Here is a 275,011-nt window from a genome sequence, read left to right on the forward strand (position 1 = left end):
GGAGACACACCTGAGAACCAGAGAATGCGCAAACTGGACTTCTCACCTGGAGCTAGGAGGTTAAGTCACTGAGTGAGGAGGTGACTCGTGACTTGATCCCTGGTCTGGGCCTTGTGGGGGAGGGTGGACTCTGTGCACATGCGTGATCTAGCTCAGCCTGGGGGGTGTGAGGTCAAGTGGGAGGGTGAGGCTGCTACAGAGGAATTGTCCCACTGATTCTCTGGGGCATACAAGGGCTAGGCTTCCAGCGGCTTCCCTCCTCAGCCTCCTCAGCATTTCTTCAAGGGAAGGAGACAGGATGGAGGCTGTGTGTCCCTGGGGTGCCCTGCTGCTTTTGGCCCCTAAGGAAATACTCTCTCCAGCCTTCACAGTGATGGATGGCCCCAGGCCTCCCTCTGAGGTCTTGGCACTCAGCCCCAACCGCTGCCTAAGCAAAAGTGGGGCTCGCTGGCTCCATCCCAGGAGCCGAGCTGCTGGGAGATGCTGCTGGGATTAGACCCTGCTCACTGGGGATGCACAAGAGGAGGCCCGGGGCTCCCCTGAGTGAATGGAGTCCTTCCCTTAGCCTGCCTTTGTGCTGGTGAGGCTGCTGCAGACCGTCTGCTGAGGGTGAGGCCCTGGAGGCTGATAAGTCTGGAAGTGGTCACATGGCTGCTGGCTGGTCCACAGGCCAGGGGTCAGGCTTGGGACTGGTGGGGGAGGGAGGGGAGGTGGGCCATCAGGTGCCTCATTGATTCTGTGAAGGTCCTTTCCTGCCTCCTTCTAACCCCACTCTACACACATACCCCACTAATGAAGATCCAATGACTTAGTATGGTTGAAAATGCTCCCCAGTTTGCCTCCTGCCAGCCTGGCAGGGTGCCTCTTCAGACTCTGTGATGCTGCTCCTCGGGTCATGGACACTCACCCCACTTACTGGCAGAGACCCATAGAGTCTCCAGCATAGAAGGGATCCCTGAGACCAAATGCCTCAGGCCAAGAATCCCCTCCATGCTTTTGCTGGTGCCTGAGGAAGCCCCTTCCATACCGGGATAGCTCCTGTTGTCTCTGTGACAGCTGACATTGAGCTGAGGTTGGCCTCTGCTAATTCCCCATGGCTCAGGGCTCTGCCGTCCCTCCTCCCCCTTCTCCCCAAACAACCGTAGCCATCTCTGCGCCGTGTGTGGGGTGGTCCCCAGGCCTCCCCCAGGCTCCTCCCTGTCTCCTGGACACTCCAGCTTCTGTGTCTGGCCCAGCTGGGGCCCGATCAGGGCAGAGGATGGAGGGACTGTCACCCGCCTGCTGTTCACTGAGTCACACATTTAAAGATGGAAGCTGCCTTGGAAATCACTGAATCCAGCCCTCTAAATTTGCAGAGAGAAGTCTCTGAACCCAGGCCCCCACCCATCTGAACCCCCTGCTGCATCCTGGGAGCAGGGCTATGACCAATGAGCTTTCCCCTCCCCACTCTCCTTGTTTCCCTCCACTAGCATGACAGCTCCTTGAGGGCAAGGTGTGGCAAGGTTGTGTCTGGCTCCCCATGGCTTGCTAGCCTGGTACCTGGCACACAGTAAGTGCTTAATACTTGTTCCTTGCACTTCTGACTCCAGATAGAGTACTTTTGACCACTGCACACTACCTTCCTGTGGATTCCCCAGCCCCAGTCAAGCTCGCTGGCTGCTAAGACCCCCAGCTCTGTCACCCTGCAGCCATGTCATCACATGAGGTGGACTTTTTGGAACACCACTGTAGGATTTGCCATTGAACCATCAGGTTCAGCTCAGCCTTCTAGCCCCACAGGCTCTCTCCTGACCTGGCATCAGCTAGATGAACATCAGTATCTTTATTCAGGTTACCTGTAGAAAGTGTAAAGGCCGGTCCCTGGGGTCCTCCACTAGAGACCTATATCCCTCATGAAGTCCCTCAGGGCCACTGGCTGTGGCCCAGGTTCAGGGACTGTTCCAATCCAGTCCTTGGCACTAACTACACATCTCACTTCTAGACTTGACCAGATGGTAATAGTGGCAATAGCTAACGTGTCTGCCACTTACTGGGTGCTAAGCATTGTGCTCAATGCCTGGCAATCGTCTCATTTGATCTTTGCAACAACCCTGCAAAGTAGGTGATATCCCTGTTTACAGATGAGGAAACTGAGGCAGGGTGGAGGTAAAGTGACAAGCCCAGGATCACACAGCTGTGAAGTGTCTGGGGCTTCATTTGAACTCAAAGCCTAGCCCCAGCACGTTAAACCAAAGAAAAAAGACATTTAGTTTAGAGCCAGCCCCTGGCCATCAACAGTACGGAAGAGAGACCTCATCTCCTCTCCTGCCTCAGTGTCCCCTAAGTCAGCTGTCCCCTCGTTGGCTCCCTGGACCAGTCACACTCTGACACTTATCCCTTTCTACTCCCCATGAAACTCATTGTTTTGAACCCAGTGGGTAAGACTTTCCGTTGGTCCCTCGCCTCCTGCATCTTCTCTGATTTGGTCAGACCTTTTGGAATCTTGAGTTGGCCATTGGGCATGGAGGCCACCAGCGGGCACCACAGGGCACAGAGGGAAGGCCCTGGAGTCAGGAGGACCTGAGTTAAAATGTAACCCCAGACACTGAAGCTGTGTGGCCCTGGGAAAGTTTTACTTCTGTAGCCTCAGTTTCCTCTCCTGGAAAATGGGGATCATAACAACCCTTCCCTCCCTCCCAGGTCCTCATGAAAAATCAAAGGAGGCCATATTTGTAAAGGACTTAGCCCAGGCCTAGCACACAGTAGACGCTCTATAAATGCCCCCCCACCCCCACCCCACAGCGTGAAGCCCTCGGTAGTCGGCAACCTGGTTCTCACTGTCCACCCCAGACAGATTTCCTCACTCCCTTCACATACTTGGCATTTTAGGGCACTCCTTGGTTTGGGGACGTTTTTTGACGTGGCAGGCTTTGTGTAGTGTGCATCCCCTTCCTCAGCCCCTCTTAACAACCAAACCCCCAAAACCGTGGCCCCAGGACTGCCAGCATTTGGAGCACCCCACCTACCCCACACACGACTCTCCATCTCGGAACTTTCTCTGGCCATCTTCCACCTGGACTCCTGACCTCCTCAGCCTCATCCCAGTCCCAACTAAAACCTTGCCTCCTCCAGGAAGCCTCCCCAAGCTGGCACCTTCCCAGTTCAGACTCGCTTTTTGTGTTGTGTGTAGCTTACATGTGTGTGCGCAGCATGGAGTCTCTCCCATTGGACTGAGACCTCCTCAGTCCTGGGGCTGTCATTCACCTCTCAGCAGGAGTGTGGTGGTCATAGATCTTGGGGCCTGGCCTCCCACAACCCCTCCAAGGAGGCCTCCTATGGAATCTTCTACATTCCTCTGATCGCTGGGGCTCCTGTGGCCTCTCTCCTTAACTGGCCACTCCTACAAAGCCCAGGCCCAGCCTGGCCTTCGGCAGGGGCCAGGTGCAGGGAAAGTCCTAGCCAAGGGCCCCTGGGCAAGGCCTTGCTGGAGCAGGTCAAGGGTCGCTTCCTTTTGGTCCGATTCCAGGACCTTGGGCAGGATTTCAGTTTTCCCCTCCATTCTAGCCACTGTTGATTTATTTGTGAAATCCACAGCAGCAGGCCATGGAGGGATGGCAGGTGGCAGGTAGGCCCAGGCAAGGCCATCGGCTTGGGGCCAACATCCTGGATCTTCCAGGCACCCCTTTGGGGTAAGGCATGCCATGCTGAGACACAGTCTCAGAGCAGTGCTCTCGGGCACACCCAGGACAAGGGGTCAATTGAGGCAAGGGTTTGGAGGGCCAGCTGAGGAGGGCAAAGTGCATGGAGGACAAGAGGAAGTCCAGAGAAAGCAAGTGTAGGTGCCCTTTGGCTGAGCGGGCTTTCCCGGAGATTGGAAAGGACTCAAAGGACACTGTGTAAATCTTAATAAAGATTGTTTAATAGATTTGTTTAAAAATAAGATAGTGGGCACTGAGCCTTTCTGGGCCTGGACCGTGGACAGAGCCCACTCCCATAATGCCAATGGAAAGTGACCAAAAAGTTCCAGCCTTAGTCTCTGGGGTCCTGGTCCCTGCTGGCCACATCAAAGCTGTGGCCCCTCCTCCAGACCATGAATCATCTTCCCCTCTGGCTTCCCCTGGAGTCTGCAGGGACACTCCACTTCCTGGAAGGTGCCAATATGGGTCTGGGGGGCATTTCTTGGGGGAGTCCTGCAGTGAGGCTACCAGACCCCCAATGATCCCTGGGGTGGTCTTGGAGGCCAGGCTGATGGATGTCAGGCCGGGGAATGAGGCAACAAAAGGCTAGGGTCTAAGCTTGGGAAGGGGGAGAGCCCTGAACAGGCACGGAAGCATGAAGCTGGAGCCCATCTGTCCTTGGTGTCTGTCCCAGGTTCAGAAAAGAAGAGTGAAGGGCTTGCCACGTGGAGCTGGAATCAGTCCCTCTAAGTGCAGGGTGGCAGTGAGGCTGTCTGTGCTGGTGCAAAGGGCCCTGGGCTTCCACATTTACATCCAGAATCTACCTTGGGGCAGTACATCATTTTATTTTCCAGGGATTAGGGTCGAGGGGCCCCAGGAACCTGTTTTTACCCTATCTTGGTCTTGTATGTGTGGACCCTTGGGAGCTGAACCTTGCCCCCTTAGCTGCCACAGTAACCAACTACAGAAGAGAGGCTGCGTTGGACAGTGCCAGGCACATGGCTCCCAGCTCCTAGAGTCACAGCCACCAGCTGGGTCCTTGAGAGTCTCTGCTGATAGCCTGTATGGACTGAACTGCCAGCCACCCACTGCCCTGGGGCTGGGCACTTACAGGGGTCCCTGTAGTGACCTTGTAAGCAGTGACCCTGCAAGCAGTGACCTTGGCTTGCTTCCTCCCTGCCTGGTCCTGGCCAGGGGAGAGAGCCCCTCTCTGAGATGAGGGGCAGGAGTGACAGGCAAGGCATAGACCACCTTGGTTCACTGTTTGGCCCCATGGTTTCATGCCTGCCTCCATCACTGAGAATCCTTGAACCCCAGGCACCTTGGAGAACACTGAGCCTATGCCCCTCCCTGACAGGAGAGGCTGATTGCTGGGGACCAGGATCTTGTAGATGCTGAGGGTGGCACAACAGTGGAGTCAGAAGGCAAGAGAATCTTAGGCCTAGCAGGAGGCTTCATCAAGCCCATGCAACCCAGACCCAGAAGCTGTCCTACAGGAGGCAGGAGAACTGGATGCTCCGCCTGCCTCTGCCTCTGCCACTAACTGGCTGGTGAATTTGGGCAACCGCCTTCCTCTCTCTGGACCTTGGTTTCCCCCACGTGTAAAATGGGGGGGGGGGGGTTGAATTCAGTGGTTTCTAAGATCCTGTCTCACTCTGGTACTGAGGGCTGTGCTATGTCTCAGGGTGGGTGAGGGGAGAAGGGGGAGGAAGAAAATGGACAAGGGAGAGGGAAAGGGAAGGGGCCAGGCCTCCAAGCTCCAAACTGACTACACTTTCTCAGCCCAGTCTGGAAGAGCCTGAGTCCCTGCTGGTTGGTCCCTGGGACCTGGGCTGGCATCGTTCCCTGTCTGATGTCCCAAACACTTGGCTGAACTGCTCTGTTCTCAGAACAGAAGGAGGGAAGCTTGGTGTCTGATCTGATGGGACCCCCTGGACTTGGCAGGGCCAGGCCAGGTCAAAGCAAGGTGTGAGCACACATGTTGGTGGAGCTTTGCTGGGACAGTTTACAATTTTATTCTCTCGGATGGTCCCTCTCCAGTGAGAGTCTCCAGTAGGGGAGCAAGCAAAGGAGGGCAGCCAAGGCTGGGGAGCACTGTCCTGTCCACACCTGGCCTCTGAGACAAGAGACAGACAGACAGACAGATGGACACGTCGACCAGAAGGGCTGCTGTGCACTCACAACAATTTACTCAAGTCAAGACACATCTGCAAACACAAAGTGGCTTCCTGGGTCTGCAGGGGGAGACATCTCCCTGAGGACTGCCTCCAGTCCTGGAGACTGGAATGTTCATGGGAGGACCCGGAGGTTCACATCAGGACTCACCAACTAGCGGAGGGTCCCCAAGGCGATGACTGGCAGCCAGGGGAAGGTCTTATTGGTCCCAGCCACATTTGAGGGAGAACCATACCAGATAATGAAACACTGCTTGGAAGAGGAGACTCCTCCTAAGCTGGGCCTGGGGGCAGGGGGTGGAGGGTGCGCCAATTAGCCCTGCCCCCCCATTCCATTCCCAGGACAGGCAGACCAACAGACAGGATGACAGACTGGTGCTTCAGCATGAAAAAAGTCCAAGCGCTCAGGGTCGGTCTGCAACAGCAGGGCTACTACCCTTGGGCCCAACAGGCACCAGGGGGCCCAGACACGGAACTTGACCTTAGGGTTCCTGTGTTCTGCTTCCTTGGGCTCAGGGAGTTCCAGGGCCCCTCAGGGTGAAGCCGTTTACAAGGGTAACTAATTGAGGAGAAGGAAATGAAGGAAATGGTTCCCATGTCCTTTGGAAAAGAATCGAGGGGTGGGCTGTGGGCAGGGGTCTATGCACAGTACGTGTCTGCTTTCACCACTTGGCAATACATGGTCATGGCGAAGGTCAGGCCGAGGATCTGCAGGAAACAGATGAAGGTTGAGGCGAGAGCCTCTGGCTTCTCACTCAGTGACTGCTGCCCTCTGGTGCCCCCGTGGCCCCCTCCCTCAGCGTCCCTTAGCTACTGTCTTCTTCCATTGCATTGGCAGCTTCTTGGGGGCAGGTCTGTCTTTTTTCATATTTTTATCCCTAGTGCTTAGCACAGAGCCTGGCACTTAATAGATATTGACAATTGACCTCCAGGGGAGCTCTCCTCACCTCTTCTCCCCATCCCCATTCATAAATTAATTCATCCAGCATTTATCCAGCCCAGGCTCCCAGGAAGGCCAAGAGGTGGAGAGAAGACCAGACTGAGCCCTGGGCTCAGATTTCAGTTTGGGGTCGCCCTCTCTGGAGGATCTTGGTAAGTCTTGCCCCCTCTCTTGGACTCAGTTTCCCCATCTGTGATGTGAGGGTTAGTCTCAGAGATATTAAAAGGGCTTCCAAGCTCTGAGCTCCTGGGGCTCCAGTTGCCAGGACTGAGGAGGGAGGCAGTGGAGGGGTCTGAGCTGGTTCTTATTTGAGGGAGGGGTGGCTGTTCTTTAGTCAGGTCTCCCATGCTGCCTTTTTTTAGACTCGAGAGTCCTACACACTGAAGAGGTCACATGGGGCATAAACATGGGCATGAATGGCCCAGTGAGCTGTCCAGCTTCCCTCAACTTGAGCATCTACACCCTACCCTCCAGGTGCCATGGACAGAGGGGCACAGGAGATCACAGTGCTGGGAGGGACCTTGGAGGGGTCTTATCTAACCCCGGCCCAGGGTAGAGGAAGGGTGACCTTGACCAAGGTCCCTCATGTGGTATGTGCCAAAATCATAGTCGGAGCCCTGGCCATCTGGCTCCAGACTGGGCACCCTCCCCCTGCACCATGCTGCCTCTTAGACGACAGCGATGCCTGATGGGATTCCTGGCTCAGAGACCAGGGCACAGTTTGGCAGTCTTACAGGTCACGGGATGGGGGGAAGAGAGCATGTCTTGGCAGCTCACCTGGACCAGAGCTGTGCACAGTCCAAAGATCCCCACGGCCAGGAGGTTTTCCTGAAGCCAGATCTTCACTGTCTCATAACAGGGCTGGAAAGAAAATGAGCCTCAATTCAGCTCAACCCTCCCCAGAAACCTCCCTGATGGGGTCCATCCTGCCCTGATTGTCCTGTGTCCCTTGGGACAAGTCATTCCAGTGTGGCAACCCTGAGACTCGTGGGGCCCCTGCCTCCCAGGAGTCTGCTGGGAGTCACCTCCCCAAGGCAGCCCTGTCTACTCTTATACTGTAAGCTTGTGACCATGGGCCAAATGGGCCTCTGCTCCAGGACCCACCCTCCCCATGAAACCAACTGCCATTAACGGGTGAGTCGGGCAAAGGGCCCCAATGTCTCCATCTCCACAAGATCCCCTGCCCTGGGCTCACTGCTTTCCACCAGGTTCCTGGAGAATGGAGACCACAGCTCTCGCTGAATTCTAGGCAGCAGGAGTCAGGCACCCTTGTGCTGTTGTACACCTCAAACCAGTCTGTGTAGTTGGAAACCCCGCAGCACCGGAACTGGAAAAGCAGAAAGAATGGGAGAGGTTGAGGGTGAGAGCCTGCCCCTCTTGCCCAGGCAGCATCTCCACCCCAAAGATGCAGGCACCCTTGGGCAGTCCTGACTCTGGCCCACATAGGACCTGAAAAACATCTTCCATCACTACCCACCACAGCTCCATAAGACTACAGGCAAGAGAGGACTTGAAAGGAAAACCCAGGGGACAATTTTGAATGCATAACATCAAACGTATTGGCACAAACAAAACCAATGCAGCTAAAATTAGAAGAGAAGCAGGTAAGTGGGAAATTCCTTGCAGGAAGTTTCTCTGCTAAAGCTCTCATTTCTAAGATATATAGGGCACTGAATCAAATTTACAAGAATAAAGGCCATCCTCCAGTTGATTAAATGGTCAAAGAATATGAACAACCAGTTTTCTAAGGAAAAAATCCAAGCAATAACTATGTGAAAAAATGCTCCAAATTGCTAATAGAGAAGTGTAAGTTAAAACAACTCTGAAATTCCATCTCACATTCATCAATTTTCTTGTCAACTTTTGGCAAAGGTAACAAAAATGGAAAATAACAAATTCTGAAGGTACTGTGGGAAAACGAGTACATTCATGTTCTGTTAGGGAAGATGACAACGGATCTGATCATTCTGGAGAGCAACTTGGAACTGTTCCCAAAGAGCTATTGAATTGTTTGACCTAGGGATACTGCTCCTATGTCTGTACCTCCAAAGACATTTTAAAAAGAGGAAAAGACCCGATGTACAAAAATATTTAGAGCCCTTCTTTTCTGGTGGCAAAGGCAGAACCCAACAACTGAGGAATGTCTGAACAAGTTCTGCCACATGAAGGTGATGGAATACTACTGAACAATAAGAAATGAGGAAGGGGATGGCACCAGAGAAACCTGGGAAGCAGAGGGGAGAGGGTAGAACAATTCTCACAATCCTTACCACATGCTAAAGATAAACAGCTTTGAAAGACATCCGAATTCTGGCCAGTGCAGTGACAAAGCACGAATTCCAGGGGACGGGGGAGGAAACAAGCCACTTGTCTCCTGACCTAGATATTAGGGGCTTAGGGTGCAGAATGGGCTGGAATGGGGGGAATTTGTGCTGCTTAACTGTGTATATTTGTTACTAAGGTTTTTATTTCTGTTCTTTTTCAGTGGAGGAAGGGAAGTACATTTTTGTTCATTGAAAAAAATTGTTTTTAAAAACAAAGAGCAAAAAGGTTGAGCTTCTGAGCAGCTGAGCTGCTGTCCCAAGTCTTTCCCACCCAGGTAGGAGACTGTTCTATAGCCGCACCCCCCCCCCAAACTATGATGTCACAAGTCCCAGGTTCCCCCTCACTGGACATCTTCAAGGAGAGGCTGGATATTACTTCCTAGGAACTTTGTAGATGAAACCTGGTGCAAGTGAGGCTAAGGGAAGCTTTGCAGGATTGATTTGAGCTCAAGATTCTGAATGTCAGAGTTAGAGAGGCCCTAATAGAAGCCAAGATAGTCCCAGACCTAACCATGTGACCATGGGCAAGTCCCCTGGCTTCTCTAAATTGGATGAAATGAGCCCTCAAGTCTGTGTCCAAGGACCCTGGACCTGTGTCTAGACTCTGGAGGATGTATGGAGGGAAAGACAAGAAGCATCCTGTGGCTGAGTTGTTCCTGAGTAAAGAGCACATCTCCATCGGGGTTAGCTCATAAAAGCAGTTTCCCAAGCCTGGCTCCTTCATGTGTCGTGGAAACTCATTCCCATGTCCTCGGGAAGAGCGGGCCCATGTCATTGAAACAGTCAGCCTTGGGGTGCAAAGGCTAAGGGGAAATAGGGAGGGAGGTTCTCGGCAGCGGATCTACGCCGCTGTCCACACTGGGAAGTGCTACTGGAGGAGGCCGCTGTCCAGGGTCTGCGACAGACGGGGAGAAGAGGGAACCTGGCTGGCCCAGCATTCTGCCCCTGCAGTGACCGCCATCTTCACCGAGACGGGGCTGCTCTCCATCACTCGGCAGCCGGCGGATCCCTGGCTCTGTGCCATCACAAAATGAGTCAAAGGCAGATAGAGGGGGCTCTGTCCTTCCGCTTGTTTATGGCACTGCTGAAGATGAGTCGCTCCAGTCGCCCCCACCTCCCTACACTGACATTCAGGAGGGAGGACGCCTGTGATAGATGGCAGACTTCTCAGACATCGCAGGCAGGGACCTTTGTGAAATTGCTTCCTCCTGACTCTTGGCTTCTCTCTTTTCTGCTTAGAAATGAGAATGTGAGTACTTGGCAAGAGGAGATTGACAGCCCAGACTGAAGGCTCAGCTCCACCCGCCAGGAGTAGATAGGCCCTCATCCTTGCACGCCATTTGGCCACAGGCCCAGTGGAGCTGGCTGAGACCCTGGTGGGACCTCTTGGAGGTTGCTCTAGCATTCCTCAATGGCCCAGAAGGTTCATCAGTGACTCGACTCCTCTTCTCCCCATTTCCTTTACTTGCTTGATCCTCCCTGGCTAGGACTGGGGACTTGGGTACCGTGGGCAAGCCGACTGCGAGGGACAAGAGTGCAGATTTTCTGCAACTGTCCTTAGGAAGCTGCAGCAGCAAAGGGGGAGCTTTGAGCATCTCCTCCCTGCCTCCTGCAGTCAATGGGAAGGAGATCAATGGCCCTGAGCTCCATCTTCTCTCCCTACATCCTGTCTGCTGGACCCAAACCTGGACATTTCAATCCATAAAGGACACAGCCACCACCTAGACATAAACACCAATGGGAGGAGAACAAAGAGAACAGTATCTCAGCCCCCTCCCTCCTAATTAGTTCCCCAGAGAAGGAGCCATGGGAAGCCTGGGAGAAGCCCTGAGGCAGTAGGTATCAGAGGACCAGCCTATGGGATAGCTGCCCCCGTGTCATCACCTCCAGCACTATCCTGGGTGCTGCTGAAATGGGCTGTTCCTGCCCTTGGGGTGAGCTTGTCCACTCAGATCCTCAAGACCACCTTTAATGGAATAAAGGGCTTGTTGGCTTTAGGTACACTGAGGACCAAGGAGGATCAGAGAAGGAGCCAGACCTTTGCCCTGGCTGCCTGTAGAAACCAGAGAAGTCAGGGCTGCTCCCCTTGAGGACAAGGCAGATGGTATGAGGCCACCATGCTCTCTTTGCTTCAGTGAGACTCAGCTCAGCAAATGGAAGAAACAGGCAGGAGACAAAGGCAAAGACCAAATGATCCCTGACCTCCATGTGCTACTGAGGAAAAACAAAACACACACGTCCAACTAAACATGTGTCAAACACATATTCAGCCTGTGAGTCTGGGTCACACCATGGTGGCCATGGCGGGGAGGGGGGCTGTCCAGCTTAGAATGGCCTCCATTCTAAGGGAATGAAGAAATGGAAGCAGCCACTGCTGACCCCCACGGTCAAGAGTGGACATTCACAAACTGGGGAGCATTCAGAGGAGAGCAGTTGGAATGGGGAAAGAGCCTGGAGACTAGATTACATGCAGATGAGGCGAAGGACCTGGGAGCATTTAGGCTGGAGAAGAGAAGGCCTGGGAGGAGGACGAGAGCATCTCTCTAGGAGTCGCTGTCTCCTGGGAGGGATTAGCTTCCTTCTGCTTGACCTTGGGGGGCAGAACCAGAAGCAGTGGGGGGAGGGGAGTAATGAGCCCTGCTTAGAAGTCAATCAGAGGGAGCAGCTAGGTGGCACAGTGGATAGAGCACTGGCCGTGGAGTCAGGAGGATCTGAGTTCACATTTAGCTTCAGACACTTAATACTAGCTGTGTGACCCTGGACAAGTTACTTAACCCTGATTGCCTGGGGAAAGGGAAGAGCCAGTCAGAGATTTACTGATCCTAGAGATGATAAGAGCCCATGGAAATGTGCGTGCACACGTATGTGCACAATGACATGGTCACACCTGTGCTCCCGTAAGACCAACTGGACAAATATCTCAGGGGGAGGGGGACCAATGAGGAAGCTGTTAGAATAACCCAGGTGTGAGGAGATAGTGGTAACTGTGAGTGCAGAGAAGGGGTCACAAGGGAGAAATGGAGAGACTTGGCCACTGATTGGATGTGTTGGGGGAGGAGAAAAAGGAGTCGGAGCTTTTCAAAGAAGGAGAGACATGGTCATATGCCCACAGACAGGAAGAGAGGAGGATGGGAGAGGAGACAGCCTCCTGGAGGAGATGATGGAATGAGCTCCAGTCTAGAGCGGTTAGCCATTGGCAAGAAGGCCACTTCTCTCTATGAGACAAGAGTAAGGGAGGAGGTCATGGCAGCAGGCCCACATCTGGGAGGTGTGGGAGGTGGATTGGGGAGCTCTCCTCCTTCAAGGAAATAGGTGGCAAGGGTCTCACCTGGGAGGAATTAGAGAGGGGCAACCATGGAGAGCTTGAGGAGGAGAAGGTTTGGAGGAGCCAATGTAGAGGCTGGGACAGTGAATCCACTATGGAGAGGTAGAATATCAATCCATGGATCGCCTTGGTTTGGTGAGGGCCCAGTTGAGGTCAGCAGCCCTCAAGGAGAAGCAAAGGCAGTGGATGGTGGGAGGGACCCAAGGCTGAGGCTTAGAGAATGAAGGGCAGGGCCCCAGCAGGGAGGCTGCAAGTGAAGACTTGTGTCTTGTATCCCCATCACAGAACAATGCCCAGTACACAGTAGGTGCTTACTCAGTGCTGGTTGGCATGGCTGACTGATTTGGGTGCAGGGACAGGTTGACCTGAATGACCAGTGGGGGCAGATCTGGGGATTCTGTGAGAGACCACAGATTCATAGATATGAAACTAGAAAGGACCTTGGAAGAAACTAAGCCCCAGAGAGGGCAGGTCACACAGGTAGACAGCAGAGCTGGAACTCCTTCCCCTTGTTCCCATAACAATTAGTAATCAGAATAGTTGCTAACATTTTTACAGAGCCTACTATGTTCCAGGCATCATTTCACAACAGCCATTATTACCCCCATTTTACAGGAGAGAACACTGAGGCAGGCAGCGGTTAAGTGACTTGCCCCAGTCATACAACTCTTAAATGTCTCAGACAGGACTGGAGTTTGGGACTGTGACACCTAGCTGCCTCCTGAGTTTGTTTGATCCTTCATTGCAGGAAAAGGGGGCCTGGGACCGAGGGGCTCCTCATGCCCTCCGGAGCCCATGCCCTCCCAGGCCCTTCTCGAGTCCCAGGAGAGCCAAGGAGGCCCAGAACAAGGAGGGGGCAGGCGGGGCCAGGCTTCCACTTACATCTGTCTGGATGATGCTCCAAGCGTTGGTGAGGCCAATGTTCCCTTCTTTCCCGTACAGGTGCAGTCCCTTCTTCAGGTCCCGCTGAGCGTAGGTATCAATCTGTCAAAGGAGCAAAGGAAGGGTCCGAAGCTTCCTGGGGGAAGGGGGTGGGGGGAGGGGATGGGCAGCCTCAGCCTAGGAGCCTGGGGAACAAAGACCCTGCAAGCAGGAAGGGCCCACCCCATCCCACCTGCTCCTGCTCCACCACAGGCTGCCTGGGAGGGGCTCCTGGGGCTGGGGGGACCAGCAGCCCATGTGGCCACACCCCTCATTTGACAAATGAAGGAATAGGATAGCACTGATTAAACATCACATGCTTATGTAACTACTAGGTGCCTAAATGTGCCAAAACGGGCCCTGCCCACAGGGAGCTTAATTACACTCTACCAATGCCCAGCAAGGCTCAGCACCCCAGGGTATCAGAGCAGGTGGTGCCTGGGGTCTCCAGGCTTTCAGGGGGACAAATTGGTAAGGCCTGGACGATCTTGGGACACACAGCATCTCACCAGGAAGGCTGTAATTAGTGAGCAGTTGAGGAAACTGAGGCAGGGACATGAAGCCCCTTATCTGGGGTCACTGGCAGACCTGTGTCTGCAGACCCTCGGTGAACCCAGACCCACTTTTTGTGTGGTTGAATCTTCCAGGACAACATAGCCTGGGTCATGCCAGCTAGTTCACCTTTCCCCCTGCCATCTGCCTTCTACCAGGAGAGCCTCAGGAGCCTGGTGTGAAGGGATAGTTGGGGGTGGGAGGAGACTGGCATCAGCTGGGGCCTCAGAGCAGGTCCAGGAGCTGTCTGGACCCCTGTTCTGAGCCCAGCCCCCAGAGCTGTCTGCCTGAGCCGTCAACTGGCTCCTTAATGGAAGGTGTGAGCTACTTCATTTTTAATGACTCGGCTACATTTGTAAAGCCCATGAGAGTGAGCAGCCGAACATCCCAGGCTATCTGGGCTGCATCCTCAGATGGTGTTAATAGCCACAAGTGGGGCTGCCATACCCCTCGGACTCAAGACCCTGGACCTCTGGAGGAGCAGTTTAGAATTCATATGGGGAAGGGGCCCCAGGGCTCACCTAGTCCAGCCCCAGTCATGTGCCCAGAAGAGGCCACCAAGGCCCCAGAGGAACGGGAGGGGAGCTTTGCAGTTCCTTGACAAAGATTTACTGAGCACCTACTGTGCTCAGCACCGTATATGCAGGGTTCAGTCCTGGAGAATCAGTGGGCTGGTGGCAGCCCCGAAGTCCTTAGACCAGGCACTCCCCCCACCCCACCCCTCCCCTGCCATGAGCATCTTTTCATCTATAAAATGAGGGAAGGGAACAAAGTTCTGGACAAAGGGAACTCACCTGTGATCCTGGGCACAAAAAAGCCCCGGTCAAACCTAGAGTGGGCTGCTGCCCCCCATTTTTTTATTCCTTAAGCCTCCAGAAGGGTGGAGGGCACGACAGGGAGGCAGGGCAAGGGAGCAGGGGAGGGGTGCAGCTGGAGGGGCGCTAGGAAGGACAGGGCAGTTGGGCCGCTCATAGCTAAGTAGCTACAGCCATGCAAAGGATAGAGTCTGGGAGACATCAGGAAGACCTAAGTTCAAATCCATATCAGATTCTCTAGCATAAATGACCTTACCTCATTCAGCCTCTGTTTCCTCATCTGTAAAGTAGGGGTAACAGCCCCTGCTTTCTGCGGTTTCTGTAAGGCTCAGATGAGGTGATTTTTGGAAGGCGCTATAGATATGTGAGCAGGCATTTCCATTCCTCCCCTGGGGCAGCCCCAGGTGGGAATATGAGGCTTCTCCTCCCTTTCTTGCCAGGGGGAGGTGGAGGAGGCTGAGCCCCAAGACTGCTGCTTCTGGTTCTGCTTGGGCCCCAAGCCCTCCCCAGGATGAAGCCAGCACCCTAATCACATACAAAGTGCACCCTTTCCTGCTGCCCTCCCAGCTGAACAGAAGGAAAGCAGAATGTCTCCCCCTGTCTCTTCCCAAACTCTGCCTCCCCTTCCCCCACGCCACTTACTGAGCAGCCTCAGACAAGGTCACCCTGGGGTGGGGTCCAGGGTAGGGGCAGCCCATCCATTGAGGAGGGCCAACCCTCCGATGTCAGAGGGAACGGAATAAAGACAGGGTCCAGTGCTCAGGAAGCCCCTGCTCCTGAGGGTGGAGGGAGTCGCGAGAGCTCAAGGCACTGCCCCATAAAGGGCACATAAGGACATCGATGCATCTATTGGCTTAGAAAACCCCATGTTAACATTATCGAGGTTCTGCTGAATTTTCATTTGTTTTGTTAAAAATGTCCCAGTTACATTTAATCTGATACTGTCCACTTTAGGGAATTTCTGGGAGTGTTTAACAACCCCTTGGGTAGAGGCCAGGTTGCTTTGAGGAGAGGAGTCAGGACAGGTGGGACTGGATGGGGACCTTGAAGAATGGGGAGGGGTTGGAGAAGCAGAGGGGAGGGCAGAAGGAATGGGAGGGGTACGGTGGAGCAAAGGCTAGGTAATGGGAAAGGACACAGCAGGTCAAGGGACAGAGGAAAGAAGAGACTTCTCAATAAGGAAAAAATGCTTTGAGGAACAACCAGAGATTCTGGCAATGGGGCAAGATTGTGGCGGGACTCAGCTGTCACCACCAAACCACAAATTGATCTGGGCTCCCCTTCCTGGACTCCAGCTCTGGGACATTCCCATGGGCAGCCACACCATGAATCCTTGGGACAACCAGCTGGGTGTGGGGTGCGCTGGCCTCTGCCAGGCTGCAGGGGGTCATTCCCAGGTGGGCCTGCCTCCAAAATTCTCATTTTGAGACAGCCCTGCCAGAGTTGCTGCCCTCCAGGCCTGCCCCTGCCCTCGCTCCTCCAAGATCTTGCCCGCCAGAACAGAGGCATGTGCACATGTGTACACAGACACGTACACACACAGACACGCACACACAGACACACACATACTCAGAGACACACACACACACAAATCTTCCTACCCAACCCCAACATGCATAGATCTGTCGAGTTGGGCACATTTGAGCTTCACTCTCTGGACTTGCCCACCATCTCCATCTGGCCCTGCCTCTGCCCTGGTTGAGCTCCACAACACATGGCACAGGGCCTGGCACACAGGGATTGCTTAATAGCTGGCCAGGGATGTGCTGACTGGTCCCTGACCACCCAGGGCACCCATAGGGGCTCAGCTGAGCACAGGCAGCCTCCCTCAGGTCAGTCCTGAGAAGGAGGCTGCTGGATGTGGGCAGCAGGGAGGACTACAGAGGGTCAGATAAGAGCCCCTCAGCCACAGGAGCCTCAGTTTCTCTCTTTTCCAGCATCTTTGCAGATGCAAAATCAAAGCTGAAGGAGGCCTGGTTCCAGGAGAGCTGTTTAAAGTTGGGGGGTGTCATACCAGGAGGGGATCTGCCTAGAGCTGATGTTAGGGGTGCGAAGAGCTCTGAATTGCAGGACCCATCACTGGACAGGCCTTCAGAGACCATCATTAGAGGCAGCTGGTGGGCATCATGACAGAGCCTGGAATCAGGAAGACTTGTGTTCAAATCCAGCCTCACACACTTACCAGCTGTGGGCAAATCACTTAACCACTTCCTGACTCAGTTTTCCCAACTGTAAAATGGGAATCATAATAGCACATCCTTCTCAGGGTTGTTGTGAGATCAACTAAGACCATATCTGTAAGGCGTGCTATTATAATTATAAAAATATTATTGACACAAGGCAATGGCTGAACTCAGATTTGAGCTGAAAGGTCTGTGTATTTCCCTCCATTCCATCTCTTATACTTTCCTTTTTTCTTTGTCTCTATCTGAGTTGACTTTGTTTCTGACCATTGCCCCCCTTAATCCACCTTCCCTCTTAATCCTCCCCCCTTTTCCCTTAACCCCTTCCCTTCCTACTTTCCTGTTGGGAAATTCTGCACTCATTTCTGTGTGTGCACACGTGTATTCTCCTCGTCTTTGACCAGTTGAGATGAGAATGAAGCTCAAGGGTTGACTGCTCCCCCCAGCCCCCGCCCTCCTTCATCATATAAACTCTGCCTGGCACACTCCATTTGGGTCAGATCATTTCCCCCATTCTTCCTCTCCCTCCCTACCCTCTCCCAATACATTCCCTCCTCCCCCCACTTCCATTTTTCTTCTGAGAGCATCCCAGCAGGCTCCTTATCTCCTCAGACTCCCTCTAAGACCCCCAATGCGGGTCACATGTATCATCTCCCCACATTAAGAAAGTAAACTCTTTAACCTTGTTTCAAAGTCCCTTGTGATTTCTTACTCCTGTTCACCTTTTTTGGCTTCTCTTTGCATCTTTCATCTGAAGATCAGATTTTCTCTTCAGCACTAGCTTTTCATCAGGAATGTTTTATCAGACACTCATTGAGTGTCTATTTTTCTCCCCATAGGATTATACAGAGTTTTTGGTGATTCGCTTATTCTTGGATGCAAGTTCACATCCTTTGCCTCCTGTAATATTGTTTTCCAGCCTCTTCACTGTTTCATACGATGGCTGCTAAATCTTGTGTGATCCTGGCTGTGGTTTCACGATATCTGAATTATTTCCTTCTGGCTATTTGCAGTATGTTCTCAGTGACCTGGGAGCTCTGGAATTTGGCTGCAATATTTCTGGGAGTTTCATTTGGAAATTTCATTCAAGAGGAGCCTGGGGGATTCTTTCCATTTCTACTTTGCCCCCTGCTTCTAAAACATCTGGGCAGTTTTCTTTTAAAATTTCTTGAAATGTGATGTCCAGGATCTTTTACTGGTCATGGCTTTCAGGTAGTCCAGTGATTCTTAAAATTATCTATCTCTCCTTTCAGTCTGTTTTCCAGGTCAGTTATTTTTTCCGTGAAATATATTATATTTTCTTCTAGTTTTTTTTCAGGTTTTTGGCTTTGTTTTATTGTTTCTTGGTGTCTCATGCATTCATTAGCTTCCACTTGGCCAATTCTAATTTTCAAGGAGTTATTTTCTTCAGCGAGGTTGTGCCTCTTTTTCCAAGCTGTTAACCTTCTTTTTATCTCTCCTCCACAGTTCTCATTTGGCTTTAAAATCTTTTTGTTGTTGTTGTACTTTGCTCTTTTTAAATATCTCTTTCTTTAGTTATCCTAGAATTTCTTGTTGGATTTGTGTCCTATCTGCATTTTCCTTTGAGGATTTGTTTATTGATTTTTTCAAGTCATTCTCTTCTTCTGTGTCTATGTCTTGAGTGTCTCTGTCACTTCAGCAGTTCTTTGCAGTCAGGTTCTTTCTTGTTTACTTATTCTTCCAGCTCCTCCATGACATTTGGACTTGATGTTAAGACAAGGGCCACACAAGAGCTGTGAGCTGCTCCAACCATTCTGGAGAACAATTTGGAACTATGCCCAAAAGGCTACAAAAATGTGTATATCCTTTGACCCAGCAATACCACTTCTAGGACTGTATCCCAAAGAGATCATAAAAATGGGAAAGGGTCCCACATGTACAAAAATATTTCTAGCAGCTCTCTTTGTAGTGGCCAAGAAATGGAAATTGAGGGGTTGCCCATCAACTGGGGAATGGCTGAACAAGTTGTGGTATATAAATGTAATGGAATACTCTTGTGCTATAAGAAATGAAGAACAGGAAGACTTCAGAGAGGCTAACCTGTTCTCACTGACCCAGCCCAGACCAGTTTCCCAGATTTTAGCCAAGACCTCGCTCACCTGGGAAGGAGGCAGACAGCTGCAACCATCCCAGAGGAAATGCTTAATGGTGCTTATGGGCTGGGATTATCAGACCTGGGAGTCATCTTTAGCTATTGCTGGGGGTAGGAAAGGTGGGGTAGCTCCACTTGTGAAGGAGCTGTGTTCTGCTTGGCCCCAAGGAGGAGAACTGGGTGTGAAGAGTCAGTTTAGGCTGAGCGTTCAGCAAACACTTCCTAACCATGAGGGCTAACCCAGGAGAGCCTCAGGAGGTCCCTCCTCTCTGGAGGAGCAAGATCAGCATTTTGCAGGGGGGTTCCCATTTAGCAAGTAGCAGTCGTTTGTTCCTCCAATCTAAGATTTCGTGATCCTATGAACTGGAGGTGGCCTGGGCTTCCTCCATGGCCACAAAACTAATTTCATTTCTTTGGTCCTCAGTCTTTTCACCTGTAAAATGGGGAGGGTTCACCAAGCCCTTCTCACTGTGGTGACAGCAAGGGAAGCTAACTTTCTCTGTGGATGTCTGAGGGAAGCAGAGGCCCCAGGCCTCACATCCAGGCCCTTTTGGAAGCCTCCTCTAGCCCCAGGCACTGCTGGAAGATGGAAAAAGGACAACCCTTCCCAGAGAAGAGCCCAGGCAGGGACTTAGGGAACACTGGTATGAAAAGCAGAAGGGCATGTTCCTGAAGGTTGAAGACAAGCCATCCATCCCAAATGCACCATTCACTAGCCCAGATGACCTCCTAGACAGGCACAGTTTTTCTAAAAGTCGATATACTGACCATAACCAGACCTTCCTGCCTCTGCTTCCTTCCCCAACACTCCACCAGATTGGATTTGGGTTTTGCCTCCCCTCCCACTGGGGTCTCGAAGGGCGGGGTGCTGAGGAAGGAGGGAGCTGGGGGCCCACAGCAGAATTCTAGGGACTTTGTAGACAGCAAACAGCCTCAGACATCAGCCCCAAGACAGAATAATCAGCACATCCCTAGAAAAGATGGCCACACAGGCAAGGAGCAGTGAATGCCTCTGGGAATCTGATTCCATGCACACACCAACGGAACCTCAGAAAGCAAGGGAAATGGCATTAAGAAGTTATTTCCACACAGCTTGTCTTCTCATTTGCATAGCTCATTTTCTCTGGTGCCTTTCTTTGGTCCAGACTGATTCTGGAGAAAAGAATTCAGTTTAACTATATCCTTCCTGCCTCACCAGCCCTGTTCACTGGACAGGAATTCCAAGTCCTGCCTGGTGCCTGGGGTTCTCAAATCAGAACCTCCAGGAGTGGACAGCTCCCTGCTGGAGCAGTCTCCTTCCTCTCCCGATTCCGCTCCAGCCCACCCTACCACTCCTCTGACTGCTGGGCTGGATCCCGGCTCATCTCCCAGACATTATTAGCCAGTGAGTTCTTTCTGGTCCCTCTTCCCTTCTCCCTCTAAGCGCTCTCTCAAGGATCTCACCAACTTCCTGGCATGTGATTATCATTTAAGTACAGATGATTCCCACTTCTGTACACCCAGCCTTCATCTCTCACCTGAGCTTCAGTCTCACATGAATGAATTTTTAAAAATTGATGAAGTCCTTACTACATGCAAGGCACCAGAGTAAACACTAGTGGACTAAAAGACAACAATGAAACAAGCCTTGCTCTCAGTGGGTGTGCACACAATATGAAAGAAAGGCTGAGGGCTAGAGAGGACAGAACATTGAACTTGGAGTCAGAAAGACCTGGGCTTGAATTCTGCCTCAGATTCTTCTTGGATGTGTGACCCTGGTAGGGAAGGGCCTCAGAACTGGGGTATGTGGAGAAAGTGTCATTTAAGCTGAGCCAGGAAGGAAACTTTCAGGGGCTCTATGAGGCAGAGAGCAGTGGCAGCACATTCTAGGCACAGGGAACAGATGTCCCTGCAAAGGCCAGAGGAGCTGGATTATAGGGAGAGAGACTTTGAATGGCAGAGAACTTTACATTTGATCCTTGAGGAGCTTATTATTATTATGGATGTGGGGAAGGTGAAGTGATTGAATCCGTGCTTTAGGAAAATCCCTTTGGCCCGTGAGTGCAGAATGGTGGATGTGAGGGGATGAGGCTCTGCCCCAGGGCCGGGACAGGGTTAGAAGAGAGGAGGCAGGATTAGGGAGACATCACTGGCCTTAGCAACAGTCTGGATGTGGGGCTGGGGGGATGAGACAGTGGGAAGTCCAGGACGACTCCCTAGTCGGGGATCTGGGACCTGGAGGACGTGGGGAGGTTCCTCCCTCTGCTGTTGTACATCCTTCATTTCAAGAGGACCAATGACATCACAGGAGAAGTCTTGACTTGGCATGAACTGGCCAGCCTCTTCCAGAATCACTGAGGTCGTCTCCCCTCTGATCCATTCCACCACGACTCATTTTCCTCGACTGGATCTTCATCCACATGTCCCCCAAGGCTCTGTCCTGGTCTATACTACTTCATGTGGTAATCTGGCCCCCTGGAGATAGTCAGGAGGTGCTATGGTGCTCAGAGCACTGGACCTGGAGTCAAGAAGCCCTGAGTTCAGATCTAGCCTCAGACACTTACCAGCTGCATGCTCCTGGACAAGCCGCTTAGCCTCAGTTTCCTCAACTGAAAAAGGAGGATAATAACAACAGCCATCCTCATAGAGTTGTGAACTCCAGATACAATGATCTTTGTAAAGTGCTTAGCCTGGCACGTAAGTGTCTGTTCCTTTCTCTGTGCAGACTCTCAGACACCTCCTCCTGCGAGTCCAGGAGCTGCCCTCCTCCCTCACCTTCCACATGTGCCCCTGAAATTCCAGCATCCCTCCCCCACTGCTTTGCCTCAGCTCGCCTCACCCTGCCAGTCCAGCCTCCACACCAATGCCAAAATGTTCTAATTTTCCAAAGCCAGGCCTGGCAGTGCCACTGCCTTACCCATTCGACTTCCTCCACTTATTTGGCTTTTGTTGCCTCTCACCATCTGGCCCATCCTACCCTTCCAGCCTTTCCTACGGTTTAAACTCCAGCCACACTGCCCTTCTTGCTGTTTCTCATATACTACCTTCAGCCTTCCACCTCCAGGCCTTTGTACAGGCTGTATCCATACCTGGAATGCCTTCCCTTCTCACCTCTATCTCTTAGAATCCTTCGCTTTCTTCAGGTTCAGAAACACCTTTTCCACCAAATCCATCCTGACCCCACCAAAAAAATATCTTATGCTCATGCATTTATCATGCATATATTTTATATGTCAGCAAGCAGACCTCTATATATGTCCATGTTGTCTCCCTTAACAGAATGTGAGCTCCTTCAGGGCAGGGCCTGATTCTGTTTCTTTCTGCCTCTAGGTCCCCAGAATCCAGAGCCCTGCACCAGGCACTGAGCAGGTAAGTAACAAAGACCTAATGTGACTGGCTGATGACCTCCTGAGACAGCCCCCGTCATACATACATGCACACACGCACACGCAGATGCACACACACTGAGGCCTATACACTCATGCATACACACACACTCACACATGCACATGCACACACATGCACACATACACACATGCATAAACACATATGCACATACACTTGCATACACACCGAGGCCTATACACTCATGCATACACACACGCACATGCATACACACACATGCACGTGCCCACCGAGGCCTATACACTCATGCATACACACACGCACATGCATACACACACATATGCACGTGCCCACTGAGGCCTATACACTCATGCATACACACACATACACACGCATACTCACACACACTCACACATGCACATGCGCACGCACATGCACACACATGCACATGCATGCGTGTGCACATGCACACATACACACATGCATAAACACATATGCACATACACTTGCATACACACCGAGGCCTATACATGCATGTGTATACACACATTCATGCACACACACATGCATGCACTCAAAAGAACACACTTACATGCATATACATAAGCATGCACACACTCAACCATACACTCATGCACACATACACACATGCATAAACACATATGCACATACACTTGCATACACACCGAGGCCTATACATGCATGTGTATACACACATTCATGCACACACACATGCACACACATGCATGCACTCAAAAGAACACACTTACATGCATATACATAAGCATGCACACACTCAACCATACACTCATGCACACATACACACTTGTGCACACATGTATACTCACACACATATATACTCATGCATACACACATGCTCACATGCATACTCACACACACACGCACACACACACCCTGCCCAATGATCACTCACTCATCCCCAGACCCTGCTGTGACCCCCTCCACTCAGTGCTGCTCCATGCCAAGGCTGGTCTAAATGTACCTGTGACTTGGGAGGCAGAGGGGCTGAGCCTGCTGGCACTCTGGAAGGAGGTGTCAGCTGGTGAGGCAAATGCTGGCGGCAAACCCAGCAGCAGCCACTTACCTGGTCTGTGTAGACAAAGAAGAGGATGGCAACCGTGAGCTCCAGCAGGAACACAATTAACAGCATGATGAAGAACTGAGGGACAGAGGAAAGCGGACGCTCAGAGACAGCAGTGGCCCGGCCACTCAACCCAGGCAGCACCCCACCAAGGGAGAAATCAGTGCTGGGCGCCCGCCAGGGCGAGACAGAACGGAGCTCTGGGCTGGCCTTGGCCCCAGCTCGTGGTGCGACCTTGAACAAGTCCTTCTCCCCGTGCGTGTGCATGCGTGTGGGTGTGCACAGATGTGTGCCTGTGTGTGTGTATGTGTGTGGGTGTGGGTGTGAGTGGGGGGGGGTGTATGTGTGTGGGTGTGGCTGTGGGTGTGTGGGTGTGGGTGTAAGAGCTTTGGCCCTAACACATAATGAGCAACAGAGGAATGGTCAAAAGAAAGGAAAGATGTGGAACAAGGTGGCGGCCCACCTACGGCTGGCTGTGCAGAGAAAGGGGCCATGGCTTGAGGGTAGAACACAAGCAGGTGTGGGGGGCCCCCACGAGCTGGATCCAAGGCCCTTCCTTCCCTTTTGGGCAGTTCCTTAATTTCCTCAAGAAGGTTTTTCATTCCTTCAAAAACAAAGGGACGGGGGCAGGAAGCCGGGCACCCACGTTTTCATCCTCCGGGTCCCACACCCCTCAAAGCCCATGGGGATTCGTCCCCTTCCTTTAAGGCTCGCTCAGAAGCCTCCTCTGGGCAGCCTTCCTCCAGGTCACCGCTCCAAGGGGGCTCCCAAGCAAACCAAGGGTCTGAGGTGAAGTGGAATCTTTGAACCTGTAACTTTCCAGGATAAAATAGCAGGGTCAGAGATGCCAACGAAGCAAAGGCAATTTCCCTGCAGTCCAACCTGCTCTCCTCACACCTCAGTGCTCCTCAGAGGAGGAGGAAGGGGAGGGGGAGGGGCGACAGGGGAGCAGGAGGGAAACAGGAGGGGAGGAGGGAGAGGGAGGGAAGAGGGATTGTGGAGAGGAAGGTCGAGAGGGAAGGAACAGGAGGGAGGAGGAGGAAGAGAGAGGAGAGAGGGAGGGAGGGAGAAGAGGGGAAGGAGAGAAAGGAGGGGGAGGGAAGTGGGGAAGGAAGAGGAGGGAATCATCCTCTGGCTCCAGCTCTGACCTGTGCTACCAAGTACTCTAAAAGGGCCCAGTTTAGAACCAGAGCAACGATGGCCCAGCCAGTCACGCTGAGTCTGCCTTGGGTCTGCCCAAGAGCAAGAGACTGTACCAGATGACTTATGGAATTCCCACCCCCTCCTTTCTGAGTACACTGACTGACTGGGGGGTTCCCACTTCCCTTCCACCTGTCCAACCCCCTGCAGGGCGGGCATCCCAAATCAGCCAAAACTCAAGCATTTTGTGCACTTCCAACCAGGACTGAAGCATTATTTGCTGCTCTCATGGTGGCCAAATTCTCTAAGACCTCAGTGAACACTGGAATCCTCCCACCAGCCGTGCTCAGACTCCTCTTGGGGTCAAGGCTCTGGGCAGCCGACCCAACTCCTGCCCTGAACCAGAAGCCTAAATCACAGGAAGCTGGGCGGCCACACCACAACCAGAAATAATGATGAGCTTAGGAGCAGGTGGGAAGAGAGAACTCAATGAAAAAGGGAAAGAGGAGTATGCAGACACTGTGGCCCCCCTCTACCATTAGCATGCAGGGAATGACAATAAGTTAAGGTCTCATGGGTGGTAAGGGGCCAAGAAAGAACCTGGGTCAGCTACTCCGCCCCCCTCGAGAACCTGATGCAGCCCCTGACTAAAAATGAGCTGCCATGCCTCCAGGGATGGCTAAGTGGTGACCGATGACACACCTCAGCATCCTCCTTGGCCCTCACATTTGATCTATAAAGGCTGGAGATGTGGAGGCAGAGAGAGGCAGAACAGAGGGCAGCTACCCACAGCCAGGACTCGGCTGCCCAAATGTTCGTCAGGGAATTGGCAAAGATGAAGGGTTCCAATCAGCAGAGTCTATAGGCCACCTCAAAGTTCCAAGAAAGAGTAAAGGACGACAATGCAAAAGGGAGGAGGAAAACCCAAGCTCACTCTCCACCTGCAGTATGAGTTAGGCAGACTGTGAAAGGCCAACGCTCTACTGACTCCAAGTGCTTCTTCTTATGGGACTGGGGGGTACCTATGTAAGGTATTGTGAGTCTGGAAAGGTGGCTATATCTCTGTAGGGGGGGCTCACCAGAGGCAACTCTGTCCTTTCCGGGGGGTGGTGGGTCTTACCCTAGGCAGTTGGCTGTTATCCTTCATTTTCAGAGGACCAAAATGACATCACTATGATAAAGTCAAGTTTCAGTGTGTCAGAATGTGACTGATCAGACCAATATGAGCTCGGAATGCTCTACCTCAGGTTGAGCAGATAGTCTGGTGATCATTTGGGGTGGATTTTCCAAACTTGCATATCTGGTCTTTCTTTTGAGCAACTTCAATTCTGCTTTGCTCACGAAGCACAGAACCTTCTCTCATGTGGGCACGCCATGCTGAGTGGTCCTGTGCCAGGATCTCCCATGTCACACAATCAATTCTAAAGTTCCTGAGAGAGACCTTGACAGTGTCCTTGTATCACTTCTTCTGACCACCATGTGAGCGGTTGCCTTGTGAGTTCACAATAAAATAGTCTTTTTGGCAAGTGTACATTTGGTATTTGAACAACACGGCCAGCCCATTGGAGGTGCACTCTCTACAGTAGAGTTTGAATGACTGGCAGTTTAGCTTGAAAAAGGACCTCAGAGTCTGGTACCTTATCCTGCCAGGTGATCCTCAAAATCTTCCTAAGATACTTCAAATGGAAGCGATTCAGTTTCCTGGTATGGTAGATTGTTCATGTTTCACAGACATACAACATACAACAATGAGGTCAGCACAACTGCTCTGTAGACCTTCAGTTTGGTAGTCAGTCTAATACCTCTTCTCTCCCACACTTTCTTTTGGAGTTTCCCAAAGACTGAGCTAGCTCTGGCAGTGTGTGTATCAACCTCATTATCAATGTATACATTCCTGGAAAGTACACTACCAAGGTAAGTGAACTTATCCACAGCATTCAAAATTCTCCATTTTCTGTAACCGATGGTCCACATATGGATGGTGTGGTGGTGGGTGATGGAGCACCTGTGTTTTCTTGGTGTTAATTACTAGGCCAAAATTAGCACAGGCAGCAGAGAATTGATCCATACTCTGTTGTATCTCAGCTTCAGAGGCTGCATTGAGTGCACAATCATCTGCAAACAGAAAATCACGCACCAACGCTCCCTCCACTTTGGTCTTGGCTTGTAAGCTTTTGAAATTGAAGAACTTACCATCAATATGGTAATTGACCTTGATTCTGTGTTCATCCTCATTGAAAGCATTTGTCAACATGGTGAAAACATCATGCTAAAAAGCATGAGAGCAAGCACACAGCCCTGTTTCACTCCATTGGTGACTGGGAAGGCACAAGAACTTGGTCCATTATCCAGAACCCGGGCAAACATGCCATCGTGAAATTGATGTACAATGCTGATGAACTCTGGGCAACCAAATTTTGACGTAATTTTCCACAAGCCCTCATGACTAAGTGCATCAAAGACCTTGGTCAGATTGACAAATGTTGTGTACAGACTTCTGTTCTGCTCCTGGCATTTCTCCTGAACTTGTTGGGCAACAAACACCATGTCAACCATCCCTCAGTCCTTTCTGAAGCCACACTGGCTCTCAAGTAGATGACCATATTCCAGGTGAAGGATCCACCTATTAAGGAGGATTCTGGCAAGAATCTTTCCATCAATGATTAAGAGACTCCCCTGTGATTGTCGCAGGACAATCTTTTCCCTTTACCCTTATAGAGATAGACAATGGAGGCATCCTTGAACTCCTGGAGGATAACCTCCTCTTGCCATACAACCTGGAAAATTTCAGCCAGCTTTTATATGAGCAATGGTCCTCCTACCTTGTAAATCTCAGCTGGAATAGAATCAGCACCAGGTGCTTTGCCACATGAAGGGAGCCTAATGGCCCTCAAAACCTGGTCTTCAGTTGGAAGTTCAGCTAAGAAGGGACTGACTTCAACCTGAGGTAAACGGTCAATGGCCTCAGCATTGATTGATGATGGTCTGCTGAGAACACTGTGTAAGTGTTCAGCCCATCTCTCTAGGATCATGTCCTTATCACTAATCCATGTGGCTCCATCAAGCACTGAGAAGTTGTGATGCACCGTAGGCCTTTGGTCCATAAATAGCCTTCAAGGCATCATAAAAACACTTTGGATTGTTACTATCATCATAAAATTGAACTTTATCTTCCTTCTTATTGAGCCAGGAATTCTGCTTCTGTCTAAGCTTCACTTGTACTTTATTTTTGATGGAAGCAAACGAACCTTCTTAGAGACCAATGTATTATCCTGCTGATAAACCCTGTGGAGTTCTTGTTTTTCATTTAGCAGCTTCTGAATTTCCCCATCATTTTCATGAAAACAGTCTCAGTGTTTGTGAGTGTTCTGACCCAGATGAGCAAATGCATCAGATCTCTGAAAGCTGCCCACTTCTTTTGTGCTCTGCTGTTGCCAACTGTGTGTGGGCTCAACTTTCCCTCCAAGTCAGCAACAAACTGTTCCTGCTCAGAGAAGTGCTCTAATCTGTTGACTTTAATTTTTCTGGTAGTTATTTTACCTCGGGGACTCTGCTTTTGGTGAATGCAAATGTTTAGCTTGGAGAGGATAAGTCTATGATCGGTCCAGCACTCTGATCGCTTCCTCACGCTCACATCTTGTCTGTCTCTTCTCCTTACAATCACACAGTCTATTAGATGCCAATGTTTGCTACAAGGGAGCATCCACAAAGTTTTATTGCATTTAGGTAAATAGGAGACAGTGTTGGTGATGAGAAGGTCATGTGATGCACAAGTTTTCAGTAGTAAGTGACCATTACTGTTGCTGTTTTCAACTCTATTTCTCCCTAGGACTCCCTCCCAAGTCTGGCAGTCTGAGTCTACTCTGGCATTAAAGTCACCCAGAATTATAAGCTTGTCCTCCCTTGGCACACTGACAATAAAGGTCTCCAGGTTTTCATAAAATTTTTCTTTGACCTCATCAGGTTCATCCTGGTGGGAGCACAGGTGCTGCTGATGGTGGCATGGCATTGTCATGAGCCTGTCATTCACTCCGTTTGGGAGGCATACAAGCCAGTTGACTAGATTAGTTTTGATTTAGAAACCTACACCAGCTTCACAGAGTTCCCCTTCATTACAGCCACTCCAGAAAAAGTGTATCCAGCTCTGAGTTCAATAAACTGGCCTTCATTGACCAGCCTTGTTTCACTCAAGGCTGCTATTTGGATGTGATACCTGCTGAGTTATCTTGCAATAAGGAGGTTCATCTAGAAGGTCTACTGAATTTTGCGTTCTCTATAAGTGTATGCCCATTCCATGTACCAATGGTGAGTGGAATTGTCTTTGTATGTGTGTGTGTTTTGGCTGCAGGGTGAACTCTCTCCCTGCCACAGGATATCTATTCTAGCCCCCTTCCTCACACCAGGAGGTGGGCAGTGCAATCCTTAAAAGGCTGCTCAGACACCCAGGCGGCTGCCAAGGTCCACTGCTGCTTCCACTAAGAAAGGACCCTTGGGCCTGGGCCACCTGTGTGCAGGGTTGTGACTATAGTTCCCAGTGTATCCACACCTGCTGCTTCATCACTTGCCTGTCACAGGACTTTGAGATAGGTATGATGGTAAAATGGTATGGGTGGTGTCTTTTGACATGTGCTTAAATTAGATTTAAGTGAGGCAGAGCTGCATGAAGTCATGGACCTCACTGTCTCCTCCAGTCATCACAATCCAGTGGCAGGACAGAGTCAAGGCAATGGATGATGGCTCAGGATGCAGTGGATGACCGTGGCATCTTCAATGTCTAACGAACCTCCAAGTGCTCCACAGTGCCTGCTTCAGCCGCCTTCACGCCAATAGAACAAATTGATATCAGTCCATTCTACCAGGGGAAGTCTTCTCGGGGTTGGGGTAGATACCCCATTAACTCGCCAGTGAGTCTGAGACCCCTCAATTACCCTCGACCTGCTGAAATAGTTTACTGGGGGTGGCCATGCTACAGTTTCTTGGATCCATGAGTGAGTTAGGTGGACCCCAAAGGTAGAAAGCAGCCTTGAAAAAGGGCTGAGCAGCCCTCACACCAGAGACAGAGTCTTCCCTGAACACGCCCTACACCCCATCCTGGGCAGTACTACAATTCTAAAGGAATGGGGACATCCCTTGGAAAGCAGAGGTCCCCCAGAGAGGAAAGATGAGTTGTCCTGGCTCTAGCCTGGATCTCTCATTCCTCCCTTTCTGGGTTCAGATCCTGCCTCAGGCCCTAGTTTGCTGGGTTACCCTTAGTCTCATTCTGTCTCAGTTCTGTCATGTCCATGGCACAGAATGTCCCGATGATCCTCTGATGCCTGAGGGCAGGGCCCAGGATCCCATCCACTACCTGCACGATCTGCAGCACCTCCCTTAGAAAAACCAAGAGCAATTCTGAATTTTTCCCACTTTCAAGCGCCTGATTTAATAGATGAGCAGGCCTCATGAAAAACTTCCTGTGTGTGATTCTCGAAAAGCCTCTCGACTTGATATATTAATAGGTAAGAAGAACATTACCAAAGAAACACCTGCTTTTTAAATTATCTGTGATTAATGTTTCATAAGAAGAGGAAAAGACACATCTCCATCTCTACAAATCTTTCTCTCTCCATAACTCTCTTTAGGAACTGGTAGGATCCATGGTGCCCATGACCAAAAAGTGACAAGTTCTGACTGTCCTCTTTCTCAGCCTTTCAGACAATGAGAGCTAACAAGGAAACAGGCTGCTTTTAGAGGTAGTGAGCCTCCCATCGGTGGTATGAAGAGTTCTTTGTTATCCAGCTGAGTGTCAGGCCAACTTTCCTCCCTGAGGTCCCTCCTGGCTCTGGGGAAGGGAGACTCAATGATTCTCTCAGAACCATCCTGCCCTGGGGATCCACGGAATCACTTTCCAGCCCAGGCTGTTAACATCCCCCTACTCAGTCAGGTCCAGTAGCTTCCTGCAGCCTCCAGGAGGCTTGGTGTTAGTCACCAGCCCCCTCCTGGCCTTGTCACACCTCGCTCCCACAGTCCTCCTCTAGGCAGTGCCCTCTGTCCCCCAGCTGTCCCACCAACAAGATCCTCTGTGCGTCTCAGGGCCTGCAAGGCTGGCCCTCATCTGCTCTGACCACTGACCTCCCCAGCTTCCTATAAGTCCCCTGCCACAGCCTCTCCTAATTCCAATACCTTCCCCCTGGGGGGCCCTCCAGCACCCTGTTCACCGGTTGTTCGTCCAGAGGGTTTGCAGGTTATTTCCTTATTTGACAGGGAGCTCCTCAGGGGCAGAGACCATCCTCCACCTTTCTCTGTGTCCCCAGTCCCCTTAGCCAGGTGCCTTCACACAGTAGGCCCCTTATCAGTGCTTGCTCACTTGTTCTGGATTCCTTCTCATTGGAGATGTTGGACAAGATTCTTTCTCAGGCCTTGGTCCCTTCCTTCTCAGAGGCTCTGTGGTTCCAAAAGGAGACAAGTTTGTGGCAGAGCTCAGGGTCTGCGGGTCATTTGTGGCCCAGGAGCTGCTCCTGGCAGGAGGTAGGGGCTGAGTCTGGGATAGGCCGTCAGCCTGGCCCCTCATGATGTGAGACAGAGGCCCAGACCAGCCCCTCAGCCCACTGTGCACCTGTGCTGACCCAGTCCTTGTGGTTGGCGGAAGGAGCAGAGGAGGTCAGCTGCCTCTGACCAAGACAGGAGAGTGCCAATATGGGCGGAGGGATGGAGATGCCAGAGTCCTTCTGGGTACCACCTGCTCTCCTGGAGCTGACAGATGGCCCCACATCCTGAGGGCCAAGGAAGGATCTTCCAAATGCCAACTGGCCCAGGTAGCCCCAGCTGGGCTCGAGTGGCCACAGCCAAGTTGGGGGCAGGGATGTCATGAAAGAAAGCAGGCTTTCTTATGCCCAGGCTCTATGAGAAGGTACAGCAATGGGTCACCCATCCTGGAGTACTGAGGCCTCTCCCCTCCCAGAGCCGGGCCTCTCTCTCAGTCTCCCCATCCACACTCAAGGACAACGGGTCCACTGGCCAGGTGGGCCCTTCCACCAAGAGGCATCTGGTTCAACCTCATCACAGTGGGGCTGGGCCAAGTGGTACAGCTTCTTTATATTGCACAGAGAACTAAGCCCCACAGCTGAGAAGACACACTCCAGATCCCGCAGGGGCAGAGGGAAGGGACCCACAGTCGCTCTGACTCCAGAGCTAGCCCTGTCTGCCCTGAACACAACCTGGGCTGTGCCTAAGGCACTCCAGAGTCTGGGAGAGAAGTCAAGCTGAGGAGGAAATGCAGAGGCCCAGAGAGACAAAGGGCACAGCCTGCTCCAGGGTGGAGGGTTACCCAGGCTGTGCCAGCCACCCTTGGAGATCAGCCTCCATCCCTGGGGGCTCCCAGGCACCACCTGTGGGCAGGGCAGACTCTTCCCTAGGCTTCTAGGCTCAGGGCCTGTCCCTGACCCAGCACCCTGGGTCACCCTACAGGCTTCCTTCTCTCCCCTCCTCCCCAGTCACCCCCTTCAGCCAGTAAACATGCTTCCCCAAAAGCCACCCAAAGCAAGCAACCCTCAGAGGAGGGTCTCCGAAGGGGGTGCTCCCAGTCTGATTCCCTGCAGGCCCCCAAAGGCAGTAGCAGGAAACAGAGGGATTGAATTCAAGCCTTAAGGGCAAGAGGAGGAATTAGGTGGTAGAGGCCTGGGGGGGGGAGGCGGGAAGAGCTTTCTCTTTTGCACCCCCAGGACAGACTGCCTTCCTTGGGTCCCTCTGTCCTGGGCCATCACCCCCAGATCCTCCTGCACCCGGCACCAACCGGCCCGCCCCCCACAGCCCCTCCCGGGGGACCCCTCCCGGGCCGCCCAGGCCGCCCCAACACTTACACTGAGAAGGAGGCATCTGTTTTCTTTGATGGCGCCGATACAGCCCACGAAGCCTATGACCATGACGAAGGTCCCCGTGACGATGAGCAGGTTGGCCGCGGAGAGCGAAGGGAAGGAGGGTGACAGGGTGGCAAAGTTGCCCTGCGTCACGGCCAGCCAGATGCCCACACCGAGAATCCCGCATCCTCCCAGCTGGGGGTGGCAGAAGGGAGAGAAGAGAAGGGCTCAGGCGGGAGCTCAGGCCCCAACCCACAGCCCACTCCTGACGGCCCCCTCTGCTGCTCCCTCCACGGGGGAGTCCCACACCTTCCCACAACCCAAAGGCGGGAGACGGGGGCAGGCTGACCCAGCAGCTGCCTCTCCGGGGCCCCACCCGCCTCCAAGAGTGCCAGTGATCGCCCCAGGGGCTCCGATCCCAGCGCCTTGCTCTGCCACACTTGCGGCAGAACCTTAGAGGCCCAGCCACCCCGGGTGGGAGCAGGGTTCAAAAAGACCCGGCTTCTGCCAGCCTGCACCCCTGCTGTGCTAGGCCGGCCCCGCTCAGGGACCTTCTCCTCCTGTAGCGCGCCCCGCGCTGCAAGGCTGGAGTGAGGATGGGCCCTCTAGCCTCCAGTTTAAAGCCACGTAGGAGGTAAATACTGCCACGTCCTCCCACTGTCCAGGTGAGGAAAAGGACAGTCAGAGTGGACACCTGCGCAGGGCCACCTGACCCTAGCAGAGGGGCCTGCGCTCGGTCTTCAGATTCCAGTGTCAGTTCCTTCCCTCCTTCCTCATCCCCCACAGGGGGCTGGTCGGTGTCTTTGTGGCAGCTTTCCCACGGGTCCCCCTCCCCGGGAATGTCACCTATCCCCAAAGGTGCCACAGTTGGTGGTCTCCCCAACTCCCTCCCGCCCCAGGGCCTCACACACCTACTAGGGCTGGGAGAGGAGCCCTGGAGGAGGAGGAAAGAGACTTAAGTCCCACTACAGATCTGACTCATTGTGTGATCCTTGGTAGGGCATTTCCCCCTTCCTAAACTCAGTTTTCTCCACCTGTGAAATGGGGGGAATAATTTCTGCTCTGCTCTACTGTGTTCTGCCCTTGCCCTGACAACCCCTCGAGGTTATTTCTTGGCTAATGAGAATGAACGGCCTGACAGTGTAAAGGGTTGTGAGCAGCTTTACCAAGGGTCCCAGCTAAAACGTCTGTATTCCCAGCGAGTTTGTCTGCCCGCCCAGGCAGGCGAGAGCCCTGGCGCAGGGGCTGAGTGATCTCTATGTGGCCTTGGGTCCCCTGGGGAAGGGATCCATGGAGGTTGTCTCAAAAGCCCATCCCCAGCGACTTTCCCAACAAATCAGTCTGTGGATAATAAAGATCAGCTTAGCCACTATCCGCCCCCCTTCCCTCACCCCCAGCCAATTCTCACTTTTGAGGAACGGGCCAGAGGAAAACTACCAGAACTCTTTCCATGAGAATGATTCCCTGGAGCTCCAGGCTTTTCTCTTCTCCTCCCATAGTCCACCCCCTGCCTCCTTAACTGCTGAAAGCCTTCGTTGAGTCTCCTAATTGCTGTTATTACAAAAGTCAATTTAAAAAAACAACAAAAAAGCGAAAGAGAGAATTCAGGGCCTCCTTCACGTCCTCCCTGGCTTTCCAGCCTCTCTGCAAAGTGGAGGGGGAAGGGAGCTGGAGGTTCCCACCCAAAGACCCTCATTCCGGGGCTTGCCAGCCTGTGTTCACGCACATTCCGCTTTCAAGCTGCTGGGTTGTGCCCTAGAGTTGAGTCCAGTCAACATTTAAGAGGGGCAGCTGGGGGCACCGCGGCAAATAAAGCACTAAGCCTGAAATCAGGAGGGCCCAAGTTCAGATCTAGCTTAGACACTCCCTAGGTGCGTGACTCTTTAACTTCTGCTTGTTTCAGTTTCATCAAGGGGATAATACTAGCATCTCCCTCCTAGGGTTGTTGTGAGGATCAAATGAAAACATATTCGTGAAGCACTTAGCACAGTGTTATAGAAATGCTGGGGGCTGCATCCGTGGGAAGTTCAATTCTAGATGTGGAAATGTCAGACTGAAGGTCAGGTGAGAAGTCAGAGGGTGTCAATTCATCCACAGCACAAACCCTGCTAATGCAGCCTAGGAGTCAGACATGGAATCTCTGCTGATTGGTCCTGATGCACTGACCAAGCCTGAGGCAGGGTGATCTGGGAGCCAGGGAAAGGGAAGGGCTTTTTAAGGGGAGACCTGAGCATGTTGAGGGGGACAAAGAAGAAGGCGTCTGAGAGTCTTGGCACAGAGGAGAGGACCGGAGAGCTGGTGAGGAGGCTTCTGAGGGGGAGAGTAGGGGGGAGAGATCTGCTAAGAGCCATGGGTGGGGCTGGGGGGAGACAGGAGGAGAGATGGCCCAGGTTGTCAGCCACTCAGTGGGCAGAAGGAAAGGCGAGTGGATGCCCTAATTCAGTCACACCAAAGGCTGCAAAGCTCCCCTGTGGAACATCCATTCCAGCTCAGGGCACACCAAGAAAATCATCCAGGCATGACTCCTTTCCATTGGCCCTTATCTTGTCTGGTGCACCAGAGGGAGAGGACTAGGCATCTGAGCTCTGGGCCCTCCCTGGGTACCTCTCTCTGGAAGGTTCCAGACATTCTCATCTCCTCTCCCCCCATGCCTATCTCAGATGTTTTTGGTCTTAATCAGCTTTCCTTCTTTCCTTCCTTCCCATCCTCCCTCTTTCCCTCTTCAAGAAACATGGAAACAAAACATCTGTTGGGAATGGTGTGCAATCAATCCCCACTTTGGACAAATCTGACCCAGGGCCCTGAGACTCTGGAGCCAGCAGAGCCCCAGTGATCAGACGGGCTACAGTTGGGGCCCAGAAAGGCTCCTCTTGGTCAATCAGTACCCTGTGCAAGACGTCCCAAGAGGCAGGGTGGTGGGAGGCAAAGAGCACCAGGGACTCCCATCATCCTGCACTCAGAAGCAGACCTTTGCAATGTCCTCAGAGTAAAGTTTAAAACCTCCAGTGCAGGGGAGGCTTCCTGGGTTATCCCAGATTGACATCATTTATTGCCAGGATTGATTCAGCCCCTAGCAGGGCTCTGACCACACAGGTCAACTAGCACATGACTGCCTCTGCCTCTCTCCCTCCCTCCTATCTACCTCTGTCTCTGTCTTTGTCCATCTGTCTCTATCTCCTTCCCTCCCTTCCTCCCTCCTTTTCTCTCCTTTCCCTCTCTCCCCCCTCCTCTCTGTCTCTCCTTTTCTCTTTTCTTCCTTTCTGTCTCTCCTCCCTCTGCCTCTGTCACTCTACCCCACCCCACCCCCTCCTTCCCTCCTTCTTGAATCTAGATTTGAATTCATCTTCCTGGCTCCAGGTCCAGGTCTCTGTCTACTCTGACACCAGCTGCCTTCATGTCAGAAGGTGCCTGAGTTGAAGAAAACTAAGCAGAGATGAGGAGGGGTACATCTCAAGGATGGGGACAGCCTGTACAAAAACAGGAGGTGGGCTGTCAAGCAGGGAACAGTTAGAATAGAGAAACTGTGAAGTGACCTTCAAGTCTCCAGGGGTCCCAGCAAGTGGAGGCTAAAGCCACTCTGGAGCCAGACCTTGGACATGTGGCACCACTCCTCTCACAAACAACTACCCAACTCCCAGTCTGCCCTTGAGAGTCCTCTGGCTGAGCTCCAGCCAAACACCTCAGCCAGCACACTTACATTGCCATGACAAGGGTAAAAGTCTGTCAAGGAAACACCCTGGGGAAAAATGCCACCCCACCCCAACTCCTTAGTAAGTGGGCAGCAACACTGGGGTCTCACTCACCTCAGTGAAGCAGAAATCAGGGAGGGCAGGGCACTCTGTGTTCTGGAGGGGAGATGTCCTGCCCCAACCAGGGGCATGTGGTCTTGGGGGCATGGGTGTGTAGTCTGACACAAACTCACATACACACTCATACAAACACTCACACATGGTTATACACACACAAACTCACATACACCCTCATACAAACTCATACACATACACATATACACATGTGCAAACACACACATGAGTGTGTCCTCTCCCTCCCCACACACACACACACCCCTGAGCTCCCATGGGAATCCTAGGCAACAAGAGATTTATAGCCTTTGGGTGGGAGGGCACAAAGGAGGGTTGTGTGCGTTTGTCCTTCGTTGCCAAGGAAGACCATACCATCAAAGAAATGATGACATGACTTGCACTTGACTTTGTTTTGAGTGAGGGAGAGCTGTGCAGGTCACCAGCCTCACTTTCTCCTCCTGAGCCATCTGGATGCAGTGACTAGATGTTCATCAGGATGATTGGAGATGACCCAGAGATGCAATAAGAGACCTTGGCCTCTTTAGGTTAAGGTCTATTCAGGTACTCACTTAGAGTGAGGTAGCACCCATTCAGTGAATAGGCCTCTTCAAGAAGTAGTCAGGGAATGGTCTCTTTAATGAGCAAAAGAAAAAAAAATAACTAAATCAAGCTGGAAGGGAAAGAACAACAGTTACTATTGATAATCATTCTTAAGCCAAGAGCGTCCAGAAAACACCTCTTATGTGGAGCTTGGGCAGGGACCTATTGACCAATCTATGGGCTTCAGAGTGCACTATGTTTAAGTTTTTGGGAAAGAAGAAAGAAAGAAAGAAAGAGAGAGAGGAAGAGAGGGAGAGAGAGAAGGAAGGAAGGAAGGAAGGAAGGAAGGAAGGAAGGAAGGAAGGAAGGAAGGAAGGAAGGAAGGAAGGAAGGAAGGAAGGAAAGAAAAAAGAAAGAGAGACAGAAAAGAAAGAAAGGAAGGAAGGAAGGAAGAAAGGAAGGAAGAAAAGGAGATGCAGAAACTGAATCTTTGTTTGCTCTTCAGAAAGCCCCTTGGGGCACCTGGCAACTGTCCACAGTGCTGAGATCTGGACACCAAGTGCAAAGCAAGCATGTCACTGTCCACAGCCAGGCAGCTCTGACATTTGAGGCCAGAGCAAACGATGTAGACAAAGACTTTGATCCTCTGGTCCATAGAAGGTAAGAGACAAAGACCTGGGCTCTAGTGTGGCCCTGCCCCTCTGAGCTATATCACCTTGGAAAAATCACTTAGTCTCCGTGGGCTGTGGGGAGGAGGGAGTGACATCCAAGGACCTGTCTGCATCTAAGATCTCTGGATCCAAGTGTGGACAGTCTAACACCCGGTCTGAAGCATCTCTGGGCATGTGGCTGGTTTTGACAAAGAGATGTCTTCAGTGGGCAGGGGTTATTCAGTTAGTCAGGCATTTATTAAGCACCTTCTCAGCTAGGCTTTGTGCTAAGCACTGGGGACACAAAGAAAGGGGTAAACCCATCCCTGGAGGAGCTCAGTCTGATGGGGAAAATGACATACAAAGAACTCAGTGTAGACAGAAAGAGACAGGATGCACTGGAGATCAATGGCAAGGGGGGCTGGGGAAGGTTTCTTACAGAAGATGGGGTTGGAACTGAAATATGAAGCCAGGGAAGTTAGGAAACGGAGATGAGGAAGAGGGAGCATTCCAGGTCTAGGGGACAGCCAGAGAAAATGCCTGGAGCTGAGCCATGGAGGGTCTGGTTTGTGGAGCAGCTGGGAGGCTGGGTCACTGGATCAAAGAGTGGGTGTCAGGAAGTGAGAAGCCTGGGAAGGGAGGAGGGCTTTGAAGGCCAAACAGAATATCTCATACTTGACCCTGGAGCAATAGGGAGCCCCTGGAGTCTGCAGAATAAGGGGTGGCCTGGTCAAACCTGGGCTTTAGGAAAATGACTTTGATGGTTAAGTGTGGGGGAGACTGGAGGCGGGGAGAGACTGAGACAGGTGAAACCCACCCCAGCAGTTCCTGCCATAGTCCAGGGGTCTGGTAATGAGCATCTCCACCAGGATGGGGGTAGGGCAGAGTCAGAGAGAAGAGGGCATGTACAACAGATGTCATGAAGGTACAATGGACTTTGGCAACAGACTGGTTACAGGGAGATGAGGGTGGGGCATCAAGGATGACACTTAGCTTATGAGCCAGGGTGATGGGAGAATGGGGCAACCCCAAGTCTGGGAGAGGGGAGGGCTTAAGGGGAAAGCAAATGAGTTCAGTTTTGAAAATGTTGAGTTTCAGTTGAGTTTCTGATGTTCAAAACCTCCAATAGGCAGTTGGAGATATGAGATTGGAGAGAGGTAAGGACAAATAAACGTGAGAGTCATCTGCAGAGAGAAGATTATTAGACCCACAGGAGCAGATGAGAGCACCCAGAGAAGGAGGGGGAAAAAAAGGAGGAGAAAGGGGGGGCAGGGAGAGAGACCAAGACAGAGATGGGAGGGAGGGAGAAAGAGACAGAGAGACAAAGACAGAGAGAAAGGAGGGAGAGAGGGACATAGAGAGAGGAGAGAGAGAGAGAGAGAGAGAGAGAGAGAGAGAGAGAGAGAGAGAGAGAGAGAGAGAGAGAGATACTGAAAACCCAGAGAGAGGAAGGGATCCAGGAAGAGAAGGTGTTAGACCGCAAAGTCAAAGGCTACACAGAGGTCGAGAAGGATGAGACTTTAACAATTAAGAGATGAACAATAACTTGGGAGAAAGAAATTTCCATTGGATGACAAGGTTGGGAGCCAGACTTCAGAGAGCTAAAAGAAATGGGGGGCCCATGGTGGATGACATTCTCCAGGTTAACTAGAGAAGAGAGAAGACGACAGCTGGGATGAACGAATTGAATGAGTGCTTTTGGACAATGGGGGAGATGTGGTCGTGTCTGGAATCAATGGGGAAGGGACCAGGGAAAGACCAAAGAGAAGAAACAGAGGTGCTGAGCTCTAAGAGCCAAGGAGATAGGATGGGCTCACTTGTGCAGGAGGGGATTGGTGGGATGGGGATGATGGGGAGACATGAGCTGAGCAGGGGAGGGGGAAGCACTCAGGGATGGTTGATACTTCTCAATAAAATAGGAGGCAAAAATCTCAGCTGTGGGGTGGGGGAGGAGAGCCATGGGAGATTTGATGAGAGATTAAGTCTTGGAAAATCCACTGTGATGAGTAGAAAGGATCGCCTTGCCCCTTGCCCCAGTGAGTTAGATTACATAACATGAATTTGTAGTGGACTTAATCTGCAAGGATTTGTGATTTTCTTCCTATTTGTTGAGTAGCAATTGTGTAGGAGCAAAAACAGAGGATGGTGGGAGTAATCCAGGGATGAAGCTTGGCCCAACGAGATCTTTAACAGGGTGCTTGGCTTGTCTGTTCAGAATCTTTACACATACACACACACACACACACACACACACACACACCTTCAGGGGCTCAAGGTCAACAGAGCTGTCCATAACCTTCAGCATCATAGACACATCAACATCCACTTCTCCTGCCCAACTGAGCATCCACCAAAGGTAGCCAGGAGTGGCCCAATTCATTTGCATGTCGTCATCTTCAGAGATGGTGATGAAGCTGCTTCCCCAACTGGGAGAGAAACCTGCCCACAACCTGGGACAGCCCCAGCTGAATCTCTCTGACCCCCTGAATGAGGACACAATGGAACACTATGGATCAATAACTCTTCAGGAGCCAAGTGGCAAGACCCAGGACCATGTCCTGTCCTAGGACTCCATCCCCTCAGAGCAGATGCATGGGCACTAACCCTGGCCCCCAGGCCACTCTCAGGCCTGCCTGGAGGCTCATAAGACAGAATAGAGAAAATGTGGGTGTGGAGGAGAGAAGCAGGCTGCACCCTGGCTGGTGGTACTGAAAAGGGAAAATTGGGGGGCCCTGATACACAGCACAGCTTCCAGAACCACATGGGATGCCTTAGGATGGCAAATAGCAGCCACCGCTGCCCAACCAACCAGAAACAGCTGCAGTGAAAGGAACTGAGGCCCCAAGGAAGAATGTCTGCCCTCAGTGATGCCTCAGCCTGGCTCCCCTGACCTCCAGCTAACCAGCCCTTGGACCTTGGGTTGATCCGTGTCACTGGAGAGCCCTTCATAAATCTGCCAAGGTGAACATGTCTCCCCACAAGTCTCCCTCTCCCCAAATTGAACAAGCCCAGTTCCTCTGACCAATTTTCACATGGAAGGACCTGGAGACCTTCCGCATCCTGGCAGAGAAAGGAAGGACCTGCCTTGTTCTGGATGCTGCCTCTCCATGCAGCCCAAGATTGAACTAGCTAAGTAGGTTGCCATTACACTGTTGATTTGCCTGATGCTTCCAGTCCACTCAGACCCTGGGATCTAAGACTTCACACTGACCACGAATACCTTTCATCCTATGAGACTGAGCCTCTGATCCCATCAAGAACTTTCTGAGTTCCGTCTGCTGGCTGTCTGTCCCTTGCATGTTGGTTTCAAACACACATTTGATAAGAAAGCTGTCCGTGCTACTGGCCACGAAGTTGACCACAAATGACCACCCACACCTCCCCCTTAACCACCGCCATTCTGCCCCATCCTCTGCCTGAAGGTCACTGTCCTCAGCAGAGGAAGAAAGAAGCTCTGCCTTCTCTGTGTCATCTGTTATTATCACTTCCCTTCTCTCCTGTCTCCGGATCCAGCTCTTTTACTCAATCTCACATTGAGAAGGATGTTTTCTTCTTGTCCTGAGGACTGCTAGGTGGTGTCCTCAAGGCAGCAGGTGGAGGACCACCTCAGGGAGGCAGAGCCAAGATGGCAGCTGCAGAGGAAGCGCTACAGTGAACCACCCCCTCCTCACCCCCCACACAAGCGCACACGCCCACCAATGCCCACACAACTCCAAAAGCATCTAGGAAATGCACCAGACTGAATCCCAATCAGAAAGTCCAAGGAAAAGTCACAATGAGTCATCTCTCTAGCCCAGGTTGGAATAAAGAAATAGAAAGAGGGGTCTGTGGACACTGGGACTGGGTCTGGCCAATGCAGAGCGCTCCAGGGCTAAGGCAGGCTGGGCAAGGGGAGCTCCTACTTACTCAGAGGGACCTGAGCCCTTGCACATGCAGGGATAGGCACCAACTGCCAGCTCTGCCCTTCCCAATGGATTCAGGGTGACTGGAGCAGACTTGGCCCAGGTGGTGTTCCAGGCTCAAGGCTCTCATGCACACCCACACAATGGCACCCTTTCCACCCCTGGCCCAGGCCCCTGCTTCTCCCTTTGAGGACAGGATCCCCGCATTATCCTTCTGTTCTGGGCTGTGGGAAGAGTCTCAGAGAAAGTCGTCCTGGTCCAGAGCAGGGCCATGTGGGCACACACACACGCACACACACATACACACACACACACACACATACACACGCGTGCACACGCACACGCACACACATACACACGCACACATGTACACACACGTACACACATGCACACACATACACGTACGCACACATACACACGCACACACATGTACATGCGTACACACATATGCACACATACACACGCACGTACACATGCACACACATACATACACGCGCGCACATGCGCGCACATACACACATACACATGTACATACACAAGCACGCACGCACACACATATACACACACATACACACACGCACATACACACGCACACACACATACACACGCACACACATACAACTCCTGAGGCCTCTCTAGGCAGCCTTCGCCCCCTCAGCCCCTGACTGTTCCTCAGAGTCTCATTCTCTGTCTGCCCACATGCCACTCTCAGGGCTTCCCTCTGGATGCCATGGACACTAATGATAGACATTCTTTCACTTCTCAGCCACCACAGAAAAACGCATCCATATTCCTCCTGGAGGAAACCAGGAGAGAAGAGGGGAGGGGAAGGGAGGTGGGAACGCGAGGCTCCCCTCCACTGAGCCTCTTGGTTGTGGCGGCAGACACACGTCTCTGGTCTGGCATGAAAGACTGCACAGAGAGGTGGGGAGAAAATGCAATCAGAGCGGTGACCCCAGAGGGTCCTCCCAGGCTGCCTGCCGTGTTGGGAGAATGGGAGGGAGAGATGGAGGTTGGGGGACGGAGAGGGAAAGGGACAGAAAGGAGCAAGGAGGAAGGGAGAGGAAAAGAGGGACAGGGAGGAGGGGGAGAGATGGAGGTGGGGAGACAGAGAAAGACAGAGAGGAGAGACAGAGAGAGAGGAGACAGAAACAAAGAGAGGAGAGAGAGAGACAGAGACAGAGAGAAGAGAGGAGAGACAGAGGCAGAAAGACAGAGAGGAGAGACACAGAAAAAGACAGAGAGAGAAGAGAGCAGAAAGAGACAGAAATGAGGACAGACAGAGACAGACAGAGAAGAGAGGAGAGACAGAAAGGAGGAGGGACAGAGAAAGACAGAGAAGAGAGACACAGAAAGAGAGAGAAGAGGGACAGAAGAGAGGAGAGACAGACAGAAAGACAGGATAGAAGGGGCAGAGGGGAAGGAAGGGGAGAGAGGGACAGAGAGCAGGGAAGACAGAGAGGGAAAGGGAACTAGAGATAGCAGGGGCGGGGCATGATAGAATTCTGTGCTTGGAGTCAGATCCACTGACTTGCTGACACTAGCTGACTTCCCATCTGTGAGCCTCAGTGTCCTCCTGTGTCAGAATGCCTGCAGCCACTACTCCCAGGACAGTCAGGAGCCTGAGGCTTTGCACGCTTCTTATCACACCCTCCCACCTGACTCCTAGGGTATACATGTCCACATGGAGCCCTCTTTGCATGAAGACCAGAAGAGAGCCTGGTATTACCCAGTTGGCCCCTCCCCCCCACTCCCAGCCTCCTGCACCAAGGTGGGTCAGACACAGTGGCGAGGCCTCCTGCCCACAGGGCCCAGAGGCTCAGAGAGGGACCCTCCTCTCCCTGGCCTGCTTCCCAGGATCTTCCTAGCCATGTTCACAGATGGGAAAACTGAGGTTGCCCCACTCAGTGCACAGAATCAGTGGGAGATAAGGTTGAAGAAGCAGCCAGGGCATTGAATGCCAAGCTGGGGAGGCTAAACTTCACCCTATGAGCAATGGGGAGCCAGCCAAGACTGGAGGAGGAGGCAGGCAGCATCTCAGGAAGGGGGAGCCCAGACCAGGGAGGCAGGAAGTTAGGTGAGGGGAGAGGCCATGGTAACTGCAGGTAAAACCAGAGGGATGGGAAGGAGACCCAGGTGTGAGGTCATGGGGCGGGGAGGTCAGCGCCCCACCCAGCATACCCACGACCAGCCATTCACACAGGCACTCACACTCAAGCTCAAACACCCACATGCATGCACACACAGTCACACTAGATACACTCACACACTCACATGCACCTACACATGAACACACACATAGTTCTACACTCAGTCATAACCTCTTCACAGATACTCAAGGGCACCAAAGCTCTGTGGGCATGATGAAATTCCTGCAATCCTGAAAGCCCCTTCACTCAGCAACTTGTAAGTCATTTGTCAGGTAAATTAGAGGCTTGAAGGGGGCAGGCTGCAGGGGAGAAAGGGGAGGTAGGGGCTGGGAGGGCTACCAGTCAAATGCTCCAGGGTGCCAGAGGCCTTTCCCCTCTCTGGGACTCAGTTTCCTTCTCTGAATAATGGATGAAGGAGGTGGGATTCCATGCCAGCTCTGACTCCCTGGTCCTCAGCTCCCCCCAGCCCCGAGGCCCCTTGGAAGGCCGACACCTTGCCTTACTAACTCAGGATATAGAAGTTTATTCCGCCCCCCGCCCCACCATGTGAAGAGTCCCCATAGCCAAGTGTCTGAGGAGCCACAGAGCCCTGCCAAGGTCCCTAGAAGTTCATCCACCCTCCTCCCTCCTGTCAGGGTAGAGACAGCGGCAATCACCCCAAATTAATGATGGAAGCTTAATGGATTAACCAGAAGAGGCAGGGAATGTCCCTGGCAGGGACACTCATCACCTGCACATCAATCAAGCCTACAGGACTTCTGATGTGTGACCTCAGACCAGGTTGGTTGGATGGTGGGAGAAATTCGCCACACAGCGGAGCTTGGGAAGGAACAAGCACACTGCTTAAGCACCTACCGTGTGCCTCAATACATACTGCAACAAAAAGACAATCCCTACCCAGCTTCTGGGATAAGAACTCACTGTTTGACAAAGACTGCTGGGAAAACAGGATAACAGTGTGGCAGAAACTGTGCATAGACCAATGCCTGACACCCTACATAAGAATAAAGTCCAAATGGATACATGATCCAAGTATAAAGACAGATACTATAAACAAATTAGGGGAGCAAGGAATAGGGTATTTATCAGACTTATGGAGAATGGAGAAATTTATGACCCAACAAGAGAAAGAGAACATTATGAAGTGCAAAATGAATAATTTTGATTACATTAAATTGAAAAGTTTTTGCACAAATTAACCCAATGCAACCAAGATTAGAAGAGAAGCAGAAAACTGGGAAAGAATTTTTGTGGCTAGTGTCTGTGATAAAGGCCTCATTTCTAAAATATATAGAGCACTCAGTCAAACGTACAAGAATACAAGTCATTCCCCAATTGATAAATGGTCCAAGGATATGAACAGGAAGTTTTCGAAGGAAGAAATTAAAGCTACCTATTGTCATATGAAAATATGCTCTAAATAACTATTGATTAGAGAGATGCAAATCAAGACAACTCTGAGATACCACATCACACCTATCAGATTGTCTAATATGACAAAACAGGAAGATGATAAATGTTAGAGAAGATGTGGGAGAGTTGGAACACTAATTCATTGTTGGCGGAGCTGTGAGGTGATCCAACCATTCTGGAGAGCAGTTTGGAACTATGCCCAAAGGGCTACAAAAATGGGCATACCCTTTGACCCAGCAGTATCACTTCTAGGACTGTATCCCAAAGAGATCATAAAAATGGGAAAGGGTCCCACATATACAAAAATATTTCTAGCAGCTCTCTTTGTGGTGGCCAAGAACTGGAAATCGAAGGGATGCCCATCAATTGGGGAATGGCTGAACAAGCTGTAGTATATGAATGTAACGAAATACTATTGTGCTATGAGAAAAGATGAACAGGAAGACTTCAGAGAAGCCTGGAAAGACTTATATGATCTGATGCTGAGTGAAAGGAGCAGAACCAGGAGAACATTGCACACAGTAACAACCATAGTGTGTGAGGAGTTTTTCTGGTATACTTGGCACTTCATTGCAATGCAAGGACCTAAAACATTCCCAAAGAACTCTTGAGGCAAAATGCCATCCATATCCAGAGAAAGAATTATGGAATTGGAACATAGAATGAAGTAGACCATTTTCTCTTTTGATATGTTTTGTTTTGGTTTGGTTTTTCTCATGGTTTCTCCCATTCATTTTAATTCTTCTATGCAACATGATTAAGGTGATAATGTATTTAATAAGAATGTATGTGTAGAACTCACATAAGATTGCCACTGTCTCAGGGAGGGAGGGAGAGGAAGGGAGGGGGAGGGAAAGAGAGAGAATGAAAGACCTATGTAAGTGATTGTTGAAAACTGAAAACAAATTAATTAAATTTTTAAAAAATTATGTCATACAAAGAAAAGTCTGTTTCTTCCCCAGCCCATCTTCCACCCCTCTCTACTGCTCCCCTAGGAACCAATTAAGAAATGATCATATGAGAGATTTCAGGTATAATACCCAAAATTAATATATTGTCTAGGGATAGAAAAAAATCAATCGATTTAACATACGAGGCAAGTGCATGATACATGTTCATCTTGAGAAAATTCAGAAAGAAAACTTTAGGCTGGATGCTTGGAAGGCTGTCAGATAAACATTAGAATGGGAAAACGCCAAGTGATTTTTATAAGAAAGCACAAATAAATAAATAGGAATAGAAGGAAAAAGACCCTCTCTGCCCCAAGGAAGCCTATATTGCAATGGAGAACGATGACCAAAAGGAAGCTGGGGGGCGGGGATGATAAGTAGGTCCCCACATATGGGCCATGGGGGCAGAATCCAGAGTGAGAGCCACAGTCAAGATGGGAATGAAAGATGGCCTGGGCCCCTCCCCAAGCCAGAGAAACACACTGATGGATCAAAGAACACTTTTTAGGCACCAGCTAAAGAAATGACCTGGGAAGGAGAGAACTCAGGACAAGGATTGTTGAAGGCAGAGCCAGGAGGGGTGACAGGTGGCAGGACAGGGGGCAGAGGAGTCAGGAGGGGAGCTGGGGTGGGGCGGGGATCTGAGGGAGGACCAGCAGGGAGGAGGGCAGAGGCTGGGGGGAGGTGGGGAGCTCAGGAGAACTTCTGATTTGGGGATCCCAGAGGGATTGATTCTGGGTGGTAGGGAGATCCAGGCACCTCTGTCCCTGAGAGCAGAGGCCCAGAACCCATCTGTACAACCATGCTGGGCTGCACATGTTCAAGGTCCCTTCCTCCAGATAGCCAGGGCACCACTAGAGACCACTAGAAACCAAAGGATGGCTGGTAGGCAGGGAAGGAAGGGAATCAGCATTTACTAAATGCCTACTGTGTTCCAGGCACTGTGCTAAGCATTTTACAAACATTCTCTCATCAATCCTCACAACAAACCTGAGAGGGAGGTGCTATTATCATTCCACTTTACAGTTGGTGAAACTGAGGCAAACAGAGGTGAAGTGACTTGCTTAGAGTCACACAGCTAATAAATGTCTGAGCTGGATTTGAACTCATGTCTTTCATACTCCAGGTCCAGCACTCTGTTCACTCAGTCATCCAGCTGCCTCAGGCGATCTTCCAGGTTATGTCTGACATAGTGGGGTGGGTTACTGCAGTTAGACACAAAGTCAAAGGGGTCAGGCCTCCAGGACTGGGTGAGGAGGCTACCATTACCACCCCCTCCAAAAGTTCTCTGGCAGAGGAATAAGTGTGGCAGATGGTAGGACAGACTGGCCAGTCCTTGGAGCACAGAGGAAGGCAGAAAAAGCAGGGGCCATTCCAGAGCCTGGGCACCATGGAAGCCAAAGGGGAAGTTCACAGCAGGGGTGCCTGGGTCTCTTGTCCCATTGTCCTGGATCACTCAGCCTGGGCATCCCTCTCTAGCCTTGTCTCCCCTCTGTCTCTAGCTTTGTCTCTCGGTCTCCCTTGATCTCTGCCTCTTGGTCTCTATCAGCATCCAGGTCAGACCCAGCAGCTTGATCCAGATTTCTGATGCCCACCTCCAAGCCAGAGTCTAGTCAGCAAAGCTCCTTTCCCCCCCTCTTCATCCATAGAGGTGTCTCCTGCCCCTGGCCTGGAGAATCACTCCTGCACCCACCTACACAGATGGGCAGACACATTAATGTGCGCCCCTTAAACACAGAGAAACCCTAGTGCACCTAGAGTGAGGTAGATGTGCTAATGGAGTTACACACACACACACACACACACACACACACACGCTCATGTACACCTGCATGGAGCCAGAGTAACACACTCATCACACACCCTCCCACACACACACACACACACACACACACACACACACACACTAATGTGAGAGCATACACACAAACACATTAATGTGCATACAAGTCCCCGCCCCCTCTCCCCCAAGGATAAGGCATCAACCATCCCTGGATCCACAGCTCATCTATGATTCATGGTCAGAAAGCTTCCTTCCTCCCATCTTCTCCTCCTCCCCCTTCCCCTCCTGCTCCTCTGCTCCCTCCTCTTCCTCTTCTCCCTCTTCCCTTTCCCCTTCCTCCTCCCCTTCCCTTCTCTCTTCCCTCTTCTCCTCCTTTCCCTCCTCTTCCCCGCCAAACCAGACACTAAGTACAGAGTCTCAGCGGAAGTTCAAAATGAGGTGCAGTCTGGGATCCAGTCTAGCTACTGGACAACTTTTATACTTTATTAAAGGAGAAAATCAAAGGGTATTGGGTCCCAGAAGCTCCTCCAGAGTTCCTTGATGGGATTCAAGATTTGCTATTGATTTCCAGAGTGGATGCACTCAGCACTGTTTCAGCTGCCAGCAGGCATTCCCTAAGGATCACCCCACACACAACCAAGCACTGTCTTCCCTCAGCCTCAGCCCTTCCCAGCTCTTCCACAGCAGGCCTTGGTTTCCTTATCTGTAAAGTAGCCCCAGCTTTCCCTGCAGAGCTCTCCCCAGAGCACAGTCATTAGTCACAGGGTTCACAGGGAGACAAAGGAGAGCAGCCTTTGAACCTGCAGTAAGAGTAGCTCCATAATCCTGATCTCTGGCTCCAGAGATGGGGAAGCTGAGCCCCAGGTGGGAGCAGCAACAGGATTAAAGCTGACCAAGAATGCCCCCAAAGCAAGACTGACAGTCACTGTCCACTGTCTGCTTAGAGACTCCCAGAAAGGGGGTCCTCTCCTCCCCCTCCCTGCAGGTCCCATTGCCTTTGTACAGCTTGACTGAAGAGGAAGCATCTCCTTTCCCAGAGACTAAAGCAACATCTGCTCAGTTCTTAACTCTAGCTTGAGACCGGACTAAGCCCTTTAGGGAAGGCAAAGGAGACATGGTCAGAGAGGGAAGGGCAGAGCTTGGGACTCAGAATGGAGGAAACAGATATGGGTCAAGGTGTGATCTCAGAAAGAGCCTCGACCCTGGATTCAGATCCCCCTTTCTGACCACCTGATCTTGCACAAGCCATAGGCCCTTGAAATATCTACGGGATATCTAATTCTAAATGTCCAGTTGTGGGCTGGTGGTGCTGGACAGTTCAGGAGAGCAGCTGCAGCTGATGAGCTCGTGGAGAGAGGCTAGCTCTTCTTTCCTCTTCCCTATGGAGGAAGCTCCCTGGCCTGGTCTGTGGTGCTTGGGAGGGCTGACAGCAGCCACTCCGTACCCCCTACTGGCCCTTACCCCATGCCCACATGCCCTACACTTGCTGGCACCTGGGCAATCAGCTGTGTAGGGGCATGGGCTGAGGAGAAAGCCAGCATTCTACACTTAAAAATCAGGTGTAGGAAATGCCGGTTATGAGGGATTTGGCAGAAGCTGATTTTAGCAGGAGGAAGGCGTGGGCACAGCGGGACTCTCACAGCAGATCAATAACTTCCTTCAGACCCAGAATGGGCCTCGCTGGCACACACAGCTCTGAGTCAGCTCTGGGCCGGCAGCGTTGGGAGATGCAGAAGAGCAGCCAAGAGAGGAAGGGAAAGAAAGGGCAGGGGGTGGAGGGGATCCAGGCCGAGGCAGAGCTATCCCAGGTGCTGAAATGGCAGGTCTGTGCCAGATACTGAAATGGGCCCCAGGAAACTTGTGGAGGGGAGCAGGGCATGAGATGGAAGGAGACTCTGGCCAGGAGTCCTAGGCTGCCTGGGACGCCATGTGAGACTTTGGGGGAGCACTCCCCCACTCTCAACGACCCTCATGTTCAATCAGAGGGACTTGTGCCTAAAGTCTTCCAAATCCCTGCGCGCTAAGCCTCCCAAAGGATCCATGTTGGAATGAGCCAGGCAGAGGCTCTTCTATCTCAGAGGGTAGATGTGGCTTTACAGTCTCAGGTCTTCAGCCTCCTCATCTCTCCTCCCTGCTGAGGAGGAGACAAGACCCCATCAAGTGCAAGGCTTTGCTGAGGAGAGCTGATTCAGGTCAGAGACAGCCCAGAGCATATCTCTGTAGGCTGATGGATGACTCCCTTCCAGTTCAGCGGGCTTCATGGGCTGTTTGCTAAGATTTGGCAAAACTTCCAACATATCCATTCATTATCCTGTACTGATAACAGCAGCAGACTCACAGGCTCCCACACATGCATACGTCCTCACTGGCAAACACACATGCCCAGGCACCCATATGTACACATGTTCACATCACACCCATGCACTGGCCCTGTGCACATGCTCACACTCCCACACAATCATCAACCCAAACCTGGCCCAGCCCAATCCCACAAGCATTTATTAAATTCCCTCCTGGGTATAAGGCATTGAGCTAGGCACCAGAGAAATCAAAGGAGCTCACATGATACAGGAGCATTGTATCATGTGTCCATAAGATGGGCACAGATAATTACACATATGCACGCAGGAAGAGAGTAATGCCCAATCAGGTTAGTAAAGCCAGCCATAGTCAGACTGGGGAAGGCTTTAGATGGAGGTGGAGGGGCAGGGCTTCCATTCTAAGAATCAGCAAACATAACAGACTGTGTATTTATTATAAGAAGAAAAAAATCTCATCCTTATATTAGTAGATGTAGAAAAGGCTTTTGACAAAATGCAATATCCATTTGTGTTAAATAAAAATGTTTTAAAAAGTACAGGAATAAATGGACTTTCTCCTATTAAGGGAAAACATATTTATCTAAAGCAAAGAATCCACATCATCTATAATGGAACTATGTGAGAGGTCTTTCCAGTAAGAGCAGGGGTAAAGGGAGGAGGTCCACCATCACCTCTGTTATTTGTTAAAGTTCTAGGAATACAAGAAAAGGGAATGAAAGGAGTGAACACAGGCAAGGAGAAAATAAAAGTATCCCTCTGGTGGATGATGAGATGGAATACTCAAAGAAACTCAGCGATTAAACCAGAAGTTAATTGAAACAATAACTTCAGCCAAGTAACAGGATAGAAAACAAACTCACAAATCACCACATTTTCTGCATATTACTAACAAAATGCAGCAGGAAGAGATAGAAAAAGAAATTCCATTCAGAAGAACTATGAAATATATTAAAATTTTGAAAGCTTAGCTACCAAAACACATACTGAAATTGTATGAATATAACTAAAAATACCCTTTACAGAAATTTAGACTTGAATAACTGGAGAAATAATAATTGCTCATGGATAAGCTGCCAATATGATAAAAATGACAATACTACCTAAATTAATTCACCAACTTGGTGTCATACCAATCAAACTACCAAATGATTGCTTTACAGGATTAGAAAAAAATAATAACAAAATTCATCTCAAGGATCAAAAAGTAAAGAATAACAAGGAAAATAATGAAAAAATGGGAGAGAAGTAGGGGAGGGAGAATCAGTAGTTACTAATCTAAATCTGTACTGCAGAGCAGTAATCACCAAAACTGGTACTACTTAAGAAGCAGGGGGGAAAAGGATCCATGGAACAGATTAGATACACAAGACTCAGAGGTTATCAAAACCTAGTGTTGAATAAACCCAAGGACTCCAATTTACTGTAGTTAAGTTCTCACTATTCAATGAAGATTGATGAGACTAATGGTCTGGCAGAAATTAGGCTTAGACCAACATGTCACACATTATACCACAATAAGCACCAAATGGATACAGGGTCTAGATAGAAAAGGTTGTATCATAACCAAATTAGAGGAACATGGAAGGAGGGACCCTCTACAACTCTGGTCATAGAAAAAGCTTTTGCCTGAAGAAGAGATAAATATGACTACCACTAATGGAAAGTTTTTTCGATTTTTTTAAAAGTTTTTTTGATTTTTTGAAAGTTTCTTTTGATTATGCAACAAAATTCTCCAATAAAAGTCTGATATCCAAGAAACAGAGACTTAATACAAACTACATAAACAGGGTTTCCCAAAAGCCTTAGTGTCATTTTAAGCTTTAATGACTTAAATAGCTGCTTAATAGCAAGGAAGACCAAAAGAAAAAGACAGAAGGTGGCAACCGTTGGTGGAGTTGTGAACTGGTCCAACCACTCAGTTCCAAAGTGCTCCCTTTGGAACTCTTATCTTCCAAGTCATTAAACTGTGTCTACCCATGTCACTACCAGGCTTACACCCAAGGAGATAAAAGACAGGAGGAAAGGGCCCAGGTGTACAAAAATATTGATCCTTTTTATCACTTTTGTGAGAGCAAAGAGCTGTCCATCAGTTGGGGAATGGCTGAACGAATGATGGTAAACAAATGGGATGGAACACTGTTGCTCCATAAGAAATGAGCAGATGAGGATATGTTTGAACTGATGCAGAGTGAAGAGGGTAGAACCAGGAGAACAAATTCAATGATAACAATATTGGAAAGGAAGATAAAAGGTTAAAAGGCACATCCATCTCAGGGAGCAGTCCTGCCCCCAGAAGGCCAAGAACAGAGCGCATGGCTCCCCTCTTGGCACGGAGGTGATGAAGCAGGGGCAGGATGCGACAGGTGTGCTCAGACATGGCCAATGGCAGCTGGGCCACTTGGTGGTGGGAGGGAGTAATGATAACAATACTTTTCAAAGAGAGAAAAGAGGAAAATGTGCTTTTTCAATGAATCATTTAAATGCACTCAGAAGGGAGCAAAAGGCAGTTCAGACAATAGGACACAGGCAAGTTGGGAGCAGTGGAATCACCCCAGGAAATTGGAAACATTATTTAAAAACCCACCACACTGTACATAGGGGAGATTCACAGTTTCATCCGTAATCCTCTTTTCTGCCCCTTCTTGGATTGTTGGTTGTCATTTGTCAGAATGATTGTTCATGGTAACAGAAAAGGATATTTAAAATGTCTTAAAGTGGCAAGCTGGGGTGGGGGTGAGGGTGTATTTTTTTCTGGAGGAAATAAGAAGCTATCCAAGTTTCTCAAAGAGGGGAGCACCATGGCCAGCCTTGTGCTTTGGCAAGGTCACTTTGCCAGCTGTGTGGAGGATACACCAGAAAGGCAGAGACTGAGGAGGCCACCACAACCGTCCAGTTGAGAAGGTGATGGCGGCTGAAACTGGAGCAGTGGTTGTGTGAGTGGAGAGGAAGACAGATGGAGAGATGGGGGTGGGGATGGGAGTGGGAAAGGACTGACAAGATCTGGTCAGAGACTGAATCTGTGGGGTGACTAAGAGGGAAGAAGTGAGGATGACTCCAAGGTTGCACACCTGGCTGCCATCCTGCCGTGAATACACCAAGGCCAGCTCAGGGCTGGGCACAGACCTGGTCAGAGACAGAGATCTAGGAGTCCTCTGCCCAGAGAAGACAGCTGAGCAGAAAGGAGCTGGTGAGGGCACCAGGAGAAAGAAGGGCTGAGCCAGCTGACCCTGTACCCTGACACCCATGCTCTGCCTTCCCCAGGACACTGGGTAGCCGAGAGCACTAATGTCTGGGAAAACAGAGGAGCATCCTCTGGTCCTGTCTGACCCAGCAGCTGGAGTGCTAACATCTCCAGCCCAGGTGGGGATGTTTCCCCATCTTAAGAAGCCATAAAAACCTCAAGTATCAGAGCACAAAAGGAGCCCCCTCCTTTTACAAATCAGGAAATTGAGGCCCAGAGAGTTCAATCACAAAGTGGAAGTGCCACGATTCAAATCTAGGTCCTCAGGCTCCAAGTCCAGGTCTCTGTCCCTTGGATCACAGCCTAGAAAAATCTCATCCAAACTCTGATTTTACAGGTAGAGACACTGAGATCCAAAAGGACTTGTCCTGTCTCATGTAGAGGCAGAACCAGAGTTAGTGCCCCTGATTCAGCTGGGAGCTCTTAGTCCTGGGACCTGGGACCATAGTGCCCAGGGCTGCTGAGGATGTTTGTGAATGCATCCTCCAACTCAGACCACAGAACCTAGCTGGGATGGTGGTGGTACCAGCCCCCAAAATGGGAAGTCCACACCCTTTCTGAGCCCTCCAGCAAATCAGCTTCCAGAGAGACCCAATGGAAGCCGATTCAGCTCACTGACCTCCATCTTCCTTCTGTCAAACACTGGTTGCTCCTCCATTCCTCCCCCTCAGCCAGGCCCATCTCCTCTGGTTCTGGGCACCCCTAGAACTCCCTGGGTCCCACATCTCCAAAGATTTCCCAGGTCTCAGAACCAGGGAAGCAATCACACACATCTAATCACATCTGATACATGAGGAAAGAGACAGGGGGTGAGGTCCCCAAAAGGCTGGTTTGTTTAAAAGTTCCACTTGTATTATAAACATCACATCCCAACTGCTAAGGACCATATGGTGGATGGCTAGGGGAGGGGGCATTACAGAAGATGAGCAAGGAGGACCTAAAGAATCAGGGCTAACGGGTGCAAGGGACCTAGGCTGGTGTCTGCCCATCAGGCCCCTGCACACAGTGAGAGCTTGAGATCAGCTGCATTTGTGCAATATTAGAGTGGCCTCTCCTTGAAGACAGGAACAGATTTGGTCTTCACCTCTGCAGGCTCAGCCTCTGCACAGACCCTGCACAGAGTAGGTGCTCAATAAGTGTTGAGCCTCATTTTTCCGATGACAAATAGGAGAGGTTGAGACTTTGCCATAGTCTCCCAACCAGAAAGGGTCAGAAGCTGATTCACCTCAGGGCGCACACCCGACTCCAGGCTCCCCATCCTTCCCCACCCCCACCCCCACCCCATGCCAAAGGAGGAGGAAGGGAATGGGGGCTAACAGGACCAAAGGGGGAGGCAGCAATCCTCAGGCCCCTAGAATGAGTCAGGGGCAGCCCCAAGGACCCTGCAGGCCCCCTTCTCTGAGCTAGGGCCCCAGGGCTAGAATAGGAAGGGACTGCCCCAGCCCACGGGCCAGCTGGTGGCACCAGCTGCTCCAGCCCCTCTTCGCCCCTTCTCCATTAGGCAAGGCCGGATGCCTGGTAATTACTTGTCAAAACCTGTTAGCAGAGGCGAGGCCAGAGGCAAAGAGGCAGGCTGCTAATCCCAGAGATTCGTTGTTTTAATGACTTTTCAGGATCAGAGGCCCTCAATCTGTCAGAGCCTGGGGGGGAAGGGGAGGGGCGTCTTCTGGTGGGAAAGACCTCTCCCCCCACTATGGGATCCAGGAGCTCTCCAGGTTTCCTGACCTGCACAGCGTACACTGCCTTCCTCGTCCTCAGCCAGACATGCCAGCCCTTGGTCAGCCCCCACAATCAAACACTTGCTGCCTTATTCCCATCCCCCAATTGTTTCCTGACTGATTCGGGCCACCTCAGGCATCCTCAAGTCCTGCCCACTGCCCCCCAACAGTCTGATGCCTCGACAATCCCTTCTCCCACCCCACCCCCCACCACATACCAGGGAGGCATCTGCTGCTGGCACTGTGGACTCTAAGCCAAATCATTGTGAAGGGCAGGGGGCATGCTCAGACACAAAGAGAACAAGAAGAGACACCCAGAGACAGAGAGAAAGGAAGAGACACACCCAGACACCCAGAGACAGAGACCAAGCCCCAGCCTCAGAGAGACCTGCTCACGTAAGCGGGCACACAAGATGAATCTCCATCAGAAAACGGCCACCTGTCAGGGGCAGGCCATCACATTCCCCTTTGCTGTCCAGTGAAGTGGAAGGAGAGAGATGCCAGCCAGAAACCAGTGTGCACCTGCTCATGGGCAGTCAGCGTAGCCTGTTACTCCCAGCTCATGGGGGGAAAGGAAAGAAGGACTGAGGTCACAAGCACAACAGCCATGTCCTTCTGTCCAAGCGGTCAAGGTTCACCTTGGCTTTCCCCTCCCTCCCTAAGTGTAGCGGCAGAGCCAGTACCTGGGTCAGCACCATGGCCAGCACCCTATGGGCAGACCAGGCTCTTCTCTCAATCGATCTGCACACGCCCATACACATATGCATGCATACACACGCATGTGCACGCACATACACGCATGCATACACATACACATGCACCCGTGCATACACACTTGCATACATACATATATACACACGTATACACATACATATACACGTGCGCACACACAATACAACCAGAGATTCCAGACAAGAAGTCTTCTTGCCCCTGCAGTGCCCCACACCTCCTTGCACGGCAGTTGGATGTCACAATGGATAGACTGCTGGGTCTAGTGTTGGGAAGACTCAAGTTCAAATTCGGTCTCAGACACTTGCTAATTGTGGATCCATGGGCACAGCCCTTCTCCTCTGTTTGCCTCCATTTCCTCAGCTGTAACATGCAGATAATCACACCTCCTTCCCATGAGACAATAACTGTAAAGCGCTTAGTCCAGTGGCTGCGTGTAGAAAATGCTGCATAATGTATTAGCCAGCTAAACCCTGGCACGTCCAAGGGAAGACATGCCTGGAAGGAAGGCTCGGAGGGCACGTGGTAGCGGGCTGCCAGCTCAGGCCAGTTCAGGGCAGGTGGGACCCACAGGCTCTCCCAGAGAATCCCAAGGGCTCAGATAACCTCCCATTTGGGTCAGAGCACTCTGCCCTTTGCAGAAATCAGTGCCTGTGAGCCAACCAGGGCATTCTGGAGGGGGAGGATTGTGCCAAGTGAGGGTTGGAAATCTCCAGGTGAACAGGCTTTTCCCATAGGGGAAGTAGTGGCTTTGGTGGATGGAGTCTACACAGTGCCCTGGACCAACAGGCCAGGCATCTTCACATTAACACGCACGTGCACGTGTGCACACACACACACACACATACACACACTTCCTCTGCTGTAGACAAGGAGTGGGGTTTGACAGACTGCCTTCATTTGCCTGCAAGTGTGACAGTCATTCACTTTGTAACAAAAAGGAGATGAGCCAGGAGAGCCAGGGGGCTCCAGGGGGCCAGGAGTCCCAGTGGGAACCCAGCCAGCCATTCCACCTGCCCCAGGGGGCTGCTGGTGCCCCTTTCTTGTCTCTGTCCTGGAAGCACTGCCCCAGGAGCCCTCATCGGCACCTCACACAGGCACCTCACAGACTAAGAACAAAGTCTCGTGAACATGCAGGAGGTTCGACAGAGGCAGCAAGCCTGGGGTCCAAAGCCAGCAGCTGCACGGATTAAAGGAGGAGTGGGGTCAGTCAGAGCCAGAGGCCCAGCTTGAGGCCTCCTCAGCTCTGACTACACCACACCATCGAGGCTGAAGAGCCCAGTGTCTGGGAAGCAGTCACTCCCCAGAGAAGCCAAGATTGAAAAATGAATTTTGTTCCCATCCCCAGACTGGACACTCGTCCTCTGGGAAGCTGGGCACACACCATGACAGCTTCCTCCCACTGAGCTCTGTGCTCCCTGAGGGCAGCTCTCCTATGGTGTCCCTAGTCACTATCCTGATCAAGAACACAGAATAGCTCCCTAGTGCCAGTGAAGTGGGGTCCAGATGTCCACACAGTGCTTGGGCTCCAGCCCAGACTTGTCTCATCTTCCCTGGCTTAGCAACAAGGACTCCACCTCCAATCCAGAACTCCCACCCCAACACAGCACACAAAGTGGATACATCATTTGGCCTCACCCTCGTCACTCTGCTCTCCCTCTCCAGAGCACCCCACCCCATCCTTCAAGTGAAGACTGGGCCAAGAAGCCTTCCCATAGGTCAATGAGAAGGGTCTGACAGAGGCACTTGCTGCCCACTCACTTTTGTGGGGCCCTGGGTAAGTCACTCCTTCTCCCCTCTCCTCCACTGACCTTCCATTTCTGCACAATCAAATGAAGGACCTTTGGACTAGACTTATCTAGTCCTGTTCAATCACAAAATCTTCTGAATTTGAGTGAGTTCCTAAAGACAAGGTGGAGGAGCAGCTGGGGCCCATGGCCCCGTAAAGGTTCCTGCCTCCAGAGAACAAAGAACTGAACCCAGGTCAGCCGGACCTCCCAGTCTGGGGAAGCCTTCCCCTCAGGGCCTCCCTCAGACCCTCTCAACATATCCAGGTGTGGATAGGGAGACAAAAGGAGCACTTCCTGAACATGAGCTGGGGGCGGGGGGGGGGGGGGGGGTTGGCAGGGACAAGCAGGCACACAGCCCCTTCCAAGTATGAGAAGAATTGGGAGGGCAGCGTCTGCCACCTCTCTCTTCTCATCAAAGGCCAGAGTGGTGAGGCTCTTCCTCCCTCCTTCTGCCATCCAGCCAAATCTCTTGTTCTGCCTCCTCTTGGAATCCCGCCTTGACCCCCTCAGCCCATGATCACAAGACCAGAGACATGGAGCTTGCCGGGCCCTTAGAGATCATCGAAGTCTAAAGCCTTCATTTTAAAGATGCGAGTGTCTTGCCCAAAGCCACACAGCTAAAGAAATATCGGAGGCAGGATCTGAATCCAGATCTTCCTGATTCCATGTGCACCACATCAATCCCTCTCTTTGACTGGGCCTTCCTGGGCAAAGAAGCCATGCTATCTCATGGAATGATAAGCTTTGAGTGGAATTCTCTTCTGCACTGAATTCGGTCTGACCCAAAGGGAGCATGCTCTCAGGCTCTGGTCTCCTCCTGCCTGGTCCCTCCCTCCCTGCTCTATTTGAGTGGGCTCTGAAGGGGCTCAGCCACATCCTCTGCCCCATGCCCTTCAGCCAAGGCAGGGAGAGGATAGTAAGAAGGGGGGGTGGGCAAACAGGGGAAGGGAGCTAACAGTTTTAACTGCCAGTGGATCTCTAAGTCTGGTCTGGACCTCCCATGGCTGTCTCGAGGGATCCAGGGTCTTTATGATTTGGTTGACGTTGGTCCTTGTCTAGAACCTTGGAGTTGGGGGAGTCCCAGCCAGTACTTGACAGTACCTCCCATGCAGGGGCAAGGGAAGGGAGGCTGGAAATTGGACGTCCAGATCACTCATCTCTCAGACACCAGGAAGGACCCACCCCCAGCCTCTAAGGAGAGAAAGGACATCTGTGTATTAGGAGGGAGGGGAGAGATGTCAGAGGGCACCCCTTGGTCTCTATCTCTCCACTGCCCTGTTCACAGCCAGCACAGGGAGGAGAGGCCATTTGCCAAATTCCAAAAACCTGCAGAAATGTCCCCAAATCCTCAAGGGAAGGAAGTGACCAGCAAAACCAGTAACCCAACCCAGCCCTGGACTGAGCTCCTGGAGCTGTTGGACAGGGACTGGCCTCAGCTTCCAGAGGCTGCTTGTGGGGCCCTGCCACCCCTCACTCCTACAGTCCCTCATCCCTACAGCCCATTCCTGCCTGGGGGCAGCCCACCCCAGAATATTGCCCTTCCAACAGGCCCCATTCTGTGGTACCCACAGAGGTCCAGGAAGAAGAATCTCAGGAGAGGCCTGGGGTCTGAGCATCACAATGGGGGCTGGGTGGGCAAATGCAGCTACCAGTCTAGGGCAGGCCTCCCCTCAGGCTGGATTCTCTTCCAGAGTGGCCAGTCAATCCTGATCATGGGTTCTCCTCCTTCCCTCCTTTCAGAGGCCACAAGTGGGCACCACCTCTGTCTCAGGCTGCCTCATGCCCATTCCTCCTCATTCATCAAAGTTAGCCAGCCTCTGGGCAGTTACTACCAGGCAATGAGTGGCAGGCAGTGAGCCCAGCCAGCGCCTCCAATCTGCCTCTTTTCCCCAGGGCTGTCGAGGAAACCAGGTGCCCTGCCCCCTGCCCAGGCGGACCATACAGCCTGCCTTTGGCCATCACTACTTGGCTGAGGGAAGCCAACTAAGCCTCCGGCTTGGGGTCTGTAAAAGGTGGTGAGAGACCCCAGGTCCCTGGGCTGGGAAGGGGGAAAGGGGGAAATCGACTTGGAAGTGGGCTAAGTCTAAGTTTGGGCCACAGATCAGAGCAGAGGCACCAGCCCTCTGTGGCATAGTCTGGAATCCACAGACAGGGGAAGGACTGGCCCTTGGGACCACCCCCTATTCTCCCAGGGGGCTACATCAACTCCCAGGACTGCACTGTGGGAGGGGAGCACGAGCAGCTGGATGAGGTGCAAGGCATGAGTGAGGCAGTAAGGCCAGGCAAGGCACTGAGCCCCCTGACCATGGACCTTACCGTTGGCTTCCCAGCTCTTCCTCTCCAGGGAGCCCACTAGGTTCTCCAGAGGCTCACCCCCCATTCACTGAGGATTCCTCCTCCATTCACCGAGCACCCACTCTGCCCCAGCCAGGGCTCTGCCTCGGCTCCCTACCCACCCGGAGGCCCCACCCCCCACCCCGCCCGGCCAGGGCTCTGCCTCGGCTCCTCGGCGCTCGGCTGGCACTTACCCAGAAGAGAAGGTTGAAGACGAACATGAGGTACTTGACGCCCTGGAGGCAGGTGTGCGCCATGCCGCAGCGCCGCAGCTCTAGGAGGAAGATGAAGGAGAGGTCCAGGTAAAAGACGACGTACTTGTTGCCCTTGGGAGACGTGTACTTGGCCTTGGTGGCTTTGGGGCCGGGGTTGCTGTGGAAGCCGAAGAAGGAGGAGCCGCTGTCCTGGCCCGCAGTCCCCGGCCCCGCGCCGGCCCCGGCCCCGTAGAGGCCGCTGTAGCGGCGGAAGGTGCCCGGCGCGAAACCCAAGTCCTTGCTGTCCAGGGACGGGCTCCGGTGGTAGGGGGACTCGTCCGTGCTGGACCTGCGCATGGTGCCCGGGGCCCGGGCCTCCTCAACGGCGGCGGTGGCTCGCCATCCCGGTGGGGTAGGACCCAGGGCAGGGCGAGCCCCTCCTCGCCCCGGCGCGCACCTCTCAGTGCCAGTCCGGGCCCTCCCGGCAGGGAGCCGCCTCGCTACCCGTGCGGCAGTGCCCCCGGCCGAGCTCGCCTAGCTAGCGCCCCCACCCCGGCCCGGCCTCCGGCTCATGGCGCTCCGGGGCCGTGGCCTTGTCCATGCCGGCCGGCCGTGCGCCTGCAGCCCCCGGCCGCCGCCGCCTCCCCGCCGCCCTCCTCTCGCACACACTGCGGGCTCAGCACTCTCCCTCTCACCGGCTCCCGCCCGCCGACCTCAGCCAATCGGTACCCGGGCCCACGCCCCGCCTCCTCCTCGGCCCCTCCCCTCGCTGCCAGCCTGCGGCCCCCCGAGGAGCCCCGGCCCCTTCTCCTCCCCTCCCCTCGCTGCCAGCCTTCGGCCCCCCGAGGAGCCCCGGCCCCTTCTCCTCCCCTCCCCTCGCTGCCAGCCTTCCGCACCCCGAGGAGCCCCGGCCCCTTCTCCTCCCCTCCCCTCGCTGCCAGCCTTCCGCACCCCGAGGAGCCCCGGCCCCTTCTCCTCCCCTCCCCTCGCTGCCAGCCTTCCGCACCCCGAGGAGCCCCGGCCCCTTCTCCTCCCCTCCCCTCGCTGCCAGCCTTCGGCCCCCCGAGGAGCCCCGGCCCCTTCTCCTCCCCTCCCCTCGCTGCCAGCCTTCGGCCCCCCGAGGAGCCCCGGCCCCTTCTCCTCCCCTCCCCTCGCTGCCAGCCTTCGGCCCCCCGAGGAGCCCCGGTCCCTTCTCCTCCCCTCCCCTCGCTGCCAGCCTTCGGCCCCCCGAGGAGCCCCGGCCCCTTCTCCTCCCCTCCCCTCGCTGCCAGCCTTCCGCACCCCGAGGAGCCCCGGCCCCTTCTCCTCCCCTCCCCTCGCTGCCAGCCTTCCGCACCCCGAGGAGCCCCGGCCCCTTCTCCTCCCCTCCCCTCGCTGCCAGCCTTCGGCCCCCCGAGGAGCCCCGGCCCCTTCTCCTCCCCTCCCCTCGCTGCCAGCCTTCCGCACCCCGAGGAGCCCCAGAGCCCCTCCCCTGCCCTGCGTTGGCCGGGTCCGAGCTCGTGGCAGCCAAAGCAACAATTAGCCGGCCGTGCTGGAGCAGGGGCTGGGGGCTGGTTCGAGGATGGGCTACATGGGATCTGGGAGCTCAGTCCGCACAGTCAGACTCTTTCTCCCCCAGGGATCGGCGGGCTAAGTAGGAAAGCTGTTTGAGATGCCCGGCTTGGGGAGCTCGGTGGAACGGGCATCCCCTCTGGCTCCGCCCCTTGCTCCGCCCAATCCTCTCTGGCCGGTCAGTCTGTCCATCCGTCTTGCCCCGAGGTAGGGGGCACTCCCAGGAGTCTGAGTTCCAGACCGACAAAGGGGGCAGCCTTGGGCCTAGTAACTCCTTCCATAAGGGGACCCACGAGGAGATGGAGTCCCCGAACCCGGATACTCGAAATCGAGGCTGCATGGTGTGTGAATGAGTTGAGGGCTGCAGGGATCAGAGGTGCAGGAGGGCGGGGAGCGCACTGACACAGGGTGGTGGGAGCTCTCATACAGACCCAGCACCCCCATCCTCCTGCAGGCAGCCCGCAGGGATCAAGGACCCTCAGGCCCCAGCTTTCTGCCCCTGGGGAGTTAGGGAATGATGGTCCCATCCTCGGGACCAGAGCAGCTGGCTGGGCAGAGAGAGGCAGTCCCCACCGACTCTCACTGCACCCAGGTCCAGGTGCCTTCAGAGGGCGACTGGTGGGGGAAGAAAACCCAGGGCTGGAAGTCCAGCTTAGGGAGCAGCAGGGTGAGGGATGAGGCGGTTGCCTGGCACAATGAACCCTAGGAGACAGGTTTCTGCGAAGTTTAGGGAAAGCAGCTGGCCTGGCCTGGCCCTGCCCAGCCTGGAGTGAGGGGGCCAAGGGGAGAGACAGGAAGCCTTAGCAGAGAAGGTGAAAGGGGCAGGACAGCGGGATGTCCTTTAAAGTCAGGGACCCCAGATCCAGGCCTCCAGGCTGCCACTTAAAGTAGGTCTTTGTGCATTCCTCTTTTGTCCAATGGGAAAGGGCAGGAGAAGTGGGAGCCTTGCCCCCGCCCCCAGGGCCCTCAGCTGGCTGTGACATGCTTGGTTCAGGGCCCAGGCCCCAACCTTTGGAGGGAGGAGAAGCTCAGATCGGTCACCGCTCTGGGCCCAGGGCCCTACCTCCTTTGGCCCACCTCCATCTATACTCTGCCTCCCCCACGAGGTCCATGAACTGGAGGAGGGAGGGAGGTAGTGTTTGTGAGGTCAGAAGAAAAACTGGCTAGGTTGATAACTTTCTCCCCACCCAGCCCACTGAGGCTGCAGAGTACATTCTCACCATGAAACAAGTGGGTCAGCAAAAGGGAAATTGGGTCAGCTCCCCGCTCACCCCCACCCCCCTAATGGGGCAGGACTCAGAAAAGGGAAAAAGTCCCAGAGTGCCCAGAGAGGGAGCCACCTGATCCTGTGGGCATCTTGCAAAGCACAGGCTGCAGCCTGGGTAAAGCTTCCAGTAATGCCCAGCCCCAGAGCTCCCAACAGGACTCACAAAGACCCAGCCCTCCCATTGGTGCACACATGGGCACCCAGACACACACACACACGTGTTCAAGCACACGTGTGCACATACATGCTCAGGCACATGCACACATACACACACACAAGCTCAAGCACATGCACATACATACACACACACACACACACACACTCCTCCCCGCAGCCTGCCAACTGGTCCAACAGGCTCTCTCTGCCCCATAAGGAATCCTGCTGGAAGGTGCCTCCCACCCCCATGTTGCCCCAGGGTGGGAGGGTCAGCCCCTTGCTGCTACAAGTGAGACTGACTCCCTCCTGTCCCTTCCTCCTCAAACTAGGACACTGGGTAACCAGAACAGCCGGTCCTGACCCTCTGCTGCCACCTGTCGGCCATGGTGAGAACCCCACACAAAGTGCCTTCCCCCACAGCCAGCCAACTGGGGTGCCTCCTGTTCTCCCAGCCTTCTCCCCATATAACCTCCATTCTCTTTAGGGTGAACAGGTCTGCTCAGGCAGGCCATGCTCACCAGAACCCCCAGAGCAAAAGTTTGGGTAGCTCCCAGCCTCAGCCACATCTTCAAAGCCAGGAACATAGCTCCAAACATCCCAGTCCCGGGTACAGGGAGGCCTCTCTTCTAGTCCCATATCAGCCACCAAATCACTGTGTGATCTTGGGCAGGTCCTTTCACCTCTCTATCCATTCCTGGAGCCAGCCATCTTCCTGAGTTCATATCTGGCTTCAGACACTGACTAGCTGTCACTTTACCCTGTAGGTCTCAGTTTCCTCATCTGTAAAGTAAGCTGGAAAGGGAAATGACAAAGCACTCTAGGATTTCTGCCAAGAAAATCCCAAATGGGGTCACAAAGACTCAGACAGGACTGAAACGACTGAACAAGAAAATCCCATTTCCCAGGGAGGCTGATACCAGCTGGCTGCTTTCAGGGGTGGGAGGAAGGCAAAGGCGCTGCCCCCCCCAGATCAGCTGCCAGTAGGTGTGTCACTGAGGGCAGCTCCAGGAGCTGCACATGGTTGGGTATGTTTGGGTGTGTCTGAGGCAATGTTTGGGGGTGCAGGTGTAAGCTCGAGGAAGAATTTGCATGTGTGTGTGTGGTTGTGGACAGGTATGTATATGTGTGTGTGTTGTGTGTGTGCATACCTGTGTGTATGTATAAATGTGTAAATGTATGTTGTGTATGTATATATGTGTGTATGTATGTATGTGTGTATGTATACATGGAGGAGGGGCTTGTCAGGAGGAGAGCCTGCCTGCCAAAGGGAGAGGAAACAGGAGGTTTCTTTCTCTTCTAGCCCCTTCGGAATGTCCTTTACTGAGTTTGTAGAGAGAGAAAATTAAATGGGACAGAAACACAAGGGACAATTAGCCACTGCAGCCACCGCTGCCCCAGCACACCTCACATGACCTTGGCCCCAGAACAGACCAGGCCTCGGTGAGCAGCGTGCTGTGCAGATCCAAGCACAAACACATTTAGTGCTCCCTGGGGTAGATTGCAGCCCCCTATTTTGCAGGGAGGGTACCCCCCCACCCCCCATGCACCTGGACATCTCTCTGCTGTCCCCTGCATTTTCTGCACCTCCTGCCTCCTAGACATGTCTCTCTGGGGGGGAGGGGCATCTTTCATACCACTTTTGTCATGTAATCAGAGGTAGCTGATGGTCTAGTGCGTAGAGTTTTGGGCCTGGAATCAGGATGACCTGAGTTCAAATCCAGCCTGACACTTACCAGCTCTGTAACCCTGAACAAGTCACTTAAATTCTGTCTGCCTCAGCTTCCTCATCTGTAAAATGGGAGTGGAGATCCTACTTGTAAAAGGCACTTAGCACAGCACTGGACACATAGTAGGTACTCCATAAAGGCCTATCCCTTGAGACCTGTCATTGGCTTTGGATCTCCACAGTACCACAGACTAGGATGAATGTAGTACCTGGCCCCCTGAAAACCTGTCCTGGGGGCCCTGGCACCCAGAAACAGGGCTGGCTAGACCAGGCTGTCCTCTTCTCATTCCCTGTTCCATGGGTTCTGAGACTGGCATAGCAATAAATGTAGACCCTAGAGTCTCCACTCCATTTACTGGATGCTAAGAATATATCAGTCCCAGGGAATTCTGCTGGTCTGTTCCCGAGCCCAGAGGCCAGCCATCTGCCTAACCCTGTGTGCCGGTGGACTGTCTGCTCCACACCTGTCCATCTGTTCCTGTGTCTGTCTGTCCATCTCTCCATCCATCTGTCCTGAGTCTGCCAATCACCTTGTCTCCCTCTCTCCATCCATGTGTCCCTATCACCCCTCAGAGTTCATCTCTCCTTCAGCTCAGGGAACTCTGCTTTTCCTCTCCTCTAGGCAGTGCCTGATGGGGGTGGGGTATTGCCATGACCACCTTTAACCACCCAAGAGGTGACTGGTCCACAGAAGGCTCCCCTGGATGATGAGCAGAAACTGGAAGCAAAGCTTTCCAGGATGAGCCAGAGGTCAAGGTCTGGCTAGTTGGGGCTGTTGGGAGGAGGGAGGCTGACAGGGTCCCTGAACCACAGCCAGTACCCTAAATCTATGCTGCCTTTTCTCCCCCACCTCTTGCCTTCCCCAGCACTGCACCCCCCACCCCAGTCTTCTGGCCTCAGGATGGTGCCACGATGGCTCCCCTTCCCTCCTGCCTCCCAGGAGCTTCATCAAAGTCAATGGTAACTGACTGCGTGGACCACTCCCTGCTATGCCAGGAGCCAAGAGCTGCCAGCATCCCCTCCCAGGCATCCAGTCCATCTGGGCCTGAGCTCTGACACCCCTACTGGAGGTCCAGCCTCTTCTCGAAAGTCTCCTGGGAGTGAGAGCCAGCATGCCTCTCCACTCTCTTCTGGCCTGAGGGGAGCCTCAATCAACCTCTCTGCAGCCCCTCCCCTTTCCTGGGTCTGCCCCTGGGGAGACATAGGCAGACACAAAGCAGAAAAGTCACAGCCTTCCTCCCCAGGGTCATTCTTCAAAGATGGGGACACATGGCAACAGGACCACATAACCCAGAAGGTGCCCAGCTCCTCGGGTCGGGTCGGCCTCCTCCAGTTGCCACATCCTCCAAGGGGGCACAGTCACTTTCAGAACCTCCTCAGCATCTGAGACATCCTGTCTGTGCTTTGTCTCAATTTTATATGCTTATATATGTCATCAGGCATTAATTAAGTACTCAGCACAAACCAGACCCTGTGCTGAACTATGTGCATATGTACATACGTGTTGTAGTCAGGATAGGATGTGAGCTCCCTAAGGGTAAGGATAATATTAGCATTGATACTCATCTCCTCATTACCCTCTGCCCCCGGTTGCTTGGAGACTGAAGTTGAGAGCCCCTCCCAGAACCCCCATCTGAGGGTCCCCAGGCTAGCCCCTCCCAGAGTCTCCATCTGAGGGTCCCCAGGCTAGCCCCTCCCAGAGTCTCCATCTGAGGGTCCCCAGGCTAGCCCCTCCCAGAGTCTCCATCTGAGAGTCCCCAAATTAGCTCCTCCCAGAGCCTCCATCTGAGGGTGTGCAGGTCCACAATCTTGTTTTTTCCACTGCTTTGGACTTTTTCATCCTGCCCCATGATGGGCATCTCCCTTACCCTGCCACCCTTGTCAGCTTCCTTTCCTGTGCTTTTTTCCCGTCAGATGGTAAGCTCCTTAATGGCCCTTGGCACAATGCCTAGCATGTGCTAAATACCAAATAAACCACTTAATGAATAATTCTGCTGTCATTCATTCTGTTCTACTCGTCTCAAAGTCATTCCCCTTGGCAAAAGAAGAAGAAAATGGGGCAGTCCTGCCATTCCATTGCCCTCAGTGGCCCTGTGCCACCCACCCCCCATGCGTCCTCTCTCTTCTTTGGTTATCATCCTTGCCCCATTGCTCTGGAGCCTGTGTTCTTCACTCTCTAGCTGTTTTCAGCTTACGTGGAGTAGCAGCATTGCTCAAGACTGCCAAGCATTTCTTTCTGAATTGCTGAGTGAGCTCCCTGTGCAGCCACATTGGTCTCTTCAGGGAGATCCCATCTTTTCCTCCTCACCATAGTTATTTATCCATTTATTTTTATTTCTATCATATTTGAGGGCATCAAGGAATCTTATCTATGCTTTCTCTAAACCCTTGGGAATCTATTTTCCCAAAACTCAAGGGTGCATTTCAGCCTTGACCACTTTTTCTTTCCTAGGAGGAGCATGACATGACACTTCCTTCTCCCCCCAAAGCTTTAGCCCAGCAACAAGTTCCTCTTCCTGAGAATCAGATCTAGAAGACAATCTCTCCCCCTGGGTTCTTTCACCTTTTGAAGGAAGGAATCATCACCAAGGCAAGTCCCTACTTTCCTTTTTCTGTCTAGCTGGTCTGTGGTAGACATGCTCTGACAATAAAATGGCTTCTGTTCCTTTCTCCACTGGTCATCACTCAAATACTATTTCTTTCACATAGGCCATGAGCCCCCTTTGCTGTCTCGAGGTCCATCCCACTAAACCGCAGTGAGGTCAAACCTGCTTCCTGGGGACCTGCCACACAGTTCCTCTTACTTGTTGCCCAGACTTTGGGCATTTTCTTGTGTCAGAACACCCGAGGCCATGGCTGTGCTGCTCGGAGTCCCTTTCTTGGGTCTTGTCTCTGGTGAACTTGAGGAGGGTCCATGCTGTTCACTGCGGCTTCTCTGCCTCCACAGTCTCCAGCTTGGTGAATACACAAAAGCAGTTGGCTCACATCCCCAGTCTTTCCAGTTTCAAGTCCTTTAAATTCAATTTGCAAGACACCTGGAAAATGCATTTTTAGCAGCCTTTGTCAAGTGCATTGCAGGCCAGTATCTAGTTATTCCAGAAATCCAAATCTCTTTAACCCACTGTTGACATTCCAAATTAGCCCTCTCTTCAGCCTCCCAGCCATCAAACCTCATCCAGCCACCTCCAGCCTCCAATTGCCAGTCCAAGGCTCAGAATCTGAGGTCCCCTCTGTCAGATCCTCTTTGTCTTTGTCAACCATCTGAGTTGTGGTCATGTTTGGTAAGGCTTAGGAAGGCCACTGGGAGCGCTCTCTCTGGTGTCATCAGACTGACAACAAGCTGCCTCAAGTCCCCCATGCCGGGGGTCTCACGAACCTCCCCCGTCTTATTGCTCTCTCCTTGCTGAGCTGGAAGTGGGTGAGTTGGTCATCCCAGCAGACAATTGGTGGTTCTCACTGCTTTATCCTTGGGGTGGGGGAGTGCGTCGGGGAAACAAGCAGCTCCCTCCTCCTCAGGAAGAGCCTCACACATCTGTTCCAGTGTTTTCTCAGCTCTAGGGGTCAGGGGTCTTGTAGGCTCTTCACTTTCCTGTACAATCTGGCTTGCCTCTCTGCTGCGCCAATCCTCTTCCTCTGGCATCAGCAACTCTCTTCCAGGTGTGATCCCAGATGACCTGGAGGGGAAGGCATTCACGCACTTCAAAGCTGCTCTTTGTCTCTCCAGCCCCTCACCTGGGAGAGCCGGGTGACAAACCAGGGAGATGCCCTTGATGGAGCCCCAAGGGTTGCCTCTGGTCTGCAACCAGGTGATCCTGCGACAGTGGGATGGGGATGGGGGGGGGGGGGGTGTCTGTCAGCCTAGATGCTCCACACTGGAGAATGGATACAATCACACCCGAAGATCATTGTCCTTCTTGCCAGGCTGAGGAGGATCAGAGCCTCTAGGGTGTCTTGCCTCACCCCAGGCCAGTGATGTCACCACTCCTCACATGCATCCTTGGGGGTCTCAAATTCAGAGTCTTGCCCTTGAGGCAGAATGGAAAGGCAGCAGGAGACGTGGCTGTGGCCACTTGGTTTACAACTTCAGCCAGTCTGCCATCTTCGGTCGGGTAGATGCCCCCCATCCAGGATCCTTGAGGGATGAACTCCCAGAGACCAGCTCCCGGGGGGCAGCAGAGGAGCCATGGGGTGAATGAGAAGTCTGGATGAGAAGAGACACTCTATATAAGGGTGTGGTCTGCTGGCAGCTCCCACAGCTTGAGGACCACTCAAACTTGATGACCTGTTTGATGGCCTGTGTTTGGCTCAATCCTGCTGGTTTTCACAGCCCCGATGCTGCCCCTGCTCCATGCCAGGGAGGGCAGCCACCCCCTATCCACCCATCTCGCAGATCTTCCCCTTCTCACAGGTTTCGCCAAGGTTTGTGCCAGCTGCTCTAGCAGAGGCATGGTCACTCAGAGACGTGCCCACATGAACATGGACATTCAGCTAGCATGCTCACCAGCAAGGATGCTCAGGGCGGTGACCGCTGACCTCTTTGTCCTGACTGAAGGCTTATGTCTCACTGGAAAATCCCCACACACACCCCCACCCTCCACCCCATGAGGTGGCTGCTCTCCAGATGAGGAAGCAATCAGAACTATCCAGTGACTTGCGCAGGATCACGTGGTGTCCAAGAAGTTCCAGCTCTGGAGCCCCAGACACACCCTCATCTGTCCAAGCTCCGCTCTGGGGTTCTTTCAGGGGGGAGGGGTCCCTCTGGCTCCCTGCGGGAAGGAGGACAGCATCTGCAGTGCAGCTTGTCTTCAGACTTTCAGAACTGACCTCATCCCATCAGCCTGCCCAGCTCAGGCCATTAAGGGACAGAGGGCTGGCCTAGGAGAACATCCATGTAGAGAGAGTCAGGAAAACAATCAAAGCCTTTTACCCAAAAATGGAATGCCCTGAAACGGATAGAGGAGGGAGTGGGGGCAAAGTTCCTTCAAAGGTGCTTGTAGCCGCACTGCTTGTCCCTGCAGAGTGGTGATGACCCAGTCTGACAGAGGAGCCAAGGAGCTGGGCTACTGGTCAGCATGAAGGGTGGGAAAAGGTAATAGGAGAAAGATGGAAACACACCAACCCAGCGAGGGCCGAAAATGCTGAGAGAGAGACAGCAGTGGTCAGGGTGCCCTGGGATTCAGTCAATCCGCAAGCAGAATGAGTGCCTACTGCATCCTGAACCCCTGCTGTGTGCTCGGTCCTGAGGATGCAAGCCAAAAGAACAAAGTCATCCCTCTGCCCAAGCAACTTCCCTTGTACTTGGGGCAGATAAGCCAGTTCCACTGACTGTATTCCCACATAAGACTCTTTGTGGTGTCTGACGGTTGCCCACAGCCCTCGGCCTCCATCTTTCCCTGGGTCTGCCTGTCGGCTTCTGGGGCCCCCTACATCTCTGCCTCTGCTTCTACGCCTGCTTTCTCAATGCATTCCCCCATATATGAGGGCAGACCCTCAGTGCAGCTGAGATGAGGATGGGGACGTCGACTGAAGACGGACCATCGGCAACGCTTGTCTCTCACCCCCACCCTCATTGGTCAAGGAGATGTGTGACCCAAATGGTAGTTGAAAGGCTGGCTGGCTGCCAATGAAGCCCAGTGGGGACACACACTGGAGAGGGTGTCTAAAGCCCAGGGCTTACATTTGGGTTCCCACAGGCCCCAGGGATAGACCTACCTGACCCTGAGGAGAGAGCGGAGCAGCGACCAGCCAAGTAACTGTGTCTGGGGGCACAGGGCCCCCAGTGCCCAGCCCTGAGCAGGAGACCAAGACCATGACTTTTTTGGTCCTTTCCCCAGGGAGTCTGTCCTTGGGCTGGTCTCTCTCTGTGCCTCTGACTATGTGGGGGGGCAGGGGGCGGTGTCTTTCATTGTTTTTTGTCTCTGACAAACAAGGATGAGGCTGGGGCTCTGGGTGATCATGAGAAGGAGTCCCAGGTCAGAGAAAGGGCCAATCGGGACACACCACAGTGCCTGATGGGCCTCACAGAGCCCAGGGCAGCCCCCCAGAATGTGGACACACCAAAGCATGGCCAACGGGGGAGGCAAGATGGGGAATTATACATCTGATTTCTGGATGATAAACAAGACTCATCTAGTCCTTGCCATGTCCCATGCTGCTGACATCGCACCACCACAGAGGAACCCCAGGGCCCTGGTGCAAAGGGGCTGGCCCAGAGAGGGGGCAGGCCCAGAGAGGGGGCAGGCCCAGGGAGCTGGCAGGCAAGGTCAGCCGAGGCCAGCAGCTCCCACAGGAAGACAAGTGTCCAACAGACTCTGTGGCCAGGACAAGCAGGGATGGAGACTGTGCTGGGGAGCAGGGAGCAGCCCTCCCTCCCCCCAGGCCTCAGCCAAGAGCTGCCAATGAAGAGGCTGTGAGGGCCTCCAGTAAAGGACCAGCTGACAACAGATGGATACAGGAACCCCCTTACCAGGCAAGAACACACATCCTCCCTCATCTGCTGACCCCTGCCCAGGGCTCTGGCTGAGGAGAATCAGCCCAGAATGGCAGATGCAGGGCAGGGGAGCTGGAGGCTGCCTAAGGGCCCCCTCCCCAGGGCAAGGAGAACAGAAGAGGAGGGTCCCAGTCCCCCAGCCTCACTCATGTCTGTTTTCTCAGAGCCAGCTCCCCTCTCCTCTTATGACCCTCCAAAGCACCCTGTGCCCGTTTAAGAGAAGGAAACATAGGTTCATCAAAGGAATGAGACTTGCCCAAGACTACAGAAGCTCTCTCATGGAGACAGCAGACCTCTATCACCTAGTCATCATATGGTCACCAAGGCCAGCCCTGGAGGCTCAGGTCATTATCCTGAAGGCTCTAGATCCCCCCTCCTTCCCACCACCACTGCCCAGAAGGGCCCCCTGGAATCTGTCTCCCAGTGTCTTTCCATATGGGAGGCCCAGACTGAACGCTGTGAGCAGAGCCACTCTCTCTGGTCACCACAGGGTGGGGCTGGGGCTAGCAGGCACTCTATCTGACCAGCCAAGCATGTGGGCTGGGGGTGAGCCCTCCAGGAAAGAGGCTCTCCCCCCAACACAGAGCCCTGGGGCTCAGCCTCCCCCCATCAGTGTCCTACCTGTTCTCAGGTCCGAAGAAAGGTCTGTTCAGGATGGTCCCAAAGCCGCCAGTGCCCAAGGAGGAAGCAGAGAGCCTGCAGGAAGGAGCCGACTGGACGTCAGGGGTCATTCTGCATACTTCCTGTCCTACTCTGAACTAGGGAAGGAGGCCCTGGAACATGGGAGGGGACTGCCTGGCAGAGAAGGGGGGCCGGGGATATGGGCAGCTGGGTCCTGGGCCACACACAGGAGGGGACCCGTGGGCCAGAGCAGGGAGGGGAGGCTATACCAGGAAAGGGCATGGAACCCCTGAGGAAGCCACCCCAGGCTGCCAGGGATCAGTCCCTCCTGCAATAAAGCAGATTGCTCCTGAATCTTGGGGAGGCGCCACAGCACCCAGGAAACTAGGGAGTCCCGCGATTTCTTCAGCCTCGTTCCCCTTTCCCCGTCCCTGTCTGATCACCCCTCACACTCAGCACCCACTGTCTCATTTCACAGTTCTCTGGTCATGGGCTATAACCCCAGGAGAAGGTCTGCTGATCTTCACATCCCCCCCAGTGTCCAGCACAGAGTAGGCACTCAATAAATGGTGGAGCTGACCTGGACTGAGGGGAACCCAGTTGACCTCAATCCCACCTCCCCATGAAAGAACAGTTGAGCCAGAACCACCCTGAAGCTGGGCAGGGAGACCATGAGTGAGACTCCACAGGTGCAGGGAGAGGCAGAGTTGGCTGCAGAGACAAGTTTGGGGGGGGGGGAGGGAGGCTCAGGCGCCAGGAGGGATGAGCATGAGCCCAAAGATGAGGGACGGTCTTGGCCTAAGGACCCTGGGGGGGGGGGGGGGCGGCCACGGGCCTCTCCTCCGTCATAGCATCTCCTGCTTAGATGAGGATGGGCTCTCACACTGGAGAGACTTGAATTCAAATCCTGGCAGAACCTGTGGGGTGACCTTGGGGAAGCACCTTCTCCCACTGAGCTGCAGTCTCAATATACATACTTCTATAGATACAACAATACTATATGAGTGTGTATGTGTGTGTATGTATGAGACAGAGACAGACAAAGACAGAGGCACAGGACTGGAGCAGATCGTTGCTGACCTCCCTTCGGGCTCTGGTCCCTGGGGCCAGCTTTCAGACCAGAGCTTAGAACAAGGTGGAGAACCCAGAGACGGGTCCTGTTCATCTCCACCTCACCACAGGTCTGGGGAAGGAAGGGGACACACGAAGGGCCTGTCTGCCGAGTCTCCACCACCTCCCCCCAGCTTCATTATCACCTGAAGCATGTCTGTCTAGACAGAGCTGATGGATGACTGATCCTCTCCTGTGAAGTCTCAGGTACCAATTTCTCACAGTGCCCTTTCATCTTCCTCTGCCCTCCCCATGGCTAGGACTGAGAGGGGCAGTCGAGATCGTCTGCACCTCCTCCCCTTCCCCCCACCCCAAAGGCACCAAGGGCAGAGCCAGTGTGTGTGCTGGGGTGGGGGTGGGGAGGATTTCTTCTGCCCAGAGATTTAGGCCAGATCTACAGGAGGAATTGGGTCTGAGCCCAGTCAGCGGACAGGGCAGTGAGGGATGCCACCAGGTCAGCCATCCACTGGGGCTGGGGCTGGAGAAAGGGAGGAGTGGCCTCTCCCCACCCCCAGTACTGGATGAGATGACTTCAATTCCCCCAGACCTTTCTGGAGGGGGCAGCAAATGGACTGTCCTCCTGGGAAGCCAAGGCTGGGTCCATACATACATACAGTGACACCTGCCCCCACCATAATTCCATACACTCCAGTAAACTGCCAGGGCCACTCTTTTAAAATAGGCTCAAGGAGAGCCTGATGTCTAGGTAAGACAGAGCAAGGAGACCGGGGGCTTCTGACTATCTCACTCAGCACAGGCTGAGGTGCAAAGAAGGCAACCTCTCCAGAAGGCGGTGGATGAAAGGCCTCAACAGAAGAAAGTGCACTGACCAGCTGTGGCCAGAGGGGCCGAGGGGGCAGGAGGGAAGGGGCCTTTGAGCCCCCAGCAGCCCTTCTTTAGGTCACCAGCATCCCTTCTTCCCCAGACTGAAGCACAGCAGAGCACTGCCCCAAAGGTCTGCACAGTGGGTGTCACTAGCATGTGTCTCCTGGAATTTCTGGGGGGGGGGGCACCCAGAAACCTCCCAGGAGGGTGCCTGGCTCAGGCCAGGCCCGAAGCTCCCAGCTCCCTGAGGGATGCCTAACGGCTTCATTACTACTTAGGCTGCATTTGAAGCTGTTAACAAGCAATTAGGCCAGCAATAAATCGTGTGGCTCTACCAGCCTCATTGGTTCCAACTTCCGTCAGCGGTGAGTGGCAACAGAGATCTCCGGGGGACAGTGGGAAAGACGGGGGATACAGGGCCACCTTCAGCACCTCCTGACTCACTGCCTCTCTCAGCCTCAGTTTCCTCATCTGTAAAATGGCGGTACAACATGAGGGCTTCCTGGGGCACAGGCCACTCCCCCATGGCCCCCCTGCCACTCCTCTTCATGCCTGGGGCCAAGCACCACCAAGGACAAAAGGCTTGCCAGCCAGGTGGGGAGGGAGAGGCCGGCATAGGTAGGGTCTTCAAGAAGGAGCAGAAACCCCTGGGCTTAGAGTACAGGGCCTGCTAGGTGGGGGTGAAGGATGGCCAGAGCTACCCTGACTATGCATCTCCAAGTGCATTATAATAGATTGTTATGCTTGGAAGGGTTTTATGGGCACCTTTGAGGCCTTGGGCAAGTCAGCTGGCCCTCAGAGCCTCAGTTTCTTTCTCCCTGGTGCTAGGAGTCAGGAGAGCATCCTAGGCAGCAGGAACCACCCGGGTACCCTCACTGAGCCACCTGGCCTGGAGGGCCTTAGGTGGGGGAAATGGCTGATACCCTCTGCTACAAATTCAAAGCCCCCAAGTTGTTAGCACAGAGAGCCTTCACAGCCTTGAGCCCAGGGGAGGGCCCCAGCAAAGAAGCACCCTACCCATCACCAGAAGACACTGAGGGCCCCCAGGGTCGAGGGGATGAGCTGCTCTGGCCCTAGGGGATCTTTTGCACAAATATCCCTGCTGCATGACTCTCCTAGAACACGTCTGAGGCACATACATTCTTCCCACTGAGGTCTGTGGGAGACAGGGCCCCAGGTGATCCAGAGAGAGTGTCCTCATCTAATGCTTTTGCTGGGAACTCACTATTTCCTCTGGTTGACTAACGAAAGCCAATGTTTTGAAGGAGACTCAGGGCCTACAGTTTTGAGTGAATTCAGACCCAGCTTTTCCGATGGTCCTACATAAGATGGGGGTGCCCCAGATGTCACCAGCACTTAATAAATGCCAGTCAACTTAATGTGACTTGTCCTGAGTAGCCTTAGCAAGATGTGGCTAAAGAGAAACCCAGGGACCCATTCTAACGTGTGCCTGTGCACACTTCAAGCAGGATCAGGTAGAGAGTTGATCCACTCCAGCCCCCCCACTCCTGGTCCAGAAGGGACAAGTCCCAGGTCAGCCAGGAAGCAGACAAAGCGGGATGTGACCCTCTGCCTTTGGGCTGCATGCCACCCACTTGGGATTCTCGGGGCAGGGGGGGCGGCCTGCCACACTGCTCATCCACCTCCACAGGCAGCAGGTCTGGGCAATGAGAGCAAGGGTCAGGAACTCAGTCCCTGGGAGAACGAGGACCTCCACCACACTTCTATTGCTCCCCAGCAATGGCTGGCCAAGCAGCCAGGATTCAGGCAAAGGCACCCTCGCTCTTCCTCCCATAGGTTATAATGGAAAGTGTCACCCCCCTGGAGCAGGCTTTCCGTTGAAGCCCCATCTACACAAGCCTTCTTAACCCTGGGCTTGTGGCAGAAACGTTTGGTTGGTCCAAGTTTCTAGCCCATCAATGGATTCTCCCCTTTGGGAGTTGTCTCTTGAAGCTAGGTGTGATCACCCTGGAGGTCAGGCTGCAAGAGACCTCTAGAGGCTCCCTGCTCAGCCCCTCCTCCCATCCATCAGGGTGGGGTGGCCCGAAGACAGCCTAAGGCATCCCGCATCCCACCACCCACTTCACTTCCAAGAAGTTGGACATGAGTTTGGCTGGTGAGAAGAGGGGGATGATTCCTGGGCTAGGGGTCGAGGGGAGGGTGCATGCGGTAGGGAGGGGAGGGGGGATGTTCAAAGTCAAGGTGCCTCTGGATCAGAAGAAACCGGGGTTCACATCCCCCCAGCCCCTCACCAGGGGTATGACCCCACACACACACAGCCGTTGACAAGCTTGGCCCTTGGCTTTCTCTGGGCAGCAGGTGGTACCTGAGGAGCTGGAATCAGGAAGACCTGAGTTCAGATCCAGCCTCAGATGCTTACTACCTAGGTGATCCAGGACATTTCATTTCTGTTCATTCTCCAGACGAGATAATATTTGTAAAAAGCCTGGCAAATAGTAGATACTCTATAAACGCCTTTTCCTTCTCCCACCCTTGGGCTGCCCCTTTTAGAGGGGGCGGAGATCGGAGCTGGGGGAGATGCCCCCCCAGGAGACCCGCCTTCCAGGAGGGGGCCAGGGAGCCCAGCCCTGTCCTAGCAGGGAGACGAAGTCTGGCAAAAACAACATTGTTCCGTCTAAAAATAACCCCAGCAACTCCCCCCCCACCAGGAAGTTTGGGCTCCAAGAGCTTCGGGTCAGCAGAAAGCCGGGGTGAGGGAGGAGGCGGGGCTCATCTCTTCTCCCCACCCCAGCCCTTCTACCTTCTCCGAGTCAGAGCTGGGCTGGGCCCGCTGGGGCAGGAGATGATTCAGCCAAAGCCGGTGGACAGAGCACGGTTCGGTCCGGTTCGGTCCAGCGCGGGACAGGAGAGGGGCACAGGATGAGTTACACACCACCACACACGCCCTGCTCCCACACACGCACATGTCAGATGCACACACATGTCACATCACAGAGGCACGCAGGCACACACACCACCACACACGCCCCGCTCCCACACACGCACATGTCAGATGCACACACATGTCACATCACAGAGGCACGCAGGTACACACACCACCGCACACACCCCGCTCCCCACACACGCACATGTCAGATGCACACACATGGCACACATCGCAGAGGCACGCAGTACACACACCACCACACACGCCCCGCTCCCACACACGCACATGTCAGATGCACACACATGTCACATCACAGAGGCACGCAGGTACACACACCACCGCACATGCCCCGCTCCCCACACACGCACATGTCAGATGCACACACATGGCACACACCACCACACACGCCCCGCTCCCACACACGCACATGTCAGTTGCACACACGTCACATCACAGAGGCACGCAGGTACACACACCACCGCACATGCCCCGCTCCCCACACACGCGCATGTCAGATGCACACACATGGCACACACCACCACACATGCCCCGCTCCCACACACGCACATGTCAGATGCACACACATGTCACACATCGCAGAGGTACGTAGGTACACACACCACCGCACATGCCCCGCTCCCCACACACGCACATGTCAGATGCACACACATGGCACACATCGCAGAGGCACGCAGGTACACACACCACCGCACACACCCCGCTCCCCACACACGCACATGTCAGATGCACACACATGGCACGCAGGTACACACACCACAGTCACACGCACCGCTCCCACACACGCACATGTCAGATGCACACACATGGCACGCAGGTACACACACCACCACACACACCCCGCTCACCACACACGCACATGTCAGATGCACACACGTCACATCACAGAGGCACGCAGGTACACACACCACCGCACACGCCCCGCTCCCACACACGCACATGTCAGATGCACACACATGGCACACATCGCAGAGGCAGGCAGGTACACACACCACCGCACACGCCCCGCTCCCACACACGCACATGTCAGATGCACACACGGCACACAGGTACACACACCACAGTCACACGCACCGCTCCCACACACGCACATGTCAGATGCACACACATGGCACGCAGGTACACACACCACAGTCACACGCACCGCTCCCACACACACAGGCGCACACATCACACAGCCGCAGCCCTCCCCCTCCACACACTGGGCCCTGCCACGCCTGCCCCACCCCTTCCTTTTGGGTGCTTTAACTAAAAACATCTGGCTCCCTGGGCATCTGAAGTGGGTGCCCGCCGGTGCGGGGCACTACAGATGTCTCCGAGGTTGCAGAAGGGGCTGAGGAAGAACCTGCCCGACCCCTAGCCAGCTCAGCTCGGTCTGGCCCGGCCCACAAGGGAGGGCGGTATTGGAGGAGAGGAGGGAGATGAGGGAGGGCACGGAGGCTCCCCCCACACACATTCCTTGGCCGGCCAGGGGCGGCCACCACTCCGCCTTTTCTGGGAACTCAATGTAACTTGTGACTTCCCCTCTGGCTGGTCACCGTAGGCTGGGGCCCCTTTCCCCTCGGTTCTGGGCCAAGACCAGAGGCCAAGGGAAAGTAGGGAAGGGGGCCCAGGCCTCTGGGACAGGCGGGGGAGCTGCCCCACTCACCACACACACACAGTCGATGGGGTCGTTCCACCCCGCCCCCCCCAGCTTACCTTGAGGCCCCTCATTCAGCTCCTGCCACCCAGTCCTCCCCACACTGGAGTAAATCCCTACCCCAACCGCACTCCCAGAGACCTTTCTTTCCTCTGAGCCCCCTCAGGAGTACCCCAAAAACCACAAGCTGCAGAAGGGATTTCCTGTCACTCAGATGCCTACCAGGATAATGAGCCCTCAGTGCTCAGTCCCTATCCCAGCTCCCCTGGTCCCCTAGGTCAGGCTCCCTCTTCCCCCCCAGTCAGAACCCTGGCTACCCCCCTCCTATCTTGTTCCCACTAGAGGCCCAGCTCACTCACTGGCATGCCTTTGTTTCCCTCTGGGGCGATTTCAGCTCTGCTGATCACTCCCTTGTAGCAGCCCCGGCAACAGCTCCCACCCTCCAAGCCATCTCTGACTCACCCTTTCCCTGCTCAGAAATAACTCCCAGTTTCTGCCTTTCTGGGCAGTCTTTCTGGGAGCTGAGCTGCAGCAGGCCCAGGGGACTGGTATCTCTGACATTCATCAACTGAACCTGGTCACAGAACTATAGCAAGAAACCAAGGACTAGGACCCAGGCACCGAGTGAGCATCCATAGGCACAGAGCAGCCCCAGGGCCTAGAGCAGGGGAGCCTACAGACCCAGAGAGCTGCTGGGGATGGTGGGCTCCATACTGGAAGGGCTACCGGTTAAGAAGACTCTGAGTCCAGGTTGAAGTTTGAGCACTCACTCCTCCTAGGTCCTTCTGGGAAAGGGGAAACTCAAGAGCCTGAGACACAGGATGGCCCCACCCACCCTCCCAGGTGGCCCCCTTGGGTACCTGCCCAGACCCAGACACTACAAGTAACTGGGAGACCCTAAAGAGGGGAAGAGAAAGTGCCCCTCCAAACTGGAGCTCTATGATTGTGTCAAAGGGTTTTTAAAAGCCTTCTGCATGCCCTTGGAAATACAAAAAGTTTGCTCCAAGAAGCTAGGGGTATCCCATCCCTGTCCCCCATTCCCCCCCTTCCCCTGCAGGGAGTAACAGGTACAGAGTTAGGGCCAGTGCAGGGGAGGGCAGAGAAAGAGAGGGGAGGGCTCAGTCACCAAGACAGCCGACCTTTCATTTCCTCATCTGTTTTGTGAGGTCCACAATTCACCAGTCCCACTTTACAGATGACAAAACCAAGGCCCAGAGGAGCAAAGTGGCAAAGCTGGTTACTTTTCAAAGTGTACTCCCTGAGACAGTTCAGTGAAGAGTCATCCAGACTCCAGCTCCCCCAAGATGAGCAGTGACCCCCTCAGAAAGAGACAGAGATCAGCCCCCAGTCACAGAACAACTCTCACAGCACTCTCTCACACTCCCTAAGCCCAAGCCCCCCACATCACCCCAGGAACAGAGCCAGGAGTCCCTCATTTTTCCCAAATGGGATTAAGGGTGAGGAGTGACCCACGCCCAGCAGACAGGAGAAGGGAGGACGGCTGTCTTTTGTAGGCCTCTGGGGTAGGTCCAGGTAGGTCTGGTCCAGTAGCCCTGGACAGTTTTCTGTGCACAGTACGGGGGAGGGGGAATAGGAGACAGGGCTTCAGGTAGAAAGGTTCAGTCAGTACCACAGGTGACCACTTGAGACTCGGGCACAAAGGGCCCTACAGTATCATAGGTACCAGAAAAATCACTCACCCAAGAGCTGAGTGCCCAGGACAGACTCCAATCAAGGGCTGGCAGACCCTGCCCAGAACGGCCAACTTCCAGTCTCCCCCTCCCCTCCACGGTCAGAGCCCCTGGGCCGGGAAGGCAGGAGGCCCCAGCCTGGAGGACCGGAGCAGCCTGAAGCCACTTCTATCCTTCCACTCCCCCACCTCCCCAAAGAGCAGAGGTGTCTTTGAGCTTGGCGGCTGCTCCACCAAAGGCAAACATGCCTGTGGTGAGAGCCTGCTTGGCTGGGCCAGCCTCCCCAGCCCCCCAAACTTCCACCACAGGGGATGCAGGAGCAGGCCCCCAGAAAAGGGCAGCCAGCCAGAAGGGCACATCCCCTGGGGAAGAGGTTGGGAAGGACATAGCATCGGACTTGGCCCCAGGGGGTACAGCTAGCCTTGTTGACTTGTGCAGGGAGAGCAGCCCACTTGAACCAGCCGAGACTGAGAGGCCCGCGTCCGGAGAGGGGACCTCGCTGAATGTCCCTCAGAGAGAGAAGGTCCAGCTGCCCTGGCCCCTGGGCCCTGCACCGCTGGGCTCCAGGGCCAGACCCCAGGCCAAGGTTCTCTCCTGAGGGTCAAGGAGCACGGTCCCTCTCCCCTCCCAGCCCTAGGTTGGCCACTGCAGAGCAAAAGGAGAGGGAGGGGCCCCTCCTTCAGTCGGGGAAGATGGGGGATACCCCAAAGGGCCTGGAGCTAGAGGTCTCAGCCACTGGGCAGCTACAAATAGCAATACCAGTCTGGGGTGGGAACATGACCCTGCACCATTCTGGCAGCACCACCCCTGTGTTCCCCAGACCAGACTGACCTCTGACTTCTTAAAGGGTTCACCGGGACTCTAGGCCAAGTCCTTCAGTTTTACAAATGGAAAAACTGAGGCCAGGATGGTAAGTGACTTGCACAGTTAGAAAGCAGAACTCTGGTCCCTCCAATTCAGCTTCCTCTCACCCAGGGGCCACCACCCTGGGGCCCTGCCTACCCTTGGGCACTGCCCATCATGCCCAAGCTCCAGAGATCACTCTGAATATGTGCATGACCACATTAGGAAGAATTTGCCCCCACCCCCAGTATCCTTTGTCAGTCTATCTCCCCCCTTCCATTCCCCACCACCCTGTCTGTTTGCAAGGCAGCCACCCCAGCCAGAGGCTCCAGGCCTCAGAACAGCAGGCTTGGAGGGTGGGGGGAGCTCTCCCCACATTAAATCCAGTAATTTCCTTTTGTCTCTCAGCCTAATGTGAGCCAGCCTCTCTGGAAATCTCGGGCAGCAGATCCCAGACCACATGCAAGACATCCCATGGGCTTGGCATCACCCCCCAACCAATGTTGCTTTGATCTCCATATGACTCCCTCTGTGCCCAGAGAGCTGAGCCCCTGGCCCAGTCACGGCCCTCCTTGAGGCCTCAAGACCAGTTCCCCTCTTGCCCCCTCCTAGGGAATGTCTTCTCTGTAACCTGACACTGGCTGGAGCCAGGCATGGCCACAGAAATGCAGGGAGGCTCTCCTGGTGCAGAGGCCCCTCTGCCTGCCCTCCTCATACTGGGGACACACAGACGGCTGACAACTCCCAAATGGCCCACATGCAGTGCAGGCTCCCCGGGAGGCCTCGCCAGGTATCCAGGCTGGCCTCCAACCCCTCCCAGGGGGCCTTCAGGCCCTCTGGAGACCCTCCTAGCTGGCACAGAATCACAGAGCAAGAACCTCATGAGGCTAGCTGGTTAGCTTGAATAGACCCGAGGATAGGAAGTTCACCCCTTCGGCTATTGAAAGCCCATGGCAAAGTACTGGGGAAACTTAGAAACATTCACAAAATGCCAGCTGAGGGCACGAGGTCTTCCTTCTAAGGATCTAGAGGGCTCCTGGGACCATTGCCCCACCTCGGGGCTCTCCTGCATCCCCACTCCCTCTTTTCCTGCCTGCCAGAGGCCATGTCCAGGCCAGACCATCCAAGGACAGGTTCCTGGAGGCCAGAGGCCTGGCCTTCACCTTGCTCCAATCAGGCCCAGGCCGCACATGCACACACATGCACATGTGCAGCTGCACACACATGAGCACACACACTCATGCATACATCCACACACATACACATGTGCACACTCACATACTTACACACACTCACACATGCACATATATACACATGCCTGTGTGCAAGGGACCATGTGAAGGGGAAAGGAAGGAGCATTTATTTACCCTGCTCTGTGGCAGGCAGTGTGCCAAGATGCGCTGTAGAACACAATTTCCTAAGAAATGCCATATCCTGCAAAGCCCAGAGAAGGCTCAGAGACACAGGAGCCTGCCAGCCCCACCTTCCCATTCCATGGCTGGGAAAATTGAGGCTCCAAGAGGCGGTATGGGGATGTGGATGGGCAGGGAAGAGGAAAGAGGATCCATCGAGCGGGGATCGGTGCGGGGGGAGGGATGGGGGTCCTTAAAACAGGATGCACACCCGGGGAGGGGTAGACTGGGGTCTTCCAGGAAGGAAGCTGGGGGTTGTAGCTGCAGATCCTCCCCCACTCCATCCCTGGGAGTGCACAGTGACTGGAACCAGCCTCTGCATGTCCTCACGGGGAGCCACCTGGCCTCTAGCTCCCTCAGTAAGGGCTTAGCCCACACCCAAACATGGGAGGCATTCCGTGGATGCTCCATGGACTTACAACCCCCAAAAGCTGCCCACCCCCACAGTCCTAGGAGGGTCGGGGTTGGGAACATTCTCCCAGGCTTTCTCGCCTGCTGTCAGGGCCTGACCTGGGTGTGTACTGCTGTGCATCTGGGGGACCAGGGTTGGGCTACACCCATCAGGGCAGGCCAATGAAGCAGCTAGAAAGCAGGATGGTAAACAGGAATGCTTTGGGCTCCACTTGGTCCAAGGTTCTACAGCAGAGGAATGGCTGCTTCCCCAGACCCAGGAGCCTGGCAAAGTACTGGAGGATGGAGGGAGGGTGGGTGAGAACTCCCTGCCTGCTGCAGTCTGAAGACAGCCCCCAAGGGCATTTGGGGGGGGCCAGCATGGGAGGAGGACCCCAGAGGAGTCTTGTCTAGAGATGACCTCAGGGGCAGCCCTGCCCCCAAACCCACCAGACAGCATGGGGCAGGGCAAGCTCAGGGTCAGGCCCTGCACTCCCCTCTCTCTGGCCCTTCATCTGCTCCCTTGGGCTCCTGAGCTCCAAGCCTCCCTCACCAAGGTGGCCAGTAGGCATTTCCAGGCAGATGCAGATGGAGTTTATGATACCCCCCACGGCACTCTCCCCCTTCCCACAGCTCCCAGAATCCATACTTGGTGCTGCTCTGAACTCTTCCTCTTACACCCTCCCCCCAAAAAATGGAATCAGACGACAGATCATGCTTAGTCTGTCTCTAGCTGCATCCTGGTGTCTAGGATGAAGCAAGCGATTAGTAGGTGCTTCCTGCTGCCCCTGTGACCCTCTACCAGTGCACAGGACCTCCCTGACTTCCCCCCTCCCCATACTTCAGCAGTGGTCTCTCCCTGCCTCCAGCACCCTCTCTGATCCTCTCCAATCCGCTTTCCACATATCTGACCCCAGAGGGTAAGTCTGACCAGTCACTCCCCACCAGTTAGGGGCTGAAATACTTAAAAAGTGTGTCCCAGCAGCATCAGAGGCAGGGCAAGGCCCTCCCTCCCTGCTTTGTAACAGGCTCCAGTAACTCCACAGGAAAACTGGCACCTCAGGTACACCACATGAGCTCCAACCCCTACCCCTTTGCACTGGCTGGCCCCCAGGCCTGGAAGATTCTCTCTCCTCATTCCCCCCTTGTGGGATGGCCAGCTGCCTGTCAGGCTCCCCTGCCCCTTCCTCTGTATGTGTCTTCCTGTATCTGTTCCCCAGAGCTGGCAGGGAACTAGTCCTTCCTGTTTTGCATGTGGGTGGTCTCTCCTAGACAGAAGCAGGGACGCTGGATCCCCATCTCTGTGATGTGACTCTTAGCATGTATTTGCTGGCACATAGTAGGTGCTGCGAATGACTGAATGCCTGGGAATCTGGATCTACCCCCCTCCCAGTATGAGCCCCCCAGGGGGTGGAAGGCCTGGGGGAAGAGAAGACAGGGAAAGGGGAAAGGAAAGGGGAGAGGGAGAGAGAGGGAGGGAGAGCATGGCCCTTCATAAAGGCTGACCCTGGTCCAACAGAATGTCCCCTATCTTTTAGATGACCTTAGAGAAGTCCCTTCACCCTGTCTGGCCTCCCATACAAGGAGGGGCTTGAGCAAATAAAGTGAGATCCTTTCTAGCCCTCAAATCTCAAGTCCAGTCCTGCCCCCACCTCCACCCTCTAAGGGACCCATAATGCCCCTTTGAGGGAGGAAAGCCATGCCCCCAGTTGCAAGCCCCCCCATGACTAAGCAGGCCAAGGGCCCCCTAACCCTGCATCTTCTCCATCCTGTGATGCCTTTGCCTGAGGATCTCCACAGATCAGAAACCAGCAGCCAGCTAAGCATCCCACTGAGGAGAGGGAGGTCGGCAGCCCCAGCCCTCCCTGTGGGCCCCCCCCCACTGTGGGTTAGCATTTTCCAGGCCCCGAAATCCTGGAGCCTGGTTCAGTCATTAAAAAGCAGATGGCAAGGCTAAGCCCAGCCCTCAGAGACCCCCTCCCTCCTGGCCTGTCCCGGGGCTTCTTCCAGCCCTGCTCTGGCACAAGGCAGCCAGGGCCCCCCAACCCCCACCCACCCCCAATAGCCAGCCTTATGGGGCATCCCTGCCCCTCCTCTGGCGCCAGGATCCCCGAGGCTTAGAACAGATGTCGGCCCTCCCCACCTCCCAGGGGTTCCCCAGTTGTGGCCTGGGATTAGGTCCCCGAGAGCGGAACTAGAAGCGGGGGCAGATACTCCCATCGAGGAGGCCTGGGCTGGGCCGGAACAGGGAAGCAAGCAACCTCCCGAAAACCAAGTGCCGGGTTCTGCGCTACCCTCGGCTCAGAACCGGGCTGTGATCTCCCCGCTTTTCGGGACTAGGGTCTCTACCCTGCCCCCTCAGGCCCAGGAAACCACCTTTAACCCCGCTTTATCCCGGGGTGCCGTCAGGGTCCCCCTCCACATCTATGTGCAGACCCAAGGGCGGACCCTCCTGGCTGGCTGGGGGAGAGCGCCTGGGGATGCCCGGAGGGAAGGGGGCAGAAGAGATGGGGAGAGGGGAGAGGAGGGAGGGGGAGGGGGCAGAGGGGCATCGGCTCCTCCTCCCTGAGCTGCCCGGGGGGGGATCTGAAGCCACTTACCTGAGCCCAGGAGCTCAGGTGCCCCTCGGGCCAAGCAGGCTCCCGCGGGTCTGGGAGCGGCAGGCTGGGATCCCGCCAGGATCGTACGGGACGAGGGGGCAGGACGCACTGGGCTGGACTGGACCGGACTGGACCTGACGGGACAGGGAGGGATAGATGCTAGCCTGCAAAGCAGGGCAGAGTCCGGCATCAGCGCCGCCGCCCGCTCCAGCTCCCCAAAGAGGACGGGGCACCTCGTGGGACTGGCCTGGAGGCCCCCCCACCTCGTGCATCTGAAGTCAATCAGCCAGCGGGGACCCGCGGGAGGTGGGGGGCGGCTCCGGGGGTCGGGCCAGGCTGGTACGCGAGTTGGGGGAGGGGACGAGGAGGAGCAACGGAGCCTCCCCCGGCCATGGGGGGACGTTCCTGAACCCGAGATGCAGGCCACAATAATGACCCCGGGGGGCAGGGGCCGGAGCAGGGAGAACTCGGGATCCTCCCGTCAACCCAGTCCTGGAGAAGGTGGAGGGAGGTCCCCGAGGTCAGCACGTCCATTCCCCAGACTCCGAGCCTCACAGAAAATACGAAGGGCTGTCGGCACCAGAGGCGGCCAGCCGCCTTCCTCCCCCTCATCCCCCGTAGCCCCGAGCCCCAGCCAGCCAAGACGGAAAGTTTCCCCTAAGTCCCGGGGCCAAAACCTGGCCCGTGGCCCCGTTGGCGCTCCGCAAGCAACAGGTTCCAGCCACCGCGCGCGCTCCAGGCGGCGGCGCCTCCACCAGTTGCACCGTCTAGGGCCGGGGTGGTCGGCCAGGCTCTGGAAGCTCCCGGAGCCCACCTTGAGAGAGAATGAGCGAGCTACGTACGCGCGGGCGGAGGCGGCCACGACGGCGGCGGCTTAGGCTCGGCCTCGCCTTGGGACTCTTAAGTGCAGACGCCGCCGCCGCCGCCGCCGCCGCCGCCCAGCTGTCACTCAAACCCAGCGCGAGAAACGCGCCCGGGCTCCCGCCAGGCTCTTTTGGCCTGCGCGGGCCGCCGTAGCTTCGGGCGAGACCATCGGCGTTCCAGAGGGGAGATCCTGAGCGGAACCCACCCTCGTGCCGCCGCCGCGGCTTCTAGAAACCACGCGACTCGGGACCCCGGACGCAGAGGGCTAGAGGTGCGGGCCCGCGTAGAAAGCCCGGAGCCGGGCCGAGCCGCTTCCTGAGCCTACCCCCCCATTCGAGGCAATGGGAGCGGCCGGGGGGGCGGGGCTTCGGCGCCGGAAGCGGAAGCGGGGCGGAGAGAGGGAGGGCCAGAAGAGAAGGGACGTCTCGTCGCCGGTGCTGCCGTCTCCTCGCCCTCGCCATGATCATCCCGGTTCGCTGCTTCACGTGCGGCAAGATCGTGGGCAACAAGTGGGAGGCCTACCTGGGGCTGCTGCAGGCGGAGTACACCGAAGGGTAGGCGCCCCCGAGGGACTGCGAGGGTCCTAGTGGACCCCTGCAGCCAAGGCAGCGGGGGGGGCACGGACCGGGAGAGGCCAGCCCCCGACCTCACCGTCCTTTGCAGGGACGCCCTGGACGCGCTGGGCCTGAAGCGCTACTGCTGCCGGAGGATGCTGCTGGCCCACGTGGACCTGATCGAGAAGCTTCTCAACTACGCGCCCCTGGAGAAGTGAGCGGCCCGGGCCCCGGGCCCGAGCTTGGGCGAGCTGGGCCCGAGGCGGCCGGGATGCCGCGGGAGACCCCGGCCCTCCGGGGCCCAGCCTCAGCGCGTCTCCCTGGGAGCGAAATACACCCGTTCTTTAAGTGACTCCGTGCGTGGCCCCTTCAATCCAGAACACCAAACCAACGGGCGGGGAAGACCCTCAGGGGTCCTGGGCGAAGCGCCGAGGGCCCCTCCCTCCAGGAGCTGCGCGGAGCCCGGACGCTCCTTCTCACCCCGTCTCGCCCCCTTGGGACCGGGCCGGAGGCCCTGGGAGGGAGGGGCGGTTACAGATGCGGCGGCAGGCGGGTGGCCGGAGTCAGGATCCGGATCTCGGTCTTGTTACCCCCTGGCACCAATCCGCAGCCCCTCACAGGCACCGTCCTGCCCGCTACATGCTGCTGGGCATCCCAAGCCCACTGGGACCCAGCCTCCGGCCTGGCCTCCCACCCCTGCCCCAGGCCTCTTGGGGGTTAGGAACATGTGTTCCTCCAGGACATCGGATGTGTGGGCAGTTAGTAATGCATGTGGGCATTGGTACTGTCACCACACTCTGCTTCTTGCTCTGTCCTGGACATGGCCAGTCCAAGTGGCAGGGAGGGCAAAGGGGGCACCCTCCCCCCATCCCAGCCACACCCCCAAGAAAAGGACCAGCTGATGGATGGCCAAGAGAGGGCTTTACTTAAACATCCCAAGTCTTAGACAGTTGGAAGGCACCTCGGTGGTCCAAACCCTCCCACTCGCAACCAAATCTCTAACTGGCCCTGTGGGAGCCCGGACAAGCCTCAGGATTGCAGGGACCCTGGGCACCCGCACCTTCCCCCATAGCCTCCCCCAGGCAAGGGGAGGGGACACACCTTCCTCCCTAACACAGAAGGCACTGACAGTCTAACTGGGGCCCAGCTCAGGGCACTTGAACCCACCGGAGGGAACACAGGGCTGGGCCTATGAGGTCAGCCTAGAGACAAGGAGGCCCCCAGCCCTAAGCCAAGGGGCCCAGAAAAGGAGATCCTCCCAGCTCCATCCCTGCCGAGGCAGGGCTGGGCCTCCGGTGGATCAGGAGGGATAGGCTGCCGCCCAGCCTGACTGCCAGAGGGGGGTCAGTGTTTGGGGCTCAGACCTCCCCCCAGTCAGTAGGTTCTCCAGAGTAGTGTCACACTTGCCGTGAGTAGCTTGAGTACAAAAAGAGAGAGAAAGGTGGTAATAATTTAGTGTGGCGGTGGGCAAGACAACGCCCCTGTGAACGCACCCTGCCCCAGGCCAAAGGGCCTCAGTAATGCTCCAGCTTCAGGCTTTTGTACAGACAGCAGGTGAAAATCATTCCAAAGATCTGGGGAGGACACAGAGGAAGGAGGTTGTAGGGGGGCTGACAACACCCCCCCCATCCCTCCCCAGCTGGCCCGGGTCTCACCTGCACACCAGCAATGCCCAGACCCATGGCCCCAATGATGCTCAGGTGCTCCTGAATGAACTTCTCTAGTTTGGTGATGCAGCCTCCCTGGGGAAGGAAGCCTTCTGAGGAGGAGGTCCAAAGGCCCTGAATGCCACCTTGAGCCACACAGCCTCCAAGGAATTCTGGGGCCAGGACCCCCAGGCAGGCCAGTCAGGGGTGTGTAAGGTGGCAAACAGCACTCTTGGACAATCATTTTTCCACCTCCCCCTGCCCCAGCCCCCACCTACCTCCACTTTATAGATGTTGGATGCATGGTCTCGCTGCCCACAGCCTTCCACAATGGTCTTACAGCAGCTGTCAGGGAACTTCCTGCCCTCTGCTTCCCCAGACCGAATCCACACGCTATCCTGCCAGTCCCCAGAATTGTTGCTCCCACAGCAATGGAACTAAAGTGGGCGGCAAAGGGGAGGCCAGGGCTGGAGGGGGGCCAAGGCCGGGGCAGGGGCGGGGGGGGTTGTTGCTGGGGAAGGCCCAGAACAAGGTTATGGAGAGGCAGGCGGCGAGGACCAGGGGTCAGCTACGGACACTAACCTTCTGCTGCAGCTTGTCCACCGCCGTGGTCACCCCTTCATGGCCAGGCTGGTGGTACTTAAGGACCATGGTGTCCCTGAGGTTGTCCTTCAGCTCAGAGCTCAGCTAGAAGCAGGGGAGGGGGCAGGCCATGAACCCAGATCCCCAGGGAGGCAGCTCCACTGAGCCCATGGGCCAGTGCCACTCCTCCCTCCCTTGTTCTGGTCTCCATGCTTCAGTCTGTCCCTTGGGCACACTGATGCCAGATTGGGCACCAAGGTGACGTGGGCTGGTGGGTAAAGCCACTCTGGGAGCCAGGAAGGCCTGGGCTCAGCTCCAGCCCACAGCCCCTTCCCCTCTGAGGACCCCCAAACTCTCAGCTGAGAAGCTGCTGGAAAAGCCTCCTCTGGTCCCAGTGACCACCAGGGCCTAGCAGCCTTCCCCCAACTCACCTGCTGGTAGTAGACGTAAGCAAGGATGCCCGCGATGACCTCCAGCAGGAAGATGAGGAGGAGGAGGGTAAAGTACTGGGGGGGGAAGAGAAGGGATGAAGCCAAAGCCTGTCCAAGGGAGGGAGAGAGGAGTGCCCCCAAGGATGCCCCAGGGCAGGGGCACACACGCAAGGCTGGACACACCCAGGACTGAATAACAGTTCTCATGATCTCATGCTCACCTGAGCCAGAGAAGGCAGACAAAGGCCTCCTTCCTGGCATCCCCACCCCGGGAAGGCAGACAAAAGCCTCCAGTCTCCAGACACCACGAAGTCTTCCCCAGCCGAGGGTGGGGCGGGGTGGGGCGGGGCAGGGCGGAGCAGAGGAGACATGCAGGGAGTGTCCCAGGTTAGGGCTAACCCAAAAGGAGGAGGACAGAGGGTGCTAGGGGGTGCCACAGTGCATGGAGCACCAGGCCTGAAGGTGGGAAGACCCACCTCCTCCAGTTCAACTGTGGCCACTTACTAGCTGACCCTGTTGGCCTCAGTTTCATCTGTAAAATGGGTTGGAGAAGGAAATGGCAGACTACTCCAGCATCTTTGCCAGGAAAACTCCAAACAGGGTCACAAAGTTGGGTTCTGCTGAACAATCACTTACCCCCAGACACCTCGCCATCTGCCCCTTCCAAAAGGGCCAACCATAACTAGGTGGTGGCCCGCTGGCCTCGGCCACAACAGTGGGTTCTCCCTCAGTGGCATGGAATCCCCTCCCTTCCTGTCCCCAAAGGGACCTTGGGGGGGGGGGGACTCACCAGCCGAAGGAGATTCCTCCTCTCCTTGAAGGTGGCACAGCACCCCAGGATACCCGTCACCATGACCACAGCTCCAGCCACCAGCAGGATGTATGCCGTGGCCAGGTAAGTATTGGAGGCCAGGAGGCTGATATAGTCGCTCTTGAGGGCCAGTGTCCAGATGCCCACAGCCATAACGGACAGGCCAGTCAGCTGTGGGAACACAGACATCTACCATTCAGGGCCCCTGCTCCATCCCACCACATTGGAGGTACCAATGGATACAAGGGCTTTGGTCCTGGCCAACATGAAGGAGTGTCAAGAAAGCCCACCTCATTCCCCCGACCCCATCAGGAACCCAGGTGGGAAGCCCCAGCATAGCTATTCCATGACCCCAGGCAAATCAGCAGTGGCACTGGGGGTCCCAAGAAACCTCAGTTGCTTCATCTGTCAAGTGGGGACAGTAACATCTCTGTACTGAGATCATGGCTGGGCCACAAGTGTCCAGGAGTTAGAGGTAGAAGGCTCACCTGGGGAGCAGGAATGGTAAAGGACAGCAGGGTGACATTCCTATAGCCCCCTTTCTCCAAAGCATTTAACCCGGTGAGTGAGATCCCCATTTAACAGATGAAGGAGCTGAGGCACAAGAAATTAACAGCCCCTGCTAGCTAGTAACTGCCTAAGGGAGGCAAATGCAGGTTTCCCCCCAGCTCTGTGAGCCAAAGCAAGAAAGCAGCAGGGACACCCTCCCCCTCTGCAGACTGACTCATCAGTCTCCCCTCTGTCCTAGGAGACTGCTCCAGCCTCCCACTGCAGTTCTGCCCTGCTGTCCTCCGTCTGCCCCCCACCTTGGCCCTGGTCTTTCCCCCTCCCTCTGCGCTGGTCCATCTTACCCAGAAGCAGCAATTGAAGGTAAAGAGCAGGTATTTCAGGCAGATGGTACCACACGTCTCCTTCTTCTCGTTATACTCGCCCATCTTGAGAGCCCAGGGTGGGGAGAGAACCTCCTAAGTCAAAGGGGAGCCCTAAGGGAGTGCCAGCGCAGGTTAGGAAGACAGGCTCTGCCCCGACCAGACTCTAAACCCTTCACCCCAGGAGACACAACGAGAGGGATGGGGGGCAGCTGGATGGGGGCTGGGAGAGGTCCTGTCCACCCTCAGACACCTGGCACATTCACAACTGAGGAGTATTTTCCCAGGAAACCAGGACAATGGGCAGTTTCCTGGCAGAAATGACCAGTCCAAAAGACCGGCCAAGGGAGGGGGCCATCCACCAGTCGGCCCTCCCCAGCCCAGGTGGTCTGGGTCTCCCCACCCTCCTCTGGCCTCCAGGATCTCCCAGGCAAAGAAGGAAGCCTCAGGGCACGCTAGGGCAGGGCAGGGCAGGATGCTCCCACACAAGCCCCAGGGTTCAGGTTCCCTCCACAGGGCACACTAAACACTGGGTGATCAGCCCCCGCATGGCCTTGGCTCCTCCCTCAGCCCCTCCCCTGCACTGCATTCCCTAGGCCGAACGTCAGAGCTGGGTCCAGCCCAGAGGAACTGAACCAGGCAGGAATCAACTGGTCCTGGGGGAAGGGGAGGAGAGAAGAGAGCATGGAAGAGAGCTGAGAAAGGATGGCCCCTCCCTCCAGCCAGGGGCCAAATGCTGCTGACCATACCCCACCAGAGAGCCCTGTACCCACCCTCTGCTCAGCTACTCGCTTCAGACAGGCCCTTCCAGCCCCTGTTCTGTAGGATGAGAGGCTGCTGTCTCTAAGGACTCTTCCCACTCTAACCACTGGGTCACAATGGACCCCCAGCATCTCCTGAACAACATAAGTCTTTGAGGGCCCCTGCCCTCTACCAACTCTGCTTCTTTGCCTCTCCAGTGACCCTTTCGCACTCTGGGCAGGGGGGTGTCAGGGACCTGGTAGGGGTCTTCTCTGGCTCAGACCCTCCCCTATGCCAGTGGACAATGGACACCAATAAGTGTTTTTTGGTACAAAAAGTGGTAAGGGAAGGGGCTGACAGAGACTTCTTCCAGGCCTGGGAAGCAGAAACCCAAGGAGATGAAGTGGATTGGCATTTGTGCATCATCTCCGCAGGTCAGCAGGGGCTATTACCTTCCTTTGTGGCCCAGTGCCTAGACTGGGCCCAGCACCCACCAAGTGTTCCATCAGTGGTAGTGGACCGACCTGATTCAGTTTCCCTGCTGCAACAGCAGATTCACTTCTACCCTCACTTGGACTTTAGACCCTTGGTCCTTGACCAGCAGCTTGCCCTGCCCACTTCTGGGCTGCTCCCCATCCTGAAGCCTGGTTATCAGTTATATACCTCCCTAGCCCTTCCGGTGCACCTGATATGAGGGGACATCTAGAGCGGGGCAAGTCACTCTACCCTTTTAGCCCAGGTGGGGAAGAGGAGGGGTATACTCCGGGGTGTGACCAACTCCTGAGGTGAGCAGAGAGGGTCAAGAACCAGTCCTTCCGGCAACAGAGCGGGGAACCTTAGGGGACCGCTGGAAATCCTCTCCCTACCCTGCTGAGCTGCCTTCCCTGACCCTCTTAGTTTCCCCCAAGTGTCCCAGGGTCCCAGCTCATTTCCAAACTGTTAGAAGGCAGTTTGGGCAGGGTCCTCTGGTATCCAAGTGCAGTAGACGGATGGATGGCTAAGAGAAGCCCTCTGGATGTTCAGCACCCACATGCCCCAGGCCTGTCCTGCCAGCCTCTGGTCAGGTTTGAGGAGGAGAGCAAAAACGCCACCAAGGACAAGCAAATAGACCCTGAGAACACATCCAGGAGCTGTCTCCCAGAAGCATCAGTGAAGGTTCTGGGAGGCTGAGGGAACAGGGGCTGCTCCATCCCAGAAGGCCATAGCCATAGGCCCTGGCTGACCCCAGCCAGCTCCCAGGAGTGCAGAGAGGGGCAAGGGGTGGCTTGCTCCCACCACAGCTTCCCAGGATCTAAGTCCCAGGAGGGACGCTGGTCCCAACTGCTGCCATCGATGCTGCTGGGACAGAAATAGCCCTTCCAGTCACAGGGGGCTGGCCTTATGCCCCACCCAACACACACACACACACACACACACACACTCACTCCCATTCCCCAAAGGGGACCGCAGGAGTAACTCCAGGATGCCCGTATGCTGGGGCAAAGCCAGGCTGCCAGGACCCCCACCTCACTCCCAGTCCAACAAGATCTCATCGTTGACAGCCCCACCCACCCCAAAGTTATAGAAAGTCACAGCCAGTGGAAAGATGGGAAATATAATACGTTCCCCAGCCAGGGAAAGAGCTGGAGTCAGGGAGGCCTTCCTGGTGGAGGCCCCGATTGAGCTGGAGAAAAGGAGATGGTCACAGTGGCACCCCCACATACATACACACCTATACACATACACATATGCACATACATATATACATGCACACACACATTGTAAGAAGCCCCCCCTCCCTGGGAGGAACAATTGCTCCACCAGAGGAGCGCCCCCTTCCACTCCACTGAGGCCCTCTGCCTCTCTGGTCAGCATGGTCGCCATGGTCCTGGAAGGGAAACTGAGGCAGAAAGGGCCGGAGCACCGGGGTAGGTGGGGGGGGTACCTTGGGGGCCAGGCAGGTGGGGAGGCCAGAGACCAGGCCTTCATCCTCTCCTGATCCCCTCTACAGGTCAGCCCAGTCCAGACCCGGGTGGGGGGAGGGGGTGGAGCGCAGGCCGCGGCCGGGTCGGGGAAGGGCCGGAACCCCAGAGCCCGCCCTTCGCCCCCCTAGATCCCTACTCCCCCACCCCAGCCTCTCACCAACCTGCGGGCGGCCCGAGCGCAGAGAAGCAGAAGGCGCCGGCTCCGGGGCGGAGGGATGGGACAGGGACGGGACCGGACGGAATGTGAGGCCTCCGGCCCAGGCCCGACAGACAGACCCCGCCCGCCTGCCCCAGGCCCGGCCCCAGACAGACCCCGCCCACCCGCCCCAGGCCCCGCCCCAGACAGACCCCGCCCACCCGCCCCTGACAGACAGACCCCCGGCCGCCTGCCCCAGGCCCCGCCCCAGACAGACCCCGCCCACCCGCCCCAGGCCCCGCCCCAGACAGACCCCCGCCCACCCGCCCCAGGCCCGGCCCCCGCCCAGCCCAGGCCATGGCGCAGTTCGCTCTGCGTTGAGCAGCCTTAATGGGGGACCCTTCTACCGGTCCACGAGCTGGCCGGCCCCTCTCGCGGCAGGCCTGCTGCCTCAGTGGACCCAGCCTGCACCCCGGCCTGAGCAGGAGTCAGGGGAGAAGCCGCCAGGCGGAGAGGGGCGGGGCTCTCACTTCCAGCCCCCCCAACTTCCCAAGAAGAGCTTGACCGGGGCTTTGCCGACGCTCCCCCACGCCCCACCCCGTCCCTGTGCCCTAGGGGCACCCCCAGATTCCTGTGCCCGGGGGGGGGGGGTGTCGATAGGAGAGGTCACCCTCCCCAGGTTCCTGTGCCCCGGAGGACTCGATGGACGGGTCAGCCTAGGGGGTGCAAAGGGGCTGTCCCCTGCGAGTCTTCTGATCCCTAGGGCCAAGCAAAACCAGGTTCTGCCTGGCCGCCTTCTGTTCAGGCTCTGCCTGCCCAGCCAAGTCCTCGCACCTCGGGGAAGGTCTGGATTTGAACTGGGTCTGGGTTCAAATTCCACTTTGCCTGCCTCCTCCTGCCAATGTGCACCCTGCTGAGTGTACAGCAGGCGCTCGGTACATGTGTATTGACTGCTGGCTGGGGGAGTCAGCTCCCTGTTCCCAGGAGGGATTTGTCCCAGGCCTCAGGAGGCAGCTGGTGCTGAAGGCCCCGGGGCAGATAGGGCACATGGGCTTCTCTGTCTTCCTCAGTCCTGCTTTTTGAGTGCCCAGCCTAACACTAGGTTTGGGCACAACACGTGGCAGTGAGCCTCAGTTGCTTCTTTGAAATAGGGTGACACCTGCATTGTCTCCCTCCCAATCCATTCTGAGGGATGGGCTTTATCGAGGGGTAGCGAGGCAGCAAAGCAGATGTTACGGACCCTGACAGCACCCCCCTCCTCCCAGAGTTGTGAGGATCAAATGAGATAATTATAAAGCAGTCAGCACAGTTCTTGGCACCCATCAGGGGCCAAGTAAGTGCTCATTTCCCTCCCCTTATAAGCATTAAGGTGCCATGAAAAAAGTAACCCCAAAAGGAGTAGAAGCGAGTCATGGGCCAGTGTAGATGAGACTCTCAGGGCCAGGATGGCTCCAGGATTGCCAGGAGCCCTCACCCCCAAGTGCCCCAGTAGTAGAGCAGTCAGCGCCACCTGGCGGGAGATGAGACCAAAGTCGGGGAGGCACGTCCCTGGAGCTTGCAAGGTCTGCCGGTTCTGCTAGACTCCTCCTCCAATGAGCATAGGCCGCCCTCTGGCCGCTCAGCTTTGTCCCCATGGACCAGTTTGGTCTCATTATGCTTCCTGAGGAGTTTTTTGTCCTAGGCACCAGAGTGGATATGAGGAAATGCTTCCTGAACGCTACACTCCCATCGCTTTCCCGGACCATCCCAGAAACATGACAAGGGACACTTGATGCATTAGTGGGTATATTTGGGGACAGGTATGCTCTGATGTATCCCACTCAGGACAGGGTGTAGGAAGGGACGATGCCGTTGGGGTTTAATCCTTCATCTTGGCAGTTCAGACCCAGGCCTCATGCAGTTCTGCTTGGGACCAGGAGAGGTGTGGCTTCCTGGGCCAGGAGCTGGGGGGGACAAGAGGTTTCAGCCACATGACTAGAGCCTGAGCCAACTGGGGCTGCCCTAGTCCTTCCTGGCCTGGCCTTACTCTGGTGCCTCATGGCCTCCCCAGTCCCTCCCACACCCCAGGAGCAGGAGCACAAAGGGGAGGGAACAGAATTGTCATTTGCAGCTACTCCCATTAGAGCCGCCATTAAATGGGCCACTTTGGACCTGGTCTTGCAGCAGACGCTGGGCAGCCAGGCCCTTGCAGGGGACCTGGGATGAGATGGAAATCAGTGAAGGGAAGGCGCTCCTGCTGGGGCCTCCAGCTAGCCAGAAGAGGGATGAGGCCTGCCTTAGTCAGGTTCCAGTGTCAAGGGCTGGCCCGATGGGGACAACTGCAGCGGCAGCAGCTAGAGCAGGGGCCCAGGGGGAAGCGGGCAGGTGGAGCTAGAGTCTTCCTCCTCTGCCCACTAACCAGCTTCTTGGCCTCGAAGATGTCTCTCTCATCCCGAAGTCTTCTATTCAGGTCTCTGGTGGGATCAGCATAAGAGAGAGAACAGGGGTGTGACAAGGGGGTAGAGAGATGTGGGTAAAGGGGGAAGTGGAAGCCACTGAGGCTAAAGAGGGAGAGGAGCCAGGAAGACAGAGGGGCACAACGTTTCCAAATGTGGGAGAGGCCGTGAGCCTGGCTTCTGCCCCAAGCTCACCTCAGTAACTCCAGCTGCCGGAGGAGGCTGTGTTTCTCCGTCTGCATGTTTCTGGACACAATGACCACATCCCTGTGGGCCAGGGTAGGATGGGGCAGGGAGATGACTCGGATGTTTCTGACACCCCCCCATCCCCTGTGGCTCATGCTCCGTGATCCCTAGTGGATCCCCAGAGCTCAGGTCATTTCTAGCCCCCTCTCATCCAGAAGGGTAGAGCAGGGTAGATGGTCCTAGGCCCTACCTGGCTTCTTTCCAGGTAGGAGAATGATGGGCAAGGAGAAAGGCAAAGGGAAACTGAGGTATGAAGCCTGCTCTCAGAGTGGGACCCAGGACCCCAGGGCCCCTCCCCAACCCCCACAGCCAGAGTGGGCAACCCCCTGCTGCAGGACCTGTGCTTCTGCTCTTTCTCAGCTTGAGCCTCAGCCTGCAGCCTCAGCAGCTGCTCCCGAGTCACCTCCAGCTGGGCCTGGCTCTGCTCCAGCTGCGTCCGAAGCTCCTCATTCGCCAGCCAGAGCTGGGCATTCTGTACCTGCATCTCTAGCTGCTCTGAGGTCCGCTGCTGCAGCTGCTGCTCTAACTGGGAGAAGGCAGGTAGGAGGGAGGAAGAAAGATAGGTCTGGGTGCTCCCTCAGCAGCCCAGACCCCAAGGGTAAAAGAAAAGAAGGTAGCAGCTCTGCTTGTCTGGCATATGGGGCCGAGGGCTTGCCATTACTATCCCCATTTCACAGATGGACAGCCTGAGGCTGACACACCAGGGAGTATGCTGACACCAAGTCCCACCATCTTTCCCCTTCAGCACATGCCTTTCCAGAGGATGCAGCAAACTAAAAATAGCCAGCTTACTGAGATAGATATCTCCCCTGAGGGCTGTAGCCCAGCCCAGGTGAATGAAAACCCCTGTTTCATCCTAGGCACCCTGCACACAGGAGGACCTGAACAGTTGGGAATGCCTGTCCAACTTCACAGAGCCTTGGGGGGGGTAGAGAGGAGGGTGAGGAAGCACTCAGGGGAGGAGATGCAGGAAGCAGGCAGCACTTGAACAGAAACAAAAATGGAATGGTTGGTAGAATTTGGTATGGTCCACTGAGACAGAAAGAGGCAATGGATGAGGAGCCTGGACAAAGGACCTCCTACCTAGGCCAGGGGCCTGACCTAAAGGGGAGACAGAACTTCAATCTTCTGGGCACGCTGCAGAGCTTTCCCTCTGCCCAAATCAGAGCAAATGATTATTTCTCAATTTGTCTTAATGATAGCTTTGTCTTTCACAGTCAGCAAGGGCTTATTAATGCCTTATACTGTGCTGGGCCCTATGCTAGGTGCCACACACACATCCACATGAGAATGGAGACCATCCACATGAGAATGGAGACCATCCCCATGGGCAGGAGCTTCAGCTGGGGGTGGGGGTGGGACAACAAGGACATATATAAATAGAGAATCAACACAAAGGAAATAAACATAGCACATCTGCTCCAAGGAGGTCCAAACCAGGCACAAAAGGCCCAGCATATGAAGTATTTGCAGCAGCCTTTTTTGTGGTAGCAAAGAAATAGAAACAGAGTGGGTGCCCAAACTGCCAGAATGACCACGCAGTCTCAGGGTATTGTGCAGAAACAAATGACAAAAATGAAGAACTCAGAGAAAGTTCAGAAGGTGCACACGAGCTACACAGATTTCAATAGAAAGAGCCCTCAAAGGAGACCCTTCTGAAAAATTATAAAAACCATCCTCCTTTTCTGGGAAGAGATAATGAAAGGGGACGCCTACGGGGCAGGGGGAGAGCTGTATGCATTGGCCAGTACCATGGGTCAGAGGTTTGTGCTTAATGACTTTTCTTTCTTACAAAGGACAGCTGAAGTATGAGATGGGGGTGGGGGAGGTAACATCCAGGAATGACTGATTTTTTTTAAGAAGGAAGAGAAGGAGAAGGAGGAAAGAAGATGTCAATATGGATACCCAGAGCACTCACCACCTGAATTAGGTTGAAACATGATAAAAAGGTGAGAGGAGGAAAGGCCCTTGATTTGGTTCAGATCTACAGGACACAAGAGCATGGAAGAAGAAAGGAGGAAGAACATGGAAGGGCTTAGGAGAGCTCCAGTCCTGCACAATGAGCTGGGAGGCTGGGTCTGATTTCCCCAGGCATTTCTTTGTGGGAGAATGACTGAGGGCAACCAGAGGCTAGGACTCTTAATTCCACTGCCCACAGAAAAAAAAGAGGGTGATAGAAAGGTCAGGATTCCCTCTTAGGGTGTGGGGAACCAAAACTCTTGATGACCAAGGAACAGCTAAACTTATCAATTTTTTTCTAGCTCCTCTTTTCTCTGCCAAAGAGAATGTTCCTTAGACTAGACCAGGCAGAACAAATGTGATTAATAGGGATGTGGTGATCAGCAAGTGAGGAGAGGAGAATAAGAGAACTCCTAGAGCCTTGGATAGATTCAAATGACCAGATCCAGCATTAAAAGAAGTGGCCAGTAGGAGGGTTGAGCCTCTCCCTCCCCTCCCCTCCCCCCATGGAGAACGGGAGAAGTGTCACAAGACTGGAGAAGAGCAAATATGGTCCTGATTTTCAAAGAGGGGAAAGGTGAGGCTGGGGAGCTTGATTTTGGAATCCTGTCAAGATGCTAGAACGTGTTATTAAAAAGGATGATTAGTGGATATTTCAAAAAGAAGCAACAATCACCAAGAGGTACCCAGGATGGCTTCATGGGGACCAGGTCATGCCAGAATAACTTGGGTCATCCAAATAGTAAAGGACACAACATTGTTGATAGTCTACTTAGAGTCCAGCAAAGCACGTTAACATTTCTCATGATGCTGTGGAGAGAGAGTGGGAGGGATCTGATGAGACAATGGCACAATTATGTGAATCCAGGAAGAGGGCAGATAGCCAGATCCAAGGAGAAAGCTCCAATGGTTCCATGCCATTATGGAAGGTCATCTCTAGGATAGGACATCAGAGAATAAAGGACACTTGGCCTTGTACTTGTGCCAGAAGTTTGAATAAAGAAGCAGATGGCACACTTGTCAAATCTTGAAAGGGCACAAAGCAGGGTTCACCCCAGAGGAGGGCAGTCAAGATCCAAAAGTATATTACAAAAAAATAGCCTTCACTGGTCCTCTTGCTCCCCAAGGACACTCCGTGGGAGTGGAAGAAGATGGTGGGGCATAACTAAACAGAAGTTTGTCTGAAAACAGGGGCTTGAGTACAGAGCGAGTCCAATCTGAGTCAACAGGGCCAAGAACATAATGCCATCTCAGGCGATGTGAAAAAGGGCAGAGCTTCCAGGTCCAGAAACAGGACAATCCTGCTGAGTGAGGCTCCTCTGGAGGATTGTGCTTAGCTCTGTGCCCCCTGTTAAGGCAGGACACAGATGCCCTACAGAGGACCCAGAGGAGAGAACTACGGTGGGTAGAGGCCTAGAGCCCAAGTCACAAGATGGGCTAAAGGAACTGAGCATATTCAGCTGGAGAAGACTCAGGGTAGACACAATAGCCTCCCTCCCCACTTGTTGCCCTCTGTGCTGTCTGTGTCCACGTCTTACAGGACTGCTCCTGATTTACCACCTTTGCATCTTTGCCCAGACAATGGCCTCCTCTCCACATGTTGGACTCCCACTCACCTTTCAGGGTCCACCCCTACTAGAAGTGAGAGTACTGCCCAGTGGGCCCTCCCTAGCCATGCCCCCTACAGGCCATGAACACAATAGGTCCCCTGGAGATTGAGACTTGTCACTTTGTATCACTCCCAGCTTTGGTCTTTTCTACTTTGTTTCTCCACTCTGCCTTCCTGGTGAGGCCAAGCCTGCCACTTTGGGGCTGCCCCGGAGCCCTCAAGGCAGGGACTGAGGGAGGCTGGGCTGGACACAGCTCTCCTGATTCTTCCTGCCCCCTCCACTCTCTCACTATCACAAAAAGAAAAGAACACCTGGAGTCAGAATGCTTGGGTTCAAGCCCAGGCTCCAATACTCAGCAGGGTGACAGGGGTCGGGGGAAAGAGGAGGGGGGCCTGATCTCCTTGAGTCAAGTATGATCTTGGAGGAGGGGGAACCTGAGCTGGGCCCCCAGTGAGGAAGGTGGGGTATCTTGGCCTGCTTAGATGGAGGCCATGGAAGAATGGAAGTGAGCAGAAGAGGCAGCGGGACCAGACCAATCCACAGATTTAAAGAGGGATCTGGAATCTTTTGAAGGGAGCGCTGTCTATCTTGGCTATCGTGGGGAGGGAGTGGGCAGGGCATGTAAGTCGGGGCTCCACCAAAGCCCAGAGGAAGTGGGAGAGGGTTACAAGGTGACCTAGAGGGTATAGATGGATCATCCCCCACAAGAGATTCCAAGCGACTTGTCCATGGAAGGGGGTTCCCAAGCCCTGGGGCGATGGAGAAGGAGAAGTCATCACTTCCAGGTACAAGGCCATGACAGGGAGCCTTAGGAGCCCTGGGCAGGCTCGCCCTTCCCCACAGCTGCCCATCACCTCTCTCTGTCGCCGACTGGCCCGATCCAGCTCATGGTCCCTACTTTGCAGTTCTTGTAGGATATGACTGACCCGGTCTTGACGGGAGGAATCCTGCAGGGGCACCGGGAAATGTCATAAGCCCTCACAGACAGCACAGGCTTGTGTCCCACTTCCCTCCATCCTCCAGGCACCCTGGTTGGCTCCAGGGAAGAGTCCCTGATGTGGGCAAGGCACTGAGTTCCTATTTGGTGGTGTCAGCCTGCTCTTTGACCCACCCCAGCTTCTATAACTGGGTGCCAAGCAGAAGGCTCGGGATGATGGGAGCCCATCTCCAGACCTGATTCTGTAGCCGCTCCCGTTCAGCGCAGATCTGTTGCTCCATTTCCTCGTATAAACAGCGAACTTCCTTTTCATGGTCACTCTCTCGCCTGAGGGACCATCTTGGGTCAGGCCACTTAACTCCAGCAGCTCACTAGAGCCCACAGCCTGACCTACTAGCCTCTGTCACATCCAGCAGCCTGGGCCCAAAAGTCCTTTGTGTGGGCTTCTAGGTGTGTAGAGTTGAGACACACATGCTCACACCCATACCCCAGGCACCCACCCCACCTCTCACCTCCACAGGGCCTGCTCCACGGTCTCTCTGGCCCTCGCTGCCTCCCCCAGGCAGGAGGACACCTGTACCAGGACTTCCTCAAAGCTACCCAGGAGCTCTGGGTGCTCTCGCTGCAGCTGGCCCCACAGGGCCCGCACCTCACACTGCCTGTAGAGATGAGAGCAGGGATCATGGAGAATGCCCTCCCAGGGCTCCCAGACATTTTCCCTCCCTGCCCCCAGGAAGAGGTCCTAGGATTTCAGGCTGGAAATTTGACATTTGACAGCTCCCGTAGGTGAACTGTTTATACCCAGATGGGGATCTCATCCAACCTAGCCCCTCTCCCTGGAAGGTACCTTCCGGGCCACGCAGTGACCCTAGGCCTAAGGGGCCTGCCTAGCATACAGGTGGGAAAGAGGTGTAGCCCTCTAGAGCAGGCCCTGCCACTCTCCCTTCCCGCACCCCAGCTTGACTGTTCTTTGTGCCATCCTGTCAAAATGGACCTCTGGAGCTCCCTCTCCTTGGTCAGTCCTCAAGGGCCAAGCCGAGGAAGGTTGGCTCCCCCTATCCACCAGACTGTCCTGTCTGAAGCACTGGTGGGTTGGGGGATGAATGGTTGGGGCCTCCACCCTGGGACTTCCCTTTAGCAACAGTGGGCACTTAGGGCACCTCCCAGAGTGGAAGGCATGGGTCTGCCCTGGGCACATGGGCAGGATGAGGCATCAGAGGGAGGCTTGGCACCTGGAGCTCCCTAGCTCTGAGAGCTCCTCCCTGACCTGTTCCCTATTTTGGACATCATGCCAAGTGTCTACAGCCTCTCTAAGATGCCACATCCAGCCCTTTGTTGGCACAATCAGCAGAGCAGAGAGGGACCCTCCCCTCCCTAGGCAAGGAGGGTAGCTCCCCAAAGGTCACCTAGGATCACTTCTGCTCTATGCAACCTCCTCCCATCCTTGCCACCCTGATGACTTCTGCTGAGCTTAGGGGCCACTAAGACTCCCAGATCGTTGTTGGAGGCTCTTGAACCAAGTCTCCCCATCTCATGTTTGTGAAAGTGGTCTGGTAAACAAAGGGAAGGACAAAACATGAAGCCTATGATGAAAGTGCATCTTTTTCCTTTTGGCTCAATCCTCTGCCTTGCCAAGATCTTTTTAGATTCTGGCCCCTGTCACCCACCTGATGGTGGGACCTTTATTTCCCATGCCAGTGTGGTAAGCAGGACATCTTAGCCTTCACCCAAGGCACACAGCTCAGGGCCAAGCCCAGAGCCCAGGGGCACTCCACTGGAGATCTTCCTAACTGACATCAACGGCCTGACTCTCTGGAGACTGGTCACTCAGACAAACAGAGCTGTCAAACAGCCTCATCTAGCCCCCATCTCTCCCAGAGCTTTCACCTACACCGCATCACAGAGCAAGCCTCCTCTCTGTTTCCCTACAGAAAAGCCCCCCCCTTATCCCAAGCAAATCCAGGGGCTCTGTGCCCTACTGCCTGTGCCTGTGTGTGTGAGCTCAAGCATCGCAGTGCATGCATGGGGCTTTCTGTGTGTCTGCAATGTGGGCCTTCTCAAAGGCAAACATTGTAGATCATTCCCAGGTACTTCTGCAGAAACCACAGGCATTGCTTTCATGAGCACATGCATGTTTATATGTCCACATGTATGTGCATACACACAGAATGGAAGCAAACTCTCTCAGAGCCTGGACCTCATGGACATGGGGTCGATACCCTGACCACAGTCACTCAACTCCAACCACATGCCCCATGCACGTGCCCCCTCACATGCACCCACTTGAAGCCAGACACACAGACACAGGCTGGGAGAGATAGGGCTAGTCCCTCCCCAGCTGCAGACTCACTCTCTCAGGATATGGGCGGCCCCCAACTGCTCCATGGTGGCCCAGAAACGGTCCTCCTCCACTGCTGCCTCTTCTTCCTCTGATGCTCTGGGCCCTGAAGCATTAGGCCAGCCAGACTCAAAGGTCTCTTCCTTAGGCTCCAAGGAGGGGAAGCCCTTGGGCATGTCCACTCCCCCAAATGTTCCTGCAAAGACAGGGTCCCAGAGCATCACTGGGGCTGGGTCCCCCACTGGTGTGGAAAAGAGATGGCTTCTCAGCCTCCTGATCCCCACCAAACACACCTCCCCAGGCTCCTAATACCAGCTCAGACTCCACCATCCCTGTCGCCTGCTGCCTCCTCACATCCTGCTCCCCCACCCAAGTTTCCTGTTTTTCTGCCCTATTCTCCAGCTAAACTTCTGGGAATAGGAAGGGGTCGGGTTCTTCACCCTGGGGACTGGGTGGATGCCTGGGTGCCCTCCTCACTTTGTTTCGAGAGTAGAGGAGGGCCTGCCCCATGGAGGACCCCCAAGGTTGGAGTGACAAGGTAGAGACTGACGGATCACATGAGCTGTGCAGACACACTGTGTTTGCTGTCTCTTTCTCAGTCAGGCACTGGGAGACACTTAACCCTTCCCTCAGGGGCCTCAGAGCTGCCCAAATCTCAGGCCCTGAGTTATGTCTGGGATGCTCAATGCTCCCAAGCTCCCTGTTTACAGCCCATTTTCCACCCTCCCCCTCATCTGCTCAGCAGGCTCACAGAGGATTGAGTAGGGTCAGGCTTACCCTGCTCTGGAGAGGATGATGCCAGGAATGCAGCATGGCTGTACCTGTGCAGGAGTGCACACATGTGTCTGCGTGCTTACATGCGTGTGAGTAGTTTACTCACCCAAGCCCATGCTGAATTCTCGGGGTGTTAAGAAGCCTGTGTGGCCTTGGTCTAGACTCTCAAATACAGATTCCAGCTGTTCCGGGGTCAGGGGGAGCTCGTTTTGCAGCCTCTGAAGAAGAGGGGCCAGGGTGGTAAGAAAAGGAGGCCAGAAGTGACTACAAGGTTTGGGGAGCTGGGCCTGGGGGCCTGACCCTCACCTGCAGGTCCATTTTGGTGATGAAACCCTTGGCCTCCTTATCACAGAGGAGGAAGAGCTCTCGGGCCTTCGCCAGCATTTCCCCTGAATCTGTCAAGGTCTCCATGTCCCCAGTCAAGCCTGAGGGATTGGGAGCATCCCTGGACAGGCGCCCTTCCTCCTCCTCCTTCTCCTCAGGCCCAGCCCTGGTGGGCTCCCCAGGGCTAGACATGCTGGGACTCCCCTGTCCCCTGCTGTTGGAATCAGAGACAAGTTAGTGCTGCTTTCCTCATCTCATGAAATTGTGCAGACCTTCACCTACATGCTTAACCACACGCACAGATCAGATACACACACACACACACACACATACACTGATGTATCAAAGTCCTTGATGTGACAGGACAGTCTGTTCAGGTCATACCCCATTCATGTCTTCCTCCCCTATCCCTCTCCTTTCTGCCCATCCCAAAGCAATTCAAAGCACACCTGTACCCCTGCTCCCAGCCCCCAGGACATTCCCAATTTCCCCCCTCTGAGTTTCTGTATCCCTGGAGTTGCAGGAACAGTGGGAGGTCATAGGCCACATTACTGGTAACAGATCTGCAAAGGGGGCAGAGATCGAGTGGGCTGGGTCAGTCCAGGCTGACTTCTGGGAGGTTGGGAATGGGTCTTGAACAGGAGTAAATGAAATTTGGAGAAATAGGGAGAGGTCTGAGCAGTCTGAGGTGACTGGGTTAGAAGGGGGAGAAGATCTACGATTCAGAGGAGTGGAAATGAGACAGGGGAGTCTTGAATGGTGAGCTGTTTTTCTTCTGCTCCTCTAAGTAATAGGGAGCCTTTGAAGGTTCTTGAATTAAGAACTGATGTGGTGAGAGCTGGGCTTGGCAGTTGTGGGAGGGGAGAGGCTGGAGGCAAAGGAGACCCTTAGAAGGCTCTCGCAACTGTCCAGGTAGGAGGCGAAGAATCTTGAACTAAGCTGATGGAGAAGCAAAGTCAGAGCTGAGTGAGGGGAATGCAAGCCCAGCCTTGTTGCCTGATCAGAGGCAGGAGGGAGGAAGAAGATGAGCTGTTTGGTCTGGGAAGGCCACCTCCGCTTCTCATCCCTCCTGCTTTGGAGCTGAGGAAGGAAGCTGGGGGGATTGACTCCCAGGACAGCCCCTAATGGGAGACTTAAACCTGCAGATATTTCCAGCAGTGGGAAGCTGGCTGTGGACCAAGAAGAGACCCAAGAGAAGGCAGGCAGGCATCAGGGTCAAAGGCCACATCTGGGGGGCTCAGGTTGGGGAGGAGGCAGAGGGGCAGCAGAAACACCCGGAGAGCTATGAAGACAGGACTGGGCGTGGCTGGGGGGGGCAGCATCTGCCTCTGGACTGACTGTGAACTCTGGGAAGGCACCGGACACACTATTGTTCTGCTTCCTCTCACAGAGACTTTAGGGCCCCGCACACAGCAGGGATCAGTAAATATGTGATGTTGGAAGCAGGAGAGAGGAAAGACGAGATGAAAATAGACAGGAGAAGAAGGGGAGGGGAGAAAGAGAATGGAGAAAAGGGAAGGGGGAAAGGAGGAGAGAAAAGGGGGAGAGGGAGAGAGGGGAAGAGAGGGAGAGGGAGGGGGAGAGAGAGAAAGGAGGGGAAAGGGATAAAAAGAAATAGAGAGGGGAAGAAGACAGTGGGAGAAAGAGAATGGAGAAAAGGGGAGGGGGAGAGGAGGAGAGGAGGAAGGAAAGGAAGGAGGGAGAGAGGGCTGGACCCCTTCACTAAACAGTGTCAAGGAGACAGCCAGGGATCTGGCCTTTCCAAGGGGTCTTTCCCTGGGGTACTTGGAATCTGCCTCACCACAGCACAGATCTGGGCACTCTACACATGCTCCAGAAATTCTGATTGAATGACTGACTGACCAGTGGGTCCTGCTGGCAGGCTTTGAGCAGCGGCTCCCATTCCATTGTCTGGGAGGGTCTGAAACTACTTAGCCCCTCCCTCAAGGTCACTTCAAGTCATCTAAGGAACCCAGGTGTTGCCGCTCCCAGGCCCACTGACCTGGCAAGCTGGCAAGGATGTGGGTCAGTGGTGCAGAATCCCCATTTCCCCCATACATTAAGTGAGGAAAGGGTTAAGGAGACTGGCCAGGGCACCTTGGGCCAACAGGGAGGGGCTGTTCACATGGTGATCTAATCGCTTTAGTACCGGGACCTCCCAGAGAACGGAGAACACTGGGCCCTGCCCTGGAGGAAAGCATGTGCCACCCCCCACCCTCACCCTGGTGGGCATCTGTGCTCCTAAATCCCCTCCCCCCTAGCCCATTCTCATAGTCCTGGAGCCATTTGCAAGGCAAAAAGGGGGCCCCACAGGCAGGAGAGTGGTAGTAACTCTACCTGGCTATTTCCTCCAGCCTCCCCCATTCTGGGTCTTGGGTGAGAGGAGGGGCCGCTGTGACTCACCTCCAGCCTCCTTCCCCAGCTCAAATCTCAGCCCAAAGGCCCAGAGCCTGTGCTGAGTGAGGAGGAGGAGGCAGGAGGGGATCTCAGGGGTCTAGCGCCTGGCAATGCCAACCTCAGCCTTCACAGATCAGGCCTCTAAGCCTGGATCTGGGGGTTGTTCACTGGAAGAGGGTCTCAGCGGATCCTAGAGGCCCAGGATTCTTTGACTCCCCTCCCCACTTCTGCCCAGGCCAATGGTGTGACCCAATTGGTGACTCAATTTCCCACTGTCTTCCAAGTTTCCCTCAGAGCAAGTGAGGGTTCCCTGGAGCAGGTATCTACCTCTTCCTCTCCCAGGGCAGGGTTCCACAGGTGCTTTTCAGCCCCACCCAAGGGCCTCGGTCAGCACCTGTCACTGCATATGGGAGGGGACAGGGGGGAATGAGAGGAAGAGAGAGGGATCCCCTTACTGGCATTCCACAAGGGGGAGGGACAGAGGCCCTAGCCAGGTGGCCGGGCCCCAGAAAAGGACAGGAGTTCAAAAGGGGGAAACTGAGGTAGGGATGAGGTTTCAGTTGTTCTGTCTACTGGCTGCTGCCCAGCCTCAGCCCCTATCCCCTCCCCTCATCTAGATGGACTGGGGGAAGGGTGGAGGAGAGAGGAGATAGGGTGGGAGGTCACCAGAAGGCACCGCTGTGTGCCCAAGCCCAGCTTACCAAGTGTGGGTAGTTTCAGGCCTGGGTGGGCACCAATGGAAGCCAAAAGCTTAGCCTGTCTAGGGGCCTCTGACCGAAATAAAGATCTCCGGCCCGGCCCCTGCCGTGACCCACTGGAATGAGAAGTTGGCCCCGCTCGGGGTGGGGGTTGAGGATGGGGTGTGTGTGGAGGGAGTCGGTGTCTGGCCCAGCGTCCCGCCTCCCTTCCTGTGCCTCTCGCCGGGTCCCTCGCCCCGTGCCCTCCTGCTGCGTCCGTCGGCTACCTCTTTGAACTCCTCGGGGCTAAAGCCCCAGCAGGGTCGGTGGCGGGAGCGGGGCACGGCAGGAGCCGGGAGCCCGGGCCCGGAGGCCAGAGACCCACCAACAGGCCGCAGAGTTTGGGCAGGGTGGGGGGAAGGATGGCGAAGTGGCGGGGCGGAGGGGTGCCCCCTTACCCTGTCACCCTAGGAGTGGGGCCCGCTGCCCTCCTCGGGTCTTACCTGGGAGCCGCGTCCGCACCTGCGGCGGGCTGCCCCGGGCCCCGGGCCGGGAGGGGCGGGCGGGAGGGCGGCGGCGGCGGCTCCTCCCGGAAAGGGGGAGGGGGCAGAGAGGGGCCGGCCCGGCCGCATAACCCCTTTCCCGCCGGGCACCGGCTGGGAGCCCTGGGCGGACACCGAGAAACCCAAGCGATCGAATGAAAGGAAGGTAAGAACCGAGCTCGGCCAGGGCCCCCGCGCGCCCCCCCCCAGCCCTCTCCCCCGCGCCCCTGCGCCCCCTCCCCTGTGGCCCTCCCCTGCGCCCCCTTCCCTGCCCCCCCAGGTGTGCCGCCCGTTGGCATGGCTGGGGGAGGGGCACTGGAGGCCAGGCAGCATGCTGGGGGCACTCCGCTGTCTCTGGGACAGACAAGCCTCCTCCCAAAAGAGAATCCCCGAACCCCTAGCCCTCTGACGGCCGCCCTCAAGAGCTCCTGTCATTGTAGTTGTGGGTGTCCAAGACTTAGCATTTTGTGCTCCCTGGGGGGCCAGGCAGAGGGGATTAGTAAAAGTGAAGGAAGGGGGTTCCAGTGTGCGCCTGTGGGAGCGAATTGTGGGCCTCTGCCCTGACACAGGAGCACACAGCAGCAGGGGCTCCAATCCTAGGGTGGTGGGGCAAGGGGGCACCCATTAGCCCTTGGGAAGGGCCCAGGACCATTGACGTGGCTGTGTGCGTGGGAGTGAGAGAGAGCGCCAAGATGAGCCGCCATGGAGATGGTTGGTGGAGCATATCCATGTATTTCTGTGTGTACTCTGTATGTGAGAGTGCGCAGGCCCTTCTGTTGGCATCTCCTTTATGTTTCAGTTAGGGGCCTCCATTCCTGGGGTTTGCTAAGGGCAGCCTTTTCAGACTGGCTCAGTCCTCCCTCAGTTGGCAGGTGGTATCCTGAGGAGACAGTCTAGGGTCCTGACCCAATCTGGATTCTCCCCCATACCAGAAACCCATGGGTGCTAAGTCTCTGGGGGCTCATTAAAGCCACAGTCAGGAGAAGTGGAGGAGCCCTGGCTGAGCATTCCCCCTTTTGCCCCTTAGCCCTAGTGCCCCCCAGGTCCAGGCCTCTCTGGAGGTCTCAGGAGTCATCCTGGGCAGTGGAAGAGCTGGGGCTTCCCCTGGGAGTGGTCTTCCTCCCTTCCCCCAGCTTCAGTGTCCCCACCTGCAGACCAGGAACACGAGAGGCTGATCCAGAGGATCCAGGCTGATTCTGTCCGCACTGGCCCAGGTCTGATCTGGAGTGTGTGTGGGGAGGGCTCAAATGAATCAGGTCGAACCAGAAAGGGCCAGTGTGGCCAGGTTTGGCCCCTTGCCCCACAGGCACCCGCCTCTAGGGACACACACAAGGAGGCCTGGGACTGGCCCAGCAGGCTCTCCCAGTCTGCAGTCTCTGACACCGTTATTGGTTATTGTAGGAAACTCTCCAAGGCCCTGGGGCCATGGGGTGGGGGGATGTTCCAGCTGCTTCAGATCACCCCTGTGGGTGCCCCCTGCCTTCCAATCCAGGATTCCTCCCTCAGACTGGGGGGGGGGGCCTGCAGAAGGCTTAGCTCTGGGCTGACACTCCCTCTGATTCAGGGCTCAGCTCAGTCTCCCCTGCCTCTGGTGTTCCCAGAAGGGGGTGGAGTAAGGCAGATCTACCCTGGTTGTCCTTACATGAGGCTACCCTGGAGAGCATGGGGTAAGATCCTTTTCCCCTTGCTCCCCCCAACTGACTCTGCTGGGAGGGAGGGAGATCACAGAGCTTCTGGAAGGACCATTCACAAGATACACTGCCTCTGGCTCCTTCATCTTACAGATGAGGAAACTGAGGCCCGGAGAAGTCCACCAAAGTCAGCCAACTGAGCCCTCTGGGGAGTCAGTCTTGGCTTGTTTCTCCAGGACATTTGGGCCTCCCCCAGGCCAGCACTGTCACCCACTGCTGATCTCTAGGTGCCAGAGGGACCTCTGAGCTGGTTAAAGGCCTGAAGAGGCCGTAACAGACATTGTACAGGAGCCAAAGGAGGGAGTGGCACACAGTGCTTTCCTCTTGCATAACGCCATGCTCTTCTATTCCCTTTGAGCCCCCTGCCTTCAGGGCATTGGGGAGACTTGCTCAGATTAGGAGCTCTGCTTCTGGATTGACTGCCCCCCACACTTGATAGGCTTATCCTCCCCACCACCTCCTTCCTGGGGTCTCAGTTCAGCTCCCCCACCTAAATTTGGCCACTCACTTCGACTCTGCCTTGAGCCTTTCCTCTCTTGCCTTGTTCTTGGATGACCCTGATTGTCTGACCCAGATGACTCCAGCGTTCCTCCCTCCTGACTCCAGGAGATTGCCCACTGTCCACTGGGCACTTATAGTTGGCATCTCCAATTCAACCTGTTCCCAAGAGAATTCAGCGTCTTCCGTCCAATACTCTCCAAGGTACCTGGAGTCTTCCCTGTTTCTCATCATTATCTGTAAGCCAATGGGTTGCCAGATCTCCCCAATCCTCCCTCGACCTCCCCTTCTCTCTGCTGATACAGCCTCTCCCCTGGACCAGAACTGGAGCTTCCTCCCTGTTCCTGGCCTGTGGCCTCTTCCCTCTCATCTATCCCTTCCCAAGCAGCCCTTCACTCTACTCAGGCCATCCATGACCTGGACTTTTCTACATGAGACTAGAATGCTGCCCTGGACAGAACCCTGGACTCTCATAGGCGACATCTGGCCAAATGCCCTGGGCATCTCTGCCAGCCCCGTGGTCCACCCCCAGCCCCCCCAAATAAAGCTCTGTGAGGGCAGGGATTCTCTTTTCTTGGTCTTGCATTCCCCAGGGGCAAACACAGTAAACTCGAGATGTTCCAGCTGGCTGGAGTGTTCCAGCTGGCTGGAGTGCTCCAGCTGGTCAGCGTGCCTGGTGAGTCCAACTACCCCATAGCTTTGAGCAGTGGACAGTCTGCCCTGTATTTGGAGCCTGCCTCTTCTAGTCCTTGGTCAGTCTCCTAGCCCTCCCCTTTGAGCTCAAACCTGGTGCTATTGGAACGCCCTCCCCCTTTCCCTCTGTCAGCCTTAACTAGCAGTAATGCCCAAGGGAGTCCCCAGCCTCCCAGAGGGCATGACTTGGGTCTTTGGAATCCAGTGGGCATTTAATGTTTATCGCCGGCCTCAGAATCTGGAGGCATAGGGGAAGGGGGAGGGGGAGGGGTGGACATGATTTGGGGCCATCTTGGCCACCACCTCAGCTGCTGCTGCTGCAAAACTCCAAGTAGAGCTGGGTAGACACTAGGATTCTGAGGCAAGTGGAAACGGGATTCCAAGCTTCAGATCCCTTCCAACCCGAGACACTGAGGGACTTACTTGCCCAAGGGCCAGTAAGGAGTGAAGGCAGGACTGGAGGCCAGGTCCTGCCCTGTGGCCATGAATAAGGAAGCAGGCCTGAATGCCAGTCTTTATTATTACTCTATTGTCACCAAAATAAATAATTCTGCTTACATTCTTCAGTAAAATGCAGGGAGTAGACACAAGCAGGGGGTAATACTGCTCCTGGGGGGTGGCCATGTATTCATCCCAGCCCCCTCCTGGGATCCAGCCACCCTCTCCCATGTTGGGCCAGACACCAGGCACTCTTGCTTCTGCTTACTTGGAGGGCCTAAAGCTCCACAAAGCTGGCTGAGGCCAAGGGGAAAAGGCAAGGATGATAAGGCACAGCCTCATGATTCCTGCCCCCAAACATCAGCCCTCCAATCCTCAGGACCAAAGCCGGGGGACTCAGCCCACTTTGGGCAAGGAATGCTCAGGAACTGAGGCCCTTGGGGGATCCAGAGTCACAGGGAAAGGCCTCGCCCCCCCCCTGGAGTAACCGAGACTGGGAAGGGGAGGGGGAGGGGTCATGCCTGGGCCAGAGCTGCAGGCCCATCCCCACGAGCTTTCAGCCAAGTCTACTCTGTTCATCAACCCTTAACCCCGATGGCCTTGCTACCCACTGGGACCTAGGCCCAGAACACATAATTATTGTCTGGGGCAGACTTAGCTTCCCTCCCTCCCTAAGAGAGACCCAGGCCCTCAGCAAAGGGGGGGCCCTGGGACTGAGTCCAAGTGGGGGAGGGGAGCTGAGGGGAGCACCAGGGCTCTCAGTGGTGGGGGAGGGCAGGGGACCCAGAGGCGGGGGGCTTCATTCGGAGGGCATCTGGGGGAAAGGCCACATTGGTACAAAAGAGACCCAGCAGAAGCTGGCGCTGATACTCCTCCCACTTGGCGACTGCATCCCCCAGGGACAAATTGTTACGCATCCACTGAGGCAAGGCATCCCGATAAAAGGACAAGGGTACCGAGGGCAGAGACTGTGCCCGACGAAGCTCCAAGGGGTCAGTGAACCTGGAAGGCAAGGGCAAGGGCAAGGTCATAGAGGACAGGAGAAGAGGAGAGGGCTGCCCCATGACCCTGGGGGAGGGGAGAAGAGGACAGAGCTTCCCCCTGGCTCCCTCTGAGCTCCCTGGCAGAGACCACCCCCACCCCTCCCATAGCTCCCAGGTACCTGGTACAAAAGTGGCTGCCCAGCTTCCTCTTGGCTCTCATCACCAGGTACTGACAGATGCTTCCAGTCTGCTCCTTCATCCACCGAATGTCCTCTGGGACATCAGGAAGCCACTCCAGCAAGCTGCAGACAGGGAAGGTGGACAGTGGGAAGGAAGGCAGTCCCCCCTGGGCCTCCTCCCCTCCCACAACCCTGCAGAGGGGTATTTGCCCTGCTGGAGCTGTCCAAGGTCCCAGGAATCCACTCTCTAGTTGGCTTCCTCCCCTCTCCTGCCTCAGCCTCCTCTGACATTTTCTTCCTCCGTCATGAGCCCAGCTACTTCTGTGGTTCCCATCCTCCCCTAGCCTGCCCAGATGACTCTGCACCCCCTGCCCTGAGCTCCAGGCCAGCTTCAAGGACTTCCTGAAGATAATCCACTGCCCAGGACAAATTTCAGTTTCTCTTCCTCTCATTCCTGCTAAGAGCACTGATGTCTCACTGACCACTCAGGTTCCTAAAAAAGGAATCATCCAGGACTTTCTCTCCCCCCTTCCCCCGCATCAGATGCTATTTCCTATCAATTCTAGGTCTGTAACATGTCTCCATATCACCACTACCATCCAGCCCTCAGACCCTCTCTCCTGGACAAACAGCTTCCTATGAGGTCAATGGCCTCCCTGCCCCCAGGGGGCTCCATCCACAACACACAGGCCAAACTAATATTCCTCAAATACAACCATGACCCCTTCACTCCCCGCCCCCCAACACCATCCTCCAGGCTTCTCTCTCCTTCACTCACACATGTGCATATTCACAGGCACACATACACGAGCACATACATGCTCCCACATACATTACACACCTCCCTTCCCTGATCCCCAGTGCCATCCCCCACAACCCTTCTGGCCATCTCCTCCAGGAAGCCTGACCTTCCCAGATCACTGGCCCTCCTCCCTGAGCTGTAAGACTGTTTTCTCCCCAGGCAAGGTCAGGCTGATGGAGCCATCAGGGCCTGAGCTGCCTCCTCTCCCCATCTGTCCTCACCAGCTACATCCTGAGCTGAGCAGCAGCTGGGCTCACTCACCGGATGGTGAAGGACACAGCGCTTTCCAGAGGCAGGGTGTACGGTACCATCATGGCAGTGGCTAGTCGGACAGGGAGCATGTTGGAGAGGGTGCTCATTAAGTCTTTGGGCTCCACACAGGCTTCCAGCAGGGCTGCAAGAGTAAAGAGCATGCATGAACATGTGTGTGCACACCTGCTCTCTAAGCCAGGCAAAGAAAGGTAGGCTCACCCATGGAGACTCAGCCCAGGGCCTGGGGGGAGGGATCCCCAGGATCCTGACCAATGGCTACCCTCTGCCTGCTCCTCCACCCCACCTCAGACACACGCACAACATGTGGCCATCAGCCACAATGCAACCACTTCATGTTCGTGAACTCTGAAATCCCCTCACCTGGTCACAATCTCTCTCTCTGCCTTACGATTCTGAACCCCGTCCTCCATCCACACTGTGATCTCCAGGCCATCTCCCTTCCATTCCCCATCTGGACCCATCAGTTGAACCAATTCAACTCTACACTGTCCTCTTCTCTGGAGTCAGTCCCTTAACCCTTTGTTGTATGGGTGATCTTGCCCAGCCAAGCCTCAGACTGAGATGTCTCCCATGAGTCACCTTGTCTCCTACACACACACCTGCTGCTGAACAGGGGGAAGAATCACTGGCTGAGTCCACTCCAGATATAGGGAACACAACCTCCACCAGGCCCTCAGCGTTGCCAGACAATCCTGCTAGACTCCCTTCTCAGTTCACTTTCTCACCTTTCCCAGTGGCTCTTCCACCTTCTCAGCTAAGGTCTGTCTCATATTTGACAGAAAAATCTGTGACTATTCACTGAAAGCTTGTGGCTCGCTGAACAGCGCACTGGGGCTGGAGTCAGGAAGAGCAGAGCTCAAATGCATTAGTAGCAGTGGGTCCATGGGTAAGTCAATTAATGTGTCTGCCTCCGTTTTTTCAACAGTAAAATGGGGACAATTGTTGTTATGTTCATCCTTTGTTGCCATCAGAGAAATGAGGACATGACTTGCACTGGACTTCGTCTTGAGTGAGGGAGGGCTGTGCAGGTCACCAGCCTCACTTCTCCTCCAGAGCCATCTGAATCCAGTGACCAGACATTCCTCAGGATGACTGGAGATGACCTAGGATGCACTGGGAGACCTTGACAAAACAAGGACAATAACAGCACCTACTCTGTAGGGCTACCTTGAGAATATATCTGTGAAGCACTTAGTACAGTGCACACAAAGCAAGTGCTTAAGAAAAACTTGTTCCAAGTTGTAGCTTATGAACTGTGATGGAATGTTACTGTGCTATAAGAAATGGATTTCAGAAAAACTTTGGAAGACTTATATGAACTGATACTGAATGAAGTGTGCAGAACCAAGAGAACACCGTACATGGTAATAGCAACATCGTATTGTATAGCAACTCTGAATGACTTAGCTGTTCTCAGCAATACAATGATCCAAGACAGACTCCTGATGAAATATACACCTCCAGAGAAAGAACTGACAGCATTTTAGTACAGACTGAAGCACACTTTTTTTTCTTTTTTAATTTTCTTGGGGATTTTTTGGTCTCCAGGGAGGAAGGGAGAAAATCGAGAACTTGAAAAACCTTTCAAATGGAGATTTAAAATTGTTTTTACATGTAATTGGAAAAAATGAAATATAAAATTTTAAAATATGAAGTAAATGCTTGTTCTTCCTCCCCTTGTCCTTTGCTCATTTCCCGGGACCCAGATGCCTTCTGTCCCTCTCTCCTTCACCCCAGTCTCACAGGTGGCTTGTATCCTGACCAAGTTTGACCCCTCTTCCTGCTCAATCGATCCCTTTCCATCCCAGCTCCTCCAGCAGACTGCCCCTGCTGCCATCCTCATTCTCTTACTGACCTTCCGTCTCTCCCTGAGCACTGGTTGCTGCCTACTGCATACAAACAAGAGGGACCTGCATCTTCAAAAAACCTTCATTTGAGCCATCCATCATGCTAACTTTTGTCCCATCTCTCTCCTTCCTCTGAAGGCCATCTAACTCAATGCCTACACTTCCTCTCCTCTTCATCTCAACTCCCCAGTCTGGCTTTTGACCTCATCATTCAGCTGAAACTCTTCTTTCCAAAGTCCCCCATGACCTCTTTGTGTCCAAATCCATCCTCACCGGAAGCCTTTTCTCCATCCTCCTCCTCACCCTCTCTGCAGCCTTGGACACTGTTGCCTGCCCTCCCCTCCTGGGTCCTCTCTTCTCTCTAGGTTTTCAGGACCTCGTGCTCCCCTGGGTTCTCCTTCTCTGGCTGCTCCTTCTCTGTCTCCTCTTCTGAATCCTCCTCCACATCATGCCCTCTGACCATGGGTGGCCCTCAGGACTCTTCCTCAGGCTGTCTGCTCTTCGTCCTCTATAATACTTCATGGGGTGATCTCATTGGCTCCCATGGATTCAATGACCATCTCTATGTTGAGAAGTCTCAAATCTGTGTATCCAGCCCTCACATCTCTATCTATATACTAGACATCTCTAACAGGATGAACCACAAACATCTTGAACTAACCATGACCAAAACTTAGCTTGTGCTCTCTCCTCCTCTTCCAAGCTCTCCTCTCCATGACTGTCAGAGTCCTAATGTCCTCCCAGACACCAGGTTCATAGCCTAGGAGCCCTCCTACCCTCCTTACTCCCTCTTCTCAGGGTGGGGTTCAGGGTCTGTTCATTTTATCTGGGCAGCATCTTCCCACTGAGTATTTTTTTCCTCATTGGACTACAAGCTCTTTGAGAACAGGATCTGCCTTTTCCCCCAGTGCTTAGTTAGCACACTGCCTGGTACAGAGTAGGTCCTTAATTAATGTTTCCTGATTGACCCAAGCCTTAGGTCTAATAGGGTCGAGGTTCCTCTCATCTGCCCAGGCCCACACCATTGGCTGTAAAGGAGGCTGGCATCTGGTTCCAGTCATTCCTAGTCAGAATTGCACACAAGCCTCTCCTCCCGCACCTCCAGAGGTACCACCTGCCTTTAGCTCTCATCTTTTTCACACACTTCCTGACATTCAGCCCAAATCTGCATGCTCCTCACCCCCACTTTGCAGAATAAGGCTGACCCCCTTTCACCTTTTCCATGTCTAGAGTTCTCATGTCACAGAGTCACAGACTAGAACAATGGGAAGGCCCCTCTGTGGCCTCAGCCCCAAATCCTATGCCAAAGGAATCTCCACTGTGCCTTCCCTAACCAGTGGTTACCCAGCCTCTAGCTGCCTCAAGCGCTCTAAGCACCTCTCCCAGGGAAGAGGTCTTTCTGGCCTAACTGGCCCCTTTTCAGGGGGCAGCTAGTGACCAGAGGGCTGACCCATGCTCACATCCCTCCTGGACCCTTATCTGGAGCTTTCAGTCTGTGGTCTCTCTCTCCTGGGTCAGGGTCCAGGATCCTTGCCCCTCCGCCAATCCTCAGTGGGGGTACCTTCATTGAGCCTTGCTGGGAGGTGCTCCAGGATATGGTCTTCAGGATGGCCTCTATTCCCCAGGGACAGCTCGCCCTGCCTGGCCTGGGCCCGGACTACTGCCCCCTGAGCCACTGCTGTTTCTTCCTTCTCCCTATCATCTTCTTCTTCCTCCTGCTCTGGGGCTGGGGTCTTCCCAGAAGAGGGCAGTGCCAGCAGCGGGTTGGGACGGTTCAGGAGACCTGGGCAGTTAGGACAAGATCAACTGGGGGATGCACCTCTCCATTTTCCCAGCAGGGGGCAGCAAAGACTTCAATAGAATGCACCACCAGGCCCAGTTTCCCTCACTGCTTTCCACCACTCCCATTGTTTTAGAGCTGGGGGCCCTGCTGCTGCTTCCCTACTTGCTGATCTGCCTAAGGCTCATGCCTCCCCTCCCAGGGGTCTGGGGTGGGGCCTCCACTCACCATTCCTCCGAAGAAAACGAAGGCCATCCTTATATCCCTGTTTGCACATCTCCCTCAGCACCTGAGACAGGGGGATGAACAGGTTGGGGAGGGACTCAAGCTCTGGACTCAAGGGGCTGCTGACTACAGGATAGGCCCAGCTTGCCCAGGTGAGGGACTCTGAGCTGGACCAACAGATCGTGGGACCCCGGGCCTGGAGGCCTCTGGGAAAAGGGCCATCCCATCCATGCTCAGGCAGGCCAGCCAACTCTGGGATTTCAGGGGGAGCTCAAGTCTCTTTTGTGTCCCTGCTTGGATCCCATTCCAAAAATCCCCACCTGTGTTGGACACTGGCCAGGCACCACGTAATCCAATAGCTGGTTCTCAGCCTTCAGCCTCCTTGGCACTACTGCCCCCACAGCCACACCCCACCCCTGATTCTTTCCTTTTTGGCCCCTGTAAGTCGTGTCCCCGTTTGTCCCCCTGCCATGGCTGATCACTCTTTCTTAGCCTTCTGTGCTGGCCCTGAATATCAGAGTAGGGAGTGGGGCTTTCCCAGGCTCTGTACCCCTCTTTCTCCCTTGGTGAGTTCAGTTTCTGCAGATCTCAGGCTCATTTCTGCTCCATGATCACAACCGGCCAGATTCCTGAACCAAAGCCCCACAGCCTGACCCGCTGGCAGTGCCCTCCCTCACACTCCACCTGTCCAACATATCATTCCTCCCCTGGCCTCCAAGGTCGGCCTCCACATCCCATGAGGACAGAAAGAACTCTCCAATCTGACTGCTCCGAGTCACCCTCAGTGGCCCACTCTCTCTCTCCATCCTGACAGCTGCCAAATGCACCGAGTCTCTCCACCATGTTCACTTCTCTGCACCCCCAGGACTGCCTCCCTTGTTCAAGTGGGCATTCCGCATGGAAGGCAAGGCCAACCTCGACTGCGGCCACAGCCTCCAGCCTGCCTCGCCAGGCTCCTGTCCAACTGCTCTGCCTCAAGAGCAGACCCATCCCAGCCAGAAGTGACCCAAAGCTCCTTGACCTCAGCCTGTCCTCTAGGTCTTCGCCTGCCCTCCCAGACTTTGCTCCTAGGACAATGATGCTTCCCCCTCCTTGCGCCTCCCTGATCCTTAAGCCACCTCTAGGGTCAGCTCTGATGCTGCAGTCTCCAATGAAAGCTAGATGGTGCCACTAGGCTGGGTATCTGGGAAGATCTCAGCCCCTTCCTAGCTGTGTGATCCTGGGCAAGTTCCCTTCTCTCATCCCTTTCTCATCTGCAAAATGGGGATAATCACAGTGCCTCCCCCTGGTGGTGGCTGTGAGGATCGCAATTCCAAAGCGCTTGGTGCATGCCAAGCCCTGGGCTTCATCAATGCTTATCCCCTGTGCCCCACCTTCCCAGCTGATGGGGCCCTCACCAGTGGTTCTGGGGGGAAGAGAGCCTTGGAGAGCCGGTAGAGGTTTCTAAGGTTGAACTGGATGCTGGTGTTGGTGACGCGAAGCTCGTGGATGTTGGTGGAGCTATCCTGGGGGCAGATGTCACTCTCCCCTGAGAAGGGGGACACCGTGATGGTATTCTTCAGCTCATAGAGAGGCAGATTGTCTGAAATGCCGCCATCCACATAGCGCTGTGGGCCGCAAGCACAGAGATGTTTGTCAGTGCCCCCATCTCCCAAAGGGCCTGCCCATCCCCTGAGCCCACGCCCTCTTCCAAGAACAGGAGAGACTGGCTGGGGGTGGGGACGGGGGGTGGTGGCACCACTTTGGGACCTACTTCATGTAACCATGCCCTCTCCTGGCCTCTCCAGGGCTATTATTAACCACTCCTGACTGGTGCCAGCTCCAAGCTGTCACCTTTTACCCACTGGGCCAGACCAGACCCTCTGCCCGCTCACCCCAGGCTCAAGAGCTGCGGCAACTGCTGCAGTCAGACAGGCCAGGCCCCTCCTTCCCCAAAGGAGGCCTCCCAATTGTGTAACTGGGGGAAGGGGGGGCCCCAGGGAGCATTCTTCCCCAAACTCCATCCTTACTAGCTCAGTGAGGTCTGTGGTAAGAATGAATGTCCCCACTCCCTCCCACTGCCCTGCCAAGCAAAGAAGGAAGGCATGGCACTCACCACACCCTGCAGAGTTGGTGGGATGAGCCCACAGTACACGGGAATGAAGGTACTGCAGACGTTGGCCTGGGAGACAGAGACAGGAATGAGGGCCTGAGACAGGCCAAGCCCTACCATGGCATTCCCTGGGAGGGCACATGGGTATACAGATGTACATCACCCCCCAACTTGTAGGAGACATGCATGCTCTCCCCAACCCTAATTACTGTCCCATGTACACACTCACATATTCACACCCTCACTCTCACATTCACACACACACTGACACATACGTTCACACACACACTCACACACACTCTCTCAAATACACACACCTGGACAAGCTCCTCCTTAGAGTTGAAATGGGACAGGAGCACGTTCTCGCCATCGGACACACGGGTCAGGGAGATGCCCAGGCGCCCATTGGCATGTTCGTGAGCATCGTCTGGCAGGATCTTCAGGAGGCACCCACGAATGATCTTCACCAGGTTGAAAGAAGGGTGCAGAGGCCCCAAAAATCGCTTCCTCGCTTCCTTGGACACCTCAATGATGTTGGCACCAGCCTCACCTGGCATGAGATGAGGAGGTCAGAGGGCAATGCCCCAAGGCCTTGGACTCTCCACACATCCTGCCCCTCTCTGGCCTCAGCTCACTCACCTCCAAAATGAGGGTAACCCTAACTTCTCTTTGTGTACTTTCATGTATGATGGGCTGGCTAAAGAGCCTCAGATGCAGGAGACCTGAACCCTTTCCTGGTGAGAGGGAGGCCCAAGAAGAGCCACCCCCCCACCTCCACCCCTACCCCCCCGCCCCAGTGTGAATGAGAGATTGTCTGTCCTGCCTGGGCTCACCCCTGCCCCCTACCCAAGCACCTTCATAGGAGGGCTCAGGAGCAGAGGCCTGGCCTGTCCCAGGGGTTTTGTAGCCACTAGATGGTCTGGCCCAGGAAGCCCCAGTCCTGGCTACTGTGGGAGCAGAGCTCAGGCCAAGGCAGATACTGGGGCAGGGGGAGGCATCTGCTAGCAGGACCTCCAGGGAGGGAAGAAGGAGCCCCAGCTAACTTCTGGTCTGCCGCACAGGACCTGAGGGCCAGGGCTCTCCCAGGAGCTGGGGCCAGGAGCCCATCTACCCACCACATGCCTGGACCAGAGCCAGGGTGTGGGCATTACATGCCCTCTAGGGCCTGCTACTTACTGCCTAGATAGGTGACCTTGGACACTTCCCTGAAAATGGAACTAGCAGAACACACCTTCTCTGTTTCTTCCTTTGTTTCTCCTTTCTTTCCTCTCCTCTCCTTCTCTCTCTCTCTTTTTCTCTTTTCCTCCCGCCCCCCTTTCCCCACTCTGGCCTCACGTCATCCATCTCTAAAAGGAGAGGGATCCACAGGATCCCTTCAAAGCCCTCCTTGGGCTCTCAGTCTGACTGAGTCTCACTGAGGCCAGGGTCTATGGACCAGGCACTCCCAGGCCAGAATTCACCTGGACAGGACCCAAAAGGAATGAGGGGAAGGAGCGGAGAGACTCCAGGCCCCACCCTCTCACAAGGGAAAGGCTCCAGTCAGCATCATCCTCCCAGGGTGGGCATGAAGGATCAGCCTCAGGATATCCCCCCAGGGGCACTGGCACAAACCAGGACCTGGTCTCCTGCCTTCAGAACCCAATCACTGGAGAAACTGGAGGTGGCATCACTTCACACAACCCCCCTCAACAAACAATACGGAGGAGGAATTGGAGAAGTGCAACTGGACTGAGGATGAGAGTCTCCCCTCCTTCCTAAGGAGGCTGGGAAACAGAGCCCTAGATCACAGTGGATAGAACACTGGCCCTGGAGTCAGAAGGACCTGAATTCAAATCCAGCCTCAAACATGTACTAGTTGTGTGACCCTGAGCAGGTCACCCAACCTGGATTGCCTGCCCCCCACAAAAACCATTTGTACTCTCACCCAGAATGGGCAGTGCTGAGCCCAAGCCCTATTCAGCCTGCTGACCTTGGCATTCCAACTGGAATAGATTGGGGGAGGATTCCTACTACACCTCAAGTCCTATTTTTGAGTGCCAGTATCAGCCCCATTTTGCAAATGAAAAAACTGAGGCTGAGAGCAGAAGACCATGCCCAGAATCACAAAGGGAAGCTTGAGGATGGAGCCCCTGGCAGGGCTGAACAACCACAGGACACCCCCACCTCCCACCCCGCTCTCTATCAGGTAGGCTGGGGTCTGGGAAGGGGTCCTCTCAGGACCCAGGGCCCCCTTCCTCTCTCTCTCTGTTGGCCAGCCTCCCTCTGAGCTGAGGGGACCCTCTGTGGGAGATGGGAAAGTCAGGCTCTCCACTTCCAAGACTCCGGAACTGAATTGGGCAGAGGCAAAGGTCACCAGACTGAGAACAGAGGTGACCAGAACAGCTGGGGCCCTACCCTGATTTGAAGAATCAGGCAGATGCTGGCCCCCTGTGTATACACACACACATACACACACACACACACAGGGAAAAGGGGAATCATGGGTTTGGCTGGACCCTTCAACCCTTCCCACTTATGTCAGGGGCAGGTCTCAGGAAAACAGCTTGCTCATCGTCCCGTGGACACAGGGGGCCACAGGACAGGATTCTTTGGCCCCCAGTCCTGAGGAACCAGGACAGACGACAGAGACTGCCAGACTTCCTAACAGCTCCAACCTCTGGGGGTTAGTGAGGCAGAGCCAGCCTGGGCCCCGTCCAAGTTCCAAAATCCCACCACTCTGCTGCAGGGCTTACAAGGCAGTGAGGGGGAAGAGAAATGGGGGAGGGGACCTGCATTTTCTGCCTTTCCATCTCCTGACATCTGCCTGAGAGTTCAAGGGTGAGTTATCCTGAGCCTGCCTCAGTTTCCTAAACTGTGAAAGTAGCCCCCGCCACATAAGGCGACCTGTGGTTGTGACCAAGTTCTCACTGGTTTTGCAAGGCCCAGTGCAGAAGCCAAGCTCATCCGTGTACCGAAGCGGTCCAACTGACACCAACAAAGGCAGAGCCTTGAATGAATGGGGCCTGACCATGCCAGCCAGAAGCGGGGTAGAGGGCCCTCCGGCCTGGGTTTTAAAGGCAACGGCCCAAACTCAAGAACTTCTAGGAAGCCTCTCTGGAAGAAAGGCCAGCCATCTGTGGCTGAGCCCCCGAGCGGGTGGCATCACCTTCCTCTGCCTCGTCCTCGGACAGTCCCCAAACAGCCCAGAATGGGGCATGGGGGAGGTGCCCCCAAAGCAGGTTTCAGCGGCCTCTTGCCTCAGGACGGTAAACTTCGAGGTCCCAGAAGGTTGATGGGCGGAGAAGAAGGGACCGAGTGACCCAGGGAGGACCCGGGGGCTGGGAGCGTCCCAGGCACGGACCCAAACGGAGGGCTCGGCGTTGCTGGGGCCGAGGTCCGTCTGGGCAGTCTGGCTGCCTCCAGCCGACGCGACCCTCCTCCTGCCCCCAGCCCAGCCCAGCCCAGCCCAGCCCAGCCCAGCCCAGCCCTTCTCCTGCCCCCAGCCCAGCCCAGCCCAGCCCAGCCCAGCCCAGCCCAGCCCAGCCCTTCTCCCCTGCCCCGCCCCCATCGGGCCCGTCCCAACCAGGCTCCGCCCGCACCCGCCGAGGAAAACAAGCCGGGCCCCGCCTCCCCGCGGGCCCCTCGCCATTGGCCGACGCCCGGTGCCAGCCGGCTCCTCACCCAGGCAGGCGCCGGTGACCAGCGCGGTGGCGGTCAGCGCGCCGGCGGACGCGCCGTAGATGCGGCGGGCATTGGCCACCAGGAAGGGCGCGTGTTCGCGGAGGCAGCTGGCCACGCCGATGTGGTAGACGCCCAGGAAGCCGCAGCCCGCGAACGAGATGTTCCACGCAGTCTCCTTGGGAAACATCGCGCGGGGGCCCGGGGGCCCGAGGAGGCCCGGGGCCCGGGCCACCCGCGGGGCTGGGCTTGGCGTCGGTCGGGCGCTGGACAGCTCCGTGGGGCGCCGGGCTCTCGGCCTCGACGTCCAGGGCCCGGAGGAGACGGACACCACTGTGCCGGCTGCGCGGAGGAGGCGGTGTTATGAGAGTGGGCCGAGGGGCGGGGCTTGGACGGAGCCCCGCCCACTCCCCGCCCCCTGACAGCTCGGAGCCCAGGCCTGGGGGCGGAGTCCCGGGACCCAATGGGCAGCCCGCGGCGGCCCCCGCCCCCTCCGGGCGCCCCCGCCCGCAGAGCCCCCGGGCCGCGCACGCGCACGGATTTCACAGACACGCCCACCCTGACCGAGAGTGGACAACCGAGGAGACGCCCTGGATCCTGACACCGCCCCCCGCCCCCCCATCGCCCAACGCACGCTCTGGCTCCCCACACGGAACCCGCGGCCCGGGGCCGGCTTTGTCTGTTGCCTGGGTCACCAGGTTCTGTTTGGGCCCGGCCCGAGAAGCCAAGGCAGGACCTCCCACCAGCCCCACCCCCATTACCCTCCCCACCTCTGCCGCACCGCGGCTGACGTCATCCTCCGTCGCCTGCCCGTGGCCTTCTGGAGATGGGGCCCCGAGGGCGCCTGGCGGTGCCCACCTGCCCCTGCCCATTCATAGTGCTCGGTGTGACTCGGAGCTGAGCAGGACGGGGGGCCCAGGGGCCAGTGCCATCTTGCCCGGGGGGTGGGGGGCGTCAGGTAGCACTAGGACTGTGGGCTCCGAGGAGCCACCCAAAGGCTGGTACCCCCTCATCTCACTGACTGGCAGTCCCCAGATCACCCCTCCACCCATGCGGCGAGGGCCTCCCCACGGATAGCTGACCAGAGGTGCATGGGAGAGTAGGCCCTTCGTGTCCCCAGAAGGCCTGATCAGCGCTTGTTGGTCAGCTCTTCTACCATACTTTAAGAGGGCTAGAGGGCAGGCCCCCTCCCAGGGGAAACTGGGTTCTGGCTTCCCCCAGAACACAGGATGTGGGGCCTCTGGCCTCGTTTCCACAATGGCCAGTATGCTTACACATGCATTTTCAGCACCCCCTTCCCCTTGCCCCACTTTCCATCCACATCCAGGAATAAGTGGTACAGTCTGCTCCTTGTTCCACTTCTCAGAATGCCAAGGCCCAAGTGGGCCCTTGGGCCGGTTACAGCCCAGCTGGGCTCCTCTGACCCTGCCCAGAACTGTTTGCCAGCAACCCTCCCCGACCACGCTGAGGCAGTTTTCCAAGCCTGGTCTACGTCAGGGCAGTGGACAAACTGGACTAAACCTCTTCTCTCTAAGCCTGTTTCCTCAACTCTCAAAGGGACAGTTATGGGTCCATCTTTCCCCCAAAACATTTGAGGTCAAAGATCAAATGAACATTTGTAAGTCACTTAGCACAGTCCATTTCCTCACTTGAGACTTCCCTAGACAAAGAATAGTTAAAAAATGAAAAAGAATTCATTGGTAAACATGGCCACAGGACCCCAGAGGCACACAAATACTCCCTCCCCATGACTGCAGGCTGCCCCTCCCACTCTGCCCTGGCAATGGGTCAGCCTGGGCAGAGCCCCAAGCCCTGTGCCTGCCTCAGCACTTGCCCAATGCTGTTGTTTTCACATTCCTAGGCCCCCACGGGGTTATCAGATGTCCGTACCACAAGGTCTGGGTCAGACACAAGGCCGTCTGAGTGGAGGTGAGGGAGGAAGCAAAGGTAACTCTGGCACAGTTCAGAACCCTAGAAGGGAATGAAAGCTGCTGCCCTTGGCCCACCAGGCACACATGAATCCACACCAGGCCTTCTTAAATAAAAAGTTTATTCACTCCAAGACCAAGGTGGGCGCTCAGTCAAAGAGACCAAAGCCCATGTCATCGTCGGACTCTTCTGACTCCTCCTTCTTCTCCTCTTTCTTTTCTTCCGCTAAAGAGACAAGAAAGGGAGCCCTGAGTGAGGGAACCTGGTCCTCCCCCCTTCCCTCCACCTGCTGCCTCCACCCTGTGCCCACACTCACCAGCAGCAGGGGCAGGGCCACCAGCTGCGGGGGCAGCAGAACCAGCGCTGGCAGCAACAGTGACAGCACCACCGGCAGGCATGGAGGCTAGCTTACTGCTCCCTGCACGAGACAGAAAGGGTGTTGGGAACCAGGGTGAGAATGGCACCCACTTCTGAACCTCAGACTCCCTGGTGTGCTTGGATTTGGGGGAGGGTTAAACCTTGATAATCCCATTCAAGGCTGGTCATCTCAAGCACTGGGCAGGAGGTGGCTACTGGGGCTTAGGCCACGTTGATAGCTTCATGACCCAGCTCAGCCCAAGGGCCGGGGGACACCCGAAGGCTGAGCCCCGGAACCGAAGAAGCGCCTGTGTTGTCCAAGTGGGCAGTGACGATGAACACCGAGGATCTGAAGTCGGTTCGTTAACACGCCCCCCCCCACATCCGCCCAACAGTTACAGAGGCTTTGTGTTCAGAGCCCCCTGGCAGCTAGGAGCCCACGCCGGGCACCAGCGCTCCACGAGGGTTTCTGGGGTACTCTGGTCCACCAGCGAAGCCTTGCAGGTACGGGCGTGACCAGCAGGGATTAGGATGGACTGGGGCAGGGAGGCGGAGGAGCGCTCCCCTCCCCGAAGCCTCACCCTGGGCGATCACGTCTTCGATGTTCTTGCCGCTCAGCTCGCCAATGACCTAGGGATGGAGGGCCAGGGTGTGAGAAGGGCGCCCCCCCCGGACTGGGCACCCCTCCCCCCCCGGACTGGGCGCCCCCCCGGACTGGGCACCCCTCCGCTGCACTGGGCGCCCCCCGCCCCGGCCACCTTCTTCAGCCGCTCGTCGTCGCTCTCGATGCCCACGCTGTCCAGGATCTTCTTTAGGTCCTTGGAGTTGGGGGAATCGTTGCCGCCCAGGACGGCGAGGAGGTAGGCTGCCACGTAGCGCATCCTGGGGGAGGGGGCCGAGGGTCAGGGGCCGGAGGGGAAAGGGCACGGGCTGCCCCCCCCTTTCCTCGCCTTGCAGGGCTCCCCGCCTGGGCTCCGAACGGAAGCGGATAGATGGGCGCCCCTACCCCACCTCCAGGTCCCCTAGCCGGACACGCTGCCCCCGGCCTCGGGAGCCTTCCCTGAGAGATACCGGTCGGCTCTGGGGCCCGGTCCCGCCGCGCCTTACACCGCGGCAGCCACCAGGCCCTCCGAGAGGAGCACGCGGCAGGCCCCACTGCACGTTGTTCCTTCCCCAAGCCTAGGCCCAGCCGCTCTCGCCTCGCACAAGGCCGGCCCTGGTACTCACGTGGCGGTCTGAGCTCTATTCGGGTCCGATCCGGAGGTCGCGGCCTGGCGCGGCACGTACGGCGGGAGCAGCGGCACACGCAGCGAGTACGACTTCGGAGGCTGCAAGGCCGGGAAAGGAAGAGGCGGCCGCAGGGGCGGGGATTAAACCTCTACCCGTGAGCCTCCGGGAGGAAGCTCGCTACTCCCGCCTCTTCCACCCGAATGCACTGACGTCACTGGGAAATCAGCCAATGAGAGGTGGGAACGGACCATCGCACTCGGGACGCGGGGGTGCCAGGACTCAGGGGCTGGGGCGGAAAGTCCCGACTGAGTGGGGCCACAGCTTTCTTGGCCGCTTCAGGCCTTCCAGAGGCCTGGAAGGACGCATTTTGCTGGGCGGCGCCGTGGAAGAGAAACGGCGCTCCCAACGGCAGGGAGCTCGCCCCCGCCCCAGCGCCCACCATCACCGGCACGCTCCTCTCTGCGCATGCCTGGTACCGTGGCGAACTCCCCGTCCCAGCATGCTCCGGGCCCGGAAGCACGTGTGTATGTGCGGGGGGGGGGGGGGGCATTCCGCCTACTCTGGAAGCACGTGGTTCCCGGGGCCGGCCGGAAAGGTTCTCTGGCGCAAGCGCAGTGATGTCGGCGGGCCCGCTTGGGCAGAAGCGCCCCCTGGAGGCTCCGCGAGGTCCAACGAATTTATCTCTCCCCGATCCCGCACATACAGATATACGTGCGCACGCGTAGTCTGGGCCCGGGGGACTCGAGCGTTGCAGGGCTGGCTCCGAGCAGGCGTGGCGAGAACGCGAGCCCGGGACGTGCGACGTGGGGGCGGGGCTTCCCTGGGGCGGGGTCTCTCTGGGGGCGGGGCTTCCCTGGGGCGGGGTCTCTCTCTGGGGGCGGGCCCTCAGGCAGGAAGCGCGGGACTGATCCTAGCACGACCTTCCCGGTCTGGTCCCGTCCCCTCCGGGATCCTGAGCCGCTGCCCTACCCCAGGTACCCACCGCCGGCCCAGAGGCTCCCTCGGGCTGCCCGGCCCCTGCCCAGCTGGCTGACCAGCGCTGGACACAGCCCCCCATGGGCGATCAGGGCTGGACACAGCCCCCCATGGGTGATCAGGGCTGGACACAGGCCCCCCCCCATGGGCGATCAGGGCTGGACACAGCTCCCCCATGGGCGATCAGGGCTGGACACAGCTCCCCCATGGGCGATCAGGGCTGGACACAGCCCCCCATGGGCGATCAGGGCTGGACACAGCTCCCCCATGGGTGATCAGGGCTGGACACAGGCCCCCCCCCCATGGGCGATCAGGGCTGGACACAGCTCCCCCATGGGCGATCAGGGCTGGACACAGCTCCCCCATGGGCGATCAGGGCTGGACACAGCCCCCCATGGGCGATCAGGGCTGGACACAGCTCCCCCATGGGCGATCAGGGCTGGACACAGCCCCCCATGGGCGATCAGGGCTGGACACAGCCCCCCATGGGCGATCAGGGCTGGACACAGCTCCCCATGGGCGATCAGGGCTGGACACAGCCCCCCATGGGCGATCAGGGCTGGACACAGCCCCCCATGGGCGATCAGGGCTGGACACAGCTCCCCCATGGGCGATCAGGGCTGGACACAGCTCCCCATGGGTGATCAGGGCTGGACACAGCCCCCCATGGGCGATCAGGGCTGGACACAGGGCCCCCCCTCATGGGCGATCAGGGCTGGACACAGGCCCCCCCCCCATGGGTGATCAGGGCTGGACACAGCCCCCCATGGGTGATCAGGGCTGGACACAGCTCCCCCATGGGTGATCAGGGCTGGACACAGCCCCCCATGGGCGATCAGGGCTGGACACAGCTCCCCATGGGCGATCAGGGCTGGACACAGGCCACCCCCATGGGTGATCAGGGCTGGACACAGGCCCCCATGGGTGATCAGGGCTGGACACAGCCCCCCATGGGCGATCAGGGCTGGACACAGGCCCCCATGGGTGATCAGGGCTGGACACAGCTCCCCCATGGGTGATCAGGGCTGGACACAGGCCCCCCCCCCCCATGGGCGATCAGGGCTGGACACAGCCCCCCATGGGTGATCAGGGCTGGACACAGGGCCCCCCATGGGTGATCAGGGCTGGACACAGCTCCCCCATGGGTGATCAGGGCTGGACACAGCTCCCCCATGGGTGATCAGGGCTGGACACACACCCCCCATGGGTTATCAGGGCTGGACACAGGCCACCCCCACGGGTGATCAGGATTGGACACAGGCCCCCCCAAGCTGAGTAACCGACACATGCCCCACCCTTCTCAGTCAGGGTCTCCTGCACTCCCCACCCCCATACACTCACACAAAGCTGGGTGATCTGTTCTGATCACCTTCCCCTCTTCCCCAGAGAAGTGACCCACTCCGGTAGCCCTGTCTGGGCTCCCTCACCTGTCCCGTGAGTGACCCAGCTGAGTGCTCAGCGTTGTATCCTGGTAAGAGGTGTGGCCCAGCCAGTGTGAAGCCAGCCCCTGGGGCCAAGAGGGGCAGTGCCAGTCCACTCACTCCCATCTTAGAAGAAAACTGAGCCTCACTGGCCCGAGGTAACAGGGAATTGATGATAATGAGAACAGCTCTCTTTAGAGAGAGTTCATCTCATTTGATCCTCAAAAGAACCTGTGAGGCAGGGCCTTTGATTAGCACCACTTTAGGAAACATCTTGAGAGAGGACGAAGGGTCGCACAGCTAGTAAGCAGAATTTGAACTTGGCTTTTCCCAACCCAAGCACAGTGCTCTATCCAGAGCTCCTGCCACCCCTCTCCCAGAGCTCTGCTGGAGTACTCCCCATCATGGGCACCCTCCTGCCTCCCTCTGATAGAGAAGCCAGACATGTGGGATGATCCAATGGTCTCACATGCAGCCCCACAAACCACCAGGAAGCATCTAGGGCCTGGGCCTGCATTAAAAGGGACTGAAATGCAGACTCCACAGACTGCTCCGGGCTGAGGACACCCGTTCTGGGAGTGATGCTGAGGCTGGGGTGGCTCCCTAGGCTGGGGCAGTGCTGGGACCCCACTTTCGAGATTCCCCCCAGCCCTTTAATGGGGTGGGGTGCTGATGGGGGCCATTGTGACCCTCTGCTCGCTTTCCTGTCTGGCTCTTTCCCTGGCTCTCTCTCTGGCACCTACTTAGCCAGTCTTCTCTGTGCATCTCTGTCTCCATCACTGTCTTCTCTGTCTCCTGTGTCTCTGTCTGTGCCCGCCTCTCCTCTCTGTCTGTCTTTGTTCCCTGCTCTATCCTGCCTCCCTGTCTCCCTCATCACTACCACCTACTCCTTCTACCCCTCCATCTCTGTCTCTTTTCTCTACCACCTCTCTTCCCCCTCTCCCTCCTTTTTCTGTCTGCTTCTCTATTTTTTCTCTGTCCCTTTATGCTTCCTTCTGACCCTTTCCCCAGTCTCTGCCCTTCTTCCCCTCTCTGCCTCCCAGCTAGAAAGAGGAATAGAGAGAAGAGACAGGCAGAGACAGAAAGGGAGAGAAACAGAGACTGTCTCTCCATCTCTGCCTTCTCTCTCTCCTTCCTGTCTCCATTTCTTTCCATTTTGTCTCTCCCTCTCCCCTGTGTCTCTGTCTTTTCTTTCCTTTGTCCTCCTCTCTCTATCTCATCTCTGCCTCTGTCTCTGTCTCCTCCCTCTGTCTTTCTCACTTTTTCTCTTTTTGCAAATAGCCATCCCCCTGGAGACCCCCAGCCTTTCCTCTGCCCGCCTTCCTGGCACGCTGAGACATGCCTGGGCCACCAGGCATCAGGTGGAGGCCCAGGGGGAGGAGGAGGAGAAAGAGGATGCAGAGGATGCTGAAGACGCAGCCGCCACCTCCCTTCTGGCCGGAGATCGGCTAAACCTGGACCTCTACCCTGGGGGCTGTGGTCTCCTGCTACGCCTGCTCCGAGAGCCAGCCTCACCCCTGCAGCACATCCAGTTTCTTCGGCTGAACTGCAACGAGAAGCAAATCGGGGCTGCCCTGGCTGCCCTTCCCAACCTCCGGGCACTCCGCTCCCTGGTCCTCAGAGGTAAGCTGGGATGTTCTCTGGGGCTGCCTCCCAGAGGAAGTTGGGGGGAGGCTGGTCATGGGGGTACCATAGGGCGGGTGGGCAGGCAGTGACTTTCTGGGCATTTGCCACTGTCTCTGTGAGCCCCTTTCACTCTTTCACTAAGAATGCTGCATCTCTGCCTCCATCCTACCTGCTACCTTCCTCTTTACCTCTGGCCCTCAGAGGCTTTCTGCATCTGGGCCTGTCTTTCCCTGCCCCGGTCTCTCCATCTGTCTTGGCCTGACCTGGCGCCCCACCCTCAGGCGGGCACCACCGTGATGATTGGGGCTTGTGCCTTCGGGGCTCCCTGACCACACTGCCCCCCTGCCTGAGTGACCTGGCCAGCCTTGTTCATCTGGATCTCAGCTTCAACAGCCTCAGGCTGCTTCCGGCCTGCATCCCCCAGATGACCCGGCTAGATGCCCTCCTGCTCAGCCACAACTTGCTTGAGAGGCTGCCTGAGGCCCTGGGGACCCTCCGGGCCCTCACCTTCCTCTCAGTCTCCAGCAACCGCCTACAAGCATTACCAGCAGGCCTGGCAGGGCTGACTGCCCTGCAGCGCCTGGACCTTTCTGAGAACTGCCTGGAGGTACTACCCGAAGAGATTGGGGCTCTGAGTAGCCTCACTGAGCTCAACCTGGCCTCCAACTACCTACACAGCCTTCCTGACTCACTGGGTGAGAGCAGGGGAGGTCCCCAGCCCTTCTACCACCCCCCTGCCAGTCAGCTTCCTGGGCACCCAGACAGAGAAAAACAAGCTCAAAGCCCACTTCCTACAGGAAGGCTTCTTGGAGCACTCCCTCTCCTCAGCTTCTGGGGGGCAGCCCCTTCACCTGTCCCCTTCTCTGATCCCTTTAGATAGTAAGGAAGACTTGGGGGAGGGGACACACGTGTGTGCCAGAGACCCTCTAGAGGTGTGGGGGTTTAGAGAGGCTGAACAGCCCCCAAGGCTTCCGGCTGGAACAGGATTAAGGTGGGTTACCACTGACTGCCCCCCGCCTCCCCTCAGCCAGCCTCCAGTCCCTGCGCCTGCTTCTCCTGCCTAGCAATCTTCTCGTCTCCATCCCTCCCGGGCTCGCCCGCCTTCCCCTCCTCACCCAGCTGGACCTGAGAGACAACAGGCTTCGGGCAGTGCCCCCGGAGATCCAGGAGGCCTGCTTCGTGCAACTGCAGGGGAACCCCTTGGGAGTGCCTGAGCCGATCCCTACGGTGCCCCCAGGTGGTGGCAGATCCTGAGGGGGAGGGGGAGGGTGCCCCCCCCAGCACTGCTTCACTCACAGGCCCCCATTCCTTGGTCCAGGGGAAGCCCCAGCCCCCGAAGTGCCCAAAGTCCTGCTGGCCTCAGATGCAGACAGGTAGGGAGGGGCCGTGGGGGGAGAGGGATTGGGGGGGCCCACCTTCCCCCAAGTCCAGCATTTCTTGATTCTGGCTTCACAGTTTCACAGTGACCTCCCATGGGTGCTCCGTGGCCCTGGACTGTGGGGTCCGCATGCTCTTTCCCCCTGGTGCCACCATGGCCCCTACCACTGTCCGCTACCGGCAGCTGCCCCCAGAGCCTCACCTTGTCTGGCTGGGACCCCATGATGCCCTGCTCAGTGCTGTCCTAGAGCTTCAGCCCCATGGGACCCCCTTTCAACAGGTTTGGGGCAATGCCAGACGTGCTCGGGGGAGGGGGGAAGGGCTATAAGTCCTAATGTACCTGAATGAGGGGTCTGCATGGTGACAGGAAGTGCACCTGTGGCTGCCTTTTGTCCCCCCACGTCCCTGGCATGGCTGCCAAGTTGTGGTAAGGACCCTGAGCGGCCCGACCTGGAAGGACCTGGAGACACACTTGGAGAAAGGAGAAAAGTCCAAGGTGGGGGGCTCTTACAGGGAGAGAGGGCCAAGTTTGGGGTCTCTGGGGGCATCTCTGGCTGACCCCTCACCCTGCCTCTTCAGCGATTCTGGGCCAGCTGCCGAGTCCCTCACTTCTCCTGGTTCCTGGTGGTGTCCCGTCCAGTGGAGGATAGCTGCTTTGTGCCGCGGGAGGGGGCACTTCTCTGCTCCTCGGGTGACCCCGGGGTCAAGGTCATCTTCCCAGCCGGGGTCACCACAGAGCCTCGGCATGTCCGCATACAGGTAGACTGAAGGTAGGGGCCAGTGTCTAGGGCCTGGGAGAAAAGCCTGAACTCCGCACCCCCAGCTCTCTGTCCCACTCTGTTCCAGGTGGTGAGGGTGTCAGGCTGGGCTCTGGGCGAAGATACCGAGGCTACCGTCAGTCCCCTGCTCTGCCTGGCCCAGGATAACCCCTGCGATTTCCTCGGTCCAGTCACTATCCAGCTACCTCTGCCCCCAGGCATCACAGGTGAGACCTGGCCACTGAGCATGGGCCTGGGGTGGCCTCTGACCATGGCACCCACGTTCCCCTAATGGGTGCCCAGCTTCAGGTGCCACGTTCCTGAGTGTGGCTCTGGAGGAGACAGGGAGCTGCAGGGCCAGCCTGTTTCCCCTCTCTTTCTTCCTCCTCTCCAGGCCTGAGCCTGGACCGGACCCGTCTACATCTGCTGCATGGAGACCCTCAGGTGCTGGCTTGGGATGACATCACAGCCCGCGTAGCTCTGGAGCTCACACATCTGTATGCGCGCTTCCAGGTCACACACTTTTCCTGGTTAGTGCAGGGTGCCTGAGATGGGGACAGGCTGTTCAGTCCAGGCCTTCTCTCCTGCTAGGGGAAACCTCTGTCTACCATCCCTCCCCCTGCCCCAGCTCTGTCTGACATTTCTCCTCAACCTCCTCTCCCCACCAGCCCTCTGCCATTCCTCTCTCTCCCTGCCAGTCGTCTGCCATCCCTCTTCCTGCCAGTCCTCTGCCATCCCTTGCCTCCTCCCCGCCAAAGGCTAGGCCAACTCCTGCCTCTCCAGGGCAGCTGTGAGCCCAACCCCTTGGCCTCAGGTACTGGCTCTGGTACACCACCAAGAGCTGTGTGGAGGGCCTGGCCCGCAAGGTCTATGATCGCCTGCGCCTGTACCGAGTAAACTTCATAGCTCTGCAGAGGCGGCGAGACCCTGAGCAGGTGCTGCTACAGTGCCTGCCTGGAAAGAAGGTAAGGGAAGGGGGGTGGGGGGGGTAGTGGTCAGCAGGGCCTCCCTGACCCTGAGGGCCTGCCACCCCCCCCAGGTGGAGCCCACCCTAAAGAAGCTGCAGCCAAGGTACCGTGGCCCCGAGCCCTCCGACACTGTGGAGCTGTTTGAGGGAGAACAGTTCTTTGCTGCCTTTGAGCGTGGGATTGATATCGATGCTGGTATGGGCCCCCTTTATCCTAAGGAAGCAGGGAAGGAGGCAGGAGCCTGGGGCCCCACCAAGACCCCTGGAGCTTCCCCTGGGCCAAGGCGCCAGGTGGGAGAGCTGAGACCTCGTTCAGACCACTGGCCAAGCAACATGCTGCCATCTCTCAAGTTTCTTACTTTGTATTCTACTGGACTTGGCCAGACAGCCCCCATACACACGTGTGCATGCACATGCATGCATATGCAAACGTATGTTCATGCACACATGCACAGATAATTCCTATACATACAGCCATATTCACATGCATGCTTACACACATATACATGCATGCTCTAATCGTACATATATACCTTACCATGTATACTATGTCCCTATACACACCCACATTCACACAGTATGCAATACACTTGCACATATAATACACATATATGCATTATATAGCACACATGTCACATGTATACGTGTTTACACACCACCATCATATTCATACACACTCATGCCAGTGCACACCCAGATGCACACATTATCACACACATCGCATAGGTACACATCTACACCCACATTCACACACTATATACACACACTCACAACACATTACACATCCTCACACGTATGTACGCATTACGCCCACACACATGCACACATACATCCTGCCTCTGCCTCCCACCTGTTGTCTCTCCCTCAGTCCTACCTGGGACAGATAAGTAAACATGTTCCCGAACCCAGGGATACTGAGGGGGCTAGGGGTACTTATGGTGGAAATTGTACTAAATTCGACATTCATGTACTGGGGTTTATTTGTGGTATGACTCTGGGTCAGTCTCTGCCCCTCTCTGGGCCTCAGTTTTGCCTCTAGCTGAACGTTGATTAGCCCAGATTTACTCATTGGGCTAAGCACAAATGCCTGGGACGCCCCCTGGAGGCCTCCTTCTAAAGTGCCAGCCCCTAACCGTGACTCCTCTGTGGGTCTTTGCCTGAGAAAAGCTGCCCTTCATCTCATCTAGGTGTCCATGGGTTTCTTTATTTCCTTCAGTGTCTCCCCATGACATGGGAAGGTCTCCAGGCTATGGCCCAGAAACCCAAACCCCAGCCTCATCACTACCTACCTTTCCAAGGGTGTGAGAGTGCAGGGAATGCCCCCATGTCCACAGTCAGGAGTGAGCTTCTTTTGTTGGTTTACCCAGGACTTTGTAAGTCTTAGCCATGTTTTCAGGAGTTCTTCTGGGGTCCCTACAGGAATCCCCAGGGACAGAGAGAGTTCTGGTCAGCTGGTCCTCCCGGTGTGGGCCTCCTTCATCCCTTTCCCTCATAGAATCACCTCCAATTCCCTTCCTTTCACTCTTGGAAGCCCTGGGTGCACCCTTTCCTTCCCCTTCCTGGCTCCTTTCCCTTCTTGAGCAGACATCTTAGTCCATGCACATCAGTCAGGGTCTTCCCTGGTGCAGCGAGCGTTCCCCTCACCCTGGTTCCCAGCAGACTTCCTTATGTTTGCCCACTCCTGTGTTGGCAAGGCAGGAGGGAGAGCCTGAGCCAGAGATCTCCAGAACCTTCTTCCTACTCTTCTGGAAGCTGGGCTCAGACTATGAACGCAGAATCATGGTTTCCCGCCTGGCACGCAGAGTGAGCTCCCTGGTGTGGAAACTTCATTGGCTGGTGCACATCAGCTCCTCCTCAGAAACTGAGAGTTGTCCAGGACATTGAGTGGCTCCCCTAAGGTCACACAGCCAGAATGAGTCAGAAGTGGGATCTGAATCCAGGTCTTCTGAGCTCCATAGCCTGCTGGAGCGTCTGGTCTGGGCGGTACAGGAGAAAAATAGGTGAACCTGGTCTGGAGTCACACAGTTTAAGGGTCAGAGGTCAGGTTTTAACTGAGGTCTTCCTGACCCCCATCTTACTTAACCCTTTCCTGACTGTTGGGTTATTCTGGTCGATCCCCCCAGAGCGCCCCGACTGTGTGGCGGGAAGGATCGCCTTCGTCTTCTACTCCCGCCTAAAGAACATGAAGGAGATTTATGTGACATCCACTGTGGATAGGAAGATGCAGGCGGTGAAAGGGCAGGTGGGCTGCACACACCCCTCCCCACACAGGGCCTAATGTCCCAACCCCATGTCCTGCCAGCCCCCATTCCCCCCATCCTGCTAGGCCTCATCCCCCCACGTCCTGTGAGTTCCTGTACCCCCACACCCTGCCAGCCCACACCCTGCCAGCCCCAGTCCACCCACGCCCTGCCAGCTCCTGTCCCCACATGCCCTGCCAGCCCCCATCTTCCCCCCAGTCCTTCCAGCCCCCATCCCCCTCTCAGGCAGCTGGGCTAGGGCCAGGACCATTGCTGACCACAGGTTCACCCCTCCTAGGTGTCCTTTTATCGAGGGGCAATGCCCGAAGCTGTGCCTGTGGAGGCTGCCCAGAGGCGTAAGGGCCCGGATGCCCTGTGGCTTGCCACCCTGCCCATCAAGCTGCCTGTGAGCATGGAGTGGGGGGGAGGGGCACAACAAGCATTTATCAAGCACCTCCTGTGTGCCAGGCATGGCACTAAGTGCTTCACAAACCCCACTGCACAGTCAAGGAAATGGGGCAGACAGAGGTCAAGGGCCCTGTTACCTAGCTCCTAAATGTCTGAGGCTGGACTTGACTCTGGCTGCCAAGGGCCTTAAAGGGGAGGGGAGGGGGTCCAGAAAGTCAGGCCTGCCTTTCCTATCTGTTGGACAGAGGTTGCCCCAGGGGGAAGGGAAGGGCCCCCTGGATGGGCTGAGCCTGGCCTCCCTGAACCTGGGTGATCCTGAGAGCGGTTTCCTGACCCAGAGCAACCTTCTGACAGTGGCCAGTAGGCTTGGTCCAGACTGGCAAAGCGTGGCCCTGCACCTGGGCCTCTCTTACCCGGAGGTGCAGCGAATCCAGTATGCATACAGGTAAGGGGGAGGAGCCAGGGGCAAGGAAACCTCCACCTCCTGGGGAGGCCAGAGCAGGGCCCACCTCTTCCCCTACACACTCCAGGATGAGGTGGGCCCTGCTGGGGTCTTCATGGAGTATGGCTTCCCAGTCCTGCGTCTTGGGGTGGAGGGAGGAGGAAACAGGGAAGCATCACAGCCAGAACTGGGGGGCGTTGGGGTTGGGGGCTTGAGCCTATGCTGTCTGAAACATGTCCCTGCCCCCCCAGGGATGACCTAGATGGGCAGGTCCGACACATGCTATTCTCCTGGGCTGAACGCCAGACTGGACAGCCAGGCAGTGTCCAGCAGCTACTAGAGGCTCTGGAGCAGAGTGATCGCCAGGATGTGGTGGAAGAGGTACAGGCCATTCTGGAACTGGGCCGGAATAAGTACCAAGCATCTATCCGTCGAGTGGGCTTGGCCTCTGAGGAAGACTCCCCTAGTGCTACAGCCTAAGGTTCCCAGAGCTGCTTCACAAGGGAGTGAGGGCCCTGTCACTTCAGAGATCTTCTGGCAGCGACCACTAGTGCCCACATGCAGACCTTGTGAGGAAAGAGCTTCCAACATTGCTCTAAGCCCATTTTTCACCAGTAATGGGGGCCCAGGGACAAGTCAGAATGAGACTCCCTTATGCCAGACTCACTGAGTGGATGCAGCAGAACAGAGGGAGCCTATTGATTGCTGTCATCGCTCCTTGGTACTGGTCTGAAAATGATTACCCATTTTTAGCCTGACCCAAGTTTGCTGCAGGGTAGGAGCTGCAGCAAGAGACACCCCTCCAGTCTCAGCAAATCCTTGGACAGGGTAGGTTGTATAATCTCATCCGGGCCCTCACTGCTTCTGGGCAGTCTTTCCACCCTTAATTAACTCTCTTGACCTCCAGTCTTACAATTCCAACTGTCTCATTGGGCATCTCAAACCTGATGGCCTCTGAATATCTCCGGTCACAGTGAACACCAAGTACCCAAGTTCTGGGGATACAAAGGGAAACCAAAGCCGGTCCCTGCTGTAAGGAGCTCGCAGCATGACGGAGAAGGCCATGTGCACCCAACCATGTACATACAAGTTAGAGGAAGGAGAAATCAGACATGATTACAGGGGGTAGTGAAGAGCTCCTGGTAGGAGGGCCTCAGAGGAAGCCAGGGGCTGGAGGAGGTGTGTAGGTGGCTACCTTTGGAAGACAGTGTCCTGTTAGAGGAATGGCTGGGAGGCTAGCATTGCTGGACTGTGGAGTAGGCACTGAGCTGATTCACTCCCCTCGCTTTTTACTTATGTTACTGCTGAGGGGATCCCCTTCCAGTCACATACAATATGGTGCCAAGGCTTGTCCATTTCGCTTCTGCAGCATCTCCCCAATACCACACCTTCTCTGACACTGCCCCACCTTGGTGTAGACCCTCATCTCCTCAGCACCTGGACTGCTGTAAGAGCTGCTACTGTCTAACTCAGTCTCTCCCCATGTCAGTCTATCCAGCCATCACTCAGCTGTCAAAATGATCTTCCCTAAAGTGCAGGTCTGACTGTATCACCCCACTCCTACTAAATAAACTGCAGTGGCTCCCTATCACCTGCAAGACCAAATAGCAAATTCTCTGGTGTCCAAAGCCCTTGGAAAAATCTGACCCCCTTGTCCCTTTGCAGTTCTCTTACGCTGTGCCACCCACCCTCTTTAACTCAGTGACATGGCCGCCTCCTTGCTGTTCCTCAGAGACTCTGCATGTCTCCTGCACCTCCAGCCATTCTCTCAGGCTTTCCCCCTTGCCTGGGATGATCTCACCTCCACCTATTCTCCAGGGATCTCCCCCAAGCCTCCTGGTTTCCCTGGCATCCTCCACGGGCCACCTCCAATCCCACCTTCCTGAAGAAAACCTTTTCCACTCCAGTAATCACCTGCCCTCTGTCCTGTCTGGCTCATTTGTCCCTTTAGACCAGAGGTCCTTGAGGGCAGGGTCTGGCTTTTCCCTTTGCATCCTTAACACTTAGCCCAGTGCCTACCATATAGTAGGTCATAGTGTCTATGGATGCCTGGCTCTCTGCATACCTCACGGCTGGGCAAGGGCCCCCTAACTCCCTTAAGATTTGGGGGAAAGGGCCTAGGCCTGACCTGTGCCCAGTCCCTCTCTCAGCAGAACTGGGCCTTTCCTCCTGGAAACATTGTAACCCAAGAATACGCCAGAGTAACAAGCTGGAGGCAACAAGGTTACGCGTGCCTTTCCCAGTCACAGAGGAAGGTACAGCCCTGCCAGCCCTGTGGCCAGTGGCCCTGGCCTAAGGAGGCGATCAGAACTCAGATGGGGAGCTGAGGGCAAAGGGGGATGGAGAGACAGTGGGGCAGGAGCAACAGAGTTGGGACGCTTCTGGCAGAGGGAACGGGAGCAAAGGGGCCATGGCTGGAGAAGGGCCCCTCTCTAAGAACAATAGGGTCCGAGAGCTCGTGGGAGGCAGAGGGAGGGCCTTGAACGGTGGGCTGAGTTTGGACCTGATTAGTCAGAAAATGAAGCCCGAAAGATTCCTTTTCCCAACCCCCTTTGCCTCCGGGGCATAATGGCACCCAGGTTAGCTGGGCTCACAGGAGAGCGTGTCCGCGCTGTCTCAGGAAACGACAGGCCACCATGCCTCCCCCTGGCGCCGGAAAAGTGTTGGAGGCCCTGCTCCGGACTAGGGGGGCCCATCCCAGGATATGCACTGAGCCCCAGTGGACACCAGGGGGAGCCTGGAGCCTGGCCTGGGGTGGTCCCCAGACCCCTGGCTGGCCCGCCCAGCCCAGCGCAGCTGGCGCCTGCGGGGGGCAGGAGGCTGGCTCTGAACCCATTCACCCTCCACACTGGCCTTACCGGGTTCGATACCCACTCCCCCATCCCCACCCCTCCCCCACATAGGACCATTCAGGCTGTCCCGATCCGCCTGGGTCCCTGTCAGCTCGGAGGGGGCCGAGGGGAGCAGGGCGGGGCCAGGGGCGGAGCAGGAGGGGAGGGCCGGGCCCCATACCGTACCGCCCGGCACTACGCGGCCCAGCAGCCAGACCAGCGCGGTGGGGCAGCTGGGTGCCAGGGCCGGGAGCCGCTGCCAACCTAAGCTGAGAGACGACCGGCCCGGTGAGTGCCTGGGTCGGCCCGGGGGGAGACGGGGCCGGAGGGGGAGGACCAGGGGGGAGAGGCGCGGCCGCTGTAATCCGAGGGGCCCGGGCTGTGCGCTGCTCGCCTGCCCCGCGCACACGTGTCCCAGGCGGCCTGCTTGCAGCAGATCGGCGGGTAGATGTGGGCTGGCCTAGCACCCGGGGGGGGGAGGAGAGGGGGGCATGAGGAGAGCCCAAGGGAGACGGGCCTGGGGCTGAGCTCCTACCAGCCAGGCCGATCAGCCCCGGGAGGGGCTCCCCTCCACACACGCTCGCCGCCCGGGACGCTCCCCATCCCTCCTAGCCCCATCCTGGCTCCAAAGAGCACCCTCAGGTCAGCCCAGGCTCTCCCCATCGGACCCCAGACGTTGAGCCAGGAGGGAAAGGGGACTCCTCGGGCCGCTCTGACGCCCAGGGGTTGCCGGCCGAAGCTAGGGACTCGATCCTCCTGCGTGGTGCATCTCGGGTTGCATCCTGCCCTCGTCCTCTCTCCTGTCTCCCGAGGGAGAAACGTGTGTGTGTGGAGGGGGAAGGGGCAGGCTTAGGGGTGGGGAAGGACTTCTTTGAACTCGGAGACCGGCCCCAGTTGGCTTCTCTATACGAGATGCCCTTCCTGTGCCTCAGTTTACTAGCCTCGGGAAAGAGGAGGATGCACGAAAGACCCTCTGAGCCCGTAGCAGGGCAGGAGCTGGATAAGCATGCTGGGAAAGAGATTTCCCATTTCCCAGACTAGGGCAGAGAACAGACAGACAGACGTTGCCATGACAACGGTGCAGGGTTGTGCGTGGTTAGGCCCTGCCTGGTGGTGGCAGATGGAGCTGGGGGGTGGGGTGGGGAATGGGGAGCACTTTCAGGAATCGTGATTTCAGAAGGGAGAAAGGCAAAGCAGAGTCCTTTGGAGGTCGCTCTGCTCTCCAGCTCCATCACAGGCCCCCACTGCCTTGTCTTCTGTCTTCTGTCCCTAGCTTCCCAGGGGACTTCCTGGTGTCCAATCTCAGCCCCTGCTCAGATGCTAGGGTCCTCTCTAGAGGCCCACATGACAGCTTTGGCCTTGGGAGATCAGGCCTCCCCCAGAGAGGGAGCAGGGGCCTTGGACCATATGAAGAGACAAACATCCCAACCACTTAGTGTCCTGGAAGGATAAAGATTGTCTTCTGCTCCTCCTCTCCCAAAGTCCCGCCTGGGTCCAGGGCAGAGGCGGCTGCTGATGCTGCCTGACCTCAGTCAGTTAAGCAAAAACAACCACCAAAAACCCCAGCCCTCTATTAAACAGCGTCTGGAATAGGGAGAGGGAAAAAGGAAGATGAGGATGTGGGAGGGAACTCAGAAGGGAGACGGAGGCTCCTCGGGCCAGTCTGAGGAGAAGTCAGAAAAATTTAGGGGCCCTGGGTGGCGTGCACAAGCACCTGAGCACACCCACGGCCACACATCTAGTAATAATACCCATAGACGAACATATACACACTCATGTACAAATACATATGGACCAACATAATACGCAGACACACACATACACAGAGATGGAACACACAATATACATATACACACACATGTGAGCACATATACACACAAATGGAGCAAACAGAGGCAAAGTGACTTGCCCAGGGTCATACAGCTAGTAAGCATCTGAGGTCACACTTGAACTCAGATCTTTGTGACCCCAGGCCCAGTGCTTTACCCACTATGCCACTAGCTGCCTTGCCAAAATGTTATGATACGTGTCCCCATTTCATGGAAGCTGACCAAAGCCCAGATCAGCCCTCCTCCCAGGGCCAGGACTTTTTCTGGCATGGAGAAGGGATGGGGTAGGGGGGAGTGCAGTTCACTACCTTGTCTAGATGGGAGGCCCAGCCCCACTCACGAGCACTTTCTGGGTTTGGCTTGGTTTCCTCATGTATGTATGCACAATATACACATACACACACATATGGGCACATATACAGAGATGGAACACATGTATGCGCAATATACACATGGACACCCACAACATACATGCTCATGTGATATGCACATACACAAACACGCATATACATGTGTGCTCCCATATACACACATACAATCTACATATTCCCACACTCACACATTCCACCTCCTGTGCCTGCAGTCTTCTTAAGGGTAATGGGAGTTTGCAGTCCATGCCCCAGCCTGCTTGAGAACCCAGTTGGAGGATTCTGGTCCCCTCTTGTAGGAAGGCCGGGGATGCACTGAAGAGGAAGTGGCCAGCCTGGAGAGAGCTGTGGGGCTTGTGCCTTAGGAAGCTTGGTTGGAAGAGCTGGGGAAGATGGGGAGGGGAGGGCCCAAGAGCTGCGTTCAAGCACCGGTCGCTCCTTTGTTTGATCCTCCCCACAGCGCCGGAGGTAGGTGCTGGTATTATCTCCGAGGCAGAGCCTTAGGCAAGTCAGATGACTCAGCCACAGTCACACAGCTTCCAAGTGCCTCACTCTCTGTGACCCCATTTGGGGTTTCTTGACAAAGGCACTGGGCTGGTTTGTCATGGCCCTCTCCTGTCCTTGGCGGGTTGCAGGTCCAAGGCAGCTGGCCACTGGGCCCTAGTGCCTAGGGAGTCATTTCTTGTACGGCTTGGACAATGCAGCCTTCCAAGTCCCTTCCAAGCCTAAGTTTTGTGAATCTGTCACCCCTGGCACAAATCCCGGCCCCGCTACCTGCTATTTATGCCCAGCTGTGCAAGGCCCCTCCCCTCTTTCTGAGCCTTTCCCTTGAGTAGGATGGGCTTATACTGACTCATGTTACCAGACCAGCATCCTGTCCACCGTGATGTGGTTTGAGAATGGGAGAATCCTAGAGCCAGCACTGAAGGGCACCTCAGAGGCTGTCCAGCCGACTCCTCTCATTTAATTGAGGAGGAATCTGAGGCCCAGAGGGGAAAAAGAAGTCACCCAGGACAAAGGGAAGAGAATTTATAGAGCACCTACTGGGTGCCAGGCACTTTGCTAAGTGCCTTCTTTTTTTAGACAAATATCTCATGTGATGCTCACAATGACCCTGAGAGGTAGATACTATTATTATTTCCATTTTACAGATGAGGAAACTGAGGCAAACAGGCAAAGTGACTTGCCTAGGGTCATACAGCTAGTAAGCATCTGAGGTCACACTTGAACTCAGATCTTTGTGACCCCAGGCCCAGTGCTTTACCCACTATGCCACTAGCTGCCTTGCCAAAATGTTATGATACGTGTCCCCATTTCATGGAAGTTGACCAAAGCCCAGATCAGCCCTCCTCCCAGGGCCAGGACTTTTTCTGGCATGGAGAAGGGATGGGGTGGGGAGGAGTGCAGTTCACTGCCTTGTCTAGATGGGAGACCCAGCCCCACTCACAGGCACTTTCTGGGTTTGGGTCGGTTTCCTCATCCATTCCATTCAACAAACACTGCACCTGCCAGTGGAGCTTTCTGTGTTTGGCCCTGGTGGATCTGAAGATCCCTGATCTCCAGGGAGGAAGCAGCGGGGAGAGGGCAGCTGTGGGAATTGGGGCCAGATTCATGGAATGACTCACTGGGAATGAGTCTGGACTCTGCCCTCCAACCCTCACAGGGTTGTGAAGAATGAGAGAATCGGGCCCAAACTGAGGAGGGAGTGATCACTGTGCAAGGCCTAGGAGAAAAAGCTCAGCACCTGGACAAGACCAGGCCAGGGTAACTCTGCCTCTCAGCCTTAGTTTCCTTTTTCGTAAAATGGAAAGAATTCCATTTTCTGTTCCCTACTTGTCCAGGTTGTTGCAAGAAGAGTGGCTTTCTATGCCTAAAAACCACATAGAAATACCATTCTCATTACACCTGAAGGACAAATGGGACTTGGAGAGGAGGGAGAAGGCAGCAGGGAAGGGGGTCTCCAGCCCAAAGCCTCCACAAGTCCCATCCCTGGCTGGCCTGAGAACTACTGAGAGGAACCAGGGACCCCACAATTCAAGCCAGAGAAGCCAGGAGAATGTGAGGGACCTCTGGACTCTAGATGCCCCAGAAAGTAGCCCAGCTCCTGGGGAGCTTGCCAGGAAGAGCAGGAAGCCCATGGCCATGGACAGGCCATAGCCTCTGCCAGTGGGCCTGGCTCCCAGCTCTGGTCTCCTGGCACCCATGAATGGCCCTTTGAAAGGACCTCTCTCTCCCACCCGCAGCCTTGCAGGAAATAGCCTGTAGCTTTCCTAGCTCTCCAGGAGGCAACTGAATCTGTGTTGGGATGGTCAAGACCCCTGGAGAAACTGAGGCCCCAGGGTCACATTGGCCCATCCATTTTACCACCTGACTGCCTGCCCAGACTGTCACTCTTCAGCCCCACCCCATACCCCCACACCATATATACACCACATACTATACACACACACTCACCCACATCTCCCCTTTACCATCCAAGCACACACCATACCATATACCCCACACCATCTATACACACACTACACACACACCATACACACACACACACCATATACCCCACACCATCCATACACACAACTGCACACATACACACACATACACCTCTACACCATCCATACACACAGCCACACACACCATATACCCCACACCATCCATACACACAGCCACACACACAAACACACCTGCACACATACACACTGGAGTCGACCATCAGCCAGGCATCCAAGCATTGGGTGGCTGTCGTGCTGTGTCCTCCATCTGCCTCCCTGGACCATCCCCTCACCCCCATCAGCTCTTCCACACAAGGCTCTCTCGATCCTTGAAGCTGGCTCTTGCTCGGGCCTGATCTTTCTCTCCCGAAGACCCAACACCCCTCGGTTCTCCAAGCAGCCCCCTCCCTCCACCCTAGGACGCCAGTGTCAGGCTTAAACTTAGGAGCTCGTCTGAGAGAGGACTTGGCCAAGCCTTCCCAGCCTTTAAGCCTGCATAGACGCGAGCGCTTTTTGTACTCGGCATTATTATTAAACAGGTGGGGCACCGCGCAGCTGCATCCACTGCCATGAATGTGGGCAAGCCCCCCGGGCGTTCGTCCCGAGCTTGCTCCCAATCCCGGCCTGCTCCCCGTCCTCGGGTTCCCTTTCCTCCAAACGAGGGGCGGGTGGGAGGACTCCGGGTCGGTTCCTCGCGCCGGAGCGCGCTTGCCTTTCCTTGCCCACTGGGCACGACACATTTTAGCGAATGAACAAAGGCCCCTAACCCCAGCCCTGCCCACTTAGCCACCTCGCCCCCGAAGCCGCCGTTTCGGTAGCATTTCCCAAGCGGACGCACTGTGGGGAGAGGTGGTGCCCCAGGTCCGGGTCCGAGGCGGAGAGCGCCAAGGCCCAGCCCAGCCGGTCCCGCTCGCCCTTTGCTCCAGCGTCCCTGTCTCGTCCCCCACGCCCGAGGTCAGGGTCCAGCGAGGCAGTGACTTAGAAGCCCGGTGTCCGGCGGGAGGGCCCAGAAGCCCTTGAGGCGGGTGGGGGCAGGATCGTCCCAGGAGCGAAGGACCCGAATCCTTGGCCCCTGACCCCTTCATTACACCCCGCCCTGCAGAAACGAAAGAGAAAGTGGTGCCCCGCCCCTTCCCCAGGGCCGTCCCGCCCCCAGGCTCCGTGGCCAATGGGAGCCGCCAGGGCCGCCCCTCCCCCGGCCCCGCCGGCCTTTATCACTTGGGGCTAGCTGGGCTGGAGCCCGAGCTGCAGCCGGAGCGGGAGCCGGGCTCGGGAGGCAGGTAGGAGGCCTGGAGGAGGCGGGCAAAGAGCGACCTCGGGCTAGTGTAGGACCGCGGGGGTCTGAGCGGGAAGCCCCCTGGGGCGGGGGAAGGGCAGGATCCAGGGGCCGGGGCTGCTGCCCCCTAGAAAGCAAGGTGAAGGCCAGCTGTCTGCCCCGGGCTGTGCGGGAGGGAGGGTGGGAGAGAGGAAGAGACCGATGAGGAGGCGGGGGCGGGCGTGCGGGCTGCTGTCCAGGGGATGCGAGACACCCTGGGGGCCCCGAGGGCCCCAGCTCCACGCCCTGCCCATCGGCCGCCTCTGGCACTGACTGCTCCGGAGATCCAGGGAATATCTCTCCCCGAACCTCTACCTGACGCTCCTCCGTGCCGATAAGTACAGGGTGCCAGCTGGCCACGAACCTGGCCGGGGATGGAGGGCACTGTCTCCCAACTCCCCGTATCTGCAGCTACATCTGCCTCTCCCCACCCCACATCATTGGGTCCAATTTCCCTCATGTTGGTAGGGGGGAAACTGAGGCCAGAGAGGACAGATGACTTCCCAAGGTGATGATGTAGGAAGCCAGTGGACACACTTGGAGTAGAGCCAGGTGTCCAGGACTTTTTTCCATTGCCCAACACTGATTGTGAGGCTTTCAAAGGGCTTTGGGACATTTCCCAGAAGGCACTGTGTGCAGATGGCAGCGTGGGCCCAAACGGATGTATTTGTACATCTAGGGAGAGAGTTTGGAGGAGGGGACAGGTCGGTGCATTTATCTGACCTGAGAGCCTGGGCAGGTCACAGGGTTGGAGGCTGGGACTTATGAGGTCCCCATGGCTCTACTGAACCAAACACTGGCTGAAGTGACAGTGACTGCAGGAGTGGACAGGGTGGGTTAGACCCCTTGCAGAGGGGACAGCACAGTTCTGGAACCAGAGGTGTAAAGAGAGACCCTCTCCCCCAACCGGCGCTCACCAGATTGTCCTGCCCACCCCACCATGACCCTTCGGATTCTTAGTGAGCCTCAAAGACAATTCCTGGGAACTCTCTGCAAGCCACAGCTAGGAAGTGAAGCCCGGAGCTTAAGAGCTGAGCATCCCTGAGGAGGGCCTGGAGAAACCCTGGAGGAAGGGCATTGTAGGCAGAATCACAGCTGGCCCTGAGCAGCATGTGGCCCAACCTTCTCACTTTACAAGTCCAGGGTGGTTAAGGGACTTGCCCAAGGTCACAGCTTGTAAGTAGCTGGCTTGGATTTTAACCCAGGTTCTGATACCACAACCAGAGTTCTTTGCCCTGCATCAGCACACACCCCTACCCACCCTTGCAGTGGCCATTTCTGTGTCAGGGAGAGAACAACCCAGCTCCTGCTGGGCAGATCAGCCGGCCTGCATCCCAGCTCCTTCTGGAAGGCCAGTAGGCAAGGGTACCCAAAGGCTGAAGGGTGAGGGGTACAGAGGGTCCCAAGGAGAGAGAAACAGGCTCTGTCTCTTAGGTGGATACTGGCCCTTTAAGACAAGATCCTGAGATGTTGCAGCAGAGGATGCCAAAGGAAGATCCTGCTCTGGCCCTTTAAGAGCAGCTGGGAGTCCTGTGGGTGTGGAAGGAGAGGGGCTGATTGGGTGGGGATCCTGGGAGCCCCTCCCCAAGGTCCTGAAGCCCCAGCCAGGCATCTCCTATAGTCTTGGGTCAGCAGGTGTGAGGTCCTCCAGGGGAGGCTGGCGGCTCATCTTTATACCCTTCTACCAGGACAGAAGTCAAGTTTGCACCATCTGCCTCTTTCCATCTCTGCACTAGGCTGCATTAAATGGCTGATAAACAGATCAGGTAGGCGAGTCTTTCTCTGTCCTTGGTACTTCCTCACCCCCTATGCCCCTTCCTTCTTTCCCTTCCCCTTCTCTCTTTTCCTTCCCCCCCATTTTCCTTCCCCCTCCCTATTTCCTTTTCCTCTCCCTATTTCCTTTCCCTTTCCCTATTTCCCTTCCCCCTTCCTCCTTCCCTCCCCCCCTTCCTTGCCTTTGTCAGCACTTGAAGATGCTGTTTTCCTCTTTGGGCTGGAGCCCCAGTTCCTTTTCTCCCCCCAACCCTACTGCTGGGAGCAGAAAGTCAGCAGGGTAGTGGGCCACACTACTGACCTACACCTGCCTTCTACCTACCTCAGTTTACCAGCCAAACTGATCAATGGAGGGATTGCGGGACTCATTGGGGTCACTTGCGTATTTCCCATCGACTTGGCAAAGACAAGGCTACAGAACCAGCAGAATGGACAGCGCATCTACACCAGCATGTGAGTTGTGGGGGGCATAGCACCGAAGGCTTCCTGGAGCCGTGGGGCCAGTATCTTGAGCTTTTTAGCCATAGACATCTCTTTTCCACTCCCACTTGGCAGTTCAGGAGCTGGACCTAGTCGAAGGGGGAGGGGGGTATCCAACTATATCATTTGGGAATAAGAGGCATTTTTGCTCCTGGCACCACTCTGTGGGGCCAGCATAGAGATGGAAACCCAGCTGTGGACAGAGGCCAAATCGGTACAGAAGAGGTGTCACCCCTCCCCATCCCTGTGCCAGCCCACTGGTGCTGATGGCAGATGAGAGAGAAGGCCTTGGCACCACCAGACCCCCTGAAATGGACAAGGACTCCACTGACCGGGGCCTGGTGGGAACGGGCACAAAGGCCAGTGGAGATGGGCCTGACTGAAGCTAATGTCCTCCTCTCCTTCCCCCTCTTTAGGTCAGACTGTCTCATCAAGACTATCCGATCAGAGGGCTACTTTGGCATGTACCGAGGTAAGGCCTGAGTCCCTGGGTTGGGACAAACCTGGGCAGCCCTTTCTCCTGATCTGCCTGGGTCTTGGAGGGGGAAGGTACCCTGCAGCCCCAGCCCTTCCTGGAGTCCTGCCTAGGTGCCAAGGGAAGGCAGGAGGATGGGATGCCTGAGTAGCCCCCTTCCCTTGGTATAGGAGTCAGAGAAGTCCAGCTTTGTGGCAGCACTACCTCCTTCACAGTTGGCTGACCTCAAGGCTGACTTTCTAGGGGGAAACTCATTTTCTGCCACCCTATCCCAGCCTCCAGGAGGGGCTGAAGATGAGAACTAGGGAGCAGTAGCCCCTGGGTATCTGGGTGAGGAAGGGGCAGAGACCAAACTCCCTTCCATGTGCTGTGCCCCCTACATCCCTGGACCACATCTTAGTACCATTGCAGATCCCAGAGCTGCTCCCTACCCCACCATCTGGGCCCCCAGGTCATGGGACCCCAATTCCCCTCACCAGCCACTCTTTGCACCAGAGATCTCCCAGCTTTGACATTGCTGCTGACAGAGCTCACTACCCACCCCGAGAACTCTCACACTTAGTTCTCACCTGTCCTTATTAGCCTATTCCTGGCACCTGGAATCTGCTATTTAGGGCCTCCGGAGGTGGAACTGGCCCCCTGAGATGTATCTTCCATCCCACAGACTGTCTTGGGCCAGCCCTGGCTAGAGCTGCCTCCATGAGGCATTGGGGCCACAGGCAGGGCAGGGCAGAGGCCTGGCAGGCCCTATGGGAGCCTCCCCTGGGGGAGGGGGCTACTGGCAGTGATGGGGATTATGAGCTCCAAAGAGGATTGTCAGAAATCTCCAAGCTGTTGGAGAAATGTGGATTTGTTGATGTCCATGTGAAGCATCTCTGGCCCTCATCCTGGGCATTGTGGAAAATCAGTGGGGTGGGGAGGGAGGAAGTGTAGTTCTAAGCCCCTCTCATTACCCAGAGAATCTTGGTTCTGCCAGCTAGAGTAGCAGGACTCTGCTCCCTCTGTGGGGGAAAGGAGACAATAACTAGGGAAAGGGTATCTTGGAACCTCATAGGCTGGTGGTAGGCAAGAGATGCTCCTGGGGAAATGAGTGTGTGCCCTCATTGTCATGCCCAGGGTCACACCTGGCTCACACATCACCCGTGTTCACAACATGCCTGCAGGCTAAACGCAGACTCACATGCTCTCCGTCCTTTGCTTCTCCTGACCCCACCATTGCTGGCAGCTCCATAAATAGCCTCCCCCATTCCCAGGGGGGCTTTAGAAGAACAGAGACCACAGGGGGTTATTGACATGCCACTGTGGAAATCCTGTTAATTGCCCTTCCCCCTCTATGCCAAGGAACTCTCAGGAACTTGAGGATGCCAGGCTCCCCCAGGAAACAGGGGATGAATAAGGCATGGGCCAGCCAAGGCCAGGGCACGAGGGATAGTCTGCCTCTTCCCCCTCTGCTGCTTGGCACCTAGTCACCTAGCATTTGGGTGAAAGGGAAATGTACAAGAGCCAAAGGAGGGCCCTCCCCCTCCCTCCCTCACTGGCCAGTCAGTCTTGTCTGCCCCTCCCCCAGGTGCTGCTGTCAATCTGACCCTGGTCACACCAGAGAAGGCCATCAAGCTTGCGGCCAATGACTTCTTCCGTCACCACCTTTCCAAGGATGGGTGAGTGGCAAATGTGGGTGGGCCCCCCATGACCCACTGGGGTCACAGACACCAATCTGAACTTTCTAGACCTGAAAATGCTGCTTCTGTTGGAGGCAGCTGCTCCCTGCCCTCAGTCTGCATCCACAGTCTCCACCTCTGGGCTTTCACAGACCTTCAGTGCCTCATGAACCTGTGTACCTGGCATGCGCCACTTTTGTCTACCCTAGAAGGGCCCAGACTCACCTTTACACAAGGCACAGGACAGATAAGGGCATTACTCCATCCCCCCAGGCCTTCTCTCTCTGGCGCCCACTCATGCCCCACCCTTGGGAAGGAAGGCCTGGTAGAGTCAGTCATTCCTTAGGAGGCACAGTGAAAAGTCATGGAATCAGTCAATGATTCTGGGTTCTGATCCTGCCTCTCTTCCTGTGTGACTGGGGCAAGTCCCTTATTATCCCCAGATCCCAGTGTCCTCACCTGTAAAATGGGTGACTTTGCCGAATGCAGTCTCCTGGCCTTCCTGACTTTAGGCCACATGGAGTCAAGCCCGGGGCCCTCTCAGGGACAGGTGAGCCCCCATGCTGGACTGCCCTTGGGCCCCACCTGGCTCTCATGTACCTGCCATCCTCCAGGCAGAAGCTAACCCTATTGAAGGAGATGCTGGCTGGCTGTGGGGCTGGCACGTGCCAAGTGATCGTCACCACCCCCATGGAGATGCTCAAGATCCAGCTGCAGGATGCAGGGCGCCTTGGTACAGGGGGCAGGCCAGGGTATCCAGGCTTGGGTGGGGAAGAAGACGATGAGTGGGAGTCAGCCTAAGGAGAGCCTACCTCCTGGCTGGAGAATCCGCTAAGCCTGGCTTGAGGCAAGGGTTGGGGTGGGGGTGGGGGAGCCAGGGCCAAGTGGGAAGCCTGGGGGGGGGGCTGCCCTTCTCCTCCAACACAGTCTGAGGGGAGGAGATAAGGATTCTCTTAACACTGCCTTTCCCCAGAGGCTCAGAAGAAGATGCTGGAGCCCCAGGCCCAGCTCTCAGGCCAGGGCGGGGCCCAGCCTGTGGTGGGAGCTGCCAGCCCTGCCCGCCCTACAGCCACCCAGCTGACCCGGGAGCTGTTGAGAAGCAAGGGTATTGCAGGCCTGTATAAGGGTCTGGGCGCCACACTGCTCAGGTACGGGGGCAGGGCAGGGCTGGTGTAAGTGGACATGAAGCTCCTCAGACCTCCGACTGAACCCTTTTCTGCCCCCCCTCCCCCAGGGACGTTCCCTTCTCCATCGTGTACTTCCCTCTCTTCGCTAACCTCAATCAGCTGGGCCACTCGGAGCCCGGAGATAGGGCGCCGTTCTACGTGTCCTTCCTGGCAGGCTGTGTGGCAGGGAGCACTGCTGCTGTGGCTGTCAACCCCTGTGATGGTCAGTACCCCTCTGGGGTGGGGGGTGGGCTGAAGAGCCCCAGCCTCCTGGCTCCCTTCACTTACTCCAGTGTCCTCCCTGAGCAGTGGTGAAGACCCGCCTTCAGTCGCTGCAGCGTGGTGTGAACGAAGACACCTATTCAGGCTTCCTGGACTGTGCCAGGTCAGATGGTTGGTGGTGAAGGTGGGGGTAGTGCTATGCGGGAGGGTACAAGGTGGGATCAAGGCCACCCCCAGGCCTGGTTCCTACCACTCTTCTCCTTCTCCAGGAAAATTCTGAGGCATGAAGGCCCATCTGCCTTCCTTAAGGGTGCCTACTGCCGGGCTCTGGTTATTGCTCCACTCTTTGGCATTGCCCAAGTGGTGTATTTTGTGGGCATCGGCGAGGCCCTACTGGGACTGCTCCCAGGTCACCGCCACGACTGAACACCCCCCAGCCCAGCCCTAGCCCCCATCCATCGCCCTCTGGGACACCCCACCCTAGAGCTACAGGAAAAACCCTAGAAGGAAAGACCTCAGCACTGGGGGCCATACTGCCCGAATGTCCTTGGCATGGTGGCCAGTGTGGCAGGGGGCCATGGTGCAAGCCCTCCCCTTCCTACAGAGACTGGGATCAATTTGTTATTTATGCAGAAAATAGAGACCGTTACATTCCTTAGTCCCTGCCCCAACTTGGGCTGGGGAGGGGGCGTCTTCTTCTCCTCCCCCTCTCTGAGCTGGCCTCAGGTTGGGGGAGCCCCTTCTCTGGCAGGGTTCCAGGGCATGGGAACCCCTCCTCAGTCCTAGCCCTGTGGAGAGGATCAGGCACAAAGCTATTTATTAACATACCAGAGCGCTGAGAGGGAGCGGCCTGGACTTGGGTAGGCGGGGTAGGGGGATGGACCCTACCCCCAGAAGCCTCCACTGGTCTGGACCTCCGTCCATCCCCTTGCCTCTAGTCTGTTTGCGGTACTGGGGGACGGGGGATATCTTAGCTTCTCCCTCCCCCAGCAGTTGGGGTCTCTAAGCTGTCATGCTGCTTGGAAGCCCTCTGCTTTCCAGTCCCAGGGACCCCTAACCAGGAGCCAGGATTGGGTTGCTGGGCCTCCTTGCTTTTCTCCTTTCTTTGGAGAGATCTCAGGCCCTCTCCTGGAACAGATTTTTTTTACTGGGGCAAGCAGAGAAGTCTGGCAACTAAGAGGGGAGGGGTGACTTCTGCTGTTCTAGGACTCAGTGGTTCCTGGAGGCCCTGAGGGAGCAGGGCACAAAATGTTTGGGGGAGGGGCTCCCAAGAGTTGTTTCCGTGTGAAGTTACGTGTAGTGTTGGCTTGTTCTTGTGTCTGACTATAGTTGTGTGTGTGTTTAAGTGTGTGCGTATTGGGGAAGGGGAGAAATGCCACAGGATTCCCAAATGGTTAAGAACCCAGAGAAGGGGCTTCAGGGCTTCAGGACACCTCCCCTCCTCCAGCCTTGAGCTGAATCTTGGGGCGTGACTGTATCCCAAGGGTGCTGGGGGAGGGGACCACCCTGAGCCCACGCCCCCTTATTCCTTGCTCCCTCTGGATTCCTGCTGGGGCCTGGGACCACTTGTCCTTGTAGTATCCTCTCTTTCCCTAATCAACAGCCCCATCCCACTTGGTGCCCCTTAGGAGGGTCTGGTCACTTGGTTCTCCCAGTAAGGAGAATGGGGGGCTTCCTGGAGAGTCTCACTGTGGGACAGCCCTCTTCCCACCCAAACTAATTCAACTAGTTTCGGTAGCCCCTCCCCCCAAAAGAAGTGTTTGGTGATCACCTGGTGTGAGGGTGTGGTGCCTGTCCCCTGTTGGCTTGGTAGAAGCTGGGGGATGAACCTCAGTGACACTAATCTAGGCTCCTGCCCCAGAGCCCTGGAGGCCGCTCCCCAGGCTGAACGGCAGGGGCACTGTTGGGGATTAGGGCACTAAGAAAGCAGCTGGGCCTCTCACAGCTCTCTGCCTTCTTTGCCCATTGGTTGTAGAATCAAATCCTGGACAAACCTGTACTTTCCAAAGCTGCTGCTTACAGAAGTATATTTTTTTTCCTTCTGAACAAGAGTTTTAAAAAGTTGTAAATTTTGTGTCTTGTCATGTGAGAAAATAAAGAAGTGAATATTCTAAGTAGATTCCTTTCATCCTGAGTTCTGGCCTGGCCGGTGCTGCAAAGGCTTCTGGGAAGTAGCAGTCACTGACTGGGGAGGTGAGAGTGGGGCACTCCTCTGCCACTTACAGACCAGGGGACCTTGGGAAAGCCTCTTTCTGGGTATCAGCTTCCCCATCTGTGAACTGGGATAATGATCTGAGGACACTTCAGAATGGACCTAAACTTTCCAGATGGCCCTGAGGTCAGGGTCCTGTGCTTGCATTACTGTGGAGATGTGCTTTGGTGGAGATAGAGCAAGGAGGCCAGGGCCCATGGGTCTGCCCCACCTCCTCCATCCCACCCTATCCCACCCCATAAAGACTAATAGGCCATACTGTGATTCTGGTGACTAGTCCCCCTCTGGTGCCTTATCATCAGGTAGGTCTCACACTTGGGCAGGGCAGGTCCAGTCAAACCAGAAAGACTTCAATGGTTGGAAGAGCCTGAGGCTCATGAAGTCAAGCCCAGAGACACTGGGGAGACCCTCTTTGCAGAGCAGAGGATGCTGTGGCACTGTCGCTGACATTCATTCTGATTATTCAGGATTGTTTCCATCCTTAGGGGATGAAGGCCGCCTTCTCCAAACAAGTCCAGAAGGGTTTGGGATCAACAGCCCATCCCAGCCTTAGAGGACAGGTAGCAAGTCAGGGGCCAAGAATCTCAGAATCTCCAAGCTGGAAATCATCTCAGCAGCCTCTAGCATGAGCCAGAGCAGTAAAGGACCCTGCAGCGCACCGGACAAGTGGTCCTTCAGCTGCTCATGGAGTCCCTGCCCCTCTCCCAGGCAGCCCCTTGTAACGTTTGAAAGTGTTCACTGATCTCTAGCCTCAGTTTGTCTGAACCTTGGTCTCTCTCTCTCTCTCTGTCCCCCTACCCCTCCTGCCCTCTGAGGCCAAATGGGAACAGGCTAATCCTTCCTCCCTAGGATAGTCAATCATCAGTTTCCCCCAGAGTCTTCTCCAAGCTGAGCACCCCCAATTCCCTCAGCTAGTCCTTTCTCAAGCTCCCCTTTTCCATCCTGGCCACCTTGGCCCACATTGTTTCCAGCTTATCGACATCCTCCTGAGAGTACCAAGGACCCAGCCCAATACACCAAATGTGATCTGCCCTAAGCTGGGCAGAGGTCAGCAGATCCGTCTTCTCAGTTTGCCATTACCCAAATGTGGTGTTTTTCGGAACAGCCATCCAGCCAAGCCAAGTCTCCCTCACACCTGGGGGGTCGAGTTCTTGAACCCAAAGATGGACAATGGTACATGTCTATCGAGTGGCCTGTTAGTCTGGTTTAGTCCAGGGAGCTTCTTTTGGAGACTGTCTAGATTATCTCATCACCCTTCCCAGACTGGTGTCCCTATGCCATCAACCAACAATATCTCTCTCCAATTCATTGGAAAATCAGTTGAAATGCGAGCACTGATCTCTGGGCCCTAACCAACAGTTCTTATTGTGGTTAAAGAAACCATAACTTTAGGTATTTAGATGATTGGATTTGGCATAACTCCTCAATGATCCCCCCTCTTTTTGAGTTTGAACATTCAACCAGCTCCAAACGCATCAAATGGTACCAGTGTCTAGGTCACATCTCTCCAGCTTTGCACATGGAAATAGAACACGAAATATTTTATCCAATGGTTAGCTTTGCTAAGGTAAATGGAGAGGAGATTTATACAGCTCCCTCTCTACAAAATGGAGAACCCCATTAAAAAGGTCTATCAGTCTGGGCTGCTCTTAGTAATCACTGTGATTGCTGGGCCTGGAGTCAGAAAGACCTGAGTTCAAATTGATCCTCAGACACTTACTAGCCATTGTGGTGCTGGGCAGGTCCCTTAAACCTCTCTCTGCCTTGGTTTCCTCAACTGTAAAATGGGGATAATAATGGCCTCTGCCTCCTAGGGTTTGTAAAGTACTTAGTACAGGATCTGACACATAGTAGGCACTTAAAATACACGTCTGTTTTCTTCCTCCCTCCCTCCCTTTCTTCCTTCCTTTAATTCACTAAACAACCCTTTGTGATATATTCTGTAACTTCCCCAGGACTCAAAGTCAAGCTAACTGGCCTCTAATCTGAAGACTCTAGTCTCTTCCTCCCCAAATGACTATACTGTTTCTCCTTTTCTGGCTCTGAGGTTCCTTTTCTATCCCTGGTCAAAGATCAGCAAACACATCTCCATCCAATAGAGTTCACATGGGTTAATGGATCTGAGTCCTCCCAGAGCAGCCTGGGCCTCTTTCTCGCTTCTCACTGATCTTGGCTGTGAATTTCCAGTCAACCATTTTTGTTTCAACTCAGCTCAGCTTCTGTCCGTGCTTGGCTTTGGACTGGTGGACTCTCTCTCACTTTTTAGGGCCTCTTCTTTCCCACAATGCACCTCTGAGAGCTCAGGGCTATTGGGACTCCGGCCCTTTTCCAGCTCAGTGCCCCTGCTGTGAGCTCTCCTACCCTATGTCCATTCCAGGCCTGGCCTCCATCTTCCGGAGAGCTCTTTCTAAATCCCCATTGGGTGATGGGTCCCAGACACAGTCGTTGTTCTCTTCAGACAACTCCCTTTTTTTTTCTTGTTAGGATTGGGACTATTTGTGAGTTCTGAATTACCTTCTCAGTCCTGAATTTTCCTGTGGAATTCTAGTGCATGGGGGCGCCTTCTTCTGAACTCTGTCCCCAGTCTTCTAATGGGCTCCATTTCTTTATCTATACCCTAAGATGCACTGACAGTCACTTCCCTCCTGATGCCCCCACCCACCCAATCCAGTCCTATCATCTACCAGTACAGCCCGGCTCTGCCTCCTCTGAGCTGAGAAGCTGGTTCAGATGAGGACTCCCCTTTTACTGGATCCTCCACTTTTTTGAGGAAGATGCTGTCATTGGGTTTGGCTTGCAAAAAGACTGGAGTCATCTCTACATGCACACACATCTATACATACACACATATTCAATATGTGTGCACACATATATATGTGTGTATATATGTGCATAGTTTTTGATGTATTTTTAGAATGTATAGATAAGCAACTGTACATATACTCCTACATATATGTGCATGGATAGATAGACATAGATAGAAAACTCATTTGATGAGTCTTGGGCTGGAATATTTGGATTGGAGCTCAGATGAGGTCTGGCCAGCTACCTGGGCTGCAGGAGTCCTCAAGTTCAAGGTTCACAAAGGCTGCTGGTGTGGGCGGAACTGTCTTTGCCTAGGAGGCAGGGAAGTAGAAGGCCCACCCCCAGTCTCCCATTGGATCAAAGGCTCTGTCAGGACCCACCCTCTCCTGTCCCTGGTCCTCAGCTTAGTGCAGCCTGGTGCATTGTGGGAAACTCCCAAGTTCTTTTTTCCTCCCCGCCCCCATTCTCCTCCTCCTCCTCCTCTTCCTCCTCCTCCTCCTCTTCCTCCTCCTCTCCCTTCTGTCTCGGTGCAGACCGGTAGCAACCAGGGAGGTGGGGGAGAACCAGCCTGACCCGGTCTGACTCCAGGACGACACCTGGTAAGCACCTCATCTCTCAGCTGACTTTTTGCTCCTGCTTGGTGGGGATGAAAAGAAGCAGGGACTGCTATCTGGGTGCTGGGATCCAAGGCTTGTGGGTCAAGGGAAGGGTTTCCCCTTGCTGGGGGCTGGGGGGCTGCACTACCTGCTTGAAGGTCACTGGGATTAGAAAAGGAGAGGGGACATGTTGGGAGCTAGGGTCCTCCTTCCTCATCAGGCAGCAAGCTGGGCCAGCTGGGCCTTTCGACCCCTCCCCAGCGGCAGCTGGCTGCGTCTGCATAGCACAGCAGGGGCTGGAACAGGAAGGAAGAAGAAAACCTAGGAGAGTGCTTAGGACTGGGGGAGGGACAGTGGGACCTCTGGGGGAGGGGCAGGCTTGGTACTTTGTATTTAATGACGTCGTTCTGGGGTTAAAATAGCCCTGGGGAGGGGGAGGGGGGGTCTTTGGTCTCCCCTCACTCCTCCTCCTCTTTGTCTTCACCTGGAGTTTCTGACAAAGCTTTTCTCCCCTGGGATAGAAACCTTAGAGCGAGAATCCTTCCCAGTTTCTGTGCAGAGCAGAGCCGATGGGGTGCAGAGGAAAGAGAGAGGAGCCCTCCAGGGTCCATTTACCCCTCTTTCCAGAGCTGATTAGAGGAGGGGAAGAGGCTCAAGTCCTCCCGTTCTCTAAATAATGGGGGAGGAGGGAAAGGGGATCTGTCCCTGTCAAAGCCTGAGCTTTGACTTTCAAGGTGACCTTCAGAAGGCTGTGTAGGGCACAGGCGTGGCTTCTATCAGGCCTGGAAGACAGGATGCAGGCAGTGGCCCTCTGTCCCCTGAGCTGAGGAGAGGAGGCCAGGCCCCCAGATGCTCCCAGCCAAGAAGCAGGAGAGCCAAGGAGAACCAAGGAGAGTCTGGGCTCAGGGTGCAGCCTGGCACGCTGATTTCAGCCAGCTGCAGTTGGGAAAGCTGTAGGTGGTGAGGTCACCCTCTGAGGCAAAGCTTTTTCAAAGGATGCTGACCCAATCCCAGATCCTCTCAGGACCTGCGCCTGGCTCGATGGCTTCCTAAGCCCAGTGGTCATGCCCAGATCTCAGACCCTGGGACAGCTCCCAGGACCAGCTTCACAACCCACCAGTCCCTGAGGCTGCCTCCATGACCCTGATCCCCCTGGTAAGGGTTTGGTCTCCATGGCATCCAGCTGGGAGGGAAGGGCCCACAGGGAGGAGCTGGGGAGGGGGTGCTGCTCACCTGGCAGTAGTTGCTACCCTGGAGACAGGTCTGAGGCCCAGTGGGAGCTCTTAGAAGAATCACTGAGAGGGAGGAAAAGCCAAAGTAGATGCCCTATATATTTGTGTGTGTGTGATTTTGTGGGTGAGGGTCAGGGACATGGAGGCCCCCAGAACTGGACCTAGAGAAGGGAAAAGAAAGAGGGGTAGCTCTGGGAGGAGAGATGCCCTGCTCTGAGCTTACCATGCCCACATAAGCACTAGGAAAGAGCGAGCTGATTGTGCCATCCTAAGAAAGCCACTCAACTTCTCACCCCCTCAGTTTCCTCCTCTGCAAAGTGGAGCTAATAGCTTGTTGCCTACCAGGGTTGGTGTGAGGAAAGCACTGAACAGTTAAAGTGGGTTCAATACATACAAGGAGGCTCAGCTGCTCCTGGGAGGCCCTGCTGTTAATGCCCCAGCACCTGCAAGCCCCAACCCAGAAGCCTCTGCCAGACTCAAAGGACTCAGAGCCCAGAGTACCATTTGGCCTGAGCACTGAGGATGCCCCAGGGGCTCCATAGCACCTCCCCGCCCCAGGCCAGAAGAGGGCTCCCCACGTCAGGAGTCTGTATATGTAAGGAAATCGAACTGCTTTGCGTTAAGGCACTTAATGGAGATGGGCTTCAGCTATTACACGTGCTAAAGAGGGTGATGATGTCTCCTGTGCCCGCTTTGTTGGCTATTTTGAGAGCTCAGTTCATTCAGTCAATATCTCTTGATAGGGCAGGGCTGTGTGAGGGGATCCAGGGGAGATAGAGGTACAGAAGTGCCAGATCTGTCTTGTGAGCATGCCCCTTACTGTGTAACTCCAGGACTCCTTCACATTGTGAGGAGCCTCACCTCCTTTTCTAGCCCCATGTCCTCCCTGCACATACCCATCTGTATATGCACATTCTGTGTCCTGTACATACATATACACACACACACACACACCTGTACACACCCATCCCATATCCTCCCCTAGCACACATATACATACACATGAACCTGTACACACATTCTGTGTCCTCCCTCCCCACACACACGTGTATACACATAAACTGTGTCCTCTCCATGCATGCATGCACACACACCTGTACATGTACATCCTGTGTCTTCCTTGTGTACGCACACACACATACACACACACACATACACACACACCATCTCTTCCAGGCATTTGCTCTTCACAGTCCCCCTCCCCCATATGCCCAACATTCCCACCTCAGAGCCTTCTGTCACATGATGTTCAGCATGTCCTCCTTCTTGCCCACTCTGCAAGGTTTGCCTGTGTCACCACTTCCCTCTGAGTTCCTGCAGCCTGGGTGGCATGGGCCCCAGTCACACTGCTATGTTCCGTGACTGAAGCAGATATGCTCCTGAGGGAAGAGCCTAGGTCTTCCCATAAATATGGTTGACTCAGGGTTAGGAGTGTGGGAGCCTTAGTTGGTACTTAGGACCATAGAGCACCTTAATTAGAAGGGACTTGAGGGTCCACCCAGAACATCTGGGGAAACTGGTATCTTCCCTAGGCAGGAGAGAAGCAAGGAGTAGGCATGGGCCAGGGCCAGCAGCCCCCTCCCTTATGTGTAATGTCCTCTGCCTTGGAGAGAAGGGACCGACGACATCCCTAGGAGGGCTCAGTCTCTCTTGGCTCCCAGATGCTCCAAGAGGATGCAGTCCTTCCAGCTGGTAGATCCTCTGACCAGGCTTTCTGTGAGGGGAGCAAAAACACAGAAGGTGCCAGGGACCTGACTGTTAAGGCAGGGACCAGCCCTGGCTCCCAGGCTGGACTCCATGTATGGAGAGGCAGCTCATAGGTACCCACAAGAACCCAGCTTCCAACTCACTGACTCCCTCCCTCTTTTCCAGGTTCTGTGCCATGCCCAGGGACCCTCTTGACTGAACAACATTTGCCTTCCTCCAGCCTCACCCCTGCAGACCACCCACAATCCTCAGTGAGGCCTGGCCCAGGCTAGCCTAGCCCAACATGGAGGCCAAAGGGAGACCCACTGGTGGCCCCAAGTCTGAGTCCAAACCTTCACCAGCTCCTGCCACCCCCTCAGCCAAGGCTGAGAAGAAGGAGACTCCAGAGAAGAGAGAGCAGCCATCCACACCTCCAGCCCCTCCCAAGAAGGCCCAGGCATCTGCTGACCCAGCCTTGCTGAACAGCCACAGCAACCTGAAGCCCAACCCAGGGGCCCCTTCAACCCCCAGTCCCCCTGCCAGCTCGGAGTCCAAGGGCCCTGGAGATGGTGCTGAAGAAGAGGGAGCAGCTGCACCAGCAGGAGGCCCTGGCACCTTTGAGAACCTGAAACCACTGCTCATGGCTGGCGGGATGGCTGTGGCTGCCCTGGCAGTGATTCTGGGGGTGGCTTTCTTGGCTCGGAAAAAATAGTCCTGCCACTGTGGGGAAGGAGGGTATGTGGGGGACAGAGCAGCTCCCTTGTACAGCTCCTTTGGAAATCAGTGCATGCCTGGGAAGAGATTCTCTCCTGTAACTATACATATATACAAATTAGATATCCATATATCTATTTACAGACAGACAGATAGACAGATGGCTGGCTGGTTAGGCAGGCAGATAAGTTGACAGGCAGCTGATGGGGTCCCCTGCTGAGGTGGGTGCAGAGGAACAAGCCCCTCTTTAGAATGTGTCCCTCACAGCTTCATGCCTGAGTAAAGGCCTCTACTCAGCCCCAAAGTCCAAACTCCCCAAATATTCATTTCCTCTGCTACCTCCTAACTCTCTCTCATCATATCCCCAGATCAGATCTGTCCTCTACTGTCCCCAGCACCGGTGAGGTGGGAACAGAAATGCTAAGTCAGATCCCCTCCTAATAGTCCATGTGGGGCAGTCCCTAGACCTTGTGGGAAGGAGGAAGGAAATTTGGCTGGTTAAAGGACAGGGCCCACGGCCTTGCGGGTGCTGGTCAGAGAAAGGAGGCAGGGCAGAGTCTCTGGCTCCCTGGCACCTAGGTCCAGAGCTCTGTGGGAGATCCGGCAGGGAGACCATCAGATCATGACTATCCACGTTGTAGCCCCACAGCCAGGTGTGATGATTGCAGAGGTGCTGAGGTCAAAGCCCAGTTGGGACTACAAGCAGGAAGTGCTTCTTTGCTACTCTCAGTCCATGAGGGTCTGGAAAGTCCCTGGAGTGTGTTGGGGTGGGGGAGGGGTGACAGCAGGCCTGCTTCAAAAGTCATATGTACAGCTGAGTTTCCAGGGCCATGTGCCTATGTTTGTGGGTGTATGTGTCCGTATGTGTGCATGTGTGTGTGCTGTCCTTCTTTGTCAACACCACAATAGCCACGTGAGTGGCCTGGAATCTTCAGACATTTGAGATGCCCCTTTATCTGCACTCCTGGAGCCCTCACCCAATGTCCAGAGCTTGGGGAATCCTAACCTTGTCCCACCCCAGCCCCATCCCCCCCGCCCCTGGCAAAGGGCTCAGAGAAGCTCTCAGGGGCCACTTTGGAGCCAGCCCTGTAAGTCCTTGCCCTCCACCACTCTGACCAGAGCCTGCTGACACCACCATGCCAGGCATCACCAAATCCCACCTTTATTCCAGGATCTTTTTTCTAGGTGCCAAAGGAGAAAACTGATAGAATTGATGAGGGAGGCTAGAGTGAAGGCCAGGAAAGACTGACAACTGGGGGGCTGGTAGGAAACTGAGTGAGAGACCAAGGGCAAAGTAGGGGGAGATAGTCTGTCAGAGTTGGTTGGTGGACATTCAGCACTGGGGGGGGGGGGGGGGGGGAGGGAAGCCTGGATGTGGCTGGTCTGGAGAGAACAGAGGCTGAACAAGCAGTCTCTGCCTGACTAGACCAGAGTAGGTAGAGAAGGCTGCCCTCAGCTCCCTGAGCAAAGGCAAGGGGCACAAGGAAGCAGAGAATGGGAGGAGAAGAGGAAAGAAGGGAAGGGAAGAAGGTGGAAGAGTTGGGGGAGGAGAGGGAGGGGGAGAGGAGCTTGGCTATTCTGTTCACACCTCAGCCTCCCCTTCCCTTCTCAGCTCTTCTCTTGGATGGGGCTGTCCCACCAGGGGTCCCATAGTTTCACTTCCCCTCTGCTCCCTCCCACTCCTGTGGTGTCCTGCTTTCAGAGCCTGCAGAAAACCCCCACCACTCCAGGAACAAAATGTGTGTATGTGGACCCGGGTCTTGGGTGTTGGGGACCAACTAGACTGGGGGTAGGGCCAGGAGTCAAGGCGAGCCCTGTCTCCACTTCCTGGCCAAGAAAGACAGTGAAAGACATGCACCAACCCCATCCCAATCAACTGACCAAGAGAGTCTGCCTCCCCCCGCTCCCGAACAAGGAGCTCTGAGAGCTGGCCTAGTCCCCGCGTAGGGTTCACTACAGGGACCATGCTGAGGACACCTGTGCTGAGGAGACGTGGGCTCGGGTACCACGGACAGCGCCTGCAAAGGAGGAAGGAGGCCTCCAAGCTCCGGCCCCTCCCCCCTCGGCCCTTCTCCCTCATAGTCTCTCCCCTTTCCCCTCCCCCCCAGCTACTGCAGCCCCCTGGGGTCTGTGGCAGCTCCTATTTGAAGAGAGACACCCTGTCTCGGTTCCCCACGGAGACTCCTCTTTCCTTTGACTTTAAATAAGCGTATCCATGCAATAATGCCGATAGACTAGAAATACTAGATTGGAATCACTTCTCCCCCGCCCATCCCCCTCCGGCCAGGCCCCGCCCATCCCTCCCCAGCAGAATCTAGTATTACCCTCAGCCCCGTGTGTGTGTGGGGGTGGTGTGTGTGTGTGTGTGTGTGTGTGTGTGTGTGTGTGTGTGTCTGGGTACATATTTGTCCATACGATGCTGGGGGCGTGGTGTTGGGCTCTGCGGACTAAGGGGGGAGGTTCTCCCACTTGGGGGAGGAGGCAGGAGCATCTCCAGCTCCTGGCAGCCTAGAGCGAGTTTGTCTGAAATAAATGCTCTATATTGTCTAACTCAGGGCTCCCCAGATCTGTCAGGCCTGCAGGCCAGCCTTCAGGGGTCTGTCCTTCCCTCCTTCCTATCCTGTCTTTTTCCAGGGGAGGTCTCTACCTCCCCTCTCCATTTTCACCCAGCCAGAGGCTCTTGGAGCAGGAGGGGACCTGAGGGGATTAGACAGTTTACATCGTACTGAGTGAAAAAAACCTGCATCTGATGGATGCCTCAACCACTCAGTCCCAAAGCCCTGACTGAGGCCTGCAATGTGCCAGGCAAAGAGAAACCAGGCCTGCCTTCCAGGAGCTCCTTCCCCTGGAAGGGAGGGAATGTGTGAGACAACAGATGCGTGTACAGGTTGGTGCAAAATAAGTCCTAGGGATTGTGAGGGAAAGGCCTGAGGAGTGGAGACAATCTAGGAAGGTTTCATGGAGGCTATGAGATTGTGCTTGAAGATCTCCCAGTGACACTTGCCCAGGCCACTTTTAGAAAATGTAATAGTCATTGGCCTCTTTGTGGCGTCACCACTCCCATGTCTTCCCTCTGAGGGCCATCAGGACATGTCTGATCCATTTTTCATGGGTCACCTCAAACATGTGAAGCTAGCAATCTTGTCTGTCCCTGTCCCCTCTTCTGGTCTCCAGGGCTTACTTTGAGTGACCCCATCCTGTCATGCCAGGGACTATGGCCTCACAGCTTCTTCTACTGCTCCCCAACTTAAACTCACAACAGTAATAGTGAACATTTCTCTCATGCTTTCAAGCTGCTTTACCTCTATAATCTCATTTGCTCTGCACAACAGACTTTATGGGATCAGTGCTATTGTCCCCATTTTACAGACAAGAAAACTGAGGTTGAGAGGGGAAGTGTAAATCAGAAAGCCTTTGAAGCCCAGTATGAGCCCGGGTGGTGGGGTCCCTGATCATGCACAGAGCCATAGTGGCTTCTGAAACCTTCTGAAGTCTGCCTACTGGGCCATCTCCACCCTCCTCATCGCTCCCAAAGACAAGCCCCTTCTCTTTTGGTTCTCACCCACCCACAGGATGTATGATTTCCTGTTTAATGTGCTCTGGGTCACTGAAGTTCTGGCCCTGGAACTTGAGAGGGTCGCCAGGGACACTGAGAGGCTTGGATACTTGTCCAGGATCACTCAGGCTGGGGCAAGGTTTGGGGGAGGGGGGGACATGCAGAGGTGAGATGTGAAGCCAAGCCTTCTGGATTCCTACAGCCAGACAATTCTCTCTCCCTCACATGAGCTGCCTTCCACTCATCGATTCAAAACTCTATCTTCCCTTGCTCCTCAGGGCACAGTTTCCCCAGCAGCACAAAGAGAAGGTTGACACTCCTTGACTTCCAAGTTCCCTTTCAGTGCTAATGAGTTCTGATTCTAAAAGGCCCAGATGGGTCACAAAACGACAACAGCAGGTGTTTGCGGAGCACACACCAAAGTACTCATAACAGTGTCTATACAGACACTGACTGGAGCCTTGGACAAGCCTGGGGAGGTGGGTACTACATGCAGATGAGAAAACAGAAGGCCAGAGGGGGGATGAAACACCCAGAGCCACGTGGCTCAGAAGGGTCACAAGAGGGATGTGAGCCCATGGTCAGATGGGTTCAATCCGATTCTATCAGTCTACACCCGCCACAGCAGCGTTCCTTGCAGAGAGAAGAGGAAGGAAAATCCAAAGGGGCTAATTTGCCTGTCCTTGGGGAACAGCTGGAGCTCCCTCCCTCCCTTAACTCTGGCAGCTGGGGAGCTCAAGCCACTGCCAGTTACGGCCAGAGCCAACTTCATCTGCCCAGCAGGCTTCACCACTGGGAATCACCAGGGATAAGTATCATTCCCTGACAATGTTCTAGCACTAGGTAACGGCAGTTGGATCAGCAGGCATATGTGGTCCCTACCTTTGACCTTCACGGCCAGTCAGCTCAGCAATGTTTAACAACAGCTCTCTGAACAACAACAACAAAAAAACATGTATCAGTAACAGGAAGGGAAGGGAGGGAGGAAGATAGGATGTAAGAAAAGAAAGAAGGGAGGGAGGGAGGAAAGGTGGAAAGGAAGAAGGTGAATTGAGGCCTGGCTGGCACATGAAGGTGACCTCTTGCTGGTCTCCAGAAATGGTCTGACCATGATTTTAAGAGAAATTCAAATGAAAAGAACTTGGAGTTTGCATTGCTGGGCTGTCTGATTGTCATTAGTGACCCAAAAGCCAAGTGTTGGTTGTTGCAGGTCTCTGGGGAGGAGAAAGGTGCACACTGGACTGGGAGGTGGTCCCACCAGTCTGGAAAGCCATCTGGAAGCATTCCCCATGTGTCACTGAGCTACTTTATGACACATCTTACTAAAAGAAAGCGTGACAGAACCTTTCTGTACAAAGGGATTTGTAGCAGCAAGTTTTGTAGAGGCTCAGGTGTGGAAGCCAATTTCGAGGCCTTCAGTTGGGGACTGGTTGAGCAAATAATCATGCCGTGTGACCATGGGGATAAGGACACAGCCTGCCATTTGTTGGTAGAGGAGACTCCAAAGTGAGGAAGCTGCCTTCACTACAGGAAGTCCCACTCTGCTACTTAGTCTAGAGCTAGCTGGAGCCACACTGGGACATTATCTCATCATCAGGAATGAGGAAAGAATGGATTCAGAGAAGCCTGGCAGAACCAAGAGTTGATACAAAGCAAAGTAGGTAGGGCCAGAACAGCTGATACGATCATAACATTCCAAAGGTGAAATGTTGAGAGACTTAAGAACTCTCCTGAAGCCAAGGAGCAGCCATGATGGAGCCTGCTGCCTGGCCCTGACAGAGGGAGGCCAGAAGGAGACATGCATGCTCAGCCAATGTCTGGGTTTGCCTCCTGACAAAGGAGAGTTTTAATGGGGAGTGAGGTGGAATGGGGGATAATGATGGGGTTGGCAATGTGAGGGGAAGGAAGGACTGTCCAGCCAGAGTCCAGTCCTCAGTGACCACATGGACTTGCCCTTCCTGGTGCAAACTGATTTTCCACCTGCTGACAGTCTAACAAGGGAAGGCTCGGTGAACCTTCTTTCTTCCACGAATGACTGAAAGGCTGGTGCTGTGGAGGGCAAGAGCTGCCTGTGGAGCCAGAAGAATTTATGACTCCACAGAGGCTCAGTGATAGCTACATGTGGGTACAAAAGATTCTAGCAGACAATCCATTTCCTCCCCTGACCCTTTCAGGTGAGGAGGAGGGGAGCTGCAGCTTTCTCCATCTCCCACTCAGCTGCCATGTGTCTCTGAGCACACAGTGCCTATTTAGTTCATCTTTAGTCTTTTTTGATATGAGGTGAATAAACATTCAGAGGTGGAATTTATCAGGCTATGACCTGGAGAGCTTCAAAAGATTGGAAGAGGCATCAGAAGGCCCCTTCAGCAACTGGAGTAGGTGTGAGCAACAGCAGAGTCTGAGGAGGTCCTGCTCCAGCAGGAGATTGCCCCATGGCCGAGATCCTTCATCCTGCAAAAGAGCAAGGAATTGTCTTGTCCATTGCCAACATCCTTCCCTAATCTAAACTTGTTGAATTTCTTGAAGGGAGAAATAGACTCCCAGAGCTAGGACCTGTGAGATGCCCTTTGGCATACATAATCTTCCTTAGGACCTCTGTGTTGGGAATTTGAGCCCACCCTCCCCAGGCCTTGTGCTGTGTGCAGGATGAAGAGTGCATTCTTGGCTTGGGTGGGGGTAATATTTGTACCAACCACTCTCTCCATTAGGAAGCACGCCTTTGCTTTAGGGGTTTCATGCTACTTTCTAGCTAATCCTTATTGGCTAGTTCATATCAGCTGGTTAATTGATACTGGAAGGAAATCAGCATTTTAAGTGCCTCCTATGTGCCAGACACCTTGCTAAATGCTTTATAAACATAACCTCATTTCACAACAACCGTGGGAAGGAAGTGCTATAATCACTTCCATTTTACAGTTGAGGAAACTGAGACAGACAAAGGCTAATTGACTCACCTGAGTCATAGTCAGGAAGTGTCTAAGGTCAGATTTGAACTCAGGTCTTCCTAACTTTCCCCTGGGCCACCCAGCTGCCTCTTTGGGGACAAGCACACTGACTGGAATCTGGTGAATAATAGACCCAGAAACCCCAGCCCCTTTAGAGTTCCCCAGTGATAGAACCCTGACAGGAGGAACAGCCATTCTGCCCAGGGTGCCTAACTTGCTAGTGAAAATTGGGTTGGGAGTGTGAGCCTGGGGAGAGAGAAAAAGCAACGGATAAACATCAAAAACACACCCAAAAGAAAGTGGTGGGAGAAGCCTGAGAATGCACCATGTATTTTACTGCCCTCTGCCCCCTTCACCCCCCATTCTACTCCTTCTTTGTGTGTGCAAATTCATTAGGCTTGTTGGTGTCTCTCAAGTTCAACACAAATAAAAACCAATTAGTCAAGGATGGGTGGGCAATATAGCCTGACTGAGAAGGCACCAGAAGTCATCTTTGGCAGGCTCTGCCAGCCATTATCAGGCCAGAATGGGCTAAGTTCTAGGGTAGGAAGCAGCCCAGAATATTCCCATCCTGGCGCATGGAGAAGAGGGAGGGAGGCTCCCTTAAGGGAGACCAGGCTTGGGCCCCTACTCCCCTGTTTGATGTACTGAAATGCTAGGCCCTGCCCTTTGGCCCCCAGTGATTTCCCAACTGGCCTGGTATTGCTTCTCACCTCCTGGACCCTGAACTTTCCAATGGGGCCCTCCATGTAGGAAAGGGCAGTTAGCCTGGCTTGTCTGGGAGCCTGACTAGGGGAAGATGGAGAAGGTCAGAGGGCTGGGGGAATATTTTCCATTTGTCTCTTCTCCTTCAGGAAGGGAAAGGAGGCCAGGCCTCTACTGGAGCTTCTCCAAACCTTCTCCTACTCAGCCACTAGGGTGAGGTTCCTGTTGTAACTGGGCAGAGACAATGTGCCTGGCTAGCCCAGGCCCTAACCTTTCCCCTTCAACCAGGCAGAACCTTGGGGAAATGTGATCCGTTTGGGCCTGGGGTTCACAGGCACTCCCAGGCTCTCCTCTGCCCGCCTGTCCAAAGGAAAGGGGAGACAATGTGAGAAGATGGGCCTATTCCAGGTCCTATCACTAACCACTTGTATGACCTTGGATAAGTTTCTAGGTCTCAATATCCCATCTGTAAAATGAGGTTGTTGCTTAGTTGTGTCCAATTCTTCGTGATCCCATTTGGAGTTTTCTGGGCAGACGCTGGATCGGTTTGCCATTTCCTTCTCCAGTTAATTATGCAGATGAGGAAACTGAGGCAAATAGGGTGAAATGACTTGCCCAGGGTCACACAACTAGTAAGTGTCTGAGGCCAGATTTGAACTCAGGAAGATGAATCTTCCTGACTTCAGGCCTGGGACCCTGTGTACTATGGTGCTACCTGGCTGCCCTTATAAAATGAGGTTACACTAAATGATCCTTAAAGTCCTTTCTAGCTCCTAGCCCAAGTTCCCCTAAGGAGCCAAGTGGGTGGTTCACAGTGAGTGCTGGAGTGTGGGGCACTCTGGGGTCTGGAAGAAGTTCGAGGGTAAGGGAATGGTCCCTACCCAATTGACAGTCACTTAACTATATGATTCCTTCCCTTGCCCCTCCCCTCCTGTCCAAGCACAGCTGGGATCCTGTACTCCTGGGATTGAAGAACTTGGATAAGGTGGGGAATGGTGGGAGGAGGGCAACCCAGATGTGCAGCGGAGGATTTATCTAGCCCCTGCTGTGTGGCTCAAGCGAAGCCCAAAGCCAAGCACTGTCTGTCCTCAGAGAGCTTGTATTAAGTAGCCTGGCACGCCCAAGGGCGTCGGAGCTGGCTGTATCTGCTTCGCTTGTTCTCTCAGGCTTTCGCTTTCCCCACCATCCGCTAAGGAGGAGGCAGAAGCCTGAGGACCCCACAGGTGGGGGGAAGCCAGGCTCAAGATGCAGGCCATACCTTGGCTAGCCGAGGGTCAGTCCGGACCAGAACCCCCCCCATCCAAGGCCCAGATTTGGCCCCAGGTCCGCCCTCCTGCCCCCGCTCCCCTGCCCGAGGACTCATCACCAGCCCCTTCCTCTTCCTCGCCAGGGTGCCAGCCTGGTCCCATGCAGCGCCCCCCGGGCCTCCCCCGCCCTGTCCTCGGAATCATGTGCTTTTCCCCTCCCTCACCCTCCCCCCTGCCCGCTGCTCGGGGCCTCCAGGAACGGCCGGGCTGTGCAGAAATGAGCCCCAAAGGGAGCGCCCGGGGAGGCGGCGGGTGAACGTTAACCGGAGGATCGCTCCCTGGCACCGGGCACCGGGGCGCGGGATCCCTGGACTGGGCGGGCCAGGGCGGGGCGAGGGGGCCCGATCTGTGACCCTGGGCCAGCCTCCCTCGGAGCCCAGGGGTGCAGCCGTCGGTTCCCCTTCAGTGACGGAGCTGGACCCCCCGGAGACCCGGGCCCTGGAGAGGGAAAGCGGGGTGGGGGAGGGGTCCACCCGCGGGGACCGGCCTCACGTCACCTCGCCCGCCCTGCAGGAGCGCATGCGCCGACCGGAGCGGAGCCGGCGGGGCGGGGAGGGAGGCCGAGCCTCAGGCCGCGGCCATGGCGTCCGAGCGGCTGCCCAGCCGGCCCGCCTGCCTCATCGTGGCCAGTGCCGCCGCCCGCGGTGAGTCACCGCTCCAAGCGGGGTCCCCAAGCGCCCACTCGGGATGGGCCCCTCTCCCCCATCGCCCTCCACTCCCCCGTCCGAGCCTCGGTTAACTCCTCTTTCAATGGGGTTGCGGGCCTGGGCCCCGCTGCCCGAGGGAGGCGCGGGAGTCCCCGTGATCCCAGCCCCCCGACGGGGCTCCCGCCGCACCCCGGGACCCGGCCTCCCTCCCCTCTCGGCGCCTGCTTGGTGCTCCGGACAGCTTGCGGGGCCCACGCTCCCCTGGCCCACCCCGACCAAGCCCTTCTGTCCTTGGTGCTGGTGTCCGGTCAGCCTGTCCTAGGCTCCGTATAGGAAGCCAGCCCCGGAGGCTTGTCCGGTCCGCCTCGGACACGTGAGCGGCGGCCATCTGGGCTGTGCCATTTTGCTTCCCTTTTCGTGTTTCCTCGACAAGTCTGATGCTTGCGCCGAGGCCGATCAGGGCAGTTCAGCATTAATTGATCACCTACCACTTACGAAGTCTCAAAGTTGAATGAGGAGGGAGAAGAAAGGCCAGTCATTTGTTAAGTGCCTACTGTGTGCACTTGCGTTTACATCCTTCGATTTCACTGTAGCCTGGAAGGGAGGTGCCATTATTCATTTCACTTTACAGGTGAGGGAACTGAGGTAAGCAGAGCTGAAGTGACTTGCCCAGAGTCACGCAGCAGGAAAGTGTCTGAGGCCCAAACCTGAACTAGGGGTTTCTGATTTCAGGCTGAACCCTTCACAAAAAAACAAGCAGACCCTGGTCTCCTCAGCTGGCCTCTTGAGTAGGACTGGCCTTCTCAAAGGCCTTGACCCAGGTGGCACCTCCCCTGACACTGCATTGGATCAGAAGCACAGCCCAGTCCTGTTGGGGTCTGAGCACTAAAGACCTTTCTAGTGAGATCCCACAAATGAGAGAGAGTGTGTGCAAGCATGTGTATGTGTGTGTATATGTATATATGTATGTGAGAGAGAGAGTGTGTGTGTGTGTGTGTGTGTGTGTACAGAGAATACCTGCCCTGCCCCAACAGGAATGTACTGCTGTGTGACCCTAGACAAGTTCCTTGCCTTCTCCCAATCCAACTTTCCTCATCTGTAAAATGGGGCTAGTAATCAATGTAGCTGTAAAGGAGGTTTGGGAGCTGGCATCATTGTGGGTGGGCCATTCATGCTGCTCTGAATTGGCAGAATGGGCCCTCTCACTCCCTTTTGTCCACAGGAAAGAGAGTCTGAGAGCCATGGTATAAGCAGATCAGGTGTAGTCACCCTGCCCCCAAAGAAAGGTGGTTAGTGTGGTACAGCTGAAGCCTCTTGGCTCTCTGTGGTCCCAATTCCTTTTCTAGAGATGAGTTCCCACATCTTTAATCACTGTTCCTAAAATCTGGCAGGAAACTGAGGCCAGCTCCTTGGGCTCCTCCCTTTTTTCTGCACTTGGCACTTCTTTGGCCCCTGTCCTGTGTCCGCCATCTCTGCTATCCCTACCAAGTGACAGGGCAGCCAATATGTGTCAGGCCTTTCTACGCAAGGGATGAAGTTCCCCTGGGTCAGGTGAACTTTCACCCCTGGACCTTCTGCTCTCTTCTATCTCTTACTTATCTGGGGTATCAAGTTCCTGATTACTCCTGTTTATTCTTTCTGTTCCAGTTCAAAGGTCTCTCTCCCTTTGGGTAGAATAACAGATAGCAGGCAGCTGAGTCTTCACTTATCAGCCCCATCCATCCTGAGCAAGAACCTGCCTTTCCCCCACTATGTTTTTTATTTGAATTTTTTCTAATTCCAGTTTTATTTTCAGGTCCAAATGTTTTCCCTTTCCTCTCCCCCATCCCACTTAGTGAGAAGACAAGAAGAAACCCATTACCAATAGATACAATCTTGCAAAACAGATTCCTAAGTTAGTTTCTCCCCACAAAGAAAAAAAGAAATATAGAGAAGACAGGCTTTCCTGGTCTCTGGGTCCGTGAGCCCCCTTGACCTGGGGCAGGTAACATGTTTCATTCCCAGCCCTTTGAAGTTGTGTCGATCCTTGTAACTAAGCCACTGGCTATAATGTTGCTGTAAACTGTATCCTCAGCTGGTTTTCTTGGTTCTGCTTCCCTGCCTCTGCATCAGCTCAAGCAAGTCTTTCCCAGGGTTCCCTGAAACCAGTCCTTATCCCCTGCCTCATTCCTCATCAGCTTCCTAAGCCAGATCTCGACTGGCCTGTTCCCAGTGAACTCACAGCATGGTCAGACACCCTCTGTTTCCGTTTATCCAGTCTGCCCCTCCGCAGGCTCTTCTTACAGGACTGAGTCATTCTTCTTTATCCCTTCGGACTGCTCAGGACCCCATATTCTGGATGTCTCTTTGAAAACTCTTGTGTTTACATGACTTGTTGTTGTATTGGTCTCTTTGAATGACTTTTAACAATCAATGGATTGATCTATGAGCACTTACTCATGTTTTTACTATACATATAAATAGGCCAGGCAATGGGGATCCAAAGGAAAGCCAAAACATGTTTCCTGCCCTCAAGGTACTCACTTTCTAATGGGAAAGACAAATATACAAGGAACTAAAATATAAATTATCTACAAAAAAAAAAAGAATTCCTTCATAGTGGGAGAAATCCATAGAGCCAGGAAACGCCTCTCTAACAATGGGGGGGTAGGGTGGGTTCAGCTGAGTCTTGAAGGAAGTCAAGAAAGCAGAAGGGAGAGCATCCCCCCCACAGACAAGAGTCTGTGGAATGGCCAAGGCCATAGCATGAGGATGAAGGCTGGACTGTTTTGTGTGAAAACTGGCAAGTAAACCTGTATATCCAGGTCACAGAGCTCATGGAGAATGGGAAGGTTGGAAAGGGGAGAAGGGGTCAAGTGGTGCAGAGTTTTTAATTAGAAACAGAGTTTTTATTTGATCCTGGGTAAGATAGGGAACCACTGGAATTTACTGTATTGAGTAGGATGATGGTAGGCTTGGGTCTGCTCTTAGGAGAATCACCTTGGCAGTCAAATGAAGGATGGAACGCAGTGGGGACAGTTGAGGCAGGGAGGTTTGTTGTTCTTTAGTTGTGTCTGACTCTCCATGACCCCATTTGGGGTTTTCTTGGCAGAGATACTGTAGGAGTTTACCATTTCCTTCTCCAGATCATTTTACAGATGAGGAAACTGAGGCCAGCAGGGTGAATATTATGGCATCCCCTCACTGCCCAAGGAGGTGAGGCTAGTTAGGAAAGTTATAATCACCAGGGGAGAAGAGGGGACAGTCCGAACCAGCATCAAGGCTGTGAGATGATTTCCAGGGAGGTTGATCTGCAAATCTTAGACAAGGGAGGATGACTCCCTAGGTGGGGAGACAAGGGGACCAGGAGAAGGCTGGTGGCCTCCAAAGTAATAGGGAAGTTTGGAAAAGGGGAGGGTTTGGGGGAAGATAGAGAAGCTCAATGTCCCACTTGTGGGGTTGGATCTCCCAGTGGAGGTAGGCAGCTTGAATCCTGCCTTGTGCATGACCCACATCCCATTCCTGAGCCTCTGTGGAAGGAAACACTCCAGCCTGATTTTTTAGCCCTAATCTGGGCTCCAGATTCATTGGAGGTGATTCACTAATCCTCCAGTATTCTCTCAACTGATCGCTATGGCCTCTCCCCCAGCAACTGTGTCCTAGTGAAACTGAGGATTGGCAGCCAGCAAACGAAAATGCATAGTTTAAGTTTAGGGCTGTTGATAGAGACATGAGATAGTGGAGCTAATGGGCATGCCCAGGCCAATGAAGGTGGGAGGGGCGACCATCTGCTGGAACCATCTGCTCTGGCTTCTGCCTTTCCCTGACCAGGCAGGCCAGTGAGGGAACAGAGACTTCTCTTTTTAACATTTTACCATCTTTATTTTTTTCATTTCACAATAACAAAAAAAGCTCCCTCATTGGAAGAAGAAAACTTTATACCAAGTATGCTTAGTCACATAAAACCAGTTCTTGTGTTAGTCTCATCCAAAAAGCTCATGTCTCAGTCTGCGCTGTCACCTCTCTCTGTTGGGAGGTGGGGAACCTGCTTCTTCTTTGGTCCTATGGATTCATGGTTAGCCACTGTATTGACCACAATTTTGCAGACTTTGCTGTTCTTGTATAAATTCTTCTGGTTCTGCGCTCTTTCCTCTGCATCAGTTCATATAAGTCTTCTCATCCCCTTCAGCATTTTTTCAGCACAATAATATTCTATCACATTCATATACTGGAACTTGTCCAGTTTGGTTGCTTTTCAGTCCTGTCCAACTCTTTGTGACCCCATTTTGGGGTTTTCTTGGCAAAGGCACTGGAGTGGTTTGCTATTTCCTTCCCCAGCTCACTTTACAGATGAGGAAACTGAGGCAAACAGGATGAAGTGTCTTGCCCAGGGTCACACAACTAGGAAGGGTCTGAGGCTGGATTTGAACTCAGAAAGATGAGTCTTTCTGACTTCAGGCCAGCACACTAATCCACTGTGGCTCCACCTAGCTGTCTGAGAATTTTCTAGCCATTCCCCAATTGATGGGCATCCTCTGAGTTTCCATTTGTCTGCCACCATGAAAATAGCTGCTCTAAATTTTTGTGTACCTGGAGGTGCTTCCCCCCTTTCTTTGATCTCTTTGGAGTATAGTGAATATTGAAATAACGTTAGTGACTCCATTTTGTCTTTATCCACCATTTTGTGAAGTTAAATCGCAAAGTCGCCTAAGTTTGGAGAAGTCACAAGATGGCTCCCCCTCAGTTCCCTGAGTAACGGAATGTCACAAAACTGCCCTTTTTCCTTCTGTCCTAAGTGTCTCCTGATTGTCTCCCAGTCTCCTCCAGCCAACCCTCCCCTTGCCTCATTGTCTCTAGCTCTCCTCCAATAAGAAACCAAGTGTCTTCACCCTTTCATACTGTTTTTCCTTCCCTCCAAACTGTGCATTAACTGGGTAGAAACTAAAGTTCTAGTTCTTGCCACCTATGCACTGCTAAATAAGTCACTTGCCTTCACGATACTCGGTTTTATTATTTAACTAACAATAGACCTAGCATTGTGAGCTATTCTTAGCAGTATCACTAGATCAAAGAGGAAGGAAAGTTTAAGAGCTTTGGCATCATGGTTTCAAACAGTTTTCCAGAATGACCAAGCCAGTTCACAGCTCTACCAACAATGCCTCAGTGTGCCTGTTTTTCCACAACCCCTTGAGCTTCTGTTTTCCCTGTTTTGGGTCAACTTTGCCAATCTAATGGGTTAGATTTGGAACATGAGAGTTGCTTTCATTTGCTTTTTTCCAATTATTAGTGATAGAGTTAATTTCTAGATATGGCTGTAGTTGGAGTTCTTCCTTTGAAAACTGCCTGTTCTTTTGACCTTTTATCATTTAGAAAATGGCTCTTATTCTTTTGTGTCTTCATCTATTTATTTGTTTTTAGTTTTAATATTCACTTTTATAAGAGTTTGAGTTCTAAATTTTTCCCTCTCCCCAAGATGACATGCAATTTGTACATGTACCATCATATTAAATATATTTTCACATTAGTCATGTTGTAAAGAAGAATCAGACCCAAAGGGAATAGTCACGAGAAAGAAAAAAAAATGGAAAAAGAGAAAATAGTCTGCTTTGATCTGCATTCAGACTCTAGAGTTCTTTCTCTGGATCGTGGAGCATTTTCCATCTTGAGTCTTTTGGAGTTGTCCTAGAAGATCCTTGCATTGCTGAGAGGAGCTAAGTCTATTAAAGTTGGTCATCGAACAATGTGGCTGTGACTGTGTCCAGTGTTCTCCTGGTTCTGCTCCCTTCACTCAGCATCAGTTCATATAAATCTTTCCAGGTTTTTCTGAAGTCTTCCTGTTCATCATTTCTTATAGCACAATAGTATTCCATTACATTCATATACCACAACTTGTTCAGCCATCCCCCAATGTATGGGCATTCCCTCAATTTTCATTTCTTGGACACCACAAAGAGAGCTGCTATAAATGTTTTTGTACATGTGGAACCATTTCCCATTTTTATGATTTCTTTGGGATACAGCCCTGGAAGAGGTATTACAGGGTCAAAGGGTATGCACATTTTTATGGTCCTTTGGGCACAGTTCTAAACTGCTCTTCAGAATGATTGGGTCAGTCGTCAACTACATGACTCTTATTTTTACGAATTTGAATTGTTGCCCTTAGAAATGAGACCTTTACCAGAGAAACCTGCTATAAAGATTTTTCCCTCATGTCTTACAGGTGTGTCAGCCCACTCATTCCTCCACTGCTTCACCATGGGCAGTGCTGCCTTCAACCTTCAAGTGGCCACACCGGGGGTAAGTGGCAGGGGGTCTCTGCATGGTCCATGCAGCCTGAGGAGAAGCAGCAGCCCTGTGCCCTGGGGTGGGGCCAGGCCCTTCCTGGCTTTTCTGGGCATACACCCCCAAAGGAGCCTGGCTTCCTTCCTCTCTTACCCCATGTGTCAGGAGGGAAGGTTAACAGACAGACTTCCTCCAGGTGGGGCCTGAGAAGGCTCTGTCTTTGTGGGCTGGCCCATGGTTAGCACTTCCTTCATACTGATCAAATTGGCAGGATTCGGTGATAGGCCTAATTGGAATGTGGAGCCTAGCTCCAGGCAGACCTTGGCCTGTGGATCAGCATCTGCTTCTGATGGAGAGAGGGGTGTGTGTGTGTGCGTATGTGTGTGCATATGTGGGGAATATCAGAGGGGTGTATGTGCATGTGTGTGTGCATGTGGGGAACATCAGAGGGGTGTCTGTGTGTGTGTGTGCATGTGGGGAATATCAGAAGGGTGTCTGTGTGTATATGTGTGTGCGTGCATGTGTGTGCATGTGGGGAATATCAGAGGGGTGTCTGTGTGTGTATGTGCATGTGGGGAACATCAGGGGGTGTCTGTGTGTGTGCATGTGTGTGCATACACGTGGGGAACATCATAGGGGTGTCTATGTGTGTGTGTGTGTGTGCATGCACATGGGGAATACCAGAGGGGTGTCTGTGTGTGCAGATGTGTGTGTGTGTGTGTGTGTGTGTGTGTGTGTGCATGTGGGGAATATCAGAGGGGTGTCTGTGTGTATATGTGTGTGCATGCATGTGTGTGCATGTGTGTGCATGTGGGGAATATCAGAGGGGTGTCTGTGTGTGTGTGCATGCACACACACACACAGGCCTTTGGGGAATGTCAGGGGATGTGGGTGGTGTTTGTGTATAGGCAAGTGTGCATTTGCGGAGGTGCAGGCATGTGTGAGTGAGTATGAAGGGGCATGGGTATGCATGTGAGTGGACAAAGTGTCTTGAAGATCTCCCAAACTGCATTGCTAGAGGTGGCCCCTCAGTCCTTGCCTGCTGCTGATGCCGGCACCTTGGTTCTTCCCATGGCCTGGGGCCAGTTTCATTTGACCTGGACAGGGCCAGCCACTCCAGAAGGGTTGTCTGGCATTGGTGAAGGGTCTGTTCTGGGCCAGATCATGAACTGGGCACTTACTAGGACTACACGAACAGTAACTGAAACAGCCCCGGCCCTGGCTTACCAGGTATCAGGAGAAAGGGCCGGGGCACAAAGCAGCATTTCTATAGTAAATCCAGGGCACTCAGGCCCAAAGGGTGCCAGCCCCTGACATATGTGTGTGACCAACTGGTATGCAGAAGGTGCTCTTTGGGGAGGAGGAGAGCGCACTAGCTGGGCCCAGGGTCAGCCGCATTCTAGGGGAGGCCGCTAACTCTAGGATCCCTCCTGGTTGGTCCTGGGGCAGGTGTCCAGCCTGAGAAGGACTCCAGGATGGAAAGGGGGCAAGCTGCTGGGACCAAGAGATGCTTCCAAGACCGGACTTGACCCATTGAAGACCTGGGGCAAGGGCAGGGGGAAGCCATCCCAGAAGAAGCCCGGCTCCGGAGGGCACACAAGGGCATCTGCCCAACACGCATCTCCATCCCGCTAGGGGAAGACCATTGACTTTGTGGGTGTGAATGAGAACAGCATGCGGTGGATCCAGGACTTCCGCATGAAGGCCTACGCCAGCCCCGCCAAGCTGGAGTCCATCGATGGTGAGGCCCCCTCAAGGTTGCAGTGTCTTTGAAGGAAAGTGACAGTTTTGGGGAGGTGCTGCCTTCTTGGGACCACACGTCACTAGGGCCTCGGCCCCTGGGGGGATCTACTGGAGGCTTTGACCCTTTCTGAGGTCTCTGTCAGGGAGCACTTGAGGGGTGTTCCCTAGCACAAGGCACCTCCCATCATGCCCAGCAGCTCCAGGATGGACTCCCCACCCCCTGCACAGCCGAAGTCCCCTTGTATCTCCTTGGTGGGGTCCTCCCAGGAGCCTCATTGGAAGACCCATTAGCCAAGGCGCTGGGGGTCTCCCAGAAAGCGGTGGAAGGACAAATGGATGGAGACTGTCCCCCTGTGGCTCTCCCAAGGGCTTGTTTGTTTAAATGGAATGTTTACTTATTTTAACAAATAGTTACCTTTTGTATTTAAGCCCATCCCTTCCCAAGTGCACCCCTTCTTTGTAACTGTTCCTGTAACTATCTGACCATCCATGCAGCATTCCACACCTGTGGTCCCCCACCTCTCTTGAGAGGGGAGGGAAGTGCTGCGCTAGGGTAACATTTGCCTCTCTTTCCCTCCAGGTGCCAGGTACCATGCTCTGCTCATCCCCAGCTGTCCCGGGGCACTGACTGACCTTGCCAACAGTGGGTACTTGGCCAGGATCTTAGAACATTTCAGCACTGAACAGAGTAAGTGACTCAGGGTAAGGGATGAGGGGGCAGAACGGGGCCCTCTACAGCAGAAGGTGGGAGTATAGGGGGGCAGGGCTCAGGGAGGAGCCACAGCAGGAGTGAGAGGGGTATTCTCAGCCCCAAAGTGGGAGGAACCAGGCTGAGAACCACATCATAGCCACATGCTAGCCTAGTGACCTTGTTCCAGTCTATCCTTACCAGAGCATTTGAGCTCAAATTCAGCAGAGATGAATGGAGTGACTGGCCCTGGGGACAAACAATTAACTCCACAAAGCTGAGAGTGGGGGCTGGGGACTCTGCAGGGAGGGAAGAGCTAAGGGCCTCTGGGCCTGCCCCAGAAGGCGCTGAGCCACAGGCCTCAGGAGGGCCCACCTGGAGGTGAGGGGTGCAGTCTGGGAGCCATGGCACTGCTGCCATGGGCCTTTGGGAAGGCTGTGGGTGAGCTGGCAGAGAGTTGCAGGATCATGGTATATGTAAACAGAGATTCCTCCCAGCTGGTTCTTCTGATCTCCAGCAAGCCTCAGTTTCCTTATCTGTAAACAAATCTCTAGCACTGTCCTTGGGCATTTGGGTTTTCTCTTTGTGCCTCCTGGCTCCCCCCACACTGGCTACTGCCTTGAGGGAGCCATGTGGGTTCTGTACCAGGTCCTTTCCAGGTCCTCCCCTGAGGACCATGGCTGGCAAGTGAGTGAGTGATTCCTGCTGTGGAGGCTGGGTCTCATCAGAGGTGCAGGACCACCCTCTCCTTGGGATCCTGGACTGGGCCCATATCAAGGATTTGCTGGGGAGGGAGGAGAGGAACTCTAGGCAAAGAGACTGGGGCCATCAGGCTGGGGTAGGAGACAGAGCCAAGCCTGCTCATCCACACAGATCCCACCTCAGGTGACCTGCCTCCTGGGATTGGGGGGGTGGGGTGGGTGGCGTGGTCTAGCTGAGGCAGAGCCTGAGTGGAGACCAAGACAGAGACCTGTGGCCCAGGCATGTAGACCAGGGTGTTCAGCAGGGGTCCTTTGACTCCTGAAGTAAGAGGCCCTCCAGGAAGCATGTGAGGTGCTAGCAGCCTGGGGCAGTTCTAGGTTGCTTCCTCCCCTTCTTGGCACAAATGAATGGTGGGTGCTCTTCCCTGTGGTGCTCTGCCCCCATGCCACATCAGCTGAGGCAGCACTGCAGAGCCCATGGGCCCTGTTTTACATCCAGGGAAACTGAAGCACCTTTCCCACTCCTGCAGTGGTGACCCTCTTCTTTTTGTCTGGGCTTGACTTGAAGCACTTGTCTGTCTGCCTTTCATTTCCAGAGCCCATCTGTGCCATCGGGCACGGTGTGGCTGCTCTCTGCTGTGCTACGAAAGAGGATAAGTCTTGGGTGTTTCAGGATTACAGCGTGACTGGGGTGAGTCCAGGCTTTGAGGGAGCTGGGCCCAAGGAGGGCCTCCAGGTCCATGAACAGGGCTGGCCCTGCCCCTCTGAGCAGCCCTGGGAGGTCACCAGGCCAGCATTCTCCCCTTGACAGGATTTAGGGACTGAATCTGGGATGTTTGTTCAGGACTTCTGGTGGGAAGGGCCTGGGGGCCTAGACTCCAGAAGCCCAGTTGGGGGAAAGGAGGGGAGGGGAAGGCCTTGGTAGGGTGTGGCCCTTCCCAGAAATGCTGCCAAAGGGGCCCCTTCTTTCTTGTCTTCTCAGCCTTCCGTGTACGAGCTCATCCGACAGCCTGACTTTGGCAGCCTGCCCATCATCATGGAAGACTTTGTGAAGGATTCTGGGGCCAGCTTCAGTGGTAAGGCAACATGTGGGAGGTTGAACATGGCCTCCAAGAGTCCTGATCAAAGACAAACAAAGATACTTTGGAGGGAAGGTCCACACGGCCGCCAGGAGGTGCCGCAGGGTACAGAGTGCAGGGCCTGGAGTCAGGAAGGCCCTCAGACCCTGACTAGTTGCTTAATATTTACCTGCCTCAGGATCCTCATCTGTATAATGGGGATGATTATAGCACCTAGCTCATCACAGAGTTGTCATGAGGATCAAATGAGATCATATTTGCAAAGTGTGTATTAAGTACCAGGTAAATGCAGGTATTTTTATTTCTAGGAGAGGTGTGACCGAGCCTGGCCAGAGCCCCAACTTCCTCCTAGATCTGGGCTTTCCTTGGAGGCTCTGTTGTAGAATCCTCTCTCTGAGCCATGCCCTTGACTTTGTTCAGGCTGCCAGTGCTTACCCAGAGCCTCGAGGCCCCTACATGGGCACCACATGGGGGCTCTCTATGCCTGCCTTGGTGCCACCGGGGCTCTGGGATGGCCTGCATGCCATCCAGCAAGGCGGGTCCTCTGCATGCTGTCCAGCAAGGTGGGTCCACTGCATGCTGGCCGCAGTCAGAAAGCTGCCTAAGGACTCCCAAGTCCCAAGTGGAGGAAGTAGTCCTCCCAGCATGGGAAGGTGATGTCCCTTCCCCTCCCCCCTTCCTTCCAGTCCTGGTGCCTGCTACCCTGGCCTTTAAGTGACTTGCCATGGTGGGGCCTTGGGGTCCCCTGGGAGACCACCCCCAGCTTTCTTGGCAGAGAGGGCAGAGGGTGTAATTAGGCTTCCCCCCTGACCATGCCCTGGCTCCTCTCACTTGTAGCCAGCCAGCCAGATGCCGTGCACGTGGTCCTGGATCGGCACCTGGTCACAGGTCAGAATGATGCCTCCACGGTCCTGGCTGTCCAGAACCTGATGTTCCTGTGTGGCAGCAGGTGGGCAGAGGTGCTGGGGACCAGCATACCCCAGGGGGGAGGCCAGGCTTTGGGCCCATCGAGATCCTTTCTGGCCCACCAAAGGGCCTTAGAATCAAGCTGGTCAGTGCTGGGGTCTGGGGACATGGGATGTGGGCCCACAGGAAGGGGTGGGCCTGGTCTGACAAGACATCAGGATTCTCCCGTCTGGATTTTCTTGCCTGCATCCCTCGGATCAGGTGGTTGGGACAGTGGGGAGGCCTGAGATGGCTGGGTAGGAGGAGATGGGCTTTGACATGGGAACGGAAGGTTTGGACACCCACCAGGCTCAGCAGTCCTCACCTGGGCCTGGGGACCAGTGGGGTGAGGCAGAGAGGAGGCTCACACAGCTATCATCTCAACAGGAAGTGAGAGGAGACCTTGGCTGTGGCTTCGGGATGTGGGAACAGTGATTCCTGTGTCCTCTGGACCTTCCTGGGTAGAAGCAACTTCAGCTGAGCGCTGAGCCCCTACCTCCTCTACCCCACCCTGCAGTGCCTCCCTTTTCATTTGGGTGGCTTCCCTTTCTAAACCTGAGCCCACCCCGACCCCCCACTTCCCTGCATTTCCTCCCTTGAGCCCAGAAGAGCCAGGAGGAACTCTGGAGATGACCTGACCACATACCCTGTGCCCTGGTTGGAGTCCTTCCCATTCCAGGCCACTCGGGCCTTCTCAGAATAACTTGACCCAGTGCTAGGACACTGGGGCCTTGGCTGGGCCAGACTCATGCACACATACTAATAAAAGTGAAATGAGTGATCACCTGGAGGTCCTATGGGTACAGAGGCTGAACATATGAGCCTGGGTGGGAGGGAGGCAAGGAGGGCTGGGGATAGGGGAGAGCAGGTCAGCCTTTGGCCCTGGCAGCAGCCCTAGAGATAGGAGGGGTCCAGCAGAGGGACTGTTGGGGATGAGGACCCAGGGTGCATCTGGGTGAATGCCACTTCCTTGGGGCTGGGGGCACCCCTGCCAGGGTCTGCGAGCAGTAGCTTGGGTAGTAATCTCTGCCCTACCCTGGACCTGTACTTTGGAGGGGTCACCAAGCCTTAGATTTCAAGCAGAACTCTAGAGTCTGCTTCCTGTTTCCAGGGAAAGGACCCAGAGGTCCAGGCCAGGTGCCAAGGAGTGGTCTACTGATACCACCCTCTATTCCTGTGGAGTGTGGGCATGGCAGAGGCACAGGCTTCCAAACCCTCTGGGAATAGAGAGCCCTAGATTTGATTTCTGGGACATCGCTGGGAGTGGGATTGGATTTCAGGCTCTGGCCAGTGAATGAGTATCTAGGAATTAGCAATGCCCATGGCCATCTCCACTGCTCTGGGCTTGGCTTTTCAGAACCATTGGGCTGGTGGGCTGGTTCCCCTGCAGTGCTTTCTTCCTGGTCATTTGAAAATATAAGGGAGGAGGTAAGTCCAGTCACCCAGAAGGTGTCATCCTGAGAAGGTGAATCCGGAACATCTAGGGGCAGATGGGAGACTCTTTAAAAGGCAGATTAGACCCACGAGAGAAGGAGAGCAGGGCCTTCCCACTTTCACCCCACTTCCATTCCAGCTGCCTGTTGGATATCCCATAGACAATGTCCAAAATGGAATTCGTTATTCCCTCCCCCCACCCCCAAACTCTTCTAACTTCCCTGTCATGGTAAAGGTTATTGCCACCCTCCTATCCCTTGGGCTCACAACCCAGCAAGTCATTCTGGACTCCTCACCCCTCCTACCTCCCAGAACCAAGATGGCACCAACACCTGTTCATTTCGCCTCTGCAGGATCTCCCCAATCTCCCTTTACTCCCTTCCCCCTGCTTCCACTATGCAGCAGGCCTTCCTCACCTCAGCCCTGGACCATGCCAGTAGTTGCTGCCTGCCTCAATCTTCCTGTCCAGTCCATCCTCCAGCCTCCAATGGGATTTTCCTAAACTGCAGCTCTCCCTATATTATCCCCTCATGTTTTTGTTTTTGCAAAATCCTTCATTTTTATATGTTTTATTTTCACCTAGTTACACATTAAAACAATTTTTAACATTAAAAAAAAGTTTTGAGTTCTAAATTCTATCCCTCTCTCCCTCCCTCCCCTTTTCCCTCCCTCAGATGGGACGCAATCAGATAGAGGTTGTACATGTTCAGTCATGTAAAACATTTCCATGTTAGTCATTTTGTACAAGACTTGAATTAAAAAAAAAAAGAATGAAAGTGAAAAGCAGCCTGCTTCAGTCTGTATCCAGACTATCAGTTCTTTCTCTAGAGGGGGACAATCAGCTTTGCCATTGGACCTTTGGGATTGTCTTAGATCATTGCGTTGCTGAAATTAGCTATCATTCCCAATGAATCATTGTTACAATGTTGCCGTTAATGTATGCAACATTCTCCTGGTTCTACTCATTTCACTTTGCATCAGTTCATCTAAGTTTTTCCAGGTTGATTACCCCTGGGTTTGTAGCCTCCAGTGAATCTACATTGCCTCCAGGATCAAATAAAAAATGTTCTGCTTGGCATTCTAAGCCCTTCATAGCCTGTCCCCTTCCCCCTTTCCTGTCTTTTCGCACCTTCCTCTGATCCAGTGGCATCTGTCCCACAAACAAGAGCCTCCAGCCTTCCTGACCAGGCTTTCTCTCCATCCCTTAGACCTGTAACACTCTCCCTCCTTGTTTAAGTCCCACCTTCCCCAGCCTCTGAATTCTCACTTCACTCCCCCAGGAAACCTGCCCTGCTTGGTCACTCTAACTTTGCCTATCTGTGCTTTATTTATCCGTGGTTATTGGCATGTGCCCCACCTCTCCCCATTGGACTGAGCTTCCCAACTTTTACCTAGAACAGTGGCTGGCATAACAGTGCTAAATAAATGTTTATTGATAGGAACCATGCTTTGAAGGCTGTAAAAGCCACCAGAGGAGGCTATGCTTCACCCCAGAGGCTCTGGAGTTTATTGAATGGGGTCGGGGGTGGGGGTGGGGGGGAGAGTGATGGCCCTTTGGTAACTGAATGGGGAGATAGATTGGAGAGAGGAGAGCCTGGGGACAGGCAGACAGCTGCGGGACAAGTTATCAGATGCCCATTTGGGCCCAGGAGGACAGGGGTTAGGCCCTGCTCTGTCCAGGGTTGCCCTTGGGGATCTTGGGAGCATCCTGAAAGCTTGGTCCCCAGAGCTGGCAGGGCCCAGGGCTCTTCACAAGCCCTCACTGTGCTCTCTCTGATTCCTTGGCAGAGGGCACTGCCTGTTCCATTCTCACTCAATGGACTATGATTTGCTTTTGAACAGAACCGTGTTGTTCCCAGAGCTGGGCCCCTGTGGAAAGGCTCCCAGGGTCTGGATAGGGGCCAGTTGGAGCCTCCACTCTATTTTTACACCCGAAATGGGGGTGGTGTGATGCTCAACCATTCACTCTGGCCTGGCTGGGCTGAGCTGAGCAGGACACACCCCAGCTCCCTCATCCCAAAAGGAAAACACCTGGATCTCATTAGAACAAGGCAAGGTCCTAGAGGCTAGCTGCCCCCCAGGAGCCCTCTTCTCCTGTTGGCTGCTGTCTCCAGCTCCTTCCTCACCAGGTTTCAGCTGAATGAAAGGTACCAGGGGGCTTCACTGGAGCCTAGTTGGGCACTAGGGCCCCATGGTGACAAAGGATTCTGATCCTCACAAGCCCTCATGGGAGTCCCTGGAATGAGGGGGCCCAGTGACTCGTTCCTCTGGGCCTGGAGAAGAGAAAGTACAGGGTTTATTCCATGCCCTGATTTTGGCTTTCAGGAGCCACAGCCCAGCTACCTCCTGAGAACAGAAGCTGCCCAGGGGGGTTGGGGCAGAGAGAAGGTCTCCAGGGCTTCTGGATGACAATGTGCCAGAACCCCAGGATCCTGCCAGGGAGCCTAGCCATGGAGTTTGTGCTGAGGTCTGTGGGTAAGCCAGGTCTCCCAGGAGAGCCCACTATGAGCCAGCACCTCCCCCTGGGCCGGGCTGCATGCCAGGCCAAAAAAAAAGATCCCATCCCTGCCCTCAGGAAACTCACATACTAGTGGGGGGTGGGCCCTAAACTAGCCAATACAAAATTGTTTTAGATGGGAGAACACTTGGACTGAGGTGAGGGCATGGTGTGCACCTGGCTTGAGGTTCAGCTGAGTGCAGAGGTGGAGTCTGGAGATGCAGAGTATCAGGCATAGCGAAGTAAGCTAGCATACCTGGCTTGTGGAGTGCAAAGTCACAAAAGAGGGAGATGAAGCAAGTGTGTGATAGCAGCTGTGGGGGATGGCACTAGGGCAAGATGCCAGAGGGCAGAGGACAGGATGATTCTGGGAGGCAAGAGGAGCCAATGAAGGTTCAAGTGGGCGAGGGACTTGACCAGACCTGGGCCTTGAACATCCGACATTGGAGAGGGAAGAGACCCGAGCCAAGGAGACCCATGAGGAAGCTGCTACAGTGGCCCAGGTAAGAGAGATGAGAAAGGACGAGGGTTGATCTAGTTGGGCTGCCTGGGCCCAGCCAGGTAAGGAAGCAGTTCTTGCTCCCTCCCCCTCACAGCTGGGTGTCTGGGTGGAAGGCCCAGAAGACATCTGGGGAGGCTGCCTGGACTCAGCAGTGATGTCTGGGGCCACAGTCTTGCTTCTTTTCACCCTCTCACGCAGAGAGGGAAGGACAGAGAGTTGGGTGACAATTGTTCCTCTGGTTTTCCCACAGGGAGGGTGAGACCCAGAGAGCCAGGCCTCTCAGCCACCTCCCACTGATCACCTCCCGTGGCCCTAAGTGACTGGAGCAGGTGGCCATCAGGGTCTGGGGAGGCTGGGGAGGCCAGAACAGAGACAGGAGCCCCTGCTTTCCTCTCTCACCAGTGGCAGGAAGCCTTTGAAGCATTCTTTGGCTGACAGTGGATCCACCAGTCTGGTCTCCTCTGCAGAGGTCTGATGCACTTGCTCCATGACCAAGGCTCCAGCCTGGTTCTTGGTTCTGTCTGGAACAAGGATGGGGAACCTGCAGCCTTGAGGTCACATGTGGCCCCCTAGGTCCTCAAGTGCAACCTTTTGATGGAGCCAAAGTTTTATAGAACAAATCCTTTCCCTGCTCTGGGACCTCAAGCTGCTATGTGGATCAGGCCTAAGTTGGCTGTTCCCTGCCCCCCCCACCCATTACTACCAGGTGCCCCTTCTGGGTTAACTTCCTCTGCAAAGTCCATTGGCGTGACCAGCTTCAAGTGTGGAAGATAAGCAGAGGGCCCTAGGGGTCCTGGGGGTGGAGAACTCTCGACCTGCACCAAGAAGCCACCAAGGCAGGCCTCTGGGGAACTTAAACCAGCCTGGGTGGGGCCTGGTGCATGGGACAGATCAGGAATGAGGGTGAGGCAAACTTCCAACCCTGAGCTGTCCCTGAGGGGTGGCCTCAGGCTAGGCCAACCTCTCCTCCAGTCTCCAAAGCTGTGCAGAGCTCATTATTGGATGAACATCCTAATAACATGCTTCATTTTCCATTCACACATGAAGTAGATTGACCAAGACAGAGTTGAGCAAAGTTGTTGGCCTCACTCTGTCTTCCAGAGTCATCAGTGTCCAGTAGTAGGACAAAAGGCAGGATGACTGGCGATGGCCTGGGATGCGCCCAGAGACCTTGGCCGCTTTGATGTGTGACCAAGCTCGGAGCTCTCTGAAGTGCCCTCCTCAGCCATTTTCATGGTTGCAGAACCAGCCGTTTCATCCACCCATTCTGCTGAGGGAAGTCTTCATCTGCTTGGAGGAGACACCCCCTAACTCACCGATGGGTTTGAGACCCCTCAGTTAGCCTCAAGCTGGTTTAGCTTGTGTGCCCAGATGGTTTTACCGTGTGTGGCCACTGTGCACACTCCAGTTTCTGGGAGTCACTGGTGGACACTAAAGATGGATGAGCAGCCCTGAGAAGGGCCCTGAAGCACTCACCCCAGAGGGTCTTGTCCTCCACCCCTCCTGATAATCAGAGAATGGAAAAAGGAAGGAAGGAGGGCATAGGAAGGAAGGGGGAAGAGGAAGAAAAGGGGGAGATGAGAGGAGAGGAGGGGAAAGGAAAGGAAAGGAGGTGAGAGGAAGATGGGGAGGCAGGAGGAAGGGGAGAGGAGGGGGACAGTGACAGTTGACTGTTCTCTATGACTTCAGGTGTGCAGACACAACAGCTGAGAAGGCTCCATTATTTCCATTTTATGCAAGAGGAAACTGAGGCTCCTATCAGTGAGGCACCAGCCAAACCATGGCCCAGACCCTTCTCATGGCTGGGGTGGGGGGAGTGGGGCAGGAGGTGGCAAGTCGGTGTCAATTCCCTCTCTCGGCTCAGATCTGGCCCAAGGCTGCCCCCTGCAGCATGTCATGACTGGCAGAGCCCCCCTGGCTGTTCTGTCCTGGCTGGAGGGCTTAGAGATCCTCCAGTCCTCCCATTGAGCAGCAATGGGGCTGGGACCCCTGGGCCCGGGCTGGCTGTGAACTCCAGGAGCTGGGGAATGGTGACTAGAACCTCATTCCCAGTGCCCTCAGTTCCACCTCAGCCTCCTTGTCGGCCCCTTCGGAGGGCACAGGAGAGCCTGCCCCAGCCAGACCCTTCACACCCTCCAGGGCCTGCCATTCCAGCCAGAACAATCAAGTCCGCTGTAATCTGGGCACGGGACCATCAGGTGGCGCTGTGCATAGAGTCAGGAAGACCAGAGTTCAAATCGAGCTTCACATGCTTACCAGCTGGGTGACCCTGGGCAAGGAACGTCCCCGTTTGCCTCAGTTTCCCCATCTGTAAAAGGAGTTGGAGCAGAAAATGGCAAACCCCTCCAGTCTCTGCCCCAAATGGAGTCACAGAGATGGACTGAACAAGCAAATGTCTTTCAGGGCCAACTGGAAAAATCAAAGAAGGTGCCCAGTCCAGAACATTTTACTGAGCATAGGACACAGGATCCCATTGGACCTTTCAGAATGTGGACAGCTGTGTGAAAGCAGGTGCTAACAAACGCTGGGCCCCTGGACCAGGGCGCTGCTCTGTGATGGGAGAAGGGGATGGGGGCCAGGGCTGAGATTTGCTCACTGGTGGTAGATGGGAGGGAAGGGGTGATGAGAGAGAAGAGTTTCCCCTTGGATTACTGAGCTTCAAACCTAGCTGGCTGGAAGAGAGGAAGAGGGGAGTCTGAGACGAAAGATGGTGAGGAGCTGATGGAAAGACGAGTAAGGCTGATGGAGACGGGGAACTAAAAGCAGAGAGAGAGACAGAGAGAAACAGGAGAAGGGAGAGAGGAAGGGAGAGACAGACAGAGACACACACACAGAGACAGAGGAGGAAGGAGGGAGAGGAAGGGAGGGACAGAGGGAAAGACAGAGAGAGACAGCAAGAGAAAGGGAGGGAGGGAAGAGACCGAGAGACAGACAGACACAGACAGACAGAGACAGAAGGGGAGGGGAAAGAAAGTTTGAAGGGAAGGAAGCCAGGAGGATTGTCTCCCCTTTCTTTATATCCCTATTGCTTAGTCCAGTACATGGCACACATCAGGTGCTTAACAAAGACTTCTTGGCTTGGCTTGGAGACTTGGAATCTGAGAACAAATAACTTGTCAGCCAGATGGTTCAGTGGGTGATGGAGTCAGGCCTCAGACATTACCATCTGTGTGACTCTGGGCAAATCACTTTACTGCTGCCTGCCTCAGTTTCCTCAGCTGCAAAAGGAGCTTGCCTCCCAGGGCTGTGCTGCTGACCAAAGGAGACAACACAGATAACGTGCATTGCAAACTTTAAGGGCTCTGTAAATGCGCGCCATAATTCTCATCTTTCTGGCTAGAGGGGGTGCCTGGTGCCAACGTTGCTGTGCCCAGGAGCAGTATTTGGGGTAAGAGGCTTGAAGGCTGCCCCTTCCTGGGGGATGACAAGCCCAAGCGGGAGCAGTCGATCGTGCACTTGGCCACAAGGGGGTGCTGTGACCCCACACATGGCCCTTCCCTGCCCTTGTGCTGCCTAGGCGTCTTCTGAAGGTGGGATGTCAGTTAACAGGGGTGAGGATTGAGCTGGTCAGCCCTTGGTGGGTGAAGGAATATTTCATATCCCTTGAATAAAGTAAGTTCACTCTGTCCTTTTGGTGACCTCTCAAGGAACATAACATATGTGAGTTGGCCATGTATTAATGTTCCAGGAACTGGCCACTCCCGGAACACATAGATAATACTTGGAAGATTTGGCCAGTCCTCCCAGTATATGATTAACTAGCTTATATCTTGTGGCCCCCGTATGATATCTCCTTGATGGACAAAACCTGCATTCCCATGGCCATGTGCCTGACCAGCTTGGAACAGTGTGCGGAGCCGTTGGCAAAAAGCCTTCTTTGTCTGGGTCCCTATAAACTCCCCTCACTTAGTGCAGGTCCTCGGAATCTCCCCCATGGAGAGGATGCTCTGCCTGGGACCACTTGCTCCCAATTCAGACCCTGAAAGCTGTATCCCGGGACTCCCCAGCTGATGAAATTCAGGTGTTGGTGCTCCCCGAATTGGTGATGTTTTTCTATTTCCTCTTCTATCTATATTAATATTGTCATAATTATATTAGTATTAGGCTGTATTAATTATTTCTGTTATAGCTCTAAACTGTTCATGCATTTGCCTTTTCTGTAAATCAATAAAATATCCAGCTTCTTCTTCTCAAATGGGTCTTATTGTAGGTGCGAATCTGAACCATAAATTTCCTTAATCACACAGTGGGAAGTGTGGGGAATCACCCACCTGCACACCTGATGGAAGGGCACAGACCAGATGGGGTGGGTGATTCTCCCTTCTCAACCCATCCCCAGCTTGGGCTGCCTCAACCTCTCTGAAAAGTCACTTCTCAGGAGGAAACTGGTCTGGGGACAGGCCAGGAACCCAGGATGGATGGGATGGATGGGAGGCCCAGGCCTTCGGCGCCGCCCTGAGATGCTGGACTGTGGAGAGCTTCCTCAATGCCAGGGCCCACTCAGCTCACAGTATGGGTGAACCAGTCAAAACGTACCGACTGTTTCCCCAGACAGCTCCTACTCAGCCAGGAAGGGTGCCCCCAAGTCCAGAGGGCAGGACCCATGCTGAAGGATGGGAGAACATGTATGTGGTCACTACACATGTGCTTCTGATCTCTAAACAGAAATAACAGGCCTGAATCTGGCCCTGAGCAGAGATGCCCGGACCCAAACCCGGCTTGGAACTCAGCCCCAAGAGGAGATGCTCAGGCCTCCCTGGTGAAGAAACAAGGCCTATCTGGGGCTGACACGACTAGGGGCTTAAGCCCAGCTCCTTCGGGTAGGGGACTGGAGATGGCAGGTTTGGCAACAGAGGCTTCAGGGCTTTCACAAGCCTGTTGGAAACAGGCAATCAAGTAAACTAATTTGTGGGTTTGAGGCACTAAAACAAATGGAATGGCCAACCACTATGGGAAGAAGCCAGGCCACCCAGGTCCCCAGGGGGCAAGGACACAGGGCAGTTCACCATATCCTTCTTCAGCTCATTTTACAGATGAGGAAACTGAGGTAAACAAGGTGAAGTGACCTGCACAGGGTCACACAGTTACCAGGAGCCTGAGGCTGGATTTGAACTTAGGTGGAGAGGCCTGTGCCCTGTGGCTCTCTCTAGCCACCACAGACTCAAAAGATTTCAGGCTGAGTTTTCTCTGGAGAGAAAGGGAGAACAGTGAGACAAAGGTCCAGGCAGCCAGCAGGGGACGGGGCACCAGGCCCCAAGGGACACCAAGGTGCACAGCCCTCAGCCTGAGGTGAAAGCCTGTTCCAGACACTTACTAGCTGTATGACCTGACCCTGGGCAAATCACTTCACTTCTGGCTGCCTCAGTTTCCTCATCTGTAAAAGAGGGAGAACATCATCACCACCTCCTGGGTTGTAGTGGACTTTGTGGACTGCACCATGCAGAGGTCCCGGACCAACACCCAAAGCACCAATGAACAGCTGACAGTAAGTAATCACTTTAATGCATTAGGCAGACTGACATAACAAATGGGAACACACTAGCCCAGCCTCATTGCAGAAAGCTGCATCCCTGTCTGGACACCGGCCAATCCGCCAGCTCAGCCCAGACTCCCAGCCCGCAGCTGCTGTCCGTCTGTGCGTCCGTCCACGCTCCACGCGCGCTCTTAGCTCCCATTCTCGGCACCGAACATCCTTTCCTAGAAAGAAGTGCCGAGGGGTGTGGGCTCTGAGCCTCACTCAGCTCCAGGCTTGGTGGCCCCCTCCCCCCATGGTCTCCTCCCTCTAAGGCCCTGCCCCTGCTCACCTGCAGCATCTTCTCCAGCTTGACGGCATCAGCGGCAAACTTGCGGATGCCATCCGAAAGCTTCTCCACCGCCATCTGGTCCTGATTGTGCTGCCAACGGAAGGCCTTCTCGTCCAGGTGAACTTTCTCGAGGCTGCTGGCCTGGGCTGGGGGGGAGGGGGCCCTCAGTTGGATAAGGCCTCTGCTCCCCTGGCCCAGGTACCCCCCTCCACCAAGCACTCAAAACAAGCCCCAGGGATTCTGGACCAAGCTGGAAGGGAGCAGCCGCTGCCGTCACCAAAGGCCACATACCCCAGCACCCCTGCTCTGGTCATTTACATGGAAGAAAGGGACGGCCCAGAGGCTGCCTTCTGGGAGCTTACCATCCCAGCCAGGGGACTGCACCCCAGCTCCCATTTTTGGGGGACACTGACCTTCTTGGACGCTGAGCACAGGAGTGAGCTTGGTGGTCTCTTTGAGCAGCTCCCCCAGCAGCTTGGGGGAGATGGTGAGATAGTCACAGCCCGTCAGGGCCTTGATCTCGCCCACGTTGCGGAAGGATGCACCCATGACGATCGTCTTGTAGCCAAACTTCTTGTAGTAGTTGTAGATTTTGGTGACACTCTTTACGCCTGCACACACCACTTCCTGTAGTCCCAGGAATCCACTGGCCACCCTCCTGCCTCCATGCTCCATCCCCCACCTGCCGTTGGTGCAGGCCAACCCCTAGGCTGGAGTCTACTGCCCTCCTGGCTCCCCAGTCCTGGTATCCCTGGCCCAGGGCCTTCCAGGACACTACCCAGAACAGACCTGTGCTCAGCCCCTTCCCATAGGGTCAAGAAACCTCCCACACCACTGGGCCCCACCTGGGTCTTCCTGAGGTTCATAGGACTTCTTGTCTGTGTTTGCCACATGCCAGTCCAGGATACGCCCAACAAATGGGGAAATGAGGGTCACGCCAGCCTCGGCACAGGCCACAGCCTGAGCAAAGGAGAACAGCAGGGTCATGTTGCAGTGGACGCCATGCTCCTCCTCCAGGACCCTGAGGCGAATAGAAAGTATGTGACTGGTTGGGGTGCAGCAGCCGCAGCCTTGAAGGCCACCCCAGGAGCATCTCCACAAGGTCAGTCAGCTGACCGCCTGCATGAGTCACTGGCAGTCAGCTTGTTCTGACCTTGTGCAGCTCCTACACGCCAAGCTCCCTGCTCTGGCCCTTCTTTCTAGCTCATGCTTAGCCTAGCGATGGGCACTTAACACATTAATCCTGGCTGACCTGACATCAGGTGGCAGAGGGGAATTTAGCTGGGCTCCTGAAGCTGTCTTTGGCCCTGTCCGGCCTGACTCCTTCCATCTCTGTGCCAAAGTCCCACAAGGGGGAGGGTGGAGTTGGGAGTCCCCTTTCCCAAGTACATGTGCCCACACACTCACAACATTCTTACTGCAGGGGGCACTGACTAGCTCTGCCACTAACAGGTCTCACCTGATGGCATCTGTACCTCAGTTTCCCCCTCTGTAAACAAGGGGCATGGAGGAGCAGAGGGACACCTTACTTTCCAGCCTGAATTCCTTCCCAGGTGGAAGCAAGCTTGATGAGAATGCGCTCTTTGCTGATGCCGGCTTCTTTGTAGAGGTCAATGAGTCGCAGGGCCCTCTGGACCATCTCTTCCTTGTCAAAGGATAACCTGGCAGGAGACAGGAGACGCTGAGGAAGCACCTCCAGAGCCTTGTTCTACCTGGATATCCCAGCAAGGAGGCAGGGACCGCCCCCATGCCAGCTCAGGGAAGGAACCACTGTAGCAGGCTCTAGCAGGAGCTGGCACACAGCAGGGCCTTTGTGAGGAATGACTGATCCAAAAGGAGCTAGCTCTTCTGGCTGCTTTTCCAATCTTTTTAACTCAGCAGCTCCCACAAGGCTGCCAAAGCCTGTCTCCTCCTAACTCTGGCTCAGAACTAGGAGAGCTCAAAGTGGGAGGAGGACCACCCACCTGGCATCGACTTCTGTGGAGACCCGGCCCGGAATCTTCTTCAGGATCTCAGCCCCAAATAATACAAACAGCTTGTCACTGGCATTCTGGATCTGTTGGTCCTGGGACCTGAAACCCCACAAAACCATTTCAGCCAGCAAAGAGCCTCCAAGCCCAGCCTCCTGCCCTGACCAACGTGGAGGGCACTGCCCTGGAGGTCTGTGGCAGAGGGGAGCAACATGGACCCTTTGCCCTTCCCCTGTGGCACCCACCCCCAAAACACCCTGAGTTCTGATAGCCCCAGAAAGTGAGAGGAATTTAGAGAAGAGGAGGTGGAGGCAGAAGAAGCCAAGCTTTTGGAATGAGGAGAGGCTTCCCTCCCCCCCCCACTTCACTTTCAAGATAGGAAACCCAGCCAGGTCCTTTTACTACAGAGAGAAGGGTGCTTTCTTCTTAAGGAGAGGCCAGGAAGGAAGAGGAAGAAATAGGAAGCCAAAGAAACTACACCAGGCAACCTCAGGGAAATTATGGGCAATCAGTCACAGCTGGGAAAAAGTCTGGGATAATCATGAATTTGAATTTGAAAGGACTTTGTATGCCCAAACAAAATCAATGCAGCTAGTCTGAGAAGGGAAATTACCAAGAGGAAAGAAAATATATTGGTGGGAACAAGACCTTCCATCCCCCCACTCCAGGCATTCTCTCTGGTGTCTCCCACATCAGGAACAATCGCCCTCCTCCGCTTGGACAACTCACCTCCCTGGTTTCCACTAAGACCCAACTAAAATCTCACCTTCTACAAGAAGTCTTCCTCAGCCCATTTGCCCAGGGCCTTCCCTCGGCTAGTTTTCTCCTATTTCTCCTGAACACATCTTGCTCTGTAGAGGTCTGTCTGCTTGCTGTCTCCCCCAGTAAACTGTCAGATCCTTGCGGGCAGGGACCGTGGCTGTGCCCTTCTTTGTATCCTCATGTTTAACACACACACACACACACACACACACACACACACACACACACACAGACACACACACACACTGCCTGGCACATAAAAGTCCTTAGTAAGTACTTGTGACTTCTAGGAAGCCTTTGGGAGTGGGGACTCCCTCCAGCCATGCAGCCTGGTGCCCTCTCTGTGACTTGGGAGTCCTGGAGAGTTGCCAGAGGTACTCGAGAGGGTGGAGGTAGAACCCAGACATTCCTGCATTCAGGGCAGGCTCTGCAGCCACGGCCTTCCCAGGCCTCTCCAGAAGAATAATCAAGCTTTGAAAGATGGCTCTAAACCACTGAGAGTAAAAGAAATGCAAATCAGGGCCACTATGGGGCGCTATCATACCTAGCAAACTGGAAAAGATGAAAAAATCTGAGGACTTAATGGTGGAAAGACACTCATACATTGTTGGAAGAGTTGTGAATTGGTCCAAACAGTTAAAAAAATGTAGTATTTTATTTTTCCCCAGTGACATGTAAAAATAAATTTTAACATTCCTTTTTAAACCTCTGAGTTCTAAATTTTCTCCCTTCCTCCCCACTTCACCCCTCACTGAGAAGGCAAGCAATTTGATATACATTATACATGTGTAGACATGTAAAACATTTCCACATTAGTCATGTTGTGAAAGAAAACAGACAAAAAAACCTCAAGAAACATAAAGTCAAAAAGGATGCTTCAACCTGTATTCAGACACCATCAGTTCTCTCTCTAGGGATGGGCAGTGTTTTTCGTCATGAGTCCTTCAGAGCTATCTGGGATCACTGTATTGCTAAGAACAGCTAAGCCATTCACAGCTGATCATCTGACAATACTGCTGTTACTCTGCACACAGAATATGTCACTTGGCATCAGCTCACGTGAGTCTGCAGGTTTTTCTGAGAGCGCCCTGCTCATTTCTTATAGTACAATAGCATTCCATCATAATCCCATACCACACCCTGTCCAGCCATTCCCCAATAGATGGGCATCCCTTCAATGTCCAATTCTCTGCCTCCACAAAAAGAGCTGCTAGAAATATTTTTGTACATATAGATCCTTCTCCTTTTTGTTTTTTATCTCTTTTGCGATACAGACCTAGTAGTGGTATTGCTAGGTCAAAGGGCATGCATGGTTTTAAAGCCTTTTGGGCACAGTTCCAAACTGCTCTCCAAAATGGCTTAATCAGTTCATAACCCCAACAACAGTACATTAATGTCTCATTTTCCCCACATCCCCTCTATTTTGTCCTCTTCTGTCCTATTAGTCTATCTAATAGGTATGAGGTAGCACCTCAGAATTGTTTTAATTTGCATTTCTCCAAACAACTGTGAGTTAGAACATTTTTTCATATGGCTATAGCTTTGATTACTTCATCTGAAAACTGATCATATCTTTTGATCATTTATCAATTGGGGAATGGCTCTTATTTTTATAAATTTGACTCAGTTGTCCATGTTTGTGAAATGAGGCCTTTATCACAGAAACTTGCTTCAAAATTTGTTACCATTGCTATTTCCCTCCATCTTATTACCTCCCCACCCCTGTTTATTCTATTGTCTCTCCTTTCACCCTGCCCCTCCTCAAAAATGTTGTGCTTCTGATTACCCCCTCCCCTAATCTGCCCTCCCTTCTATAGCACCCCCCTCCTCTCTTTTTCCCTTCCCCTCCTACTTTCCTGGAGGATAAGATAGATTTCTATAACCAAGTGAATGTATATGTTATTCCCTCTGAGTCAATTCTGATGAGTAAAGTTTACTCACTTCCCCTCATGTCTCCCTCTTCCCCTCCACTGTAAAAGCCTTTTCTTGCCTCTTTTATGTGAAATGATTTACCTCATTGTACCTCTCCCTTTCTCTCCTTAATCACAGTTTTTTAGACATCATCCCCTCATATTCAATTCACACCTGTGCCCTCTGTCTATATATACTCCTTTAACTTCCCTAATAATGAGAAAGTTTTTATGGATTACAAATATCATCTTCCCACGTAGGAATGCGAAGTTTAACCGTATTGACTCCCTTATGATTTCCCTTTCCTGTCTACCTCTTTTATGTTTCCCTTGAGTCTTGTCTTTCAGAATCTAATTTTCTATTCAGCTCTGGTCTTTTCATCAGGAATGCCTGAAAGTTCTCTATTTCATTGAATGACCCATTTTTTTCCCCTGAAGGACTCTACTCAGTTTTGCTGAGTAGCTGATTGTTGGTTATAATCCTACCTTCTTTGATCTATGGAATATCATATTCCAAGCCCTCCCATCCTTTAATGCAGAAGCTTCCAAATTTTGTGTTATCCTGAGTGTGGCTTGACAATAGTTGAATTGTTTCTTTCTGGCTGCTTGCAATATTTTCTTATTGACCTGGGAACTCTGGAATTTGGCTATAATATTCCTGAGAATTTTCATTTGGGATTCTCTTTCAGGAAGTGATTGGTGGATTCTTTCAATTTCTATTTTACTCTTTGGTTCTAGAATATCAGGACAGCTTTCCATGAGGATAAGGCTCCTTTTCTGATCATGGCTTTCAGTGTAGTCCAATAATTTTCTCATGATCTCTCCTGGAGGTCAGTTGTTTTTCCAGTCAGATATTTCACACTGTTTTCTATTTTTTCATCTTTTGGTTTTTTTCTTTCTTGATTTCTCATAAAGCCATCAGCTTCCTCAATCGCTCAATTCTATTCTGAAGACATGATTTCCTTCAGTAAGTTGTTTACCTCCTTTTCCATTTGTCCAATTCTACTTTTTAAGGAATTTTTTTCTTCAGTGAATTTTTGTGCCTCTTTCACCATTTGGCCTGGTCTGTTTCTTCAGGTGTTAATTTTCTTCAGTATTTTCTTGTGTTTCCTTTACCAAGCTGTTTATTGCTTTTCACGATTTTTTTGCATCATTCTCATTCCTCTTCCCGACTTTCCTTCCACTTCTCTTAGCTGATTTTCAAAATCCTTTTTGAGCTCTTGCATGGCTTGAGACCAAGTCACATTTTTCTTGGAGGGTTTGGATGTGGGGGCTTTGACTCTGCTGTCTTCTTCTGAATGTGTTCTGATATTCCTTGTCACTGTAGTACTCCTCTATGGTCAGTGTTTTCTGTTGTTGCTTCAGGGGTTTTGTGCAGATGTTTTCTGAGTTACTTCTAGGACCCTGTAACATTTTAGTTCTTCCAAAGTACGACCTAAGCAGAGGTGTGTTTGCTACTCTTCTGGTCCGTGTGCTGGTCCGAGCATGACCACAAACTCTTTTCTGCCCTGGACTATGATAAAGATCCCTGCTCCACTGCAGCACAAGTTCTGGTGTGCTAGTGCTCCTTCTCGCCCTGGGAATGCCACCCAGGACTGGGATCTGGATCTGAATAGGGCCAGAGCAACAGAGTCCTGCCTGATAGCTAGCAAAGATACCCCTGTAATCTCTTTCAGACCAGCTGTTTGACCCCCTTACTGTCTGTGGGCTGAGAGCTCCGGAAGCAGCTGCTGCTGATTTAGTGGCTCCCAAGGCCTGCTCTTGGTTTGCTGGGGCTGACTCTGTGCCACACTGTGCTCCACGCTCACCCAAACCTTTCCTGATGGCCTTCTAAGTTGTCTTTGGCTGGAAAATTCATTCATCTTGTCCTTTTGTGGGTTCTACTGCTCCAGGAATTGTTTGGGGGCATTATTTAAAGTTGTTCAGAGGGATTTGGAGAGAGTTCAGGAGAGTAGCTGCCTTTTCACTGCCATCTTGGCTCTGTCACACACGTGTGGGTGGATGGGCATGGAAGGCGTGCCCCCTCAGTCCAACCATTTTGGAAAACAACTCAGAATTTGCAAAGAGAGTGAGTCCAATGCCAGTTCCCTTTGATGCAGAGATTCTATGGGTAGGAGGTTACTGTAAGAAGCTCAAAGACACAAAGAAATTTCCAAAGACATGAAAATATCCACAGCAGCACTTTCTGGGTAGAAAAGAACTAGAAATAAAGCAGGAGCCCAAAGTCTGAGAATCATGATGGTCCAGGATTTCAACAGCAAAGAAGGGGCCTCTTCCCCTGTCTACTGCGGCTGCTGCCCAAGAGCCCCTTCCCCGCCCACTGCCCTGGGCAACTGCCTGGAGGAGAGCTGCCACTCAACACGGCATGGCCCTTTAGGGCAGCAACCATCTCCCACCTGTCTTTGCATCCTCAGGAAGAGAATAATTGAGGATGTGCATGGACAAGCTTACTGAAAAGGTCAAAGCCAGCATGAGTGGACTCCCATGCAACCATGCAGACTGCAGTGAGCTGAAGGAGGAAAGCCTGCCTCGGCGGACCGAGAACACCCCAAAGGGAGCCCACGGGTGGGCCTTGCTCAGGAGCGCTCACGCGTGGCCACCCTGCCTGGGAGATGGGGACCGCGGTCAGCCCCGTGTTACAGAGGAGGAAACTGAGGCAGAGAGGGGGAGAGCGCCTCGGGCTTGGCGAGGGTGGAGCCCAGATCTTCCTCACTTATCCCGGAACACGTTCTGCGGGTGACAATGATGCCAGCCAATGGTGCCAGCCGGCATCCAGCGTGCCAAGGCTTTAGAAGGCTTCTCTCCTCTGACCCCCCGGTGGCTGCCGCCATCACCTCCATGTTAAGGCAGAGGGGAGGGGGCTCGCGTCTAAGTGTGTGAGGGGTCTGAACCCGGTCCGGAGCGGCTTCCGCCGGAAGGGCCGCGCTCGGGGGCCCGGGCACCGTGCCCTACTCACCCTCCGGCCTTCTTCCCGTACGCGACGGCATCTTCCACCAGGTCCTGGTAGGTGGGCATCTGCGCCGCGGCCAGGATCAGCGAGGGGTTGGTGGTGGCATCCTGGGGCTTGTACTCCTCGATGGCTGGGGGGGAAGGGCCGGCGTGAGCCCGGGCGGAGGCGGGCGGGCCTGGGCCGGGCCTGGGCAGGACGGGGAGCCCCGGGGGGGGGGGGGCCGGAGGGGGAGCCCCCGGGGGGAGGGGGAGCTCCGGGGGGGGCCGGAGGGGGAGCCCCGGGGCAGGATGGGGAGCCCCGGGGGGGGGGGGCCGGAGGGGGAGCCCCCGGGCAGGAGGGGGAGCTGGGGGGGCCGGAGGGGGAGCTCCCGGGGGGGGGGCAGGAGGGGGAGCTCCGGGGGGGGGGGGCGGGGCGGAGGGGATCCCACCCCACCCCCACCCCCGCACGTGGGGCCCCGGCCGCAGCGCCCAGCCCCCACCCCTCGGGCGCACCCCGCGGGCCGCACTCACCGCGGAAGTCGCCCGTGTCCGCCACCACGGTGGTGAAGCGCCGCAGCTGCTCGAGCGCCGACTCCATGCGCGGCCGCTTGACGGGAGAGCCGGAGGCCATGGCGCGGGGCGGGGGGCGCGTGCGCGGGAGCCGAGCGGAGCGAGAGCGAGGCTGCGAGCGCGGCTGGCGGGGCCCACAATGCACCGCTCCCGCCGCGCCCCCGCCCGGCCGGCCGAGGGGGCGGGCCGGCCGAGCCACGCCTCCTAGAGGGCGGCCCAATGGAGGCCTCCGAGGGAGCGTCGCCCCGCCCCTCCAGGCCCGCCCCCGCTCGGAGCTCGCCCTCTCCCCTCCCCCCACCTCTGGCTCTGAGCCCGCCCCCACACAGACCGAAGACATTTGATAGGCGCCTACTCTGGGTTAGACCCTCCCACCCCCGCCCCGGCTTTCCCTCGCGGTCTTAGGACTTCCTTCTACCCCACTTCCACACCCAGTGATCCGCCGGCCCCACCTCCCAGCAGCTCCCACTCGACCTTGCCATCTCCAGCCTCTGGGCATCTTCTCCCGCGGTGCCCCACGCCTAGAGTGCTGTCCCTCCTCCTCTCTTGGCCTCCTTCAGGCCCCAGCTAAAACCCTACCCTTGAGGAAGGGCCCTTCCTGGCAGTGTTCCATGGTCGTGGTGATATTTCGGGGTCCCAGCACCTTAGAACCTCCACAGAGGCAGATATGACCTCCAAAGCCCTTTCCCCTAGGCAGAGTGGAGGAGCCTGGGCCCCCAGCGGGACAGGAGGATGGGGTTAATGACCCTGGTTCGCAGAGGCTGGGATTGTGACTGTCCTGGTCCCTTTACACACATGCACACGCACACGCACACACACTGGTGATCTCCAGGCTTGGTCTATCTGGCCCTTTACAAGGACTGAAAAGTCTGAGCTGAGCCTCTTAGGGGCTGGAGCCCAGGATTCAGAGCCCAGAGCCTAGAGCTAAGGACAGTTGCTGCAGAGGGAGGAGGAGGAGGGAAAAGCCTTCATCCCCTGCTCACAGAATATGATCTTTAGACCCTCCTACCTCTGAGTCACCAGGCCGGACCACCGGCCCTCTCTCTCTCCCTTATCCTCCCCGATTAAATCCTCCTGATAGCAGTTGAAGAAGGCTTCTGTTTATACAGCTTATGTAGTAGTACTCTGCTTATGCTGGGCCAGGGACTTGCTTCAGGCCACCTGGTGAATCCTGAATTGCCAGGCCTAGAGGCCTAAGGGCTACCCAAGTCTTTCCTTACCTGTCGCAGGTCTTCGGCTGGCCAAACCCGATAAACATATGAGAGAAGAGACTTTCCAGAGTCGAACAAGGGTTAGGCTTTATTCAGGGTCTTGGTTACATGTGCAGGGGGAGCTCTTCTTTAGGAGAGAGAAAAATCTCCCAAGGAGGCAAAGATCTTACAGTAAGAGAATGAAAGCAGAAGTGGAAGTGGGGAGAGAGGGGAGAGGGGCCTTCTGTCCTGTAAGGGCCCCTCAGCGCTAAGAGCGCCTTCAGGCTTTCCTGACCCTACTTAAGCTCTCCTGCCACATAGTTTGCACCTGAATACCGTGCCTGTTAGATAACAATAGGTGTGCTCAGACCTGGGCCAATCTCGAGGGCGGGGATGCTCTCTCCCAGCACTTTTCTCACGGGAAGAGGTGGAAATGCACGAAATAGCCGTGTCTCACACCTCAATTCCCTGCTGTTCCCTGGGGGGCCTCATGAGAACTCTAAGGTTTAGAAGTTCTCACCTTTACCCGCCCGAGACTGTCCACATGGAGCTGAGCTTACACCCCCAACACTGAATGTCACAAAATCAGACTTTAAGATTACGATCACTTGGACCAGGGGCCCAGAGAGGGAGAGGGATTCCTAAGCCCTTGGATTCCCAACCAGGCCCTTCTTTTTCTCTGCCAGGACCATGCTGCCACCTGGCCTCCCTTTCGTGTCATTAGCTTGGGGATAAGGAGGGACCCCTGCAAATCACTATAGTCCTATTTCAGGCCCACGAAGGGCCCATGATGTCCATGGGATGGTAAGTGCTAATAACCCCACTTACTGCGGAGGAGACAGGCCCTTTGGAGGGATGGTGGTTTGTCTGCAGTGACACAGTAGGACCCTGGGAATCCTTACTCCAGCTCTGGCATCATCCCCCTCCGCCTCTGTGGCTCTCACCAGTTATTCAGGGAGCTTTGCTTCAGATATGGTAAGGTTAACATGTCTCTGAGTTGTCCAGTTTGAAATGTCCAACAGGTAATTGTCCATGGGGAGAGGTTGAACTGAATCAGTCAGCCAGCACTTAGTCAGTGTTTACTGTGTGCCAGATCCTGGGCTAAGCCCCGAGGATACAAATACAAGCCGGCAGAAAGGCCCTGCCCTCAAAAAGCTTCCCCACTCCAATGGGGAAGGATAATTCCAATAGGGAGGTAGGGGTTTTATTGAGGGAGGGGGAGCCCACAGGGCGATAGATTGACATGACCTTGCTACGAACTGTCATTTTGATTTCCTAGCTCTTCAAAAGTTAGAGAGGGATGAGACTAGAGAGAAATGGAGGGAGGAAGGGGGAGAGAAAGAGAGAGACGGGAGGGGAGGAGAAAAGAGGAGATGGGAGGACAGGACAGAGCCTCGGAGAGCAACAGAGAGGGCCTATGGTAGGGCCCATGAGAGCAGTCCGGCAGGCCAGAGGAGAACCTGGAGGAAGCCAAGCTCCAGAAGCCCAGAGAGGAGGGCTGATCCAGGAGAGGGAGCTCCCCAGGGTCAGGGGAGCAGAGCTGTCCAGAAGCGGGAGAACAGAGGAGAGGCCAGCAGGTGATAAGAGGCTGTTTAGTGACCCTGGAGAGAGCTGGTTCAGCTGAGTGCTGTGGTCGGAAATCAGATTGCAGAAGGGCCTCTGCATCAGAGAAGCAGTCAGTAAAAGGGGAGAAATGGTAGATGTGTGTGACAGACAGACACACAGTGAGACAGGATGGTCTAGGGCTCAGGCTGCTGCAGAAGGGTGGGTGTGAGCTTCCACTGTGAGCAGGCCCTGGGCTAAGAACAGGACACAGAGGAAGGCAAAAGACTGTCTCTGCCCTCAAGGGGGTCCCAGTCTGATGGGGGAGATGACATGTAGACAACTATGTGCAAACAAAAGACCTTCAGGATAAACTGGGATGATTTACAGAGGGAAGAGCAAAGAGGCTTCCCGTGGAAGGAAAGATTTTAGCTGGAACTTGTAGGAAGCCAGGAGGCAGAGAGGAGCAGGGAGAGTGGCCAGGCCTGTGGGCCAAAAAGTGCCCAGAGCTGAGAGCAGGAGAATCTGGTTCCCAGAAGAGAGAGGTCAGTGACTGGACTTCAGAATGTTGAAGTTTGGGGTCATGGGGACCCCAAAGTACCGACACACCAGGTCCTGCTGCAATGAATTTGACACAAGCCTTCTTGTGTGGATGTAAGGGGAATCCAAAGAGTCCCCTCAGGCCAGGCTTTCTGGGGCCTTTCAGACAAGTGGGACCCAAACCCTCCTGGTCCAAGGAACAAAGGTCTCTGCTTAGGCTCATACCCTATCAAGAGTACATAGAGGGTAGGAATGCAAGGTGTAAGAAGCTAGGGAAGGGGGTGGGGGAGTTTTAGGCATCAAACAGAGGATTTCAGATTTAATTCTGGGAGAACTAAGGTGCCACTGGAGTTTATTGAATGGGGCAGGAGGAGGTTCAACGGTCAGACCTGTTCTTTGGGAAGGTGAAGCAGAGTCAGGAGAGACTGGAGACAGGAAAACCCTCCTCCCCACCCCCCTAGCAAACATGGCAGCAGCCCAGGTGTGAGATACTGAGGGCCTACACCCAAGGGGTGACCATGACTGAAGGAAGGTTAATGAGATATAAGATCTTCCTGCCCATTAAAAGGCCTCACTTGGAACCCTAGCACTGAGCCTAGCTGATTAGGCTTTGGGTCTCAGGGATTCCCACACCTTCCCAATTAAGTGCTAATTTCCAATTGGCTCACAGCCAATTAAGCCCTGAGTCTTTGATTGGAAGCAGAATGTATTTTATTGCTTGGAGGGAAAGGTGTGGCCAGAGAGAGAAGCTGACTGAGGAAAGAACTTTCTCAAGGGGAGGCCTGATGGAGAGAAATGTCAGCAGCTCTCTGGACTGGTGATGAGTACCTTACTAAACCTTTCCTTCTGGTATCCTAATTGTCATGTCCCAAACAAATATTTTGGTTTTGTCCTGGAGGAGGAGAGTTTGTAAACCAACCATGGAGATATGCATGTATATTCATAGCAGCTGCTATGGGTATTACATTTGCAAAGGGAAAGACGACAAGATCTGGAGACATATGTAGAGGAAGTGCTGGCCAAGAGTTGAGTCTGCCACCCAACCAGTGCCTGGGACAGGGCAGGATGTCCTCCCTAGTAATAGGGAGGTTGGAAGGGGGCGGGTTTCAGATTTCATGTTCCAGAAATATAGTGAGTCCAGTCTTGGACATGTGGAGTTTATGGTGTCTACTGCACATAAAGGTCTGAAGGGCGGGCGGAGCCATGAGGCTAAAGGTCAGAGAGAGGAGAGGGCTGGATAAGCAGATGTGAATCCTTAGCAGAGAGGTGATCACTGAATCCTTGGGAGCTGCTGTAGAGAAGAGCCCAGGATAGAGCTCTGGGGGCACCCAGGAAAGGAGACAGAGACAGTGCTCAGAGAGACCAGGGCCCCCCAAAACCTCAAGAGCATCCAGGAGAAGACTGTCAAATACCGGAGACGATGAAGACCATTAGATTTGGCAATTGGAGCAGATAAATGAATGATGAGGTGGAAGACCAGGCTGAACAGAGTTGAGAAGGAAAGGAGAAAGGGAGCAGACACCCATCGTAGAGGGCCTTCTTAAGGTGTTTCAAGCTGACGAGCCAATGATAGCTGGGAAATATACAGGAGAGTGAGCAGCCAGGCCATAGTGTCACAGCGGAGAGAGGGTACTGGGCTGGAGTCAAGAAAACTCATCTCCCCGAGTTCAAATTCAGCCTCAGACACTGACTAGCTGGGTGATGCTGGGCAAGTCACGTAACCCTATTTGCCTCAGTTTCCTTACCTATCAAATGAGCTGAAGAAGGAAATGGCAAACTCCTCCAGTATCTCTGCCAAGAAAACCCCAAATGGGGTCACAAAGAGTCGGACAGAACTGAAAACAACTGAACAATATGGGATGTTAGCTGTTGGGACAGATGCAGCATGTTTGTAGCAGTAGAGGAACAGCCAATAGACAGGGAGACACTGAAAATTAGCGATTGAGTGGGCATGACAGAGGAGGCAAGGATGGTCTTCATGTGAGACGTGGGCAAAGGAAGAGGTCAGAACAGGAGGAGGAGGAGAAGAGAAGAGCCCATTTCGTGACTGGCCAATATGAGGTGGGGTCTCAGCTGAGAGAGGGGGCAGGTGGTGCTAGAGGAGGTTTGGAAGAGCTCTGGGGATGGTGGGAGAGGGAGTTGATGAGGGAGATGTAGAAGGCTCATCTCATCAAAGTGAAAGGTCAGGTGATTATGTAACATGAACTTGTTGTAGACCCAGTTGGGACAGTTTGGTGATTTTTTCCAGCTCACTGAGCAGCCAAGGTAGCAGATGGTGGGAGTGACCCAAGGCGGAGGCTTGACTGCACAGGATTGGCAATACCCTCCAGGGACAAAAGCTCCAGAGAAGAGGACAGTATTGAGTTAAATGGACTCACCAAGATGGGGAAAGGAAGAGAGAGTAGTTAGTACAGGGAAGATGATAGCTTGGGAAAAACTGGGGAAGACTCTAGGGATGCACTCAAGGCTGCCAGGCAGAAGGAGAAGTAGAAGGAGGATAGCTTAGGGTCAGAGGAGGAAGTTCAGAATCTGAATGTTGGGCCAGAGTGTTTGTGGCTTTTTTTCACATTTTTTATCACATCAACGTTGTATGTGACTAAAGGGGAGTGAAGGAGTAGTTCCTAGGAGGTGAGTAAATTGAGGGATGGTGAGATTAGGGTATTGGAGTTCATAGAATTTTGATTAAGTGGTAGATGTGAATTAAGGAAAATTCCAAGGAGAGGAGAGATGACTGACTGAAGATGGTAGTGGGAGGGCCTGGGACTGGTCACAGGGAGCACAAATATTCCAGTTTCCCCAGACGACCAGTGAGTCAGGGGGAGCGAGTAAGAGTGCAGCCTATGCTGGAAAGGGAGATGGAGAGGCTGCCCCAAAGAGGGAGAGCCAGAAGATGGAGGCTGAAAGCAAGTTCATTACTGTCAGAGCAGGGCTCAGGAGAGCACTGTGCAAGGGGTGGGCAGCTTAGGGGTGAGGCATCGTGCAGAGTGGTTCGAGTCAAAGGGAATGGGAAGAAGGCATTGGACAGTAGAAGCTGGATGATGGCCACGAGGGGTTCAGAATCACTAAGATTGGAGAATTTGCTAGTCTTTAAGGATTGAGTTCACACAGGTTTTCATGGTCCTGGGCTAGGCCCAGGATGATGTCCTCTCTGGCCCTTAGGCAGTTCAGGTTGGGGACTAGTGCCTGGAGCTGAAAGAATTCCCCAAGACAAGAGACTGTGCTGGAGACTTGATGAAATGACCTTTCCCTTCTTCTCTGGAAGAAAAGGGTCTAGTGGACCCTTTAGAATAAGGACCTAAGGTTTCTTTTCTTCTCCTTGGGAGCTGGCGACCAGTAGTGATGGGATGGTGGGACCTGGATCCCTAAAAGGAAAAGCAGCCCAGTCCCCGAGTTTTCCCAAACATTTCAGCAGCCCAGATCACTGCTGCCTCTGCCTAAGTCACCTGGCCCATGCCAGCCACCTGGATCACCTTCTTGGCCTCCCGGACATTCCCGGCCCAAACCACTTATCACTTCTTAATTCTGTCCAGATCTTTTCACTGTCCCTTTTGTATAGGATCCTCAGTCTCACCCTCATTAAGGGGAATGTTCTGTAGGAACCCCGACCCTTTCTTTTGGAGTTACCCAATGTACAAAATAGCCTAGTCATTTGACTGGAAGAAGGTTGGAGTGCGTGAATTCATTCCAGGCACACACTGCCTGGTACCTTGACGTTTGCTCTTTCCCAGCCACCCCAGACCTCCGATCAGTAGGAAACCTGGAAGTTGGAATGGCATTTCTCCTCTTCCTGAGGAAGGCAGGAAGGTTTCTAAACGAACTTTAAATGCTTCCTTCCTTCCTTTCTTCCTTCTTTCCTTCTCTCCCTCTGTCTGTCTGGGGAATCATACCCTCACACATGGGGGCTCTGCCCAAGGGAATATAAATTTTGACCTCTTAAACCTTTCAAGAAGTCTTGGAGTTTGGGGACTAGTTTTTTTTTTTCCTCTTGGCTACTTATTTATTCTACCTTTTTTTTAAAAAAACTAGGACAACTAACTCTTTTTCCAACGTGCTTTCATTTACGATTTCTAGAACTAGAGCTCTGGAGAGCCAGGCTTTGATAAACCCCCTTGGCACCCAATGGAGCTACTTGAGTATCAGCCACTCTGGCTCTCCCTGATTGGCCAACAATAGGTCCCAGCCCAAACCTGGCTCCGTCCTTATTTAACTTTTGATGGCTCTGACTGAGCGGAAATAGCAATTGCTTCTTTTCTGGCCAGAAGTCCGGAGGGTCTCCCCCTCCTAGATCCATAGGCCCATCCTCCTGGCCTGCTTCCTTATCTAACCCTAAATCACTGAATCATTGAATGGGTGTGGCCTCAGGCAAACTGAGACCCGGGAGAACCTAGCTTCAAAAGGCCAACGTTTTCCCTCTGCATCCAGGTCATTTCTAGTTGTCCTGATCCAGATCTGGCCATTGGATTCCAGGCGACTCAGGAGGAGAGAATGAGACTGGTGACTTTGCACAGCCCTGCCTCACTTAAATCCAGTTCACCTGCAAACCAAGATATCACCCTCTGTAAAAACAAAGAAGAATAGCAAACCCTGACTCCTCCAGGGTCAAACTGTTATGAGAATTTTCAGGGTCCTTGCTAGTTACTGGTCAAAAAAGCCAGGCCAGAAGAGAGAGACAGGTAAACTCCAGAGTGACATGCCTTGGGTGAGATCAGGTAGGGCAGGTGGTCAGGAAAAGGTACTCTCCTCAGAAGGCAGTGCAGGTGCAGGCCTCGTTACCACACACTTGGACTATTGCTTAAGAGATGCTCATAGGTGTTGGCTCTGATTGAAGAGTTGGCCTTGGGCCTCTGCTCGTTCAGATAGGAGCTGAGAGAAGGACCGGAATGACTGGTAGGCTGGAAGGGGTGTAAAAGGTTGCTTGTGTTGTGGTAACAGTCCCTGCCCTGCCCTCAAATATCTAGCTGTCTGCTAGGGGCCACTTTAAAGGCCTTATGTCTGTTGGAGAGTGGGCCAGCAAGAAAGGACAGGATACATGATTATACGTCCATACCCATGTATTCATATGCCCAGGCCTGGCACTGCCCCTCCCATTCCTCTGACTGAGAAACAGCCTTTTGTGTGTGGCTGCAGTCTGAATTGGGACTGCCCAAGTTCTGAGGCCACCTGGATCTGGTTTAAGCCTACCATTGTTTGTGCCCTTCCCCACTCCTTGGGAAAGGCCCCTGGAGGATTTCTGTGTGTGTCTCTCTGAGCAGCCCAGACCTCCCTCTGCCCTGGCACCACAGCCAGGTTCCGGCACCCCTGGCAAACTCTGACACCCCAGCCAGGCTCTGGGTGTGTCTCTTATCTCGGGCTCAGCTCAGGAATAATTGAGGCCTGGATCTGTGGGGCTCTAGAGCGGCAGGGGAGACAGCTCTACTGTCTTCAGAAAATAATGGGGCGTAGGCCCTTGGTCCCTAACTTCAGTTTAATAAGTGTCATCTTAAATTATGAAATTTCTTCCCTTTACCCTCCCCCAGCCTCTGCAGAGTCGCCTCCAGTGAAGCAAGCTGGAACTGGGAGGGACCTCTGTGGAGCTTTGTCTGGCCCTGTCCAACCCCTTGGTCTGCGAAAAGAGGAAATGGGGCCCAGAGAGGGGCCTGTGCAATGTCCTCCAGCCGTTGACCTGAGCCCACAACCCTTCCTCTCCCAGCAGCGAGGCTGGAAGCCTTGCCCTTCACCCTCCTTGTACTTCTTCTCCCTCCCAGCTGGATGGATCAGAGGGTCATGAGGAAGCCAAGCCTGACCCCTCCTGGCCTGGGCCAGCCTTAGGCAACCATTGCTTCCTGGCCCTCCATTGCAAGGGAGTGAGTAAAGCTGCCTGCCTCAGTCAGTGATAAACAGGGATGAAGGGCCTACTGTGTGCCAAGGAACTAGGCTAAGCCCTTGAGGATGTTCCCTGCTCTCCAGGCTCACAGCTGAATAGCAGAAACAACAAATATAGACAAATCCAGCTGGAGAAGGAAAGGCCTGGAAAGGAGAGGTGGGGAGGGCTTCCTGGAGGGGGCAATCGGTGGGCACACTCTAGAATGGGCCAGCAAGGACGAGAGGCTGAGGCAGGGTCCTGCATCATCATCCCTGGAGCCAGAAATCGCTGCCCTCAGGGACTGACCTTCTCTGGTAGGAGACTGGAGGCTGCCTGGCTCTGTGTCTGTATCTGTATGCATGTACACATGTATGTATAAGTATAAAATACATGTATATCTAATCACTGTGCCAAGCACTTGACAAATAAACTCACTTCATCCCCACAGCAACTCTGGAAGGCGGGTGCTATTAGTATTGCCATTTTACATGTGAGGAAACTGAGGCAGGCAGAGGTGTGCATATCGAGTGCCTAAGGCAGAATTAGAACTCATATCTTCCTGACTCTGGGCCAGCACTCTGTTGTTGGGGCTTAGCCACTTCAGGACTTCCTGAAGGGACAGGGGCCACCCTGCAGGAGTGTTATTGGTGGCAAGAACCCATCAGTGGTAAAGGCCTAAACAGGCCCCCAGGGGCCCAACTGGGAAGTCAACCTTCTCTCTCCCTAGGCAGCTGCAGTGTGGGGTCCAGCACAGCCTCCAAGCTGTTCTCTCCAAATTCCAGTCCTCATCTCAAGGGCCACTCCCTTCTGGGCTTTCTGGCCTCCGCCCTTCCCTGCTTCTCTGCCAGAAGCTCGGTATTCCTGTTCCCAGGGACTTCCTCTAAGTCACTGTCCCCCAGCCTGAGTGTCAGGTCCTCTTCTCCTGGCAGCCTCAGGTGGTTGCATGTTCTCCAGGCCGTCTAGCACCCGTCCATCATGTCCCTCCATCCTCTTCCTCTCCTGCCTCCTTTCTGGGGTCTCTGCTTCCAGGGTTTCTCGGCTCTATCTCTTACTCCACACAGGACTGGAAAATTCACTTTTTTAAGGTCGGGTCAGAGCAGGTCACTCCTCTCCTGGGGAATCTTTCCTGGTTCGCTATGGCTACCAGATCAAATCCAGTCTTCTGTTTGGTCTCCAAGTGGTGCTACAGGGCACAGAGCTCCCATCCTGGAGTCACAAAGGCTCATCTTCCCGATTTCAAATCTGACCTCAGACACATACTAGCTGGGTGACCCTGGGCAAGTCACTTCACCCCATTTGCCTCAGTTTTCTCATCTGTAAAATGACCACAAACAACTATTTTTACACCCTCTGCTGCAGCCACCCTGGCCTTGTTGATCACCACACACAGTTTTGCTGTGCCCACCTCTATGCCCAATCCCCTTCCTCATGCCCACGGTCCCTGCCTCACTGCCTGGCTTGGCTTGCCCAGGCTTGTTACCAGGACTACCCAGGCCCTCTCTGAGGAGGTGGGAGAGGCCTCCTCTCTCTGTTGCCTGGCCCAAGGGCCTCCTGCTTTTTCAGATTGGGTCCTGATGATCCTTTTCTAAGCCAGCCTAGTCCATGAAGCCAGAGTCTACCAAGCTCTGCCTCCCTGGGCTCTATGCCTGGCAGTCCCTCAGCCTGGAGGCTTTCATGTGTCTGCAGAACAGAGAGATGGCCCTGGTCCAGAGGTCATGTGGGCCACAAGTGCAGATGACTGAGACCCAAGTAAGCTAGCATCCAGATCTTGTCACCTTGTCTGGCCCCCCCTCCCCCTCAGGCTCCCAGGACCTGTCAGGCCTGTCTTAAGGCAGGGACAGCCAGCTACAGCCCCATCCCAGAGGGAGAGGACATCCCCAAGAGCACTGGGCAAGGCTGAGGCATCAGCCACAACCATGATACAGGTGGCCTGGGAAGAGGTGAGGGCTGTCTCCACCTTAGTTGCCTCATCTGTAAAATAGGGATGATATTTGCCCCATTCCCCTGTGACATGGGGCCATTGTGAGGCTCAAAGAGGTGAGGACATGGAAAGTGTCCAGGAATGGAAGTGGTGGTCTTACCTGGATACACTCACCCTATCTCTGTCTAATATCTCTGTGCCAACTCCCTCTCCCAAGTACACTGCACACCTGGGTCAGTTCTGGGAGAACTTGGCTTCTTTCTAGAAGTGTGTGACTTCCTGTTTTCATGAAGCCCCACTCTAGCACCCTTGGGGGCACACTGCTTAAAAGCTTAGGTTAGGTTCTAGCTCCCTTCTAGGTCTTCCCAAAATCTCTGGGGAGAAAGATGCTCCATGTATGCTCGGAATCAGCTATGGGACAGCTATGTATTTCCAAAAACCAAGGAAATGCTAATGAAACAAATGACTTGCAGCATAGGCTCACTAACTTAAACCATGATACAGACTTGGTAACTGACCTCAGAATTCCAAAAGCCTCATGAGAAAAAATGTGACCTGCTTCCAGATAGAAAACTGATGGACTTGGAGGGCAGATGGAAACACATTTTTTTCCTTTCTTTATTTTTGTTGCTTTTTCTCCCCCTTCAGAACATGGCAAATGCAGAGTTATGTTTTGCATGACTTCATGTATATAATAAGGATATTTCTTATTATCTCAATGGGTGGGGTGTAGCGGACGGCCCGCATCCCTACATGGGTCGGTGATGTGGTTGAAGAAAAGAGACACGGGAGGTGGGAAAAGATAGACCAGTTCTGTTTATTGATCTGAGGGTCAAGGTATTTATAGACAGAAACTCCAAGTCTACGTGAGATTCTGCTCATCTCCAGTTCCCAGAGATTTAGCCAGTCCTATTGTCTTTAAAGACTGTTAGGCTAGAGGACATCTGTTTTACATATCCCTTGTCTTCTGTAGTTCCCATGTTTGTCTCAAGGACACAGCAACATCTGGTGGGCATGGAGAGCCATTTCGGATGATAATGAGCACAGTCTCAAAGAAGAGTTTCCCCGAAGGTCTTTCCTGATCTTGTCAACAGCACTCCACCCTGGCCCTCAACAGTGGGGAAAGGGGTAGAAGAAGTGAGATAATTTGTCACTGAAAATAAAAATAAAATAAAACCCAGGATGCAGTAATTGAACTTCTAACTCCTTTTATGCTATCTCCTTGTGGTTTGTCCTTCATCCTCAAAGAGGACCATGACATCAGAGAGGTGATGCCAGGACACACAGATGAATTGGATTTAAGTGAGGAGGGCTGGGCAAAGTCACCAGCCTCACTTTCATCTCCAGAGCCATCTGGGTGCAGTGGCCAGACATTGATCTGGACCACCAGAGATGGGCCTGGATGCAGTGGAGGACCTTGGCCTTTTTAAGCTCAGGTCTTTTCCAGGTCTCAGTTTGACTGAGGCAAAACCTGTTCAATGATTAAGGCTTAATGAGAAATGAGGCAAAGAATGACCTCTAAAAAAATAAATCAGGGAGGGGGAGACCCTCAGGGTTTCTGGCCAAAAGAGAAATTGCTATTTACACTCTGAGCTATCAGAGCCCAAACTTTGCCCCAGTAGGGCTTGGCCTGGGACCTATTATTGGCCAGTCAATGAGAGCAAGAGTTATTTGGGGGTCAGGCTGGTCTTTAAGAGAAAAGGAACAAAATGGAGAGATTTTCTGTCTCACCTTGGTTCTGTCCAAACGACTCCTTTTCCATTCATTGTCTTTGGACAAAAACAGCCCAGCCTTGGTGCGGTGGCTGAGTTGGTATGCGTCTTTTCCAAGTGTATTGTAGTGTCAGGGTTTCCCCAGACCTCTGGCCCCCCTGGGCCCCAGATCTCTGCCCCACCCCGGGACTCACAGGGTCTCCTCTAAGCCTGGGCACTGGCTCCTCAGGGGAGAGCCTCTTGACCTAAGGGCAGGCAGAGTAAGCACTAAAGAGGCAGCCCAGGTTCCCTGTGGGAGTGACCAGGGGATGCTGCCCCTCCAAACAGACACGTGCTGAGGTCAGGGAACTAGCAGGATGCACCCGAGCCTCTCTTAGATGCAGGAGCCCGGCCTGCCACTGCCTTGGGGACAACTCATGGTTTGCCACAAGGTGCCTTTCCAGTTGAGCCGCCTCCTGAAGCTGCCCAGGACCGAGGGACTCGGGGGCTGAGTCACACGTGGGTCGGAAGCTGGCCCAGAGCTCGGGAGGAGCTCAGAGCCCTCCCCATGTGTGCTCCATGAAAGCTGCCAAAATGCAGTACCATCACTCCATAAGCTACGGTGACTCCTGTTACCCACAGAGTACAAAATTAGTTTCTCAGTTGGAGCCCTTCATGATCTGACTGGACCTCCCTTTCCAGGCTCCTTCCACATGACTCCCCTTTGTACCTGCCACACACCATTCCATGTCCTGTCCACATGCCTTTGCCTAGGCCGTGCCCCATGATTGGAACTCACTCTCGCCTCTGCCTCTTGGAATCCCTGGTTTTCTGGAGAACTCAGTGCCACGTCCTACAAGGAGCCCTCTCATAGTTCCTCCCTTCTTCTCCTCAGCTCCCTCATATTCATTTTCTGGCACTGACTGCTCACCATCTGCCACTGATGGTCTTTTGGTCCCTCCTTCCTCTCTCTGCCCATCTTACTAGTGACTAGGGACTCCTGGAAGGGAGGATGGGGACCCTAAGCGGGTTCTATGGGGGTTGTTCTCCAGGGAGCACTAGAATGGGTGCTCTCTGGGAGACCCTGAGCCTGGCTGTCTCTTCTACTTTGGGTTTCTCTCTCTGATTATAGGTGACCAAACTCAGGGAAGTCTGAGTACATATCTGGCCTCAGATACTAGCTGTGTGACCCTGGGCAAGTCACTTAACCTCAATTGCCTCCAAAAAAAAAAGAGGGGAAGGGAGGGAAAGAGACATTGAGAGACTGACCTCCTAGGACCACCCAAGCCAGATGAAGGGAGGAACTGAGCAGTCCAATCCATTTGTCTGCTGAGTCCCATTTCCAGGATTCTCTAAAGCTATGAAGCTCATTTCTGTTTGGAATGCTCAGCTATCTCTTGAGAAGGGACAGCTAGGTGGTGCAGTGGATAGAGCACCAGTGCAGGAGCCAGGAGGAGCTGAGGTCAAATCTCACCTCGGACACTTGACACTCAATAGCTGTGTGACCTTGGGCAAGTCACTTAACCCCAATTGCCTCATCCTGGGTCATCTCCAGTCATCCTGATGAATATCTGGTCACTGGATTCAGATGGCTCTGGAGGAGAAGTGAGGCTGGTGACCTGCACAGCCCTTCCTCACTCCAAACAAAGTCAAGTGCAAGTCATGTCATTATTTCTCTGATGGCATGGTCTTCTTGGGCAACAAAGAATGAACACACAAGCCCTAAATGTGCATCTTTCCAACTTGTTTCCATTGCTTCTGGTTCTGCCCTGTGCTCACATTGGCTATCCCTCAAACAAGACTCTCCATCTCCCACCTCTGGGCCTTTTCTCTGGCTGCGCTTCCTGCCTGGAACACCCTTCCTCCTTTCTGCCTCTTGACTTCTTGGTGTCCTTCAGTCCCAGTTAATGTCCCACCTTCTACAGGAACACTTTCCTGGTCCCATCTAGTGCTTGCCCCCTGAGGGTATCTACAGGTTATTCAGTCTATAGTCGTTGGTGGCTTGTCTTCCTCATTAGAGTGGGAGCTCCTGGAGGGAGGGTAGGGACTGGCTCAGGTAAACTTGTGGTCCGCTCAGTCCCCTGCCTCATTTTCTGACAGCTGTTGCCTGACCAAGCCTTCTCTGTGTGTTGCCTAGGGTCCCGACTCTACATGTAGGAGGCCCTTCATGATTCTACACTGAATGGCAGCACAAAGAGTGGGTCATGTCCTACCTCAGACATATAAAAATAACATTTAATCATCATAATAATAAGGTTTAAGTCTGCAACATACATCCATTATTTCATTTAATCCTCTCAACAACGCTGAGTGGCAGGTGCTATTATTATGCCCACTTTATAGAGAAGGAAACTGGGACAGACAAGAAGCCAAGTGACTGTCTCAGGGGACCCCACGTCGGGTGCTCTGTCCCCTGCGCCCCTAGAGGCCAGGACTGGAGATGGCAACACTGAAAAGTCCTGAGTCATAGAGCTGGCAGGAAGCCAGTGGGTGGTTGGGCTGGATAAGCTGGATAAGCTGCTGTTATGCACAGTGGGGCTGGTTGTCCTTCGTGCTCAAAGAGGACATGGCATCTGGAAGGCCATGTCCTGACTTGCAAGTGAGCTGGCTTTAAGTGAGGCAGGACTGTGCAAGGTCACCAGCCTCACTCTCTCCTCCAGAGCCATGTGACTCCAGTGGCCAGATCACAATAGGACTGGACATGGCCCCAGATGTAGAGACCTGGAGAGAGAGGGCTGCTCAGGACCGTGATGCTGGAGAACCATGGCCTCCTGGGAGGCGCTGGGGGCTCAAGGGATGAGAGAAGACCTAGGGGAGAGACTGTGTTTGAAGGGCTCTCCCTTGGAGAGGAAAGCCTTGTAAAGGAATTGGTCCCTGGAAGCCCAGGAACTGAGGACAAGAGAGGAGCTACAGAAAGGAGGCCACGCTATGCTTCGTTTTTTTGGTTTTTTTGAGGGGGGGAGGGGGAAAGGCAGGGCACACAAGATTCTCGAGTGACTCAGCTTTGGAGACCCCCTGACTGATCTGTGACCCTAAAAGGTCAAGGCACTTCAGGGTGGAACTGCAACCCCTTGGAGGGGAAGGCAGGAAAGGGGACTTTTCTCTCCCTCTCATCCTTCCCCGAAATGAATGAAAAACAAAAGGTACTGATTAAGTGCTTACTGTGCACTTAATGCCCAGTGCCAAGCCCTGCAGATGCAAATAGAAAAGTAAAGTAGCCCCTGCTTGCAAGGAGCTAACAGTGTAACAGGATAGACATCACATATTCTGATCTGTCACCAGGCAAAGAAGTCTGACTTGTCCATCCACACAGGAAAGACCAAGTGGATGAAAAATGCCTATTGTCCAGATTGCAGCAGACATCTGAATGGCTGCCTTGTAGAGCTTGTTCATCACCTGTGTATCTGAGACAGACAGAACAGACAGACAGTGAGCTGGGCTCAGAGTTACAAAGGAGGAGGAGGGGAAGGGCATGGATTGCCATCTGGAAATTGCCAATCTCCTTTACAGGTCCCCAGCATTTCCTAAGATTGTACAGAGATCCTACAAGGGCTCACGTACAAACTAGAGGGGCCCAGGAGAGCTTGAGCACTCCTGGGAAAGGGAAAAGAGGACTTCCAACAGCTAGGATCTGGGAGACGTGCCTTTGCCCCTGTGTGCTCAAGCCCATGTTCCCCTGGATTCTGGATGTACAGGTGGGAGTGCAGACTACCAACCATTCTTATTGTCGGCATTAGTAAAACTCCTCTCTGAAAGGTACTTCGACGATGTTGACTGATCATCAGATAGCGTCTCAGCCTAGAACCGTGAGGTCTGCTCATGCCCGAGGCCTCAGGTGTAACTCTTTCCTTCCAAGTTTCCTGTGACCCCTTGTGGATTCACGAGTGCCAGACTCAGAAGCCTTGGTGTGATACGAGCCCCACCAGAGTACTTCCCATCACGGTAATAATCCCTGCGTCTCTGGGGCAGAACCTGGATGCCCATATTCTGTGTGTCTGATCCCTTTTCCCCCATATCTGGCTTCTGCTCCCATGCTGAGGCCTATGCATTGACCCAAGGCCAGGGGCACATTCGCTGCCCACATGTGGATGGGAGTGCTCTCCCGTCGCCCTCCAGACACTTCCAGGAATGATGCCCCCTTGCTGATCTGGCAGCATCTGTACTGGACCAAGGAGCTCCCCTGACACAGGTGGCTTCCTTTGGAAGAGCTCCGGGCCGGGCTGGCCTCTCCACTGAGGTCTCTCATGTGTTGCCACTCAGTCCATCTCCTTGTGGCCCTTCCCTTTGAACACCAGCCCCTTCCCCTTTCTACTTCTGGAACCATAATCAGATCCATCATTGCTGCTGGAAAGGGTAAGCAATCTCCCCTCCCCTTGACCAAATGCTCCCCCCATGGGTTGTCTCCCCCTCCTGGAATGTGAGCTCCTTGGGGCAGAGGCTTAGCTCAGCACAGCTTCTGGCACACAGGGAGCAGTGCAGAAGCCCCCGACCAGTGAGGCTGTGGAAATGAGGCTTCTGAGACTGCCTCGTGGGTACCTCAGGGAGAAAGGGAGTGCACCCACCATCTTGGATGCTGAGGACACCAGCACTCCAGGCATGCCTCTGCCTCCTCCAGCACCATCTGGACCAGGGGGCACTGTTGGTATTGCCACAAAGCGCCCCTCAGAAACAACATCGCCCATGAGCCTGAGCTGTTCACTGCCTGCCCCTACCCCTGCTTCTGCTCACTGAGATGCTCTCTCCTTAGCTCTCTGTTCTTTGGTTGAGGTGAAGCCATGGACAGCTTCAGCAGAGGTACAGGGGAGGTGCCAGCCCAGAATGAGGGGCGAGGTCACTCCTGGTCAGTTCTCCAGGCCCAAACCTCTGACCCTAGGAGAGTGCAGGGGTTGGCTACTTCCTGAGCCTCCAGGGCTCAGTACCCTTCTCTGGGCTGCCTGCCAGTCCATCCTTCCATGCCAACACAGCACAGCACTGACCCCAAACAAACTGACCATGCTCTGAGGTCATCTAGGGGAACTCCTGTACTTTACAGGGGAGGAAACTGAGGCTCAGGAGAGGGAAGAACCCACTTAGTTGGTACTGGAGCAGAACTTGGGTCTGTTGGCTATGAGGTTGGGGCTCTGGTAGTCAGGGCAAGGGGGCAGCTCGGGGGCTCCCCCAGAACAAACAGAGAGCCAGGGCTGGTGGAGAAATCAGCGTTTTTAATGACTCTTCTATGGGTCGAGGCCCCGTGATCTCTGATCAGGGTGTGAACTATAGTCTGTCCTCTTCCAGGCTGGGCCAGGCAGAGGCAGCTCCCGCCTTGGGGGGGATGGGGTCAAGAGCTTGCAATGGGACAAATGCATCAGGACTGATGAGGGATGGTGTCCCCCCACTACCACCCTCCCAAACCTGGCAACCAGTCTTTGCAGCTCAGGTCTCCTGCTGAGCCCAGCCTCTCCCCATGACTAGCCCAGTGCCTCCCAAGGAAAAGAAAGGAGCCCTTGCGGGCAGCGGCCTCAACCCCAAGGCAAATAGGCAAGCATCGAGGGGGCCCTGACCTTCCCAGTGTTCCACAAGGCTGGGGGTGGGAGGAGCAGGCCTCAGCTACAGTCAGGAACTTTTAGACCAAGAAGAGGTGTGGGGGTATAGTTACCAGGGGTGAGTGGCTCCTGCCCACTGCTATCCAGGAAGAGCCTGGCAGAGAGGGAAGAAGGGTACCAGGCACCTCACAGGTCTCTCCGTCCAAGCCCTTCACCTTAAGGTGGGTACTTGAGTAGCCAAGATGAATGGGGATGGGGCCCCAGGTTCCACCACACCATGCTGCCCCCCTTTCTTCAGGGCATCACAGCCAGACCAGAGGTTGACAGGGCTGACGAGGTGGCCCACACTTCCCAGCTGGCTCCCAAGTAGAGGGGCATTTAGAGTCTGGGCTGGGATAGAACTGGGGGCCATTACTGACACATTCCATGGAGACTTGAGGGGTCAGACTAGAGCCAAGGCAAGGACAGTACCTTCCTTGATGTAGAAGCAGCTGCCAATTGGCCCTGAGGTGTGTGTGTGTGTAGGGGGCAGCTAGGCCTGATGCCTCTGATGGACCACATGTGAGTGACTGGGTATGTGCAGAGAGCCTGTCTGAGAGGAATGCGGCAGAAGGGCTGTGCTCAAAGTCTCATTGCTGACTCTGGGGGCTATCTGGGAGGGGCAACCCAGAAACAGCTGGAGATGTCCAGGGCCTGAGAGTGAGGGTATTGTGGCCCTGGGAGCCCCAGGGCAAAGGGAGGGGAAGATGTAGCCTGGGTGGAATGGGGCAGGGAGCCAGGCCAGGGCAGGGGGGCCAGGCCTAAATACATATGCTGTGTCCACATGAAACAGGAGGGATATAAAACAATACTTCACACAATACTGAGGCAAGTCCCCAGAACAATGGTGCTGGGCCAGGGAGCCCCCTTTCCTCCCCAGCCCCAACAAAGGTCTAGCTCTGGCCCTCCTCCATCGTCTTCTTTTGGAACCTTTGCAGAAGCTCCTCCAACTCAGACCCACCCTGATTTTTCTGAAAGAGAAATAAAGACAGGTGGGGTTTCAGTCAGATCAGAGATTTTGGAAGGGAAAAGGAGAGAGGAGGGGGAGAGGGAGGAAGGAGAAGGGAGAGGGAGAAGGAGGAGAAGACTGGGTGGGTTGGTACAGGAACCTGCTCAAACAGGGGGTGCCCTACGTGACTCTCGAGTCCTACCCCATCTCTGGTCTGAGGATCCTCCAAGCAGGGGGCAGCTTCCTCTGCCTTCCCTTCCCACAGGTGCCCATCTGGAGCTTCACTTAGGGAGGGGCTAGTTTGGGGGAGGCCAAGGGAGGCCGACCTGATTGGGGGAGGAGGCCAGAGAGTGAGGGGAGCAGACTGGGTGGGAGGGGAAGGTCAAGGCTGAGACCCAGCAAGACGGAGGAGGCGATCTGACCTCTAGGAGGCTCTTCTGCACTGTCAGTTGGCTGTAGACTCGGGCGCCCTCATCCCCGCATACTTTCTTCAGCTCCTCCTTGTTAAGGGAGTAGAGCTGCATGCCCGTCAGGACACCCAGGTACTCCACGGTCCTGGAAGAAGGGGGCACAGGGTGAGGGCGGTGGTGGACCCGGGCCCCATCGAAGCTAAGGCTCCCTCACTGTCCCTGGCATTCAAGGCTCCGGAGTCCCAGCCCCACACCCGCCAGCCTCCAGGACTCACCCCGGGCTGAAGGACTTGGCTTCCAGCCACATTCTGACCTCCTGGGCACTGGAGTCATAGGTCAGCGGGGCCACAACAGCCTTGCTCCTCTCCACTTTCCTCGGTGGAGGCTGCCCTTTGGGGTTGGCCATCTTTTTGACGAGCTCATGATTAAGCTCATCCATGTGGATGATGAGTTCTGCAAGAAGCCACAGAGGTCACATGGTCTCAGGTGGTGCTCTTGCCAGTTGTGCTCTCCTCTGGCCCACTGAGTTGGGTAGGGGGACCCAGGACACACTGTGGCCTCACACTAGCTGGAGCCTGACCCCACTGCCTTCCATTCCCCCTCCAGGGCGACTGTCAGGCCAAGGGTTTCATGCTCAGAGGCTCAGTCCTGTCTGGAAGCAGATCCTGAGTGTGGAAAGTTCCCCGGCACCCACCTGGGGGTCTTTCTCTGGGGGTCTCCAAGTCTTCCCATCCTCTGCCAACCTAGGGGTTGGGGGGTAAGGACATCACTGGGAGAGGGGGAAAGGGTCTGAGGAATCTCTGGGTGGGTGAGAATGTGGTGCCCAAGAGAGCTCTGTCTCTTAGCAGGAAATGTGCCCTCCCCACCCAGCAGCTCAGCCTCAGTTTCCCCAAAGACCTAAAGTGCCCTCTCTCATCTCCGTGATCAGCCTAGTCCCCATGTGTGGAGGGTCTGGGACCCTGTAGTCCCCCTCCCTCTTTGGCCACTGATGCTATCAGCCCCTCCCCTACCCCAAGTGAACACATTCCTCCTCTTTCTTCTGCTTCCAGATGTGAACATCCTTATTTTTCAGAGAGCAGAGGTGATGTGTCAGGCCCAGCCATCCCTCCTCCCTCCAGACTCCCAGTGACTCACGCTCTTTGGCCTCTTTGTCCCCTGTATAGCTGGGAGGCAGTATGTGGAAGGGGCTCGTGGGGCCTGGGCCTCGGGGACTCACATCTCCTCGGTATTTCTGATTATCCTGGAAGAGGGAGAGAAAGTGGAAGCCCTTGTTGGGTTTGGGATTTTGGGTTTCAGATCTCTGGATAGGGACAGGGTCAATCTGGCCCTGCCAAATCCTGGGCATCTTGAGCCTCACCAGGCCCTCCAGGCAGACTGGACTGATAGTCAGAGTGGAATTCCTATGCTCCCAGTTAATGGTGTGGCCCTTTCTTTCCCCAGCTCCCATTCCTCTGGGGATCCTGTTGCTCTGCCTTTCCCAGTGACCCCTATTCAAATGCCAACAAACCGCCTTTCCTGTTAGCCCTCTGCCCCTCTTCCACCCCATCAGAATGTTGCTCCCCCGCCCCAGGGCAGTGCCGGCTTGTTTGGTCACGTGAGACTTGGCACACACTGGGGGAGCTCTGCAAGGCCTTGCACAAGTGCCCATGTGCCTTTAGCCAGGGCAAAGGCCTCCTCTCACTCCTAGGGCCATCCCTCTAGGCTGGCATGGGTGCTCTGACTCCACCTGAATGGACAGCCCTCCAACCCACACCTCTCCAGCTGGTCCTCCAATAGTGAGGGGACGCACCTGGGAGGGGCATGGCCAATAGTGAGGGAACTGGCTTGGCTTAACTCCATTTATGGCTTGCCAGGGTTGGCTTTGCCTTTGTAAAGTGTGGAATAGGAGAGGGAGAAGAAGTAAACACTTACGTTAATAGAAGATTTTTAAGTACAATTAAAAATAGTATGAGAAACTCTATTAAATGCATCACTGGCTTCTCTCATGCCCAAGGAAAACACAGCAGAAGGGCAGAGGCGAGACGGGCTGGGGGGATGGCCCTGAGGTTCTTCTCTGGCTCTCTCCTCTCCTCTCCCTTTCTCTTTCCTCCATTCCCTCTGTCCTCCCAGCTTCCCCCCTTTTCTACCCCCATTTCTCTCTCTCATCTTCAGCCTCTTTTTATCCACCCCCTTCTTGGTTGTGTGTCCTAGCCTTAATAAGCCTTTACTTGACTTGGCCATATTTTCTCAAAACCTCTCTTTTCCTTTCATGGTCAGACAGCTGGACAAGGCTGTCTATACCTGCTGTCTGCAGTTCTTCACCTTCTAGCTGCCTGCAGTCCGGCTCCTGGCCTCACTGCTCCAAGGAAGCTTCTCTCTCCAAGCTACTCAGAATTTCTTAACTAGTGGATTGGGGGCTGCTCAGTCCTTGGGTGTCCTGAGCTCTCTCCAGCATTGGATGCCCCACCGCATGATTCTCTCTCCTGAGACACTCTCCCCTCACCGGGCTTTGGCAAAGTGCCGTCCTGGGCCCACTTCTCTGCTCTTTCCTGGGTCTGTTATCTCCATGCTGATGATTTTGCAGTGACTTCCTCTGCCCTGAGTTTCAGTTCTACATTACCAGCTGCCTGGTACACAGGACTCCTGGTCTTTGCCCTTAACTCTGCCTCTCCACCCAACATTTAGAGCTGCTGTCCTTGTCCCCTAGGCTGGCCATAGGGAATCCACTCTGCCAGTGCCCCTCCCCACTCCTTCCAGGAGGTTTCTGCTTCCCTGGAGAGATAGTGCCAGCCAGTGTGGCCTGCAGGGTGACTCTCAGCTCGTCTCCTCAGCCTGGCAAATCTCCCCTCACACCCTCTGCATACCCTCCCCTAGAATCAGACTCTGGCCTCATCCTTATATTGTTCGGTACCTGCCCCCTGGCCTGCTCAGCTCTGGCTCCAGTCCTCCAGGATGAGGCCCTTCCTCCCTCCCTGGCCCTTGTGTGGAGTTCCCTGGGCAGCCCACCCCGTGCGCATTCTCCCTGTCCCCTCAGAGGTTGCCCCAGGATGTGTGCAATCAGCATGTTGGACAGGTCTCCTGGTGCCACACCTGCTCACTTAGTGGGTACACATCTTCCAGCCGGACAACGTCCAGCATGTTGAAGGGCACGTAGCCAGCCTGCCCACTGCGGTTCCTCAGTTTCCACCATTGCTTGTTGTCTTCCAGCACCTGGGAGGACAGTACGGGTTGTCTTCAGGCCATGGCCCATCAGCCCAGACAGGCTGCTCACCTCTGTTTTACCCATAAAGCCTAGCCCACCTGAACCACCTGTTCTAGGCTCTGCCATCCCCCCCAGCCAACAGCTGGGGCTAGACTGGGCTGAAGGGTCCCCCTTCCTTGGACCAGGCAGTCAGAGCAAGAAATGGCCTTAGAGACCCCCTTGTTCTTTACAGATGAAAAAACTGAGGCCCAGACAGTGAAGACAACTTGCTTCAGGCCACAAGCAAGGTGGTAGTGACCTAGAACCCAGGTCAACTGCTGTCTGCTCCGTGTGCCCTTTCCCTTCCTTGGTAGGGAAGCAGACCTTGCAGAGGATTCAGCTGGTCTGCAGGGATCCCGATTGCCTGGGCACTTCTCTGTTCCCCTCCCCCCCCCACATCCACATGGGCTGCTGGGAACATGAAAAGTTGGGCCAGAGGAGGCTCTAAGGCAATTCTAGCCCACACTCACCCAAAACAGTGCCTACCCCCTCCCAGCTGCACCCTATGCCTGCTAAGCCAGGCTGGGCTCACTGGGGCTTCTTCCGCTGCATGTCAACACCCCTTGTTCCCTCCCCCCACACCTATTCCACTCAATTTACCAAGTGCAGAGCAGATGACCTGAATTTGGGTCACAGGGGAGCCTGAAGGATTCTGGGGGGTGACTAGCCCAAGAAGGAGAGCTCCAGCTTAGCATCCATAGGTCTTGTGCCATTCCTTCCTTCTCCCCACCCCATCTGCCCCCAACCCTTGGCAGCAGTGCTGGGCTGGCTGTGTCTGGCACAGTGGAGCTCCAGGCTGAGCCTGGCCCTTTGTCTTGTGGGGACTAGGCTCTCTCCCTTCCCCCTCACCACCATGGCTAGTGGGGCACACAAAGGGGCTGAGGGCTCTGTCCCTGTGGCTCCTGGTCCCAGCACAGAGATGGGGCTTTGCTTGTGGCCAGTGCAGTGTTTCAGAATGCTGGCCCGGCCCCAGAAGGGTAGTGTATGGAGCCCAGCCAAGCTGCTGGGAGCAGGGGGAGGGGGCAAGGGACCAGGCTCTCCAACACTGGCTGATTTCGCTGCCTCATTCTTCGGTTGCCAGGACACTGGGCACAGGTCTTTCTATCTACCCCCTCCTGCCAATAGCAGGCACAGACTCAATGGCAGCCTGTCCTCCACCCCCAGTCCCAGGGCCAAGGAAAGCAGAGCAGGAAGGGCTTGGTGGCCTCCTTACCTCCAGAACCTCGTCCTTCAGTACGGACAGCTCATTGGCGTTACGTGCTGTGAAGTCATAACGGATTTTGGCGAATTTGGCCATGGCCGATGGCTCAGATCTCCTGTGCAGAGAATGGTGAGGGGCTGGTCAGAGAGTCTCCTTCCTCCCTCCTGGCCTATGGGGCAGGCCAGCAGAGCAGAGGCGGAGGATGCAGCAACGGGGCTGCCAGAGAGAGGGTAGAAGCGCAAAGTGGGTCAGCCTCACTGGGCCTCCTGGGAGGGGATCTTGAGCAGGCAGGGAGGAGGCACTAACTGAGAAGCCAGGGAGCTGGGAGGGTCTGGGCTACTTACCGCTCCTCATCAGCACCTTGGTTATAGCCCGGACCAAGAGAGAACGGAGACCCCAAAACCCCAAACATGTTTGGAGACAATGCCCCTCACCATGGAGGACCCAGGAAGCAGCTCCAGGAAGCCACAAGCATCCCACCCATCAGACCCACAGAGGAAAACACTGGAATTTCTAGGTTCCATGAAACATTACTAAGTGGCTCAGGAAATTCTCCCAGGGTTCCCCTTCTCCCGCAGTCACTGGAAGCTGGGAGGCCACAGGGTCACTGTCTGGGACAGAATATCTCAGACCTCGAGGTGTCCCCTTCCCCTGTGCTGGGGGTCCTTCCCCTCCTGGAGTCATTAAGAGTCATCAGGAGAAGCAAAGACATGGGAGGAGGCCATGATGTCCTCATGTGAAGCTACAAAGGGGACAGATTGGTACAGCAGCGAACTATGACCTGGACCTATCCCTTTGCTGGTACTGTGAGTGGTGTGGACTGTGTAGGGCTCCAGGGAAGCGGGACCTATCAGCCAGCAGGCTGATTCCCTAGCAGCCCTGAAATCTTTCTCACACAGGAAGGAAGTCCCTTAGTTCCAGGGTGATAGTATATGGACTTTATACCTGGTTCTTAAGGCTACATATATTTTCTGAATATTTGCATACTTGAGTAGGAAATCTTTTCTGTTTGCTATCTGCTTAAATAAAATCTGTTTTATAGACGATGTTTCATCAGCCTGGGCACTTCCCCAGGAGGTTGCGGATCCTTTTAGAAAGAATCTGAAGGGGAGACCCAAGTGGACCCATGGCATCTACTGAGAGAGGCCCCAAAGCCTGAGCCAGGTCAGAGTGAACTCTGAGTCCGCTTCTCTACCAAGTTATATTTATTCTAGCAGCTCCCATCAGGGAACCCAAGGGCACCTAATAAGGGTTTCAAATCCAACTGAAATGAGCTGAACTGAATAGAAATCTCTGGTCATAAGAAGTTTTATAATTTCTGGGTTTTTTAAAAATCAGTTTTATTCTAGAAGGAATGTAAGTTTATGAAACCAGTTTTAATCTCACTACTGAGCATACATTCTAAGAAGTCTAACAACAGGAGGAAGAAACTCCCCCTGTACCCAAACACTCCTGGCAGGCCTATTGTAAGAGCAAAAAATGAGAATAAGGCCCTAAGCCAACGGAATGGGGGAGAGCAGAAGAGAAGGTGGGCACTCTGCCCCATGAGGAACTAGCAGAGAAACAGGGGAACACCCAAGTGGCCCGGAGTGAAGAAAGCCAACCCTTAGAAGCTCAGCCTCCGACGAGGAAGGCAGCCAGGTGCTGCTCCCTGAGTCATGCCCAAGCCCTGCCTGCTTACAAAGCACAGCTGCCTGCCTCCCAGGGCTCTGGCCTCACTGGCTCTTGACTAATGTTTAGGACTCAGGGTTTCTATTGCTTTGGTTTCTCGGTCTGTTTGTTTTAGGTGTCATTAAACCAATGCATCAATTGAAGAAAGAAGTCTGTTCTTTCACCACCAAGGTGGCCAGCCCCAGAGGCAGTCTTAGAAGGCTAGAGGTTGCTACTAGCGCCGACCTTCAGAAAAGCGTTGTCTGCAAGTTCAAACCCCACCCAGCTAGCCTCATAACTGGTCCTTTTTTGGGGTGGGTGTCAGTCCTTTCTGACTGCAAAACTTACACCTAGATTTGGGAGGAAGCCCCAGGTCCTTTGAGTCCCCCCTCCCCCCTCCCCACCTGTTTGACTTGGGGACAACTCATCAATTGCAAAACTCTTTGTGAAGACCCTCTCCTTATGATTCTCACCAGTCACCAGGGAGTCTCGCACTGGAGACATGGCCCCCCCACCCCCTACCAATGGCAGTAATTTCTCTTTCTCTGCTACAACAGACACCACAGTATTGTAGCAGGAGGGATGGGTCTAGGGGCCTGGGTTCAAATCCTGGCTGTGATTCTGCCTAGCTAGGGAGGTTACCACTTTCCTGAGGCAACATCTTCTGTTATAACATGGGGATCTGTGCCCTGAAAAGGCCCACATCACAGCGGCATTAGAGAAAAGGGCAAGAGTCAGTCATTATCCTTTTTTTCTGAGGTCCCTGAGTACACGGAGAAAGACCGAGGACCGACAGAGGAAGCTGTGGGTGCAGGGCCCAGATGCCAAGAGCCCCCGGCTCCCAGATGGCCAGGAGAAGGGCTCCTCTTGCTGTCCCCCCAAATTGGGGTCCGAGAACCCCCTCAGACCCAAGAGTGGAGAGGCAATGAGGAAGACAGCGAGAGGTACCTTCGCCTGGGGTGGCCCAGGACCGTTTAAAAGGTGAGTTTCCTGGAATTCTGAAAGGACAACGGACTCTGCGCAGCTCATCCATCCATGGACAAGTGAGCACATTTGTTCAGCTAGGCCGCCACCTGGCGGCCACACCCCCATATTGCGGGTTCCATTGGCCATGTCACAGAGCCAAAGAGCGTGGTTTGTAGGACTGGGGTGGGTGGGGGTACCTGTCAGTGTTGGGGGAGCCCCCTGGTGGGAAGCCGTCTCCTGGGGGTGCAGGCTCGGGGCCTGGACTCTGCTTCAGTGAATGGCGGTAGGAGAACCCGTTGGCCGGGCTCTGCTATGGGGAGAGAGGAGTGAGAGGCGGGGTTACCAGACAGAGGTTGCGCACCTTTGGGACTTCTTTGTCTGGCTCAGGCGCCTCCCCCAGCCCCAGCCCTGCAGGTGGATCCAGTCCAGCAGAGCTGCCTCAGGGGTCGTGGTCAGACTGACCTCAGTGTCTGGCAGCAGCCCACCTTCCACTTCCCAGGGGGCCCCCTGCAGCACATCCAACGGGGGCTCCCAGCCGTTGTGGAACCTTGGGATGTAGGGGGGTACATGGGCGTCTCGAGGCCACTCGGCTCTGGGGGGACATAGTAGGCAAGTGGGCAGGGCAGTCCCAGCTCTCTCTGCCACCCTCACCCACACCGCTGCTCCAATCCAGGCTCTCCACTCCCTGCTCACTCTGCCCTTTTGGGTCCCTCTGCCTGGGACCCGTCAGCATCCACCTCCCACTGCCCCCTTTCTTTTTTGCCATTGTTGGCCCTGGTGGGGATGGAGAAGGTGGGCCTGACCATACTTTTTCTGGGTCCCTTGACCAGATGCCTTACCGAGAGCGGGTCCACATCTCTCCCAGAGACTCCCAGAGTGCCATCTCCTTGGGAATCAGGTGGCCCTTGAGGAAATCCACAGTGTCTCGTGACAGCAGTGGGCTGGACACAGAGCGGGCAATGTCAGGGCCACCACAGCTGTTTATGATCTAGGACCAGCAGGACCCAGGTGCTCAGGGGAAGGGAGAGCCGTGAGGCCCCTAACCTCATGCCTTCCCCTTCCCTGCCTGGTGCTCGGGCCAGGGCTTGACGGCCCCATCCCAACCAAGGCAGATCCTCCTTCCCTCTGCTGTGAGCGTGCTCCAGAGCCAGCTACATCAGGAGCAGCTCTACCCACCCCCTCCCCGCCACATCTACTGAGGGTAGACTGCCCTAGGGTCTGTGACCATAGAGGAACCCCTCCCCCCTACTCCTGCTGCCATGGACAGCCCGAGCAGAGCCATCCCTGGTTGGTGGCCTATTTCTTCCCCATCCTGCCAATCTCCCCAGGTGGCTAGTTACCAGCTCCAGGGGCCCTAGGAGAAAGTGAACAAGTTCAGCCGCGCTCGGATTCTGAATGTGCTTTCTCAGCTTGGCCTTGACAAAGGAAGGGTGCTGATGAGTAGCTAGCCCAGTCCCAGCTGCACACCACCCATTTTCCCCCAGAGCTCAGAATCTCAATGAGAGTAGAAGACAAAGGGATAGGGTGTGGTATCTCCCCCTGGGGCCAGGAAATGGAGGTCCCACTCAGAAGACTCAGGCATAGGAGAAAATGGAGGTGGGGTGTCTCTCCCTGTGAACAGGACAAGGGAGACCCAGGGAGACTGGGCAGGGCTGGGGTTTTCTTCATGGAGTCAGGATCCTAGAATCCCATCTAAGAGACCCAGGCAGGGGATGTGGGTATAGGGTGCTTCTTTCTGGGTAGACTATGAGGAGGGTGTGTGGCCAGGGTGAAGGGGCTCATCTAGGAGACATAGAGAGAGGAGGTGGGGGGAGCCATCTCCTCTTTGTGTTTAACATACCAGGAGATCTGCCCAAAGGAGGTACGGGGTGGGGGCATCTTCTCTCTGCAATCTCCCAGGAGACACAGACAAAGAAAGGGGGCGTCTCTTTTCTGTAGCCAAAACACTAGGTGCCACGTGGGAGGCTCAGGCAGAGGAGGCCAGGGTGCTACAGACCTACCCAGGAAGCTAGGGAGGGGCAGCTGGGGGGTGGGGTGAGAATCCCCTTCTGGTCGCCAGGGTGCTACTCTCCACACTGCAGATATGGGTAGAGGGCAGAGGGCAGGGGGAACAGGAGCCTGGGGTCCCACTGAGGGGAGCTGGGCAGGGCTTACCAGGAGGTTGAGGGCCAGTTTCATTTTCTGGAAGCAGTCGATAAAGTCTGCTTCGGATGGGGGCTTGGCCCTGAGGGTCAGGACCCCCTCTGGGGAGAAGATGGAGAGAGGGGAAGTGTGAGGAGACATTGGGTGGGACCCTGCCTCAGGTCCCCTCTCCCTTCCCCAGATGGGCCCCTCCCCCTCAGGTAGGCCTCTCCCCTCCCCCCAGGTTGGCCCCTCCCCTTCCCCAGGTGGGTCCTCCCCATCCTCTCAGGTGGGCCCCTTCCCCTCCCCTCCCCCCAGGTTCCCCCCACACACACACCTGCCGGCCCCTTCTTTCTATTCTTCTTGCCCTTTTTCCTCTGGTTGAGCTGCCGAAAGGCTTCTGCCGCCTTCTGCAGGCGGGCCACAAACAGCTCGATGTCATCCAGGGCACAGTTGAGGATTTGCTGGAAGCCACATGAGGCCAGAGCAGTCTCTCAGCTTGGTTCAGCTCCCAAGGGTGCCTCCTCCCCCGTGGGCCCTCTCTTGTCCCTCAGCCCCCCATCCCGGGGCTTGAGTCACAGGGTCTGACACTCACTGTCTCCTTCTCAATCTTCTGGGCCAACAAAGCTCTGGGCTCCTCATCCTGAGAGCTGGAGTCTCTTCGTCCATGATCTGGGAGAGGCAGAAGAGACCTTTGGACCTTCCCTGATGCCCTACTTGGTGCCAACTCTATGAGGGATGAGATGGGCCCTGGAGGGGAAGGGCCCAGGAATGCCAGGACTCCTTGTGGGCTGGGACTGCATCATCCTCTCTTGAGTATGGGAGTGGCAGGTGTGTCTATGCCTGGCACTGAGGTGAAGGGCTGAACCAGGCTGGGGAATGGGGTATTATGCTTCTTGGTCAGATGTCTCTGAACCAGGGCCCCTGGAGAATGCCCAACACCCATCTCTGCTCTACCTGGCATGCTGTGGGGCACTGGAGGAGCCACACGATTCTTGGAGCTGTGAGGGGGAGCCCCGGCATCTTGGTAGAAGGGGATGGGGGCAGGGCCCTGCGGTGGCGGAAGGATAGACTGGCGCTGCCGGATCTTTTCCTGGTGGCCCCTGGGGGACAGCCATGCAGGTCAGGAATGGGAAGGTGAGTGGTGGTGGCCAGGGAGGGGACAGTGGAGGGGCCAGAGATCCTGCTTTTCCATGGCTATGATGCCTGAAGCAGGCGAGAAACCCTCTGAACCCTCCCCATCCCCGTGCTGGGCATGGCCAGAAGTGTCCCTCTTCTGCCCTCAGACTCCTCCTCACTTGAGTGTCTGTGGTCGCATCTTCTTCCCCAGCTTGCTGTCTGCTAGGGCACTCTCGATGTCTTCATGTACTAGCTCTGCCTGGGGTGGGGGGAACAGCAGGGAGCTATGGTCAGGGTGGGAAGGGAGGAAGGTAGGCACAGTGTACCTTTAAGGGGAACTTACGTGTATGAGTGTGTGTGTAAATGTGTGTGTAAGTATGAATGTATGAGTAGAAGTACGTGTGTAAAGGCCTGCATATGATAATGTATCTGAATATGAATGTATGTATGAGAATGTGTGCATCTGAGAATGAGTATATATGTGAGTATGAATGTATGTGTGTGTGTATGTGTGTGTGTGTGTGTGTGTGTGTGTGTGTGTGTGTGTGCGCGCGTAGGACGCCACCTGGTCTGAGCCTGGGTCTAAGCCATGGGCACATGTGGAGGTGCCCCTACACCCCCTTGTGCAGCCCCTGGGTTGTGGTGGGTTCACTGGGGCACACCTCATCATTGCTCTCTCCAGGTCCTCCTCCTTCTCCGTATCAGACTGACCTTCCTCCAGGTCATGCCTGCTCTCTGTTTTCCCACTTAACCACCTCAAACCCTCTTCTCTAGTAGACACACCACACAGCATGGTGTAGTGGATCGTACTTGGATTTGGAGTCAGGAAGCCTAGAGTGCAAATTCTGACTGAATGACCATCAGTGTGATCACAGACAATGGAGATGGCCCCGTGCCTCAGTTTCCTCATTTGTAAGACGAAGTCTGACTCAAAACCTACCATCTGAGAATTCCCAATTCAGCCCCAGCCCAACACCCCCAACAAGGCACTCTCCAGACCTCTCCAACAACTCCCATTTCAACCTCAGCAGGCTGACGCGAGGGCTCACTATTTTTCTTCTTCTCTTCCAGATTCCCCCTTTCCTGGCCTGGGCACCACTATGCTCCCAGGCCCCCACAGTGACTCCCTGGCCTCACTCACAGTCACTTCGAATCTTAACAAGTAGCCTGCCCGCTCCCCCGGGCCAACCTGGGCCTGGGCTGTCCTGGTGATCTAAGCCCTGCTCAGTCTCCTCCCTGGATCGCTTTCCCTCTGGGATCACCTCCAATTCACAGCCATGATGGCCACACTTGGACACTGCCATGCAACGCGTTACAAACGGGACCCCATGCGGCCCTCACAGCTGCTATCATGAGCCTCATTTTCCGGAGGAGGAAACTGAGGCAGGCAGAGGTGAAGGGCCTTGCCCAGGGTCACCCAGCTAGGAGATGCCTAAGGCAGGATTGCCCACTGATTCCGAGTCCAATGGAACGACGTGCCTAATTAGTTACTGGAGACCTCGCTCTTCACGGGTCTGATCAGTGCCGGGCACAGTCACCACAGGGGAGTCACGGTGCCCTGAAAGGTGGGGGTGCTGGCAGTGGGCGGGGCAGGGGGGGGGCCGGACAGAGGACTTGGGGGAGGGGCTCACCTCCACCTCGTCGCAGTAAAAGAAATGCACGTCAGGCTTGTGCTGCTCCAAATCCTGGCACACCAGCAGCAGCACCGAGGGGTAGCGAAGCTGGTTCAGCACCGTCTGACAGAGCTGCACCGTGCCCAGCGGGAAATGCTCCAGCTCCTCCTGGGCGGGGAGGAGGGGAGACATGGCCCCAGCTTCAGGGCTGGCCCCACTTCTCACCCTCCTCCGGGCCCCTCCCCCCAGAGCCCCCCCATCTCTCACCCTCCTTCGGGCCCCTCCCCCCAGAGCCCCCCCATCTCTCACCCTCCTTCGGGCCCCTCCCCCCAGAGCCCCCCCATCTCTCACCCTCCTTCGGGCCCCTCCCCCCAGAGCCCCCCCCATCTCTCACCCTCCTTCGGGCCCCTCCCCCCAGAGCCCCCCCATCTCTCACCCTCCTCCGGGCCCCTCCCCCAGAGCCCCCCCATCTCTCACCCTCCTTCGGGCCCCTCCCCCCAGAGCCCCCCCATCTCTCACCCTCCTCCGGGCCCCTCCCCCCAGAGCCTCCGGGCCCCTCCCCCCAGAGGCCCCCCATCTCTCACCCTCCTTCGGGCCCCTCCCCCCAGAGCCCCCCCATCTCTCACCCTCCTTCGGGCCCCTCCCCCCAGAGCCCCCCCATCTCTCACCCTCCTTCGGGCCCCTCCCCCCAGAGCCCCCCCCATCTCTCACCCTCCTTCGGGCCCCTCCCCCCAGAGCCCCCCCATCTCTCACCCTCCTCCGGGCCCCTCCCCCAGAGCCCCCCCATCTCTCACCCTCCTTCGGGCCCCTCCCCCCAGAGCCCCCCCATCTCTCACCCTCCTCCGGGCCCCTCCCCCCAGAGCCCCCCATCTCTCACCCTCCTTCGGGCCCCTCCCCCCAGAGCCCCCCCATCTCTCACCCTCCTTCGGGCCCCTCCCCCCAGAGCCCCCCCATCTCTCACCCTCCTCCGGGCCCCTCCCCCCAGAGCCTCCGGGCCCCTCCCCCCAGAGCCCCCCCATCTCTCACCCTCCTTCGGGCCCCTCCCCCCAGAGCCCACCCATCTCACCCTCCTCCGGGCCCCTCCCCCCGGAGCCCACCCCTCTTTCACTCTCCTTTAGGCTCCGCCCATCAGGTCTAGGTCCCTCCTCCGAGCCCAATCCTCCCCCCAGGCCTCTCTTACCCTCCTTTAGGCCCCTCCCCCTCCCAGGGCAAAGGTCCCGGTCCCCTGACCCCCCTCCAGCCCCCCTGATGCCCCTCCGGCCCAGACTCTTCTTCCCCTAAAGGAGGACCCGCGAGTCCTTCATTCATCCTAGGTGCCCCCTTGGCCAAGGTGAGCAGTACGCAAATGAGATTCAAGTTTATATGTAAATGACCCAACGGGGAAGTCCTAGCATGGACTCCTACCCCATGAGTGACAGATGTGTAGCACTGGGCGCAAATCCCAGGCCGTACTTGGCTCAGCCCAAAATGCTTCCTTGATCTCCCTGTGTGCCTCCACCTGGGTCTCAAGGTTCGCCCCTCGGTGGCCCTTTCCAGGCCCTGCCCAGGGCTTACCTTAGACTCACAGTCCAGCAGCTTTATCCATGAGTCGTTCACTTGGAGAAGCATCTCTTGGGTCCAAATCTTCTCCTTGGAGCTCAGCTGGACCAGCTTGCGGATGGCATCGTCTACTGTGACGATGGCCTCACTCTTGTCCATCATGAATGTGGCCAAATGCTGAGGACAGGGGAGGAAGGGTATCCATCAGATCCCTGATCTGAGGAGGCCTCGATCTACAGGGGAAGGCTCTCCTAGAGGAGGAGCAGTGGAACCCTGATTCTGAGGGGACTCTGCTCCCCTGGGAGGGCTTCCTTGCAGAGGGGAGTGGAGCTTTGCGCCAGGGGTAGAGGGTAGGAGGCAGTGAGGCTGAGCTCCCTCCCCAGCCTGTCTCTGGACCAGTTAGGGGTGATAAGCCACAGTGAGGGACAGAGGAGAGGGGAGGGCTAAAAGCAGCACATGCCCCCCTACCCCTCTCAGGATCCTAGGGCTGCTTCCAGGGCCTGCTCCGCCCCCCCATCCCTGGTCCTGTCTGCCCCACACAGCCTGGGCTGCCTACAGGCTTCAGCTGCATTTAAATGCATGGGGAGGGTGCCCAGGCTCTAGGGGCTATGTGTGCCACCCCACCCCCACCCCATGCAGGAGAGGGGAGCCGCTGGGCACTAGGAGCCTAGAGCCTGAGGCTTTTCTGTCCCTTCCCTTCTTCATTCTGCCTGCAAGTACTAATAGAGACCATCTGCTGAGACCAAAGTTCAGGGGCCTCCACCGTCCTAGCTCCCCCTCAAAGGGCCTGGCTGACAGGAAGCTTGGTCCTGCCCCTGAAGAGGGACTCACTTGTCTGTCTTGTCCCATTCCCACTGTGACTCTGCTGCTCACTCACCCAGCCCAGAGTCTGAGCAGGAAACCCCTAGTAGTGACCTCAACCTACACCTTCCAGAAGGAGGGTCCCCACTGACCAGCAGCTTGGGCCTCCAGCCCCTTCCAGCTGCATTCGCCTCCTCTCTCCCAGGCTGCCTCCAGATGGGCCTCCAGCCCTTGTTCCCCATACCCTCCTACAGCCCTTAACCATGAGAGAAGGTGGCACCACAGAAGACCAGCTGAGGACCCCTGTGCCCCACAAGTACAGACAGAAACTGAGCTCCCAACCAGGAAGCTGGCTCTGCCCAGGGCCTGAGCTCCCCATGGATGACTTGTACTTGAAAGCTCTCTCTCCAGTTACTGGTTAACTGCCTGCCCTGAACACCTGGTCGGATCACCGGGCTCTTTGACCCTGGTCATGAGCCAGCAGGCTAGCAGGGGACCTTCACCTTTGGGGTGGTTTCCCCTGAAGCAGACTTCCTTATCGGAATCTCCCTGGTGATTCACTCTCATAACTGGTGCTGAGCATCGGCCTTGGGCCTGGGGTTTGGTCCCTGCTCCTTTGGACTCCCAACTGCCTGTACCCTGGACTCCTCTGAGGAGCTGCCCCAAGATGAGGGGCCAGGTATCCAGAGTGGAGCTCGGCACCATGGGAGTTCACCAAAGATCTGTCTACCACACTCCGCCCAGGGATGCTGGGGGCAAACTGATGTGTGTTCTACCAGTGCCCTAGTCTTGGGATCTGGATCCAGGCTTCATTTTCCCAGTGACTGTGGGCCAAGGGGCCAAGTCCTTTTCTCTGTCTATGCCTTGCTTTCCTTTCTCATGAAATGAGAATTTCCTGTTCTGGGGTTGGGGAGCGAGGAGAAGTTCTCAGAAAGGGGAGATCCTCAGGTCTACGCAGACTCGGATGTCACTGCTTGAGCTTTGGCTCTCACCTGCACGTGATACTGGGATGTCTCATGCATGATGACATTGGAGTTGGAGTATTTCTTCCTTTTCTCTGAAACACAAGGATGAGACAAGGACTGACTGACCTTCCCTCCTCAGGCCTGGGAACTGAGTCGGCTGCAGGGGAAGGGGCAAAGGGAGTAGTCTCCCACAGTTCCCCAGGGCAGGGGGTGTGACCAGGACAGGCCTCTGCCCTTGACAGTGAGGGGTGGAGGGAGGTGCCTGGTCAGTCTTGGAATGCAGGGTCAGAGCTGAGTCAAGTGGCATTATCACCCTGCAGAGGGAGTGGTCGGGTTATGCACCAGGAAGGACCATGTGGCAACAAGGAATTTGAAGCACCTGGATGGGTCACCCTGCCCAGGGGAAGGCATTGGAGGCCCCCCGGAGGGGGAGGGGGAGAGCCTGCCCCTACTCCACCCCACAAGAAGCGCAGGTCTGAGTCTGAACAGGGAGCCAGGTGGTCAGTGTAAGCCTTGGAGTGGGGAGGGACAAGCAGAGGCCCCAGATGCGATTGGGAAGGGGGTATGGGGCCTGGAGGCCCATTGGGGAGCCCAGCTGCACTCTCTTTTCATATTATTTGCATAAGTACCATAATTATATCCAGGGCCAAAGGAGTTCCAGCTTCCCCCTCCCCCATTTCTTAACCAAGAACCACAAGAGGCTGGGCCAACTGCCCCCTCCCTAGCCTCTGCCAATGCCTGCTATGCAACTCAGCTTTCTTTGGCTTCAGGCCTTTCTGAGGACAAGACCTTGGATCCCTTCAGATGGGCAGGTAGCCTACTGTCTCATAAGCTCCAGGGGAAGCCCAGAGCACAGGCCTGCCCCCTGCATCCATCTTGTCCAGCCCGAGTCCTACAGAGGGCTCTTGAGCTGGAGAGAAGGCAGGACCAGACCTCCCTTCCCTGCCCCCCACGAGGCCTTTACAGACAGACAAGAACAGACCCAGCGCTCTTGGGATCTGGTTGCAACTGATTCTGGAAGAGGGAGCAGCCCCAGGGGAATAAAAGTTAACATCCCATGAATAAGTAAAGGCGTCTCCCCTTACCTGTCTGAGGACACACAGGTATGGCCAGTCTGGGAGCCCCCACCCTAGAGCAGACCCAGCTCCCCCAAAAATGGGGAACCAGTCTGAGAGCCCCCATGGAGAGCAGACCCAGCTCCCCCAAAAGTGGGGGACCAGTCTGAGAACCCCCATGGAGAGCAGACCCAGCCCCCCAAAAGTGTAGGGCCCGGGGGCTGCACTGACATCCTGGGCTTTCTTTAGGTTCCAGTTCTACAGGAGGCCTTTCCCTATCTTCCTCCATCCTTCCACCTTGCCAGTCTGGGAGTTGTTGAGGGACTCTGACGATTAGCCCAATGCCCGGCACATAGTAGGTGCTCTGTAAATGATTATTCCCTCCCTCCATCCTCTCTCTTTCTTCAAAGGATCCAGTGCCAAGCTGAGGCTCAGACAAACAGGGTCTTGTCTGAGGTCACACAGGTAGTCTGTGGCAGAACTAGCATTTGAACTCAGGGCATCAGACTCAGAATCTAGCCCTCCTTTCCTTGCCCTCCCAGAGGCCCTCAGATACATCCCTCACAAAAGCTCAGCCACTCTGACTCAGCCTGAAGTTGCTTCCCTCAGATCCTCGCCCCCCCCCCCCCCGCAGGCTCCCTTGCCAAGCCTCCTCTAATCCAGGCAGGTGGAATGGGGGCCCCCAGGCCAGGTACCCCCTTCCCTCAGCCCCAGGGACCTACAAGGGCACTCACCATACAGGTCCTTAGCACTAATCTTGGTCTTCCCATCGGAGTGCCCCATGTTGCTGAGGGGAGGAAGGGGTGCAGGCGTAAGCCAGGGACAGAGTCCTCCATCCTTGTGGCCTGCCCCTGCCCTCCCCCCACCCCCCACCCCTCACTCCTCACCCGAGGATGCTCTGCCCATGGCCTGGGCCAGAGGAGAGCCAGGGAAGGGGTGTGCCCCCCTTCGTCCCCCCACCTCCAGGAGTGCCCCACCCCACCCCTGCTCACTTGGGCGATCTGGAGCTGCTGTTCAGGGATCCCAACTGGCTCATGGTCTCCTAGGAACTGTCCAGCTACAAGACAAACCGAAGGAAGCATGAGGAGCCCAGAGGGTCTGGGAGCTTGGCCTTAGTCTCCTTCAGAGGGACTTGGTGGTCGTCATGCCCTGGGAGGTCCAGCTGAGGGAGGTGCTCACCCTGTCGGCACCTAGAGCCAATAGTTAAACATTCAGGGTGAACATTCCCCTCACAATCCAGGGGAACAATCCAGGGCTCAGTTGCTTTACTGATCCAAGACTGAAGAAGGCATTGACGATGCAGATGAAATTTTTAAAAAGTGAGTCAGGTGTCCAGTGTTTCCTGGAGAGCTTGTTGTTAAATACTTCCCAGCATTCCCTGCTCATCCCTTATCCTTCCCTGTGCTCTCAGGTTGGAATCTTACCCAGCTGAGGGACTGCTGCTCACCACTGAGCTCAGGAAGAATGTGGCCATGCATTAATTAAATGCCCACTATTTGCCAGGCTCTGCGCTAAAGCAGGGGCTCGAAGGACTGCTGCATTCGTGCAGAGTCTTCTTGGGCATCGGAGGAGGGGTCCTCTTGACATGGCAGCGCCCATGCCCAGGCCTGACAGACAAACCACCTGGAGCTCGGGTGTGAGCACCTGCCTGCGGGGGGTGCGCTGACATTGTGCCTGCCCATGCACATGCACACGCACAGACTCGTGGCCCTCTGTACACATATGTGGCACGCACGCACACACTGGCCAGGAATCCCATAAAACAAACAGATGGGGCTCGGCCAGGCTTGTGCTCACACACATTCCAGACATTCTCCCAGGGCAGGGGCCAGAAGTCCTTGGGCCTGAGCCTAGGATGTCCTCAGCAGCAGGCAGCACCTCCCCAAACCCCGCCCCCCTGCCCCCATCCAGAGCACCAAACTCTGCCTTAGACCCTGAGGGTCAGAGCCCCACACATTGGAGAAGGAGGTAGTCTGAGCCAGTCAAACATCCTTGTTTTATAGATGGTAAAACTGAGGCAGCGTGACAGTGATCCTCCCTCTTCTCTACATGGCCCAGACAGGGTCCTTGAGGCTGCCCCTTGGAGACCTCCCAGTTTTGGGGGGAAGGGCCCTATTTCAGGCCCTGCCCTGGTCCTTGGGGAAGGTGCCCCTAACCCAGCTCCAGGGCCATCACACATGAAGAAACAGGCCCCCCTCCTCCCACAGGGGTCTGTGGGCTTTAAGGTCACAGTTTCAAAGCAGAGGCAGAGCCAGACAGGAACTCAGAACTTGGAAATTATAGGAGCCTGACTGAAAAGGGACAAAGCAGGGGGCAGAAATGATGGGTCCTGGGAATGCCAGTAGAGAGTCTTGGAAGGGTAGTGCCAGGCCTAAGCTTCTGGGACCAGGCGTCACCACTGGCTGGCCACACCTTTGAATGGCTACCTCTGAAAGATATGGGAGGGGGCTGAACATTAGAGTTGTCCATGCTTTCTGGGCCTGTTTTTCTATCTGGGGAATGGACCTGTCATAAAGGATTTCTGAGAGAGTAGGGTGGTTGGGGAGGAATGAGGTGACTCTCCCTTCACCAAGTACCTGCCCAGGCCCAGGGCTGCTCAGGGTGGGAAGAAGAGCAGAAGCCCTCGCCCTTTGGCTCACTGCAGTCCTGGGGAAAGAGGAGGGCAGCAGGGTGCCCAGGACCCATGAAGGACAGCCCAGAGCAATGCTGGGGGGAAGCCCCAGGTCTGACTGACAAACCTCAGGGAGGGAGGGCAGCACCCAGAACCTGCCCCACCCTGGGCAGGGAGAGGCAGCAAAACAGGCCAGAGGAATGCCAACCACCAGCTCTAAGTCCAAACTCCGGCTCAGCACTGCCAGTAGATGCCTGGTGACCTTGGGGGAGGGCTGGGGCAGGGGAGGCTGGTTGACTTGGTGAGCAGGGCTCCAGGTCTAGTCTGGGGCCTCAGCTCAGAGCAAGTCTCTGGGAGGAGGAAGAGGGCAGAGGCTGTGCCCTGCTCTGGGGGCCTGGCTGGACTGAGTGCTCTCCCTTGGGCAGCCTCACTCAGGGCCAGAGAGCCGAGGAAAGGCCCGAAACGGCTCTCTGGCTCCTCACCAGCCCCTCACCCCTCAGGGCTCTAGGCTAGGCCTCCCAGACAAGGACTGACCAAAAAGAAGGGCCCTGACTGCCTGCCCTCCAGGGCTGCTTGTGGAGCTACTGGGGTGGGGGGCCCGGAGGAAAAAAAGAGACCTAGGAGTTGATGTGCTAGTGACCCTGGAAGGGTCCTAGGGTCAGGAAGCCTCATCTCCCTGAGTTAGAATCTGTTCTCAGGCCCTTCCAAGCTAGGTGACCCTGGGCAAGGCACTGTACCCTGCTGGCCTCGGTTTCCTCATCTGTCAAATGAGCTAGAGAAGGAAATGGTGAAGCGCTCCAATGTCTGTCCAGAGAACCCTGCACGGGCTGGGGAGTCAGACTGAATAATTGCAGTTGACTGTGTGCCTTGGTTTCCCTTTGTGGGAAGAGCAGTCACCTCCATGACCCCTTCTCCTAGCATTTTAGAACACCCTTGATATTGTTTGGGAAGCTGGCCCCATCTCCAGGAGGGTCCCAGACCCAGAGTCTAGGCTGCTCTAGAGGCCTGGAGCTCCACCCCAGGCAGAGGGCCAGAGCCTGAGCTTGAACCCTGACTGTGACTTCTGCCCCCACCCCCTTGGCCTGGGAAGAGGCCTGCTTGGGGCTCTCACGGCTACAGGTTTAAAGGGTAGCTCCTTGGCTTGGGTGGGGCCTTGTGGGGGGACAAAGGGGTGCACAGGGCAGTCTTTCCTTCTGGCAGCCCTGGGAGCCCCCAGTGGTTTTGGGGGGGTGGGAACACTGACATGAAAAGTGTGACATGGGGGGGCACCTTTTTTACACAAAGGATGAAGTTCTCTGTCCTGCCCCACCACCTGCCTTGCTCCGCCCCCTCCTGTCTTTGTGACGCAGGGGAATGTTTGGGTTCCCCTCTAGGCCCAGAGCCCCAGCGCGGGAGGAGAGAGTGAGGTGGGGAGGTACGGGACGAACTTAAAAGAGTAACCCAAGTGTCCAAGACACCCCCCCACCCCCACCCCAGTGTTGCAACCAGCTAGGTCTGAAGTGGATGTGGTGGCCTCGGATAAGCAGGACCCAGTAGCTCAAGCGTCCATCATCTCTCCAGCCTGGGAGCACAACAATCCCTCCACACAGGCCCCATACCATCCCCTCAGCCACCATATGGGGAAACTGAGTCATGGAGCTGGGGGGGGCATCTAAGGACTCTGAAAGGTTCTTGGTCACCCTCTAGCTCAGGACGGCCCCAGACCAACCCGAGCTTCTGTTGACCAGCAGAGGCAGCCCTTGGCCAGGTCCTTCTGGGTGGACATTCCACTGAACTGGGGCATCCTAGCTCAGCCCAGGTCCCAGAGCTGGGACGGAGGTGAGTGCCCAGACTGGATAACCCTCAAGAGAGAGTGGGCAGGGGCTGGGTGTCCTGAGCATCACGAAGGGACAGTTCTGGGCAGGACACCGAACTGGGCTCTCCACAAGGCCCTCCCCCCACTCCTTCAGCCCCCACCCTTGAGCTAGGCCCACCTAGTGAGCCAAGCCAGGGCCACGGCCTCACCTGGGGCCAGCTGGCTGCCGGTCACTGCCTCCTCATTCCCGTCCTCTCGGCTCCTGTCCTGGGTGGCTCTCCCCCTTGGGTGGGATGCGTGACGCACACCTGGGCCTGTGGAGGGGCCCAGCAGTCAGGCACTGGGCAGAAGACTGCGTTCACCCGTCTGGTCCAAGGAGCAGGGAGGGAGGGAGCGAGGGAGGGAGCAAGGGAGGGGCGGGGCACGTTAAGGTGGGATGAGAACCAGAGCAACAGGTTACTGTGTAACCGGAAAGCCTGGCCCAGCCAGCTGGGGAGGGAGCAAGGAGGGGGAGCCTGCTGCCCCTGGTGGGGAAGGAAGGAGGAGGAAAAAGGAAAGCCAATGAGAGGAGAGGAGAGGCAGCCAGCCCCAGGCCCCTTCTGAGCCTGCTGAGGCAGGGCCCTGCCTTACTGCCCAGGTGTCCATCAGGAGGTGGCTGGCGCACAGTAGGCGCTTAATAAATGTGGACTGACTGATTGATGGACTGACTTGTGGCTGATTCCACCTCCTAACGGGGGAGGGAAGGGAGAGGACTCATAACTACCACTGCAGAGAGGCGCTGAAAGGTCTGTAGCTGCCTCCCCAGGGGCTCTAGAAGCTCTCTAGCTCACCCCTCATGGCTTTAGAAGCTCTGTAACTGACCCCCCCCATGGCTCTAGAAGGTTTGTAACTATCACCCCAGGGGCTCTAGAAGGTCTGTAGCTGCCCCCTAGGGGCTCTAGAAGGTTTGTAGCTGCCCCCTAGGGGCTCGAGAAGCTCTCTAGCTCACCGCCCCCCCCCCCCCATGGCTTTAGAAGGTCCATTGCTGCCCTCCCCCATCATCCCCTGAAGCTCTGAAGTCTCGCTCCTTTCCCAGGCCCTACAAGGAGAGGTGCTGTGGGGGCTTCACCCAGCACCCCTTGGGGATGGCCTCATTTTCCTGGGGGAGGCTCTCAGTCATTTCCCAGGACTTAGAGGCTCAGCAGTCACCTGGTCCTGTACCCAGCATTCCCTAGGTGAAGCGATCTGATTTGTCCATGATCCCAAAGTGCTGCGTGGCGGGCACCGGACTGTGCTGACTGTGGGATGATGGTTATCTCCTGTGATCCTTAGACAGACCCTGGGAGGCAGGGGTCATTATTCCCATTTTACAAATGAGGAAACTGAGGCAGACAGGTAATGTGACCTTCCCAGAATCACACAGATAGAATGTGTCTGAAGCTAGATTTGAACTCAGGGCTTCCTGACCCAAGGCCAGTACTCTGACCACCATGCCCCCTAGGCACCCTGGTATTTGAATTCAACCAGGATTTGAATTCAGGTCTTTGGACTCCCCACCTCCACTCCCCCCAGCTTGAGGATGGGAGATGAGGCAGAAGAAAGGAGGTGGATATCTCAGGGATACAGGCACCCTGGACTTCCTGAGTGTTCAGGGGTGGGAGGGCATTTGTCCTGAAGTCTTTCAGCAAAGGGCACTTTCTCCCTTACTCACTTTTCCTGAGGAGAAAGTGAAGTCTTTAGGCTAATTGTGTATCTATCCTCAAAGGCTTCCTTTTTTGGGGGTGGGGGCTCCTGCAGGACAGAGAACTGTCTGTCTGGCCTAGACTCAGTGGCTGGCAGATGACGGGCACAGCTGGCTGTCTATGACCCTTAGTGACTAGGGGCATGAGGGTCTGGAGATGGAAGGTCTAACATGGCCAGTCCCCAGGCAACCTGAGGGTCAGGAAGACAGAGTCGTTGAGCCCAGTGTAAATTATCCGTGGAAGTGTGGGCAGGAAAGTGCAAGCCGAGTCCTCTCTGGTGACCCTCTCAGACCAGCTTAGGGGTGGCCCTTCAGGGAGTAAGCAGGCCTATCCTGCAGGGGTGTCAGCCTTGTCCCCCACCAGAGCAGAGAGGCCTAGTGCAGAGGTCACTGTGAGCTAGCCTGACTCCCAGCCTGAAATGTCTCCTCTGTGCAACAGGACTTAGAATATGAAGTGTGACAACTCATCCAGACACATGGGCTCCCCCACCACTTCTGGGTCATCTAGGGGACAGCTGTGCCTGCATAAATGCTTGTTGGAGTGTAGCTGCATTCCTGCCCCCCCCCCCCCCCGAAATGGGCATGAACGGAAGGCAGGAGACAGTGAATGGGTCTGGGGTGGGGTAATGGAAGGTTGGCAATGCCGTGTGGTCACTTCAGACAGGGCTAGCTGTACTCACTGCATGTTCTTGTCATTGGTGGGACACAGGAAGCGTCCCACATGGAAAATATGGCTACCTGAGTGGTGGCAGTGTGGGCAAGCAGGGAGATGTTCACTCTCCAGTGCCCAGGGGAGCTGGCACATAATTCTGTGCTCTTTGCCAAAGGGCCAGAGGCAATGGGACCAGTGACAATCATAAAGTTGCGGTGGGGCCTCTCAGGAGACAGCCCTAGCCTTGGGGCAGCAGGCGAGACTGGGGCCCAGGAAGCTCCCCCAAGGAGCAGGGGCAGACACACTGTCCTTTCCAGAAGGGCTCAGGGAAGATGGCTAGTCTTATCTGGGGGCACCTGGACAACTGGGCTGGATGCAAAGACTTTATTTGAAAACATACAAAAGTATGAAACTCTACAACATACAACGTTCAGAAAAACAAGGTGCCTGACACTCAGAAATGCCCTCAAGAAGGGAAGAGAAGGGTCGTGCACACAGTGGTGGCGTTGTCCTCAGCTCTCTCTCCTCCTCCCTCTACATGTGTCGTCACACCCCGGGGCCATGGCACCTGGTGGCAGGCAGCTTGGTGTGTGGAGGCCATGGTAGCTCATTCATGTCACTCTTTCCTCTTCCTCACCCATTTGGGAATAGGACCTCCACCATCTCTCTCTCTCCTCTGCACACTTCCACTTGCCAGGCTCTCCTTAGTGCTAGCACAGGATCCTGTGAAAACTGGTCCTAGCCCAGGGCCTGGTTGGTCTCTCCTCTCTTGGTAGCAGTTCTAACTGGCTGCTTGGGGGCTCCATGTATCTACCCCTGGTCCTGGCCTCCCAAGCCTTCCATACCCAGTCAGCTGCAAATCCCAGCAGTGTCTTTATTACCTTTAAAACTCAGTTCCCTCATCTGTAAAATGGGAGGTGGGCTTAGAAACCCCCCTTCCAGCTGAGGATTGGGGTCTCTGGGTTCCAGCTGGGGGGAACTTCCCCAGGGAAGGGGAGAGTCATGCCAGGACCCAGCCAGCCCCTCAGTGGTCTTCTCAAACATGACTGCCATCCATGGCCACAACCACCTGAGAAATGGCCACTGCTGGGACAATTACCCCAAGTTATATCCAAGGAAACTAAGGCTCAAGGGGTATGCCCCAGCAAGGGCCCAAGCAGAGCCTGTGGGACAGTGGGTGTGTAGAGGTTTGAGGTGAGGCAAACACACCCAAATCAGAAGCCCAGATTCCTGGGTCCATGAAGGTCCAAGAGCCCTGTTTAGTTATAAGTAGGCTAAGCGGTGGAGACATGCCAAGTTGGAGGAGCCCCTGTCTAGGCCTCAGCTGCTGCTGTGAAGCGGGATGGCTAGCTGACAAAGGCCGCAATGGTCACCACCTGCAAGGTGCCCTCCAGGCTGTAGAGAGTGAGCAGAATGATGTTGAGGACAACATCGATCCTCAGCACAAAGGTGGCCCACAGCAGGAAGTACAGAGACAGGATGGCATTGATGATGGTCAGCAGAAGGCTGCTGCCCAACACCATCTCCTCTTCTGTCAAGTTCCCCTTTGCACCTGTGGGGCACGCAGGCTCTGTGAGGGAGGCTGAGGCATCCACGGCACGCTGCCCCCAAACCATTGGCCTTGCTGAAACCCACTCGGGAGGTCCCACAGGTCTGCGCAGTCCTTGCAGCTCCCCCATCCCCACCCCAGAGCCTGCAGGTAACAGCTTGAGGCTTGGCCCGCTGGCTCTCCCTTCCAGGCTTGGGCAGTCAGGGTAAGGGGAAGGTCGGAAGCAGGATGAGCAAGGGAAAAAGGGAGGAGAGGGGCCATTGACGTGGCTTCGTGTCTAAGGGACCAAGAGGAGCATCTGAAACATGGGGAGGGAACCGTTGGGAGCAGTTACCTTGTGGTCTCCTAAGAGAGGACCAATAGGACTTGCCTTTCAGGTTAGGCCTCTGAATAAGCTAATTAATATTTAATAACAGTGTAAAGTGAAGCTTGAAAAGCCATTTGTTAACCAGGACAAATGCGCCAAGTATCTGTGATCACCCTCAATCGTGAAGGGGAGTACATGGAGAGAACTCAGAATTGGACCCCACCTGTTCCCCTGGGGGCTTGTGCCAACCCAGACAACTCACCGAGGTATAGCCGCAGGGCCTCCAGTACACCCATGCTCCACAGGAGAATCATATCCATGGTCCACAGGGTGAGTGGGTAAGAGAAAAGGTATGCTGCAACAACAGGCAGACAAGTTAACGGTGGCGGTGTGCTAGGGAAGAAAGCAGCTGTCTGCATACCCACACATGCTCTGCCAGTCCCCAGCAACTTACTTTTATAAAAGATCACTAGCAGTGAGATCAGGAAGTAGAAGACATAATAGAATCCGCTCAAATAAAACTGCATCTGCAGTGGCACCGAGGAGAGCTGGATGGTCATTAAGGAGCCTGGTTAGGTTTATCAAATGCTGACAAGCCCACCCGGGGGGGTGGGGGCTCCTCCCGTGGGTACCCCAGGGGCCTGAACTAGCCCGACCCCCTCCTGGAGGAGGACTACAAAGCTTCCACAGAGTGACAGACATGAGCTGGACTGCTGACACCGTCAGCCGAGTGCCACAAAGATGTGCTGCACGGCCCCCTCCTTATCCTTGTGCGTGATCTCTCTCTCCTGGCCTGCTCAGGTAACCAACTGCTCTGGACGCATCTGCCCCATTTCCCTCTCATGGTAACACATGAAGGAAAAACCCCATTCACTGCCATTAATTTTTCAGGAAGCAGATGAGATGATGCAAATAAAATATCTGCATTTGTCCTTTCCCAGTAGCTCAAAGGCCATCAAGAACTTGCCCGAGCTGGCTCTAGCTCCTAGCCTGCGTGGCTCTCAGCAGCTTCACAGACCAAGGGGTAACTGAGTCAGTAGCACCTCTATACTTTTATTCATTCTAACAACATCCCTGCAAAAGCAGGGAGCAACAGGCATTGTTATCACCCAATTTACAGATGAAGAGACTGAGGCACAGGGGCCGTGTCCTGGTTATCAGATCTAAGATTGGCCACAGAGAAGACAGAGAAACACATCTGACTTGACTCTCCTGATCTAAGGCCTCCAAGCCTTCCTGGGCAGGCACTGGCTGGAAGCCCCACTTGTCAACCACTGTCCCAGCTTAGAAGGTCCATGAACTCTCAGAAATCATGGGTCCAACAGGGGCTCGTCAGAGTCAGAAAAGGGGGTAAGCAGGAAGGATACAAGGATGGAGGATCTTCCTGTAAGAAAAACACAAACCAGTTAATCCAGGGGAGCCTTTCAAACTGCTGGAACACTGCTGGCTGGCCATCTCCCAGGGGTCCCAGACACTCTCTGGGGTTACAGAGTAGGACTACAACACCAGGAGCCTCAGTATATGGCCCCCTCATCTCCTGCCCAATCTTTAAGCAAAGAGTAAGGGATATTTAACTCCCAGACTACAGGAGGGAGATATGGGTGGGAGCTGGGCCCCAGGCTGCAGGCACTGCACAGAGCTGAAGCCCAAAGCATGGGCACACCATAGATGTATGCACCAGGTCCTTCCCCCTTCTGGGGCAGCTTCCTTTGAGAAAATGCAAGGGAAAGGCCTAAGATGTGAAAGAAATAGACTCATTCCCTTGACACAAATAATCTGGAACTCACAGCTCTGAACTCCAAGGCAAGACCTCAGAGACGGTTTAGTTCAATTCCCCCACTTCACACATAAGGAACCTGAGACTGAGAGAAGTGGCCTAACAACCTGCAGCCAAGACAGGATATGAGCCCAGAAAGGGTCTCAGCCACTACAATATGAGGCCTCACTTTGATTCCACCACAAACATCTAGAGACTTCAATCAGATTCAAGGAGTTTCTGCATTAGGACTCAGTCCTAATGACTAAATAACATCTTTGATACCCTTCTAGCCTAACACAAAATTTCAGAAATGCTTATATTTCCATGGAAATGTTCATAATCCACATTCACTTTATGTCCCCAGTGTTCTGCAAACATTAGGTGCTTCATAAATGCCTTTTTATTTACGTTTTAATTCGTCAGGATTGTGTTCAATTCTTGGTGCCACATTTTGAGCAATCAGTGACAGTTAATAAGCACATACTGTGTGCCAGACACCGTGCTAAGAACTTGGGATGCAAAGGAAGACAAAAGACAGTCCCTGCCCTTCAGGAGCTCAAATTTGATGGAGAAGACAACAAACAAAAATACACACAAGCTACAGACAGGATAATAAGAAATAGGGAAGCCACCAGAATAAAGAGGACTGGGGAAGGATTCCTGTAAGAAGCGGGATTTTAGTTGGGAGGTCAGGAGTCAGACAGGAGAAGGAACAACGGCCAGAGAGAATGCCTAGAGCTGAGATGGAAGATCTTGGTAAAACAGCCAGGTCAATGTCACTGGATTAAAGAGCACGTGCTAGGGACTAAGGTGTAAGAAAACTGAAAAGAGGGCTGAATTCTGAATGGCTCTGAATGTCAAACTGAGAATTTTGTAACTGATCCTTTAGGAAATGGAACCTACTGTATTGAGGAGGAGGGCAACATAGTTAGATCTGCCCCTTTTAGCAGGTACACTTTGGTGGCTGAATGGAGAATGGACTGAAGGAGGAGGAGAGACTTGAGGCAGGTAGACAGACCCCTAGCAGCTATTGCAATAGTCTAAGTATGAAGTGACAAGGGCCTGTCTCAGGGTGGGAGCAGGGTCAGAGGAGAGAAAGGGGCATATTGGACAGATGCTGCAGAGGTGAAACTGACCAGAGAAGTTGCAGAGGTGAAATTGATCAAAGAGGTTGTAGAGGTGAAACTGACCAAAAAAGTTCCAGAGGTGAAACTGACAAGTTGCAGAGGTGAAAGTGATTAGAGGTTGCAGAGGTGAAATTGACAGGCTTTAGTCTCATGGGGGGGGGGGGTTTGGAATGAGAGAGAGGAGCCTGGGACTGTGAAGAGGGTGGTGCCCTTTATAGTAATAAGTAAGGTAGGGATTGGGGAAAGACGATGAATTCTGTTTTGGACATCCTGAGTTTAAGAGAACTACTGGAATTTTCAGTTTGCAGTGTCTGAAAGGAAGTTGGACATAAGAGACTGAAGGTCAGGAGGGAGTTTAGGTAGATAGATCTTAGAATCTTCAGCTCAGAAATTATAATTAAATCTTTGGAAGCTGATGAGCTCATTAAGTAAAAAAGTAACAATAATACCTAGTATTTACATAGTACCTACTACATGCCAGGCACTGTATGCTAAATTCTTCACCAATATTTACTCATTTGATCCTCACAACAATCCTGGATGAAAGGTGTTATTATCCCCATTTCATAGTGAAGAAAACTGCAGCAGAGGTTAAGTGAGTAGTCCAAAGTCATTGAGCTAGGAAATATCTGAGGCAGGCCTTCCCAAGTTCAGGTTCTTGATTCCAGGACCAGGGCTCTATCCATTGTGCCACTCAGTGTGGAGGGTGAAAGCAGAGGACCCCAGGACACCCTGAAGGACACATGCTTAGAGGGCATGATGTAGAGGATACAGTTAAGGAGACAGAGCAGTCAGAGAAGGAGAAGGAAAATGAGGAGGGATGAGATGTCCTGAAAACCTAGAGAGAAGAAAGAATCCAGGAGGAGAGTGATCTCCAGTGTCCAAGGCTACAGAAAAGTCAAGAATAACGATTGAGGAGAGGCCACTGGACCTGGTAAATAACAGGTAACTTTGGAGAGAATAGTTTTGGTGAAATGATGAGGTCAGAAAGGGGAGGAGAGACAGTGGAGGGGGGAAGGGGAGGAGGAGGAGGAGAACGAATCTCTGCATGCCAGCTGACCTGTGTAAGGCTGATTTGTGAGGAGGAGAGCAAAGGGACGCTGGAGCAGACTAGCCCAGCGGGGACTCAAGCAGGGTGCCCACTGGGGCTGAGGGGGCAGCAGGCGGTGCCTGGGGCGTGTTCCTAGGGCCCCTTCAGCATCTCGGCCTGCTTTCCCTTGTCCATGATTTCCTACTTATCCTCCGTTGAGGGTGTGCGTCCGGATTTGTGGCCGCCTCCCCCATCAGACTAGAATGCACAAAATAAGCCGCCTGGGATGACCAGGGAAATCAATTCTATTGGCCTGATACAGTGAAAGAACTCAATTCCAACCCGTTTTACAGATAAGGAAGCTGGGGGGTCAACAAAATAGAAGTAACTTGCAGGGTGCCACAAGGAGGGGGGAAGGCGGGATTCGAACCCAGAGCTCCCTGATTACAGGGTCAAGTTCTCGATGGGCATCTCCCTCAGAGAGGGGGCGGGTCAAGTTAACGTCAGCAGCCGAGGAACCCTCGAGAACTCGGCACTTACTGCGCAGGCGCCAAAGCCATGGCTGCGCCCCCGTCCTGGGAAGCCGGCACTTACTGCGCAGGCGCCAAAGCCATGGCTGCGCCCCCGTCCCGGGAAGCCGGCACATTCCATCGAGAGCCAACCAGAGGCCGGCACTTACTGCGCAGGCGCCAAGTTGGCAGGACCGGGGTGGCGTTAGCCGGCTCGGCTTGCCCGGCTCACCCGCCGGCCGCATACACGCGGGACCTGAGTCGAGCCCTTTGCCCCTGCCTCCCCGCTCGGTCCGGAGCTTTACGGCCTCGGGCGCTCTCCGCCCCCGCCTCACCTCTCCGCACGGCCGCCATATCGGCCCCCGCCCCACCTCGAGCCGCCCCGATCCCGGCAGCCTGTGCGCCCTCCTCCGGCGTCCTCGGCGGCGCGTTGGCCCCGCCCCCCGCGGCGGCGGGCGCGGCCCAGCGGTCCCCCAGCCAATGGGGTGCTTCGGCTGCCGTTCGGCCATCTTCGGGCGCGCGGCCGTCGTCCTCGGACGGGCTCGGCTGGCGTCGGCAACTCTCGGTCGGGCCCGGGCGCGGGCGCGCGGCCGGCCTCTCGGTGCGTCCCGGGACCGCAGGCGGCGCGGCGGGGGCGGCCATCTTCGGGGCGCCCTGTCTGTCCGTGAGGAGGAGTCTCGGCGGCGGCGGGGGAGGCTTCGGGAGCGCTCGGGTCCGCCCGCCCGCTCGCTCCGGACGCGCTTCGGGCCCGCTCGGCTCCGCTCGGGCCGCCTCGGCTCCGTCCGCCGCCTCCGGCCGCCCTTTCGGGCCGCTTCGGGCGAGCTCGGCCCAGGGAAGGGAGGGGGAGGGGGCGGGGAGACGGGCTGGGGAAGGAGGAAGGCAGGGGGAGGGGCTCGACCCGGCCGGCCGCCTGTCTGTCAAACCGGCGCCCCGCCCCCTCCCGCCCCTGTTCTCCTGGCCACACCCCCGGGCCCAATTGGTGCCCGGGTTCGACCCTTCTCGGCCGGGTGACCCCACCTAGGCTGACATCTCCCCCCCTGCCAGGCTGAGGCCACTGCGGGCCCATCTTCCTTCTCCCCATCCCTGAGGTCTGAGCCTTCTCTGGGCTGACCCCTGTGGCCAGTTTGACCCCGTCTCCCTGGGCAGAGCTGGTCTGGGGTCTCACCCCCTTGGCAGAGCTGGGCTGGGGTCTCACCCCCTTGGCAGAGCTGGGCTGGGGTCTCACCCCCTTGGCAGAGCTGGGCTGGGGTCTCACCCCCTTGGCAGAGCTGGGCCTTTACTCGGCCCCCTCTGCTGAGCCAGGCTGGGGTCTCACCCCCTCAGCAGAGCTGGGCTGGGGTCTCACCCCCTCGGCAGAGCTGGTCTGGGGTCTCACCCCCTTGGCAGAGCTGGTCTGGGGTCTCACCCCCTTGGCAGAGCTGGGCCTTTACTCGGCCCCCTCTGCTGAACCAGGCTGGGTTCTCATCCCCTCGGCAGAGCTGGGCTAGGGTCTCATCTCTCTTTACTGAGCTGATCCTGGGTCACGTCCCCCTCAGCCCATCCTGCTCAGCTGAACTCGACTCAGGTCTCAGCACTCCTGGCCGAGCTCCTCTTGGGTCTCATGGAGGACTCAGACTCAGCAGAGGCTGCCGCCATGGCTGCTGCAGTGGCAGCGGCAAGGGGTGCTGCCAGCTCAGAAGATGAGGCCCCGGATTTGGACTCAGACTCAGACTCAGAGACAGAGACAGACACAGACACCGACCCTGACGGGGAGGCCCGCCGAATGAGGGCTATGGCTGTCATAGAGACGTCGGAGCCCGTGAGGCACATGGACATAGGTGCCAGGGAGCAGGCGTTGCCTGAGCCCCCTGACCCTGAGGAGGAGGCCACGTTTGCAGGCAAGTGCTGGGCCAAGGCCATCCCTGGCACATACCTGGGACCCCAAGGCCTATCACCTGGAGCTGAGGCCCTCACCTGGCAGGCATATCCCTATAGCCTGAGGCATAAGGACACATGACCCATACCTGGTGCACCTGTATCACACAGACAAACGCTTGTCGTGCATCTGGCTCAGCTGCCTTCACAACTACTCTTGCACCTGGGGCTCTCTCTTCTACCCCAGGAAGGTTCACGTGAGGCAGGCATGTGAGGCTCATATACCCGGTACCTCCCTGGATGGTGGATGGGGCCCCCTGTTTTGGGTCCTTCACTGTGAGGAAAGGCTGGACTTTTTCCCCAGAGGAGCACAAAGGATCTAGTCTTAGCTAGGCCTCTAAGAGGGTCCCACCTTCCCCTGTCCCATGAGACCCTCCTGTCTCCTTGGTGCAGCCCACCCCACTCCCTGGCCACATCATCTTTGCATTGGTCCCCCTTAGTTTTACCTTCCCTGTCAGACTTCTGGGGCAGGGGGCAGAGTCATCTGAGGGCTTCTGTCCCCACTTTCACAGTCTTGTGCTGAGCAGGGGCAGCTGAGTCCTGTCAGGGATGCACGTTCACAGCAGGAACAAGGGGCTCTTTCATTCTGCTGTGAATTGTACTTGGCTGTCATTCCCAGGGTCCTGCTTGGCCCCTTTCCAGTCCACTGAGGTGCCTGGCACTGTCTTCCCCAAACCATGCATAACAGTCTTCAAAGACCATCAGCTGTGAAAGGCAAATCCTGCTTTTAGGAGATGGGCTTTGGATAGAGAACTTCCAGGAGCTGAGCCATGGTGGGGGGGGTGGGGTGGAAAAGAGGGATATTTGTCACTTGTCCCCTTCTGCAAGTGGTTTTCTGGGTGTCCTCAGGACTCCACACAAGCGTCCTCTCTCAGCATGGCCACACAACCTATTAAAGTCGTGTTTCTTGTGGCCAGTGGCCAGTCTGGTCAACCTAGCGGAATGGCCTTGTGCTCACCTGCTAAGAAAGCCCAGAGCCTGGAGCCTGCCTTTGTCTCCTGAGCCCTTTCTGAGTCACTTTATTGTTCCTTTGGATGCCAGAGGGATTTACAGCTGGGAGAAACTGAGGCCCAGGTAGGGGCAGAGCCTTGTCTGAAGTCATTGCCATTTAGTGACTGATGAAGTTCAGGGCCATCTTGAATGAGGAGGGAACAGCGGCCCTTAGCTTTTACTGACAGTCTCTTCCCAGAGGCCTTGGAAGCCTCGAGGCAAACTTGTCAGTCTGGCCCCATCTCTGAGAAGCTGACCCCTCCTCTGCAGAGGAATGGATTGACAGCATTCCCTGAGGAGGGCTTTTTTCATCACTTTACTGGAGTGGTTTTCTGGCACCCACAAAGCATTCAGTGGAGCACATTCTCTATTTCAGAAGTGACCACGGTGACAGTGGCCAATGTGGAATCTTCTGCAGATAACGTCTTCACCACCTCCGTGGCCAGTGCTGCATCTCTCTCTGGGCATGTGCTGGTGAGTGACTTTCCTAGGACTATGAAGAGCATCTGCTGAACTTTGGGGTTCAACACCAGCTAGGCCTGCATCAAGGACAGACCTTCCATGTGGCTTAGTTGGAGGCAGTTCGAAATGCACTGTGTGTGTGTGTGTGTGTGTGTGTGTGTGTGTGTGTGTGTGTGTGTGTTCGAAGCCAGCCGTGTAGATCTCACCTTTGCCCTCAGAGTGTCGGTATTCTTGGGGGAAATACTCATGTCCCAGGGCCTAATGAGGAGACTGGTGCTATTGGGAGAGCAGTGAATGGTCATTCTGCTAGGCTGCTGAGGTCTAGGACCCAAGTCAAGGGCCTGAGCCTGCTCCAAGGCCATTGTGTCCAGACTCCATGACCACAAAACACTTTGTTGCTGGAGCTGTCATTGCTGAGATGGGTCATCAAGGCCAAAGGCCCCTGGTGTGTATGTGGGAGGGGATGGCAGGTGGGCTGGGACACAGAGGATGGGTCTTAGGAAAAGGAAATATGAGGTGAGGTATGGACTGCTCTGTGTCTTCAACTTGAGCCTGACAGGGCTGAGTACTGTGTAGGGGCACTTAGGGGGAGCATGATGAGAGCCGGGCCCTGTGTATGTGATGGAGGGGACTGGGCCCCATGGTCTGGGCAGCTCTCTTAGGCCTCTGGTTTATGTCGCTCATCCTGTACCTCTGCACCCAGGAGCATGGATAGCACTGATGGAGCACATGTGAGCTGCAGGACCGTGGCCAGTCAGCCCAGCATCAATAGGGTGGTTGTCTTCTCTGAGTCAGAGCAGTTAGCACGTTAGGGGCAGCAGGCCTGGAGCATGCTGTGGCCATCTCTGATCATGAGAGGGAGCTTCCATACTGGGAATACTTCAGACCAATGAGGTCACAGGATCAGGCCAAAAAATAGTTTTTCTAAAAACTTTTTTAAAGTGTAAATTTGTAGAACTTTTCTGAGAAAATATCAAAGAAAATATCGTAAAAAATTAACTTATTTTCTATATTGTTGAAGATTCTCTTCAGGTCATGTAAAATGAGTGTACTTGTTTCTAGCTGACTAAGTTCAGTGCACCTGCAGTGGCTGCTGGTGCTTTGGGGGTCTCTCCCTCTGGCCACAATCTCTGGGTGCCCCCATGGAGTGGCCTCTGCCACCTGAGCCAGGGAGGAGGGGCCCTGGGAGGACTTTGGCTCAGTCATCGAGAGGAGCAGAGCTTTTCCCCCTGGACTTGGGAGGAGGGCCTTCTCTCCCTTAATGTCTCTTCTCGTCTTGACCATCGACCATTGCTTGTTGGTCGTCAGCCCGTCAGCCTGGGAGCTCTTTGAGGGCAGAAACTGGGCCAGGCATATAGTGTTTACTAACTGACTGATTGACTGACTGACTGATTGGCTATCCAAAGGACTGAAACTATGGTATATATGGAGTCCCTTGGTAGGGAGAAGAAAGTTGAGGCCTGGGGATGCCAGCAAGTAGGAGGCAGTCCTGGAACTAGGCCTTGAGCTCAGGATTTCAAGGCTGGGGTGAGGAGGGGAAGCTGATGACTATGCTTGAGGGTGGGAGCTGGTGGGTTGTACCCAGAGGGTATAGCAGAAGAAACGGTTTGGCTGGAGTGCAGAGTAGGAACTTGGGCTTTTGGGGCCAAACAGGCTTTTGGTCTTTATCCTTCTGGTAACAAGAACTGCAGGTTCTTGAGCAGGAGAGCCCAGAATGTCGCTTGGGCAGCTGTGCAGAGAATGGATTGGGGAGGGAGAGATGACTTAGTCAGGCTATCGCAGGTGTCCCCACCTGCCTGCTCCTGAGCTTGAAGTCCAGGTTTGGTGGGCTCAAGTGCTGCTGCGCTTCCTGACCTAGGCCTCTGCTGGGTGCATTGGGAAGACCTTGTGGCCTCCTGGAGGTCAGTAGCTTTGGCTGAATGCCTGTGCCATAGTGGGGACACTCAGGGGCCGGTTCTCTGGCTTGTCTCTCCCCTGCAGTCTGGAAGAGCAGCTCTTCAACTTGGGGATGGCTTGAGTACGGAGAAGGCCACTCTGATTGTGGTGCACACGGACGGCAGCATCGTGGAGACCGCTGGTCTGAAGGCGCCCCCAGCCCCTCTCACCCCAGGTAGGATGCCGCAACTGAGGCCTGCCATCAGGGACATATTGTATGAGTTTGGTTTGTCCCAGTGACAAACTCATGGGTTATTCAATTCTGAATGGAAAACTGACTCAGATGATTAGCATATTTGATTAAATTTAATAAGCGTTATTTAAGTACCTACTACATACAGGCACTGTGCTGGACAGAAATTCGAGCGTGCCTCTGGTAAACAGGAAGTGATCTGAGGGCAGAGCCTGGCCAGGCCTCAGGAGGCAAGGAGGGAGAGGGCCAGAAGCTGGCCAGAGCATGGGCAGGCAGGTCTGGCCCCAAATCCTCTGCTCTTCCTGGGCTCTAGCCAAGGGGCCTGGAAGCCTGCTTCTTTCTTCTTCCTCAGCTCTGGATGCCTTTTTTGTCCCAAGGTCCTCAGCCTTCTCCTACTCCTCTAGCACCTGGCCAGGACAAAGGGGGCACAAAGTATAACTGGGACCCATCAGCCTATGACAGCGAGCTTCCGGTACGCTGCCGGAACCTCAGTGGAACTCTGCATAAGAACCGCCTGGGCTCAGGTAGGGAGTGCCCATCTAGGTTCCCCATTTCCTCTGCTATGCCCTCTGCCTCAGGTCGTGCCCAGAGTGATCATGGGGGAGGGGGGCATTGCTAGTCTACCTATTCACCTCCTTCTGCGCTTTGCACCTGGTCTGGGGCCTTTACGGTGCCTGTCAGTGTGCCCCTCCCAGGCACCGCCTCCTCTTGGGCGCTGCCCCCTCCTGGGTGCCAACCCCAGAAGCCTCACTGCCCTCTCCCAGGTCTCTTCCTTCTTGACTGGGTCTGCTGCATGTGGGTGCCCTGTAAGGCCCTTTTCCCATCCATCCAGCCCTGCCCATTGCCTCCTGATGCCCAGACTGCACCTGCCATCCCCAAATGAAACTTGTCCCACTGCTCCCCAGATTCCTCACTCCAGGGGTCCCTTTTTCTGTCCAGGGTGGGTGCTGTTGTGCCATTCTCAAGGCCTCACAGGCTCTTCTAACCCCCTAGCCCCGGGTTTGTTGGCTTAGCAGATCTGTCCAGGACTTTGTGCTTGTCCTCTCCACTCACACGGCCACCCCTTCGTTCATATCCTCGTCATTCAGGGTTGGGGTTTGGCTGGAGAAGGGGGTGGGATGCCAAACCAGCGCAGGGTGGGATGCCAAACCAGTGTAGGGTGAGATGGAGAAGGGAGGAGAGGGTAGCCAAGGCACATAAGAGTGCTTAGGAGAGGCCAGGCCTGCAAGGCATCCGTGCGTTGCAGGGTGATGGCAGTCCCTGGCTGGCTTAGGGTAGATGAGTGGGGTACTGGGGGAGCCTGAGCCAGACTCTACACACCCGAGGGATCATCACCTCATTTCATATCATCCTGATAGCCCCTGTACCATCCCCCTCCTCTCTTGGTGGTCCAGCCTTGGGCTAAGACCTCCAGGAAACTGGGACTCAGGGCCCCCAGCTCCTCATTGCATCCCACCTGCTCTCACCCAAGTGACCCCAGACCCTTTCATTGCCTAATCCAGTGGCCTCTTCTTAGCCCTCGTCCTTCTTGGCCTCTGCAGCCTCTGGTGCCACAGGGCAGGGACACTTCCTAGCTCAGTGACCCTGGGCAAGTCACTGAAGCTCTGGCTGCCGCAGTTTCTACAGCTATAAAATGAGGATGCAGCTCCCTCCCTGGCTCGTTGAGACTCAGATGAGATATTGGTAAAGCATCTGGCACAGAGGAGGTGCTTAGCAACTGGTTGTTTTCTGCCTTCCTTTCTAGATTTCTGTGACTCCTCCCTCCTCCTGGCTCTCCTCCTCCCTCTCCGCTCTTTGCCCCTGACCATTAGGCGGGGGACTTCTCCCTTCAGTTAACCTGTGACACTCAGATTGGTTTCTCCAGCCCTAAACTCTCTCCTGACTGATTTCTCAGCCCCCTCCCTGGGGGTGTCACACAGGCATTTCATCTCAAATCCAGCATGTCAGAAGCCCAGACTCGAGCTCTGCTGAGGACCCCCTCCTCGCAGGTGCCCAGCCTATGGGTCACCCCAGACTTCCCCATGGTCGTCAAGGCTTGTTTCTTCACCACACCTCTTGTCTGGCTCCTGCAACCATTGCGGTGGCCTGCCGCAGGGGGAATAGGGGGAAAGGGAGGGGGGAGAGGGAATCCGCCTGGTTGGGGTCTCTCCCCGCCCCAGTCTGTCGTCCTTCTACGACCTCACTATGCCCCCTTCTGTAAGGTCCACTGACTCCCTGTGGTCTTCTCCAGGATCAAACACCACCTTCAAGGCCCCTCCCAAGCTGGCCCCCTCCTCCCTTTCTAGGCTTCTTCCACATGTGTGTGCATGTGTGTGTTTGGTGTGTGTGGTATGTGTGTATATATGTCTAGTGTGTGTATGTATGTCCTGGTATGTGTGTATTTGGTGTGTGTATGTATGTCCTGGTATGTGGTGTGTGTATGTATGTCCTGGTATGTGGTGTGTGTATGTATGTCCTGGTATGTGGTGTGTGTGTATTTGGTGTGTGTATGTATGTATGTATGTCCTGGTATGTGGTGTGTGTGTATGTTTGGTGTGGGTGTGGGTGTGTATGTGTATATTCTGGTGTGTGGTGCATGTGTGTATGGCTAGTGTGTGTGTGTGTGTGTGTGTGTGTGTGTGTGTGTATGTGCATATGTTGCATTATGTGTAGGTCTGGCCACTGCTCTCCAAGGGACAGCCTGATTTCTGCCCTTGCAGGAGTGAGAGGAGGGCTCCGCCCCACCACAGGCCTTGCAGATAGTGGAGACTCCTCTCTCTCAGCCACCTGGTGGCCTTAGAGGGCAGCTGCCTCTGTTTGTCTCATAGGTGGGCGCGGTCGCTGCATCAAACAGGGCGAGAACTGGTACAGCCCCACCGAATTTGAAGCCATGGCGGGGAGAGCCAGCAGTAAGGATTGGAAGAGGAGCATCCGCTATGCCGGGAGGCCCCTGCAGTGCCTCATCCAGGTGACACGGGCCTGGACACGGCTCTGAGCTGAGCCCTGGAGGCTGGAGGGTCTGGAGCAGGGGTGGCCTGCTCTTTCAGCCACTGGCTCTGGGGTCAAAGAATCTGATTGATGACAGCCTTGGCCAGATCTGTTGACTGCTTCCCCCTCCTATCCTCTCCAGTACCAGGCCTGGACAATGACATAGAATGCAGGGCTTGGCCCAGATCCCTGGGGCACTCTGCTACAGACCCCCTGCCATGCTATCTCTCCCCACCACTTCCTTCCAAGGCCTAGTCTCAGGCAGTGACTTCGGCAGGCACTGTGACTGGCTGAATGAGGATGTAGGGTGGAGCCTCTGGGTCTTCTCTCTGAGGCCCAGGGAGGCAGAGGTAGTGGGCACGGATGGAGCCCAAGCCTTGGCTCTGAAGAATGGAGAGGGGCACAGATCAGGTCATTGGGTTGGGCTGGCTGGGCCTGGATTGGGGGAGGCAGCCAGCTTCTGGTGAGATTGAGGCCATAGGTACTGGAGAGATGCAGGATGACTTAGGAGCAGGGGTAGGAACAGGAAAAGTGACCTTTCCTGGCACCTGGGAAGAAATATCCTGACTGGCCGACTGCTTGGCAACCCCCAATGGATCCAGCTCTGCCCTGCTAGACCCATGCCTGGGGGGCCTGGCTGCAAGGCCCAAACTGCCTTGTGCTCCCTACAGAGAAGGGCCTGCCAGCTGGCCAGGTCTAGTCCAGTAAACTGAGGTACCTCCAGGAGGCCCTGAGGTCGAATATGGCCTTGGACACTCCCTGGTTGTGAGGCCAGGCCATTCCAACTGCTGTTGGCCTCAGGTTCCTCATACCAGGGGCACCATCAGCAATGGCAGAAACCCCAAGAAAGATGCTAGACAGAGATCATTGCATTTGGTTTCTGAGGGAGGAGGGCCAAGGGAGGGGCAAAGCGCTGTTTTGCCCGAGTTTTCTTTTCACTCCTCAAGCCTCCCTCCTGTCCCCTGCCCCCTGCCCCTCTGCTCCTCTCCTCCTACATCTCTGCCCCCTGGCTTTCTGCTCCCCTTCCCCTACATCCCTGCCCCTCTGACCTCCTCCCCCAACTGTCCACCCCTTTCTGCCTTCATGACCCCCCCACCCCATCTCCCCATTCTGTCTCCTACCTCTCTAAGCCCCACCCCTGTCCCCATGCCCCTTGCCTCTGTCTCTGGCCTCACACTTTGCTCAGACAGTGGGAGCCGTCTGAGTGAACCCTGTTCTCTTCTTTGCTCGCCTCTGCCTCTTCTTGGGCACTGTCCCTTTAAGGACCTATGTATATTGTTAGAGCCCTTGGGAATTTGGGGCCTCCTCCTATCTTGCCTCTGTGGGGTGTCTCCTCTCATCTTGCCTTTGGGAGTTGTTGACTTCCTTGAAGGCTTAGCTCATATGCCCCCAGACTCTCCCCCAGAACTGGTAAGAGGCTCTTTCCAGAATCCCCCACCTGTTTAGGAAATGCATTCAAATCCCCTTGTCTCCATCTCTGCCAGCCTGGCCTGTTGGCTGCCCCGTCTCCCACCTCCATGCCTTTGCATGTACTGACCCCCTGTCTGGAGTGCCTTCCCTTTTGCCCTGCCTCCCCTGACTCTGTAGACCATCCGCTGTCCTTGGGCAGGCTCTGAGCAGCCTGAGGGTGGCTATATGTAGATGAGGTCCCAGAATGGGAGCTTCTGTATGGGGAACTCCTAGTGTGGACACTTCTCCCTACTATAGACATGCTGGGGCCCCGCCCGCCCATGACTGAGCGACCTGGCCTGGGCTGGATGACCATGGCCTCACCCTTTGTTCACCCTTCTCACCCTGCAGGATGGCATCCTCAACCCTCACGCTGCCTCCTGCACGTGCGCTGCCTGCTGTGACGACATGACCTTAGTAAGTCTGTAGATGGGCCCAGAGGAGCCGTGCTAACGGAATGGATGGGGCCCCTAACCAGGAGGCAGAAGTCATTCCTGGGGCCGGTCCATGCTGTCCCTGGAGGTGGCCCATGATGGGCTGGGGAGCCATGGCTGGTGCTTTCCTTCCTCAAAAGGGAGGGCATTTTTGTCCCCCTCTTCTCCCACTCCCTGTGTCATTCCTTATAACAAAGACTTTGAAAATGAGTCTCAGTACTCTGGAGGGGCTGGACAGGCAGCAGTGACACTCCACCCATCCAAGAATTCAGGGTAGGGTGCGAGATGATAGCCTATGTCCAAGGTGGTCTGTCACATTTGTCTTAATGAAGAGATGGAGAGGGGCAGTGTGGAACCAGCTGGCTTAGAGAGGTCTGGAGGCAGGGGACAGTGAGGAGGGCTGTCAGTGGGCTCTGAAAATCAGTCTCCCCAGGACGTGGCTGTCTAGATTGTCCCTTCCTTGTAGCATTGGTGGCACCAAAAACTCCATGTAAGCCATTCTGGCAGCCGGCTGGGCCCTCCTCACCCTTTAGTGACATGGGTTGTGTGGAGAGTAGCTGGGAGGGCGAGCAGGGCTACTGAAACCTGGGGGTGCTCTGCTCTGTCCACTGGAGATTCTGGGGTTTCTCCCTTCCCCTGCTCTAAACATTGCTCACGGTGACCTTGGGTAAGTCCCTCGACCTCTCTGGAGTCTCAGTTTTGTCCTTTCTAAAATGAGGATAACAAAACTTGCTGCATGGAGGAGCCATGATGTTCATGCTCCTTCTGGGAGACCCCACCCCCAAAAGCAGCCTTCTTAGAGCTGACTCCCTTTCCCTAGAGTGGCCCGGTCAGATTATTTGTACCTTATAAAAGGCGGAAGAAGGAAAGTGAGATGCCAACACCCCCTGTGAAGAAGGATTCCTCCAAGAACATCCCTCTGCTTCCAGCCACAGCCACCACAACCTGTAAGTCCTCAGGGGGTCATTCTGCTCACAGATCCCTATTGGCCGGAGCGGCTATCCCCAGCTTTCTGTGGGAGTTTATTCTTTATGGAGCCTCTAAAGCACACTTCTCTTATGGAGACAGACCAGGAGAGGAGCCTGCTGGGGAGGGTCAGGAAGGGAAAGCCTGCCAGGGGTTTGGGACCTTGGCCAGTGGGAGCCTCAGATGGTCCAGCTCAGCCTTTAACTGCAGGCCAGGCTTTCCTCCTCTTCCTTCGTGTTGGCCCTTACCTCTGTCTATCAGAGTGCTGTTGGTTGGGGGGAGCGGGGCCAATGACGGAAAGATGCTTCTCATGTTCCAGTTACAGTAACTCCTTCTGGACAGCTCACTACCTCTGGCGCTCTGACCTTTGACCGGGCATCGACTGTGGAAGCCACAGCTATCATCTCAGAAAGTCCAGCCCAGGGAGACGTCTTCACTGGAGCCACTGGTAATTTGTCTGAGCTCAGTGTTGTCTTGGCGTTGAGTGGGTGTCTGTCGGCACATTTACTTAGTCTAATCTGTATTAGGCAAGACAGGCATCACTATAGATGACTATAGGGAAATACTTGGTCAGATTTTGGGGAGCTGCGATTTAGCTGTGATGTTAGAAAAATAACAAATGGAAGGGTCGACCTTGCCCTGTTTAGCCTGGAGAAATCAAAACTGTTTCGCATGTATTTTCATTCCTTACGTAGTTTTAATAAAGTTCCTCCTGTAGTCAGTGGTAATGCACTGGGGAAGGAGGGAGCTTATGTTCTATTTGGTTGGGGGATGTGTGTACCCCAGTAAATCACTACAAGTTAGCTCAGCAGAGAGAGAACACACACAACTATAAGGCCTGGGAAGGGGGCATCACAGCAGAGCTTTGAGGGACCCCATGATTCCCAACAGACCCAGGTGAGGTTGGAGTGCTTGCCAGCCTGTTGGAGATAGTACATGGAATATGGGGGGGTCAGGGAGCTTAGGCAGCTGCAGAGAATCAATGAAGAAATTCATTCATGTGGCCAAAAACTGCAATAAGGTAACAATCAAAAATAAATCTACAACACTCAGTATTTCTCTGCAGTGCTAGTAAGAAACCAGGAGGTAACAGAGAAATTGTGCTCAAAATAATTATAAAATGTGTAATTAGGAACTCACCCACCAGGACACATGGCTTAAATAAATAAAATGATGACGCTTTTTACAGAAATAAAAGGAGAATTACAGAATTGGAGAGATAGTCACTGTTTCTGTTTGGGCTGAGCCAGTATCATGGACTTGCAGAATCTGGGAGATGGAAAAGACCTCAGCAGGCCAACTTAAACCTGAGAAGGATACCACATCACCTCAACTAAACAGTAGACTTAGGGCCCTCTCAAACTAACATGCCAAGGTGCAGTTTTTATAGAATTTGACACGTTAGCAGAATCAGTGCAAGAGAAATCACGAGGGTAACGCGAGACTGAAGGGGCATGGTGTCACTAGACTTGTGGCTACATCGACGTGAAGGAATTCTCTAACCCACTGGACACCGTTTTACCACTGGTGAGGGAGCCAGTCCCTGGGGAAACAGTGACATTCCAGAAGACTCCCCTCTCATGAGAGAGATGTGCTCAGACCATCAGGGAGTCCCCAGGGTTGACCCATCACCCATTGTCAGAGAAGAGTCCCCAGAATGGCTCGGAGAGTCATCACAAGATAGAATGGGCATAAAGCTGCACAAAGCTAAAAGGTACACACAAAATCAACAGAATGGAAAGAGAAAAGAAAGGTCGGCATTTAGTCTGATGTCAGAGATGTGAAGAAGGCCAAGGAGCCTTGCTGTTATGGGGAGATGGTTGAGGACAGAAGCCAGAGGCTCTGAGAAGGAGAACACCAGACATTAGCCCACGTAGATGGGCTTGGAATCATCGATCAGGGCCCATAGGCAACAGCCAGCCAGAGCTGTAGATCAGTGCCTAAGGTGCTCAGACCCTCATTCCCTGAGCTACTACTGGCCCCATCTGTGATGGACATCAGTGACAGAAGGGAAGGCCCTGTAGGTTAACGAGGTTTTATTCTGATAAATCTGAAAGCTCCCTGCCCTTCCTCACTATCTCAGATAATCTGCTTTAGGAGACCAAGAAATCCTTGTGTTGTTGTCATAGATTGAGGTCGTATCAAGTTTAAAGCATGGAGACTGATAACCCCCTTGTTGTCCAATAGTACAAGACAGCAGCGTGCAGCCGTCGTGCAGGGTTGGTCACCCAGAGCCTCATTATCCCAGCTATCAGGACAATTGCCCCATCTCGCCATTTCCAGAAGCTGCGTTGCCAACATCTCATCCCAAAATAGGTAAGTTTCCAGGGCATCGCTGAGGCTAGGTTTGTGATGTAGAGGACAGCATTTTTCCAAGAAGGTGACTTTTGGGTTTTCTCTGTGAAACAGCATGGTCCAGAGAGAGATGAGGAAATCCCTCCTTTCATGGGGGTTTTGTTTTTTAATTTTTTGTTGGTGTGCTTATAGATATTAAAAGGTTAAACAATATTGAAAGGTTTAGGATTCTTTTTGAACCATGAGATTCCATTGTGGGGGCATAGAAAGGGCCTTGGTGTCCGAATCAGATGCTGGGCTTGGTGACTCCTCCTGGGCTTCCAACACCCACAGCGTGGTCAGTTCTCAGGGGCAGCTTTGTTTTCTGCGGTCCACTAGCATGTGGTGTGTCATATAGGACATGTATGAAAGGTGTGTTGAGCATTGGAGCCACCACAGGGTCATCCCTGCTTTCTCCTTCTCTTCCATCCACCCCTCTCTTCATTCCCAGATCTGCCCCAGCCCTGCTGCTGGGTCTCCCTGCCTCTCCAAATGACCCTTCACTTAGTTATTAAAGGCAAAGCTTCTTAAAGCAAAAGTCTGACTGTGTCCCCGCTGCTGTCCCCCGTCACAGACCTCAGGGCCTCCCAGTTGTCTCTGGGGTCAACTGCAAACTTCTTCCTGCCTCAGTACATCATGATTGTCCAGCCACAGTAGCACTGGTGCTGATCTGCTCATGTGGCAGGAGTCCTTGCCCCCTAGTCTGTGCTTTTGGTTACATGCCCAGTGAGTTTTCCATCCCTGGAGGATCCGCCTTCCTCTGTAGCTCTTTAGGGCTCCCTCCCCAAGTTAACCGGTATCCACCCAGGACATCCCTTGTGTCTTTGAATGAGGGTACTGGCTCTTTCTCTGAGAGAATCTAAGCCCCAGAGGCTGCTGCCACCCATTGGTTCAGTCCGTTTTATCTGCCTTGGTGGGAGAGGAGCAGAGAATATTTCACCATCTATATACTGTTACTTCTCCCCCAAGGGGCTTTTGTTGGATTCTACAGAGTCAGCACAAAGTTAGCACAGCAGGTGGGAGTCTCAGGCTGTTGGTTTGGTTTGCAGATTTGCTTGTCATGAACATGTGTACTTCTTTTTTAAGTGATCCCCCTCTAGAGGGGCTACAAATGCCCCAGGATTGCATGGGGGTGGGCGCTCTTCCTGCTCATGCAGATGCCACAGCAGCTTCCCATGGATGACAGTCCTCCCCAAATGTAGCCAGGTCTTCTTAGAGCCAACACACAGTCTGTCCCAAGGCTCCACTCCACTGACACAGTCCCCATTACAGAGGAAGGAAACAGGTATTTATTAAGCGCTTCCTGGCTGCCAACACTTTGCTGAGTGAATGTTGTTTACAAACGTTATACTATTTGATCCTCTCGGCAGCCCTGGGAGGGAGGTGCTGTTAGTAGCCTCATTTTACACTTGAGTAAACTGAGGCAAACAGGTCAAACGATTTGCCCAAAGGTTCCACAGCCAGGGAGTGTCTGAGGCCAGATTTGAACTAAAGTCCACCTTGCCACCTTGCCTAGGCATCTGAGTAGGACAGGTAACAAGAGCCAATGTTGGGAGGACAGATGGATCTCTCCAGTGAGAAGGGAGAGTGTGGTCACTGGCTGCCACCTGAAAGACTCTGGGGATAATCAGTGTGGTCTCAGCCTGTTGCCTGGCACACAAAAGTGCTTCAGCAGGTTTCTGGAGTTGGCATCACTAGGCACCTCCCAGCCAGGCCTCGATGCCCTCAGAGGCTTCCACTCTAGCGATGGGGGAGGAACTTGAGCATGGCTGGGCCCCTTCTTGGCTAGGCACTATAACAAAGTGGACAGAAAGGGTATGGCACCAAGTGAAACTGAGTGTCATCAAGGGGTCAAGACTCTGAGGTGTTGCGCACCACCAGCAAGATGTCAGGCAGCACCTCCCTGTCAGTTTGGCAGAGAACAAGCTCAGAACTGACTTAATCCAGGAGAGTAGTGAATCATCTGGTAGGGGAGAGATGCCCCAGGTCTGTGTGAGGTGTCCCTCACGTGGGATTCAAATAAAAGAGCCAGCACAGAGGCAGCCTTCACAGAGGACACACTTGAGGTGTCTGGGGGAGAGGAAGATGTTCACATTAATCTTTGGATTTGGCTCCTTGGAAGGTTTCTTTGGGGTCCTGAGTTAAGTGATCAACAGAGCTGATCTCGGCCAATTTTCCCACATCCCTTCTCTACAGAGGTGGGAGCCCATGGCTTTGGAATGCTGCATATCCTCTCACTCTTGGCAGACCTTCTGGGTAGTTTTCCTCTCTGGGAGGATGATGGAGGGATACAGTGAGACATGTGAGTGGTGGAAAGATAAAAGTTCTCAGCAAAACTCTTTAAAAGAAGAATGGCTCTGGGAGTGGAGAGGAGGCACAGGCAGGAGGGAAGCTGAGGAAGGTGAGGTGTCAGTGGTAGATGGAGTTGTTGGAGGGTGGAGGGCTCCGACAGAACAGAATCAGGAAAGTCTGGGGACAATGGGAGGCACTGCTTGTGATGGTGTCCTCCTCGTCCCCTGGGAGCTGGGGAGGTCTTGGAGAGAGATGAGGGACTAAGACAGACCCTGCCCCCTGGCTTTGTGTGGGTTTTGTTCCCTGAGAAGGCAGAGCTGCGTTTTTATCAGATCTGGCGAGATACAAGTCTTGCCTTTCATTTATTTCTTCCAAGCTGCCTCTTTGGCCAAGAAGCTGGTTTCTTGTTGTTTGCTCTTTATAGGGTAGTTCAGTTTGGTGAACATCATTAAGCACCTACTGTGTGCCAGCGACTTCCCCCAGCTTCCACCTAGAAAAGAAACGTGCAGCCTAACCTGACCCGAGGCTAATTCCACTGGCCACCCCTTCTTTCCCAATACTTTGTCTGGATCTCTCCTTTCTTGTATCAGATTCAGTGTCTCCGAGGGGCACAGGAGGGGTCAGGAGTTGGATTTGAAACTATGGATGGAGAGCTGAGAGGAACCTTAGGGCATCCAGCTGCCTCCTCATTTTTTAAAAAATACATTTAATTTTTTTTCCTCCAATTACTTGCTAACTTTTTTTTAACATTTGGTTTTCTTAAAGTTTTGAGTCCCACATTTTATCCCTCCTTCCCTCCCTCCTGAGATGACAAGCAATCAGATATAGGTTATATGTGTGCAATTACGTAAAACATTTCTATATTAGTCATTTTGTACAAGAAGACTCGAATAAAAGAAAGAAAAGGTGCGAAACAGCCTGCTTCAGTCCGTATTCAGACAATATCAGGTGTTTCCCTGGAGGCAGGTGGTCCTTGGGATTGTCTTGGATCAGCCATTGCTGAGAAGAGCTAAGGCATTCATTATTGTTACAATGTTGCTGTGACTGTGTACAATGTTCCCCTGGTGGGAAGGGAGGGAGGGCGGGACGGAGGGCTGACTTCCCAGGGGTCCCACTGGTGGCCATCCAAGCCTTACCCACAGGGGTGCTTGACCTGCCATTGAGGCTGAAATCCTTATTTTTAGTCTGAGTTTGCCCGAAGAGCAGACTGCAATAGGGTTGTATCTGAAGCTATGAATCGTTTTTTTAAAGTTAGTTTGTAATAATTTCCACAAGTTGCTTTCAAAACTATCCTGCTTGTCTGCTCCCTCCTATTCTTTCTCTCCTAGGCATTTAAACACATCTCAGTGACCCTCAGGCCCCATCCCCCAATTAAAAATAGAGAGGGAGAATTTTAAAAACCCTTAGAAGGAAGACGAATCTGCCGAGTGGGCGCAGACACTCTCCCTGGGCCCAAGTCTCTCCCAGATACTGGTCTTTGTCCTGAATGGTAACCCTAAATGCATTGTGCTCCTTCTCCCTGGGTCAGTTCAGACATCATCTCGTTTGCTGTTTCTTATGGCACGGTGACAGATCCCACAGACCCTTCTTGTATGTGACTGCCATTGAAAGCTTGTATCTCTCTCCATGTCCGGCACTGAACAGTGCTCCTGATCACTGACTGCCTGCTGGGATCTCTCCCGATGCATCCTTAGAGCCCATGGATGGACACCCCCTAGCTGCTGGATTTCTGATTTTCCTCCCTGCCCCCCACTCTACCCCATCCTTAGGATCAGTGAGTTCATTTTGTTTGTGGCTGTTCCCTCCCTGACATCCTTTTTCCCCATTGTTTGATGTGTTTCTACATGAAACTGCTTGTGTGTCTGGATACATAACCCTCCTTTGTCTGGTTCAAGTAAGAGCAGCGTTTGCCTGGTGCCCACTCCCTCCACCCCTTCTCATGTGCTCCAGTGAGGAAAAACAGTAAGTTCCACCTCCTTCTTCTTCTTTTTACTCTCCTTTCTTTTGCTCCATCTAAAACCCTTAAAACAGAACCTGCCCCCTGGAGGCCTCTCCTTTTTTTATTTGACTCCCTCAGTACCCTTTGAAGACATGAAGGTTCTGAAGGGACACACATTTCTTCTCCCCCTGTAGCAGTATTAGCCGACATCACCTTACAACCCTTTCCAATTGCTCAGTTAAAATTCCCTTTCTGGATTTCTCTGGAATCTTGTATTTATATTTCAAAGTTCCTATCCACTCTGGTCTTTTCATAAGAAATACTTAGAAGTCCTCTATACCTTTAAAGGCCTGTTTTTCTCCTGTTGGATTATCCTCAGCTTTGCAGGTTGTGATTCGTGGTTGTAAGCCTGTATCTTTGGCCTCTTAGGATAGTGTATTCCATGGTCTCTACTTGGGAATGGTAGGAGTTGCCAGATCCTGTGTGATATGCACTGTGATTGCTTGATATTTGAACTTCTTTCTGGAGGCTGCAGTGGCAGCTTTTCTTTGATGTGGGAATGCTTTGTTCAGGGTTAGCCCAGTGGTTCCAGTTGACCTGGGTCATTTTCTTGAAATACAGTGTGCAGGCTTTTAAAAAGAGAGAGTCTTCAGAAAGTTCACTGATGCTTCAGTTGTCTCTGAGATCTGATTTCAAAGGCAGTTATTTTTTGACATGAGTCTTCTGTCTTTCTCGGTCCTTTGATTTTGTTTTAATCTTTCTTGCTGTCTCATGGAGTCACTAATTTATGTTTGGTCTGTTTGAGTTTTCAGGGAGACCAGGGTGTAAGGAAGGCTTCACACTCTCTCTTCCAAGCTATTTATTCCTCTTCCAATTCTGGAGCCCCTCCCCCCATTCCTTTCCTCCCCTCTCCCTCTCCCCATCTCCATTTCATTTCTTCTATGTCTTCATGTGATGTTGTGGAGATTTTTTGGGAGAATCTCTAGACCTAGAGTAATTTTTATCTTGGTTGGTTTTTTCCTTAGATTTACTCGTTTCTTAAGTTTTAGTTCCTGCATTGGGGTATTGTGCTGAGGTCAAACTGTACTTTTGAGTGGAATGGTTGTCCTTGCCTCTTGCCCTGGGTCTGATGGGTCCCTGTGCTGTTGCTCTCCACTTCCTGGCTCAGGCTCCCCTGGATTCTTGAGATTCAGAGCTCTGGCTCTGGAGCGCTGGCCAGGCTTAGCCATCATCACTGCTCCCCACCCCTTAAAGCTGTGGGAGATCTGCCTATGTGAATGCTGGCCCTGCTTTACCATTGCCCAGTGCCTCGTGGCTGACTTGGGCCATTCTGGAGTACAAGTCACTTTTTTATCCTTGGACTTCTTGGTCCTTGTTCAGGCATGTGGTTTCTAGCCCTGTTTAGGCAAGAGGCTCCCCTCTTGGCCAGCAACCCATCAGCAAGTGTCAAATAGGTGACCTTTTCATTCTCCTCTGCAGGAGTCCATGCCCATTTGCACCCATTTTGCCTGTGCCTCTTACCTTACTGGCTGATGTTAGTGGAGATAGTAGCATTGCCCAAGGGGATGACTTGCCCCCCCCCCCCAGGAGTGGGAGGTCTCCCTCAGGAAGAGTCAGTTCTTCTGGGTCAGATTGATTTGTCTCGGAAGGTATTTGAATTGGGAATCTCATTAATTCCTTAGTGGTTTACTTTGCTTCCCCTCTTTTCAGTGCTGACGTCCTTGCCTGCACTGGCAGTCCCACCTGCGACCCCCACCAAAGCCATATCGCCTGCCGTTATCCATGGACTAGAGATGACTGAGCACCGGAGCTGGCTGTGTCTGGAAGAGATGGTCAACTCTCTTCTGAGCACGGCCCAGCAGCTGAAGACCCTGTTTGAACAGGCCAAGCAAGCCAGCTCCTACCGAGAGGCTGCAGCAGCGCAGGCCCGAGGGCAGGCCGAGGCTGAGAGGAAGGAGGTAATAGCCAGTGCCTGGGGCCCCACCCATGGAGAGGCTTGTTCTTTCTCCAGAGCCCTACATAGTACTTAATGAGTCCAGCTTTCCTTAAAGTCAGAGATGAGCAGCGGCATCCATTAAGCATTCTCTTGTGCCAGGGACCAGGCCTAAGGGAACACTCAGACCCATAGATGGTTTTATATGGAGTCAGAGAGAGATGTAGATGATGAATCCATAGGTCTCTAAAGGGGCTGTAACCTTGTATACAAGGGGGAGTATTTCTATGGGTGTGTATGTGTCTGAGTGTGGGACTTGGGAGGAGCCAGGGGCATTGCTTGGTCATTTGGTGCACATTTAGTCAGTATGTCCTGTGTGCCAGGCACCATGTCAAACACTGGGTATACAGAAAAGAGCACAAACAGTCCCTGTCCTTAAAGACCTCACAGCTGATGGGGAGAAGATGTGTAAACAGTTATGTACAAACAGGGTCTGTACGGAGTAAATGGAAAGCAGTTTCTGAGGATTAGGAACAGCATCTGTGGGAAGTGGGATTCAGGCTGCCTTGGAAGGAGACCACAGAAGCCAGCAGGCAGTGGGGAGGTACAAGAATGTTCCAGGCCTGGGGTGCAGATGGTGTAGGGAGGCAGGAAATGGGGGTCTTGTACAGAGGCTAGCCAGGATGCCAGTGTTGCTGGATTGCAGAATAGGTGTGGGGAGGAGGGTGCCAGAAGATCAGAGAGGTAAGAGGGGGCTGAGGTTTGAAGGATTTTGACCGCCAAACAGAGAATTTTATAGTTGACCCTGGAGGCCATAGGGAGCCACTGGATTTTATTGAGTGGGTAGGGTAGGGGGGTGATCGGATCTGAGCTTTAGGAAAATCATTTTTGTGATTTGAGTCTGAATGGAGGCTGGACTAGAGCAGGGAGAGACTGGAGGCCCGCAGACCCACCAGCACCTATTGCCGTAGTCTGGACGTGAAATGATGATGGTAGTGTCAGAGATTTGGAGGGGCACATTTAAGAGCTGTTGCAAAGGTATAATTAACTGGCCTTGGCAATTGATTGCACCTGGAGGTTGAGAGATAGGGAAGGATTGAGGGTGACTCCTAGGTTGGGAGCCTGAGGCATGGGAGGGTGGTGTTGCCCTCTACTGTAATAGGCAAGGTAGGAGTGGGGAGGGTTTAGGGCAAAAGAGAATGAGTTCCATTGGACATGTTGTGTTTAAGATATCTACTGGACATCCAGTTCAAGATGTCTCAAAGACTGTTACAGATGAGAGATTGGAATTTGTCCAGCCATTCTGGAGAGCAATGTGAAATTATGCTGAGAAGACACCTAAAAAACCCTTTGAACCAGAGATCCCTCTACTGGACACAAACCTCAGGGATAGGTCAGGGATAGAAAGGGAGACCTCATATATATCAAGATATTTATAGCGGTGCTTTTTGGAGTACTGGACACAAAGTACACGCCCATTGATTAAGGAATTACCAAACAATTTGTAGTGAATAAATGTGATGAAATACTAATGCATAAAAATATTGAATATGAAGAATCCAAGAAGTGTGGCAAGTCGTATGGACCTAGAGAAAATGAAGTAAACAGTGCAAAGAATGAAATGGGAAATGCTCTGTGACCGTGATCAAGCTTGGGCCTAAAAAGAGAGGAGAAGAAGTGGCCCTTTCTTTGTAGGTGGGACACTGTAGGTGCAGAACACTGGCTGCACTGCCAGGGCATTGGATACGTTGGTTAGGGTCACTGAGTTCTGTTTTCTTTTTTCTTGTTAGTATGGATAGCTGTCTAGGTCATGATAGGAGAAGGGAGGGATACATTTGGAAGCAAGGATGACGTAAATACAGAAGCTATATCAGTAAAATTTTTATGCTAAATTACCAAGCTTTCAAATCTACCAGCCTTTTCTAAGTCTCCATTCCTCTGGACCTCTCTGTAGTCTTTGGCCCTGTGGATCACTTTCTCCTCCTTGATCCTGTCTACTCTTTGGTTTCCAGGACACTGGGCTCTTCTGGTTCTTCTTCTCCCTCTCTGACTGCTTCTTCTCTGTCTCCTTTGCTGGATCCTCCTCTAGGTCCCCTCCCTTATTGTGTAAATTACATTTCTGTACACAACTCTGTGTATGTATGTATACCTACCTACACACACACACACACACACACACACACACACACACACATTCTTTCCTCTTCGAGCCAATTCCAATGGGAGTGAGAGCATTCCCTCCCCCAACAGTTTTTCCCTACATTGTAAAGGTTTTTCTTTGCTTACTGTTCGGCCTAGAGGCCGATGGGCTACCCCAGTCTTCTTACCTTTCGCAGGTCTTTGGGTGGCCAACTGGATTAGCGTATTGAGAGAAGAGACTTTCCAGAGTCAAACAAGGATTAGGCTTTATTCAGGGTCTTAGTTACATATCCATATGCAGGGCAAATTCTTCCCCAGGAGAAAGGAACCCTCCTCCTCCCAAGGGGCAAGGATCATACAGCAAGAGGATGGGAGCGGAAGAGGGGAGGGGCCCTCTTTCCTCTAAGGGCCCCGTGTCCAGAAGAACCCCCTCAGGCTTTCCTGTCCCTACTTAAGCTCTCCCAGCCGCATAGTTTGCACGTGAATACCATGCGTTCGTGCTCCCAGCCCCTACCTAATTAACAACAGGTGTGCTCAGACCACGGCCCAATCTCAAGGGTGGGATGCTCTCCCCAGCAAGTTTCCACTGAGAAGAGGTGGAAATACAAGATAGCTGTGTTTCACGCCTCAATTCCTAGCTGTTCCCTGGGGGGCCTCGTGAGAACTCTGAGGTTTGGAAGCCCTCACTTTTACCTGCCAGAGACTGTTCAAGTGAAAACTGAGCTTACACCCCCAACAGCTTACCTCCTTTATGTGAGAAAAAATTTCCCCTTCTATCTCTCTTCCCCCAGGGCATCCCTCGTTTTCACCCCTTTTTTTAGACCATGCCAACATAATCAGCTCACACCCATGCCCTCTGCCTATGGAGACTGCCCTAAAAACAGTACAATTCTTAGTTACATGTATCATCTTCCCATGTAGGAGAGTAAACAGTTTAATTTACGATTTCTCTTTCTTGTTTATCTTTTTACGCTTCTCTTGAGTCTTGTGTTTGAATATCACATTTTCTATTCATCTCTGGCTAAAAGGATATTCATTTTCATCAGGAATGCTTAAAGTCCTCTCTGTAATTAAATGTTTCTTTTCCCTCTGCAGGATTATTGTTTTGTTGGATTCTTAGGTTTAGGATTATTAGGAGATTATAGGTTGTCACCCTAGCTCCTTTACCCTCCAGAATATCATATTCCATGCCCTCCACTGCCTTAATGTGGAAGCAGCTAAATCTTGTGTGTTTTGTTGACCTGAAAACTTTGTTAAGAAAAGGCAACAAACTAAATGCTTACGTTTTATGATTTAATTAATTAATCAATCCATTCCCTATTAAAGACAACAGTAACATAATGCATTATGGAGCCAGAAATGTTCTGGCTGCCCAGTGCAGAAATCTTCTGGCTTATATACATTTTGCCGTGAGAAAGAAACTCTCCTAATTAAGCAAACCATAAATTCAGTAAGACAGGACAATTAACAAAGCAATGTTGGTCAGGCCTTGGGATTGCAGCTGGGTAAGAAAATCCCACCAGGCTTCCTGTCCTAAACAGGCCTTTGAAGTTGTTATCTTAACAGAGTTTGACAAAAGCTGAAGTTACAACCCAAGGTATCTGTGTTTTCCTTTCTTCACACTAGGATGCTAGAAGAAGGGTCTGATAAGGGAGTAAGGGAGTCCCATTTGCTTGACATCAAAAGGCATCCTCTAAACAAAGGAGACTATTAGGTCCAGACTCTTCTTAATTCAAACTTTGGCCCTTATTAAAGTCTAAAATTTATATTAAACATTATCATTCCCTCCTTTTGGTCAAAGGCAAGCCGAAGGCTTCGCCTGTAGACCAACAAAGATATGAAAAACTAAATCTTCATGTAGGTCTTAGGAAAGCTGTCTCTGTCTGATGTCATCTTCTTCAGGCCCTTTCAAACTTGGAAGGCATGGTCCACTCAGGAGCAGGGGCAATGGAGGTGACAGATGGATCCAAGAGTCTACCCAGAAAACTTGACAGGGTCTCCCAGAAAACATGGTTTGATAATTGAAATGAAACAATACAACATAGTTAACATGGCTAAAGACACTTAGCAATAGTTCAGTTTCCCAGCCATGCAGGGCTAGGTTCAAACAACACAGTGAAGTTTTTTTACAGTTCACAAATTGCATTTTTACATTGTCAGGTACAGATTAAAATTTAGATGGCTCACAATAGACTAGTTTTGAAAGGGAGATTTACATGTCACCAATATAAACAAGAAAATTAAACATGAACCATACAAATCAATGTAATTATTATTTCAAAGTTAATTAACATTAAGTTCCTTGTATCCCAGTAATCCATTCTTAATTTCATTTAAACAAAACTTTGAATCCCAGATTTATCTGATACCTAGATATCTTTTCTTTGACAATAGGTTTTATTCTTGGGATAGTTCAAAAAAGAGAATTCTGCTTTTCTGGTTCAAATCTAGAAGTTCCCAGATACTTCTGACAATATAAATTAGTACAATTACTTAAAATTTGTTCTCCACTTTTGAAATTTCAGAAAATTTTGGTTCACATTATTTACTGTTTCTATATTTACCTAAATCTTGTACCTGGAATAAGAATCTTTTAAAATGTGAGGGTTCAACTATGAAATGAACTCATCTGCCTTTTAAGTTATTGGACAGATATTTTAATAGAGAAGAAATAATTTCACTTACTTTTACTATTATCCATACAAATTTTATGCAAAAATCCAAATTTGAGATCTTATTATCCAAAGCATGACAAATTTTATGTCAATGATATACATTTGCATATTTTTTCCTCAAAATTGGCTACTCTAATTAGACATCTATCACATTACATCTTTGTCTTATTACCTGATCTAATCATTTCCTCGATGTTATCTCTATATTATATTTATTTATTTGGCCAGGAATATAGGTTGAAGTTGTAAGCTATTCATTCCTGCACCCCATTATAATAACTCAGAGATGCTCCAATTTCCATTTATTATTTGATAGACTTAGTATTGTACTTTCAGAACTTCTTAATTACAAATATTTGCTATAAAAGAAAAAGAGGGACAATGTTAACAGAAGGAAAAGATCTCCTTAGTTCTGGTTGATTCCAGGAATAAGCCATTATCTGACATGTAATCATGAGGTTACAAGGTGCTGAAAGCAGGGCTTAGAGGTAATCAGGTGGGGAATTTCCTTTTTCAGAAAGGAAATAGCACATTTGGAAAAGAAAGTTAGGAAGATCCTACCTAGGCCGTGTCCAAGGTCATCTTCAAAACCTTTCCAAGCATCCACCATTAGCCTGCAGCACATGTCAGTTGGCTTTATGATAACTTAGACAAGTATTCCTGTAATCAGAGCTTCAAACAATAGTAAATTGCAGTCCCAGTCTTATATAGCAAATCAATATTGGGTGGTATCCCTCAGATAAAATACTTCCTCACTCTTTAAACCATCTGAAACTGACACAAAAGTGTCCACAACAACTATGGAGGAGCAAGAGGGGTTTGGATAACCCGTATTTATTCCCAAATCTTATCTACTTTTCATAGTTTCAAACAGAACTTAATTTATCTTTCCAAATCTCTCAATCCTATTCTTCCACTTGCTTTTACATTTTAATCATAAGACAAGATAGCTCATAAGTTATTACTTTTTGCTAGCATAACTGTATTGGAATCTCATTCCAGCTTAAACAAAACAAAGAGGTTAATGACTAAATTTATAATTTGATGGAATTATGTCTTTGCTTCACAAGTTGTTATTCTTCCCTAATTATACTCACTCTGGAAGATGAGATACTTCAAGAATTAAATCTTTTACATAATAAATTCAAATGCAAACTTTAACTCTGATTTAGGCCAAAGAATGATTACATATTCAGATCAAAACAGCTTAATTTAACAGTATATTATTTTGAAACTTTAGTAGGCCTTCTAAGAATCACACATGATTTTTCAAAACATTTTCTTCTAAAAGTATTTCCCTTCTTTAAAAACAGTTTAAAATTTACTCTAATGTTCACTAAACTCTTATGAAGAAAATTAGTTGGAAACTTTCAAAATGCTTGATATCTTTTTTCTTCTTAAGCAAAAATAAACTCTTAAAACTGGAATTCATTAAAGCTGAGTTGTTACAAAAATGTTCTTAAGTAATATGAATTTCCAAAGTATTATAACAAACTAAATTCTTAATTATTACAGTATTCTTAGATATGAGACTGACTCACAGAAAAACACTGTTGCTTTTAAAATCCTTTTAAACAATGGGAACATCTTAAAATGAGTCTTAGGTAGTTTACAAAAATTTCTGCATATGTTCTAATTTCAGATAAAAATAATGTTAGCTTTCCCAGTACGATTACACAAAAGGCTCACATGTTTTGCTGGTCACTTGTTATTGACCACAGAAATTTGCTATAGAAGGAAAAAGCAGGGACATATGACA

At 54.4% G+C, this 275,011-nt stretch overlaps 14 protein-coding genes and 1 long non-coding RNA gene across 49 annotated transcripts in view; 7 read left to right on the plus strand and 8 right to left on the minus strand.

Moving 5' to 3' along the window:
• Positions 1–5,823: 5,823 nt before the first annotated feature.
• Positions 5,824–86,322, minus strand: TSPAN4 (tetraspanin 4). Of its 8 annotated transcripts, none has more exons than XM_072637398.1 (10): positions 86,218–86,322; positions 85,149–85,282; positions 71,734–71,808; positions 59,923–60,002; positions 32,408–32,599; positions 23,433–23,507; positions 13,302–13,403; positions 7,966–8,097; positions 7,548–7,631; positions 5,824–6,538 (listed from the first exon to the last, which is right to left on the minus strand). In XM_072637398.1, exons 4-10 carry the CDS (start codon positions 59,983–59,985, stop codon positions 6,470–6,472), a joined length of 717 nt encoding a protein of 238 aa, XP_072493499.1. In that variant the 5' UTR covers positions 59,986–60,002; positions 71,734–71,808; positions 85,149–85,282; positions 86,218–86,322; the 3' UTR covers positions 5,824–6,469. The 8 variants fall into 8 exon arrangements, with proteins under 8 accessions (XP_072493499.1, XP_072493497.1, XP_072493498.1 ...); XM_072637396.1 differs by lacking the exon at positions 86,218–86,322 and adding an exon at positions 85,991–86,080; XM_072637397.1 differs by lacking the exon at positions 86,218–86,322 and adding an exon at positions 85,963–86,048.
• A 56-nt stretch (positions 86,323–86,378) lies between these two features.
• POLR2L (RNA polymerase II, I and III subunit L) lies at positions 86,379–86,918 on the plus strand. Its single transcript, XM_072637416.1, has 2 exons — positions 86,379–86,566; positions 86,676–86,918. Exons 1-2 carry the CDS (start codon positions 86,472–86,474, stop codon positions 86,782–86,784), a joined length of 204 nt encoding a protein of 67 aa, XP_072493517.1. The 5' UTR covers positions 86,379–86,471; the 3' UTR covers positions 86,785–86,918.
• Positions 86,919–87,468: 550 nt separating this feature from the next.
• CD151 (CD151 molecule (Raph blood group)) lies at positions 87,469–93,929 on the minus strand. 3 transcript variants are annotated; one of them, XM_072637407.1, is made up of 8 exons: positions 93,772–93,929; positions 90,888–91,019; positions 90,016–90,207; positions 89,226–89,300; positions 88,795–88,899; positions 88,491–88,649; positions 88,222–88,308; positions 87,469–88,140 (listed from the first exon to the last, which is right to left on the minus strand). In XM_072637407.1, the coding sequence occupies exons 2-8, from the start codon at positions 90,969–90,971 to the stop codon at positions 88,081–88,083; spliced, it is 762 nt and encodes a 253-aa protein (XP_072493508.1). In that variant the 5' UTR covers positions 90,972–91,019; positions 93,772–93,929; the 3' UTR covers positions 87,469–88,080. The 3 variants fall into 3 exon arrangements, with proteins under 3 accessions (XP_072493508.1, XP_072493509.1, XP_072493510.1); XM_072637408.1 differs by lacking the exon at positions 93,772–93,929 and adding an exon at positions 92,099–92,121; XM_072637409.1 differs by lacking the exon at positions 93,772–93,929 and adding an exon at positions 91,309–91,439.
• Positions 93,930–95,518: 1,589 nt separating this feature from the next.
• On the minus strand, positions 95,519–109,206 carry CRACR2B (calcium release activated channel regulator 2B). Of its 9 annotated transcripts, none has more exons than XR_011973249.1 (11): positions 107,947–108,074; positions 104,352–104,583; positions 104,152–104,263; positions 103,284–103,467; positions 101,446–101,592; positions 101,170–101,260; positions 100,851–100,943; positions 96,766–96,953; positions 96,377–96,448; positions 95,898–96,199; positions 95,519–95,689 (listed from the first exon to the last, which is right to left on the minus strand). XR_011973249.1 is itself a non-coding variant. In XM_072637384.1 (11 exons), exons 2-11 carry the CDS (start codon positions 104,559–104,561, stop codon positions 95,639–95,641), a joined length of 1,203 nt encoding a protein of 400 aa, XP_072493485.1. In that variant the 5' UTR covers positions 104,562–104,583; positions 107,947–108,074; the 3' UTR covers positions 95,519–95,638. The 9 variants fall into 9 exon arrangements, 8 of the variants coding, with proteins under 8 accessions (XP_072493485.1, XP_072493484.1, XP_072493491.1 ...); XM_072637384.1 differs by having other exon boundaries at positions 96,145–96,199; XM_072637383.1 differs by having other exon boundaries at positions 96,022–96,199.
• LOC140522222 (uncharacterized) lies at positions 108,057–115,216 on the plus strand. Its single transcript, XR_011973250.1, has 2 exons — positions 108,057–108,151; positions 114,468–115,216. It is a non-coding gene; the product is annotated as an uncharacterized lncRNA (long non-coding RNA).
• On the minus strand, positions 111,370–123,514 carry PNPLA2 (patatin like domain 2, triacylglycerol lipase). The gene is made up of 9 exons (XM_072637391.1): positions 123,147–123,514; positions 119,804–120,036; positions 119,490–119,555; positions 118,792–119,001; positions 117,398–117,458; positions 116,951–117,172; positions 113,531–113,663; positions 112,468–112,590; positions 111,370–112,307 (listed from the first exon to the last, which is right to left on the minus strand). Exons 1-9 carry the CDS (start codon positions 123,331–123,333, stop codon positions 112,064–112,066), a joined length of 1,479 nt encoding a protein of 492 aa, XP_072493492.1. The 5' UTR covers positions 123,334–123,514; the 3' UTR covers positions 111,370–112,063.
• A 1,662-nt stretch (positions 123,515–125,176) lies between these two features.
• Positions 125,177–126,310, minus strand: RPLP2 (ribosomal protein lateral stalk subunit P2). The gene is made up of 4 exons (XM_072637415.1): positions 126,188–126,310; positions 126,011–126,059; positions 125,389–125,490; positions 125,177–125,297 (listed from the first exon to the last, which is right to left on the minus strand). The coding sequence occupies exons 1-4, from the start codon at positions 126,308–126,310 to the stop codon at positions 125,221–125,223; spliced, it is 351 nt and encodes a 116-aa protein (XP_072493516.1). The 3' UTR covers positions 125,177–125,220.
• Positions 126,311–127,542: 1,232 nt separating this feature from the next.
• On the plus strand, positions 127,543–138,464 carry PIDD1 (p53-induced death domain protein 1). Of its 4 annotated transcripts, XM_072637379.1 has the most exons (17): positions 127,543–127,633; positions 129,021–129,213; positions 130,337–130,678; positions 130,883–131,376; positions 131,709–131,918; positions 132,000–132,054; positions 132,137–132,338; positions 132,426–132,554; positions 132,638–132,817; positions 132,905–133,043; positions 133,211–133,346; positions 133,631–133,781; positions 133,856–133,979; positions 135,907–136,025; positions 136,322–136,429; positions 136,677–136,876; positions 137,125–138,464. In XM_072637379.1, exons 4-17 carry the CDS (start codon positions 131,106–131,108, stop codon positions 137,351–137,353), a joined length of 2,253 nt encoding a protein of 750 aa, XP_072493480.1. In that variant the 5' UTR covers positions 127,543–127,633; positions 129,021–129,213; positions 130,337–130,678; positions 130,883–131,105; the 3' UTR covers positions 137,354–138,464. The 4 variants fall into 4 exon arrangements, with proteins under 4 accessions (XP_072493480.1, XP_072493478.1, XP_072493479.1 ...); XM_072637376.1 differs by lacking the exon at positions 127,543–127,633 and having other exon boundaries at positions 128,940–130,678; positions 130,963–131,376; XM_072637377.1 differs by lacking the exons at positions 127,543–127,633; positions 132,426–132,554 and having other exon boundaries at positions 128,932–130,678; positions 130,963–131,376.
• Positions 138,465–139,692: 1,228 nt separating this feature from the next.
• On the plus strand, positions 139,693–153,593 carry SLC25A22 (solute carrier family 25 member 22). 4 transcript variants are annotated; one of them, XM_072637404.1, is made up of 10 exons: positions 139,693–139,992; positions 147,394–147,471; positions 147,806–147,931; positions 148,375–148,430; positions 150,001–150,091; positions 150,706–150,824; positions 151,065–151,239; positions 151,326–151,480; positions 151,567–151,642; positions 151,749–153,593. In XM_072637404.1, exons 2-10 carry the CDS (start codon positions 147,452–147,454, stop codon positions 151,903–151,905), a joined length of 975 nt encoding a protein of 324 aa, XP_072493505.1. In that variant the 5' UTR covers positions 139,693–139,992; positions 147,394–147,451; the 3' UTR covers positions 151,906–153,593. The 4 variants fall into 4 exon arrangements, with proteins under 4 accessions (XP_072493505.1, XP_072493506.1, XP_072493504.1 ...); XM_072637405.1 differs by having other exon boundaries at positions 139,904–139,992; positions 147,399–147,471; XM_072637403.1 differs by lacking the exon at positions 139,693–139,992 and adding an exon at positions 145,566–145,670.
• A 2,949-nt stretch (positions 153,594–156,542) lies between these two features.
• CEND1 (cell cycle exit and neuronal differentiation 1) lies at positions 156,543–162,056 on the plus strand. Of its 2 annotated transcripts, none has more exons than XM_072637413.1 (2): positions 156,543–157,095; positions 160,197–162,056. In XM_072637413.1, exon 2 carries the CDS (start codon positions 160,315–160,317, stop codon positions 160,720–160,722), a length of 408 nt encoding a protein of 135 aa, XP_072493514.1. In that variant the 5' UTR covers positions 156,543–157,095; positions 160,197–160,314; the 3' UTR covers positions 160,723–162,056. The 2 variants fall into 2 exon arrangements, with proteins under 2 accessions (XP_072493514.1, XP_072493515.1); XM_072637414.1 differs by lacking the exon at positions 156,543–157,095 and adding an exon at positions 157,824–158,247.
• Positions 162,057–169,739: 7,683 nt separating this feature from the next.
• GATD1 (glutamine amidotransferase class 1 domain containing 1) lies at positions 169,740–183,353 on the plus strand. Of its 2 annotated transcripts, XM_072637410.1 has the most exons (8): positions 169,744–169,881; positions 176,084–176,160; positions 177,781–177,886; positions 178,469–178,576; positions 179,874–179,968; positions 180,260–180,353; positions 181,194–181,305; positions 181,689–183,353. In XM_072637410.1, exons 1-8 carry the CDS (start codon positions 169,818–169,820, stop codon positions 181,693–181,695), a joined length of 663 nt encoding a protein of 220 aa, XP_072493511.1. In that variant the 5' UTR covers positions 169,744–169,817; the 3' UTR covers positions 181,696–183,353. The 2 variants fall into 2 exon arrangements, with proteins under 2 accessions (XP_072493512.1, XP_072493511.1); XM_072637411.1 differs by lacking the exons at positions 181,194–181,305; positions 181,689–183,353 and adding an exon at positions 180,665–181,181 and having other exon boundaries at positions 169,740–169,881.
• Positions 183,354–191,214: 7,861 nt separating this feature from the next.
• On the minus strand, positions 191,215–199,853 carry TALDO1 (transaldolase 1). The gene is made up of 8 exons (XM_072637393.1): positions 199,640–199,853; positions 199,137–199,260; positions 193,503–193,610; positions 193,068–193,199; positions 192,384–192,559; positions 191,952–192,149; positions 191,539–191,684; positions 191,215–191,431 (listed from the first exon to the last, which is right to left on the minus strand). Exons 1-8 carry the CDS (start codon positions 199,737–199,739, stop codon positions 191,399–191,401), a joined length of 1,017 nt encoding a protein of 338 aa, XP_072493494.1. The 5' UTR covers positions 199,740–199,853; the 3' UTR covers positions 191,215–191,398.
• Positions 199,854–217,582: 17,729 nt separating this feature from the next.
• EPS8L2 (EPS8 signaling adaptor L2) lies at positions 217,583–240,364 on the minus strand. 6 transcript variants are annotated; one of them, XM_072639521.1, is made up of 22 exons: positions 240,187–240,364; positions 236,564–236,761; positions 236,306–236,358; positions 234,544–234,608; positions 232,766–232,927; positions 231,230–231,379; positions 229,778–229,857; positions 229,437–229,582; positions 229,075–229,151; positions 228,817–228,943; positions 228,513–228,601; positions 228,199–228,243; positions 227,699–227,773; positions 227,198–227,346; positions 226,821–226,950; positions 226,556–226,665; positions 223,755–223,857; positions 222,391–222,510; positions 220,456–220,561; positions 219,597–219,774; positions 219,334–219,466; positions 217,583–218,933 (listed from the first exon to the last, which is right to left on the minus strand). In XM_072639521.1, the coding sequence occupies exons 2-22, from the start codon at positions 236,605–236,607 to the stop codon at positions 218,856–218,858; spliced, it is 2,220 nt and encodes a 739-aa protein (XP_072495622.1). In that variant the 5' UTR covers positions 236,608–236,761; positions 240,187–240,364; the 3' UTR covers positions 217,583–218,855. The 6 variants fall into 6 exon arrangements, with proteins under 6 accessions (XP_072495622.1, XP_072495620.1, XP_072495621.1 ...); XM_072639519.1 differs by having other exon boundaries at positions 226,556–226,668; XM_072639520.1 differs by having other exon boundaries at positions 226,556–226,668; positions 236,564–236,628; positions 240,187–240,350.
• Positions 240,365–242,719: 2,355 nt separating this feature from the next.
• Positions 242,720–249,423, minus strand: TMEM80 (transmembrane protein 80). Of its 2 annotated transcripts, none has more exons than XM_072637423.1 (5): positions 248,966–249,423; positions 245,573–245,589; positions 244,660–244,753; positions 244,468–244,560; positions 242,720–243,901 (listed from the first exon to the last, which is right to left on the minus strand). In XM_072637423.1, the coding sequence occupies exons 1-5, from the start codon at positions 249,270–249,272 to the stop codon at positions 243,696–243,698; spliced, it is 717 nt and encodes a 238-aa protein (XP_072493524.1). In that variant the 5' UTR covers positions 249,273–249,423; the 3' UTR covers positions 242,720–243,695. The 2 variants fall into 2 exon arrangements, with proteins under 2 accessions (XP_072493524.1, XP_072493523.1); XM_072637422.1 differs by having other exon boundaries at positions 248,662–249,257.
• Positions 249,424–249,636: 213 nt separating this feature from the next.
• DEAF1 (DEAF1 transcription factor) overlaps positions 249,637–275,011 on the plus strand; it is a 51,688-nt gene continuing 26,313 nt past the window's right edge. For 3 of the 4 annotated variants that reach the window (XM_072637417.1, XM_072637419.1, XM_072637420.1), the window contains exons 1-10: positions 249,637–250,507; positions 251,911–252,008; positions 253,977–254,106; positions 254,502–254,648; positions 256,932–257,071; positions 258,892–258,957; positions 259,795–259,921; positions 260,260–260,388; positions 262,128–262,256; positions 268,216–268,463. In XM_072637417.1, the coding sequence (XP_072493518.1) occupies positions 250,231–250,507; positions 251,911–252,008; positions 253,977–254,106; positions 254,502–254,648; positions 256,932–257,071; positions 258,892–258,957; positions 259,795–259,921; positions 260,260–260,388; positions 262,128–262,256; positions 268,216–268,463 (1,491 nt within the window). In that variant the 5' untranslated portion in view covers positions 249,637–250,230. The remainder of the gene's footprint in view (positions 250,508–251,910; positions 252,009–253,976; positions 254,107–254,501; positions 254,649–256,931; positions 257,072–258,891; positions 258,958–259,794; positions 259,922–260,259; positions 260,389–262,127; positions 262,257–268,215; positions 268,464–275,011) is intronic. The other variant, XM_072637421.1, reaches the window with a different exon arrangement.

This window comes from Notamacropus eugenii, chromosome 2 (genome assembly GCF_028372415.1).
Source record: "Notamacropus eugenii isolate mMacEug1 chromosome 2, mMacEug1.pri_v2, whole genome shotgun sequence".
Classification (NCBI taxonomy): Eukaryota; Metazoa; Chordata; class Mammalia; order Diprotodontia; family Macropodidae; genus Notamacropus; species Notamacropus eugenii.

Coding starts and splice junctions, on each gene's coding strand:
- TSPAN4 (XM_072637394.1), bottom strand. CDS start 60,279: ATGCGCAGGTCCAGCACGGACGAGTCCCCCTACCACCGGAGCCCGTCC. Junction 13,404..23,432: donor TCTTTGTCTACACAGACCAG/GTAAGTGGCTGC, acceptor CTCCTTTGACAG/ATTGATACCTACGCTCAGCG. Junction 6,539..7,547: donor TGTGCACAGCTCTGGTCCAG/GTGAGCTGCCAA, acceptor TGTTTCCTGCAG/ATCCTCGGCCTGACCTTCGC.
- POLR2L (XM_072637416.1), top strand. CDS start 86,472: ATGATCATCCCGGTTCGCTGCTTCACGTGCGGCAAGATCGTGGGCAAC. Junction 86,567..86,675: donor CAGGCGGAGTACACCGAAGG/GTAGGCGCCCCC, acceptor CGTCCTTTGCAG/GGACGCCCTGGACGCGCTGG.
- CD151 (XM_072637407.1), bottom strand. CDS start 90,971: ATGGGCGAGTATAACGAGAAGAAGGAGACGTGTGGTACCATCTGCCTG. Junction 88,900..89,225: donor CTTACGTCTACTACCAGCAG/GTGAGTTGGGGG, acceptor CCCTGCTTCTAG/CTGAGCTCTGAGCTGAAGGA. Junction 88,141..88,221: donor TGGGCATTGCTGGTGTGCAG/GTGAGACCCGGG, acceptor TGTCCTCCCCAG/ATCTTTGGAATGATTTTCAC.
- CRACR2B (XM_072637386.1), bottom strand. CDS start 107,227: ATGCCAGTAAGGGGATCCCTCTCTCTTCCTCTCATTCCCCCCTGTCCC. Junction 101,261..101,445: donor GTGGAGCAGGCCCTGTGGAG/GTGAGAGGTGGG, acceptor ATGGTCCCTCAG/GCGAGAGAGTGACCATGAAA. Junction 96,954..101,169: donor GGGAGCGGCTACAGAATCAG/GTCTGGAGATGG, acceptor GCCTTCTCCCAG/TTAGAGCAGCAGCTGCAGCA.
- PNPLA2 (XM_072637391.1), bottom strand. CDS start 123,333: ATGTTTCCCAAGGAGACTGCGTGGAACATCTCGTTCGCGGGCTGCGGC. Junction 120,037..123,146: donor GGTCACCGGCGCCTGCCTGG/GTGAGGAGCCGG, acceptor ATCTCATGCCAG/GTGAGGCTGGTGCCAACATC. Junction 119,556..119,803: donor CTAAGGAGGAGCTTGTCCAG/GTGTGTGTATTT, acceptor TCTGTCTCCCAG/GCCAACGTCTGCAGTACCTT.
- RPLP2 (XM_072637415.1), bottom strand. CDS start 126,310: ATGCGCTACGTGGCAGCCTACCTCCTCGCCGTCCTGGGCGGCAACGAT. Junction 126,060..126,187: donor ACGACGAGCGGCTGAAGAAG/GTGGCCGGGGCG, acceptor CTCCATCCCTAG/GTCATTGGCGAGCTGAGCGG. Junction 125,491..126,010: donor CGAAGACGTGATCGCCCAGG/GTGAGGCTTCGG, acceptor TGTCTCGTGCAG/GGAGCAGTAAGCTAGCCTCC.
- PIDD1 (XM_072637376.1), top strand. CDS start 129,637: ATGCTGAGGCTGGGGTGGCTCCCTAGGCTGGGGCAGTGCTGGGACCCC. Junction 132,339..132,425: donor ATGGGACCCCCTTTCAACAG/GTTTGGGGCAAT, acceptor GCATGGTGACAG/GAAGTGCACCTGTGGCTGCC. Junction 132,818..132,904: donor CTCGGCATGTCCGCATACAG/GTAGACTGAAGG, acceptor ACTCTGTTCCAG/GTGGTGAGGGTGTCAGGCTG.
- SLC25A22 (XM_072637404.1), top strand. CDS start 147,452: ATGGCTGATAAACAGATCAG. Junction 148,431..150,000: donor CTACTTTGGCATGTACCGAG/GTAAGGCCTGAG, acceptor CCCCTCCCCCAG/GTGCTGCTGTCAATCTGACC. Junction 151,481..151,566: donor GGCTGTCAACCCCTGTGATG/GTCAGTACCCCT, acceptor CTCCCTGAGCAG/TGGTGAAGACCCGCCTTCAG.
- CEND1 (XM_072637413.1), top strand. CDS start 160,315: ATGGAGGCCAAAGGGAGACCCACTGGTGGCCCCAAGTCTGAGTCCAAA.
- GATD1 (XM_072637410.1), top strand. CDS start 169,818: ATGGCGTCCGAGCGGCTGCCCAGCCGGCCCGCCTGCCTCATCGTGGCC. Junction 176,161..177,780: donor TTCAAGTGGCCACACCGGGG/GTAAGTGGCAGG, acceptor CCATCCCGCTAG/GGGAAGACCATTGACTTTGT. Junction 178,577..179,873: donor ACATTTCAGCACTGAACAGA/GTAAGTGACTCA, acceptor TTTCATTTCCAG/AGCCCATCTGTGCCATCGGG.
- TALDO1 (XM_072637393.1), bottom strand. CDS start 199,739: ATGGCCTCCGGCTCTCCCGTCAAGCGGCCGCGCATGGAGTCGGCGCTC. Junction 192,150..192,383: donor TGAACCTCAGGAAGACCCAG/GTGGGGCCCAGT, acceptor TGGTGTGTGCAG/GCGTAAAGAGTGTCACCAAA. Junction 191,432..191,538: donor AGCTGGAGAAGATGCTGCAG/GTGAGCAGGGGC, acceptor ACTTCTTTCTAG/GAAAGGATGTTCGGTGCCGA.
- EPS8L2 (XM_072639519.1), bottom strand. CDS start 236,607: ATGAGCCAGTTGGGATCCCTGAACAGCAGCTCCAGATCGCCCAA. Junction 228,244..228,512: donor AACTGGCCCTCAACCTCCTG/GTAAGCCCTGCC, acceptor GGGAGATTGCAG/AGAGAAGATGCCCCCACCCC. Junction 222,511..223,754: donor TGAAGGACGAGGTTCTGGAG/GTAAGGAGGCCA, acceptor CTGTCCTCCCAG/GTGCTGGAAGACAACAAGCA.
- TMEM80 (XM_072637422.1), bottom strand. CDS start 249,139: ATGGCCGAACGGCAGCCGAAGCACCCCATTGGCTGGGGGACCGCTGGG. Junction 244,561..244,659: donor GCTAGTGATCTTTTATAAAA/GTAAGTTGCTGG, acceptor CTGTTGTTGCAG/CATACCTTTTCTCTTACCCA. Junction 243,902..244,467: donor GGCCCTGCGGCTATACCTCG/GTGAGTTGTCTG, acceptor CGTGCCCCACAG/GTGCAAAGGGGAACTTGACA.